At 39.8% G+C, this 288,358-nt stretch overlaps 5 protein-coding genes across 10 annotated transcripts; 3 read left to right on the forward strand and 2 right to left on the reverse strand.

The window, feature by feature from the left end:
* Nucleotides 1-29,686: 29,686 nt before the first annotated feature.
* LOC124866077 (G patch domain-containing protein 8) lies at nucleotides 29,687-102,690 on the forward strand. The gene is given in 5 exon segments (XM_047361728.1): nucleotides 29,687-29,707; nucleotides 29,709-29,852; nucleotides 77,429-77,566; nucleotides 93,343-93,473; nucleotides 96,033-102,690. Coding segments are annotated over 5 exon segments (4,248 nt in total). The 3' UTR covers nucleotides 99,847-102,690.
* Nucleotides 102,691-118,360: 15,670 nt separating this feature from the next.
* On the reverse strand, nucleotides 118,361-188,145 carry si:dkey-12j5.1 (probable assembly chaperone of rpl4). Of its 2 annotated transcripts, none has more exons than XM_047360354.1 (11): nucleotides 188,066-188,145; nucleotides 156,014-156,123; nucleotides 155,793-155,939; nucleotides 155,519-155,668; nucleotides 152,832-152,941; nucleotides 152,605-152,728; nucleotides 150,480-150,572; nucleotides 148,649-148,717; nucleotides 139,250-139,303; nucleotides 128,579-128,731; nucleotides 118,361-119,115 (listed from the first exon to the last, which is right to left on the reverse strand). In XM_047360354.1, the coding sequence occupies exons 2-11, from the start codon at nucleotides 156,086-156,088 to the stop codon at nucleotides 118,939-118,941; spliced, it is 1,152 nt and encodes a 383-aa protein (XP_047216310.1). In that variant the 5' UTR covers nucleotides 156,089-156,123; nucleotides 188,066-188,145; the 3' UTR covers nucleotides 118,361-118,938. The 2 variants fall into 2 exon arrangements, with proteins under 2 accessions (XP_047216310.1, XP_047216309.1); XM_047360353.1 differs by lacking the exon at nucleotides 188,066-188,145 and adding an exon at nucleotides 156,288-156,475.
* On the forward strand, nucleotides 157,242-190,586 carry mindy3 (MINDY lysine 48 deubiquitinase 3). Of its 4 annotated transcripts, XR_007037550.1 has the most exons (17): nucleotides 157,242-157,399; nucleotides 160,593-160,886; nucleotides 161,217-161,296; nucleotides 161,439-161,499; nucleotides 161,587-161,793; nucleotides 161,932-161,983; nucleotides 162,644-162,758; nucleotides 163,015-163,088; nucleotides 164,175-164,254; nucleotides 164,509-164,579; nucleotides 165,963-166,043; nucleotides 177,496-177,568; nucleotides 182,742-182,814; nucleotides 185,050-185,137; nucleotides 186,396-186,459; nucleotides 187,445-187,516; nucleotides 189,668-189,724. XR_007037550.1 is itself a non-coding variant. In XM_047360349.1 (16 exons), the coding sequence occupies exons 2-16, from the start codon at nucleotides 160,793-160,795 to the stop codon at nucleotides 189,815-189,817; spliced, it is 1,371 nt and encodes a 456-aa protein (XP_047216305.1). In that variant the 5' UTR covers nucleotides 157,242-157,399; nucleotides 160,593-160,792; the 3' UTR covers nucleotides 189,818-190,586. The 4 variants fall into 4 exon arrangements, 3 of the variants coding, with proteins under 3 accessions (XP_047216305.1, XP_047216308.1, XP_047216306.1); XM_047360349.1 differs by lacking the exon at nucleotides 186,396-186,459 and having other exon boundaries at nucleotides 189,668-190,586; XM_047360352.1 differs by lacking the exons at nucleotides 186,396-186,459; nucleotides 189,668-189,724 and adding an exon at nucleotides 188,553-188,770.
* A 6,194-nt stretch (nucleotides 190,587-196,780) lies between these two features.
* itga8 (integrin, alpha 8) lies at nucleotides 196,781-261,913 on the forward strand. Its single transcript, XM_047360346.1, has 30 exons — nucleotides 196,781-197,203; nucleotides 197,389-197,519; nucleotides 201,638-201,738; nucleotides 201,817-201,940; nucleotides 204,953-205,014; nucleotides 205,421-205,466; nucleotides 209,616-209,741; nucleotides 209,880-209,924; nucleotides 213,159-213,202; nucleotides 217,144-217,200; nucleotides 217,315-217,367; nucleotides 217,462-217,667; nucleotides 225,202-225,399; nucleotides 231,231-231,276; nucleotides 231,368-231,475; nucleotides 241,851-241,906; nucleotides 242,656-242,813; nucleotides 242,985-243,116; nucleotides 244,303-244,370; nucleotides 244,815-244,962; nucleotides 246,715-246,807; nucleotides 250,907-250,986; nucleotides 253,236-253,316; nucleotides 253,964-254,069; nucleotides 255,152-255,310; nucleotides 257,915-258,031; nucleotides 258,181-258,294; nucleotides 258,397-258,498; nucleotides 258,587-258,709; nucleotides 261,009-261,913. Exons 1-30 carry the CDS (start codon nucleotides 196,983-196,985, stop codon nucleotides 261,096-261,098), a joined length of 3,195 nt encoding a protein of 1,064 aa, XP_047216302.1. The 5' UTR covers nucleotides 196,781-196,982; the 3' UTR covers nucleotides 261,099-261,913.
* Nucleotides 261,914-264,470: 2,557 nt separating this feature from the next.
* Nucleotides 264,471-279,833, reverse strand: LOC124865342 (ataxin-1-like). Of its 2 annotated transcripts, none has more exons than XM_047360347.1 (3): nucleotides 279,085-279,833; nucleotides 272,961-275,003; nucleotides 264,471-272,757 (listed from the first exon to the last, which is right to left on the reverse strand). In XM_047360347.1, exons 2-3 carry the CDS (start codon nucleotides 274,755-274,757, stop codon nucleotides 272,068-272,070), a joined length of 2,487 nt encoding a protein of 828 aa, XP_047216303.1. In that variant the 5' UTR covers nucleotides 274,758-275,003; nucleotides 279,085-279,833; the 3' UTR covers nucleotides 264,471-272,067. The 2 variants fall into 2 exon arrangements, with proteins under 2 accessions (XP_047216303.1, XP_047216304.1); XM_047360348.1 differs by lacking the exon at nucleotides 279,085-279,833 and adding an exon at nucleotides 277,261-277,313.
* Between the last annotated feature and the right edge of the window lie 8,525 nt (nucleotides 279,834-288,358).

A 288,358-nucleotide genomic window follows, 5' to 3' on the forward strand; every position in this document is an offset into this window, starting at 1 on the left:
GTGCTTTGAGCGGTCTCTATGACTGGAAAAGCACTATATAAGTTCAGTCCATTTACCATTTATATATATATACAGTGCCTTGCGAAAGTATTCGGCCCCCTTGAACTTTTCAACCTCTTGCCACATTTCAGGCTTCAAACATAAAGATATAAAATTCTATTTTTTTGTGAAGAATCAAACACAAGTTGTACGCAATCGTGAAGTGAAATTTATTGGGTGTGTCAAACTTTTTTAACAAATAAAAAACTGAAAATTGGGGCGTGCAATATTATTCGGCCCCTTTACTTTCAGTGCAGCAAACTCACTCCAGAGGTTCAGTGAGGATCTCTGAATGATCCAATGTTGTCCCAAATGACTGATGATGATAAATAGAATCCACCTGTGTGTAATCCAGTCTCCGTATAAATGCACCTGCTCTGTGATAGTCTCAGGGTTCTGTTCAAAGCGCAGAGAGCATCATGAAGACCAAGGAACACACCAGGCAGGTCCGAGATACTGTTGTGGAGAAGTCTAAAGCCGGATTTGGATACAAAAAGATTTCCCAAGCTTTAAACATCCCAAGGAGCACCGTGCAAGCCATCATATTAAAATGGAAGGAGTATGAGACAACTGCAAAGGTACCAAGACCCGGCCGTCCCTCTAAACTTTCATCTCGAACAAGGAGAAGACTGATCAGAGATGCAGCCAAGAGGCCCATGATCACTCTGGGTGAACTGCAGAGATCTACAGCTGAGGTGGGAGAGTCTGTCCATAGGACAACAATCAGTCGTACACTGCACAAATCTGGCCTTTATGGAAGAGTGGCAAGGAGAAAGCCATTTCTCAAAGATATCCATAAAATGTATTGTGTAAAGTTTGCCACAAGCCACCTGGGAGACACACCAAACATGTGGAAGAAGGTGCTCTGGTCAGATGAAACCAAAATCAAACTGTTTGGCCACAATGCAAAACGATATGTTTGGCGTAAAAGCAACACAGCTCATCACCTGAACAGACCATGCCCACTGTCAAACATGGTGGTGGCAGCATCATGGTTTGGGCCCGCTTTTCGTCAGCAGGGACACTGAAGATGGTCAAAATTGATGGGAAGATAAATGGGGCCAAATACAGGACCATTCTGGAAGAAAACTTGTTGGAGACTGCAAGAGACCTGAGACTGGGACGGAGATTTATCTTCCAACAAGACAATGATCCAAAACACAATCTACAATGGAATGGTTCACAAATAAATGTATCCAGGTGTTTGAATGGCCAAGTCAAAGTCCAGACCTTAATCCAATCGAGAATATGTGAAAAGAGCTGAAGACTGCTGTTCATGAACGCTCTCCATCCAACCTTACTGAGCTCAAGCTGTTTTGCAAGGAAGAATGGGCAAGAATTTCAGTCTCTCGATGTGTAAAACTGATATTAACGCAAGGGGGCCGAATAATATTGCACACCCCACTTTTCAGTTTTTTATTTGTTAAAAATGTTTGACACATCCAATAAATTTCATTCCACTTCACGATTGCGTCCCACTTGTTGTTGATTCTTCACAAAAAATTTGAATTTTATATCTTTATGCTTGAAGCCTGAAATGTGGCAAGAGGTTGAAAAGTTCAAGGGGGCCGAATACTTTCGCAAGGCACTGTATATATATATATATATATATATATATATATATATATATATATATATATAAATTGGTGTGTGTGTGTGTAGGTGTGATGGCATCAAAACAGTGAATGAACACATGTGGAAACATAACTACAAATAAAATATAATATAGCCAATACCAACATATCGTTTATATATCTCTGTACATTTATAAGTCTATCAACATTCACACATATAGCACCTTAGTTGGTGAATATGCACAGTCTGCAGAGTAGGCGATTATTAGTTCAATGTCATGTCTTGAATGTCAGAATGTAATATGTGTGTCTATTTTTGAACATCTGTCTATGGATAAATATGTCCAAAGTGAGTTTCTGTGAATATTGTAGCAGCACTACACTTTCCCTCATCATTGTGCCCTGTTGCAGTTGTGGTTGGTTTGTACCCAACCACGACTATTAGGTATGAAACGCTGAAATCTACTTTAAGACATTCCCAGCAAGCATACATTAATTTGTACCTGCCAGGGAGACATTTTGTAGCTACTTTTACATCTAAAGAATTAGAGACATTTTCTGTATTCTACTCATAGTAGGCTTTAAGGTTCAGTGGTTATATGACTCCAATAAAAACATATCTACCACCAGAAAGTCTCTTAGTTATTTTGGTCACATCAGGAGTCATCTGGCCCCAAAAGGTATTAGAACCAAGATAAATTGGAATAAATTGTAATACAAAGTTTTTAGATTTAGTTTATACAATTTATTTAAATCAACACATAGGATTTTAGAGTGTTTTGTTTTATTAATCTTCAGAACTCATAAAAATACTAAAGAACAATGAAAGTAAACTAATACAACAATACATACAAGTTTTTTACAGGTACAAAATGGAAGCAATAAGGGACAAAATGGCAATACGCAGGTATGAAACTAGGTATGAACTGGTGAAGAGGTGCACAGACCTCGTTAAAACACCCATGAATTTTCTAGAGCACCCCTGAGAAATGACTTGCCCTGAAAAACTAATGATACCTTATTGCATTTTTTTTACCTCGCTGCTACCTGTGTGGTTAATATGAAAATTTTTCAGGTGTCTAATTCTTTTGAATTCTTTAACTTTTTATCTCAGATTTTTTCTTGTGTAAATAATGACACAGCAGGCCATCTCATGTGTCATTTGTTTGCTTACGTGAGTTGGCAAGACAGTGTGTTAATGAGGACTCTAATCCTCTCGGCTTTGTTGTGGCCATTTTTGTCAGGTAGCTGCAGGGATTCAAAGAGGGTCAGAATAATTTATTTGTGTCAGCAGAGGTGCATGATTGTCTCCAAGTTTCTGAGCCATAGGCTGACAGTAGAGTGTGTGAGCGTGTATTTGTGTGTGTGTGTGTGTGTGTGTGTGTACTTGCCCGTCTTTTCAAAGACTAGGCTGCATTATATTTTTGCTAAGATGTATGGGTTGCACAGCATTTTCCAATACTGCACACAAACATGTTCTTGCACACACTGTAGAAAAGCCTCAGGATCTAATCCACCCTCTCTGTGTCAGTTTGAAGCTGGAAATGATCTCACTTGACAAGTTATGACAGAAACCATAACATGATATCACCATGGCAGACAGACTGAGGGCTCTCAGTACTACTTGGATGACAAAATAAACATTTTGCTGAAAATCTCATAATAATGCTAGGTTCTTCGTGGAATACAGTTGCAATGTACCACACATAACTGTGGCATTTTAATAACCTTGACCAGTCAAATGCCTAACTCGAATTAAAACAAACTAGGCCTAAAATTGATCCTTGTTCACAGACAGAATAGTCTCAGTTTTACAGGTACATAACAAACTATGCCTAGGAAGTTAATCGGTTATAAGAAACTAAGCATTTTCTCCAACAAAAGAGAATAAGATAAACCATGGAGACGGGAGAAAATATGAGATATAGCAGCATTATGATATAATAAGTGGTTAGTGTTCATCTGAGATGATTGCACTGCAAAAGTGCACGCACTGTTTGGACAAAGAAAACAAAGAGAAAAGAGCCCAACTTGATTGCAGATGGCCAAGTTTTAAAGGAGGTAGAACAGTCCAGGTGTCTCAATTACTCCCATTGTCTGCCTCCACCGACTGCTGCAGCATATAAATAGCACATATAGATTGGAGTCAAGAGCAGGCCAGCGCATGCTCCCAGTTGCAGCTATAACATAGAATACAGATGCACCCTGCAAACTGACACTGCCCTGGCTTAGCTTCTGCATCCAGCTGATGCCAACCAAGAGAAAAACTATATTTTTTAAACATTTACAGGTAAATGAACAGGTCACTTCATAGATGCAATGTTCTTCTATGTAAAGTAAGGCACAAACATGTAAAAGTAAAAAACATATATATGTCAGCCTCTGATGCACAAGTTGACTTAGATAATTATTTCTGCTAAAATGTTGCTTATTCTTTATTGAGACATGTTAGCAAACAAAGTCTCGTTTATAAAATTAATAAAATGTTGGTGCCTCAGAGTAAGTTTATGGGTCCTGGATTGTCTATGTCCATTAAATGGATTACTTAGATTTTTGAGGTTCTGCAAAGTTATTATTAGTAACTGTTCTCTCACCTGTAGTAAAAATGTACATATTTCTAAGAGTTTGTAGAAAACAAAACTAGACCAATGGAAGGCTAAACATACACAGTAGTAAGAAAATGACAATGGTTTAGCTTATTTTAGCAGTTCAAAATAATTTAAACTCAAACAGAAATAATGCTTTTAGGTATGTCAATATTTTCTCAACTGAACAACATCACTCAGAAATGTGTATGCTGAGGCTACCGGCTAATTTGATCCTCCTAATCAGTTGCAATTTATCCGTCAATTAAATATGAAGAAATCTAAATGGTGACCAATGTTTCGTTTCATCAGTACAGCCTGGGAAAACACAGTAGTCAGATAACATTGCACAGGATACAGGTAGAGGTGCCACATTTTGTGCAAAAATATATAAGCCCTCTGGCAGGACAGTGCGTATTGTTACTTCTACTGGGGCAATGACCCCAAATGTCAACAGAGGCTACATTCCCACAGGAGGCAGCCGGCATTGCGCACCACTCAAAATCCATTATTGTGTGTGTGTTGCTACACGTCAGTGGGGGGCTGCTTTGTGCGAAGCTGACTGATGCAAAGAGTGCAGTACGCCTTCGAGCATGCCACTCTGCGAGTTGCAAACAAGTTAAAATAATTTTAACTTGAACACACCGCTCTATGATGTTATCTCAGTGTGCCCTTTTAGAAGAAATCATGTGCACAAAATCCATGTCTGTGTTTGTGAACTGATCACTGCGAGCTGATCACGTTGACTTTCAGAAACCTAAAGTTGTCCTTTTATTTGTTTTTAATTCAAAAGTTGTGACTTGCTATCAAAGAGCTTGAAGTGGTTGGTGTTTCAGCCCAGCAGCTGAATGAGCCAAAATTCTTACAGCTCGACTATAGTAGCACTGCCTCATTTTTTTGCCACTCATAATCACTGAATATACATGCACAGCTTTTTTTTTAGCAGATAGCCACAATCTGTGCTGAGACACAGAGTTAAAAATAAATTTCAGTTATTTTCTACCACTTCTTCCATAGTGGGTCATGGGAAAGCTGGTGCCTATCTCCAGCAGTCTATGGGAGGGTATACCCTGGACAGGTTGCAAGTCCATCACAGGGCAACACAACCATGAACATACTCAGTAACCCCTAAGGTCAATGTAGAAGGACCAGTTAATCTAACAGTCATGTTTTTGGACTGTGGGAGGAAGAGTACCCAGAGAAAACCCACACATGAATGGGGAAAACATGCAAACTCTATCCAGAAAGACCCTCAACCAGGAGTTGTACCCAGGACCTTCTAGCTGCAAAGCAACAGCGCTGCCAACTGCACAACCGTGCAACCCTTAAAAAATGTAAAACAATAAAAAAAAAGATTCCTCCCCCACTATTAGGGAAAAGAAAGATTAAAAAAGTGTGCCTTGTCTGAGGGGAAAATGAAAAAAGGAGGAGATTTAGTCATTAAATCAGCATACACTTCTTCCAGGCAGCTAAAGAGGGAATGTAAGCGCACTCTTACTGTATCTCCGCCTCTCCACACCAACCTCTGCTTTCCATACAGGAGTGCCAGATAATTAAAAGATAGAGCGATAGCACAGAAGGCCACTGGGGCTCATCTTCTGTTCTTCCTGCTCTGACATAATTAATATAGGGGCTTTATGAAATCATTCACATGATTCATCATACTGCAGGTCTTTTTTTGTAGACGTTACTTATACCATCCAACAAAATCACGCAGAGATGTGATGACTGTGGTAGAAATTCCAGAAAAGATAGCATGTTTAGAAATTGTAATATCTTGATCACAATCAGGGCAGCTATTTAAATGCTTAGGGCAGCTAATTGAGAGATTCATTGTTTTATTATTGTCTCAACTCCTCGGCCTGGTAGTTACTCTGGTTATTAATTTTTCTGATGTAATTATGACCAACATAATTACCATTCTTGTCATTTTTTTTAGAAAACTCATATTAGTGTATTATCACAGAAACACTGTCCTTTTGGATTGTAATTTGGAAACAAAGATCAAACAATTCTCCAGTTTGTTTTGTGTTAAAATAAACCACTTTTTTAGCTTCCAGGACATTTTCGGGACTTTTCTTTGATTTTTTCTCTCTCTTGCTGGGGGAGAAACCCATTTACATTGTGTTGTTTGGGTGAAGTCAGAGCCTCTGTTGTCTTTGTGCCTTCCGATTTAAAGAACTCCTTTGTGAAAATAACACTTCTTTGCATGCCAGACATTGGCGAATGCAACTACCTCAAAGAAGTTATGAGGATAGTATGATAATGTTGATTCTTTATGAGCCACTTCTTCATGGAACCCTGAAGACACCATTGCTTGATTGAATGTTTTTATTCCACCTCTCTAAAAAAAGAACTAATTCGTTTGTTCAATTACTTTGTGACTTCACAACGTGAGGGATGTGGTAGACACATGGGTTGTCAAGTTCATAGCTGAGGTCTCGTGTTTTGTTTTTTGTTTTTTTAACGTGCCCTGTTCAACAGAGTAGCACTTGAGATTGTTGTCTGGGTGCCAGCCCAACAGATTTACTTTCACAAGTGGAATAGTACGACTAACGCTATCAAGCTCCGCTATATATATACTGTGTATATATATACTGTCTATAAATATATATAAAAACTTTATTAGAAAATGCTTTAGGATTATTTCAATTGCAATAGACACGGAGACAGAAACCAAAAGACAAAGCCAAAGAAGTAAGAAAGAGAGAGAGGTCCGGCAAAAAGGGAAATGGGAGAGAAGGAGAAAAGAATAGAGGAGAGAAAGAACAGTGAACAGAATACAAGGTTACACCCTAGAGGGCTGCTTCAACATCTGCATAAACATATATAACAGCAATGTTACCAAAAAGTGCACAGTACTAATGAATGCAAGATGTATTTGGTGGTAACTGCGGTGCAATATAGAACATCTATGTATCTGTTAACACCTGAATCAAAACACCTGTGGTTGTAAGTGTGAGCACGCTTGTGTATATAAGGTTTCTCCACAATAATATGCTATAGACAGTGTGAGGATCCAAAGACCTGCCCCCCCGGTCCTGAGACAGACATGGAGGAGAACTGAGCCAAAGGCCCCCCAGAGCATGGGAACCCTGGGAGGACCACTGCCGGGACTACTGCAACGCCGCCATCGAAGAGCAGAGAGCCCCAGGGGAACCACTCCCCATACATACACAATACTCTCAGGTCCAGATACAGATACCCCAGAGGGGCTAGCAGCCCCTAGACGTAGGCAGTCTGGTTTCTGGTAGGATCTTCCCTCTGCCTCGCTTGGATCTCCTGTTTTTTCACTGCCTGCCATGACATCTCCTTAGGGCTCATCAGGTCTAAAGACCCTTCATCAGGGGTTGAGATTGGGGCTTCTCTGGGGCTGATGAGCTCTGGCCTGTGGGGATTACAGGTTCTGATGTGGGTCACCTTAAGGCATTTCTCAGCCCACTGGACCTCACTTGCTGGGGGCACATCTGTAGGACCTCTGAGACCATCTGGTTGGACAAACGGGAGAGTGCATTGGCATTAGAGTTTTATTGGTCCCTCCTATACTGGACGTCAAAATCAAAAGCATCTAATCAGGACACCCACCCTTGACCTGAGCAACATCCAGCAGGGGTTATTGTCCGTCAGGACTGAGAACCTACGCCCATAGAGGTGATGGTCAAATTTGTCCATCAATGCTCATTTCAAAGCAAGGAACTCGAGTTTGTGAGCTGGGTACCTTGTCTCAGCTGGACTGAAATCTCTGCTGGCAAAGGCTATGAATCTCTCTGTGCCATGCTGGACTTGAACTAAGACGGCGCCAAGCCCTCTCCTGAGGCGTCTGTCTGGAGGATGAAAGGTAGACTGTAATCATGAAAGCCCAGCACCGGAGTGGATGTCAGCGCGTCTTTCAAGGTCTGGAAAGCTTTCTCACATTCATCAGTCCACAAAAAGAAAAGAAAAGAGAACTGGTGTTCATCTTTGACTGCTGCTTCACTCAGATCTATTTTCTCTTCCTAGAAGCTACACCTGGCCTGGCTCTGTGTCTGCTTGTGACACCTTTCTGGAGAGGGGAATCGCCCGAGCTTCTGCTGGCAACAACTTAATGCTCACCCTCTACCGATGATCCACATAGTCCTGTCTTTTAGTGTTTAACCCTTTCTCTCTCCTAGACATGGAAATTGACTGAGCTTTTACTGTAACTAATTATATGTGCTCTCTTTCAGACTCTAACCTTGAAAACAGGCTCAGAGTTTATCTGTTCTTTCTTTCTAGGTGAAACGACTAAAGGAGCTACATCCATTAACATTTACTTTTCCTTCCCATAGAAAGTACTTCTGGATCAGTGCTTCTGTGTTCTTTTTGTGTCTCTGCTCTGTTCTCTCAAACCCCCAGTCGGTCGTGGCAGATGGCCGCTCACACTGAGCCTGGTTCTGCTGGAGGTTTCTTCCTGTTAAAAGGGAGTTTTTCCTCTCCACTGTCTCTACATGCATGCATGCTCAGTATGAGGGATTGCTGCAAAGTCAACGCCAGTGACTGTCCACTGTCTCTACATGCTCATCCAGAAGGAGGGAATGCTGCAAGTCACTGACTGGAAGCAATCTGCTGGGTTTCCTTAGATAGAAAAACTTTTTATCCAATTTGAATAAAAAGCTAACTCTGACTGCACTGTTCAATTGTTAGGATTAATTGGAATGTATGAACCTGACTGTTGTGAAGTGCCTTGAGACAACATGTGTTGTGAATTGGCGCTATATAAATAAAACTGAATTGAATTGAATTGAATTGAATCCACTCCACAACTGCCAGCAACTTGGTCGAGACTCAGACATGCCTCTTCGCCTCCATCATTGTAACATGTGCCCCACTTTTTGTCTGAAATGTCCACAACAGCGTTCACCAGTGAAGTGTTGGCCAAATGTGTATGAGGCTTGATGGTAATAGCATGCTGCGACAGATTCATCACTCTGATGGGGGCGCATCGGCAAGGACTTTAGCAACTATTAGGTCTTGCAGGGAGGAATGGCCTTCAATCATTGCAGTTTAAGTCTTTCCTTGTGGGCTAGCCTTTATTCTGCACCTCAAATCCATCTCTTTTGCCCAAGGAATACGTACTGTACGGCCGGTATACACAGCAGGTCCCACCATGTCACCCACATCACAAGGTTCAGCACCCCCAATCCCCAGCAGAGAAGTGCACCACTCTGGATGGCTCACTTTGACCTGGTGAAGAAACTGCTGACTATTGGTTGCTTGGAGGTAGCTTCTGGAGACACAGAGAACAATAGTCTCAATAAGCAGAGGGACAGAGGAGCGGTGCTCTGAATCATTGACAACATAAGCTGGCACATTTTTGAACTCAGTCCCCAATATGTTCAGGTTAATGTGCAGGACAACATGATAGGTCACACTCTGACCAGCTGCACCTTCAATAAGAACTTTAGAGCACCAGGATTTGTATTTAAAACTTGATATTTGAGACCTGGAGTCAATAAGCTCTCTGCATTTCTCTCCATTAACTTTGACCTCACCCTCAGTCCTAGGTTCCACTAACGGGGTGCCCTGGCTCCATCCTCCCCTGTTATATTCACATGCAGTGGGGGGTCTTGCTGCTTCCCCATAGTTGCCCCGGATACCATGGGCTCTGGCCATTTAAAGGCTGAGCTGAGAGAAGTGTGTCTCAATCTACAGAAGACCTAGACTGAAGCTGGTGGACCCATGTCAGACTGGGATCTGGGAATGTCGCTCTGCAAACCCGCGCTATATGCCCTTGCTTCCCACATCGGTAGTGTAAGGATTATGATTATTGATTACTTAATATTTATCAAAAATTAGAATTAAAAATCATAATTCAGGAGAATAATCTCTTAACCAAAAATCATTATTAACGAACAGAAATCAGAGATGTCCTCTGGTGTTGTGATTATGGGCTCAAAGCTCTTAATAATTACAATTAGCTATTCATCATTAAAAATTGATAAATCATTAACCAGAACCACAAAATTTCACTGTTTATTCACCCACTTCACTGAAGGTGGGGGAACTTCAACCTTTTTTTGACAGATAAATCACTCTTGCACGAAATAAACACAAACGCTTCTCTTAATTATATATGTGAAGATTTATTGAAGCCAAATAATTCTGATATACCATTATCCAGGTCCAAAAACCTTCACCTAACTAACAAGCACTATTCTAAACAAAGGGGATTAAAAACAAATTGACTACCTTACCATAATAATAAAAGAAAATATATGTGCATTGAGTGTCTATGAAGATCAAACCAGCAGTTTTATGGACAAAATGTGCAATTTGGGTTAACTTGGAAAGAGAAGCCCTCTTGGTGTGCTGATGTCTCGATTGCGGCGTAAAACGGTGGGCTGTGACCTTAGTCACTAGCAGCTGATTGCCCCAAATCTCGAACAAAGAGTCATAAAACTCTGAGGGAAGTCAGTGGAAAACTCCAGTAATTAAACTGGAACAAATGAGTGGTCAGGTGAGGCCCAGACTGCAGTTGCTTTGAATGGAAAATTTTAAAAGTTCAACTTCTAACTACTGGCTGATTTGGGATCAGGCGGACAAAAACATGCAAATCAAACACTCAGCATAAAACACTCGACTGAATCAACAAGGAGGAAACTCACCTCCTTGGTACCTGTGCATGGGTGTCGGCGTGGTCTTCGATCGGTATATGAATCTTCTGACCTTCTTGTATTAGACAGAATTCCAGCTTTCAAGCTCTTCCGGGAATGGCCATGTGCAAAAGGTTCGCCTGCGAGCTTTTGTCTCTCCAGATATGTGCCTCCGTTGCGTCGTCCCGTGAGACACACTGGAAATGGCAACAAAAGTTTATTTTCCGCGGGTTTTATAATCCCGGGTGACGTTAGAGCTGCGACGTCTGTTGAGCTGCGCATGTCAAACTGCCCGACCAAAATGGATGACTCCAACAGTAGCATGTAAAAGCTGGGGTTTGAGTAGCCGGTCCAGGAGGTGGCCTAGCTCTCCGTGGGGGAACCAAGGGTGGAGAAACAAATGTTGCTTTAAGGTGAGTCAACTTGGCCATCTGCTCCTCTTGGCAAAGAGCTAATTTCTTGACCGGCTCTGTTAGCTCTGACCAATGAGGTGCATGTTTAGTCTTTTCTGTCTTTGTGTTTGAGCTACACTCTGATGCAACATGGGCCTGAGCACAGGTCTTCTTGAACCTGGTTAGTGACTGGAATTTCTTAGTTTCTTTAATACAATTCCTGAGCTCTGCTTGCAGCTCCTGGACACTCCGAAGCCGGGGTTTCAAGGGTACAATCCTCATGTACACCTCTTCATCACTAAGTCCTCTTAAGAAATGCTGGGTGACTTTGCTATTACAATTGAGGAAGGGCTTGCTACCTCTCTGGCTTTCTTCAACAGCCCACAATGTTGCCTCCAGAGCTATAGCGTAGGAGCAGGCAGACTCCCCCGGCCTTTGGCTACTCTCATAGAAGTTAATTAATTAATCCAGTCGCAATCACAATGCGGATCACCATGTGACCCTATTCTGTCAGAATTCCGGCTGGTCAGCACAGGCCCGTAGGATTTCACCCAGAACTCCGTCTGGACCAGTAGTTTTGTGAGGGTTGAAAATCTTCAGGGCACGCCTCACCTAATGATTCTGAAGGGTGATTGGATGAGGTATCTGAAGGAGGTTTGAATGTGTCAAAGCGGAATAAGAAGTGGTTTCATTCCTCTGCTAGCGAGATATCACAATATCAGCATTAACTATACTCAGCAGGTTTACCTTGGAGTGTGTCAGGTGCTGAATCCCTTGCCACACCCACTGTATGCCAATGACCTATAGATATACCTTTGTTTTCCTTCTAAATTCTTCTTTGCGGTTTAGATGCCTCTTTTTAGGTCCAATCTGGCTGTACGGTACAGGTCTCTGTCACCTGAATCTTGGGCTCTCAGGAGTTCCTTTACCTTTGAAGTCATACAAGGTTTTTGTATAGCAGAAACTTCTAAAACGGTATATGCGGCTATCACTTCATGACCTAAAGCCTCAACCTCAAGTGCACTTGGGTCATGCAGCATTACAATAATCCAAAAGGCATTATTAGGTCTATTTGAAATAAATTATGCTTTTAAAGTGGTTTTTGGATAGCTCTTTAAAACTAATATATGAAATCGTAATTTGAAAACCTGCTATTTGTATTTACCCTGTTTATCTTTGTCTAATATTAGTGCGATAGAAAGCAAAAACAAAAAATTTGCAAGGGCACAAATACATTTTCATGAAAGTGTAAAAAGTGTCATCGACTGCTTCCTACATTTTAATAGAATTAAAAGTTAAATGGTGCTGACAGATGGTGGGTGAGGCAGATGAATATAATTGCATTATTAAAAAATGTATTAGTATGAGAATGAAAATACCGTTTTAAAGACAATCATTAGTCTGTTGAACAGACATAAAAGAATCCCCAAAATCCAGCTCCATGTATCAACAATTAGCAAATTAGCACAGTAATTTCTATAGTACACTTAGCATTGAATTGTTCCTTGTGAGGACTATCAGGAGATTTAAACTGTGGAACTTCTGATTAGTTTTAAGAGGTATGAGTCAGCAAGGAAAGACATGGTAAAAGGAATTAAAGCTCGTGAGAAACAGTGCAAAAAGCTTACTTTACTGTTTGGCTACTTACAATAAAATCTGACAGGCTTATTATTAAAAAGTGTATTAGTCAACAATTAGCAAACTATGGCATCAGATCTGTTGTGCTACCTGTTGCTTCAGAACAGCTTGTGGTATTTTTGTCCCACCTGCCAAATTGATGTTATCAAGTCTGAAATAAACTTGAGCTTTAGGCGGAGTTTGCTGCTGTTTTACCAAGATTGTGAAATTTAAAATTGTGAAAGCAATTAAAATATCCAGATAAGCTATCAATTATTTTGAAGTTCATGTAATATGTCCAAAGTCTCCAGAAATGCAGCTTGTCATGCTGTGATGACTTCACCAATCAAGTAATAAAATAATATCATTCAATATCACTCTGTTGATTTAATGTTTGACTATCAAACATACCCGAGTGAGAACATATGAATCAAAATACTTTGCAGTTATTTGTAGGAGGAGCATAGAGGAAGACACTATTTCAGTTACTCATTTACTTATAGAGAAAAAGGAACACTTACATTAGTGCTATGGTGGGAACAGATACATTTTCTATTTCTATTTCTGTTTTTTATTTTTTATTTTAGTTTTTTTGTCTTTCTCAGAACCCATTGACCATCTCTGGCCCCCCTAGTCTCCTTCTCCACAGCTTTGGAGATAGACAGATCAACATTCACTGAAACTCAGCTCTAACCATGTCTTTTTAAGTGCTTTCATAGCTCCTCTTCCCCTTGCTGTCGTCCCACTACCATCTCAGATGTACCCTACTGTAATCCCTCTCCATCTTCCTGGCTATCATTTGCTCCCTCTACTTATTTTTCACTCTCTCTTTGGGCGTCCAGCCTCTTTTAGGCGCGATGCGTGTGTGCACATAAGTCTGTGTGTACATGAAAGTGTGAGGGAGGGGAAAAAAATGAGAGAAAGCCCTACTAGAGCTTTTCTAAATCTCAGGTAAGAGCAGAGATTTTCTGAGGGAGAATTTCATTTCAGCACCTCTCATCTTGCACAGTGAGCTGGAGGATAGGATTCTCCAGGTTATGAATCCAATAACCATTGTCTGTGTGCGGTGGATGTGTGTGTTTGCCTAGGTGTGTGTGTGTGTGTGTGTGTGTGTGTGTGTGTGTGTGTGTGTGTGTGTGTGTGTTGGTGGGAGGGGTGGCTAGACAGAGTCTTGTTTATAGGATTGGAGGTTACTCCCATAAACTCAAAATGAAAGTCAAAAAGAAAAGGGAAGAAAAAGACAGATAGGAGATAAGAGTTGGTCAACCTGACATGCTTTTGCATGAACATATTTATATGAATTAGTAGGGGTTCATGGAGTCAGTGTGGATGTATGTTAAATCACTTCGACAATCTCCACCTCTTCATGTTAACTTTGGTGGTTTTGGCATTAAATTTCTCTTACGGTGCCTTGCAAACATATCCACATCTCTAATCTTTACACATTTTGTCACATTACAACCACAAACCTCTGCTACTTTATTTTTTTGGAGTTTTATTTATTTATTATTTATTTATTTAACAGACTCCAGGTCCACATGGATAGAACAATGCAAAGTGAAGGGAAATATTAAACATATCTGGTCTTCAGGGTATTGCATGGCGTAGCGTTAGAGCAGACACCCCATATATGAAAGCTATAAGGCCTCACTAACCCCTTCTCTCTCTGCCTCTTTTCTGTCCAGAAATCTGTGAATAAAGGCCACTGTGCCACAAAATAACGTTTTTTCAGTAAATAAATCTGCAATGTGTGGTGTCCATTTGCACCCATTAATCAACACTTGTGCTCCAACCACCTTCTGCAGCAATTACATCTGAAAATCTTTTGAATATATGTTTTTTTTTTTGCCTATTCTTCTTTGAATATAGTTTAAACTCAGTGAGATTGTATTGAGACATCTAGGCTCTTAACATCAGTTTTTTTAAGTCTTCACATATATTTTTAGTTAGAGTTAGATTTACATCTGGACTTTGAGTAGACCATTATAACACATGAATCTGCTTTAATCTAAACCATTTCATTGTAGCTCTGATTGTATGTTATCCTGGTGGAAGGTGTACCTCCACCCCAGTCTGAGGTTGTTTGCAGCCCTCTAACAGGCTTTCCTTCAGGATGTAGCTCCATCACCTCTGACTAGGTTCCCTCTCCCTGCTAAAGAAAAGCCTAACCACTGCATAAACCTGGCACCACCATGCTTCACTGTATTACTTTTTACCACATACAAGGTTTTGCCAAAATGTCAACTTTGGTATCATCTAACCCAAGCACCTTCATTCACAAGTATGCTGTTTACCCTACATGGTTTGTGACAAGCTGCACTCTTTCATGAAGACCAGACTTGGGAGGTGTACAACTTGAGCTGTGGATCTCTGCAGCTCCCCCAGAGTTACCCTGGCACTCTTGGCTGCTTCTCTGATTTATGCTCTTTGGCAGTTGGTTGCACTTGATTTTATTAAAGGGTATCAAATTAAAATGTCCAGGGTTAATCATATTTGCATCTCACATATTTCATACTAATATATGTTGTCCTTCCACTCTACATTTGTGCATTACTTTGTGTTGGTCAGTCACATAAAATCCCCCCAAAATGAATAAAGGTTTAGGATTGTGACGTGACAAAATTTGGAAACGTTGATGTGGTATAAATACTTTCAGAGAGCACTCTATATACCCATTTATAAACACACATATACAGGTCCTTCTCAAAATATTAGCATATTGTGATAAAGTTCATTATTTTCCATAATGTCATGATGAAAATTTAACATTCATATATTTTAGATTCATTGCACACTAACTGAAATATTTCAGGTCTTTTATTGTCTTAATACGGATGATTTTGGCATACAGCTCATGAAAACCCAAAATTCCTATCTCACAAAATTAGCATATTTCATCCGACCAATAAAAGAAAATGTTTTTAATACAAAAAACGTCAACCTTCAAATAATCATGTACAGTTATGCACTCAATACTTGGTCGGGAATCCTTTTGCAGAAATGACTGCTTCAATGCGGCGTGGCATGGAGGCAATCAGCCTGTGGCACTGCTGAGGTCTTATGGAGGCCCAGGATGCTTCGATAGCGGCCTTTAGCTCATCCAGAGTGTTGGGTCTTGAGTCTCTCAACGTTCTCTTCACAATATCCCACAGATTCTCTATGGGGTTCAGGTCAGGAGAGTTGGCAGGCCAATTGAGCACAGTGATACCATGCTCAGTAAACCATTTACCAGTGGTTTTGGCACTGTGAGCAGGTGCCAGGTCGTGCTGAAAAATGAAATCTTCATCTCCATAAAGCTTTTCAGCAGATGGAAGCATGAAGTGCTCCAAAATCTCCTGATAGCTAGCTGCATTGACCCTGCCCTTGATAAAACACAGTGGACCAACACCAGCAGCTGACACGGCACCCCAGACCATCACTGACTGTGGGTACTTGACACTGGACTTCTGGCATTTTAGCATTTCCTTCTCCCCAGTCTTCCTCCAGACTCTGGCACCTTGATTTCTGAATGACGTGCAGAATTTGCTTTCATCCGAAAAAAGTACTTTGGACCACTGAGCAACAGTCCAGTGCTGCTTCTCTGTAGCCCAGGTCAGGCGCTTCTGCCGCTGTTTCTGGTTCAAAAGTGGCTTGACCTGGGGAATGCGGCACCTGTAGCCCATTTCCTGCACACGCCTGTGCACGGTGGCTCTGGATGTTTCTACTCCAGACTCAGTCCACTGCTTCCGCAGGTCCCCCAAGGTCTGGAATCGGCCCTTCTCCACAATCTTCCTCAGGGTCCGGTCACCTCTTCTCGTTGTGCAGCGTTTTCTGCCACACTTTTTCCTTCCCACAGACTTCCCACTGAGGTGCCTTGATACAGCACTCTGGGAACAGCCTATTCGTTCAGAAATTTCTTTCTGTGTCTTACCCTCTTGCTTGAGTGGCCTTCTGGACAGCAGTCAGGTCGGCAGTCTTACCCATGATTGGGGTTTTGAGTGATGAACCAGGCTGGGAGTTTTAAAGGCCCCAGGAATCATTTGCAGGTGTTTAGAGTTAACTCGTTGATTCAGATGATTAGGTTTCTTTTATTGTTCGGATGAAATATGCTAATTTTGTGAGATAGAAATTTTGGGTTTTCATGAGCTGTATGCCAAAATCATCCGTATTAAGACAATAAAAGACCTGAAATATTTCAGTTAGTGTGCAATGAATCTAAAAGATATGAATGTTAAATTTTCATCATGACATTATGGAAAATAATGAACTTTATCACAATATGCTAATATTTTGAGAAGGACCTGTATGCACCCTGCAGCTGAGTAGAAAAGAGTTTATTGAGTTAGAGAGCTGAGGTCAGTTCTAAATCATTACAGGTCACTATGGCTGGCCTGGCTACCAGATTAGTTTAAAGTCTAGTTGACAGAGAAAGCCGAGCATATTATAACACACATACACACATACACACACACACACACACACACACACACACACACACTTGGGCACCGAAATAAACACAAAATTGTATAGCTAAGCTGCACATTAATCACAGTGACTCTAGATGTAATGTGCTGTGATGTAACTTTGGTTTTCTTTAACAGATGTTGAGGCCATTTGCTGACCTCTGATCAGTAAACAGCCGTGCAACAGATAAAAGCAGAAGCTGTCCCAGTGGAGCATACTATTGGGAAAATCAGCCTATTAGGAAATAGAGGAGACTGATTAAATTAAAGCAAGCTGAGACGGGTCACAGTGCCGGTCCTCTGGCTCCAAAGCTCTGACCACCAGAGCGACACACACCAGAGCTGAGCTGCAGATATCGTACATGTGCTTAATTCTCTTGGAACTATGGCTGTTTTTGGAGATTAAGAGATATTTGGGAGCAGCTGGATGGAAGAGAGGATAGAATGAATAGAGAAGCAGCTGCTGTTTGTCTGCCTGGCATTTCTGCTTTCTAGCACAAGCACAAGAACAACACCATAAAGCTCCTGTGTGGGCTATATGTTACTGCAAGCAAAGACACCCCTATATCCCACTTGCTGCATCACTTGCACTTCTCCCAGTGTAGTTAAAAAGGGCAATACACTAAAAGATGGAAGATGTTTATCTCCTTCCTACCCCACCCCCATCCTCCTGTCTGGCTCCTTTCTCTTTCTTTCCACACGCTGCTCGTCGTGCTCCACAAGGCGATGCACGTGTGACCTTCACTGCCGAGTTTGCCATTTGCTGCCAAGTGGATCTTTAACTGCCTTTGTGATACACATGACCTAACCTCCTCTGACCCTGCTAGGCGCTGCTCGCCATGGCTGGCAGCCAACAGAATAAGGGCATGAAGCCAGGCCAGAGAAACACTCCTTGAAATCAGCTCAGAGCAAAATGATAGCTCTCCTCCGTTCTATCATTTCAGCTCTCTTCTTTCCTCCTCCACAACCACTGATGTAAGGCAGTGGAAAGCCTTTGGTCTCTTTCTGAAACCAAATTTAATCCATTCTGCCATTTTTGAAGTACAATAACTGTAGATGTAAGGACTCTTGTGCCTGCCCGACTGTTTGACTAAAAATTATCTGTTTGTCAGAACCTGTCTGAATAAATCAGAAAGACCCCAAATGGGGCGTATCTGCCGCATACCTAGCAGCACTGAGACTCATATACAGAGGCTGAAACATTTAATACTGTCACAAACAGTAGGAAAAAGCATTTCTAAAAATACTTTACAGTGCTGAACAAGTAGGAGATCTACTGAGCAAACATGCAGTGACAAATATCAACATGGTATAAAAAGGGATGGAAAAAAACTGGAATACTGATAAGAATATTGTGAGCATAAGGAAATGAGGAGTGTGCTATTCTAGCCCTTAGACTGTTAAATTTCATGGAGTGGTCCACATTTAAACTGAGCTGTTTAATGGAATTATTTCATCTCCCACATGAACAACATTATAAATCATGCAGAAATGTCAAAAGTATAAACCAAACGTATCAGTGTGAAATACTTGGCTGCCTTTTGATTGAAAGATGAAATTTATTTCAGTAATTTGATTTAAAAAGTGAAACATTTATATATATTTAAATAGAGATAGGAGAGATTTTGTAACTCCTATGTTATGGTCTGCACAGTCATGAGGAAGACTGATGATTGTCCGGGAGACATAAACTGACACCATTCACAACGAGGGTATGCTACAAAATGTCAATGCTTAAGAAGCAGGCTGCTAATAGAGGGCTTAATCTAAGCATTTTACTGGTAAATTGAGTGGAAGGACAAAATATACACAAGGGATGATTGCAACCTTGAGAGGATTTTGAAGCTAAGCCCATTAAAGTTTGTAGGAAACATAAACAGTGTGGAATGCATACAGGCTGGGCCCTGACACTTTCTGGATATCACCAGAAACTAAATCGAGCATGTTTTCATGGAAAATAAATTGGTTGTTCATTATGATTCTCATACAGTGGCAGAAGCTCTGATCACAGAGATGATCCAGCACAGTTTGAATTATATGTCTAAAAAATGTCTGTATGTATAAATTTGATTAGTTTGATCTTACTGTATATGTTTTGACATAGACTGTTTGATTTGTAGTGCCTTAACGTAACACTTATTGTAAAATTGGTGCTATAAAATAAATTTCATTGAACTCCAGATCCAAGCAGAAACATGCACATATTGATCAGAATAACAGAAAACCATGCATTAAAAGGATACAAACCATTAATTAATAAATTGTGGGAACATAACACTCTTCCGTAGTTCTGGGCTTTCTAAACTGTAGGTAGGTCAAATATGCTAATTAGCTAGCAGGGAGCAAGCCTGAGGAAGGTGGTGGGGCAGTAGAGAGGTGTGGGAGTGAAAGGAGGTGAAGGTGAACAGGGGATTTTGAGATATATGAAATGAACTTCTGTCAAATTACATTAAAACTTCACTATGAATCATACCCCACTGGAATGGAGCAAAACCATGGAAGTCCAGTCAGACTAAAAGTGAAATGGACACACATTAAAGATACACACGTTCTCTGCATTTGGATGATTTTGAGCAGGAGTCCTATCGATGTAACTTAATAATTCCTTTCTCGATACAACTTTATTGTACCTCCAGGGCATGTAGGGTTCAAATCAGGACAGACTTTAGAAGAGACTGACACTACTTACAAGGTTGGGTCCAATTCTGAAGCTAGGTTTTTAGCTCAGACAGCCTTGTCCTTAACCCTACTCTTTTACCCCGTTTTCTCACTGCTTCATCTCGAATGAATCATATTCAGCTCTCCTTTCCGCTTCGTGTCAATTTTTTTTTTTTGTCATTTTCTACTTTCCAAGCGCTTTGCAGTCTGCACCCACACACCTTCACCGTGTAACCATAACTAAATATAAATCATCCATTCAAATTACTCTATCATCCCGATATGTCTGCCACCCTCTCTCATTTGTTCTCTTCATATTTTCCTCCCCCCCTCCACGTACCCCCAAACTCTCCATGCCTTTTTTTTGTCTGTTGTATTCTCGCTTTTTTGCTCTCCAGCTTACACAAACACAGCTCTAATAAATCGTGCGCTGGTAATTACATAGAACCTACCGGTAAATTTCACTTCCATTTACATTTAGATTAAAGAATATTTCACTCCCATCAATCTGCACTGCCAGTCTGTGCTGTTCACAGCTATGCCCATGTGCAGACACAACCGTTTGTGGCATTTTTATACTCTTGCCTGTCCATGTACACACACCCACACATATGGAAACCAGCTCTGGGATGCCCACTCAAATATAAATGAACATAAAGTGCATGAGAGAGCAGTCTCATGTGGATAAGTTAGACATAAATGGCACACTCTTATGCCAACAGAGACAAATGCACCAGCTGAGCTGTAAATCTAAACCTTCATGAGCTCATACAGACAAATGCACATGTAGTAATCAAAAACTAAATGCTTCTCTGTGGGCAGAAAATGTCAGACTCACTCGTAAATGATGGGGTCATGGAGTCACATGGCTATCTATAAACTTAATGTTATGTTGATGTACAGCAGGGAAAATATGTATTGAATACATCAGAATTTTCTTCAGAACATGTACTGTATATTTCTAATCTACAATACCACTAAAAAGTTACAAACTGTTATACCAGCCTCTATCTCTGAACATCACAAGTGCTGATTTTAAACACGTTAAAAAGGCAAGGCATTTAAAGAATTGACTCTAAACAAGGCAAACAAATTAATTTAAATCCATTTCAGGTGACTCATCTTATGAACCTTACTGAGAGATAGCCAAGAGTGTTCAAAGAAGTCATCAAAGCAAAAGGTGTGCCACTAATATGAATTATATGACATGTTTTATTATATTATTAATGTACTATATAATTTATGTGTCTTCTAAATTGACTTGCAATGTAGAAAATAAGAACCCAACTAATTCATACAGATGAAATACTGGGTGAGTATAGTCTGATCGGATGAAACCACAATGTCATTTCACACATTATGTTTGGGGTACACCACCCCAAAAACACTTTAAGTAGGCTTTGAGTTAGGAACATCATGGTGTGGAGTAGTGACAGATGTATAAGGAAATGTAACGGGACATTATTGACATAATCAGGAGATGAAACGAGAGTGCATAAAGAAAATATAGCTGCTTTAATGGCCCAGACTTGAATCCAATTGAAAATCTATGAAAAGAACTGAAGATCAGAGGGCAAAAAAAGAACCCTAAGAACATCCAAGATTTTAAGACAAATTTACAGCAGCAATGCATGCATCTAGTATCTACATACTCTAAGTTGTTATTACCAAAACGTTCTTCCAGTGAACTATTTAGTAAGTTTCAGAAAGCCTCTTTAATATTTGTACCGTGTCTGACATGATCCGCCTGTGTTGAGTTTGAGGGTTTTTTTTACTCTCAGTTTCTTCCGTTTATGTTCTCTTATTTCTGTCTCTCTCTGTTCTACTCCTGCTCATATTCTCTCTCTTCCTTAGCTTTTGCGTTAATTCTCCTCAGCTGTTTCTCATACTCACCTGATTACTCTCACCTGCTCTCCATGCCTTTCTCTTCACTCTCAGCTGCTTGGTTTTCTCCTATCATTTGCTGGAATCTTCCATCTCACTACTCCTGTCTCGATGCACCATTGCTCTTTTCATGGTCCTTCATTCTACCCAGTTCTCCTTTTCAGCTCCTTGTGTCAGTGTAGGTCATTTGTTTGTTTATTAAACACTGTTTCACTTCACAGCGCTGCCTCTGCGTCTATCTGCACTGGGGTCCTACTGCAAAATCATCATGATGGTGTCGTTCTACTTTATTACACAGAATTTAAAGGCCGTTTTGTTTTGCCTTTTCTTTGGATTCTTAAACAGACATCCGGTGTTATTTTCCAAGCCTTTTTTGAAATGTTCAGGAATTTTGTTCCTTGCTGTATTTTTAACTGTACAATGGTTATCCACTTAAGAAGTCAGCCTTAACCGTGCTCTCTGTGGAACTCTAGTGATGCTGATGTGAATTTTACAGACATATTCTTTCTAAGACTTCTAGTCATCTTCACCCACACTCACACAAGGAGTGTAATACTTCTCAGGTAGTGTTTTTACCAAAATGCCATGGTGGATTTGGAACTTCTAGAGTTGCTTACCAACTTACCTTTCCATAATACATTCAGAACCAATTTCATTCACTGCGCATAAAGACAGCAATATGAGCCAAACACCAAAAGTGTAATATTTCAAAGGATTATGAGAAAAAGGGAGACCCAGGGGCAACCACTGAGGAAAACAGATGCCACCAAGATTCATTATTTCTTTCTTTCTTTCTTTCTTTCTTTCTTTCTTTCTTTCTTTCTTTCTTCCTTTCTTTCTTTCTTTCTCTAACCCCTGCTCTCCTCCCCTTCTCTCTGTATCACTGCATCATTTCCAACAGTAATGAGTGCACCCGGAGGAAGGATGGAGCAAAAGGAGAGAGCCAGTACTTTAGGGAATTACAGTGTTTAAAATATACACAACGGTTTCCCTCAAGTGAATGATCAGTGCAAATAAGCCCCCTCACACCTTACCTTCCTGCAAACACATATACAGCATTCCCAGCAGGTATTAAAACAGCACGTCATACAGTTTCATACTGTGTGTTCTCAGGTCCCTGACGGTCTAACAGCATCATTATCAAAGGAGCAATTTTTTTTCGATCACCATCAAGGAATATTCGGAGCCATCTTTTGCATCACCACATTGCTCAGGCAACAATCTCTGCCCTCACGGACACTCTGGGACAAAGAAAGTACATTATCTAGCAGTGAATTAGATGTTAAATAAAGCATTTGTTGGAAGACAGTTTGTAGGTGATTTCCTGTGTGAAACTGGTTTCTTCTTTCTTCTGAGGGGCAATGTTTTCCTGCTCTCTAAAGTACCCAATGAAAAAAAAAGTTTGTTTTCCTCCAACTGACATCTGACACAGTGAAAACATATCTACAGGCATTTACATTAAGGCGTTGTTTTGATTTCATCTGTGAATGGGTGAGCCGGTGGCTGCAGAAGTAAATGACAGCAACAGCGTGAAGTTAGAAAGTTTAAAAATACAGAACTGCGGGGCATCGGGAAACCGATCACTCTGTACAATGTAAATAATTAAAATGTTCAGATACAGTATTAGCAGGAACAGACACTGTTCACACCTGAAAAGACCTGATAAAATGAATCCTGGACAGCATAGAGCAGTGGAGAACACGTGCTAAATGATCAAAGGGCAACCTGCTGTTCATAACCAACTCAAAGCAAACCTAATAGAAAATCGATTTCTTTGGAGATATGGCAAGATACCCATCCATGTTCTATACCCTAGAGAGTTTAGAGGGCAAGGTGAAGTCTTGAGTCTTTGTGTGTTGCTCAAAATATGCTGAAAACATTTAGTATAGGGCACGTCATAATTAAAGATTTCACCACCTTCAGTACATTTTTCAAAGAGAGTTTGTATCATTTTTCAAAGAGAGTTTGTATCATGTAACAATGTTTAAAGATAGATGATTTGTGTTAAAGACACCAATCAGACCAAAGGTTTTCTAGCAGAGCATTGTCCAAAGCACCATCCTGCTCCCCGCAGACTTATCTTCTACCCAGACTTCATTTTGATGCCATAAGGAACACATGCAGTGTTTTGTAAAATTATCCATACCCCTAGAAATGTTCCATGTGTTGTCACTTGGCAACCACAAAGTTCAAAGTATTTTATTGGGATTTAATGTTACTGACCAAGTAAAGGCAACATTTCATTGGAAGGAAAGTTATACTCCTGCCACGAAAAAATAATGGTTGTAATTTTTGCAATTTTGCTGAGCAAATAAAAATCAGTTTACTCTGATACCCCTAAAACAAAGGAGATTATTGTAGATTTTAAGAGAAACAGGAATAAATCAAAAACTATTTATATCATGGGAGAAGAAGTGGAGGTGGTGGGGGAGTATAAATACCTCGGTGTTCACCTGGACAACAGACTAGAGTGGAGATGCAACTGTGAAGCCATCTACAAGAAGGGACAGAGCAGACTGTACTTCTTGAGGAAGCTTAGGTCCTTTGGTGTTTGCAGCAAGATGCTGCATATCTTCTATAAGTCTGTTGTGGAAAGTGTGATCTCTTCTCCATCATCTGCTGGGGAAGCAGCATCAGAACCAGGGACTTAAAAAAGCTCAACAAGCTGATAAAGAAGGCTGGCTCTGTTCTGGGGACTCCTCTGGAACCTCTGGAGATCATTGTGGAAAGAAAGATTCTTCATAAAATGAAGAACATTATGGAGAACCCTGAGCATCCTCTTCATGAGACTGTCCTACAACAACAGAGTGTCTTCAGTCAGAGGCTTCTTCAGATCTGCTGTAAGACGGAGCGCTACAGGAGATCCTTCCTGCCCACAGCCATCAGCATCTACAACGGCTCTTTGAAGAAACCTTCATAATATGAGCTATAACAACATTTAATTTCTCTTTGGGATTAATAAAGTATTTTTGAATTTAATTGAATTTAATTGAAATAAAATCCAGTGAAACTAATTGTCATTAGAGGTCAATTCATTAGTAAGAAAAACTCACATAAGTTTAATTTAAACCCAGCATTTTAAACACCTCTTCTAAGAGCCTCAGCAAACAAAGAGCATTATAAAAATCGAGGCAGACACTAAACAGGTCAGGGACAGAGTTATGGAGACATTTATAGGGTTAGAATTTAAAGAAGATCTCAAGCATTGAAAATTCAAAACGAATGGCTCAACTACAAACCTGTTTATCATGGCTGGTGACCTAAACTTCATGTGAGCAAATTATAGCATTAATCAGAGAATAAGCCAGTAGGCCTAATTAATTCTTTGGGAACTACAGGATTCACATGTTAAATGAGTGAAACTGTTGGCAGGACAACTGTTAGTTGTGCATTTGATGAAACTGGTCCTTCTGTTGAAAGAAAGTCAAATGAGGGCATTGCGTCTCTTCAGCAGCGAGAGGAAAGCTGATCAGAGATGATGGAGAGAGAGATGGAGGTGAATACAGGGAAATCCTGGAGTGAAACCTGCTAGAGTCTGCAAAAGACTGGGGGAGAGGTTCTACTTTCAGCAGGACTTTCAGATTCAGAACAAAGTATGAGTATTTGTTGATGTTGTTTATTTGTTGATGTTGATAAATCCAGTATAAAACTTGAAATCTGATGTTTAAATGCTACTCATCCAACCTGATGAGCTTGACCTACCTTTCAAAAAAGAATGGGCAAAAATGTCAGTACCTGGATATATAAGGTTGGTAGAGATACACCCTAAAAGACCTACAAATATAAATCCAGCAAAAGATGGTTCTACAATATTGACTCAGGGGGTCTGAATATAAATGCACAGCACACTTTTCAAATTCATATTGAAAATAATTTGAAAACTATCAAGTGCATGTAGTATTAATAGTTTGCAAGGAACCACATAAATGTATTCTTTCTCTGGCTCTTTCTGATGTTCATAACTAATGTAGTTGTTATTGTCTGTGTTTTATCTTGTTTGTTCCTGTGTTTTGTTTTTAGTTGTTCTATACAGTTATCCTCAATCTCTGTACTTACATCCACAAAAATGTTAAAAGCTCTCACTGGGCAATGCCACTAAATTGTTTAGAAAATCAAATTTTGCTTAAAATGTTTTTCTTCTTAATTAATTCTTTTATAAGGCATTTATATCTAATTGCTTTAATTCACCACTGAGATGAATAACGCACCTGAGATTTAAAAACGGTACAGCCAGCTCCCGAGACCTCTTGCAAACTAAGAACCCTAGGAATATTTTCCCCAGCATTTTTCCCAGGGTCTTACACGGGGATCCTCAGCTGTGCACAGGCCATTTGGAAGAAATGATCCCCCAAGCAAGTCCTGAGTTGATCTAGTAAATTTTCACAGCCCCCAATTCTCCAACTGAAGGGGGGTAGGAGGGTGCTTGTATTTACTAAAGGGCGAAAAAAGCAATAAATTTAATGAAACATCTTATATGTTCCATTAAATGTTATATGTCATCAGTATCAGGCAAACTCAGAAAAATTGCATTCAAGGGTTACAAACAACACACTAACATATTGCCTAATGATATCAGACCTGTTTAATGGGGAATACTGAAATTTGTTCAATTCCCTCCTGACAGTTACAGTAGACGTGAGCAAATCACTCAGTAACAGCTGTCCACACTCTCTTTACAGATCAGTGAGGATGTATGTACAGTGTAAGAGGGAGATATGACTCTAACAGAAATCCTGTCCATGAAGAATATTGTGGACAGATGTATGCGTGGCTCTGTTCCTGCACTGCACAAAGAGCTGTAAGTCCCACAAGGAACAAACCACTCCAGATTAAAAACCGCACGACCACACAATTTTCTTACCATAGCTGATCAAAACAAAGATGCAAGACAGCTTTGAATATAGTCGCTCTGAGGCTTATTTATGTGATGATACAGTCCACAATAAGGAGAGGTGGGAAAAGCCGGGCCTTAAGGACCGGATACAAATTTGTCAAAGACTAGAAAAACTGCAGAGTATGTGGCTAGTTGGGGTAAAGAAAAGCAAATGTTTCACCAAGAGATTATCTTTATTGGAGAATAGAATGTTTCCCAAAAAGTTCCAGGATTGGGCGAATGTTTTAAAGTTCATCTGCTACAAAAATAGTAAAAGACATGAAAATAATAATTGTGAATGTTCAGTTTTGGTGTGGAAGAACATCCACAGCTTACTTTTCTGCTTTTATTGTGTCTCTATGTGGCCCATTTTTACATACTCTCAGGCTGAATTGATAGCTGTGCTAAATCTGTTGAAAGTTGGAGGATGAGTGGCCTCTCAGAGTCTGGCGTTTTTGTTAAGATGTATTGCATCTCCCCAGCAAGTGGCAAGTGTCTAAATCTTAAATAAGTTGAGAATCTGATAATAAATTACAAGCAGAGCTTACCAGAAATATACAGTACTTTGCAAAAGTATCCATAACCCTTAAAATTAAAACAAAATTCATGTTTGTCATGTTTGAACCATGCACTTCAATGTATTTTATTGGGATTTTATGCGCCAGATCAATCAATTTCTTTTTTACAATTTAAAATCTGATTAGTGTGGTCTGCAACTGTATTCAGCCCCCTTGTGCCAATACTTTGTATAACCACATTTTAACGTCATTACAGCTGTAAGTCTTTTGGGGTTTGTGTCTACCAGCATATTCAGAGATAGATAGTGTCCATGAACCCCACTTACAGTCATTTACAGTGGTGATAGATGCTAAAAACCTGTATTCAAAGCTATTTAGCGACATCTAATTTCCCATTAACTCTGATATGCTTCCGTCTCTCTGCTGAAAAGGCGTAAACCCCAGCTGTCTCATCAACAGATTTTCCCACCTGAGCTGTGGATCTCTGCAGCTCCTCCAGAATGACCATGGGCTCATGGGCTGCCTCAATGATTATTACGTTCCTGGTCCAGCTTGTCTATTTAATTGGATAGCCATGTCTTAGTAGGATTACAGTTGTGCCATTCTCTTTCATTTTCAGATGATGGATCAATGTTCTGTGAAATGCTCACTGCTTGGGATATTGATTTGTAACATACCCTGCTTGAAACCTCTCCACATCTTTATCCCTAAACTTGGTATCATTAATACCAAGGAACAAACCAGAAAGGTCACTAATGATCTCAGAAAGATGTATTTATACAGAAAATGAATTACATGAAGTTTACTAAATAGGTGACTGACAAAGGCAGCTGGTTGCACTGGGTTTTATTTAAGTGTGTCAAAGTAAAGTGGGTGGAGTGCATGTGCATACCAGGTGTATCTGCTTTTTGTTAAAAAAAATGGGGGAACCATAGCTTTCCCCCAACTTCACAATTATGTGCTACCTTATGATTGGTCTGTCTAAAATACAAATGAAATCCACTGAAGTTTATGTAACGTAACAAAATGTTTAAAATAGTGAAAGGGGTATGAATACTTCTGCAAGGCCCTGTTTTTTAACTGAGCATTGCTACTGCGTCACCCTATTCGTGACAAGAAAAAGCCAAAAGCGATGGATTTTATCCAGCTCTACTTTTGAAACCCGGAGCTGTCCGTTAAAGTAAGCACAGTAGGAACACTAATCCTGGGCTGAATTTGCACGAAGCGCCGCGCAGAACAGTTTCAGCACCACGTTGAGTGAACAGCGCCATGCATATCCGAGACAGCCTGACAGACTCATCTGCAGCTGGTTCTGAGCTGCTCTTTGACACAGAACCCACTCGGAAAGAGACCCTCTTTTGTCATCACTAAGGCTGCAGCAAAAGTGAGCCCGCTCCTCCCTCCTGGGGATCCTGTAGCCTAAAAGTGTGAGACGTTTACTTTGACAGATGGCGTCAAGTTCCGGAAGACCAAAAGAAAAGGAATGCCACAAACTAAGCTGATGTCTGTGTAAAAAGGTTTATCTCTGTGCACGAGAAATGGTAAGTAATGTGCATAAAAATAAAAACAAACAACATAGAAAGAAACTGACTGTGCAAGGTGTGTTTGCGCGTTACTCAAGCACAACGTGGAGTGAAGTGATCCTCTATCACAGACCCAGGCTGTAACTGGGGCTGCATATTATACAGCAGACAGGAATCTGGTCCAAAGCAGCACACAAACACACACATACACACTGAATGGCGAGAGAAAATGGGAGAGAGGTGGTGAAAAGGAGTGTGTATGCGTGTTTTGGGGAAAGAATGAACCACTTCAACCTGCCTGCGCGGGAGCCCGATAAAAACTGCCGGGCTGTTCCTATGGATGGATTTACCGTCCCTCCCACCACGCACCGCAGAATTTCTTTCACAAGAAAGCTGATTGTGAAGTCAATCAATACGGAGCGGAGGGGAATTGGACTAGAAGGCTCTAAGATTTTGCGCGTTCTTCGCTCTCCGACCTGCGTGGAGGGGAATGTGCACATCCGGAGAGTCTCTGCTTCCCTTGTTTCTGCCTTCACTGAGAAGTCAGTTTTGTGAGCTGTCGCAACTATAGGCTACACTTTGCAGGACTGGGTAGTGGACTGGGCATTAGGAGGCGAGAGGAGGAGTGAAAAGGAGCGAGCGAGTGTGTGTGTATGTGTGACTGGATGAATCCATCTTTTTCCTTTGGCACTCCACAGGCGCTCACCCATTTATTCCAGCCTGACTGACGGACACCAGCGGAAGAGTTTGGTAAGTAAAAACATCCTAGTTTCTCAGTCTACTCTATGTATGCCTCTCTTCTTCAAGGAGAAGAAGCAGTTATCCCACAGAGCGGTTTCATTCCCCCCGTTTTTTCCACTTCTCATCAGAAGACTGGAGTAAGACGTTCTTACCTGCAGCACCCACTTCCAGGACCGTGCATCGTTCGCATCACGGATCGGGGCCGAAAAAACGAACGGTCCCTTGTTTAATGGGCCCTAAACCCAGAGACCCCTAACACCCTCCCCCCCGAGATGGCGTGCAGTGCGTGTTACTACCTGGTTATGAGCTCCACTCACCTGAGCAAAGGACACTTTCGGCGCGTCAAGGGTGTCTTCAGAGGACCGCTCTGTCCAACAGGAAGCAGTGACTCACCGGTAGGAGAGCGTCCTGAGCGGGGAAAATGTTTTTATTGTCTCGTTTGTGAGGTAACTTGTTTGAATAATTGAGCATGTAAAGTACTCTAAATTAAGTACATGGGACCATCTTCTTTCTTTTTTTAATTGAAAGGCTGAAAGCTAGAAGTGCAATGGTAAGGACCGGTGAGCAGAAGCACAGACAAAGAGAATGGAAACGTAATTGCATTTCCTGACTTATGCCCATCCATCCATCCATCCATCCATCCATCCATCCATCCTTACAGTCTAATTTTTGCAGGTTCTATATGTCAGGGCTTCTGCAGGGTCATACAAAGTTATTAAACGCACTAATGTAGTAACCCTAATTTGAACTCTTTAAACGTCTTATATATGTCCAGATTTTTCATAGTAGTAGCTAAAATAAATTGAATTACCCATTAAGCTTGTTATTTTATTTACCAATTGCTTCTATCAATTTTTATTTTTAAAATAAGTACTTTTCTACTCCTTAAATAGGGTTGTGGTTAAGTAGTTACTTTTTTAATTAAAATTATTAGTTATAATTATTTGTTATGATGCATATTTTTATTATTATTTTTTAATTCAAATCAAAATGTTCTTGTAACATTATCCCATATTAGCACCTTTATAATACAAAACTGTATTTTTAGCTAGGTTTTGCCTGAAAAGTTAGATTTGGATAGCTGGCTAAAACCTAGTAACCTTTCCCAGGTATACTGTGAGAAATCACTGAAGTTACATCCCAGAGTTGAAAGCATCAACTTTTTAGTTATATTTACCTCGCTTAAGTAAAAATATCATTTAGATATAATTTGTTACGTAAGTTCAAGTTATCTTTTGTAATTCATGCTGTTCTTAAATTTAAATGATAATCATTGTCTGAAAAGGTCTAAAAAGTACTCAATGTAACACACTGAGAATTTCAGAGACCAAAGCATAAAAACCTGCCATAAATTCACACTGAAGTTTTGAATTTATGTTTCAGAATTTGCCAAAAAAGGAATGAGAACTCTGAAAGGTATGACATATTGATGTAAACTCGTAGGAGCCCTGCAAGTGTGTCATCATAAGAAACTTCTCAAGTTAACTGAAGGTAGTATAGATAAGACTAAAAAGCTCATCAGCCTAGTAACACTCTTATACAGCTGCAGGGGGGAAGCGAATATTTTTGCACATACGGATAATTTCTTTTCCAGAGCAATAAAAGAACATTTCCCTTTTGTTTCTTTTGGTGGGAGAGAGAAGATAAGAGTATTTTTATTTCAAAAAGGGAAAAAATTGTGTAGCCAAGCATAAAGCCATTGTCCGCTATAGTCCTTTTCCTTTCTTTTGGGAATTAAATGAATCAAATTACATTATTTCTGTGAGAAGGAGATGAGTTGAGCAGACAAAAATAGGCCTAATTACCTCTAGCCAATTGTTTAGGTCAGTATTGTTCGTCAAGTGTGTGCAAGAAAGAAAGAATGAACTTTCTTTGTGTTGATGGGGAATATTAGCCACTAAACTTACCAGTATGCACATGTTTGGTCTGTGGAACAAATCTTCAGAAGTAAAGCCAAAAGGAGGGAAAAATAACCCAAAAATAGCAACATATCTTGACCAGTGTATACTTAGATGTGTATTTGTGTGCATGTATGTGTGTAAGTTGTAGGTAGATCCGGGAGCCACTTGGAGGGTCTCGGGTAAACACATTATTCATGAGCTCTTAATGTGAGATGAGACAAACTGGCACAGCTGATGACAAGTTTGATGAGAAAGGAGGAAAGAAGCAGCTGGTACTGTATGAGTGTGTGTGTGTGTGTGTGTGTGTGTGTGTGTGTGTGTGTGTGTGTGTGTGTGTGTGTGTGTGTGTGTGTGTGTGTGTGTGTGTGTGTGTGCGCGCGTGTGTGTGTGTGTGTGAGACACACCAATAAGTCACATTCACAACCATCCTTGCAAACTTCACATTCACAACCATCCTTGCAAACTTTAACACACTTACTCAACACACAAATGCGAAGAGAGAAAACGATATCTAGTTAGACCGTCGGTGCATATCAACTCTTTAGATGCACACTGCACAGTGCATATCTCACTTTCTGCAAATTAGGGCCCCGTATTTGAATTTCATCATTCCTATCACCTATCTCAGGGCTCCTTCATCTTCTAAAAAAACATCAAAAGCTCATTTTTGGCTGCTCCTGCAACACTGTAAGTCTCCTTTCCAACTAATTTACCAGAGAAAGTCAAATTTCTAAACACTCATGGCTCACTGCCACATCTAAATTTAAAGATGGATGCAAAACTTTCAAACAGTTGCTAATTCCCAAGTAGATGGTACGTTGTTTCATAACATCTTGGTGTATATTTTAGATGAGGATTTCCTCAAAAGTTGCTACAGTTTTTGTCAAAACTACTCTCAATTGCAGCAAAGGTTTGCATTTGCAAGGCCTTTAAAGTAAATTTTTTAAATTTATCAGTAGGCATCAAATATTTTGCTTATATCAGTCAATTAGCAAAGCCTTCCTCTTTCCAGAGGATTATTATATACAGTGTTCAACTTCACTCATATTTGATGGATGGTTTTGAACATCAGATGTGAAATCTTACTACAGATTCTTTGACTGGACCATTCTAACACACAATGGTTCTTTGATCAAACCATTCTAAAAGTAGAGTCATTTTCCTGCTGTAAGGTAAAGAGTCTGTTTCAGCCTGAAAACGTTTTTTTTTTCAACCTTTGCCCTGTATTTAGCATCATCCATCTTCCCAACAGCTTTGACTCAGCTTTCCTGTCCCTTCTGAAGAAAACCACCCCCACACCACAATACCGCCACCACCATGTTCAACTTTGGGCATGGTGTTTTCAGGTTATGTTTCCTCCCACATTTTGCATTCTACGTGTTGATCAAAAAGTCTCATCTTACCAGAGAACAAAACATCTGCATGCTTGCTGTGTTTCCTATAAGGCTCATGACAAACTACAAACAGGACTTCTTATGACTAATACAACACTGTCTTGTCGATAGATTCATCTACCTCAGGTGTAGATCTCTGTTGCTCCTCCAGAATCACCATGGGCCTCTGGGTTTCTTCTGTGATTAATGCTCTCCTTTGCGTGGCCTTTCAATTTAGGTTGACATTCATGTGTCCAGAGGTTTGCAGTTCATCCATACTCATTCTTTTTCCAGTTACTGTACTGAAAAGTCGTCCATGAGATGTTCAAACTTTGGGATAATGTTTTATAACCTAATCCAGCAATGCATCTTTCCACAATTGTATCCCTGACATGTCTGGTGTGTTCTTCTCAGATCTTCACAGAGCAGCTTTATTTATCCTGATTTTAAATTACACAAAGGTGGACTCTATTTATTGTTTATGTGATTTCTGAAGGCAGTTGGTTGCACTAGATTTTACTTAGACATATCTAAGTAAAATGGGTTGAATACATATGCACATCACTTTTTTCAGATTTGTATTTGCTAAAATATTTGGAAAACTGTGATTAATTTACTTTCCACATCTCAGGTATGCAGTGATTTGCTTTTATCTATCTCAATAAACTCTAGTTAAATAAATTAAATCTGTGGTTATAAAAAAACAAAATGTGTAGAAGAAAAATCTATTCTTTCGAAGGTGCTGTGGCAAATTATTCTTTCTCAGCTGACCCAGATAAATATCTAAAATATTTCTTATCACAATCAGCTTTATTGCCAAGTTTGTACACACAAACAAGGAATTTTATTCCAGTACATTTGCTGTCAGTGAAGGAAAGTGTACTGGAGTCAAATTCTTTTTTATAAACATTTTCAAAACCCATTTTGTACCCAATTTGTGCACATGTAAACATGTCTCGAAAAAAGTTAACAACCTTTAATCCTTTTTACTCAAGTATGCAAAATATTTCCACTGTGAAAAGAGTGTATGATATCTACAGTCTTTTCACAGTGGAAATATTTTGCATATGTTAAACTGATGTAAGAAATTCAAAAAGTAAAAGTGCCAGTCAAACAAAGCCATTCAAGTAATACCTTAAGAAGCTGCAGTTCTAAAGATTCTCTCTCAATGCACCAATCTATTCAAGGACTAACCTTACTTTACTTTGCTGAACAAAAATGTTGACACCCAGCAAGGGTGTTGCAGGTTTAACTGTATTTGACCCTAACATGAAAATAGAAATTTGAATCATGCTTCATACAAATTGCTCTCTCCAAGCTGTGATTTGTGGGAGTCATTTATTTTAGAAACATCAAAAAAACTTTTTAGAGCTAATATAGCAAAATGTACATTTGGGAAGTTTTCCAGTTTGCAAAATGCTGGCTTGGTAAGTAAGAGAGGTCAGAAGGTAGAAAAAATATGCTTTCAGATTTATTCATATTAGGGTAGACAAGGTGCGATATACGAACCTGTCAACATGATGAACAGTCTGTGCTTGTGGTCCAGCAGTTGAAAAGTGACCCCTTGTTTTAGGTGAAGCAAGGAGGAGTGATTTTAATGCATCTCTTCAAGGCAGGTAAACCTGCTGAGCAGCGTCCTTTTACTGCTGTCGCTCCCTTTCTGGAAAATGCCACAACAGCTAGTTGCTCTTTGATTTAGCGAAGTACAAAGCATCTTACAGCTGGGATTTGTCAAGGGTAACTTCATGTGTCTTCTTCTTTGATAAAGTATTGCAGAATGAAAAAAAATACTGGGCACCAATAATTGCTGAACATCAGCAACCTTCCTTTTTCAGTACTTATTCTCTTGGGTATGTTAAAAGTGCTCCATTATGTTATTTAGTTAGCCTCACTGGACTGTGCTGTTTTCTGTCAAGGACAGGTTTTGTTGCTCATGACTGCTTTATCACCACTAATTAGTAATTATTATAGGTTTGTGTGATGTGTCTAAATTTCGGATTCTGCATGTATGTAATATCACGTAATCATCACTAGTGAGTCATTCTTTAAAATCTCATTAACACTTTAAAGGATTTTTTTTCTTTGTTCTTGTCAGCAATAAGGGACGACAGGAGGAGATAGTGAGAAAAAAAAGGTGTCCGGAAAGGGAATTGTTACAGGTCCACTGGATTCCTAATTTCAGACAGTTTCAACCTGATACACAGCCAGCCGTTTTCTGTCGCTATTCTCTCTTTGCTCCCTTTCCCCCTAGACAAAACCTATTTTTCCCCACTGAGAATGGAATCAATGTCCAAAATTAAATGGTTCAGGATATCCAACATTTCCTGTACTTTAATGCTCTCTACAATTGTTATACATAACCATCATATCCACCTGCAGTTGGTGGTCATGTTCACAAAGCCCTCAGCAAGGGATGTCAGATGTTTTTTAATATGCTACTTTTGATATTAAAACTCTAACTTTCAAGTTTTGTTGCGGTAACTAGACAGTCCTACTTATTTTCAGGAACTGTGAAACCAATGCCGCAGTATAAAAAAAGCTTCTGGCCACCAAGATGGACAGAGGTGCATCATGTTCTTTGACAGATAAAAAACTAAAACAGAGCTAATTTTTTGTAATATGCTCCTTCCTGTTATCCGCTAAAAGCTTCACTCAGTCTCACTCTATTGCATCCAGAATAAACCACAGACATGTCTCAACGTGCTATAGAAAACTGTGCAATTTTAATTAGGTTGTTAAGTGTAATGCAGCGTCAGACACGTATAAAAAAATAAGCCCTTATTAATTTGCACACCAGCAGAATCTGGTCAGTGGCAGGCGTTTCAAGGGGCACCACGTAGCTTTCCATTTCACACTTATTCTGTTCAGGAGTGTTGTCTCTGTTCTAAATAGAACATAAAATGAAATAATACTACATTCCTTCTCCCATAGTTGCTCTTCATCTGCTCTGCTTTGGTAGTTTTTCTTCTATGATTGTACTGTGCCACCATGCCTGGTAGAAAAATTGTTCAAAGATAGAAAATAATTTCTAAGGTTAAAAAAGATCCAAAGATTTAAGAACCATAATTTAATTTTTTAAGGAAAAGGACCAAAAAGATATTGCCTGACAATGGATTTCTCGTGAGACGGGCTATTTCACGGTATAATAAATACATTTTAGTACTCATGCTCGTACTCGTACTCATACTTGTACTCATACTCGTACTCGTCGTCTTCCGCTTTATCCGGGACCGGGTCGCGGGGGCAGCAGATTCAGCAGAGACACCCAGACGTCCCTCTCCCCAGACACCTCCTCCAGCTCCTCCGGGGGGAGCCCAAGGCGTTCCCAGGCCAGCCGAGAGACATAGTCCCTCCAGCGTGTCCTGGGCCGTCCCCTGGGCCTCCTCCCGGTGGGACGTGCCTGGAACATCTCCCGAGGAAGGCGTCCAGGAGGCATCTGATACAGATACCCGGGCCACCTCAACTGGCTCTTCTCGATGTGGAGGACCAGCGGCTCTACTCCGAGCCCCTCCCGGATGGTCGAGCTCCTCACCCTATCTCTAAGGGAGTGCTCGGCCACCCTACGGAGGAAGCTCATTTCAGCCGCTTTTATCCGGGATCTCGTTCTTTCGGTCATGACCCAAAGTTCATGGCCATAGGTGAAGGTAGGAACGTAGACCGACTGGTAAATCGAGAGCTTCGCTTTTTGGCTCAGCTCTCTCTTCACCACGTCATGTGCCTCGATTGTGTAGTCCTCATGAGGGTGTCTTGAACCGCTCTTTGTCGGACCCGTCACCTAGAGCCTGTTTGCCAGGAGAGACCTTACCAGGGGCATTTAAGCCCTAGACAACATAGCCTCTAGGATCATTCGGGCAGTCAAACCCCTCCACCATGTTCAAGGAGGGGGCATTTTAGTGTGGTAGGTAATTTATTTATTTTTCTTATAGTGCCACCTGGCATAAATTCAATTCAGTTCAATTCAATTCAGTTTATTTAGATAGTGCCCATTCACAACACATTTCGTCTCAAGGCACTTTACAAATTCAATTCAATCTAATCATACAGATTTCAAGTCAGGTACAAACATTCTAATTAATCCCAACTATCAAACACTGCAGTCATATTCAGTTTATTTTTCAAATTGGTTAAAAGGTTTTTCTATCTAAGGAATCCCAGCAGATTGCATCGAGTCAGTGACTTGCTGCATTCACTCCTCCAGGATGAGCATGTAGCAACAGTGGACAGTTGCTTGCATTGACTTTGCAGCAATCCCTCATACTGAGCATGCATGTAGCACATGCTCAGTAAGAGGAAAACAAACTCCCTTTTAACAGGAAGAAACCTCCAGCAGAACCAGGCTCAGTGTGAGTAAGAAGGCAAATCTTTGTTAATAACATTTAATAACATTTAAATATATTGATTAAAAGAGAATAAAAACCAAAATGTCAATGATGAATGTATCCTTTTGTGAAGCACCATTTATCAGTTGGAAGAACATGTTTTGCCATCTCCAAGTTGGGAGTTTGCTGCCTTGAGGGGAGCCATTATGGAGGTGCTCAGAAAATACGGTAGATGTATTTAACTAACCTTATTGAAGTAGTTTGGACATCTTGTAAGGATACCTTTGCAACATCTCCCAGCATAGGTGTTTCTGACATGTCCCACAGGGATGAGGCTTTAGGGCAGATCAAGGGATCACTAATGAGATTACCCCTGAGGAGTGGCTTGGGAATGCCTAGGAGTCCCTCTGGAAAAGTAGTAGCTGGGGAAAGGGAGAACCCTCTTTCTGCTTAGACTGCTATCTTTATTGCCTGCTGCAACAGACATGTAGCCAAATTACTACATTTCTAAATCCCTTTAAATTCTTTTTCTCATAATTGTGGCATTTAGCAAATAGAAATACATTTGTTAACTGACCTTAACCAGGAAAAATATGACGTCAGAAAGTGAGAAAAAAAAACTTATGTGTTTGTTTTTGAGCTGTATGGAAAAATCTGGTTTAAGTTTAGCCAAAGGTCATAGGTAATTACAGTTTTTTACACAAGTGGAAAATTCACTAAACTAATTTCTGTTTAATGGCCGAAATTTTGTAATCAAATGTAATCTATCAATTTTTAAATGTAATCTAACCAAACATCTTGAAAAACAGAAACAATGCCAGTAGAAAGGTATTTAAAATGTGTTTAATGAGAGACTAACTTGACTTGTGAAGCAACATTAGTCTTTTTCTACTTTCAGATGTTTGTTATCTCCTAAGTCCTTCAATAAAATATGGATATAAATAAAATATATGTTTTGTTTCTTAGAGATGTTTTAAATCTTCTCCAAAAGGTTTCTTTAGCTATAATAATTGAACCGGAATTTTAGGCTGATGTGACACTGCTATTGCTTGCCATTCTGGAAAATAAGCACAGGCATGAGCACCATTTTAGCAGGTTTTTGACATACTAGAGTCATTAAAGAGAAGTTTGTTGCTATTTTAAACACACTATGTGCTCCCACTAGGCATTTTGGAGTCAAAAGTTGGTGTATTTCTGTAAGAACAGGCTGGTCTAATGATAAGCCCACAGTTTGTAAGGATGCACTTCTACATTCAAAACCCCCACAAACATTGTAATTTTGTAGTCAAAGGGATACAAAATCCCCTACCTGCATATACAGCCTTGTGTCCGCTCTTCCACCACAGACCACTTTGATGTATGTTTCACTGCAGTTGCACGAACCAGATGAAGCGAATTCATCATGTCACACAGTGTCAAAGCAAGTGGAAATGCACTTGTGTTGTATGCGCTTGTGTTGCGTTGTGTGTGTGTGTGTGTGTGTGTGTGTGTGTGTGTGTGTGTGTGTGTGTGTGTGTGTGTCTGTGCGTCGCTGCATTTGCTCCCTTGTGTTTTCATTAACTCCAAAGGGAGCTAAGCAATGTTTATGTAAAAAACTATTTAACAGCTAAAGACACTACAATGTTCATTGTGAGTCATGTTGTAAGCTACAAATATCAGGCCACTTATAAGGGGACAGAAACAGGAAGAGCCAACTGGAGTGCCATTTGGCATGGCAGTTTGAGCATCCAATTGGCACTTTTAATTACGATCATAATTATAAGCGATTCAGGATCAGTATCAAAAAACTCTCAGCAAAACATCTGGACATTCATGAAATCTTTCACCTGCTATTAACAAAGTGTAAAAATTTTGAATTAAAGGATAGAAAATGTTTATCATAAAAGCTCAGAGACAGGCACTAAATAATTAAATAAATAAGTAGTTGCTGTTTCACAGTCAACACCTGTAATACCACAGTGCCTCACATTATAAAGGCTAATATCAATGCACTCACACACTCACCGACTTGGCCTAAAGGCCCTGAAGGAACTGGTTGAGAGAGAACAGGTAAGTGCTACTGAATGCTAACGTCCTGTATGACTGGGCCGATCCTGCTGACCGCTGCAAAGTGCTCCTGCTGATCACGGCTAATGTCCTCCATCACCACACACACACAGTTCTCTGGAGATGGCAGAAACGCAAGTATGTGTTGGGGAGAAAGGTAGATAATTTGGACAGATGGGTGAGAGGGGCGATGAGAGGAAGGGTGGGGGGTGGGAGGGAAACAGTTGGCAACGGTATTAAAACCTTCTCAAACTTTTGGCATTTTATTTATCTAATGAATTAATTAGTGCCTCATAGAGTGATAACCTCTGCTTGATAAGTGAACTGGTTCCACATAGGAGCAGTGCTGTCTGTGATCTGTTGCTTCAATACTTTTTCATTTGCAAACTTCTGGTCAGCATTTTTGCTTTGCTCTCTATTTTAGTATCTTTTCATTCTGCTTACAAAGTTTTCTCACTGTTTGCTTATGCTTCGTTATGTAACGTGTGAAAAAAGTTGCTGTTTGAGGTGATGTAACCTGCAAGTCTCTCAGTAAAAACCCAGTATGTCCTGAGGCAGATGCTAGGTGTATAAACATCCTAAACACCACCCATGTATCATTGTACTTTTGAATCTGGGATGTTTTGTAGATGGTAGCTGGCCTGTTTACAGTTCACCGATGACCAAATCCAGATTTCTTTTAGGTTGTGTTTGTCTTGATAAGTGACGCTTACCACTGCATGCAATATTTTAGCCTTCACTGCAGCTAATGAGCCAACATTTAGTCGTACAATCTTAAAATAATTGCTATTTTCAAGGCTTAGTGGCCAACCATTTTTTTTTTTTTATGAACTCAAGACAACACAGCAATACCACATCTCCTCTGGCATCATTCTTATCCCACTTGCACATAACAAACACATAGCAGTTGCCAATCTGTAGCGAAACCCTTAATTGCTTCATCATTTCTTACAGGGTTACTAGCTCTTTTTAGGAGTACATTTTATAAGTCTTATTGTTACCTTTGCAAGATCAAGTGCCCTGGTATATTTCTGACTTGTTAGAACTTCACACTTCTGTGACTCCATAGCCATCTAACCAGAGATTATTAGGAGTTTCTCAGACCCCATTTAAAACCCTGGGGAATTGGTTCTTTCTAAGGAGCTGCTCTACAACAAAGGAATTGGTTACCCACCGTTTTTGACTTTCACTGTCTTGATTTCTTTAAAAAGAAGAAACATACCTTTTAATCAGCGGTGCTTTTGGTAAGGCAGAGTTTTATAAAATGAATTTGTTCAATGTCTTCTCTAAAGTCTCATATGTCTGTTTTTTGATTTTAATTTTATCTTTTGTACTTTATTCTTTTAAATAGGAGAAATCTGCTATAATAAAAATGTATCTATTTAGTCTAATATACACTGCTCAAAAAAATAAAGGGAACACTCAGAAAACACATCCTAGATCTGAATGAATGAAATATTCTCATTGAATACTATGTTCTGTACAAAGTTGAATGTGTTGACAACAAAATCACACAAAAATCATCAATGGAAATCAAATTTATTAACCAATCGAGGCCTGGATTTGGAGTCACACACAAGATTAAAGTGGAAAAACACACTAGAGGCTGATCCAACTTTGATGTAATGTCCTTAAAACAAGTCAAAATGAGACACAGTATTGTGTGTGGCCTCCACGTGCCTGTATGACCTCCCTACAACGCCTGGACATGCTCCTGATGAGACGGCGGATGGTCTCCTGAGGGATCTCCTCCCAGACCTGGACTAAAGCATCCACCAACTCCTGGTCAGTCTGTGGTGTAATGTGACGATGGTGGATGGAGCGAGACATGATGTCCCAGATGTGCTCAATCAGATTCAGGTCTGAGGAACGGGCGGGCCAGTCCATAGCTTCAATGTCTTCATCTTGCAGGAACTGCTGACACACTCCAGCCACATGAGGTCTAGCATTGTCCTGCATTAGGAGGAACCCAGGGCCAACCGCGCCAGCATATGGTCTCACAAGGGGTCTGAGGATCTCATCTCGGTAACATCAGCCAGAAAGCATAGGTACTGAGAAGTGGTCTGTGGTCCCCACCTGCAGAACCACTCCTTTATTGAGTGTGTCTTGCTAATCGCCAAAGATTTCCTCCTGTTGTCTATTTCATTTGCACAACAGCTGTGAAATTGATTTTCAATCAGTGTTGCTTCCTAAGTGGACATTTTGATTTCACAGAAATTTGATTCACTTGGAGTTATATTGTGTTGTTTAAGTGTTCCCTTTATTTTTTTGAGCAGTGTATATCTGTGTATATCTAGCTTTAACCATGCATTTATTGCTGGATATCCTTCTTACCCACTGCAGTCTGGTATAGTAAACAATGCTCAGTTTATTCTGAATTTATTATTTTGCAGATTAAACTAGTTGTAAAATGCAATGCTTTAAAGAGGGGAAGGCTTACTGAAGGCCATGGTCATAAGGTTCATCTAAAAATATTGATGTAAACATAAACCAAACAGTTTTTTTGTCTCTAAATATACAATTAACACAAGAAATGTGGTTTTAGACATAAAGAAAAATGGTCATTTGTTTTATTTTTACATGTGCACAGCATAGTTATACGGAACAACTCTAATGGCCAGCTTTATTGATTACTGTAGAAAAAATCATTGTTGTGGTTGCTAAACTGGTGGTCTGCAAACATTATATGTTCACTGTAGCTAAGGCAATAGCTGGTTCATGAATTTTCTGCATGAATTGATTCATATTTTATTATTATGTACAGAGTCCTTTACACTTGTTGCTATCCCTGGTAAAGATGTTGAAAAGCCCTTAAATAAATCCACTCTTTCTTGCAGGAGCGTAATCTCACTCTTAAAAAAAAGAAAAAAAAAACTTTTCTTTTTATTTTTTTATTTTCCTGTTACATACTATTAATACTTGTACAGGCCTCACCAAAACGTAGTCTTGTCCTTCATGTCTCGTGTACCATTTCTCTATTTAATGGCGATATGTTTTGCATTATTGTTCTGGCAAAAGATCCAATGATGACCCTTTTTTAGTTTACTGGTAAAGTAGTTTAAAGATGTTTCTTCAATATGTCATTGTCTTTAACTGGTTTTATGATGCTATGCAATCTAACAAGTTTCTCAAGATCTTTGGAAGCAAAACAGGCCCACACAATCACAGATTCTCCTCCATAGGTAGCAGCAGGCATGCAGGCATGATGTGCTTTTCCATATATTCATCTATTTATTTTACACTAGACCAACCTGTAGTGTTCACTGTTAAAAAGCTCAATCTTAGTCTCATCTAGCCAAAGCAAACAGTTCCAGTTCAGGTCCCAGTGGAGTTCAGAAAATGCCATGTTTACGCCGGTGATGGTTGAAGAGGACAGATTCTAATCATGGAATTGTTCCTAAGCAACCCGCTGGCATGTAAACAACATCTGGTCATTGTTACAGAGACTTTGAGACCTTACAATGACTCTCTTTGCTGGAGTTCTTAAACAGACAGATTTGGAGATTTATTTTTATTTTCCTCATCATCATTCTCAGTGTGTATGGTGACAAAATAAACCAGAATCCAGTTACATTCATTGTAATGATTTTTAAGTTGTGCTGATAATTAATACAGAACAAATTTAGGTAAAAACAGTTATTTTATTTTTTTTCCCAATAAATAAATATACTTAAATTAAAGCGTATTTTTTAACAATTTTCTATATGATTTATGTTGCTTCAACAAAAATTTCATCTGTTTTTAATCTTTTTTTCAAATCTATTTTAAGGTTTTTACCAAATGTTTCACAGGGGTTCCAAAAAGAGTAGAGGGTGCTGCATATTGGCAACAAAGATTTCTGCAAGAGCTGAATTGACTTGTCTTGGCACTGAGTTGGTTGTGTGAACTTGTAGTTGGCCAGATTTTGTGATATAAAAAAGTGAAGACTAAGCTGATTTAAATATTTCATCACAAAATTCATCTTCAAAGTTTGTTGTGGATTCATGTAAAAGAAGAAATGCATGAAGTACACATCAAAAGTTTGTGCATTGACTATGGGACAGTCAATTACTGACATCACCATGCCAGTTCAGGCATGGAAGCTAGAACCTGCACTGCTTTTGATAGGCAGAAATAAATTTAAACCATCCAAATAGGTGCCAAACTTGCCAAAGTGTTAACTAAATTCAGATTATTATTACTTCATGTTTAAAACCCCTTTCTGTTATGATCCACAGCTGTTTGTGTTTTAGTGTTCACTTGTGTTTATATTTAGATCATTTTTGTGTTATTTGGGTCTCTCCATGTTATTCATTCATTCCTGTATTGAGTTTCTTAGTTCTTTCTGTGCTTTTTGGTTTAGTCTCACCTGTTCTTAGTCCTTAGCTTTTGGTTAGTTTGATCCTCCATTTTTCCATTCAGTTTCTCCTGTGCCCAATATTCATCCTTCCCTCAGTTCCTTGCTTAGATTCTCCCCCAGCTGCTCTGAATTATGTTAATTATACTCTCCTGGTTTCCATGTTACTCATCACATCCCCACCATATTTAAGATCATTTTTCTTCTTCTCTCACTGCTGGATTTTACTGTTGCTCTTGTCCTTGTTCTTATGCTAATTCTCCCAGTGTCTCTGTAAGTTACCAATTATTAAAGCCAGCTTTCCACACTCCATCATGCGTCTGCCGATGTCCTGTGGATCCTCCTCAACAGCCTTCAAACATGACTCTTTCTGATGGGAAACTAATTTACTGAAAAGCCTATAACTCCTTTAAAAAAGCACAATTATGGTTATAACAAATATAGTCACAGTAACTCAAATAACTAATGGAAGACAGAATTGCATTCTTCCAAAAAGAACTTTTGACATTGGCGGTATGGAGCATTAGGGTAAGGAGGTGTCACCCCACACCCACTTGTTGGTTTGCACTGCTTGTCAACTTGCTAAAGAGCTAAAGAAGGCTGCAATGTTTTTTCTTGTGCTTACTGAAACAAGCAATTTAACTGTTTAGAAATAAGTCTGGTCACAAAAAAACAAAAAGTTATGGCATGGAACAAGCTTCTTATACATTGTTTTGTTATCTTTTGTGAGATACCTTCCTCATTTCCTAAGAGAAGCAACTTTCTTGGTTGAATGGAATTCATGAAAAATGTTTAAATAAAAACTGAAGCATGCTCCCAAGCATGCACAGGGAGAAAACACATGGCCTGCATACCCTTTTTATCTATTTATTAATTTATTTTAATTTTTGAATAATGTAATTTGTTGTTCTGCTGACATCCTCCATAGGACATTGCTTAGCTCTCAGCCTGCAGCAAAACCTGCTCCTCCAAACTGGGGGCATGCCATCCACCATCAGTACTGATTATAGATGAGTGCTTCATTCAACCCTTTTAAATAACCCAACCTAACCTTTACAAAGTGTGCATTTTAGCGTTAGATCTTTGGAGTGAGTTAATCACGAGTTAACAAAAGACTCACACATGCACGCTGGCGGCAGGTGCACCAGATGGCCAAGCTCTCATTTTGTATATTACCTCAGGACAGATGTTTGTCTGTGTGGTCATTAGTGATCACAGCATCAGATAATCACCTGGAGACACACAAGCACATATACACACACTCACACATAATTAGTGAGTGTTTGATAATTACAGGATGTTTGATGAACCATCTGGAACACAAACTAAAGCAGAGATGAGAAGACAAAAAAATCATACCCCCAAAAATCTGAGAGTATGTTGAATATTAAAGAATCAAAAGCGTTCATTCAATCATCAAATCTTTAGGACTTCTTCTGAGTTTTCTCTGTTTTTATTTTGTTGAAGCAATTTCTCCCTTTTACTCTGATCTCTGCGAATATTTTTGTTTTCCTTTGCTATCAAACTATCGTTTGCTGTAGTCATCTGTATTTTTCCCTTTCCATTTCTCCATCCAATTCCTTTGCTTTAACTTCTTTCTTCTGACACCTCTCTCACTGCCCTCTGCTTCTGCTTTTCATCTCATCTCTGAAGCCCATTCATTTTTTAGCATGTCAAAGGTGCAACTGTTTAGGCCTTTGAATCCGCCATGCGAATGTGTGAGGGTATGTGCGTACAGTGGCTGTTTGGGTGTGGGTGAGGAAACTAATATTGCAGTAGCAATATTGCTGAAAAGTCCTTGAAGGAATGAAAGGGAAGACAGGGTGTGCTTTATTTGATGGTCAGTTTTTCCTGCCCTTCAATAACCCTAATTTTCACATCTCCATTCTGCTTCTTCTTCTTCTGGGTCTATCTGGATTCACACCTTCACATAGTAATGATTGTGGAGATTACATTTATAGCTCCATTAACCGCAGCCTGCATGTTTTCATGTGCTGTTGTGCACGCCAAGGCATGTGCGTTTCATATATTTGCACCTGTGTGTTTCCAGTGCTTGCATATCTCCACCGCTGACACCCAGGCCAGGGTTAAGAGCAGCTCAGACAAATTAATTATCTCTTCTCTGGAGGAGAGATGACTCACAGTGCCTTCTGGCAGAAAAAAAGCCCAGGAAATACAGCCAGCATATCAGAAACCAAGGGGGCCCCTTCTGAATAAAGCAGCTTGGATTTTTCAATATTCACATCATATTTTTCTTCCACTTTGGATGTGCATGAGGATTATTTATAAAAATAAATGTGTCTGAGAGAAGTTGAGCAGGCACTTTGCATTTATAGATCAAAGTGGCAGAGGAAGTTTAATGCATATGAGTAAGTTCTACTTTTCTGAGACTGAGTTCGTTGACATAAGATCAAGGCTTTTATATTTTGTATTGCTGCACCTTGGATAGAATAGACTGTTATAGTAAGTATTGCTGGGGTGCAGGAATACTCTCACATAGACAGTGGTAAGTCAGTCTACATAAATTGAAACTGCCTACAAAGCAATATACCTTAATTAGTATCTTGGCTTTTGAAAAAGAGGGATATTAAGATCTAAGTCTAAGATAATGTCTTAATTAATCATAGTCTCAAGGTAGACTGCAAAACTGACAAGATATGAAACAGGTTTTTTACCAGTGTACAGAAAAACGTTTTTATGAGACAGCCAGCTGAAGAGTTCTTTAGCTCCTCATAGTGTCTATTTTTTGTGTCTGTGTCTAGAAGCTAGGAAACATGTAGTACACATTGCAAGAGGTGCTGTTTTAAGGAAAGCTCTATATTTGTGTAAATCTAACTGAGTGTTCAATCAGTTTCTAATCCCTAAGGTAGTGTGAGTTATTTCAAGTTGGTGGTGGGGGAGTAGTTCAGCTTTTGAAGTGAGGTTTAGTGAAGTTATTATCAGTGATAATTGCCTTTGCAGCTGATTAACCGGACTGATATCAGCATTATTTTGTATGGTAACAAACACATTATTCTGTGGAGCAAACCTCAACAAACCTAAAAACAATGTGTTGCCAAATCTCATACCTGCTAATAAAGCATTAAATCTGCTGTTTATTTTCAGTTTAAGCTGTTTTGTATTGCTAAAATAATTTACATCTGCGGCCTTTATCTGACCACGTTAGCCTTCCACTGCTCTCAGGATTTATTTACTTTTCCTACAGAATCAAGAATTGTTTTTAGGCAAGATAACACCTGTATCATACTGTTGCATATCTGTCCTTCGATTTTGTGGTTTGGGAAGATGTGCAGCTTTAGTAGAGTATTTGATCCCCAGCCTAAGGTAGGCTGTCACACGTCTTTTGGGCATGTCAAGAAAATTATGTACCATGACCATTGCAATGCTGAGATACCATGTGTGCCATACATATGCCCCCCTGCAACAAAATTTACAACACAAATAAGTGCTACACAAATAGCAATGGCCCAACAATAACTTTATTTAATGTAATGCTACACTGTGTAGCTTAAGCTGTACTGATGAAGATGCAGTCAACGTGGCATGCTGAACGCAGGGAGTGGCTCTAACTACTTTTTTACGTTAACTACTTTCTGATTTAATTAAGCTTATAAAATATAATAATATATAATATAATAATGTATAATATAATAATATATAACAATAATTATATAAAGAATTTAGAAACGTTGTGGCACTCATGGACGTATAGACCATTAAACTTTCATCTCCAGACCATCAATCAAGTGTGGAGAAAAAAATAAAAGGAGACAGTGATAACATGGCAAAAGCAAAGTTCCATGTTCTGATGGAGCAAAACATTGTAAATTTTACATGTTTAATCCCAATACGCATCCACTATACAACACAGGGAGGCATACTTCATTGATGTAATAGGACTTGATGTGAATGCTCTTAATTTTTTCACATTTAGATGCATGTGATACACATTTTAGATAAACTAGTATACATGGCAAGGTAAGAAACAGTCTGACGGCAGCTTAATATTTTGAAAATAATTTCACAAAACCTTACTTGAAAAAATCCAAAATACCCTTTAGGTTTTAGGGCAGTCCTGGAAACCGATCTGAGATAATGTTTCATATTTAACCAATGTGTTAAGAATATTTAAATTGTTAGACCATAAACATAAAATCCTCCTGGATAAGAAGTGGTTTCTAATATTATGGGGTCTTTTGCTGAATAATGAAAAAAGTTTAATATGTTTCTGCTGCCTTAGCCATATGCTTGTATACAGAATGCTCCATATTTTCCTTCTGACCCCTAACCGACATCCCTGGGTAAAAATAGGTGGTGAGACATCAAAGTGAGGGTCAAGGATTCACAGAGATGAATTAGGTATGACTGAGCAGTTATCTTTGAAAATCTCTGTGCATCTAAACCTATTTTATTTACTCAATGTATAACTGGAAGGGAAAAAACAACCTGCACAAGCAAAGCAGAAATACGTATTGATTTATAATGACCTTGCATGTATTACCATGTATATTCATTCTAGCATGTTCTCATGTTTATGTATTAAAGCAGATAGGACCTTCTAGGACATTCTGATAGCAAAGGGTTGGTCATGCATAAATAGAAATAAATCAAATTATGTCAGTTTTACCTCCCTTAGCCTCTATAGTCACGATACCAACACTTAATATTTCATGCTGTTTGCTTCAACCAGTCTTCATATTAGCCACTATGGCAAAAACAACCCGCTGCAATTACCATGAGTTGCAGAGCTCCTATGTCTAGCAGACTGAAGATGCCAAGCGCTCAGCTTAGGTTAGTACTGTGCAGAAATGTCCTGGCTGCATCCTGCCAGGATGGCAGGATCACAGAGGCCTGCAAGTAGCCTCCAGCTACCAGTCACCAAGCCTTGGCAAACTCGTTTTAAACGGGCAGGGTGCCTGACTCTGCTGTCTGTTTGTGTATGTATGTTTGCAGTGATTGCATTTCTGCTTTTTTTTGCACAAGTCTGCTTGTTGGCCTTCTTACCCTTGCTGTGAGGTATATTCTTAACCCTGTGGTACTGGATTAGTCATAACAGAGAATAGGAAGACACAGAAACAGCAGGAGGGAAAGAGAAAAAAATAGAGAAACAGCACAAAGCTGAGAAGCAACTTGTGGGTGGATTGTGAGCATGCAAGTGCATATGCATGGCATGGGTACTCATCAATTTCCCCGAGATTCCCTACGTTTCCACTTCCAAAAAACCCAGAGGCAAAGAGTAGCAATACAAACTGTGTAAGACTCTGCATCTGTCTGCCTCTATTTGTTTCTCTATCTGTCACTCAGCCTGTGTCAGGTCAGCAAAGTATCTGTGTGTAATTGTTACATATGCAACACTTCTCTCATCTAAAGAGAAACAGAAAAAAGTGTACAGTGAGAACGTTTTGTCTTTCGTTTCTTGTGTTGTAGTAGCTAAGTGCTTGTCATGCAAAAGATTAAAACTCCCTTACATTTTTTACGCAATTTGTAGAGATATAACCACAAACAGAAACTTAATATTCAGCCCCCCCTGAGTCAATACTGAAATGTCTCCCCATTCTAATTTGAAAACAGTCCAAACTTAGACAATTTAGTGTCTGTGAACATGATGTCTTTTTAAAACAAAAACACCCTTGGTGTACTGCAACAAAATTTTGAAAGAGAAAAAAATGCTTCAAATTCACTAGCATAGTTTGATTGGTTAAAATATTAAGTTTAATTGTGCATTTTGCTATTTTTAAACATATTTTTATTGGTTTTAACAAGAGGACAAGAACATGTCCTTTCATTTACAAGTACAAAAATATAACCCCCGACAAAACACACAAACACAGGGGAAAAAAAAAGAAACAGGAAAAAACACATACACCAACAGATCCATCTGCATAAAGGCCAATTTGTATTACCACACGACCTTAAGACAAGTCCTCTTTCCACATGTCGAGGCGGATATCGTTACGACCCAGCCAGCTGAAAAAGATAGACCACATTTTCCAAAATTTATCAACCATGTTCTTGGTAAAATAGCTAATTTTCTCTCGGGCAAAGTAAAAAGTCATTTGAGAAATACCACATATTAAATTCCTTCTTCCATGAGGATGCAATACAGCATTTGGCTTCCAAAAAACAAATATTAAGCAGAGATCTTAGATTGTTTGTAATAAAGTCTTCAGGATAGATATTTAAGATGCAAATTTTGGATTTAAAGGAACCTCCTTACCAATCATCTTGCCAACCACCCCCAATATCGCCTTCCGAAAAGCCAATATTCGAGGACACCCCCACATACAATGAAATAAAGACCCTTTATGGGAAGTACATTTGATGCAAGTGTCAGGAGTATTGGGGTTGAAATGGTGTAATCTAACAAGAGTGATATATTGTCTAGTTATCCATTTGTACTGTAACAGTTTGGAATTTTGTTGGCAGATTGAGTATGGATCAAAGAGCAAACATCTCCTCGTTCAACAAAGTTTCTCCCAAATCTGTTTCCAATGCTTGTAAAATGCTGGTCTAAGATTCCTTACATTTGTCAACAAACAGGGAGTTAAGAAGAGACACCTGACCTCTATCATATAGGTGGCTTATAGTAATGTCTTCTAATGAAGACAAAGAGGGCAGATCCAGTTTATTTTGCTGCTTAGGCAAAATGAAACTCCAAACCTGAAGATATCTATAAAAATGTTTTGTAGGAATATCATGTTTGTTTTTAAGTTCTTCAGATGACATAAATACCCTCCCTGAGATCAGACACCTTGGTTTTACTCTTGGCCAACCAGAACTGAAAACCTAGATCCACTCTACCAGGACAAAAAACACTGTTACCAAATATGGGTGAAAACTGGGATAGTTGTTGTTTTTCAAGATTAACATTGTATTTTTTAGAAAAGGGTTCTTTGTTTGCTTAATAAGCTTTTTCCTGTCTGCTGAGTACATGAATAAGTTTATAGGGATAGATATCCCCTGGGACTCGATTGTGACCCACACCAGGGGCAGACTGCTAGAGAAGTAGAACATAGCTGCCCTGATCTGGGCTTCCCAGAAATACCATAATACAGTGCCTGGCAAAAAAAAAAGTCACTATCAAAAAAAAAAGGTCACACACTCTAATATTTCGTTGGACTGCCTTTAGTTTTGATTACGGCACGCACTCGCTGTGGCAGTGTTTCGATAAGCCTCTGCAATGTCACAAGATTTATTTCCACCCATTGTTGCATTAATTTTTCACCAAAATCTTGCATTGATGATGGTAGATTTTGGTAGGTTCTGACCGCTGTAAAAAGCCTTCTCCAGCAAATCCCAAAGATTCTCGATGGGGTTAAGGTCTGGACTCTGTGGTGGCCAATCCATGTGTGAGAATGATGTTTCATGCTCCCTGAAACACTCTTCCACAATTCGAGCTTGATGAATCCTGGCATAGTCATCTTGGAGTATGCCCGTGCCATCAGGGAAGAAAAAATCCATTGATGGAATAACCTGGTCATTCTTTGAACACATACTGTTGCTGAACCCAGACCTGACCAACTGCAGCAACCCCAGATCATAGCATTGCCCCCACAGGCTTGTACAGTAGGCACTATGCATGATGGGTGCATCACTTCACCTGCCACTCTTCTTACCCTGATGCGCCCATCACTCTGGAACAGGGTAAATCTGGACTCATCAGACCATATAACCTTCTTCCATTGTTTCACAGTCCAATCTTTATGCTCCCTAGCAAATTGAAGCCTTTTTTTCAGTTAGCCTCACTGATTAGTGGTTTGCTTAAAGCTACACAGCTGTTCAGTTCTGTTTGTTCTGTTTCTGACATGTACAATATTTTGGATTTAGTATTATTTATCTTATAACCTGAAAAAGCTCCAAAAGACTTAATTACATTTGATAACGCGGGCATGGTCTGTCCCAACCTGGAGCAAAACAGAATTATGTCATCGGCATTTAGAGCTATAGGATGTTCCAAGCTCCCTATTTTATACCAGTTATTTGTAAATCACCATAGCTAAAGGCTCGATGGCCAGTGTAAACAAGAGAGGAGAAAGGGGGCACGCCTGCCTAGTCCCAGTTCAGTTTACTGGGAGACGAAGTTAGGCCATTGGTTAACATTTCAGCTTGTGGGTTTGACTATATTAGCTTGACCCAACTGAGAAATTTCCCTCTTATACCAAAACATTCAAGCACAGCAAACATATGTTGTCACTCGATCCTGTCAAAGGACCTTTCTGCGTTCAAAGACAGAATGGCATTGTCAGGGACATCAGCCTTTTCAAAAATTACATTGAACACCCATCTGATGTTATGAAAGCCCTGTCTGCGTTGTACAAACCCATTTTGATCAGGGTGTACTATTTTGGGTTATAACGGCTCAAACTTCTTGGCCAAGACTTTACATAGAATCGGCCTATTTGAGCCACACTGGGTGGCAGGTTTACTTGGCTTCAGGATTAAAGAAATTATCACTGTGTTGATCAAAGGAGAAAGCAACCCTTTTTTGAAGGCTTCTAGGTACATGTCATGCATTGGTGGTATTAGTTTAGCCTGAAAATTTGAATATATTTCAATTGGAATTTCATCAGGTCTGGGGCTCTTACCACCATTCATACTGGATGTAGCCTCAGATAGTAATTGCACATCGAGCTCACACTCAAGTGAGTTTAGGGAATCATTGTCTAGAAGAGTAAACTCCAATGAGTTCAAGAATTCAGTTTGTGTCTGTGGGGCTAGATCAGAATAATGTGAGCTAGACAAATTGTAGTAAAACCTTGAAAAGGTATTGTTTATTTCTTTTGGATCAGTTTTTAGCACCCCCTCACCAGTTTGAATTGAGTTTGTTGCTTTATCTGCTTGCATCTGTTTGATACGCCACGCCAACAACTTACCCGCCCTCTCACCTTGTTCAAAATACGATTGTTTCCGTTTCATTAAACTTTTCATTGCTTTATTTGTAGCAATAAAGCAACATGTTGTATTTAGCTCTTAATCTAAGAAGTTATGCGTTTAGTTGGGTTGTAGGATTGCGATATAATTGTGTTTCTATGCTTTTAATAGATTTTTCAAGTTGTTCCAATTCCTGTTTGCAAAGTTTGTGTTTGAAGCTAGTAAAACTGATCATTTGAAAACGCCTTAAAGGCCAGTTGCAGAGGTTTGGTAAGTATTTAATTCTGTTTTTGTTACCAATAAACTGTATGAATTCTGGATCCCTTAGCCATATTGCTTCCAAGCGCCACTTTGATGAAAAGGAGAGATTAGGAACTATAATAATTAAAATAAATTTAAAAGTTAAGTTTAACTTTGGTGCCACCCACTACATCAAAGTCTGCTTTTTCATATTAACCTAACAGAATATCAATGCAAAAATTGCCACCAAGCACCACTAAAGGCAGTACAAATAGTACTTTTACAGCAATGCACCTTCGATTTAAAACATGTTTTTATAGTTCATGTTAACTTTCTTCTTCCAGGCAGGAGAGCCAGTGTATCTTTTTGGAAAAATGGAAGTTACTTCTTTCACAGAATAAGGAAAGAAAAATCTATAAGCTTTGCACGTGTAGCTGAATGTGGGTGAGTGTTTGCATTTATGCAGCGGCATGAGAAAAACAGCAGCGTGTGATTTATGTAAATGAGTGTCACCGGCCGAGAAAGGAGGAGGAGGCAGAATTCCCAGGCCTGATGAGTGGCTTAATGATTCATCAGCCCAGGCTGAGGCAGACATCAATAATGGATGACAGAGTGGGTCATGCAGGATTGCTCGCCCCTTGATTAAAGCGCTCCACTGCAAAACGCCTGACTTCCTACCTATTCTTACCTTCATTCCGTAGGGATAAATACAGGAGATGTGCTGCACGCGCACGCCATCGCACACTTGCACATCTGGTCGTACACACACCTCTTCCTCAATCTCTGCTTTTGCAGCCTACTGTCATCTCACCTCTCACATTCTTAATAGCCTCTCATCCCTTGCTCATCTCCTTACCCTGTTTTTTCAGTCTTAATCCAATCATATTAAATGTGAGACAGCAAGCGAGGGGTAAAAGAGAGCGGCAAATAGGGGAAAGGAGAACATGAAATGTATTTGGTCTAAACAGAAAAGGAACCTTTCTCCTTGGAGATAAGACAGGTCTTAAATGATGCTGGCTTCTTCTCACACTGACTGGAAATAGTCATTCTCTCTCTGTGTCAAAGGGTAAGCTATATGTGGTTATTAGTGCGACAGGACAAATCTCCGTCTATTAGGAGACATAAACCTCTAAACCCTGAGCTACACAGCCATACATACTAATGCTGCCATGCAGACGGTTGGAGAGAAGTTAGAATGATGGTAAAGTATCCAGAAAAAGAAAGGGTTGTTTGGAAAGAGAAGCGGAAGGAGACAGAGGAGGATGTTAAGATCTGAGAAAATCCCTGTACAGCACTGGGTCTCACCCACTACAGAGTTGCAGAAATGCAAAAAAATGGTCCTGCAAAGTGGCAAAAAACTAATAGACTCGGCATATGTGTGCCCACAAACAGTAATTTTCATCTTCAGAGGTGTCATTAGTCATCCATGCACTTGTGCTGTAATCTGCCTGGAAGTAGATCACTCACTCTTAATGGACACACTTGTGTTATCCCTTGATGTAGCACAAATGAACCACACAAAGACAACACGTGCACAAATGCTCACCCGCACCGCACCGGAAGGCTTCAGAGGGAATCTGCAATCATAAAAGCTTGAAAGGGAGCAATCATTCCTCAATTCACCGGCATCAGCAACCCGTCGCTTGCTCTCATCTGTCCTCGCCCCTCATCTGTTAGTTTCCTAGTTACTGAGACTTAGACCAGCTGTAACAGAAATGTATGTAATCTTCGTTTATATTAAATCTGCTCTTGAAAGCTGTGGATTTCACAAACTGATTACTTCATTTGCTTTACCTGTCTTTTACTTTAATCAGGTTAAGTTTAAACACAAGTATATGTACTGCTAGTCAGTCAGTCATTTTCTACCGCTTTGTACTGCTAGTTATTTTGATAATTTTCTTTCAGCTTTAAAATATGAACTTTTTTGATGTAGCAACAAAACAGCTTTCTTCAGTGTTTTGTGACTGTCAGAAAACACTGAAGAAAACTAGCAGCTCATCACTGCAGAAAATACAGTGGGGATATTTCAACCACAGAAGACCACAAAGGTTTAAACAGTTTTATTCAGGACCTTACAAGTGCATACGCAAGGCTAGTTGAAAACTTTTATGTTCTCACTAGCAGTGAATAAGATATTAGTTAAATGTTTGCAGCACCCTTGCAGCATGGTTTGGTCTGTCTGTGTACCTTCTTATCAGAGTGGACTGTCAGCATTGTACCCAAAGGTTGCTTATACTGGGCAGGACATCTAAAATAATAATACAAGACATTTTGCCTGAAGCCGTTTGATGAGTCTCTATTTTCTATTGCCTGGACCGATAATGAACTGAGATAAATCTTCCTTCAAACATTCACAATAAGAGCCCATAATGGAATAGAGAAAGGCTGTGTTAGTGAGAAAAGGATGCAATGATAAAAAATATTTCTATTACTACAGCTAATACCAAATATTATAGTAGTAAAAACTGGGAGAGACCACAGTTAAAGTCATATGTATTATTAGACACTAACTGCACAAACTCTTTAAAATCTGCTCAGAATTGTTATTTGGATGAATTTTCTCTCATATATATATATATATTTTTTTTTTCAGTAGCTTTGTTTTTACATAACGAAATCATGGGAAAATCATGATTAGAGATTATGTTTTTTCACATAACCCACCCATTAATTGCACTTCTAATGTTTTTTTTTTTTTTACCTCATAAAATCAGTACCTACAGCAACTATTTGTACACATGTTCCGTTAATGTTTGAACTCATCAAATCCTCATAAATGCATTGTAATGGGCTTGTATTGCTAATTGTGGGTAGACACATCTCTAAGCAAAACAATTAGCAAATCCTATTGAGCTGCATCTGAAACAATGTTAAATTGGTTTGATATCATTCCCAGATCTAGGTTCCAATACGGAAATGGACAGCAGTCAAACAGATAAGTGGTTCGAGCTAATTATAATCTGAACTCCCAATGGAAATATTTTGAAAGAGAATTATGTTCGAGAATATTTGGAAATCCTGATGTAAACAGTGAAATGGAGACAAGTGCTAGTATCTTCTAATACAGAGCTAGTAGAGGCTCCTTTGAACTTGCTAGCAACAAAAGGTAGACAACAGATATCAGACATTTGACTCGTTTTTTCAGATATATCTTCTGTTATTCTGGGTAAGGGAAGAGCCAGGTTCCCATGTCCGGTAAAGCAGCTTGCAAAAATATGCATACCCCTTAACTCGTAACGTGTTGTTTCAATCTTAAACTTCAGTGGATTTTATTTGGATTTTGGCTTAAGTCTGCATGTAATTGCTACATAATTATGCAACACCCATCTTTCTATCAATCTCGACCAGCTTCTCTATCCTAAGAGAAAAAACATAAAGTTATGAAAGTCTTTAAACTGGACTTCTTATGGCTTTCTTCTTGCCTTTCTTCCATACAGATTGCATTTTTAGAGCGTGCAACTACAGTAATAATGATGATTTCAACAGATTATCTAACCTAAACTGAGAAGGTCTGCAGCTCCTCCAGGTTTTCCATGGACCTCTTGTCTGTGTCTCTGATAAATGATTTCCTAATTCAATCTGACAGTTTAGGTGAACAAACATTTCTTGGCACATTTGCAGTTGTGGCATACATTTTCTGCTTTACATTGGTGGATCAAACAGTGTTTGTGAGCTGTTCAGAGCTTGAGATGTTCTTTAATGTTTTAAGCCTACTTTGAACTTGTCAACAACTTTCTCCGTGACCTATCTGCTGTGTTCTTTGGTCTACATGTTGCCGTTTGTCCACTAATATTTTCTAACAAACCTCTGAGGCCTTCACAGCACAGCTGCTTTATACTGAAATTAAATTACACAGACAGGATCTATTTACTAATAAGGTGACTTTAATGCAGTTGGTTGCAGTGGACTTTATCTAAGATATCACAGTACAGAAATACAAATGCACACCACACTTCTCAGATTTTATGTATTTAAAATTTCAAAACAATGCATCATTTTCTTAAATGTAAAACAGATCCCAGGGGATTTTTTACAGTCTTTCATTATTGCGTTACTGGAAGAGCTTAACATTTCCTGAAAGTTTGCAAACCACTGCATCTAATCTATTTCACCACTAGGTGACACTTTTTGAAGCTTTCTTTTAGCAGCTTTTCTGAAAAGACAGGAGAGTGAAATAACTCAACAATGCTGTAAATGCCGTTACTGTATCCACGCAGGGTTTTGACTGAATGCTCCATATACTTCTTTTTTATCTGCCAACTGGGGGAGAAAACATTTAATACTGGAGGTGACATTTACCACGAACAAAGAGAGGCTTGATAGGCACTCAGATGGAAGGACACATAACTGTTAAGTGCTTTTAGCGCGCTAAAGAGAAAAGTGGATTCGAATCAGAAAATGGAAGGAATCTGAAACATTATAAAAGGGTACCAGAAATAAAAAACACTTGAAAGAAATGGGAGGTTTTGTGGGGGGAAAGACAAAGAGTGAAAGGATGATAAATGATCAAATCCCACTAATCTGTTCATCCAAGGTTCCTCTTATTCATTCAGCCCCTTGGGAGAATTTGTATTCAGACAAGGCAAAAAGTGGACTTTACACTTACTGTACAATTCAGAAAGTGCAGTGAAAAGTATAAAGTTCAACCCGATCTGCATTAATTCCACCATTTTTCAGTGAATAAGTGGCAGGACCTTAAAACTTTAAAGAGAAAACAGACGCCGCAGTCAGGGCAAGGCCACAGTAGTGTAATCGTAGGATTTGCAAGAACACATTCCTGCTTTCATAAATCTATCCAGCTCATTTCTTTTAGTAAGATAGAACATCTTTCGATATCTTCGCTTTGTTTCTCTTGGGGCTATGTTTGTTAAAATAACTTGACTTGTCCTGCTTAAGCCAGATAATCAGCTTACATGGTGTTCAGCATGGCAGGATCATGATGACAAGAGAGAGGAGGGCATGGAAGTTGAGTGGTGGGCATATTTAAATGTGTCATAGGGTAGTTCAATTGTCCAGTGCACGATTAACTCAGATAAAACAAGTTAGCCCTATTGAATTGAGAGGAGAAATAGAGAGGGGGATGTAGGCAGCAATGGGTGGTGAGATCTGCACAGTGGCACCTATGGCCCTGAATTATGATAGATGGGAAATTAAAGATTGATTGCTGGTTGAGTGATCGTTCGATCAGGCATTGCGACAAATCATAGATTTATGACTTCAGCGAGAAAGCGGTGAAATGTGTCGATGCTCCTGGCTCTCTGCTGTAGCCCCCAAACAATAGAAGTCCTGTTATTTTTAGCATGATGAACATTGTGTAATTATCCCCATTTTCCTTTGTGTATGAATGCGATATCCTCCAGATTAAACAGTGTTAAACTGCTTTTTTTAACATTAATTGAAACTATGCAGCATAGATGCATTTAGAGTTGATTTATTACACTGTATAACGCTGTTTATTTAGGAATAAATGCAACACTTAATGTGTAAAGCTGATGTCACACGGTTTTGTTATCTTGCCAGTTATGTTAGATATGTCATAACTGTCATGTTTGTAAAGTAAGTGTGTTGCTTGTATTGCACAAAAATATCACACAAAAATCTTGTATAGTGCATGTGTACCAGAATGAAGGATGTCAAAGTCACATCTTTAACCGTAACATATTAATCAGGGCGCTCCAAATACTGTTAATACCCTAATTTATTGTTTATTACATGTGGGCTCAAAACAACAGTGCACATTATTTACCAGTGAAATTATCACTACTGTATCATTGGTGCTTAGAAAAGATAACAGTGACTTTGCAAGAATCATGATAAACATCAATTGTTTTCTTTGTTTTTTTTTTTATCTCAGCAAGCAATATTTAGAAAGAACGTTTGCAATTTTGAAAAGTGCAGCTGTCTATTCAGCAACATCTTTACATTGTTTTTAAATCTGTGCTTAAAAACAAGATATTTCTGCTCCATGGCCATTGAACTGTAAACATAACGCCTTGTTAAATTTAGTTCTACAGTGCTTTGGATTTATTGTAATGATGTAAAGGCAGCTTTGACAAAATCATGTAAGGAAAACGTAACTCACTATGAAATAAAGGAAAACAGCATTATACAGCCAATCAAACCCGTCCAATTAAGATATAGAGTACTCTTCAACTTGCTACTATCCCTTTAATTAGCTCTACCCTAATCTGCACAGTTTTTAAATTTGTGACCTTGTGCTCTTGGGTGAGAACCTCAAGTGCAGGCCGTGTAGGTAACACACAGCTGGAAATATAAAAACAATTTCAAGACATAATGATTTTTATGACTTATAACCTGTTTTATACTTATTTTAGTAATTAGAATTACTAACTTGCTACTACTTACTAATAAACTTACTAAATAATTATCTCAGGTAGATTCCAGTCAGGAAAGTTTCAACAACTGTACACCAAATGCAAATCCAGTGAGAAAAAAAAGACTTAATCTGAAACTGTAAAGACGAAGCACATGGTGGACATGCACAGGAGATGAGCAGACACCAACAAAGAGCAGGCGGAGCAACCAGACTATATTTACACGCATAGGGCCCAGCCAGCTGATGAGACACAGGTGAAGCTGAGCATTGCAGAGAAAGCAATTTAAATGGAAGGGAAAGACACAACGGGAGCGTGAAAAAACTGGAGACATACAAACAATGGTTTTCATCTTGCAAACTAACTTTTTGTTCAGCTTTTCTTCAGGGGCAGCTGCATTCTCACTAGAATCGGAGTCACAACATGCTTACTGGGCAGTTGTTTGATTAACAGTCCGAAATGGCTGGAACGTTCTGGTTTCGGTTGTGTCAACAACTAACAATAATGACTCTCTAAGAACTTTGGTTAAATGCCACAATATGATGATATATTGTACTTCACCAGTCCAGACAGTTCTGAATTTTTTTTTCTTTAGAAATGCAACAGTGGCATCACTAAGTGTATGTAATAACCGATTCATTTAAACTACATTACCCACAGGACATTGGTGCAGGTAATCATCAAATTGTCACAGGAAACACAAATGTTGGTGCTGTGGTCAGTCTCACAGTCCTTCTGGGTCGGATCAGCTCTGTACGACTGATGAGCAACAATGATTGGTGAAAGGGTAGGCACAAGGAGCTGACAGGAAGCTGGGCATGTTAAACTCAATCTTATGGGAGCATCTGTGGGATGTACTGCACAAACAAGTCCGATCAATGGACATTCCACCTCACCACTTATAGGACCTGAAGGATCTGCTGTAGGCACCTTGATGCCAGATATCAAAGTACACCTTTCAGGGGTTTAGTGAGGTCCATGCCTTGACAGATCTGGGTTTTTTGGCAGAGTGAGACCAATACACTATTAAGAAATGGTCATAATTCCAAGCCTGATCCATGTTTAGCTACAGGAGAGTATGTGGCAGGTTTTTCTTTTCCTTTTCAAGCACTGCGTGTCAGAAGCAGAGTAAATTTCTGAGTTGATGTAAGGATTATGATTCTTGATTAATTAATATTTATCAAAAATGATCATTAAAAGTTGTAATTCAGAAAAAACAGTTCTTTACCAACAAGCATTGCTTACGAATAGAAATCAGAGATGCACTCTGGTGTTGTGATTATGGGCTCAGAAGCACTTATATATATGTATAATGTGTGTATGTTAATTGTTACTCTCATCTGTGGCCCCCTCGAGATTTCTCTCTCAGCAAAGTCCAAACTCAAACTAATCAAAACGTATCAATATTTTACTTTACTGTAGGCTGTCAGTATAAGGCAGAAATTAGAATCACTTGACAATGTAGAATATACAGGTCCTTCTCAAAATATTAGCATATTGTGATAAAGTTCATTATTTTCCATAATGTAATGATGAAAATTTAACATTCATATATTTTAGATTCATTGCACACTAACTGAAATATTTCAGGTCTTTAGCATATTTCATCCGACCAATAAAAGAAAAGTGTTTTTAATACAAAAAACGTCAACCTTCAAATAATCATGAACAGTTATGCACTCAATACTTGGTCGGGAATCCTTTTGCAGAAATGACTGCTTCAATGCGGCGTGGCATGGAGGCAATCAGCCTGTGGCACTGCTGAGGTCTTATGGAGGCCCAGGATGCTTCGATAGCGGCCTTTAGCTCATCCAGTGTTGGGTCTTGAGTCTCTCAACGTTCTCTTCACAATATCCCACAGATTCTCTATGGGATTCAGGTCAGGAGAGTTGGCAGGCCAATTGAGCACAGTGATACCATGGTCAGTAAACCATTTACCAGTGGTTTTGGCATTGTGAGCAGGTGCCAGGTTGTGCTGAAAAATTAAATCTTCATCTCAATAAAGCTTTTCAGCAGATGGAAGCATGAAGTGCTCCAAAATCTCCTGATAGCTAGCTGCATTGACCCTGCCCTTGATAAAATACAGTGGACCAACACCAGCAGCTGACACGGCACCCCAGACCATCACTGACTGGGTACGTGACACTGGGCGTCTGGCATTTTGGCATTTCCTTCTCCCCAGTCTTCCTCCAGACTCTGGCACCTTGATTTCCGAATGACATGCAGAATTTGCTTTCATTCGAAAAAAGTACTTTGGACCACTGAGCAACAGTCAAGTGCTGCTTCTCTGTAGCCCAGGTCAGGCGCTTCTGCGGCTGTTTCTGGTTCAAAAGTGGCTTGACCTGGGGAATGCGGCACCTGTAGCCCATTTCCTGCACACGCCTGTGCACGGTGGCTCTGGATGTTTCTACTCCAGACTCAGTCCACTGCTTCCGCAGGTCCCCCAAGGTCTGGAATCGGCCCTTCTCCACAATCTTCCTCAGGGTCCGATCACCTCTTCTCGTTGTGCAGCGTTTTCTGCCACACTTTTTCCTTCCCACAGACTTCCCACTGAGGTGCCTTGATACAGCACTCTGGGAACAGCCTATTCATTCAGAAATTTATTTCTGTGTCTTACCCTCTTGCTTGAGGGTGTCAATAGTGGCCTTCTGGACAGCAGTCAGGTCGGCAGTCTTACCCATGATTGGGGTTTTGAGTGATGAACCAGGCTGGGAGTTTTAAAGGCCTCAGGAATCTTTTGCAGGTGTTTAGAGTTAACTCGTTGATTCAGATGATTAGGTTCATAGCTCGTTTAGAGACCCTTTTAATGATATGCTAATTTTGTGAGATAGGAATTTTGGGTTTTCATGAGCTGTATGCCAAAATCATCCGTATTAAGACAATAAAAGACCTGAAATATTTCAGTTAGTGTGCAATGAATCTAAAATATATGAATGTTAAATTGTCATCATTACATTATGGAAAATAATGAACTTTATCACAATATGCTAATATTTTGAGAAGGACCTGTATATCAATTGTTAAAGAACTGCCATGTATGAAACAATGATAAACCATTTTCTCTTGCTTTGATTTCGGAGAAGCAAAGCAAGAGCAATGAGGCTCCATCATAGCAGAACAGTTCAGAAACTATCTGGAATGAGGGGAAAAAAGCTATATTTATAAACAGATTAAGTCGTGTTTTAGACTGCCTATTGGTAGCGGATCTTCTTTGTGTGCTCTTTGTTTGTGTGCTCTTTGTTTTTGCAGCCGTAACTGGTTCTGGATGACGGCTTCATAGCAGACAGCCGGGTTCTTCCCTCTTCCCGGTACTCCGTAGCGGCGCAGAATCTTTTAGTGGTACGCAGTACCGGACCGTACCGGCTCACTTTCACCCCTGGTTTTATGGAGAAAATGTGCAATTTAGGTTTACTCGGAAAGTGAGGCCTTCCTGATGCGTCTCGATGGCGGCGATCAGCTGGTAGACGGTGGGCTGCGCCCTTAGCCCTTAGCAGCTGATTGCCCCAAATCTCGAACAAAGGGTCATAAAACTCTGAGTCGGGAACTCGGTGGAAAAACTCTAGTAGTAAAACTGGGATAAAGGAGTGATCAGGCCACGTGGCCCAGACCGCGGCTGCTTTGAAGGGAAAAAACTTTAAAAGTCCAACTTTTAACTCCTGATTTGGGATCAGCCGGACAAAAACATGAACATGCACTTTGCTGATTGCATCCGCGATCTGTGATCAAACCATACTTGCACAGCAAATCAAACACAGCTCAGCATAGAACACTTCAATCAGTATTGCATGCAACAAGTTAATACCTTGGACTAACTACTGGTGATTCTAAATCACCTTAACTAACTAAGACCTCTAAATACACCTACCTGATTTAATATAAAAATAACTAAATTACTTTGACGTTGACTTCTTCTCTTCACCAGCTTGAGGATGGGTCGTAGGTCTGAAAAAAAATCGGGGGTTGGGACCAGAGTGTCACGCGTCCGTGATCAACTCAAAAACGGTAAACTTCTCATCTGTCCAAAACGAGAAAATATGAGGAACCATTGCAGTTGACTGAATCAACATGGAGGAAAACTCATCTCCTTGGTAACAAACCTCTGTGGGTTTTCACCTGCACTGGAGTGTCTTCGTTTGGTTATGAATCTTCTGACCTTTTATATCAGACAGATTTCCAGTTGTCAAGCTCTTCTGGGAATGGCCGTGTGGAGGAAAAGTTTGCCTGCGAGCTTTTGTCTTCCAGATGTGTACCTCCGTTGCATCGTCCCATGAGACACGTTGGAAATGGCAACCAAAGTTTGGTTTCCATGGGTTTTATAATCCCAGGTGACGTCAGAGCTGCGACGCCTCTGGAGGTGCGCATGTCTAACTGGTCGGTCTGTTCGACCAAAATGGATGACCTCAACACTGAACAGAGCAAATAATGACAAAAAGTTATTAAATGAATGAATGTTTTGCATTCCCTAACATCGGGTTTTGCAAAGCTGCGGTTTATCAACTTAATCAACTGTTAAATATTGATTGATCTATCTGGTTAAGGTACACAAGTACTTCATCCACAAAGTTTTTTTCAAAGTGACTCCTTTACCAGATATTTCCATGAACAACTTTCCAACACATTAGCTGGCCAGAGGAGGTGGCTTCCTCCTCGAACGACCTACAAATTGTTATTTCCTATTTTATCACAGTTTGTCCTCAAAATCCTTAAGAGCATCTTAAGAAGACAGTGAGACAACGAGAAAGGAGGCCCCTGGAGAGTGGGAAAACAGACATCTGCCTCTCACATCCTTGCTTGGTGATGTAACAAAGAAATGTAAATGAGAAAAGCAAGAAAATATGTTCAAAATATAGAAAACACTTAAGGAAAGTTTATTTCTTCCAACTTTGTGACTTTCCAACTCATTTGACCTGGAAACATTTATCCTTTTGCTTCTGTGAATGATCCACCAGTTCCTCACCCGAAAGAGACGAAGACACAGGAGTCTTCCGGAGGAAACACAGGTGTACACTGCATGGTGGTCTTCTATCAAGTGGCATGACATATAAATGGCACATTTTCAATGGCATGCAGTTTTTTGTTACTTAAGACTGATGTTATGGGACCGAGAATTTGAATCATTTGACAGTTTTGGCTCTTCCATTTGCAGATCTCTCCTCACTTTCACAAACAAGCCCTTTTCGGGCATGAACACCAGGGATTTGCAGAGTATATGCAGAAAAAAATAATAATTTCTGTTTTCTCTGCAGTAGGTAGCTTCGTATGCAGTCAAGAAGACGAGATACTCTGCTGGAGATGCATTTTCACAATTCTTCTGAGTGGCATCTGGGATAACTTCACAAGAAACTGCTGTGTTTTGTTTACTAGTTGAGAATGGCAGCTGAGGCTCCCCGATGACTTTTGTCTTGTGCTGCTATCAATATCACATAAATCTGGACAAATTTACAATATCACTAGGTTATGGGAAGGCAACATTAATACATGGAACACAGTGTGAAGCAGCAACTCCTATCAGCATGCACCTTCACTCCTTCAATCCTCCTGAGGATTTTCAGCTGTATTCACCCATAGTCTTACTTTTCGCTTGGTAGCTCGCCATCCAATCTAACTGCAAGATGTCCACAATGAATTCCTGGGAACTTTGTGTTCACACATGCAGCACTCTTGGAACATGTCACAAACATTTTAGGTCTGCTTTGAATGTTTAATTATGCCTTTACTTAAGCTACTATCACACTGGTTCTTATCTTGGCATATACATATATGAAGGAGTATCTTAAATCCATATTATGTTGGTTTAATTGTGAGGAAAGTTAATGCATTTTGTGGAACTTCACGTCTCGTCATTTCTTTGTAATTTGTGTGTCTCTTTTGATGCATCCCCTTTTTGCATAATGCCTGTGTATTTGGATAATGGTGTAAAATTCACTGTGTTTTGCCGTGTCAGGACAGGTTACGTTACTTTTGCCCTAGTGTCACAGTGTCATTTGATAGTTTTTTGTCCATATTTAAGTATCTGAAGACGTACGGTTAATTCCGATAAACAGTGTATGGATGTGTATGGACTTTGGCCAAACTCCTAATTGGCTTTATTGATGAACAGTAAACAAAGACACTCACACAGACACACAAACTCTACCACAGAGTTGTAAATAGACCTGAACACAGACTGGAGCATACATGAAGATAGATACAGACTCATCAGATGAATAAATGGGTTGGTGCAGACCACAGAGGCATCTTACAGGCAGCCAAGGGAGATGCATTAGGGACGCAAATATCAGCTCATTAACACTCTGCTTTCCTGCTTGGCACTCCATGTCTAAGTGTGTGCGTGTTTGCAAGATTATGCCTGCCACAGACATCTTCAGGTTATTACAGTAACGAGCAATTTGGCCCGTGGGTCAACTGTCACTAGCTTCAAAAGAATGGCACGAAATCTTGCTGCTCTGCCAGACTCTTGTGCTGTCTGAGCTTCTCCACTTGCATGAATAAATGTGCCTGACAAAAAGTATCAGAGGAACGCTTTGAAGGCAGGCGAGGGTAAAACAGTAAATGTGCTTGGAAATGATTTTGTCGTCACTTGAGATGGAGTTGTTTCTATTCATTACAGTGCTTAAGGTGGAAAAATTAAAGTCTTAATTGAGCTTGATAAACAGCTGTGAATAGTTTTATTGAATTGTTCTCAGAAGGCACAGTGATAATTAGAAGTTATGTGAATTGATAAATGTCTCCTGTTCGCAGGTTGTCCTTGTCACGCTCTTCTCATATTTTTCCTCCTACTCATCTGCTTGATATTGAGTTACAAGATATTACTGGAAAGGTTTTTTATACAAAGCAACGTCACGTTTTGCTGTTAGTCCCCTGTTAAAGTGTGTGGTTCTGGGGATGAGTTTTTTTTAACTGTGATGATACATGAACAATTACTATGGGAAGAACCTTGTGCCATCACAAACTGAATTTGAATTGCTCTGACTGAATTTGTATTTGTGTCATTAAAAAGCTGTTTACAGAAAGCTGTGTTAATAGTTGGCAATGGGGTAAGTGGAAAATATTGACCCCATTTCTGTTATTTGCTGCATATGGATTGGTAGTATTTTATGGAAAGAAACTTGTGCCATCAGAAACTGAATTTGAATTGCTCAGACTGAATCTGTATATGTGTGATTTGAAATGAAATGCATTGGTTTGAAAATGAATCTCACTGAACTGAAACTGAATTTTATGGTTTGAAACTCGATTCATTTGCTTTTAAAATGTATTTCGTTGTCTTAATAATTCAGTTTGACTACTTTCACTTTCAGGTCTGTAATTCAATTTCAGTTCCAAAATTCAGTTTTTTGTCACACATCCAGGTCCTTGAGGATAGCCAGAGATTAATCAAACACAGATTTATCGATTTACGTTTCACATCAGGTTAAACTTCCTTTACGGCATGTTGAGCTGCAGCAGTGCAGCATTCATTTGCTTGGCGGATGTCAATCACCAAGTCAAATGAGCATCTACAAGAAGCGTCACCTAAACAAATGATAGTCAACACTAGATAAAATACATTGATGACAAATACCATTTCTTTAATTTATTTGTAAAGCTTTCAACAACTTAAACACTAACATATTAACTTTAGGAACAAAGTTTAAATCAGTTTATTTGCAGAGCATAATGATAATTATTATTATTATAAATAAACCAAACATGAATATCAGATTTCATCTGACTGAATTATATCTGTTTAACGTCCACCCATTGGGGAAACCCAGCGGGATTTTGAAAACAATGTGTCAGGAGTCAGCTGTTCTCTCGGGGTTTAGTGCACCTCAACCACCCAGTCAGCTGACAGCCGAGCCGGCTGCTGGGGCAACGGACGAACACATCGGCGCATGTGTGCAATTAAGCCGATATCTTGATAAACTGATCAGATATTTGAGGTTTACACAACTACATTCTCGTCTAAAAACATTGTAACGGTTCTGTTGTTTCACAGAATGCACTATATATCCAATTTTATTCACAACCTTTCTACATACACCGGATACACTGGACCCATCCTTCAAATCTGGGGATAAGAAGGACGCATTTGTTGGAACCTTGGAGATTGGACAGCATTCGTCGCCTCATCCAGGACGTTATCGGCCTAAAAATGCATCCTTCAAAGGATGCAGTCCTGAATTTGGACACAGCAATAGTGAATGACATACGTGAATCAGTAAATCTGTGTTTGATTCATCTGTGGCTTCAAGGACCTGAAGGTGAAAGTAATCAAACTGAATTTTCAATACAAAGAGAAGCAATTTTCAAAGCAAACCAATTCAGAATCAGAAGCTTTTCTGATTCTGATTCTGATTCAGTTTCAAACCATAAAATTCAGTTTCAGTTTAGTGAAATTCATTTTCAAACCAATGCATTTAATTTCAAATCACACAAATACAGATTCAGTCTGAGCAATTCAAATTCAGTTTCTGATGGCACAAGTTTCTTTCCATAAAATACTACCAGTCCATATCCAGCAAATAACAGAAATGGGGTCAATATTTTCCACTTACCCCATGGCCAACTATTAACACAGCTTTCTGTAAACAGCTTTTATTCCAGCAGGCATTTAAATATAAACCTGCCACATACCACTGCTTCCTTACCAGTTGGAAATATTGGGGAGAAATGGGTCTAACATCTCACCTAAAGATTATGGTTTTTTTAGTTTTGTTCTTTTTAGATCTTTTTAGTTAGAACTTCTAGGTTAGTTGTCATTTAAATTAGTAGCTGTGGATTCAAGCATATTTACACACATAGAGAGGTTCTTTTAATTTGATGCCAGCTTTACTGTATTTTAACATTTCAATAGCTGTGAAAACATACCAATAGGAAACTTGTTTTAGAGAGAGGAAACACTTTAATTTTTACTTAAAAACGCAAGCAGGGTCTTGATTTTAGCTATTTTCTCCTGTTCTTCGCAACAACAGTGTAGCTAACAAATAGAAAGCTCTTACCCCTGTTCCCCAGGTGCTTCTCACTTCCCATTCTAATAGCCACAAATGAGTGAATTAGCCACAAGTTTTTAACAATGAAATCTCCTAAATAATATACACATAAATTACACATTTAATATTTAGATTCATGCCACATCCAGTGCAGAGACATTCTGCCAATCATCACGAGTTAATATGACAGGTTTGTGTTTGGCAACTGCAGTGTAGTGTAAGAGTAGCTTCTTCGAAAGTTGCAGTTTTCATGAAAAACTGTCTGTTTTCTTTTCTACCCCTTGCATTAGAGCTTTTATTCAGTAGATGTTTCTATATTTGAGCAGAGAGAATTTGTAACCATTGGCTGTGTTCTTCCAAACTCTCTATCTGCATTTATTATGCATGCATGGGTGTTGTTCTGTCCTATTTCCTGCTAGTTCTGCTCTGTTTTGAATTCCACACTGAACCAAGATTGCAATTAAAACCTGTGTTTGGTGCTGTTAACAATTATACCATCTGATCAGTTATATCCCTGAAAGTCCAAGCCAGCATATTTAATAAGCGTAGGAAGGCACAAATTCACATTCTTCAAAAAAATACCGGTACCCACCACTTGCCTCTCCATATCTTTTCACTCATAACGACACACTAATGAGATTCTATGTGTTTATCTTGAAATATCTTATCATGTAATTGGTGTAAATGTTGTTTTCTATTTGTCCTCATTGCTCTCTTCATCAAATAAAACTGCTTCTCTCTTCTCGAGTCACATCAAATTTGCGTTAGGGAGCGGTTTTAATGATCTTTCCCCATTCTGTGTCTCATCCAAACATCATCAAATTAAGAAGGCAAAATGCTCTCAAAATACAGTGCCGCAGTAAGTATCAGTCCTGTCAGACTCCAGAGCGAATCCTCACACTTTTTCTAAGGTCAGATCCAGCAATCCATGAAAATACTGTTCAATATTTAATTACAGCCAACAAGAGAGTGACCAGTGAGATGAGAGAAACAATTTAGCTCAAGAGCAGTTGGTTGATGGGAGCAATATTGTTTATTTAAGCTTAATTGATTAAATCATAACAATTTATTCACTCAGTCATGTAGACTGCAAAAAAAGAAAAGGCTGAACCCTTTTTTTCTTGCTGATATTGACTCAAAGCATGAATGTCACTCCTTTACGATTCAATATGAAGGCATGAGTTAAATGTTTTCCTGAAACTAAACAAAAACAGGTTAAAAAAAACAAAACATTGGTGACCTTGCTATACTTTCTGTGCTCCAAAATCTTGATATGTCTACATCTACCTTAAAAACTATAGCATACCAACAATATATATTCAATAACTGTCAAACATGCTCAATTCCACCAGTATTACTATACTTTAATGCTTATAAAATTTGACATACCTATATTTTTGCTTTATAAGCTGTAATATGTCTTTTCGCTTTTTAATGAGCTTGTTAAAACTGAAATTGTTCTTTAGAGTAGTTTATCATTATTATTGTTATTGTTATTGATATTGTTATTGTTATCATATATGGGATTGTGGGGGTAAGGCCCGGAGTAAGATACCTATATTTGAGAGGTGTGTTGTAATGTTGATAAGATTGTGCTTATCCTTTTTTCATGTCTATACATAATTCATATAATGCATCTTAGAATGCCTGAGCAGAAGGGGCTGAATGGGGGCCAGCAAATTCATAGAGCTGACCATTGCATGTCTCCTAACCACCACCACACGCACACCGGGGGCATCACTTATGTGGCGATGCGTGGTTAAAATAATTTTCTATACTTTCCCAAGAGAGCAAAAGTTGAACTAACTTTCAAGGTGGCATATTTAGATAAAAAGGGATTATTGTTATTAAATTCTTGAACAATTTTCAAATGTACCTTGGAAAGTGGTGGAGATTGAGTGATCTGTAGCTGTATCATGATATCACAGTTTAGAAAAGATATTTAACTGTAATAGTGTAATATTAAGTGTAATGATTTTCAAACTAGACCCTCAAAATAACTGTGCAACAAACTTGTGACACTTGCTATCATTTCAGGAAACAAGCATGCTTTGTTAGACAGTTAAATAGGGGTGAAATGACAACACAAACACCATTAGGTGTAGTGTTTTTTTTTTTTTTTTTTTCCTTTACATTGTATCAAGTATCGTTTAAATATGCTTTCATTATTTTGTTATTTGATTTCTGAGGATGACCTTGTGATGCAAAAATTAGTTGCTTGCTAAAATCTTATGACTGGTTTGAGCTTTGCTTTCCATGAGCTAATGACTGTGGACTTGGTTATGGTTATGTTTTGTCTTTATTATATTTTGCTTATGAGACTCTGCTCTGCCTCTGAAGGTCATCTGCCAGAACTAAGCTCTGCAGCTGTAGAGGAGAAAGATAAAGTCTGCTCTCATACTAACTTACTGAGAAGTTACTTCTATAATCTGTCTAGTAAATATTTCTGCACACCTCTGTCTTTTAGAATAAAAGAACTGCAACACTGATTCTGGTGGATGTTTTTTGCTGTCATCTTGCGCAGGATTACTTTAATTGACCTCAGTGATTGATTCTTACCATAACAGTGCTTGAATAATCTTATTTTTTCAAAACCCCACCTTTTTTCCATTCTTGGTCCCAACTTTTGAAACCAAAGATCCAGTGAATAGGTCTTTTCCTTTCAACCAGGCTTAGAAACCTTGCTTTTGTACTCTTTTTTGAGTTGATGAATTTTCCATTTTCTCATCTTTAAAGATCTCACTTTGCTTTGACGTCTTTTTAGGTTTCTAGCAAACATTTTCAGGGACAAACCTCATTATTGCTGATATTCACTGCTGAGTTTCACAAGAAAACATTTAGCAATTAGGTTTGACAACAGGGATGAAATGTAGTAGTTTGACAATTCAATGGACTCTTCAAAGTTGGTAAAGCGTAAATATTCATATCTTGAAATGAAACCTTAAAAGTTTGAAATTTATTGAAGATTATGGTTTAGTTTAATTTAGATAATTAGATCCAAAAATCGAATTGGTTTAAAGTACAAGAGACCAACTGCAGGGAAGCTTTGTAATAAAGGAGAGATAGGAGTGGGATATTTTAAATCTTTCTTAGCAGGTGAGGACACAGTGGCGGATACATTGTGGAGGAGGATGCAACTGAAGCCAAAGCCACAGAAAGTCCAGAAAATGCTGAAGGATCAGACAGAGCAAGCATTATTATCAAGAGAGCAGATGATTGCCACAGCATGGTTCTGCTCAGTGGGGCCCATACAGGATCCCGCTCAATGGGGGACCTGAGCTGTGTCAGAACAGAGATGCTGAATTCAGAGCCAGAAAAAGAATCTACAAACAGCTGCGATGAATTTTCATCAAGTCTCATTTTGGCAAAATGCTTTGATGGATTTGGTCACATCTTCAGTCTGTGTATTCAGAAAGCACAGACTATTTTCAGATAATGAGGATCATGTAATAGATGATGCGGTCCTTCAGCCCACCATAATTTAAACTTGTTTTCTAAATGATTCTCTGAAATGTTGGATCTCATATTGTAGAGATAATATTGTAGTTGTAATAAATGAGCATGTGGGTTTTGATCTTATGGGGTACAGTTGAAATGATAAGAACTCTCATTCTAACAAATCTCAGGATATGATGGTACTTTAGAGTTTTTTTTTTGTTTGTTTTTTGTTTTTTGTTCTGACATCATTTTATTTATCTTTCTTTATCGACAGAATAATTAACCTGTGCTTTCCAAGAATTTTCTGCAGGAGGTTATCAATTCATATCATTGCACTGTGTCTTCAGTTTCAGATTGTTGTCCTTCATAGTCCTTCAAATGTTTCTTTTATATGTCTCACTGACATGCTTTCTGTAGATCCTTCGTTCACGCTTGAGGTCTTGCCTGCTCTCGTTGCAGCAGCTCTTCGCATATTTAATGTAATGGATAGTTGTTTAATTCCCGGTTTGATGTCCTTTTGTTAACTTGCACTTGTTTCTCCTTCTCGGCATTGCGTTCACCATCCATGACATTAAATCTCATTTCGGGTTGTTTTCTGCTGACTCTATAAGCAGAAACACAGAAGGTTTTTTTTTTTTTTTCTAAACAGGCATATTATCCTTTTTTTAATTTGTGTGGAAACAGATATATAAACCAGTTACATTTGGGCAAACTTTGGGTTGATTTCAAAATAAACTACTTCAGGAGACATTTGTGGAAATGAGAACCTTCCCTTTTATGTTCACACTGATATACTACAGATCCTCTCTAAATGTTGATAATCAGAATGTTTGTGTTAACGTGGTGAAACAGCGATGTTCAAGATGCCTCTGGTACAGATGAACCTACTGAGATAAGGAAGCACATTTATCTCCCAAATGAAGCAAAGGTTTCTGGCTCTGATATGAGCTGGGTCTTTGAGATAAAACAAGATGGTACTTCATGAGATGAATGACTTCAGTTTTGCCTGGAGGTTTCCCCAAGGATCCCTTTGATAGGCAGAACACATAATAGCGTGTATTCTTATCACAAACCCTCTTTTTGTCCATGGGGTGGAAATGGAAAGGGATTACACCTCATCTTTGCTTGTAAGGGCTTAGCATACAGTGGTGCTTCAGAGATTGCAAACCTTTAAGGATTTACTAGTATATACTATACTTGACCTAAAATATCACCAGTTTTTTAGAATGAAGACGTTTTAAAGAATGTCTCATCATGGTGACTTTGAGAAAAGAATTTAATTAAATACTCACAATGGTGGAATTCTAAAGCTAGTCAGACAGTAGCCCTGGTTTTAGCTGATTTTATCAAATTCAAAAAACTCAAATTAAAGTTGCTTATTACTGTCAGATACCACATTACGTTAATGGATTTTACTTAGTCTACGTCACTATGAAAAATTACCACCGCGGAAGTTGTATCAGTTCTTCTCAGATCCAGAAAACCACAAGAGTTTACCACCTCTGATGCAGTTGCAGAAATGACAGCTTATTGCAAAATCTCATGTTCTTTCTCCAGTGTAAAAAAGGAAATGATCTATTACGCACTAGTGTTGCGCTGTATGCCACAGGTAAGAAGATTTTTAGCTTGCATTATTTTAATTTGCTGAAATCTTCTAGGTGGCACCTCTCTGAATAGCTATTAGCCATCCACTACTAAAGGAAAAGAAACTAATAGCTAATAACAACTTTACAGAGCATCTCTTTGAAATTCCCAACCACATTATAAAGGTGTTGGGTCACACCTCCAAATCATTGAAAATCAACTCTCATGAACAAACGTGCATAAAATCCAGCCCCTAGACATGCAGACTTTTTCTACAAACATTTGTGAAAGAATGGTCACTCTATGGCACTGAGTGAATTCCAGCATGGTATCGCTATATGATGCCACCTGTAAAATATCTCCAGTCATAAAATTTTATCACAACTAAATATTCCACTGTTCCATTTCACCAGTTATGTGGTATCATAACAAAGTGGGAGCAACTCTGTGTAGCCTTGAAATTAGCTTCATGCAATGCAGCTGCATCCAAGTCATACATCTCCAAGTGCAATGCCAAGCATCAGATGTAAAGGTGTCAAGCACATTGCCATTGGCCTCTAGAGCAGCAATCTTTTTGGCAAACGAATGGATGGGTCTCTGGGCTGACACCATATTAAAGTCTTTGTAATAAAAATAGTAGGTCAAATAGAGTTGATGGTGTGTGGTTTTGGCAACACAGGGTCTCTCTAATGTCCCTTTCTGAAAGGGTCTAAACAATTATCCAGTGCAGAGGAGCACTGTAGTAAGGGTGTCAATCCCCTGTCATTAAAAGCATGTGTCCTACATGTTTCTGATATATCTTATCTCCAACATAGCTGAATTAATGGATAAATGACTGCCTCATTAAAATCTGCAAATAATTAACCGCTCATTTTATCCAGGTGTGTTATACAGGGGGACATTTAAAACATGCAGGCCACTGGCTTTTAAAGCCTGTTGTTGGATACCCCAGCTCTATAGTTTTATGAAATAAGAACGTGAAGATGGTACGTCTTTATGCAGTTAATTTTAATGATGTAACTTGTAAGCACCTTATTCTCAATCATGGTGGATATTAATCACAAATGTTCAAGCAAAATTCCCTTCAACACCAACATTAATTGCTGAGTAACACAATCTCTACTAAAGATATTCGCCTAACTGTTGTAACATGGCTGAAGACAGTATAAGCAATCTCTTAACTTGTGAAACAAAGCCCGTAGAAGGTTCTTTTCAAATTTGTTGTAACAGCTATCTGTACTGCAGTGCTAACGCTAGCTTGAACAAAAACAGAAACAATAAGTGGACATTTGTCCTTAGCTTATTATTAACACATTTATATACTTATCTTTACAGATGTACTTTTAGGTTAGCACTTTGGATAATGACCAACTATGATATTTGTGTACTTTTGACTGTTGCTGAATTATCTTCCTAAGCCAAAAAAAAATGTTTACAATTTTCCAAAATGAAACATTTAGTTAGTTTCTGTAACGTTGCTATATTTTCAACAACCGCCACAGTCCACTCTAATGTTCAAAGCAGATTACTAATCCTGAAAAATTTAATTTAACTCAATTTAGTTACATTTAAACAAAATAAAATGGTGCTAAAACAGTTTCAGTCTTGAAAATGTCCAGAGGTACTTCAGTATGTTTTTGTCTGATCTTTTAAATAATATATTGTGAATCATTAGTTTCCTGTTTCCTTTGATAATGACAGATTGATTCTCTCAGTAAAACAAGTGGGACCTGTTCATTTCCACACCAGCTGAGAATATCAAATGGCATGAGTTTTCCTCAATACTTTGGTAAGGGTCAGTGATGACTCTTATTCATGTCAGTTACAGAAATGAATGTGTCATTTCTTCGACAGTATAGAGATAAAAAAAACAAGAAACATTGATGCAGATTTATATTCACAAGCCTGCAAAAATATCAACCGTGTTTAGATGAGAATAGATTTACACTAGTGAGGTAAATTGAGGTCAAGATTAATTTGGCTCTGGCATTTCAGGTTGACAGAGTGTGTATGATTGGACAAGCTTCAGTGTGTGTTAGGATGCTCCTTCTGCTGATGTACTTCTATAAATGGGTTTATTCACGTCAATGTACGGGGCAAGGTTTAGAAATCACAGGCGTGCACGTCTTCAGAGCCAATTAAAGTTCTCATGTTTGATTCCAGTGTACACCAGAAAAATGGTTTTCCAGGGTTCTTCTGACACAAACAAATTACTCTTCAGTGCACACACACATATACACACATTTCTGCTTTGATGCCTTCGCACCTTTACGTTTTTTCCTCATGTGTATACTCCTCTCTATATTTCGTTGTTAAAAGTAATTATCCTGACAGAATGCAGCGAAGTGAGAGGAAGGGGATAGAGTATATCCTGAGGTAAGGCCAGACCAAAAATACATTCACACACTTATAGTAAGCATACATGCAACAGCATAAATCTACACAAACACGTGAAATTTATTATTTCCACCTCATCACTTTGGGCTAACTCATGTGAAGACTGCTCTCTGTGATTGGATCATTTCCTGGAAGTGACTTAAACTTGCAGGTCAGATCGATGCCATGGCACACACACATACACACTTCGAGAGGCAGGGGATCGATATATATCAGTTCCATCCGGGTTGATTTCAGTCTGGAAGAGTCCTGTCAGTCCTCCCCTTCTTTTCACCCATTTTGTGTATAAGAAATGGACAGTTTGGTCATTGTAAGGATAATGTCTTTCCAATGATGTGTAAGTATTCAGTTAAGAAATGTTTTGTAAAGTTAGCATCATTAAGATTGCTAACTGTTGCAGCAATCTCTCAGTGTAATTTAAAATTTTAAACATTCCCACCTTGGGTCAAGGTCTTCCATAATATTGATATATATATAGATTTACAAATCTGTTATGCTTTATGGCAAATAGTGATCAAATTTAAATAAATAAAACCTTGTTTCAGTTAACTTTTTCTGCATAAGCTTCTTGTTGCTCCCCTGTGGTGACGAAGTTTTCTTCTCAGTTTTTATTAATCTGAAAATCTCAGAGAATTTTCACTACTCTAAATGTTCGCTCAAAATACATAACAAACATCTGTCCTGTGTTTTCTCCTTCCTAACATTAAATTATTTCAGATGCAGACTGCCCACTGACAGCAGGCATCTATAATTGGCTCTGCTATTGTTTGAACTTAAGAAACCCTCCAGATCAAAAAAAAAATATTTTTGTTTATGTATTTAAAACGTCTGATTACATATGTTCAATGCTGATATCCAGTCGGATTTTACCCATCCCTGAATGCAACACAACAAACTCTGTCCTGATTCATCTCCTTAAGGTGTCGTTGTCCAATCAGGTTTAAGCAGAGGTTCACAAACCACACACAACTGGAAGAAAAATGCAAATCTTTTGTACAGACTCATAAATTATTTTCAACAAATGCACAAACCTGACGTTCTCAGACTTTTTATTCCAGCAGGTTAGAAGGCTTGATTTACATGCGCAAAATATTTACACACACACTAACATTTGTGCCCAATTTCTGGAGTCTGAAGTGGTGTTTACTGAAGTCAATTGGAGCCAAAGGCTCACTGAATGACCCAGGACTTTACAAAGAGAAAAAAAGAGCACCAGGAAGTAGGAAAAGTGGAAATAGAGTGAATAAAAGGGAGAGATGAAGTGAAGAACAAATTAATTGACTGAAAGGAGGAGCATAAAAAGAAAAAAAACAACTGGGCAACATGAGGAGGAAGAGAATGGATGGAGGGAAGGAAAGAAGGGTAGAATGAGAGAAAGAAGTGACAACCTCAAATTAAATTCCCATCATGTCAGTGTAGAACAGAATTCAATAGTGTTTATTGGCAGCCCCTAGCCTCAGGGAAATTACATTCTGAAGCAGAGCATGGTATGAATGCACACACACCCTTTAACACATGCACACACTCATACACAGCCATACACAAACAAGTGAACACACCTATTGTACATAGCACTGTGCTAGGTTCTGGTACCAAAAAGGCGTTCTGGCTGATGTGAGCATGCAGACAGGCAATTTATCCCCTCGGGTCTATATGCCATTTACACAGTGCATGTGTGTATGTATGTCTCTGTCCTAGTGCTATGTGTGTATCTATTTGTGTGTATTTGAACTTTTTTCTACACTTCCAGGATTTCCTGCAGAACTCTAAATTATAGTATTCAGAAGGTCATGCGTCCTGTCTATACAATGTCATTTCCTCCACAGTAAGACTCACCATACTTGCGATCACAGTACATACATAGATTTAATATTATTGTGGCTGTGTTAAATGTCTACCCCCAGGCTTAAGCTGCCATAAACACGGGGCTTCAGCAGCTTTGTTCAGCCTCCAGCAGTGCCAGTAAAGGCAACTCTCTTTAATAGGATGTCGTTTAACAGTTTTATGTAGAGCACATGTAGAGGCTATTATTGCTGATGTTTCTGGAATGCAGATTCACTCTAAATGGATAACAGTCTCTCTTTCACCTCTCACTTTCTATGGCATTCTAACCCTTTATTCTCTCAATTTGAATGCCTCTACCTTTCTTCCTCTAGGACTGCACAGAGAGGGCTTTGCGTTGCTCAGTCGAGGATCTGAAGTCACTTTTCTACTGTGAGCTGTGTGACAAACAGTACCTGAGACACCAGGAGTTTGACAACCACATCAACTCCTACGACCATGCACACAAGCAGGTACACAAAGAAGCACCTGACACACTCACACACTACCTGGCAACACGTAGAAACACAAACAGGCAGCTCTTTGATTTTTGATTTCATATAGTAGGATTTGGATGTTTTACTATAGCGATTGCATGCTGATGGAAAGCTGTGCTATTATAACCATGACAGTCTGCCCTATTGGTTGTGTTTCCCAGCAGAAAGAGTGTGACAACTGCATAACGTTTTTATTTTTACAGTAAAGAGTGTTACTGGATTTATTCTTAGGATTTGCATTTTAATACACTGATTGCCTTATTTTGATTCAGTGAAAGATAGACTTGAAAACTTGAAGAGAATGAACTAGTTGAGAGGTACAAAAAATATACAATAAAAAATTATAATGTTTTGAATCAAATGTTTTCTTTTTTGACATTATTGAAAAGAATGTGTTCCAATGTTTAACATCTTTCAACCCTTGACTATTTTAACTGCTTTGGTGAAGTCTAATAATTGTGATCCGTTCATTTCTATTTTTTTTACTTTATTACTGTTATTAACTAAGTTTTTATTTGATGCTTGGTAGAAAGACATCACAATTGGAGACACCGAGCACGCAGTTGTACAGCTGCTTACCAAAAGTTCAACTCTAACTTTAGCACATTGTTCATATAAACACCAGTCATATTTTTCATGAGCTGTTCTTTTGATAGTGACCCAGCTCTTCATCGTCTTTCAGGACAGTCACTCTGCTGGTTTGTCGTAATTCTTGCAGATTACAAACAGAAAAATTAAGTCCTCTCTTGCCAACTGAATATGCAAAAAAGCTCCAAAATAGAAAGTTCAAATTACATGAACAATAGTTCAAACTATGCACACATAAACTGTTACCAAGACAACTAGAACACAGAAATGTAATTATATGTAAAGTTCATAAGCTACAAATCAATTATACAAGAATGTTCCCTTTTCCCCCTCTAGTCTTAATTCTAAAACAGCTGATTTCCATGGTATGCTTTTAATCAGTTTTTTCCTGAGTTTGTGCTTCCTTCTAAAGACAAATAAATATTTAGCATTAAATAAACCGTGTTGCTGTTAGTTGTAGCTAAAGCATAATTTTATTATTCTTGCTTGGACAATTTGAAGCTAGTGGGCCATTAGAAGAAGCCCCGGCAGCAAGTTTTCAGTTCCTTTTACATCCACTTCACCTCCAGTCTGGACTAACAAGCTGAAGGTTCTGCTGATATCCCATTCTCCTAAAGCTATCTGTTGTCATGCTAAGACTTATACTCTCACGTTAAAGCGCACAGACATGCACTTACCCCTGTACACTTGTCCGCAAACACAAGGCAATCTCTCAACCAAGCCAAAGTGCTTCCCACTTCTGAACGCCCACACTGTGCATCATGAAATAAACATTGAATAGGGGCCGTTCCTCCTCTGTCATTGCTCTTTGGAAATGAATTGAGGCAACTGCAGGCCAATGTTAGTGCTTTGTTTTAGCCGATGGCAGGCACATGAAACGAGCTGTATGAGGCACTGAGCTGACAGAAGCCAGCGGTACTGTGGGAACACACACACACACATACACACACGTACAGAAATAAGAGGATGCATGTACACCCTGCCTGCAGAGCAGACAACAGATGAAATTCTAGCTGAAGACAGTTTCCCGGCAGGAGTATTGGCTTTGGAGAATGGGAGCTGATTGCGTTTGCTTTGTCTCCTTTTTCTTGTCATCGATTCCAGGGTAAATATGTCTGAATGCAGGGCTTTACAAGTCTTAACTGGTGATTATATGCATTGCTTTTTACAAAATATCTGAATCTGAATCAGCTTTATTGCCAAGTTTGTACGGACAAACAAGGAATTAGAAAGTAATACAAAGACATTGAGAACTACATTAAATTTTATATGAGAGTTGAAAATGTCCATGAAATGCTTATGTGCAAAGAAAAACAAACACATACAACATGATTTAAGTGTATACTCTGCCTGCAGGTGTGAAATGAAAGTAGGAAGGAATGAAATGGAAAGACATAGAAACACAATGGAGGTATACTGGTGAAGGGGCAAAATTACCTGGAGCCAACATGGGCTTTTGCAAATCCTAAATTATGTTTGGCCTGGCTTTGGACAACTCCTTTAGTTGATTCTGGCTGGACTGACAATGTCAGGAGCTGCCATGTTTTCCATCACTTGAGACATGATGTTACCTTTTACATTTAAGTTGGAAAATTTAAAAAACATCTTCCTCATGTGTTCACTGAAAATGGTCAGATTGAAGAGTTTTTATTAGGTTCCACATATACCTACAGGTTTGCATGTAGAAGGGCCTGTTTTTATGAGAGAACAATAACCTGGCAAATGACAAAGAAGCAGAAGGTATTCATTCTTATATATTTGTCCTGTCATAGACTGATCTGTTTCACTTATTCTTTGCTTTTTTCACAACCACAGTAGTTTATCATATACGCCTCTTTATTGCAGCATGATTAATATTCCCCATAGAATAACCGCTCACAGCTTCCTACATCTACACACATTACAAACATCTGCACTGCTCAGGCATCTTCATGTATCAGGGATCCAAAACCCACAGTTCCAGTGGCACATACCTAGGGCTATCATCAGTGAGTGCAGAGTGGGAGGTTGAGCATCACTCGATAATGTAAAAAGACACCAGCTTGTGTAAAACTCAACTGAGATTAACCTGACAACTGTCAGCTCCTGCATTAGATCCAGGTTGCAAAAATGAGTGAGTATATAAATAAATCTGATGAGTGAGGAGCTAATCTGATGAGTGCATGCTAGCGTTGGGCGATACATATTGAATGGGCGGATAAGTGTAACACAATCTGAAAGTACATGTGGTGTAATCCTGTCGCAAATTACACCGCAAGATTAAATTCGCAAATAGATGAAGTGAATAACAAACCCTGAGAAAACAAATTGAGAAGAAAATAGAGAAAAATAAAATATACTGGAAAGAAAGAGGAAGAATGCAGTGCACAAGGTTGCATCTATTCCCAAACTCCTGAGTCGCATCTCTACCCTTCAGATGTGGAGAAAAAAGTCTGTGCACACTCATACCTGCCAAGCATGTATAAAAGAAGGATTAAAGCATGTCAGAAAAGGAAACCGAAGTGAGGGGCATGAATCATTGTTTCCCTGGAAGAACCAGTACACCCATGGCTATAGACTCACATAAATACACTCGCACACATAATACTATAACATTCACACTCTCACCCATATAGGTATGGCCAAGCTAATTGACCTACCGCATTCTTTAAAATGAAAACACTCTTTATGCTGATTTGATCCCCCCACATGTTTCTTGCATTTGTGTTTATCTGTGTTTGTCATAATCAAACAAGCAAAGATGGTGCCTCGTCTTGCTCCCACATACAGATGTTTGTCAAAACCCCGTTGGCGTCACATTGTAAATCACTTGTTCCCCTTTAGCGCCTTCATTTATTCTCAGGAATGATGGAGTGTATTTTAAGCCCTCCACCTGCCGCTATAACCTTGGAAACATGGCGGCAGAACATTTTACACAAGCTTGTCATTTTTTTTCTTCTCTAAGAGTACTGAACAGATTAATTCTTCTCCTCCAAAAAGAGCTTTGATTCCACAGCATGATGACCTTTTGAGAGTTCACTACCTGATGTAGGCTACACCTGTGTGAAGGCAAACCATTTACAAATCCATAGGTTCACTTTTTTCAAGCATTTATTTTCAAGTAGCTGATTACTGTAGGAAGCCATAATTCACGTGGGAACATTTGTTGACTGGACTACAAATAGTTGTGCATTTCACAAATATGGCATTATGAAATATTAAGAAAAAGCATTTAGTGAAAATAATCCATACGTTTGCAGTTTCTCATTTGCCACAAGCCATATAAGGGGAGACAACAAATGCCCCCACAGTAAAACAAGTGTGTGGCAACATCATGCTGGGGGATTATTCTATTCAGTGGGCACTTAAAGCTGGCCAGAGTTAAACACAGGGTAATCTTAGTGAAAAAAATTATAGAGGCTGCAAAAGTCTTGGGACCGGTGTGAAGATTCACCTTTCAGCCAGACAATAGCCCTAAACATACAGCCCCAGCTGCCCTGGAATGATTTAGATCAGATAATGTTTTTGTGTCAAAATGATTCTTCAGCATCCAGCAAAAATTAACAATTGGTGTTATCTAATCAACTCTTTTGCAAACAAGAATGAGTGAAAAAAAATCAGTTCCTGGTGCAAGCAAACCTCCAAAAACGTGCAGTTCTTACTGCGAAAGGTGGTTCTATATGGTATTAACTCAGAGGTGCTAAATACAAAAGCAGGCAACACTTAACATTTTAATTTGTTAATAAATTAAAGCTCTATCATTTCCACTCTACCTTACAATTATGTTCTTCTTGTTGGTCTATCACATAAAATCTCAAAGAATGCATGTAATTGTCTGATTTTAACATGACAAATTCAGTGGTTATAAATACTTTTGCTTCAATTTGTTTAATTGTAAGTTTGGAGTTTTGTACACTAGAACATAAAAAAAACATTACTGGGCAAAGACACATTTTCTTTTCCCACTCATGCTGGCTTACTTTGATTGATCAGTTTTGATGTGATCCAGGGCTGCTGTGTTTTTCTGTGTTTCCTTATTGTCCAGTCAACCGCCTTGTCATGGCACATGGCGGATACTGAACCAGGTCCTGTGGGAGGTTTTTTTCCTGTTCAAAGGAAGTGGTTTTTCTCCACTGTCACTGCATGATCAAGAGGATGGTTTGCTGCATACTGCACTCTGCTTTCTTTGATAACTTTTTACCAGTTGCCATTTTATAATAAGCCGGATTTGACAAATGGATTGATATTGACTGTATGTAAGTGGCTCTGAATCTAAACGAACATACAGGTCCTTCTCAAAATATTAGCATATTGTGATAAAGTTCATTATTTTCCATAATGTCATGATGAAAATTCAACATTCATATATTTTAGATTCATTGCACACTAACTGAAATATTTCAGGTCTTTTATTGTCTTAATACGGATGATTTTGGCATACAGCTCATGAAAACCCAAAATTCCTATCTCACAAAATTAGCATATCATTAAAAGGGTCTCTAAACGAGCTATGAACCTAATCATCTGAATCAACGAGTTAACTCTAAACACCTGCAAAAGATTCCTGAGGCCTTTAAAACTCACAGCCTGGTTCATCAATCAAAACCCCAATCATGGGTAAGACTGCCGACCTGACTGCTGTTCAGAAGGCCACTATTGACACCCTCAAGCAAGAGGGTAAGACACAGAAAGAAATTTCTGAACTAATAGGCTGTTCCCAGAGTGCTGTATCAAGGCACCTCAGTGGGAAGTCTGTGGGAAGGAAAAATGTGGCAGAAAACGCTGCACAACGAGAAGAGGTGACCGGACCCTGACGAAGATTGTGGAGAAGGGCCAATTCCAGACCTTGGGGGACCTGCAGAAGCAGTGGACTGAGTCTGGAGTAGAAACATCCAGAGCCACCTTGCACAGGCGTGTGCAGGAAATGGGCTACAGGTGCCGCATTCCCCAGACCTGGGCTACAGAGAAGCAGCACTGGACTGTTGCTCAGTGGTCCAAAGTACTTTTTTCGGATGAAAGCAAATTCTGCATGTCATTCGGAAATCAAGTTGCCAGAGTCTGGAGGAAGACTGGGGAGAAGGAAATGCCAAAATGCCAGAAGTCCAGTGTCAAGTACCCACAGTCAGTGATGGTCTGGGTTGCCGTGTCAGCTGCTAGTGTTGGTCCACTGTGTTTTATCAAGGGCAGGGTCAATGCAGCTAGCTATCAGGAGATTTTGGAGCACTTCATGCTTCCATCTGCTGAAAAGCTTTATGGAGATGAAGATTTCATTTTTCAGCACGACCTGGCACCTGCTCAAAGTGCCAAAACCACTGGTAAATGGTTTATTGACCATGGTATCACTGTGCTCAATTGGCCTGCCAACTTTCCTGACCTGAACCCCATAGAGAATCTGTGGGATATTGTGAAGAGAACGTTGAGAGACTCAAGACCCAACACTCTGGATGAGCTAAAGGCCGCTATCGAAGCATCCTGGGCCTCCATAAGACCTCAGCAGTGCCACAGGCTGATTGCCTCCATGCCACGCCGCATTGAAGCAGTCATTTCTGCCAAAGGATTCCCGACCAAGTATTGAGTGCATAACTGTACATGATTATTTGAAGGTTGACGCTTTTTGTATTAAAAACACTTTTCTTTAATTGGTCGGATGAAATATGCTAATTTTGTGAGATAGGAATTTTGGGTTTTCATGAGCTGTATGCCAAAATCATCCATATTAAGACAATAAAAGACCTGAAATATTTCAGTTAGTGTGCAATGAATCTAAAATATATGAATGTTAAATTTTCATCGTGACATTATGGAAAATAATGAACTTTATCACAATATGCTAATATTTTGAGAACGACCTGTAGACTATGTCTGGCAGCTTAACCAATGTTTGTGACAGCCTCTCCCTGTGACCGGATAAATGTTCCCATTGTTAGTTAATCATTAGTAATTTAGTATTTATTGCTTGAATTTCACTTTATCAGTTTTTTTAAGTTTAGACTTTTGAAGATATATTGTGTTTGAAGATAAACAGTATTACATTTATTTTTGGATAGTCGATGTAAAATGTATTTGGCCCATACTAGATTCTTTTTATTTGAAGTGACTCGTCATTGTTTTACGGATTGTTTTGACCCACTTGCAGAAAGCAATAAGGAGACCGATGAAGATTTACAAGAGGTATTATTTTACAGTGAGCCGGTAAAGGGAAGTGAAGCTGGAACCGGAAGACAACTGCAAGGTAAGTAGACATGGTAAGAATATATAAAGTCCAAGATGGTGGATGTAACAAAATAACAAAATATGCCTTACTAGGGAGTGGAGTTTGATCCGCCAGGAGGGGGTGAGACAACAATGGAACGGCACACTGAGATGAACGGAGCTGGTAGGTACTTGGACTCACTTTGAGGTACTCTGAGGTTTGGCTGATGATGTTATTGTGTGGGAGGGTGGACAGTGTTCGCATGTAGTGGTCCGTAGTTGTTCCAGGAAAGGGACCGTCGGAATAGCCGCCAGCTAGTAATTTAGGAAGCAAAGTGTTGGCAATCCAGGTATAATCCACGTGGCTAGGAAATCCTTCTCCAGTGACAAAAACATCCAAGTTGATGAGGATTCTTCAAAGACAAGGTCAGGCATAGGAATCCAGTCTTCAAAGAGCAAATACAAAATTGCCCAAAAGGACAAAGACAAGCTTAGGCCAACTGTGGCTTGAGTCAATACCACTGAGGGCAACACTCTGGCGCTGAACTGCTGGCGGCCTCCATCTTAAGTACCCTCCAGGGATAATTAGGGAATATGATAATAGGAAGCACTGGAAAAGACAGGTTTAACCTAAGAGACTTGAAAAATGGGGTGCACACGCAGGCTAGGAGGTAGACCAAGGCGAAGGGCAGAAGGATTGATGATGGACTCAATGGTATAAGGACCAATAAAGCGGAAAAACAGTTTTTTAGAAACCGCTTTTAAAAGGTATGTCCTTAGAAGACAGCCAGACCTTTTGGCCAGGCTGATACGCTGGGGCCGGCCTCCGTTTACGGTCGGCATACTTCTTGTTCTGATCCACTGTGCAGAGGAGAGCCTGGGAAGCCGTGGACCAGAATCTTTTGCAACGACAGACATGGAGGCAAACAGAGGCAACTGCAATGTCCTTTTCATCTGCCTGAAACAAAGGTGGCTGATACCACACAGATGCCTCGAAAGGTAACAGTCCAGTAGCTGAAGAAACATGAGTTAATGGCGTACTCAGCCCAAGGCAGGTAAGTGCTCCAGTCTAAGGGATCTGAAGCAGATAAACACCTGAGAACGGATTCCATCTGTTGATTCATGCACTCAGTTTGTCCGTTGGATTGTGGATGATAACCCGAGGTTAAAGTAGGCTTGACCCCCAGAGTTGAACAGTACTGTTTCCACACTCGGGAGGTGAACTGAGGCCCTCGGTCAGATAAGATCTCCTGTGGTATGCCATGAAGGCGAAAAACATGCTGCACTAAAAGTTGAGCTGTTTGGAAAGCTGACGGAAGTTTCTTTAAAGGGATAAGATGACAAGCCTTAGAAAAATGATCTACAATTGTGAGAATGGTTGACATACCTCTGGAGATGGGCAAACCGGTAACAAAGTCCAAAGCAATGTGAGACCAGGGGTGTTTAGGGACACTGAATGGTTGAAGTAAACCAGAAGGTGGTTGATTTCCAGTCTTTTGTCTAGCCCAGTGGTGGTCCGTAGTTGTTCCAGGAATTTGCACCGTCGGAATAGCTGTCAGCCAGTAACTTAGGAAGCAAAGTGTTGGCAATCCTGGTATAATCCACGTGGCTAGGAAATCCTTCTCTAGTGACAAAAACATCCAAGTTTGTCTTCAAAGACAAGGTTAGGCATAGGAATCCAGTCTGCAAAGAGCAAATACAAAATTACCCAAAAGGACAAAGACAAGCTTAAGCAAACTGTGGCTTGAGTCAATACCACTGAGGGCAACACTCTGGCGCTGAACTGCTGGGTGCCTCCATCTTAAGTACCCTCCAGGGGTGATAAGGGAATATGGGACACCTGTCACCACTCCTCACGAACCTAGAGCCACTTAGAGGCCAAGCACAGTGCAACAACAACAAGACAACACAGATCCTGACATGACTTGGACCAGTTTATATGTCAACGTCTGATTTGATGTGGGCTTCAGCAGCTAAAGATGGATGCAGGGTAACAGTTGTATGAAAAATCACTGATAACTTTCTCAAACTGCAGTCAGAAACACAAACCTAAATGGAACAAAAAGCAATCATTTCACACAGGGCTTGAATTTTGGTCTGTAGACAAAATCCCATGTCTGTCCTGTGGTAAATGTAAAGTGGCATTAGGAAGCAAAATGCAATAAAAGAAGCACACCACAAAAGTCCTTAAAGGACACTGCCAAAAAGGAAAAGAGACAGTAATTTATTAGAAACCACTGTAAAGGAAGAAAAACTATATTTTGTTGTTGTCTTGTTGGATTACTTTGCACCTAAGTAAGTTTTTATCACAACCAGAGACAGAGAACCCAAATTCAGCCAAACACAAAGTGATAAGTTAAAAGGTTTATTCAGAAACTCAGGATCAGAGAGCAGGAGAACAGCAGTCAGCTTCCAGGAACCACTGAGAACAGAGAGACTAGTCAGTGGCTGAACATCTAACTCCTTGCAAATCCTGAGTTTTAAAGTCACAAACCTTCGCAATCTGGGGATGAGGCACAGAATCCAGAGGAGAAAGTGATCCAGACAGTTAATGAGGAAGCGTCCAACAGACTGAAGTCGGATTGCCGACTGATCCAAATCCTCAGAGGAGTCAGCTGAAGCTGTGACAGGAACATAGAGAGCTGTGATTGTCCTCTTGACAATAATTCCAGGCGGACTAGAGAGCCAGGCGGGCTCAGGCTGAATAAACCAGTGGTTAGGCTGAGGCGTAAATCCAGGGACAGAAACAGGGTCAAATTCCAGGACTAAAGGCGTCAGACAAGGGGCAGGTAGAGGCAGAAAACAGTCGAAATCCAGAAATCCAATCCGTCAGACACGGGGCAGGCAAGAAGGCAAAATCTGTTAGGCAAGGCAAGGTAAGAGAACAAGATCAGTCACGAAGGAACGCTGGATAACTACTCACAAATGTTTTTGAAAATCTGGCACTGTCTGCCTGTCAGATGGCTGTATACAACTGCAGCTCCACAGGTGTGTGGCATGACAGTGATTGCGCAGCAGCAGACAGGTGAAGCAGATGAGTTGATTGCATGAGTGAGAGCAGAGCAGGCAGACAGGCCAGAATCATAACAGTACCCCCTCCTCAAGGTCCGGCTCTGGACGGACCCTGAGGCTGATCAGGATGGAGGCGGTGGAAATCCATGATGAGGGTTTTGTCCATGATGAATTGTGCAGGAATCCAGGACCTCTCCTCAGGACCATAGCCCTCCCAGTCCACCAGATAATGTATGCCACGTCCCTGCCGTCTGGACCGGATGATGCACCGGACAGTGTAGACTGGGCCATCAACAAGAAGCCGGGCGGGTGGAGGGGACCCGGAGGTGGGCCCGAGACGGGACACCACATAGGGCTTGATCTGGGACACCTGGAAGGTAGGGTGAACTTTCATGGCACGAGGCAGACGTAAACAAACAGCCACAGGATTGATGATTTTGGATATGGGAAAGGGTCCCACAAAACGAGGTGCCAGCTTACGGGAGTCAACCAGAAGCGGGAATCCTTGGTGAACAGCCAAACCTTCTGTCCCACCTTGTAGCTTGGAGCAGGGATTCTCCGACTATTTGCTGTGCGTGCCTGCACCTCCGACATTCTGATCATAGACCTTCTTGCCTTCCTCCAGATGCGCTGACATCTTAGGGCCGCGGCCTGAGCAGAAGGAACCTCAGCTTCTTTCTCCTGGACTGTGAACAAGGGTGTCTGAAAACCAAACGCAACTTGGAAGTGGGATAACCCCGTGGTACAAGCCGAGAGGGTGTTGACAGCATATTCAACAAAGGGTAAATTTTGAGACCATTTAGTTGCGTCTGACTCACATAAGAAGTTTGGTCTCCACCTCCTGGTTGGCCCTCTCAGTCTGTCCATCCGACTGTGGGTGAAATCCTGAAGACAAACTAACAGTAATCCCCAGCAAGGAACAAAACTCTTTCCAGAAACGTGACACAAACTGGGGCCCTCTGTCTGACACAATGTCTGTGGGTATGCCATGAAGGCAAAAAACCTCACGTGCCAGAATGTGCCCCATTTCCTTGGCTGGAGGCAGCTTCTTGAGAGGAGCTAGGTGAACCATCTTTGAAAATTTGTCGATGACAGTTAACAGAACTGTGAAGCCATTAGAAACTGGCAAACCTGTGACGAAGTCCATGGCTATGTGTGACCAGGGACGAGGAGGAATGGGTAGGGGATGCAAGAGTCCAGGAGGAGGGCGACGAGAAGACTTGGCTTGGGAACATTGAGTACAGGCCGTGACGTAATCTGTGACATCTTTGACAAGAGATGGCCACCAAAACTGAGTCCGGACCATCTGCAATGTCCTGCTGATACCAGGATGACAGAACAGACGTGAATTATGGCATGAATTAAGTACCTTGGGTACAAGGTGCTCCGGGACAAAACACCAGTCAGGTGGGCATGAAGTTGGGACAGGGAGGTCTTTGGTGGCATCTCTAACCTCTCCCTCCAACTCCAACATGGTGACAGAGAGTCTCACTGATTCCGGGAGAATAAATTCATCCTCCCCAGAGGCCTGTGACTCGGAGGGTTCCTGTATTCTGGACAGGGCATCCGGTTTGCCATTTTTGACTCCAGGTCTGAAAGACACAGAAGTTGAATCTTCCAAAAAATAAAGCCCACCTTGCCTGCCTGGGATTAAGGCGCTTCACTGATCTCAGGTACTCCAGGTTCTTATGATCTGTCCATACAAGAAACAGTTCCTTAGCCCCCTCTAGCCAATGCCTGCACTCCTCGAGAGCCAACTTGACTGCCAACAGTTCTCGGTCCCCCACATCATAATTGCGCTCTGCTTGGGACAAAGTCCTAGAAAAGAAGGCACATGGGTGAATACGATCAGCAGAATTTCTTTGGCTTAGGACTGCTCCAACCCCTGTGTTTGAAGCGTCAACCTCCACAATGAACTGTTTATCGGGGTTAGGGGACCGTAGAACAGGAGCAGATGTAAATAATCCTTTCTGCCAAACCTTGTCTTAGACAATGTGAGAGCATTAAGAGGGGCTGCTATGAGGCTATAATTCCTGATGAATCGTCTGTAAAAATTATCAAACCCCAGAAACCTTTGAAGCTGTTCGCGGTTGGTAGGAGAAGGCAATTCCAAGACCGCCTTGACTTTGGAGGGGTCCACTATGACTTTGTCTGGAGAAATGATGAATCCAAGGAATTAAGTGGTAGTGGTGGGAAACTCACACTTTTCAGCTTTGACAAACAGGTGATTTTGAAGAAGACGGAGGAGAACGGTCCGAACATGACTTCTGTGAGTTTCCAGATGCTGGGAATAAATCAGAATGTCGTCAAGGTAAACAAAAACAAACTGTCCAACCATGTCCCTCAGGACATCATTCACCAATGCCTGAAAAACTGTAGGGGCATTGGTTAAACCAAAAGGCATTACACAGTACTCAGTGAGTAGTGGGAGTGTTAAATGCTGTCTTCCATTCATCCCCCTCCTTGATACGGACAATGTGGTAAGCATTTCTGAAATCCAACTTAGAGAAGATCTTGGCACCTTGAATCTGGTCGAAAGCAGTGCTCATAAGTGGTAGGGGGTATCGGTTCTTGATGGTGATGTCATTTAAAACCCTGTAGTCGATACATGGTCTCAAGGAACCATCCTTCTTTCCCACAAAGAAGAAGCCTGCCCCTGCTGGAGAAGAAGGTCTGATAATACCAGCTTTTAGTGACTCGTCAACATACTTCCTCATGGCTTGGTTCTCTGGTTCTGACAATGAATACAATCGACCCCTAGGGGGAGAAGTGCCTGGTAGGAGCTCAATGGTGCAGTCATAAGGTCTATGAGGTGGAAGTCCCACGTTTGACACCCGTAATGTTCTGGCATTGGATGGTCATATTATCAACAGCTCACGCTACAAAACAGAGGTAATAAGACTCACACTGGGGGGCAATCATCAGGACGAAGTCACATTCAGGATCATCAACTTACCTAAACTACCCATTGTTTTAGGGGCCTCCTGGTTACGAAAGCACAACCCCCACATTGACTGGCAAGCCAAAGAGATATTGGGCTGGGCTAAGTCCTGCTTGGCCACTTGTCTGTCTTCTGCCTCTACAGATATTATTCCGGAGAATGACATTGAAGAGACATACCCCGATCTGTCTAAGGTGCCGCCAAATATCATGCGTTTAAGGAGGTTTTCAACAAGTCCAGAGTCTGTGACCAGGGTGGGAGGAATCAGCCAGAATCTTCCCTGCCCGCTTCAGGGTCCTGGAGGTGTAAAGTTCCTGGAGCGACAGTAGACTGCAGCCAATCACCTTCTCAGCAGACCGAATGACACGCTGCAGCCTGCCCTTATCCTTGGCTGTAGCAGCGGTGTACCAGATGGTGATGGAGGAGGTGAGGATGGACTCAATGATGGCTGTGTAGAAGTGCACCATCATAGTCATTGGCAGGTTGAATTTCTTCAGCTGCCACACAAAGAACATCCTCTGCTGGGCTTTATTGATGAGGGAGCTGATGTTTGGCTCCCACTTGAGATCCTGGGAGATGATGGTTCCCAGGAAGCGGAAATATTCCACAGTATCAATTGTAGAGTCACAGAGGGTGATGGGAGCAGGTGGGGCTGGGTTCTGCCTGAAGTCCATAACCATCTCCACTGTCTTTAGAGCATTGAGCTCAAGGTTGTTCTGGCTGCACCAGTCCAACAGAAGGTCCACCTCCCATCTGTACGCAGACTCGTCACCATCAGAGATGAGTCCGATCAGGGTGGTGTCGTCTGCAAACTTCAGAAGCTTGACAGACTGGTGACTGGAGGTGCAGCTGTTGGTGTAAAGGGAGAAGAGCAGAGGAGAGAGAGAACACATCCTTGGGGGGAACCGGTGCTGATGGTCAGGGAGTCAGAGAGGTGCTTCCCCAGCCTCAAGTGCTGCTTCCTGTCAGACAGGAAGTCAGTGATTCACCTGCAGGTGGAGTCAGGCACACTCAGCTGGAAGAGTTTCTCCTGGAGCAGAGCTGGGACGATGGTGTTGAAGGCAGAGCTGAAATCCACAAACAGGATCCTGGCATAGATTCCTGTGAAGTCCAGGTGCCGGAGGATGAAGTTAAGAGCTAAGTTGACTGCATCATCTACAGACCTGTTGGCTCTGTAGGCAAACTGCAGGGGGTCCAGGAGGGGGTCAGTGATGTCTTTTAGGTGTGAGAGCACAAGGCGCTCAAAGGACTTCTTCACCACAGAGGTCAGGGTGACGTGTCTGAAGTCATTAAGCCCTGTGGTCCTTGGCTTCTTGGGAACAGGGACGATGGTGGAGGACTTGAAGCAGGCTGGCACATGACATGTCTCCAGTGAGGTGTTAAAAATGTCTGTGAAGACTGGAGACAGCTGATCAGCGCAGTGCTTCAGGCTGGCTGGGAACGAAGATGGCTGAAGCTCAAAATGAATCTCACACTGAGTAAGAAAAGCACAGCACTGGTCAGGATCTCCCTTAAACAGCTCAGGAGGTGTGAGTCTAGGTTCTCTTACCACAGCGGAAAGATCAGGAACTTTGTGGGCAACAGGCTGTGAGGGCGCTGACGTGGAGGCAGGAATCATGGAGCGCAGCATAGAAATCATTTCCTCCATGCCGGAATCTAGACAGGCAATAGAGTGATCAACATTAGTGCGCCACTGCTGTGCTGGCGATGGGTCCATCTTTTGGCCAGATTTTACTATCACGACCAGAGACAGAGAACCCAAATTCAGCCAAACACAAAGTGATAAGTTAAAAGGTTTATTCAGAAACTCAGGATCAGAGAGCAGGAGAACAGCAGTCAGCATCCAAGAACCACAGAGAACAGAGAGACTAGTTAGTGGCTGAATAAAACTCAGGATTTGCAAGGAGTTAGATAAAGTCACAAACCTTCTCAATCTGGGGATGAGGCACAAAATCTAGAGGAGAAAGTGATCCAGACAGTTAATGAGGAAGCGTCCAACAGACTGAAGTCGGATTGCCGACTGATCCAAATCCTCAGAGGAATCAGCTGAAGCTGTGACAGGAACATAGAGAGCTGTGATTGTCCTCTTGACAATAACTCCAGGCGGACTAGAGAGCCAGGCAGGCTCAGGCTGAATAAACCAGTGGTTAGGCTGAGGCATAAATCCAGGGACAGAAAACAGAGTCAAAATCCAGAAATCCAATCCGTCAGACAAGGGGCAGGCAAGAAGGCAAAATCCGTGAGGCAAGACAAGGTCAGAGAACAAGATCAGTCAGGAAGGAACACTGGATAACTACTCACAAATGTTTTTGAAAATCTGGCACCGTCTGCCTGTCAGATGGCTGTATACAACTGCAGCTCCACAGGTGTGTGGCATGACGGTGATAGCGCAGCAGCGCAGCTGCAGACAGATGAAGCAGATAAGTTGATTGCATGAGTGAGAGCAAAGCAGGCAGACAGGCCAGAATCATAACAGTTTTATTTTAATGTCATTTTTGTTCTCTCTTTGAGAAAAATGGTTTTATGCTTTGCTGCTATATTTGGGAACATTTTTCAGTTATTTTTATTTTATGTGATTTTATTTATACAATCAATCTACTAACAAATATTTGTGATTCTTTTCAGTGTAAAATCAGAAGTCATTGAATCAGTTTTATTTATCCCAGTAAAAGATTATTTCATTCAAAGTTCTGGGGTTGCCTTCCCTGTGAGTAAAACATAAATTAAGGTCCTTCCAACAGCTCAGAAACAGCATCGGTAACTCCCTCATGTGAACTGCTTCTGTGGGGCGCTCTTTACTGTTTGGTACTGTTTTGGTCTCAAGCTGTGTGTTAAAGGAAGAAACTTTTTTTCTCCCAAGCTCAATGAAGATAAGTGCCCATGAGCTTTGGAGGAGAACGTTTACAGACTGAGCCCGCTGACAGCTTTGAAAGACAGCGACGTGGAGAGCCTCTAAAACAAATATTTCTCTCACTTCTTCCCTTTGTCATCTTCATTCCTTCCCTATCACCCACCCCCTTTTTTTGTCCGCTTCCGGCAGAGGTTGAAGGAACTGCAGCACAGAGAGTTTGTTCGCAACGTGGCCTCAAAATCATGGAAAGACCAGCGCAAACAGGAGAAGGCTCTCAGGCGTCTGCACCAGCTCGCACAGATGCAGCAAGAAAGCCAACGGTGAGCAGGAGGAGTGTGTGTTTATGTGTGTGTCCGCAGGAGTCTGTGCGTAATGAGACCAGTGGCAGGAGTCCACAGGGGTTAGAGTGCGTCACATCCAGTCAACGCTTCTTAGACTTGATGGATGCAAGCAAAGATTTCAGAGCACTCAGCTGGCCTAGATAGGCCACAGGTGAAGTAAATATAACATAAAGACACATTCTTGCTGACATGTGGAGAGTGGATGATTTGTAGGTGGAGATGTAGTTTTTTAGAGAGCAAGAAGTAGAAAACCTAAAGTTAATTATATGAGTGAACAAAGTGAATAGATGAAACATGCCTGCGGGTTTACAAGAAAACAAAAGATGAAAAGTGTGCATTGCTTAATAATTAATCTTGATCGTGCTTGTTTGCTTTGCAATTAAATGCTCTTCTATAATCAGATGACAAAATGTGGAAAACATCGCTATGAGGACAAAACAAATGGGTTTTCTTTCACTCTTCTTTCTGCTATTGATGTGGGATTATTTTCTTCTAAGTGCATCGATATCAGCTTCCTTGCTATAGTAATATTACATACTGTAACAGTGAAAAGCTTCCCTTTATCAATAACACATAAAAGTGGTCTGCAGTTATAATAATCCTCAAAAATCCTGCAACTACATAGTCGCAGAACTAAAGACACTATAAATTTATGTCAATAACTTTAATCAACACAAGATGATCTGATGAGTTCTTGAGTGAAGGATGAAATTTCTTTTAAGTCTTGTGCATGTTTAGATTTTCTTCTTCATCTTTCTGCCATAGTTTTAAAATGGCAAAAAATATTAGTTAAAACATCAACTGTTAATATATGAATTACCTGCAAATAACCACATTTTTTGGTTGGATTACACAGGACAAAACCAGGCCTGATGACTGGCAGACCTGTAGACTTGATAAATCATTTAAATAGAACCTGTCTGACAACACGAAGTAGACCAAAAAGCAGAAGAAAAATTCGAGAGCAAGAAAAAAACAATATCATTGTTATCTATCAGTTTGGAAAAGGTTTTAAAACCAATTTCTAAGGTTGTGGGACTGCAGCAAACCACAGTGAGAGCCATTATCCATAAATGGAAAAAACATGGAACAGCTGTGAACCTTCCCAGGAGAAGAGAGAATCAATGACTCATCCAGGAGGTCACAAAACAACCCAGGACAACAACTAAAGCATGGCAGACATTATGCTATGGGGATGTTTCACATACTGTGGTGTCAAGCCTATTTTATTACATATGAGGGATCATGGATCCTGCTAAATACATCAACATACTTGAATAGGTCATGTTGTGTTATGCTGACTAGTAAAAATCCTTGAAAGGAAGACAACAACACAAAGCAGAATCTTGGTTCCAGAACAACAAGATCAATGTTGTGGACTAGTCACCCCAGTCCCCGGATATTAACCCAGAAGGAAACTCTTGGGTTAATATCAGACCTGCTATTTTCCAGAGCATAATCCAGAAATATAGCGGAATATTGGAATCTTGTCCAACCGTCATGGGCTCGAATATCTGTTTACAAGGACCAGAGGTAGACTCCATGCAACACATATAAAGGAGTTCCTAGAACCAGCTAATTATTAGATTAATAATTCACAGGAAAGCTGAATCTTCAAACGTTTTTTGGTGTGTACATTAATAGTTTGAACATGTATGTAAAACTGCAGACACAGCTATTTTCTCCCTTTGGAATACAGTGCAGTGTTCCCTGTTGATTTGCATGCATGGAATCTTTTTAACACACTGCTTTATTTTTAATACAATTGTATATAATTATTGAAAAGGGGATGTAATTAAATATGTCATGAGCTTTTTGAGCCAATTACCTACTAATTATTCCATATATAATAAATAACTGTATTCCTATGTTTGCTTATGCTTGAGTGAAGCAGGCTGATTATCTCGGATATGTCCCATAAATATAAACAAGTTGGTAAGAGTGGCATTAGTCAACCCTATCCTGAAGTTGCAAGGGTTTGCTTTGGTTTCCCTTTTGAAATTATACTCTGGACATTAATTACCTTGATTTTGATTTAGAACCACAAAAAAATAAACTGGACTATGTCATTCTTCTAGAGGTTTTACAATTGCATATTTCTGGCTTCAAATGTTTATATTTTTATGGTTTTCTGTTGTCATTCAATTTTATCTTATATTATTGGATTTGATTTGATTTTATTTGATTTGGGTTGTGCCTATAAAATTTGAGGTCATCATCTATTTGCTTAAGTCAATGATTACAAACAAAAGGTTACCTTATGTTTTTTTTCAGTCTGCAGCTCCCAGACATTTGCATCCTATTGTGTTTTTTATTTTGCATTTTCTTCACTCAAAGTTTGTATAAAAACACTGACGTCAAAGAAAAAGTTATCAAATGTTTAGGAGCTCTTCGTCTTTAACTTTATGCTTCTGGAATTCAGTGACAGGAACTTTGACTAAGGCTGGGTAAATTAATTTAATTCTATAGATTCATTGATTACAGTTAAAAGTGAAGGTGGAAATAAAATCTTTTTGTGTATTTTCTATCTTGTTTCAGAGTTCCAAGAAGTACTTATGGACTGAGACGTGCAACTAGAGCTGTTAGTCAGACACAAGATAAGGATGTAAATCAAAGAAAGTGCGGCTCAGAGGATAGTCCTATAGCCTGTGACCACCCCCAGCAAAGCACTTCCGCAGAACCAAGGACTTTCAGCCACCAGTCAGATGATTCATGCCAATCTCTTTCACAAATAACTTTAGCCACAGCTCTACAAGAGTCTCCGCTGATCCCTTCAGTGTCTCATACAGACTCTCTGACACTGCATCCGCAGTCTTGCTATAGCTTTTGCCCCCAATTGCCTCCCCCTGCACAGGGTAGGGTGGGAGGCAGGCTCGGAGTGTCCTTCTGCTTCTCTCGGAGAGGGCCCAGGCTAGAGCCTTCTGCCTCGGTCTTCTCCGACCTGGAGGAGGAGGAGAGAGAAAAGAGGGAACAGATGAAGGAAAGAGTAAAGGCAATAATAGAAGATTTGAACAGAGAACTAGGGGAAGCAGATGAAAGTGAAAAGGACAAGTCCAGCTCTGACAGCGTTTTGCTGAGGGACATGCAGCCAATCCCTGGAGAGGTCGCAAGAAAAGAGGAACAGATGGAACATTTCCCTATTTCTACTCCAGCCAGTGATAATCTGAGCCAGGACTTCCTACTCTTACAGTCACAGCTCCCGATGACCGTATGTGGAACTGCACTGGCAGTATCTCAGATGGACACCAAACAGAAAGACAGAATTGCAGAAAGACACCAAGAAAAACTGAGACCGAGAGAAGAAGGTGATTTTCTATATGTGCAGGGCAAAGACAGTTCAACCCAACTGAGATGGCCTGTCAGTTTACTTAAGTTCACCAAGTCTCAACCACGCATCTCCTACAGCTGCAACCCGCTCTGCACAAATCTTCAACCTGCAGAAAAACTCAATGAAGATCTGCGGGTGTCGCAACAAAATCTGCTGAATGCTCTTTCAGGTGAATTAAATCAGTTTGTGCCATCTGTTCATACTGCAGATGCTCATTCCTGTTTGCAAGGACGAGATAGACATGAGATGGGAGCACACAGACAGGGAAAAGATGAGCAACATATCAATGTAGAGACAGAAGCACATCTGCTCCTTGAAAACAAAAACCTTTCATCAACAGAAACAGGATCAGACAAAGGAAGGTGCATGCTAAGTGAGGAAAATTGTGAGGGGACAGCCCCCCATCCATTTGACCCCACTCAGAGTGACAGCTCTGACACAAACTCACAGAATCCTCCGGGAGGCAGATTAGAGAGTGCAAGAGGGATCAGGAAAAGAGCCATCACAACCCTGAGCTGTAAATTAGAGTCTGTCACCCAGCCTGGTATACAAGGGGTGTGCATCAGTCCGTCCAGGTGTGAATGTGGGAGTGAGACAATGTGCAAGTGTGCCAGAGCTCCAGAGCCACATGTGGGTGCCCCAAAAGTGTCACCCAAACAGAGACAGAGGAAGAGCAACACAAAGAAACACAAGCCAGCAAAGAAAAAGAAGAAGGTTAACAAAGAAAGGTCTTCAAACAACCAGCAGTTAGCAAAGTGCAAAGTAAGGAGTGTTGTCTCAGCAGTCTGCAGAGCAGTAGATGCTGAAGAGAGATGGATGAAGAAAAGAAGGCAAAGAAAGGAAAAGGGGAGGGGAGTTGCTGGCCCAGGCAGCGACTGTCTTCTGGGAAGATATGCGACTAAACCAGTATCTGTCTCTGTCAGAAAGAGGAGGACTCAGAGGAGACGCAGTGATGAATTCAAGTCAGAGCCGGCCAGTGAGCAGGCAGAACCATACAGCATCTGCAATGGGCTCGGAGACACAGTAGAGGAGAGAGAGCGAGGAGATGCAGCCACCTTTCCCTGGCGGTCCCACTTCTCCTTTCGTTCCTCCTCGCCGGGATGCAACTCAACACCGTTTTGGGAAAGGGGTCACCATAGCAACCCCAGGAGTTTCATTGACTTCTGTTACCCTGACAACAGCTGTGCTAGCGGCCCGATGAAAAGGAGAAAACTCCTCCACAGGGACAGAGAATTCATTCATGGTGAGAGGAGGAAATCAGGGGGGCGCTCAGGCTGCAGAGACAGAGGCCTAACTTTAGACCGCCAGCAATGGGAGTGGACGAGAAGTGGCTCTGCTGGAGGCAGTCAGGAGGGCAGGTTGAAGACTGGATGGAGCCCGAAAAATAAAGTAGCTGATTGGGATCATGTGGGAAGGTTTAACCCAAGTCCTTCTTGCTGGAGCAGGAGACATGAGAAGACAGAAGATGTAGACTGGGACAGGAGCAGCATTGACAGGTGGACATTTGGCAGCAGTGATAGCTGGGAAGACAGGGAAACAAACAGGTCCATTTCATGCACCAAGATAATTTGTGACAGCAGAGACAGCCCAGGCAGCACATGGAGGTGTGCAGGCACAAGGTGGTCAAGTTTAAGACACCTCTCAAGCCCTGAGTGGTGGACAAGGCGACAGCCATCCAGCTGCGAGAGTGGAATGGGCGAACAGAGCAGTAGATGCCATAGCTCACGCTCCTGCAGCCCCTGTAGCAACACCAGCTTGTCCGAACTTAGCTGTGAGTGGAGCAAAAGTAGCACCTGCTCAGGAGTCACTGTAGATAGGCTGACTCTTGGCTCCTACAGAACATCAGCAACATCTGCAGAGACCCCACTGGAGGCAAGGAAACACTACAGCGCCACATTTACTCCAACCACACTTCCCGTATCTCAGTCGTTCCCCCAAACTTCACAGCTAAAAGGGTCAAACCCCCAATGTGACAGAAATACCTTACTGATAAAGGTGACCAGTTCACACTTAGACCACAAACCCTCTGTTTCCAATCCTACAAGCACCTCTGACACAGCTTCTCCAGAGTTGCACCCAAGTAAGACAACACCCAGGACATTGATTTTACCTCTCATTGGAAAACGTCCTGCAATCCAGAGAAAGGCAAGGGAAAAAAAGGATCTGCTGGAGAGGAGTCTGGAAAAGAAGAGAGAGGAGGAAACTAAGCTCCATGAGGCCCTTGGTACAAGGAGTAGCAGTCCAAAATGTCCTCTGAATACTGCTGAGTCAAATCCCAGCAGTATCCCAAATCTCTGTCTGGCGCAGACCAGGACAGATGATAAACAGGCAGTTGTAGAGACAACTGCACCAATCAGCTTTTCGGCAGAAGAGATGGACAAATATCGTGTCCTGCAGGAGCAGGCGAGAGAGCACATGCAGAAAGTCCTGGAAAAGATGCAAGAAAGTCCAGATATTCACACACAGACAAGCTATACACACAGCACACAGCCAGATAGTAGTTTGATTTTACAGGAACAACACAAACCTGCACCCCTGCACAGCTCGATGGAGCCACAGTTGATTCATCCAGATTTGTTGCAAAGACACGTCCAACACCCGTTCCATGTCAGTATCCCACTCTCAGAGGGTAGCTATACACAGCCTGTGGCTCTGGGAGTTCCTAACCTCAACCCACTTCCACTTTCCCCCCCAGTCTCCAATCTTCACCATATAATTTTACGTACAGCTCTCTCCATGGCACCCCATGTAGCCTCCACTTCTAGCTCATCTACTTCAATTCACCAACATTCCTCTGCACACACTCCTTCCTATCCTCATCCTCTTCACTTTACCCCATTCCCCATCTCTTCCCTGTTTCCTTCAATATTTTTTTCCCATCAGCCCATCCCTCTCCTCTCCCATGTCCCAGCTTTGCACGCATCCTCTGTCACTCCACTGTCCCCAATAGCCCTGCAACGCTTGAACTCACAGCCTTTCATGGACCGGTCATGGGCAATGCAGTTTCAACAGAAGGCTATATGATTTTCACAGAATCGCCCTGATGTTTATCGATCTCGCTTGCCATCACTGGCCAGCAAGAGGACAACAGAGAATGCTTAAAGAAAAGCTTCTTTTTTTTTCAAATTAGGACTGTGTTATTGGTTTGCCGTATCAGCATCAACTCTTACTCACAAATTCCTTCACAAATACGTCTATGCGTGCACATACTCCAATAAGTAAAGACTGATTTTAAATGGAAATTTGTTTCTCCTTTTAGTCTCTGCTGTTCAGCAGCTGACAGCAGGAAAAAAAAAAACTTTGATTCTGTGCTTTTGCCATCATTCATCATTCAGGCCCAGAACAAAGGGAAAAGGTACACCTGCTATTCAAAGACAACCTGGGCGCATGTCATCCTCTCGTTTTCCTCCAGAGCTACAGGCAGACTGGCTGCCTTTTGAAGTACCCTTCAATCCAGGGACAGGGTAACAAGAGAAAGTGATAATACTCCCTGCTTATCTCCTTTTCATACAGGTTATATGGGTTAGACTGTGACTTTCAACAAACAGATAACATACCAAGGACCAGGGGGGAAGGCAGCACAGGCATTTCAACCTTATGTGAGCTCTGTGTGAGATAGGGGTAATCATATTCAAAGACAAATTTACATCATGAAGGACAAAGATTTATATATTTGAAAGCATTGAAATAAAAGATGTTTACACATTAAATATTCCCCACTTAATGAATTGATTGATAGATGTCCTTTTACAACTTTGAATGCAAAACATGGCGTTTTCTTTTCATTACATTACATCTAACAGTTTCATGAAGCCGATATGTTGTATTAAAGTGTGAGTGACAAGAAAGGGGCTATTATGCATTTTCAAATTCGGTCTGGCTTTTGCTGATCATATCCTGTGTTGCAACAACATCCACATAACATGTTTCCTCTGAAACTCAAACAAAATTTAAAGTCCAATCTGGCTTTGGCAGCACATCCAACTTCAGCGTGTTCCAGTTCAAATCCAAAGAACCACAGGATTTGCTAGTTTTTGTGCAAAGTGATCACGCTAACATTATTAGCACAAGATGATAATCTACATGACTGCATGTAATGCATTTAAACACAATGATAACGTGTTTACTTATACATAGGGATGTGATTGGTATCAAACTGGATTTCTAATAAAGTCATTTTTAAATAATCAGTATGAAGTCCTTGAAGCTCATCTCCACCGTGTTGTTGACTAATGTCTGTGATTTCATGTCAGCTGCAACCCCAGGAAGCTATGTAGCCACAATTTGCACATCAATTAAAAATAAATCACAGTCTATTTTTTCACAGCTTGGGAAACTGAATTTAAAGCCATGGCCATTATTTTGATGATTTAACAAATCTGTTTCCCCCTAAAGAACTTAATTATTTGTCAGTCTGCACTGATATTCACAGTAAAGGAAAGGTATATTTTGAATACTCTGCTCAGTATGTTTGCAAAGGAGAACTAGGTAGTGTGCAGCTAAAACACAAGTCACTACACTTCACCTTTTGTGCGTGGGCCAGCCAGGATGAACTTTGGGCTCAGGGTTGATAAATAACCAGTGTCACTCCTGGTAAAAAATAAAGGTTTTATTGCAGTAGCAAATCTCACCCTGAAAAATGCAAAATGACCAATTTTTAAATTGAGTAAATTAATTGAATGAGGAAATATTTTTCTAAAGAAATAACTGTTTTAAAGACAGTCACTGTAGGCACAATTATTGGCATCCCAGCTGTTAATAATTTGTACAGTAGAGCAGTACTTGGTTCTCTTTCTGAAACACTTCACATCACAGGAGCATACAAGAAGCAGGATCTCTGCCAATTCCTCTTTGCAGAACGTCTCTAGATCCTTCAGAGTCCAGGATCCTTTATTATGCTCTCTTCAACTAACACCCACAGGTTTCCTTTAGTATTTAGTTCCTTAAACTGAGATGACCATAAAAAAGATTAATTTTGTCTCTTTTTACGCATTCCTACATTGATTTTGTCACATGCTTTAGATCAATATGCTGCTGAAAGATCCACTGACTACTGACTTTTGGTTTTCTGGTAGGGTCCACCTGAGTGGTAGATTCCATTCCAACAAGGTTCCAGGCTCTTTTAAAATAAAAAAACAGACCCAAAGCACCACAGAACCTCAACTGTACTTTACATGCATATTTATATCTCAAGCATACAAGACGTCATGGATTACAAATGAGAAGTTTAAAGCATATAATTGAGTATATGTATTTTAAAGAAATTCATAAGACTGCAATAACTTTACCACCAGAGATTTTGGTGAAAACAATTATTTCTTAAATCGGGCCTCCCCCCCACTCTAAATAAATGTACTCTAAATAAAGGTTGGATTTTTCTAAAGTTGTCAGTGTGGGATTATATTTCTCCAATAAAATATAAATTTTAAGAGCTTTTTACACATTTCTACAGTACAACTGAATCTTATATGGAATTGTGTTTTTATACCTTCAAATAGTATTGTGGAAATAATCAGGACAAAAGAAAAATAATTTTATGTAGAAGAGGTTTGATTTAGAAAATAGGTCAAGCACGTTTACTTGTAAAAATGTTGATATTTTGGTACCAATGAAATGTGTGGTGATATTTCAATTTTGGAAGTTGCGAAGCCATTTTTTATGTTGACTCAGAGGATGACTGTGCCCTTTAAAATGTACCACATTTTGTGTATGTGATGCGTCTTATTGCCAAACTCTTAAGTCATTTTGTCTAAAGACAGATTTTTCCAGCCTCATTTCAAGCTGTTTTAGAACAGCAGAAAACACATTAAGTGGTAGAAAAAAACCCAACCTTTTTGCATCATTAATAAAAAAGATGAGTTTCATTCACGTATTTCTTGCCAAGGGTTATGGATGATGGTAACCGTTTCTATGCATTCATGCCTCATAATAAAGCTGCTTGCCAAATATTTGATAGCTACAGTGGCCGGCTCCCAGGGAACCGAACACAAACGAGAACAGAGCGGCATCCAGATGGTGTATGGACTCGGACTTCCCAGAGTGCTTTGAGAAATTGAATTGATTTTCCCTCCATGATATCACAGAGTGCAACCTGCACACTGGGTTATGGGTGGGTACGGCAGAAAGGACGATATTATTGCAGACAAAAATGCACAAAATGTATACTCCCTGCCTGGGGGTGGTGGTATAAGCAACACAGAGATTCTGAAATTAGAGTCGAAGTCTGTTTTCTCCTCCTTCTGACCATTTAAGTATGTGAGAAACAACGAGTCACTATCTCTCTCTCAACAGGACAAGACATCAAACAGACTGTCTGAAATATAGAGCAGCAATTATTAGCAGATGTTAGATGTTTCAACATCAACCTCAATATCTTTACCTCTCATCCTATATCTATATATAAATATATACAGGGGTTGGACAATGAAACTGAAACACCTGTCATTTTAGTGTGGGAGGTTTCATGGCTAAACTGGACCAGCCTGGTAGCCAGTCTTCATTGATTGCACATTGCACCAGTAAGAGCAGAGTGTGAAGGTTCAATTACCAGGGTAAGAGCACAGTTTTGCTCAAAATATTGAAATGCACACAACATTATGGGTGACATACCAGAGTTCAAAAGAGGACAAATTGTTGGTGCACGTCTTGCTGGCGCATCTGTGACCAAGACAGCAAGTCTTTGTGATGTATCAAGAGCCACGGTATCCATGGTAATGTCAGCATACCACCAAGAAGGATGAACCACATCCAACAGGATTAACTGTGGACGCAAGAGGAAGCTGTCTGAAAGGGATGTTCGGGTGATAACCCGGATTGTATCCAAAAAACATAAAACCACTGCTGCCCAAATCACGGCAGAATTAAATGTCCACCTCAACTCTCCTGTTTCCACTAGAACTGTCCGTCAGGAGCTCCACAGGGTCAATTTACACGGCCGGGCTGCTATAGCCAAACCTTTGGTCACTCATGCCAATGCTTAACATAGGTTTCAATGGTGCAAGGAGCGCAAATCTTGGGCTGTGGACAATGTGAAACATGTATTGTTCTCTGATGAGTCCACCTTTACTGTTTTCCCGACATCCGGGAGAGTTACGGTGTGGAGAAGCCCCAAAGAAGCGTACCACCCAGACTGTTGCATGCCCAGAGTGAAGCATGGGGGTGGATCAGTGATGGTTTGGGCTGCCATATCATGGCATTCCCTTGGCCCAATACTTGTGCTAGATGGGTGCGTCACTGCCAAGGACTACTGAACCATTCTTGAGGACCATGTGCATCCAATGGTTCAAACATTGTAACCTTAAGGTGGTGCCGTTTATCAGGATGACAATGCACCAATACACACAGCACGATTGGTGAAAGATTGGTTTGATGAGCATGAAAGTGAAGTTGAACATCTCCCATGGCCTGCAAAGTCACCAGATCTAAATATTATTGAGCCACTTTGGGGTGTTTTGGAGGAGCGAGTCAGGAAACGTTTTCCTCCACCAGTATCACGTAGTGACCTGGCCACTATCCTGCAAGAAGAATGGTTTAAAAGCCCTCTGACCACTGTGCAGGACTTGTATATGTCATTCCCAAGACGAATTGATGCTGTATTGGCTGCAAAAGGAGGCCCTACACCATACTAATAAATTATTGTGGTCTAAAACCAGGTGTTTCAGTTTCATTGTCCAACCCCTGTAGATATATATATATATACATATGTATGTATATATATATATATATATAGATATAGATATAGATATAGATATATATATATATATAGATATAGATATAGATATAGATATAGATTTAGATATAGATATAGATATAGATATAGATATAGATATATAGATATAGATATATATTTATATACACGCACAAGCCCCACTGCTCAGTTTCTCCCAAGAGTTTCATTCAGAGATACCTGGTTTGTGCTGCAAGTTCTCTGCACTCCCAAACTGATAATAAGGAAGATGATCTGAAATCAACTGAGTGCTTCTTTCCCCCTCTGTCCTCTCTGCACTTCATAGGAATTCAAATTACTGCTGCAGCCTAAAAGCAAATGCATAAAAACAGTCACATTAGACAAAAATGGTTGCTTTAGAAGAAAATAATATGGTGGAGCTGAGAACTTTTATTATAGAGGAAAATTCCAGCTCTCCCACACTCTTGCAGCGCGGCCATGTGGAAATTAGTAATCACAATATCAGTGTACTTCCTGTCAGTGACTGATTAAACCATTACCTAAGCCCCTAGATTTGCCCCCTGGTAGGTTCATGTTTTGCTGCGGCGTATGCTCGCCGCCAGAGAGCATGTTGATTTATGATGGAGAGGAAGCAGTTTGCTCAATCAATCAGCTTCTGAGAACTAATGAGGAATAAAAACTAAAGCTGGCACTCAGTCAGACACATCAGCAGCCCCAATGAGCTCTCTGCCTGGGCAGGATCTCTTTTTATTGGCACCACATCTGACTGTTAGTCTGCGGTGTGGAACGACATGAATTGTGTTCAGTAAAAAGTGTCCCATACAGTGACTGCAGCGATCAGCCTATCCAAAATTGCAATGTTATATGAGAATAGAATAGAAATGTCCTTTATTGTCCCTCAGTGGGGAATTAAAGGCGTACCAGCAGCAAACGGAAGCATGCTGACTCACAAACAAGGGTAAAAAACGAAGACAAAAATTATACACTGTCCTACTAAAATATTTAAAGTCATTTAACTTTTCAACATGTTGGCACATTACAAAAAAAAAAACTTAACAGTATTTTATTGGGATTTGTGTAATTGACCTGGACAGTCTCTAAAGCTGCATTTGTGATAAATGTCTGTTCTGCATTGCATGCTACCCTAAATTTGTCTATTTTGAGTTAAATACTTAAGTAACTATTTTCAGTGTGCCCAGTGGCAACAAGTTGGTTCCAAATCCTCCATCCTCCTGGCAGGATTATGTGGTGGATTGAAATATTAGAATGGTTCCTCTCTCAAATTTGGCATTTGAACTCCCAATCACATTATCAAAATAACCCTCCTCAAACAATATTTTGATAACTTTCAAGCCTTTAAAAAAAGCAAAATGAAATTGGGAGGAGCTCAGAGTAGAGCCGCTGCTCCTCCACATCGAGAGGAGCCAGTTGAGGTGGCTCGGGCATCTATACCGAATGCCTCCTGGACGCCTTCCCCGGGAGGCGTTCCAGGCATGTCCCACCGGGAGGAGGCCCAGGGGACGGCCCAGGACACGCTGGAGGGACTATGTCTCTCAGCTGGCCTGGGAACGCCTTGGGCTCCACCCGGAGGAGCTGGAGGAGGTGTCTGAGGAGAGGGACGTCTGGGTGTCTCTGCTGAATCTGCTGCCCTGGCGACCCAATCCCGGATAAAGCCGAAGATGACGAGTACAAAATTAGTTTTAATTATTATAAAAGATTAACAAATTTTCTATAAATAGTTGTGGCCAAAAAGAACAAATGTTTTTCTTATAGATAGCAATTTATATCTATCTAGAAATAAGCAGACACCAGTGGATTAATACTAGATGTACATTTTTTCTAACTATAATCTTGAGCAAACTGTTCTATTTTTAATGTCTATTTTTTCAGTAAAAATTATCCATAACATTTATAAGGACTCTCTTCCTTTTAAACTACATGGAAAAGGTCAACAATTAAACTCCAGATGAATCATTTTTATTGATAAGCCACAAAACTGATTTATTTGATTAATTAGGTAGCTGATAGATGTATCCCCCAGCATGATGCTGCTACTATCGTGTTTCACCATGGGGATGGTGTGTTCGGTGAGGGTTCCACCGAGTCCCCAGCCTCTGTTTCCACCAGGGAATGCGTGATTGCAGGATTGAGGAGATCCTTCAAGTACTCCTTCCACCACCTGATAATGTTCCCAGTCGCGGTCAGCAGCTCCCCATCCCCACTGTAAACAGTGTTGGCGAAGCACTGCTTCCCCCTCCTGAGGCGCCGGACGGTTTGCCAGAATCGCTTCGAGGCCAACCGGTAGTCCTTCTCCATGGCCTCACCGAACTCCTCCCAGGCCCGGGTTTTTGCCTCTGCCACAGCCCAGGCCGCAGCACGCTTGGCCTCACGGTACCCGTCAGCCGCCTCAGGAGTCCCACAAGCCAACCACAGCCGATAGGACTCCTTCTTCAGCTTGACAGCATCCCTTACTGCCGGTGTTCACCACTGGGTTCGGGGATTGCCGCTGCGACAGGCACTGCAGACCTTATGGCCGCAGCTACGGGCGGCAGCATCGACAATAGATGCAGAGAACATGGACCACTCTATGTCTCCAACATCCCTCGGAATCTGGTCAAAGCTCTCCCGGAGGTGAGAGTTGAATACATCCCTGGCCAAGGGGTCCGCCAGATGTTCCCAGCAGACCCTCACTATGCACTTGGGCCTGTCAAGTCTGTCCGGCTTTCTCCTCTTCCAGCGGATCCAACTCACCACCAGGTGGTGATCAGTGGACAGCTCAGCCCTCTCTTCACCCGAGTGTCAAAAACATGCGGCCGAAGGTCTGATGATACAACAACAAAGTCGATCATTGACCTCCTGTCTCATCTGAGCAGAGCATCTTCTTCAACATGTTTTCTGTGTCCCCTGTATGACTATTATATAAAATATGAAAGACATATTGATGTTTATGGTTTTAACATTGCAAACTGTAGAAACGTTTAATGAATGCCAATTGTTTTGGTAGGCAATATAATTGAGGCTGACTTACTTTCTTTCTTTTATTTTCCGTGGTTTGAACCCTGCCCCTTTCTTTGATTCAACCATGTCTGCAAGACTCGCACGATGTTCTCTGGCTGTGCAGAAGAAAAAGAAACCATCATACCTTCAATGTCCCATTCAAATATCTGTTTTAATGCTGTTTTACCGCACAAACCTGCCCAGCACATCAACATTATTACTTTACAAAAAAAAGTATTTTTGTCCTGCAGTGACATTAATTAAAAGTTTTATTTAGGTCTGATGCAAAGAAACACACTGTTCAACTTAGATGTACCCCCTTTTTACTTCAGCTCTGCAACATTCTTTGACTTTTCTAGCAAGAGAGAATAAAAGTTCAAAAGAACATGAAATGACAGAATTAAAGCTGAAATTCTGGTCCCCATTACCTGAACAGTCTGGTGACCTGTTAGTCGGATCATTGTATCGTGTTGCATTCTGCATCACCTTGTTAACTCTTCCTGAGCTTTTGAACTTCCCCTAAAAGTACAGTTCAAAGAGTAATCTGCCACCGCTGATGTGTCAAGAGACTCTGCTCTCCCTGCAGGTGTGATATATGGAGAGATAATTGGATTCAGGCTGTTTAGAGCTTTTACTTCAAAACAGTGCATCACCGTGTGTAAATAGGAGCCAGAAAAAGCACCTTTATCCAACAGAACACCACCAGTTTCTTTGTTTTATCCAATCGCTGTTTACTCTGCTCTGCCGCTGAGCCAAAACATGCTTCTGTGAGGTTTTTCTCAGTAGAGGTGAATATTGTTATTGAGAACATTCAAGTTTGTTGTACTGATGTGCAATGATAAAGAATAAAGATATTTATAACTCACAAAGCTGAGGTTGTCTAAAATGTCTTTGTATGTTGCAGCATTAAGAGGTCTTTTCACTGGAACTAGGGGGCAAACCTAAACCCTTTAAGTTAAGGCCATATCATAATTTCCCCTTGATCAAACTTGGTGCAATGCTTTAAAGCAAGTTTTCCCCGTAACTGTGTAACCCAGACTCATCCACCAGATTCCCAGATGAATAAGTGTGACTGGTCACTCCAGAGAACACTTTTGAGATGCTCTAGGGTCCAATGTTGTTGTGGTGAGCACCACTGCACCCTATGATTTGCATTACACTTGTAATGCAGATGTAAAGTCTGCATGCAGCTAGTCAGACATGGAAACCTGTTTCACAAATGTCTACAGACTGTTCTTGAGGTACTCTGAAAGCCATATGAAGTTTGTGGCTCAGCATGTGTGATCCCCATTCTGTAATATTATGTGGCCTTTCTCCAAGTTGTTTATTTTCCCAACTGCCGTCACTTTGTTATGATACCTCTACCAGTAAACATATGTTCACCAGCTATTAAATTCCACAAAATGACTTGTTGCACAGGTGGCATCCTTTAATGGTACTGTGCTGGAATTCAATGAGCTCCTGAGATTGACACATTCTTTAACAAATGTTTGTAGAAGTAGTGCATAGGATCTTAATTTTATACACTATTTATACACATTGATGTGTGTTCACTGTACTCCAGCGGCCTCCACAGTCACCGGATATCCAACCAGTAGAGCATTTTTGGGATGTGGTGGAACAGCAAATTCATATCACAGATGTGAAGCTGAAAACTGTGCAGCAACTGCATGGTGCCATCGTGTCAATATGGACCAAACTCTCTGAGAAATGTTTAGAACACCTTTTTCAATTTATGCTGAGAAAACCTAAGGTAGTTCTGTAGCAAAAAAAAAAACAAGAGTCCAACTTGATGCTAGTGAGGTAAGCCTTATAAGGTAGCCGGTGAGTGGACTGTAAATACACCAATTCTGGTCCACAATGCATTTACAGATTAGATGCAGCATGTTTGTGATATTCTTAGACTTGGCATGGACCCACCCCCAAGGACATGATGCTGTCAGCACATTGCTTCTACTCATCTGCACAAACACAAAGGTGTAATAGAGGAGAATTTAGGAGGCTGTAATAGTGAGATGTGATGCTTGGTTGTAAGACAGCATGGCTAATTCTCTGGTTGTGTTATCTCTGAGAGACAGATGTTCCCAGGCAAGATTGTGATGTGTGCACACACAAAGCAAAAAAAAAAAAGAAAGAAAATGCACAGAAGCTGGGAAAATGCAGAGATGCATGAACACAGACAATTGCAGCAGTGGGACAGTTTAAAATAGTCTTATTGACAAAAAAAAACAGATTGATGATTAAGATGAATTCTCTTTGCTTTATTATAGGACACAATGTGTTTCTGTGGAATAAACACAGGAGATAAAAACGATTATTCTTACAGAAAGTTTTCCTTGCACAAATTGGATTCACAGCAGAGGATGAAGATCATTTGATACATGGCTTTGGCCTGTGGCTGTCAAGCCCTTGGGTTAGATAACAGTCCATCCCATTATGCCATTAATCCATTTTAAATGCATGGCCACAGCTTAAAATACATCAATCTAGATGGATGAGACACAGTCTGCCGTCAATGCACAAGTCAGGGGTGTCAATTTCATCCTCTGCATCCTTTTGTCCCGCTTGTCTAAATTTCAGTCTCCTTTCCAGGGTCTTTGTCACGTCTGAGAATATTCATAAACCGTTTCTGCAACCAAGCGCAGTATCCATGATTTACAGAGCGGCCTTAACCACATCATAGAAAGGTTGAACAAATTGTTTATGGGCCTTGAAGTAAACATGAGTGGTAGAGCGTGACTTCAAGAAGGCTTTTTCCAGAAATGAACATATGGAAGTATGTACAAACATTAGAGCTGCCTCTCAAACTCCTGTTTTGTCTTCTCAGCTCAGATCTCCCTCCTCCTGTTTCCACTTAAACGGCTTCAGCTTTAAGTCTCCATATTCAGATAATTTCCTTCTTAATCCCCTCAGAAGAGCTCCTCACTTAACTTTCTAGTTAAGTCAGTGAAACACACTAACACAGGATAAACAGCGCGCACACACACACACACACACACAGGCATCTTGCAAATTTTACTTATCTGATGCAGGGACAACTGGTGGTTGTCCTGCACAGCTGATGTGTGTGTGTGTGAGTGTGTATGCTTACTGAGTGTAGGAGGGTATATCAATGATTAGGGCCCAATCAGGATGTCGTCATGAAACACGTGCATTTTAAAGCTGTTAATCCAGGATTATTCCCCTCCCCTTATTTGATTACTGTCGATTATTTAAAAAAAAACACATAAAGGCATGAGAACACACACTCACAAACACACTAAGTATGGATTGGTTCCCCTGGAGACTGAGCACATGAATGCTGCTGAGGTCTCTAAATATAGCTCAACATCGCCTTTAGGTTAAAAGACAAATTTGGTTGATGTATGACTACATACAAGAAATTAGCTGGGAAGGCAATATGATGTGTGTTTCAGTCAGTGCAGGTATTTACTCTGTTAACGATTATAGACTGGTAAATTTGTTATTTAACAATACACAAATACTGGTTTTACATTACCGGAACCATTTCAACCTTTAGGCTATCCAGGGTTTCTACACACGTTTAATTTTAAATAATCAATTATTCTTGAGACTGTAACACATGAGTGGATGGACTAATGGACGGAATGGAAGACTGGACAATCAGATGCATCAGTGCACAGATAGATAGGCAAATGACAAATAAAACACAAATGTAGTAAAGATAGATGGGTAAATAAATGGATGGATACATCACTTAGAAGAAATTCTCCCATATTTATAAATTCACCTGTTATCACTTGTTCTTCCTTCCCCTGAATAAGGTCTATCCAGGAAACCTTAGATTTTTGAACCTGCATGCATATAGGTTTTCAGTCATTATTAAAGATATGAAACTTTTTGAAAGACCTGGAAAATGTGTAAATTTCAGACCTTTTAGGATTGAAGGAACCCTGGAAAAATTGTTGCCAAGGCAGGCAAAACATCATAGAAAAGAGTGTGCACCCTTTTACCAGTCACCTCTCAGCAAGGAAAAATACCCCTGCAGTGTGATAGCTGATGTACAGGTGAGACAATGTTGAAGAATTTTTATATCACCTGAGGCTTTGTTTGTCCAAAGCGGCCCCTCACACACTGGGTCAGCTCAGAATAACCATACATGGCTGACTGCCCGCGTTCACTCACCCCCACCGGATTCATTAATCACACAGTGCTGCATATGAGCTGCGCAGAAACATGCCACAACACACAGACGTAACCACAAAATCGCACAGACGCATTCGAGCTTGTTTTAATTAGAAAAAAGAAAATGCTGGATGACAGAATGGCTCCAGGTAGTCATTTCTCAAGGCCTGCAGTGGTGCATTACTGTACACTAACCACAGCAGACATGGACATTTGGGAACAAACAGCCCAGTCCACAAATAACAAAACATCATATTAACCTGCAAAACTTTAACAACACAGACACACACTTAACTTTTTTTCCCTCCTGGGTTGTATTTTATGCTCTTTATATACAATCATGCAGAATCTGACCATGGAATGAAACGTCAACCAGGCCTCTCAGCTTGCAGCAGGGTCACTATCTGCTGAAGGATCTCTGATAATGTTCCTATTTTACAGGGTAAGGATTCTTCGAAGCAGCCATGCAGCAGTGGATGTTTGTGGTGGGTTGTGTGTGCTAACAGGGATGGAGCATGGAGAAATACCTAACAGAGGTTGTGTGTAATGTCACAGACCTGGACAAAAGTTTACATACACTTATCATTATGCTGCCATGTTAATTTAGGGATTTTATTAATTCATTTTAACTTCTGTAGTACTCAAGGGTGGTAAGATCAGATGATTAACAACTTCAATAAACTTTGAAAACATCTACATTGAATTTATGATGGATTTCTCTAATTCAAACAGGGGAAAAACATACATAGAGGTTCCAATTAATACATATACCCCATTACGATTTGGTGAAATGTTCCTTAGCAATAGTCAAACCATATGCTTTTTCCATCTATCAACAACCGTTTGAGTATCAGGACAATAGTTAATCCAAACGTGACTGCTTTGTTGGCTTTTTTGAAAAGCTGCTACATTTCAGGACCATTCCAGAAGCTTTATGTTTACCTGCTTCATCCATTCAAAAAAGTGTTTTAATGTATGTTGGATATCACTTCCCTGTTGGAGCGCCCAGTTGTGTCGAGGTTTTAAACATCTACAGCTAAGCCCTATATTGTTCATACCCTTGGCAGATTAAATTTTAAGTTATTTTCATTCAACCAAGAAGTTTGTTTCTGATTATATCAGATAGATATATCTCAAAGGATAATAAAGCAATGTAAACAATACCAATTTAACAAAAAGCTGACTTTTATTTTGTATTTAAAAAATGGATTGTTGAAAATAATGCATTCCTTTCTCAATTTTCAATACAAAATCTTTACTAGTATTTCAGCAATCAATATTTTTTATAATTGCAAACCAGCTTTTTAGATATTTGCCCTGGTATTTTGACAATTTATCTTTGGTGATGAGCTCCAAATCTTGGGTTGGGAGGCCTCCTAGCTATCACCTTAATCTTTAGCTTGCTTCACAGATTCTCTATCAGGTCAAGTCTGGAATCTGATTGAGCCATTCCAAACATTAATATTAGTTCCAGCCAGAAGAAACTTACTTTAAATGTTAATCTGCCAGGGGCATGAAATGTTTTTGGCTTAGCTAGTCCTTCTTCATTAATTCATCCACTTTATGCAATGTACGAGTGTCACGGTATGCCCCAAAACATGATGCTGCCATCACTATGCTTGACAATTGTTAGTGTTGTTGGTCTTGATAGCCTTGCCTTGATGCCACCAAACATTCATCTTCTCATTTTGGCCAGATACCTAAATGTTGGTCTTTTCTAAGCTTAGAGCTTTTCTTTAAAAAGCACTTAGCTTGTCCATGTGGGCAGCTGTAAATTTCAGTCAAGCTTGAAAGTTAAAATTTTGGAGCTCCGTCTTAGTCCAGGATGATGTGTGAATGAACTGCATTTTAATTTTTAGCAGTTCTTGCAAAAGCCAGTGATTGTATTTAGAAATATGGCAAATTGCTTCTTTGCATTAAGATTATTTAATAGAAAAAGGGTATGAGGATCCCAGCTAGTGCAAACTGCTGCAATCAGAGTTTAGATACATTCAAGAAAATAAACCATATCAGATACAAATACTGAACTGGCTGCTCATACACTTTAGAAGGGATATCAAATCTGATTTGTCTATAAAGATTAAATGACCTTTTTCTTCCCGGAGTTCACTGAGTAGGTTTTTTCAACTGATACAACACTTTATGGTTTGCATCCTAATACTTCTATGAATCTGCTTTAATAGATTTTGTGAGTAATGACTCATGTTACCTTGTATGACTACATATGTGACTGTATTTACAGCATGCTGAAGCTCTGGCTTCAGTGACCATAGACACACAGTGACTAGAAGATTTTTCCAACTGCTTGAACTTGAACTGTCTTACATTTTGTCTCATCACAACCAGAAACCAGAGTATTGAGTATTTTATGTGAAAGACCAACACAGAGAAATGCAGTGTTGTGAAGAGAAAGGAAAATGATACAGTTCATATGCTTTTCAAACACAAAAATCTTGAAAAAGTGTTGTTCAATTTTATTCAGCCCCTTAAAGTCAATACTTGTTAAGACGCCCTTTAATTGTAGTTAAAGCTGCAAGAGTTTGGGGGGTATGTCTTTACCATCTTTGTACATTGAAAGACTGAAACTTTTGCCCATTCTTCTTTGCAAAATAGTTAAACCTCACTCCGATTAGATAAGCATGTGTGTACAGTATTGACCAAATCTAGCTGCAGATTTCCAATTTGATTTAGATCTAGACTTCAAATTCCATTCCATTGTAGCTCTATGTTTAGGGTCACTTTCCTGTTGGAAGGTGAACCTCCTTCCTAGTCTCAAAGTCTTCTGCAGTTTCTGACAGGTTTTCTTCCAGGATTGCCCTGCATTTAGTTCCATATACAGGTCCTTCTCAAAATATTAGCATATTGTGATAAAGTTCATTATTTTCCATAATGTCATGATGAAAATGTAACATTCATATATTTTAGATTCATTGCACACTAACTGAAATATTTCAGGTCTTTTATTGTCTTAATACGGATGATTTTGGCATACAGCTCATGAAAACCCAAAATTCCTATCTCACAAAATTAGCATATCATTAAAAGGGTCTCTAAACGAGCTATGAACCTAATCATCTGAATCAACGAGTTAACTCTAAACACCTGCAAAAGATTCCTGAGGCCTTTAAAACTCCCAGCCTGGTTCATCACTCAAAACCCCAATCATGGATAAGACTGCCGACCTGACTGCTGTCCAGAAGGCCACTATTGACACCCTCAAGCAAGAGGGTAAGACACAGAAAGACATTTCTGAACTAATAGGCTGTTCCCAGAGTGCTGTATCAAGGTACCTCAGTGGGAAGTCTGTGGGAAGGAAAAATGTGGCAGAAAACGCTGCACAACGAGAAGAGGTGACCGGACCCTGAGGAAGATTTTGGAGAAGGGCCAATTCCAGACCTTGGGGGACCTGCGGAAGCAGTGGACTGAGTCTGGAGTAGAAACATCCAGAGCCACCGTGCACAGGTGTGTGCAGGAAATGGGCTACAGGTGCCGCATTCCCCTTACCCCATACCCCATAGAGAATCTGTGGGATATTGTGAAGAGAACGTTGAGAGACTCAAGACCCAACACTGGATGAGCTAAAGGCCGCTATCGAAGCATCCTGGGCCTCCATAAGACCTCAGCAGTGCCACAGGCTGATTCCCTCCATGCCACGCCGCATTGAAGCAGTCATTTCTGCAAAAGGATTCCCGACCAAGTATTGAGTGCATAACTGTACATGATTATTTGAAGGTTGACGGTTTTTGTATTAAAAACACTTTTCTTTTATTGGTCGGATGAAATATGCTAATTGTGTGAGATAGGAATTTTGGGTTTTCATGAGCTGTATGCCAAAATCATCCATATTAAGACAATAAAAGACCTGAAATATTTCAGTTAGTGTGCAATGAATCTAAAATATATGAATGTTAAATTTTCATCATTACATTATAGAAAATAATGAACTTTATCACAATATGCAAATATTTTGAGAAGGACCTGTATCTTCCCATCCAAGCTGACCAGCATCCAAGTCCCTGAAGAAACACATCGCCACACACTGAGATTAAACTGCACACATATGGACTATTTACAAGTTAGGTAACTTCTAAAGGCAATTTTCTGTACTGAATCATATTTAGGAATATCAGAGTAAAGGGCCCAGAATATAACATGCACACCACATGTTGCATATTTTAGTTTTAAGAACTTTTTGCAACCATTGCATTATTTTCATTCTACTTCACAACTATACACTACTTTGTGTTGGTCTACAGGTCCTTCTCAAAATATGAGCATATTGTGATAAAGTTTATTATTTTCCATAATGTCATGATGAAAATTTAACATTCATATATTTTAGATTCATTGCACACTAACTGAAATATTTCAGGTCTTTTATTGTCTTAATACAGATGATTTTGGCATACAGCTCATGAAAACCCAAAATTCCTATCTCACAAAATTAGCATATTTCATCCAACCAATAAAAGAAAAGTGTTTTTAATACAAAAAACGTCAACCTTCAAATAATCATGTACAGTTATGCACTCAATACCTGGTCGGGAATCCTTTGGCAGAAATGACTGCTTCAATGCGGCGTGGCATGGAGGCAATCAGCCTGTGGCACTGCTGAGGTCTTATGGAGGCCCAGGATGCTTCGATAGCGGCCTTTAGCTCATCCAGAGTGTTGGGTCTTGAGTCTCTCAACGTTCTCTTCACAATATCCCACAGATTCTCTATGGGGTTCAGGTCAGGAGAGTTGGCAGGCCGATTAAGCACAGTGATACCATGGTCAGTAAACCATTTACCAGTGGTTTTGGCATTGTGAGCAGGTGCCATGTTGTGCTGAAAAATGAAATCTTCATCTCCATAAAGCTTTTCAGCAAATGGAAGCATGAAGTGCTCCAAAATCTCCTGATAGCTAGCTGCATTGACCCTGCCCTTGATAAAACACAGTGGACCAACACCAGCAGCTGACACGGCACCCCAGACCATCACTGACTGTGGGTACTTGACACTGGACGTCTGGCATTTTGGCATTTCCTTCTCCCCAGTCTTCCTCCAGACTCTGGCACCTTGATTTCCGAATGACATGCAGAATTTGCTTTCATCCGAAAAAAGTACTTTGGACCACTGAGCAACAGTCCAGTGCTGCTTCTCTGTAGCCCAGGTCAGGCGCTTCTGCCGCTGTTTCTGGTTCAAAAGTGGCTTGACCTGGGGAATGCGGAACCTGTAGCCCATTTCCTGCACACGCCTGTGCACGGTGGCTCTGGATGTTTCTACTCCAGACTCAGTCCACTGCTTCCGCAGGTCCCCCAAGGTCTGGAATTGGCCCTTCTCCACAATCTTCCTCAGGGTCCGGTCACCTCTTCTCGTTGTGCAGCGTTTTCTGCCACACTTTTTCCTTCCCACAGACTTCCCACTGAGGTGCCTTGATACAGCACTCTGGGAACAACCTATTTGTTCAGAAATGTCTTTCTGTGTCTTACCCTCTTGCTTGAGGGTGTCAATAGTGGCCTTCTGGACAGCAGTCAGGTCGGCAGTCTTACCCATGATTGGGGTTTTGAGTGATGAACCAGGCTGGGAGTTTTAAAGGCCTCAGGAATCTTTTGCAGGTGTTTAGAGTTAACTCGTTGATTCAGATGATTAGGTTCATAGCTCGTTTAGAGACCCTTTTAATGATATGCTAATTTTGTGAGATAGGAATTTTGGGTTTTCATGAGCTGTATGCCAAAATCATCCATATTAAGACAATAAAAGACCTGAAATATTTCAGTTAGTGTGCAATGAATCTAAAATATATGAATGTTAAATTTTCATCATGACATTATGGAAAATAATAAACTTTATCACAATATGCTAATATTTTGAGAAGGACCTGTATTACATATTTTTCCAAAGAAATACAAACACAAAAACACTCCTTCACTTAGGTTCAAAACAAATCACCTGGATTTCTTTTAAACGTGTAATAGTAACACTGTGGCTTTCTTAATTAGTTATTTTAATGAAAATTAAAAACATAATTTTAACAAGGCCTTTTATTTGGTATAGTATAATAGCTCAACCACAGTTTTGGTTTTAGACTTTTTTGTTCTTTTTCTACAAGCTTATTGCTGATTTTGCACTCATTTTAAAACTGCATTGTTGTTACATTGTTTTTATATTGGTTTGGGAATACATTTGACCTGCCTAATAGTACAAGAAATCCAATATAAATACAAAATAGTTAAGACGACAATTATGTTCAAATCTAATCTAGTCTTGTTAAATTTTAGCTTAAACAGATGCTAATTAAATGAAGGCAGTAAATTGCTTTCATTTATTTATTTTTTTAGATTTGAAGCCAGAAGCGGCTGTAATGTTTATAGCAAAGATGTGAACACACTTCAGGCTCATTTCTCTGTTCTGAAAGAGTAAATTGGTACAATCAATACTTTTATACTTTAGTGCTGCTGGGGTAACAGACATTCTCAAACGCCTATGGCCACAAACAGCAATTTGTAGCACTAAGCCTTTATATAGTGCTACACTATAAATGTCATACATTGTATAAAATAGTTGCATGCCACTATGCCATACCAGACTCTTGTGTCCCTGACACTGTGGGACTTTTAAAAGGATGTTATGTACAAAACCTTTTTTAGAAAGACAATTGCTCGCTTCCCTTTTTGATGCAAGTCACTTTGAACTTTCGAGCAGCAAGAAAGATGAACTCTGCATGAGTTAATATCAAATTCAATCTATTGACTTACTGAATCCAACCAAAAAAGAGAAGGAAAATGAGACTGAAGCATAAACCGAATACCATAACAATTCAAGCATTTACATAAACAATGGGCAATAAAATCACAGTACATGTAAAAATAGCATGACGTGTTAATAACTGGGCAGCTCTAACAATGCTTAAAGGGAAAAATGATTCTGCTTGTTGTGCTGTGGGAGAAAAATAAAGTAATTAACATGCTTCTTTTGTGTTTTTCTTTGTGTGCATGTGTGGTTCGTTCCTGCTCGCACAAACCTCTGTGTGGGTGTGCAGCAGAGGTAAAAGCATTCAGGGGATGCTGGTAAGAATTAAACCTCTAAAAACTAATTTTATCGGCATCTGTTGAGGAGATTAGGAGAAGTATTACTCAAGTATGCATTTATTTTGACAAAAGCATTAAACAACTTAACTGAAAGAGATCGAGTGGATTTTTAATGCCTCTCTGTTTCTGCACATCAATTTAATCTTTGAAAAGCCGATACAAAAAAGGGATTTTGAAGAGGGCACAAAAACTAAAGGAAAACATGACAGGGTGCAGTCAGTGCTCCATGGGGGCCTCGGTTTTGCCACCCTCTTCATCATCGCTACAAGGTTCATAGTCGTCGTCCAAGTCTGGGTCTTCGTCTTCGGCCTCCATCTCTCCTCCCAGTTCGCCCAGCAGCTGTTCAGCATGCTCCAGCATAGGCTGGTCGTCGCATCGCAGCTTCATGTACAGCTGCAAGCAGACAAAAGCAAATGTGAGAGTTTTAAGGCTGGAAATTGCTGTGGGGTAGAAAAAGGTTCTTTAGCAGACATACTGAAATGAAGTAACTAACCATGGACTGGTATAAGGTTCTTATGGTATGAGAAAAATCAGCATGATTTCACAGAAATATACCAAACAATGTATATAATATGTTACACAAAATATGTATCACATCATCAAATTTTTTATTTTATTTTTTACACAGAACCAACTGCTAACCGCCTCATAGCTTTCCAATGGTATTTAATTATTAATTATTTAATGGTATTATTCATTTGCTTCAGGTGTGCTGAACTGGAGGAACATCTATAACATGCAGGGCACTGGCTCCTCAGGAATGGAATTGGACAACCCTGACGTTTTCAATTGATTTAAGTCAACTGGCTGCCTGGCAACTTCAGCGGCTAGATGTTTTTCCTCTGAACTCACTGGAGAGATTTCTTGGGTGAGTGGGATCATTGTCTTGCAGGAAAATCCACCCTTCTTTCATTTCCATATTCTTTTCAAAAATATCAGCAAAAACAGACCCAAACCACGACGTTCCCACCTCCAAACTTCAGACATTGGGCACAATGACATCCAAAGAGTTATTCCTGGTCCCATCTGAACAGACTATATTCTCTCAGTGTTTCACTGGCTTGTCTATATGTTATGGAGCAAACTTTAAAAACAATTCTAAATGTTTTTTTCTTCAGGATTGGAGCAGTGCACAGTGAGATGACATAGAAGCCATTGTGGTTGAGGGCTTTACATATTGTTTTCATGGAGGAACTGCTAATCCTAGGTCTTTCCGAATCTTTTTGTCTTCTCGGACAGAAATCATCCGAGGAGCACCTGGTCATGGCTGGATTATGGTGAAGTTACATTCTTTTCACTTCCAGAGTGTGGCCCGACAGCTCACAGTAAGATTCAGAGATTTCAAAATCCATCTGTAACCATTGCCATCAGTATGTTTTGAGTAAACGTTTGGAAAAGTCCTGAGAGAGCTCTTTGCATTTACTCCTAATACCAAGCGTCTTGTGTGAAACATCTTTCCACACTAATGGTTAAGACTAAATCAGGAACATCTTTACTACTTGTTCTCTGAGTAAAATGTTATATTTATAGCTGAATTTGTTTTTTTTGTTGTAACTTCAAGGAAAAAGCAGTAGTTTTCTTTCAGTATGCTGACCGGCAGTGTGCAGCAGCAGGTGAGAGACTAGTTTAGTTATTTTCTCTGTTTTGAAACCGTAGCTTTTAAAAACCTTGATAAACATTGTACTGGTAACAAGCTCACACCTAGAAGAGGCAAGTAAAACAAGAGCAATGGTTAATGAAATGCTCTCAACAGGAGCTCTTTCTATCATGTCACTGAAGTTCTTCATTGCACAATCCTTAAGTAGCTGCTTGGAGCTGAGAGAAGTGAACAGCCCTTTGGTGATTCCTCTTAGGACACCTGAAATACCCCACCATATCTGCGTTCTGTCAGAGGCACAGCCAAAGTTTGGCAAACCATTTTTGTCCTTCATTTGGCAAATCGGCACATTCGACACACAGTTTAGCTGCACAAGAGACAAAAAAAAGCATCATTTATCTTCCATTTGCTGTTGCATCATGTATGCACTCAATAAAATGGATCCTTAAACATGAAGCAATTTGGTGTTCCTGTGCATGCACACAAAATTCTCAGAGTTTTCACAGTGAAATATGCTGTTAAAGAGCAAGAGAAAAAAAACAACAATAAAACAGGGCTGTTCTCAAAGCTGCCACCAGATTTATCTCTGTAAAATATCCTGCTTGTTTGTAATTACTGAACTTGAAGAGGAGCTGGGTGATAAAACCACCCGTGCTACCAGTAATGATGGTAATGCCATAACATTGTGCTTTAGTATGCATTTAAAACATCCAGAGTATTAAAAAAACAAACTCAGCCATTTAAATCTCTCCACTGCTTTTTTAGAAACATGGAAAAACATGGTGATTGTGTTCATATAATGTAGGGAATCTTATTTAGTCCCAAAAATGTGTAGAGTAGTGCACACAGTCGCTTAAGCTCATGGACATACACAGCCTAGTGCCATCATTCTTACTAAAAGTGTAACGAGGCCAGGGGAGTGAGTGTGACTGCTTTGCCCCAGGATCAGTCTCTAAGCAACAGCCGGTCCTGACAGGAGACACGCAGTCCCTTGGGAACTCATTTGGAGTGTTAAAATGTGTGCTGTGTGTGTGTAAATTTAAGCTGATGCTCTCTCTGCAGATCTGAGCTCCGGGGATGCAGAGCGTGACCCAGGTCCAAGCACAGAAACAGATACCAAGGGGGAGAGGTGACCCTGCCAGACTCTTTCAGAGCACCAAAACTGGACACACACACACACACCCCCACACACACCAACCCAGTGATTTTTATTACAGCGTTGTCATTCTCAAATCCCTAGAGATGTATACCTGCAAAAAATTCTTTGCTTCACAAAAAGCTTGCCTCGGTACGGAGAATACTTGCACCTTGCAGCCTCGGGTGAAATGGAGAGCGTCGTCTCTCACATGAGTTTCATTTGAACAATAATCAAATACAAACAGTGAACATTTGCCAACTTTCTCTGCTCTCTATAAGACTGGATGCTACCTGAAATCCGGGTAATCAGGTAGTATATATTTTCTGCAAATCGATAATACATTGTGTCTACGGGACAGGATTATTCATTGTGAGGCTTTGAGCGAGGAAAACAAACAGGAGCTATTCTTTACGCATTCCACAATGAGCGTTGCTGAGATCAGCACGCCTGGCTGTCGCAAAAAAAAAAAAAAAGAAAGAAAGAACATAAGTGTTTCTCATTTAGAGCAGCCATGTTTTTTTCTCACTTTCCTGGGCCAGAGAGCTGCCAACAATGTGTGTGTGTGTGTGTATGTGTGGGTGATGGTATAACGTTTTAATGCTTTTTCTTGCTCCACTTTAAAGTCCTGGACCAAAGCACTCTTGACCACTGCTACGGTATAACTGCTCGCACACATTTTCGCTCGCTGCATTTTGATGTGGCTTTGGATTTAACAGGTTGTAGCAGCTGAGGAATACATAACGCCTCAGGTTACAGTTCTGGTAAGAAATTTACATACACCCATTGTGGCCATTAATGTCAATTTTAAATAATGCAATTAATAATGCAATAATGCAATAAACAATTCAACCATTCTTTTTTTCCAGGATGGAAAGATAATGTAGCATACAACTTTAATGATTTTTTTTTTTAAGACTTGGATGAACAAGCTTGGATTTATGAGGATTATTGAGGATTTTCTCTAATCCACACAGGGTCAAAGTTGCACCTACAAGTCTACAATAAATACCTACCTATACCTACAATAAATAAATACACCCTCACTAGTATTTGGTCAAATCCCCCATAGCAAGCTGTGGAGAAATAGTAGAGTGAAATTAAATTAAGTTTGTTTTCTTGCATGAACCCCACTTTTAAGCAAAGTCTGTGAAATTTCCTTCCATTAGAGTATCTGTTACTGTTGATTTGAGTTAAAGTTCAACAAGAAATCCTTTGTCTTTTGTATTCCTTCCACTTTACCAGTACCACTAGCAGTGGAACAGACGCCGAGGATGATGCAACCACCACTATGCCTGACAGCTACAGTTTTATTACCTCGAGTCCTTCAAACACACACTATATTGCAAAAAGTATACGCTCACCAATGAGCATATACTGATTAGGAAAAAGATGTGTCACTGTCAGGAGCTCAGTGAATTAAAGTGTGGGACCATGAGGGGATACAATCTGTGCAGTAACTCCAGTTGTGAAATTTCATCAATACTAAATATTGCACAGTTAACTGTTATTTGTATTAAAACAAAGTGGAAATGATTGGAAATGACAATAACTCAGCCATGAAGGGCTAGACCACCTAAAAGCCCATAGTGGAGTCAGCAGATGGTGCAGAGTCAATAGTAACAAACCTCTAGGCTTCATATTAGCTCAAGGACAGTGCATACACAAATTCATGGAATGGTTTCCCATGGCTGCGCAGTTGCATCCAATCCTTACACCACCAAGCACAATGCTAGGCAGAGATAGAGTGTAAAGCACACAACCACTGAACTCTAGAGCAGTCTATGCCTGACATTCTGACAAATGCGTTTGGGTTTGGTGCTTGCTAGGAGAACAATGTTTTCCAGAATGCAATGCATCAAGAGTAAACTTTGGCAGTGGAGGATTATTGGTGTGGACATGTTTCTTTGGGTTTGGGCTTGACCTCTTACTTCCATTGACTGGAACGCTTTATGATCCAGCATACTGTAACAACTCCACACAATATTGTAGTCCAATTAGCAGAAAAACAAAGTGAAAGTCGCTTAACACTCTTACACACTCAGAACTGCTCTTAGAACTCTCAAACTCTGACTCCAGTCCAACAGGCATGCCCTCCTATATATTTAAGCTCCCCCCATTGTCTGCTCCAACCAACCACCGGCCATCATGTTCACTAACACACAGGCGAGCAAATAGTAGACAGTGGGAAAAACTAAGATGCTGCTTTGTACAATACTAAAACATTTCAGACAATTGCAACTATGTGAATAATGAATATCTTTATTGGTACAATGTCTGGATTAAGACAGTTATACACACACTCTAACTAAACACTTTTACATCAATACCCGGCTTTTATTTGTGCAGTCAGTCATCCATCTGTCCATCCAAATTCTATACTTGCTTAAACCTTCTGTGTCATGGAGGCTGGTGGCTGACAGTTCCCCCAGTCCATCACAGGGTAAACCATAAACACACGTACCCAGACCTAAGGGCAATGTAGAGTAGCCAATTAACCAAACATCCTTGTTTTTGGACTGGATGAAACTCAGAAGGAACCCACAGAGCATGCAAACTTCATGACAGAAAGTTCCCTAACTGGAATTTGAATCCAGGACTGTTTTTGGTGCAAGGCAAAAGTGCTAACAACAGTGCCAATGTCAGTCAGTCTGGAAAAAAATGCTAATAAGGACACACCCAGGTGAGTTTACTGTGGAGGAGGTTGACTAGTTTGCACAGAGTGTTGATATTAGCCTGATCAAGCTTATTTTCTATGAATTGGAGTAGGGCAATGTCATCTCATCCGACATCAGTGCTTAGCCTCAAAATTGTTCTCCTGGAGAACTGTTTAAAAAAAAAACCACACAACTAAAGCTTCAGGGCCAAATCCCAAGAAGAGTTGAAGCTGCAAAGGTTGAGCTAACTTTATATTAAAGTCTTGAGGATGGGAAGTCATTAAAGAATAATAAAAACAGTAAAAAAAAAATAGACTGATGGACGTTTGTGCAAAATTAGATACACAATGTAACTTCTGGAGATGGATGGTCATTAGGCTGCTCCTGCAGTCATTTTTTTCTTATTTTCAGAGCCAATACAGATATTGCCATAGAAAAATAGTGAAGAACATTTCTTAAATCCTTCCCCTTTTTTATTAGATACATCTGCAGTATAAAGTATCTGTGTTATAGCCAAGTAAGAAGGAAACGTGTAAAAAATACTACCCACCAAACAAACACGTAAGCAACAATGTGCTCTTTTCCTTCCATTTCCTGGTAGGTAATTTCTTTAAACTCATATGGCAGATAAAAGACAGGCTGATTATGTGGTAAAAGCCTAATCATCCCATCTTTGTTCACACTCTGCTCCACACCTATGCGTTACTTCCACTTTCATTTCACCTTTTCTTTTATTTCATTTGCTAACACAGTCTGCATCTCTCTTGTCCGTTTCTTTTCCTTTTTAGCTTCGACCTTCCTGTCAAGGAGATAGATATTTCTTCTCACTCTCATCTATACGCTTGCACAAAGAGCACACAGTCGTCCACCATTTTGGCAGAATAGTGCCAGGCCCCCTCAATAAACTCCTTAAGGTCTGAATATTTCTTCATTATCTATCCTCCTCCTAACTTATCTGTTATATCTCACGGTTATATACACACTTCTACACTGGTGAGGGTGTGACAGTGGGTGAGATTAGAGCTTCTGGAGTGTGAACAGGGCATGTCGCTGAAGATCTCCAGAGAGCTGACCACAAACTCACACAGCCACACACACCTTAACACCCCCGGTCCTGCAGTCACATCCTTGTAAGGGAAAGGCATTAAAATTACACAACTAGCCCCCTGCCCACAATCTGTGCTCATGGGATACCCTTTCAACCACTTCACATAGCTAAGCTTTTGACCTCTCTTTGCCCTAGCTGCCTTTGCTGCACACACACACACAGCCACACACTCACTAAACCATACATAACAACGTCCTTGTGTGCATACACCGCAGATCCCTCCTCATATCGCACCCTATCTCGAATTCCATTTCACGTCCGGTTTACTATTGATTTTACCCTGGCCCACTATTCACAAGCGACACCCCCCTGCATCAACACACACACAAACACACACACGGCAAGTCTAATACATTTATTCATTCCTGTCTCTGTCCCCCCCTCAAAACCCCCGTTTGTTCTCCAACTCACTCTCCAGGTCATCTCCTACACTTTTCTTTCTATCATTTCTTTCCCCATTGTTCTCCTCTGGAGGGCACAGTTTGCAGTATTCAGCCAAAAATGCCCATAAATTACATAATAAAACATTTCTACCAAATTTCTGCATACATGAATAAATACAGTGCTTTGCAAATAAAACATTTTCACATTTTCAAACTACAAACAATGTATTATGTTGGGATTTTATGAGATAGAGAGTAATGCATAATTGTGAAGTGGAAGGAAATGTGAAAAGTGTGACATGCATTTGTATTTGAGCCAGTACTTTGTAGAAACACCTTACCTGCAATTCCAGCAGCAAGCCTTTTGGGCCATATCTCTCCCAGCGTTGCCTGGTCTGACATTGTTGCCCATTGTTTGTTAAATAGCTAAAGCAACATCACGTTGGATGGAGAGCAGCTGTTAACAACGGATTAGGTTCTGTCACAGATGCTTGATTGGATTTAGCCATGGACTTTGACTGGGCCATTCTAAAACAGGAATATGCGTTCATCTAAACCAGCTTTGGAAGTAAAAGTTGAGTTGCTGTCCTGCTTAATGTGAACCTAAAGTCTCAAGCTTCCAACAGGTTTCTTTCCAGGACAGCCCTACATTTAGTTCCAGTCATCTGTCTGTCTCTCAACATTGACCATCTTCTCTGTCCTTACTGAGAAAAAGCTTTCCCACACCATCAACATTTTTTATAAATGGGGATGGTGTTTGTAAGGCAATGTGCAGTGTTGTTTTTCCTCCACACATAGCATTATGAAAGTAGACCAGAATGTTACATTTTGATCTCATCTGAGCAGTGCACTCTTATTCCTGTTTGCTTTGACAAACTGCAAATGGGACTTTGTATGGATTTATATATAACTTTCTTTTTACCTCTATTGAAAGTCAAGTATGTGGAGTGTAAAAACATTATGGATCACTGCAGCTCCTCTAGAGTTACTGTGGGCCTCCTGGCTGCTTCTCTGATTAATGCTCTACTTGCCCAGCTTGTCCGTTCAGTTGTATAGTCATGTCTTTAAACCAAATTTTATTTGACACTTTCAGGCTAAAAAGGGGGTGAATCCAAGTACACACAACAATTCATATTTAATGTGTTGGTCAGTCTAATAAAAACCTAATAAAACACATTTTATGGTTATAACATCAGAAAATGTGGAAAGGTTCAGTAGGTAGCACCTATGTGTGCATGTACCGGTGTGCCTTCTCAAACACAAAAAAACACACACTTTACATACCATGTTTATAAAGTATGCAGAGCAGAAATGGACTGGCGCCAAAACAAGCCGTTGGGCTTTGAGGTCCTCATTTTCATGTTGGAGCCCCTTTTAACTAGCAGAGAGACTCATCGTTAATAATTAAAACTCACGCCGAGGCTTTGAAACAAAGCTCAGATTTAATCTAGATCGCATCTAAACAATGGACAGATGTGCACACATGCAGGCGGGGAAACCACACTGCAGGATTGAATGTGCCGTGAGGGAGACGGAACACATTCCACCTCACCTTTCCAAGGTCTTTGTGCTTTACCTTTCACATTATTCTTTAGCTCTCCTCGCCCTGCAGAGAAACTGCTATGCTGTTTATTTAGCACGCCCCAGCACCTCACACAATTCTTTCACCTTATAATTTTTTTTTTGCCTCCTTTCTCTTTAAGCAACCCAGCTAAGTATTTAATTTACCCAGTTTCTTGTTGCATTTGTTTTGATTTTCTCATACTCCACATCGGTGGCAACTACAATCGATATGCACAAGATTCCCTTACTCGCTCCCTCTTGCCAGCTACAAACTCACTGCTGCTCCGTCTTAGTTGAAGACGCAGTCAAAGGAAGATGGTGAGACAGTCAAGTCAATATATCGCCAGTCCAGAGAGAACAAACAACGATGTATTGTTACTAACCTGCTGCTACTCATCTCTAAGAGAACATTTCGACGTGGCAGATGGAAGATGTGTAACAGGAGGGGATGTAGGGGGGGATAGGAGGTGGGGCCTGCCATCCTTTAGGCCGCGATGCCTGATTTACAAGCCTATTGGATTTTAGACCAACATGAATCACTGCTCCACAGAGGTATTACTCCCTGACAGAATGGCAGAATAAATGAGACACATAACTTGGTGTGTGTGCCCGTTTGTGGGAAAGAGAGGGAAGGGTGGCAGAGGGAACAGGATGAAAACTTAAACATCTTTGAGATTCTGCACAGCTATTTCTGTTGCAACAATGAAGCTTAGTGAGAATGGGCTCATGTTCACGGAGCTGCATATCCTTTTTCTCTGACAAGAACCGATTCTTTGGAGAATAACCTATTGTGACAGCTTACTGGACGTTAAACATCTGCACTCACTGTTGATGCACATAATACAGGGAACTTCACTCAGTTCATACCAATGTTAAGGTACCAAACAGGCTTATAGGCAAGTGTGTCACAGCACATTTTTATACACAAAAGGGTAGAAAAAATTAATTTATTTGGTGAGATTTTGTATTTACCTAAAGTATTCAATTCTTGTGAATAATTAAATGTTTGACTTTTGATTGGTTAGTTGATTCCCTTCTACTGCCTTTACATCTAATGCTTTACACCCCTATATACGGTAACTTGTATTTTTACATCTACATCTTGTATTTTTCTTTTCAAGGGTGAGGGGTACTTTGTGTGGGTCTATAACACAAAACCCCACTAAAATACTTTGATGTTTGTGGATTTAACATCAGGAAATGTGGAAAAGTTCAAGGGTATCAATCCTTCCTCTCCAGTAGTTAACAGGCATGTCCCGCTAAACTTATCAGAATACTTAAGGCAAAAGTAACAAATATCTGAATAAATGAACGTAGTCCTTAGAATTGACCTTCGCTGACACATTATTTTATGCAGGTTTGATTAGTATTGAAGACAGAGAATGCTGTTACTGATATTTTAAACAAAATTACCTTTTTGGCATTAGTCAGGTATGACCTAGCAGCATCCTGCAGAGCCTTCCACTCCTCCTTTCCCTCCACTGTTGCTTCTTTTCCTTCTCTTTCCTGCTGTTGTTTTGCTTTTTCCCACTGGAGGTAGCACACCCAGCCAGACAGATACCAAACCTAAAAGATAAAGAGTGAAACAAGTGAGCTGAGGAGACATCAGGTGGAAAGAGCTAACGCAATTTGTTCCAGTTAATTTCTGCATTAAGGGAGAGAGATGTGAGAACTACATGACAGGATGGATCCATGCTTTCATTGTCAGTCAGTCAGTCATTTTTTACCGCTTATTCCACAGTGGGTCGCGGGGGAGCTGGTGCCTATCTCCAGCAGTCTATGGGCGAGAGGCGGGGTACACCCTGGACAGGTCGCCAGTCCATCGCAGTGCTTTCATTGTATTTACACCAAATTCTGACCCTTCCATTTGAATGTCGCAGCTGAAACTGACACTCTTCGGGCCAGGTACCATTCCTACACTCTGTTACTGTCCAATTTTTGTTAGTCTCTTGGAATAGCAGCCTCAGTTACTTCTTCTTAGCTTACAGGAATGGCACCTGGTGTCGTCTTTTGCTGTTGTTGTTCCATCAGTCGTGCGTGAGATGGTATAAATCATGCTTAGGGTTCAACAAATGGCTGATTGTCTGAGCTTGGGATAGACAAGTACCGTATCATTTAGCAATGTTGGGGAAAAGCATCATCGATGACAAACCCAGAAAAACAATAATATGCTGGTGTTTTAACATGCAATCGAGCATTTTAATAAGGTGGGTGATAAATGTACATGTTACTCATACTTTTGCAAAAAGCTGTTGATTTTAGCATTTCTGTAGTAAAATAATGACTGGCATAGACTCAGAAACAAGCAGGAGATGCCAAACCAGCAGGAAAACATGTTGTTTTGTATTTTCCTCAAAAATCCGAATATGAAGCTGAGATTATTTATCCTGCCTGAGCAGCAACTTTAAAGAAACAAGTAAAAAAGTGTTCACTGTTGCCGTCACTGACCACACCAACTATCAGCAGGTAGAGATAAACAAGAAAAAAATAAAGAAACATTGCTATTAATCAGAAAAGTTCAAAAGAAGTGGAATATTTTAACACAGAGTATCTGCTCCGAAACACTCTGAAATCATCTGGTTTTCTTTCTGTCCAATAATCATGCTTCTTGCCTCTGGATAATCACATCGACTGAGCTGAGCCGAGCCTTCCACCTTTAAAAACAATCACGTCCAACTCTCGGCAAACTCGGAGGTGTGTGTGCGCCTCTCATCTGAGGCCAAAGATCACCCACCCACTGTTCTTCAAACAAATATTAGCCTTATTCATTATTCATTGAGAGAAGAGGCAGTGGGGGACCCAGCACCTTTGACAAATCAACCATTTAGCTAACAAACACACCGTGGCAAGGCATGCTGAATTCAGAATTGTCGCTCAGTAGGCCGAGTAGGAGGCTGCCCCCAACCCCTGCAGCTGCGTTTATCAGAACAGCAGCAATGATACAGAAATAGGACTGTGGTGTTTTTGTCATTGTGGCATTTCCTTAGAAATCTGTAAAAAACACGTGAATATAAAAAAAGGAATAAATTATTACTTTCTGATTCTAACGTTATTAATCAGTGAAAGTGTAAAAAAGGTAGAATTCCCTTGTCAGATGGTCCACTATGAAACAAGTCGGGGAAAACAAAATGCATGAAAAATAAAAAATTAAAAAAAGCTGAATTAAGAACTTAGAGGAATCAATTCCACAACTTCACACAAAGCACACATAATACAAGAAATTCTGAGTGTGTCAATCAAATAGCAGGCTCTGTTTTAATTTTAAAGCCAAGGCGCATCTTAGCTCCCATATGGCGCCACCGAGGGAAGAACAAAAGCATCATAAATCAAGCGAATACCTTTGAAACGAGATTTGCAAAGCACCAGCTCGGTTGTTTGTGCAGACTTAATGTTATGTAAGTAGGGTTCCAAGCTTTGAGATGCACGAAGTGCAAGCAGGCAGATGCGGGAGCTCAACACTTATCAGCTGCACAGAGGAAGAAGGGATACAAGAAGCGTGAGGAAGAGGGGAGTGAGTTACTGCCGTGCTTAAAAACGTTTCCGTTGTGCACTTCGTGTCACTTTTGCTGCATCGCTCTGAAATGAACAGAAAAAGAAAGCTGACCATATGGACTAGTGATTGTATGTGTGGCTTGCTGTAGGCCCGCTCAAATTGAGTGTCTCAGGAGCGAGTTTAAAAGTTCAGCCCCCTGATGACTGTTCTCAATCTGTCTGTGGAGGGGTTTGTGTAGGAGGCTGAGCCAGAGGGGGGGGAGTGCAGAGAGAAAAAAAAAAAGAAAAAAAAGAAAAGAGAGTGCTCTTCTGTGTAAGACTACACGACAAACCCCCAATCTTCTGTTACTGACAAGAGATTTTTAGAGCAGATTGGCACATACCATTTACTGAACTGCTGAGAATGCTGCTATTTATGCCACCATGGAATAGGTTCAGTGCCAAGTCCAATGTATGAACACTTACAGTCTTGGTTAGAAACTGGCACACCTAAATTCTGGATTATTCAGTGTATTAATAAAAAAAGGAACACAAGTTAACTCTTACTGTCTAAATGCCATATTTGAATAAACAAACCTTGCCTAGCCTGAACACAATCACGGCACAATTCATTCAAATCTCCCTCTAGAAAATTTATAACAGTTAAACAAGGGCTAGATTCTAGTCTCAAAGTTATCACTGTTACAAAAAGTCACAGTTTCAGAGTCACAAAACGTTTAAATCATACCAAAGAAGTCATTTAAACTGATTTCATGGCAACCCAGGTGGAGTCAGGGGCTCTCTTCAGTTATAGATTAGTGCACATTCTTGCCAACTCCCTGCCCAAAGCTGTCAGTCAGCTGTGTATGATACCCAAAACAGGTGGAATTCCCAAATTTTACCCCATAAAATAAATAAATAAATAAAAAGATTGAGAGGGGTGTTTTTCCAGTAACAAAATAGATGGATAGTAATGATTTTGCTCCCAGGATACGGCCTCTGAATTACTGTTTTACAAATAATGCTGTTTTGAAGTAATTATTTCGCAATAAGCTCTAAATCGCTCTATCCTTAAATTTAACGCTGTATTATAGACTCACTACCGGGATGAATAACCTTTTATTTTATGGATAACACTGATGTTTGAATCTTTCCTCCAGGTTATCCTAGGGTATAAATCTCATGACTAAAAATGGTCTTAATTATTTTTAAAGTTTGCCAAAGAGATCAGTAATTGCAATAATACTGTACATGTAAGAAAATCCACTAACAATCAAAATGATTCTGGTATCTATCCAGAGTCTTCCTGTAACAGGATGCTGTTGGTTTGCATCACTTCTCTTCCATCGATCCTCTGAGGTTTAAGGTTGGCAGGATTTCTCTTATAACGGCAAATGAGACCTCATAGCTGGATGTTATGCAAGAGGCTGTTCCTTCTCCGCCATCCTTTTGTGCCGTAACATGTATGATTAGGTCCTGCTTTTGCGACTGTGGCTCAGTAGGAAGAGTAGTCGTCTTGCAATCAGTTGTGGGTTCGATTCCAGCTTCTTCCTGCCATATGTTGATGTGCCCCTGGGAAAGGCACTTAACCTCAAGTTGCCTACCTATCTGCGTATCGGTGTATGAATATGTGAGCGTTAGTGAGTGCGATTGGGTGAATGTGGCTCTAGTGTAAAGCACTTTGAGCGGTCTGTATGACTGGAAAAGCGCTATATAAGTTCAGTCCATTTACCATTTACCATTTGTGTCCCTCTAAAAGACCAGTGACCTTCGTCTGAGATCTAGCTTTCAGACACTGGGGCGCAAATTGCTCCAAATTACAGTGTAATTGTCTGACTTTATCAAACCTTTGATACATTCAGCGCCTCAACTTGAGCAAGCACGGACTTGTGCAGTACGGAAAGAATTTCCACAACTTTTATATTTGGGTTGGTCAGTCTTTTTCTTCTGGACTTTATTTTTTTTCTATAAACAAATTGATGTACTGCCTTCTCATAAATATCATCTGTCCTTTAACAATTATCCTAGAATCTTCTGGATCTTCACAGATTTTGGCCATGATTAATTTCTAGATAACTTTACTGGATGTCTCCTTTCAGTTCCCAAGTGTTGAGCAACCAGAAACACAACCACTACCTTTTTTACGGTACAAGCCACCATTGGTATTAAAATTTATGCTGCATGAAGACTGAGAATGAAGCACAAGTGAGTCTTCTGTTTTATGTTTGTTTGAGGAACCAAATGTAATTCTTCAACCCCCTGTGAATAGGGACAATAATTATGTGAGTAAAGTCTTTAGAGCCCACAGTACAAATATTCATTTTGATACTTTAAGACACAAACAACACCTCAGCTGAAGGAACCGGGCCTTTTTCTTTCCTCTATTAAAGCTATAAAACTCTACAAGGTGGTGTGAACCAGCACTGGTTACTGTATCATAATAATGAGACTGCAGTCTGCAGTCAGACTGATAAAAATAGGTCTTTTAATCCTTTGGATTGAGAAGTAGTAGAACCCACACCAACATATTTAATTCAGCGACAAGCCTTCTTAACAATCAAAAGACACTGATGTGTTTTATCATAGCAACTTTAACCACCTGCACCTTAAATTCATGCCCAGAGTTCTTGAAGTGAGAGTAAGATTTTCTTTTTTCTACCAAAAAAAACTGGCCAAAGATTTGACTGGTTGATCTCTTGTATCTAACCAAAGAAGATCATTGTATTCATGTAATACTGGGCTGTAAAACAGTCAGGACAGAACATTCCTTAAGGACAATCAGGAAACTTTAGCTAATGACATGGTTCATACCGTATCTCTTCTCATTAAAAGGAAGTTAGTCCTTTTCACAGCAGCCACATGCTTGCTGAGTATGAGGGATTGTTGTAAAGCCAACAACTCTATGCAATCAACAGTCCACTCTTGCCAAATACTTGTTCTGGAGGAGGGATTGCTCAAAGTCAATGAATAAATGCAAACGTCTGGGTCTCCCAAGGTAAAAAACATCCTACCAACTGGGATTATTAACCAAACTTGTTTTATAGGGAGCATCAAAATGGAATGTGCATAGCTGACTTTGAATCCGTCTTTACAGCTGAATTGATCTGATTACATATGAAAATGGATTTCAATTAATTTGGCTGACAAAATATGTTTCAATGAAGGACTTCCCCAAAATATATACATTTTTGAAGTTAGCTAGAAAACACAAACTATTCTTTCTGCAGATTGAATATCCAGGTGACCTGACTCCAGAGGGGGGTCACAGGGCAGACAGTAGATGGCAAGGCTAATTACAAACATTGGGACAGACACAAAGAAGCATGTTCAGGGTGATTTGTTAGCCTTTATAAACACTACACTGATAAGCCAGTGTAAACAGATTTAGAACTGGATTTTGTAGCATTTTCATCCTGTTGGACAGACCGTTTACCAGAAGTACAGGTCCTTCTCAAAATATTAGCATATTGTGATAAAGTTCATTATTTTCCATAATGTCATGATGAAAATTTAAAATTCATATATTTTAGATTCATGGCACACTAACTGAAATATTTCAGATCTTTTATTGTCTTAATACGGATGATTTTGGCATACAGCTCATGAAAACCCAAAATTCCTATCTCACAAAATTAGCATATCATTAAAAGGGTCTCTAAACGAGCTATGAACCTAATCATTTGAATCAATGAGTTAACTCTAAACACCTGCAAAAGATTCCTGAGACCTTTAAAACTTTGGGGGACCTGCGGAAGCAGTGGACTGAGTCTGGATTAGAAACATCCAGAGCCACCGTGCACAGGCATGTGCAGGAAATGGGCTACAGGTGCCGCATTCCCCAGGTCAAGCCACTTTTGAACCAGAAACAGCGGCAGAAGTGCCTGACCTGGGCTACAGAGAAGCAGCACTGGACTGTTGCTCAGTGGTCCAAAGTACTTTTTTCAGATGAAAGCAAATTCTGCATGTCATTCGGAAATCAAGGTGCCAGAGTCTGGAGGAAGACTGGGGAGAAGGAAATGCCAAAATGCCAGAAGTCCAGTGTCAAGTACCCACAGTCAGTGATGGTCTGGGGTGCCGTGTCAGCTGCTGGTGTTGGTCCACTGTGTTTTATCAAGGGCAGGGTCAATGCAGCTAGCTATCAGGAGATTTTGGAGCATTTCATGCTTCCATCTGCTGAAAAGCTTTATGGAGATGAAGATTTCATTTTTCAGCACGACCTGGCACCTGCTCACAATGCCAAAACCACTGGTAAATGGTTTACTGACTATGGTATCACTGTGCTCAATTGGCCTGCCAACTCTCCTGACCTGAACCCCATAGAGAATCTGTGGGATATTGTGAAGAGAACGTTGAGAGACTCAAGACCCAACACTCTGGATGAGCTAAAGGCCGCTATCGAAGCATCCTGGGCCTCCATAAGACCTCAGCAGTGCCACAGGCTGATTGCCTCCATGCCACGCCGCATTGAAGCAGTCATTTCTGCAAAAGGATTCCCGACCAAGTATTGAGTGCATAACTGTACATGATTATTTGAAGGTTGACGTTTTTTGTATTAAAAACACTTTTCTTTTATTGGTCGGATGAAATATGCTAATTTTGTGAGATAGGAATTTTGGGTTTTCATGAGCTGTATGCCAAAATCATCCGTATTAAGACAATAAAAGTCCTAAAATATTTCATTTAGTGTGCAATGAATCTAAAATATATGAATGTTAAATTTTCATCATGACATTATGGAAAATAATGAACTTTATCACAATATGGTAATATTTTGAGAAGGACCTGTATACAGCTCTGACAGAAGAAGTGCTCCATCTGCAAGTCGTTCAGCCATATGTGTCTAAGCCAGAATAGGACTCTGATGATCTATGATGAATACTCGAAAATGCTCCAACAGGAGGTGACGAGGATTATTATCGTCTATAGAACTTAAATCGGTATGAATCTACCTATATTCCATTTTGATGGTTTTCATTTGATTTCCATGCATCTTTGGCGCTATTAAACGCTGAATTCTGCTACTTTTGCCTGAATCATGTGACATTCCCGAATAGCAGTCATAGATATCCACGGTACATTAAACACTGCAGAGTGCAGAAACAAAGCAGATTACTAACTTTTTTGTGACTTGTGCATTACTAAATCGGGTGCAGTGCTCACTAAAACACACTCTGCTCCTAACGTACCTTGGATCATGTTCTATGTTATGTGGAGTCATGGGAGAGCTGGCTGGTTCGAATGGACCCGATTTCAGAATGTTTGTGTGCTTGTTGATTGTTTTTAGCAGTCATGGTTCTCGTTTTGCAGGTTGTATATACAGGTCCTTCTCAAAATATTAGCATATTGTGATAAAGTTCATTATTTTCCATAATGTCATGATGAAAATTTAACATTCATATATTTTAGATTCATTGCACACTAACTGAAATATTTCAGGTCTTTTATTGTCTTAATACGGATGATTTTGGCATACAGCTCATGAAAACACAAAATTCCTATCTCACAAAATTAGCATATTTCATCCGACCAATAAAAGAAAAGTGTTTTTAATACAAAAAACGTCAACCATCAAATAATCATGTACAGTTATGCACTCAATACTTGGTCGGGAATCCTTTGGCAGAAATTACTGCTTCAATGCGGCGTGGCATGGAGGCAATCAGCCTGTGGCACTGCTGAGGTCTTATGGAGGCCCAGGATGCTTCGATAGCGGCCTTTAGCTCATCCAGAGTGTTGGGTCTTGAGTCTCTCAACGTTCTCTTCACAATATCCCACAGATTCTCTATGGGGTTCAGGTCAGGAGCGTTGGCAGGCCAATTGAGCACAGTGATACCATAGTCAGTAAACCATTTACCAGTGGTTTTGGCACTGTGAGCAGGTGCCAGGTCGTGCTGAAAAATGAAATCTTCATCTCCATAAAGCTTTTCAGCAAATGGAAGCATGAAGTGCTCCAAAATCTCCTGATAGCTAGCTGCATTGACCCTGCCCTTGATAAAACACAGTGGACCAACACCAGCAGCTGACACGGCACCCCAGACCATCACTGACTGTGGGTACTTGACACTGGACCTCTGGCATTTTGGCATTTCCTTCTCCCCAGTCTTCCTCCAGACTCTGGCACCTTGATTTCTGAATGACACGCAGAATTCGCTTTCATCCGAAAAAAGTACTTTGGACCACTGAGCAACAGTCCAGTGCTGCTTCTCTGTAGCCCAGGTCAGGCGCTTCTGCTGCTGTTTCTGGTTCAAAAGTGGCTTGACCTGGGGAATGTGGCACCTGTAGCCCATTTCCTGCACACGCTTGTGCACGGTGGCTCTGGATGTTTCTACTCCAGACTCAGTCCACTGCTTCCGCAGGTCCCCCAAGGTCTGGAATTGGCCCTTCTCCAAAATCTTCCTCAGGGTCCGGTCACCTCTTCTCGTTGTGCAGCGTTTTCTGCCACACTTTTTTCTTCCCACAGACTTCCCACTGAGGTGCCTTGATACAGCACTCTGGGAACAGCCTATTCGTACAGAAATTTCTTTCTGTGTCTTACCCTCTTGCTTGAGGGTGTCAATAGTGGCCTTCTGGACAGCAGTCAGGTCGGCAGTCTTACCCATGATTGGGGTTTTGAGTGATGAACCAGGATGGGAGTTTTAAAGGCCCCAGGAATCTTTTGCAGGTGTTTAGAGTTAACTCGTTGATTCAGATGATTAGGTTCACAGCTCGTTTAGAGACCCTTTTAATGATATGCTAATTTTGTGAGATAGGAATTTTGGGTTTTCATGAGCTGTATGCCAAAATCATCCGTATTAAGACAATAAAAGACCTGAAATATTTCAGTTAGTGTGCAATAAATCTAAAATACATGAATGTTAAATTTTCATCATGACATTATGGAAAATAATGAACTTTATCACAATATGCTAATATTTTGAGAAGGACCTGTATAGTTGGTACTTGAGAACAAAATCTGTCTGTTTCAGTCCACCTTGGTTCTCTTCATGAGGCATTTCTAAGTGTTTTTCATTGCTGAATTATTTACGAATTATGCAAGGTTACCAACATATGGTATACCTTTTTTTGCAGCTGTACAGAATACAAATGAACCTCCAAGGAAGAAATCTGTAATAAAAGTAAAGTCGTACTTTGAGCGCATCATCAGTTCTGGAGATAAACACCTGCTATGACGACTCAGAGACATGCACAGAATGCACAAGTTGGTTGGTTGTAGGGGTAACTATCCAGTTCAAACACCATTTACAAATCAAGCTGAAAAAATTACTTTTATGCTTACATTTATTACCTACGTGTTAACATATTACATGACTTTTCAGTTTTAGTCTGTCCAGCTAAAAAATAATGGGAAAATAATTTAAGTTAATTATTACCCATTTAGGCATGGTTAATGAAGCTTTGTTGACTTAAATTTGTGTTTTAAAGCTCTGGCATGCGATACCAGTGCTTTACAGCAAGGTTATCTTAACTTCACTGTCCTCAAACAAAGTAAGTTTCACAAAGATTAACGTTAACAGTTTTGAGCTATTAAATGACCTGTTTCCAACCCAAAACTCGATTTTTATAGACTTTGCCAAAGCAAAGGTCCAGGTTGTGGGTAATGTTAGAACAATGCGGGGCACGGCGGTGGCGCAGGGGTAAACCGCACGGCCTACATACGGAGGCTACATTCCTCAACACAGCCTTTACAGGTTTGAGTCCCGGCTTGTAGACCTTTGCTGCATGTATTCCCCTCTTTCTCTCCACCCCATTTCCTGTCGGCCAACTTGCAAAATAAAAACCACTAGTGCCACAAAATAAAAAAATAAAAAACGTTTTAATGATTTAAATTCCCCACACAACTACACTTACTGTAGTTGTTTAAGGAATAGAGTTCTTTCCCAGTTCTGCAGGAAACAAAGTCAGGAGATAAATTCCACATGACAAGGTTATTAGCTGAAATGCATTTTCTAGTTTAGTGACAGTACAATAACACCTAAAAATCCCCAGATAGAACTAAAACACACAAAACAAATAAATCCTGAAAAGTTGAGTCTCTATGACAGCCTGCTTGTAACAAAGTGCCTAAATATCCCATTTAAAAGAGTTTCTTTGCCAAGTTGACTGCTCATCTCTTGGGTTTAAGGGTCTTTTTATGCCTGACTGATTCCTAGGTTGGCATTGGGTAGCCTAACAAATACAAAAATAACAGTCAGAAAAAAAGAGTTTATGATCGCGAGGTCTTTTAAAAGATTACAAGCAAGTGTGGCACCTTGAAAGCAAATCACAAAGAGAAGTGTTTCAGATCTGTAGTCCATAGTCCACAAATGTGATAAAACAGGGCTTCTTCACATCTTTCATGTGAAAATTCCATAATGAGTTCTTATTTCATTTTTGGCTTGTTTCAAAGGTTTAATTACAACAGAATGGAATTACCTCAGACATTTCTACAAAGGTTGGAATTTAAAACATAGAATCTGCAAAAGACACCAGTGGAAAGAAGGTGGATGCATATAGAGTCTTTAAAAAATTTTAAGAAAGTGCAACTATAAAGAAAAGAAGGGATGACTCAAGACTTTCGCACAGTAATGCACACACCATGTACAATTTGTTTAATAAAAGTAATGTATTGTTTACCTGAACAACTTCATCATCTTCCTCCAGGAGACCCTCCAATACATCTACAGCCATCTAATAAAGACAGACAACAAAAAAGATAAAGAGACAGAACACTAAAAACAAAAACAAAAATCTAAGAAAAATAACCAAACATTTTTACATAAAAATATAAGTTCAGCATTACGAAAATGCACTCTCCTGGGCCATGGCTGTAAATAAATCTTCAGAGATGAGCAACATTGTTGTTGTCGTCATTGTTGTGCATCCTCAAGGCAGCTCGATCAATGACAGTGATCAGAGGGTGTGATAAGCGTCTAAAGGGTCAGCATCCCCATTCACAAAGTCATCAATACCAACAAGACAACAGACACGGCAGTCAATATTCACACTCATGAGTGCTTATTGCACAGTCAATAATCACTACAGCCACTGTCTCCGATGGCCCTTTTAATCTTTTTACTGACAACCTGCTCTTACCCTCCTACCATCCCATGCAGCAAAAGTCCCAAATAAATCTAAAGATCAACTTGACACTCTGTCCATATTCCCCCCCACTTTCAGATTGTTTGTCTGATTCGCTCTCTGTAGTGTCCTGGAGAGGCGGTTTGAGGTCTCAACGGGGCCAAATGTTAGCTGACCTTTGTCGGAGCGCTGTCTGTGGGAGGTTTCCATTACAGAAATCAGATCTTGGCTAAAGTTGGCTGTATGTTTGTTTAGCTCTGTCTCTCCATGTGGAACCTGTGGTTGCCTCTGCCTTTGTGCATGTGTTTGTGTGTGTGTGTGTGTATGTGTATGTGTGTGTGTGTGTGAAGCCCCAGGTGATGATATATTGATTTTTGTCAACTTCAGGTTGGAAGCTACGGTTAGCCAATCACCCGTGGTGAAAGGCAAGAAGAAAAGACATGCACGCAACCCTGCGTGCACACACACACACACACACACACACGCAGAAAGCAAAAGCTCAACAGAAATGTGACAACAAAAAGCTGCACTTGTTTCTCGTTAAAACGAACTTATTAGCTGGAGAACTTCCCAGTTTTTTTCTACTCCTCCTGCTCGGCAGAGTTTCTTTCCATTAACGTGGTACCAGTGATGATAAAGACGCCCGCCGCCTGCACAGACTGAGCAAGAGTCGGGTTAATTGAGAGTATCTCGTTAGGAACCTGAAAATGTGCATGTCAAAGAGTCATATGATTCATTCCTAGACCAATTATGAGCAGAGAACCTATTGTCCTAAATTAATTAATGACTGATTAAAAGCACACAAAACAAAAACACCCAATCTCAATCGATGTGGGATGGATTTATGCCCAGCGCTACAATTATCTCCTCCACTTTCATTGTCTCGCTCCAACACATGCGTACAAAGATACCGTGCCAAACAATAGATGTTGGGTATTTTTATCCCATGAATATTTCACATTCTATTATATGTCACACACCAACGGAAAGAAGTGCAAAATTGTGAACTCTTAGTTAAATATCTAGTTTTTCCAAACTTTGTGCAAAAAAGAATCTGAAATGTAAGGCATGTATTTGTATTCAGTTCTCTTTACTCTCAAATACCATCCAGTGCAACCAAACACCTATAGAATTCATCTAATTAGAAAACAGAGTCCAAAAGTGTGTCATTTCATCTCAGTTCTGCTGTCAACCTTTGTGTGGAAAGTGACGTATGCCAGTTTCAGGTCCCGTTTTGTGCATACTCTGCGTTTATAAATGAAACCCCTGGTGCGTAAATGTGAACCATGATCAGTTCTGAATTTCATAAAATCAACCTTTTTGGAAAAGTGACAAGAAGAAAGCCATTACCGAAACAAGGTCAATAGCAGGTCAGTTTAAGTTTGCCACGAGCCACATATGGCGCATGACAAACATTACGGAGGAAGTGCTCTGATTAAAGACCAAAAATTTACCTTTTCGGCCGACATACAAAATGCCTTGCTGAGCACAGCGCTCTGAACACAGCATCCAAACAGTGACATAATGGTGGCAGCATCATGATGTGGGGATGCCGTTCTTCAGCACGGAGAGACATGCTGGTCAACGTTGATGGGGGGATGGATGAAGCTAAACACAGGACAATCTTGAAACAAAACCTTTCAGATGTTGTCAAATGGAACTGAGGTCCACCTTCCAGCAAGACATTAAATGGTTAACAGCAAAGCATGTTCAGTTTTGAGCCCAGACCTAAATCCGTTTCAGAATATGTGACAATTAATGTTCACAGACACTCACTATCTGAGCCTAATACTGTTTCGCAAAGAAAAATAAGTAAAGATACTGGCCACTAAATCACAGCTAAAAGTTGGTTCTACAACAGACTACATCAGGGGACGCTGAATACATATGCACAACACTCTTTTTAGATCTTTAGTCCCAAAAAGACATGCAACTCTTTGCTGCTTTGTTACTTTATCACATAAAACCCCAATAAAAAAAACACTAATGTTTGTGGGTAACATGGTAAAATGTGGAAAGGTTCACACTAATAGATAGGACAAATGACCTGCTGGGGTATTAAACAACAGATAGAGCAGGGAGTTTTGGAGCAGTAAAAATAGAACAAGAGATATATCTGGAAGCGAGGACAAGTGAGCAATGATAACCATTATATCGTCTCCAACTTATTAACTATGCTGGTCAGCCCAGGGGCGAGTGATTAAAGATTCAGAGTTTTTTAAGCTGCTTCACGCTCTAAACAACAACAAGATTAAGATTCCTGTGAAGATAAGAGAAAAATAGGGAGTGATACAAATTAAAAGAGGGAGAAAGTTGGAAAGAGGCAAAAAAACAAAACAATGCAAGATGCACATAAATACTAAAAACAGTACAAGTGTGCTGTCCCCTTTATTTCAAGACCTCTATAGCAAAAAAAAACAAAACAAAAGCAGCACTCTGGGGAGGAACTCATTTATAATGTCCATTGTGCTCGAGAGCAGTTTGTGTGTTTGTGTGTCGTCTTCGGGCAATGCTGTTTAACAGAATCATTTTACTGGAGCGTGCAGCAGAGACTGGAGAAAGACAAATCACTTTACAAGTGAGGGCGTGCCATAGCTCACACACAAGCAAACACACACACACAAACAGGGACACAGGGCAGCTACAGCGAAGTAAATTAATCTGGGAGAAGTCTATGCAAACTCTGCTTGTGAGCAATATTGGAGATACAAGCGGCACAAGGGTCTAAATGTAATGACAGAAGCTTTTAATAAATAAATAGAAGCAAACACAAGTGACAAGGTGCGTAGGTACGATAGTATCCACCAGCCTGTGTGACAACTGCACTGAAAGATGCCTTAATGGCTGTCAGGAAAGGTAGCTGCCCGTTTTCCTGTCTGCTGTGTGACAAGTAAATCAGCAGCAATGATGGATGATGATGATGACGTTCGTGTGTCTGTGTGTACGCGTGTGTGTGTCTATCAATGTAAGTGAGAAACCAGGGACCTCTGCAGGACACTTAAAAATACAGAGAAAGACAAAAAATTTTAATTAAGAAAAACAAATAACATTTCCTCATGCAGGTCACCTGGGCTTCAGTAATGTATTATACCATACTGTATTGTAATATAATTTTATTTGCATTGGACCATATGTAATTATATCAAAGTCTGACTTTATAATTGAATTTGAATGAGTTAAAATGATATGATTTAATTCTTTAATGAAATTGCTGCTATATAAATACAGCTGAAACCAGATATGAACATATGTGCACTCATATCCTTTTCACATTTTGCCCACAAGTTTACTATGGGACTGAGAATAGGAATTTTTTGATCACCACTTCAAATCATTGACTTTATTGCCCTCAAGCCCGTCTGTAACTAGCTTGTTGGTACGATTATGATTATTGTCCATTTGGAAGACATGTTTGCTAGAGTTTTAAGTTCTGGCTAATGTCTTGAGATGTTGCATCAATATTTCCACAGAATTTTCTATCCTCATTATGCTATCTATTTTGCACACCAGTCCCTCCAGCAGAAAAACACGTAATGATGGTCATTATGGCCAAACGCAGATCCTGACCACAGGACCAACCTCCCAGAATCCATTTGCAAATTGTAATCTGGCTTATAATGTTGCTGTGGACATGTGGAGAGTGTCTTAGAATACGCTGATCTTTTTTGCAATAGTATCATTATCCTACATTGTAACAACTTCCTTACCATCCTTTTCACCTACATTTCCAGGCTTGGTTTGTCATAGTTCCAGTAAATTTAAACATCATAATTATTGCTCCAAGTCTAGATTTGGGCTAGTTTAGAGAGGAAGTTATTTTCTTGTTACGACATCCTGATTTATGAACATCATCACACAATTGCCTTATTTTAATGCTGTGTTTTCCCGTTTTGCCCATTTAGAAGAGTGGCTATAAGAAGTGAAGTCTGTGTCATTTCGTTTTTATACTCCAGGGAAACAGACTACGGATAAGTAATAAAGATGCTTCAGTTAAATTTATTTTATAGGAATCGTAAAGGGTGTCAATTAGTGTGGCACAAGATATTTTGTGTAAAAAGCACTGTTGCCTTGCAGCAAGAAGGTCCTGGGTTCGACTGCCGGCCAGGGGTCTTTCTGCATGGAGTTTGCCTGTGGTATGGGTGGGTTTTCACTTGGTACTCCAGCTTCCTCCCACAGTCCAAAAACATGACTGTTAGGTAAATTGGTCTCTCTAAATTGCCCTTAGGTTTGACTGAGTGTGTGCATGGTTGTTTGTCCTGTATGTCTCTGTGTTGCCCTGTGATGGACTGGCAACCTATCCAGGGTGGACCCTGCCTCTCGCCCGTAGACTGCTGGAGATAGACACCAGCTCCCCCGTGACCCACTATGGAACATTTGTTTTTTTCCACTGAACAAATATGCTTAAATTAAATGTTTGATTTGTCTAAAATCAGTGTGAAATTACATATTACCGCAATAAAACTTGTTTCAAGGCTTTTAAACACATCTCTAACAGGGCTGCCAATAAATGTGGAGGGCTCTGTAATTATCTTCGCGCTCATATTCCATTAGCAATGTGAAAAATAAAATTTTCGGCAAGTATTCATGTTTTGTAATGAATCAAAAGAGGAAAAGGATTTGAAGAAGTATTTTCGGCTAATATTTATTTCCCAAATTACGGTGAGTAGAAAAGATCATAGAAATTGAAAACCCGCTCATGAAGGAGTACTTTCTACTTGTTTTTTTCTTCTCAATGAAGCATTTCTGGAACAGCTAACTTTCCAGTCCTGATGTCAATTAAATCACAAGTTTATAAAAGTTTTAAAAGATTTTTTTAAACAACCTTCGAAATTCAAACTTTTAACACATTTCTTTTTTTTGACTCAATCACATTAACGTTACTTTTATTTAACACACCTGTTTTTATGTCTGTAGCTGAATTAACTCAGCTCCAGCCCTGTTATTTATGAGGATATAGCCAGTGTGCTGTGTAAAGTCTTATGAACATCTTAAATTTTCTTAATGAGGTTGAAGAAAGAGATCTTGGGTGGCCAATCAATGAGTTAAAATTATGTTTTACCCTGTCTAAATGACTCTATAGATATTCGAGCTCGATGAATCCTGGCATTCAATCAGGCTCCTCTCAATGAAATTGGCTTAATTTATTTGTATGCTTCATGAAGGAGGACATTTTGAGTGAAACAGAGTAGCACTTTTTCCCAGAAACCACAGGAAGTGTCTCTTAACATTATTTTTCAGGAATATGGTACTATTCGTATAATTTTATCACTTTTGATAGCTTATAGCAGGGGTGGGAAACTCAAGTCCTCAAGGACTGGTGTCCTGCAACGTTTAGATGTGCCTCTGCTTCAGCACACCCGCATCAAATATATGGCTCATTACCAGGCTTGTGCAGAACTTGACTGCATACTGAGAAGGTTATTCAGCCATTTGATTCAGGTGTGTTGGACCAGGGACACATCTAAAAGTTACAGGACACCGGCAATCAAGGACTGGAGATGCCCACCCCTGGCTTCTAGTAACAGTAAAAGGTGAAGCTCAATAAATAAGAATGTTGTTGAAAAGTTGGTTGCCCTGCGACCTGCACAGGGTGTACTCTGCCACATGCCAAATGGCTGCTGGAGATTGGCACTGGAAGTCTGAATGTCCCAAAGGATGTGGCTGATTACAGAGTGCTGCACCCAAGCATATTCATAGAAAGTTGAGTGGAAGGAAACGGTGCACAAGGCGCAGACTGCAGTTGGAGTCTGTGCTTTAAGAGCCGTACTGAGTACTAACTACACTACACAATACATTGACATTGACTTTGTATTAGACTGACATTTCAGCCTTAAGAATCCCTTTTATAGATCTAATATGATGTTCTAATTTTCTGAAAAATGGAAATTAAGGTTTGCATTACCTATAAACCATAATCATGAACAAATAAATGCTTGAAATCTATCACTTCGTAATAAGTCTATATATCATAAGTTTCACATTTTGAATTGAATTACAAAAATGAATCAACTTTTTAAGGATATTCTAATTTAATGAGAAGCATCTGCCTGTTAAACAAATTGTTTTGCCTATTTTGTGGATTTGTTTTTGGTTTGTTGGCTTTGTGTTCTTGGAGAAGCAGTATATGATCTTAAATACTACTAATAATAATCTTTATTGTTCATAAATGTGAAAAGCGGCAAGGACACTACAAGGTCACAAACAATCAAGGGGCACAACTTCAAGTCTGAATATTGTTCAACAGTTGAGCAACATTTTTGGATTTGATATAAAAGATTTCTTATAAATGTTCTTGGTTGCTCTTGCTGCCCTATATCGCCTTCCAGAGGGGAGTTTAACAAATTCCACAAATAGTGGGTGACCTGATGAAAGGAAAATGTGAACACAAGTGTTATTTTACCGAGCCAAAGGTTGTGGTGTGTTAGCTTCTTGTTTAAACTGTTACCCACTGACAAGTTCACAGCTGACGAAGTGCTGTCTGACACAAAGAGACGACCGTGGGAAAAAGCCTTTTTGAAGATTGAATCTGTCACCACAGCTCCATAGAGAAACCCACCGCACCCCTTCCATCTTACTAACAAGAAAATATACACAGAGATGATTTGGCACAACCATTACACAGAGGCCTTTATCTTTGAACATAAATAGAATTGTACAATGTTAAAATCTATTAATTAGCCAAAACATGACTTCTATAATTTTGAAAAATGTAGACATAAAATATATATAATATTGATTGAAACGGGACAGTTCTAAGCCTACAATTGGTTGCAGCTTATTTGCATTTAAAGAAGAAACAGAACATGAATCTTCATCTCTGAATCTGCAGACTGGAAACACAATCTGATTTTAGACCACAAGGAAAGAGGTATAACAGAAGCAAGTGAACAGAGTACCTACACATTTTTCACGTCGCAATTTCATACTTCACTATGCCCACATTTCCAGAGCTTTCAATTATTTTGCCTATGTTTAAAAACAGAAGTTCTGTACCAATTTACAGCTGATTTTGTATCATTTAAATATGTAATTAGAAAAAAAAACATCTGCTATAATAAGGACAGATGGCTGGGTGAGCAGATGGATGACTGGGATATTGTACAGATGGATTAAATAATGAACTAAAGAGTGGAACAATGGCTGGATGGATGGATGGATGGAATAGAACATCTATCTGGAGTCAAAGATAGATACAGGGGTTGGTAATTGAAACTGAAACACCTGTCATTTTAGTGTGGGAAGTTTCATGGCTAAATTGGACCAGCCTGGTAGCCAGTCTTCATTGATTGCACATTGCACCAGTAAGAGCAGAGTGTGAAGGTTCAATTAGCAGGGTGAGAGCACAGTTTTGCTCAAAATATTGAAATGCACACAACATTATGGGTGGCGCGTCACTGCCAAGGACTACCGAACCATTCTTGAGGACCATGTGCATCCAATGGTTCAAACATTGTATCCTGAAGGCGGTGCCGTGTATCAGGATGACAATGCACCAATACAGACAGCAAGACTGGTGAAAGATTGGTTTGATGAACATGAAAGTGAAGTTGAACATCTCCCATGGCCTGCACAGTCACCAGATCTAAATATTATTGAGCCACTTTGAGGTGTTTTGGAGGAGCGAGTCAGGAAACGTTTTCCTCCACCAGTATCACGTAGTGACCTGGCCACTATCCTGCAAGAAGAATGGTTTAAAATCCCTCTGATCACTGTGCAGGACTTGTATATGTCATTCCCAAGACGAATTGACGCTGTATTGGCCGCAAAAGGAGGCCCTACACCATACTAATAAATGATTGTGGTCTAAAACCAGGTGTTTCAGTTTCATTGTCCAACCCCTGTATAGATGGACTGAATGACGGATGTAAGGAATGACAGATAGAGTAACAAACAGACTGAGGCAACTGAAAATATCAAAATTTTTCCTGACTTTTCCAGACTGAATAGGACCCCTTCATAAGTGTGTCTACATGACACAAAGCAAAACATGAACCAATAACAACAAAGGATGTTCCGTTATAAACTGTCCCAATCCAATTTGGGACTACACTCCAGAAAGAACATTTAGCTCAACTGACATAAAAAACATTTAGGCTGCTGATGGCAAAAAGCTAATATGACTGAACCATCTATGAGTAAACAAATACCATGTTGGTAGATATGGTAAATTATGTGACACTGTGAAGCTCTGAGGACGGCCGAGGTTCAGGCTTCAGGCTCGATGACACCAACATGAGGATGAAGACAAATGACATGTCAGAAACTATGGACTGAAATGCTGTCATTTCACTGATGCAACTGACAGCACATCTCCCACTCCCACTCACACACACAAAGATATTACTGCAGCTGAACCGGTTCGGTGGAACAGTAAAGAAAAAAGAAAACATAAAAAAAGGACACTGTGCTCATTTCCTGTCAGTAATAACCATAAACCACCCAACAAGACTGACTAGAAATTAATCATTGGATCACAACAGAAAATTGCTAGACTGCTGTTGGTGTGGCAGTAATCATAGAAAATGACTTCAGGCGTTAATGATTGTTAGGAGGTTCAGAACCAAACTGAAGGCAGCGCGCCACTGAAATTGAGGCCATTTAAACTGGAAATTGATGAGTGATTTAGCAGATCAGCAGAGTGTGCTGTTTCAAAGATATGGCAGCAATTCATCAAAACAGCAGTTCATTGTGATTTGTTTCCTCTCCATTTCTTCTCCTCCATCTCCTCCCATCTGCAGCCGTCCTCCTCACCTCAGTCCCTCTCTGTAAATACCACTGTTCAATTATTGACACTAAACTCTGAAGGGCATAAAGACCAGGCATGGCCTTCCCACCTCCAGTGCTATTCAGCAGAAAGAAAAGCACACATACACACATAAAGAAATGCCAGGCGCCCCTCCTGCTGCGAGCCATGCACAGACCAGCCAAAACAGAGCGTGTAAGCAAACACATTACCTCATACTCCTCTGACTCAATAAGCAGTTTGGCTGTGGTGATGCGAGACTCGTACGGAGGGATCTCATTCTGCCGGAAGGAAAGAAAAAGAAAATAATAAGAAGGGATGGTGTGACCACCTTTGGAGGAGTGTTTACACGAGCGAAATCAAACAGAGTTCTTCCATCCTTTGTCTGATAATAACGCGATCCAATTTCAGGCTGCAAAATGCTCTGCAGCAACAAGGCTGTTAATCTCAGTCAAAGTGTCAGCGGGCTGAGTTCGGATCAACCTGCAGGTGAAGATAAGAGTCATAACTGTGGAATCACAGAGGGTTTGTTCTACCAAATCATCACAAAAACCCTTCTTGTATCACATTTATTCTTTTTTTTTTTATAAACCCCAGTATAATTTATTTGGAGATATGAAAAACTGGCACTGCAGCCATTATTTCTCCCTATTAGAATCACTCCTGGCGCTGCCTTTAATATCTGCTTCTTTTTTTTTTTTTAAAGCACACTCTGACTTACCAGCACACATTTGCGTAGGGCTCGTGTCATTTTTTCTATTTTTAACTTCCATTAATTTATTATCTCCTAGTTTGTTTTTGTTTTTTTTATTCCTGCTGATGTCCTTAACGTCCGCCACAAGGCACACTGTGACAACCTCGCTAGCTGAAAAAGGCTTTTTGAAATAAACCTGCATAGAGATGCACCAAACAATCAGATGGTGGCAAAATACCACCAGCTTGACCAGCCAGTTGGAAGCTCAGTAAAACACCACCATAAGTGCTACCAGGCTGCAAGGACAAACCGAGATAAAAGAGTTACAGCTTTTAATACTTCACATGATAAAAATTGTACACTTAGATTTTCCTTTTAAAATAAAATGATCAATAAAACCGTTTGTGATGACCCTGCAGATTAAAATTCCAGGATTTTGATTGTCCAACACCTCAACAAGCAGACGGGAGAATGTTTGAAAAGGGGGCTGAAAAACGTATGACAAATTTCAGAAACCCTTATAGAAACTCTTCAGAAGACCCTAAGATGGAGAATGCCAGAAAATATTTGAAAGTTGGAAACTTTAAATGGGAATTATAAGAATTAATGGGAATTACCAGAAAATTGGGGATATTTTAATAGAGTAAGCCCTTTTCCAAACATAACTATATACATTTTGTTTTGTCACAAGGACATATTTATGTAAAATTTAAGTTAACAATAAATATCATATCAGAAGATTTCTGTTTTCTTACAGTGATAATAGTTGTAGCATCTTTTAACAGGTTTTTTATCAAAACCATCATAGTATTTATAACAGTGATAAAATAACAAACACTAATCATGATACAAAATTGTTATCTCCTTACATCACTGCTGACAGCCATGTGGATGTTGTTACCTTGGCGAAAACTAAAATTTTAGAGGAACAAGGAGATTTAAGAACTTGTTTCAAAGAAAACTGTATTTTCCATCACATGTTGAGACATGTCTGCAGTGCATTCAGGCTGCCAGAAAGGGAGAGCAAGACTGTCAACAATTAACAGGAAGGCTGAATGGAATACAGAAAATATGCTCTGTTTTATTATTTTGAGCTTTCAACTTCTGTCTGTCATGAAACAAGTGGGATTTGGAAATGTTGGCAGCTTTTGGAAAACTCAGACATTAGATAAGAGTCTACATTTTCCAGGGAAGAAACAAGGAAGATAAAATCTGTATTGGCAAATAAAAGCTGTACAGAACCAGAGATCAGAACCTGGACAAAAAGTTCTGATCCGTGCATCTCTTAACCCAAATTGAATTGGTACCTGGTTGCATTGAGAGAAATACCGACCAGAAAATAAGCTCACCTGCGTTTCTTCATCTGTAGCGGAGGAAGCTGCACTTTGTTTCTGAGCAGGTAGCCACATTCCAACACTTTTCAACAGGTATCCATTGCCTTCCTAAAAACAAATTTAAAGATGTATGTAAAAATGTTAAGTGTCCAAAATCTCTTATATTTGCCTTGTAAGGTAATGAAAAGGTGTGCAATTGCTGGGGACCAATATCCTTGCATTACACACTGGTTAATTCATTTTCCATAGACATTAATGACTGATTATTACAAATTAATTCAATTATTGTTCATTATAATTAAAGCAGTTCAGTTGAAAAAAATAAATAAATAAATGTTGGTCAGAGGATGTGTGGATAGTTTGAAAAAAAAAAAACTGTGACAAGCCTGCCCCCTACAGTTCGTATCTAGTATCGCAGATCCACCTCAACTTGAAGATGTGAGCGAGTGAACGAGTGGCTACTTGTTAATTATTTAAAGGTGAACAAATTTCCATTTGTGACCTTATTGAAATCGTATTCAACGCTGTTGTATCTAAATCATATTTGAAATGTAAGGCTAAAAATGGTCCAAATGTGCCTGGGTGCTGGATGTTTCCTGCTCTCAGCGCTGATTAGTGACAACATTGTGAAAAAAAAAACACATGAACTATAATTAAATGTTACTTTCATGCTTCATTAAAACTCCACTAACTCATAAGAGCCCACTGTGACACAGATGTAAGATATAAGGTAAATGCTCCTCTTTGGGCTTCATTGTCACTTTTATCCCATGATAACCCACAGTGAGGACTAATCAACCTCCTGCTGCACTCATGAGTTTGTGATGTCATGACATTAACAAAATGGAAATGTGCCTCACCAGCAGCTGGGGCAGAACCATGTGTGTTTTCTGTTACAAAATTTGAGTTTTAGAATTTTAGAGCATTTTTCAAAATCAAATTCAGTAGGTAAGAAAAAAAATTACAATCTACATCGTACTGGGCTTTTAACTGTGAAAGAGCCAAACAGTCACATAAAATAGTTTAAATGATTTAGAATATTTTTCTGTTTAATTGCATAATGATAAGTTCAATACATATGTTAACAAATTTGAATATTAAAAAGATATCAAACTAAGCTAATTTGACACAATCATTGCACAAGGACATTAAAAATTAGAGATGTACCGATCTGTCGGAAAGAGATCGAAATCAGAGGATTTTCTCTCAATCAGTGATGAAACAATGCAAAATCAGATTTTTGACTGAATGTATGAAAACCAAGACCTTTCACCATTTGTAGGATAATCACATCAACCAGGAGCATGCACTTTGATGCCCATTTTTAGTTAAAGTGCACATGCTTCGATAGATAAATGGGGATAATCTTGTAATTCCTTTATTTTCTTTTAAAATTAAAATCAATAGAAAATGCGACCTACAGCACATTTTTGTCCTCTTTCATGCATAATTGTCATAAGAAAACTGGAACCGGATTCGGCAAATTGGACCTCAAAGAAAATAATTTTGGTGCACTTGAAAGTTTTTGGTAAAAAAAAAACAAAAGAAAAACAGAAATTATATATTTTTAACTAAATTAGTTGTAAGAGGATTTTCCAGAGACATATTTTTTTCTGCCATCTCACAAAATATTTTGTTTTATAAATATAAAAAAATATTTATTTACAACTAACAATATAATTTTATTTATATATATACCCAATCAAATAATTTACAAAGCCGATTTATATATAAAGGATGAGCATATTTAATGAACACCTCATATTACAGAAGCTCAGGTGATGGAATTATTTTTGTATTTTTAATTAAGTGTAACCACAAGTCCATCTTTAAACTGCAATACACACTAAAATGTTTTTGGGGGATAAAACTGTAAAGTTGATGTGGCAATTTCCCCCGGAACCGAGTCCAACATGCTCCTCGTCGCTTTCAACTTATCAGATGACTGCATGACCTCAAAGATCTGCCCAGTAATTAACATTCATATTGGCATTACCCGTCTGTGTGTGCATGTTAATAAGTGTCCATCTGCTGATTAATGGCATACAATTCAATCTGTTCAGAATAATTAACTCGGCAGATTCCTGCTTTAATGTGGCGATAACTCATCTGGAGTCGATGTGTGTGTGCATGGACTGACCTGGTTTCTCCCTGTACTAAACAGGTAACTGGCCATAAGCTGGAGAGCCTCTGGGTTGTCATGGTGATACTGTAAAGCTTTTTCAATGAACTCTCTGCATTTGTCTGCAGCTCCCTCCTCCATGCTACAATCACAGAGGCAGAAAGAGACAAATATGGACTCATTAGAAATGACTAAAACGTGAGACGGGTTTTCTGTGTAGCAGCAGTGCACTTCTGCTTCAGTACCAGAGATCTGTTAAGTAGATCTCAGCCAGGGAGCAGTAGGCCACGCTGACATCCTTTGCTGAAGGGACTTCATCGTTCTCATCCGTTGTTCCGGTGGCTCCGGCCTGAGCCTGCAAAAAAACAGCCCAAGGCAGATTTCCTGAGTTCTTGCTTATTATATAAAGAATTGAACAAACAAGTATTTTTTCTTTAATAACTACATAACATCAGAAAAAACATGTCTATACTCCCGGAGGAACTTCAGTTGAAAACATTTTTATGTCAAGCAGAAAAATCACAGTGATAAATGAATAATTGACCAAAAAAAAAAGTCCCAAACTCTCTCTTGTGCTTCAGTGCAACATATGCACATAATTCAGGCTGACTTAACGTCACACAATTATAGGACTGGAAGACAGTTTTTCTGTTAGTTCATCAGTCTCACTGGAGAAAGCTGTAATTTTATGAAAAAGTAAGAAAAGATTTTAGAACTGACCTACTTATGAGAATATTTACTATTTAGAACTATTTAGTCTTGTTAAATAACTTTTTCTATCAAAGCACCTTTTGAAAATACCAGTCTTTTCATTTTTTTCACAATTTTTTATATGCTTTTTGAAATTTGAAAAATTTACTTTCCTGTTGTTTTGCTTCAGTTCATTTTCTTATTCAGCTAAAAGATTCACACTTGAACAAAGTTAAAAATGGAAGCCTTCCCACATGAAACACATCAACACACATTGTTTAGGATTTTTCAAGTGACATCAGCTTGAACTAAAAAGATAAAAATGATGAGTTAGACTAACAACACTTATGTTTTCTGAAGCTGATGACCACAGGAAGGCCCTTCGTTATCTTGTAACTTGTTAAGCTGAAGAACCTGTCCCTCAAATGTGGGTATTCTGGGACACAGCACTCTCTTGTGAACAAAACCCTAAGGAACTTCAATCTTGACTAGAACGCCATTTTCAGCATTTTGTTCATCTTAAAAATACACACACAAACACACACATGCATAGACAAGACATGCGTTATTACAGGGCGCTTTTCACATTTTTTCACAATTTTATCATAATACAATCACTGAATTTTACGTATTTTGGGGGGGATTATAAATCAAGTCAAAGTAGCGCAGAACTGCCAAAAGTATGACATGTTGTGTATTCAGCCCTCTTTACTCTGACTGCCTTCAGAAATAATTAGTCAATCCAAAAGAAGTCTGCTGGAGATCATTAGTGGACAAACACCATCAAAGGGTCTGCAGAAAGCAGCAGGCAGATCAGGGATGAGGTCGTGCAGACGTTTAAAGCGGGTTATAGAACTAAATTCCAAGCACTGGACACCTCACACAGCACTGTTTAATTCAACATGTGAAGATGGAAAGAGTATGGCACAACTGCAATCCTACTAGGACATGACTGTCTACCTAAACTGATAGGCTGGGCAAGGAAAGCATTAATCAGAGAAGCATCCAAGAGTTGTATTATAACTCTGCAGAATCTGGAAAGATCCACAGCTCAGGAGAGACGACTTCTTAATGCGACATCTATTACATGCATCCTTCAAATCTTGACTTTACAGAACAGTGGCAAGGAGAAAGTCAGCAATGAAAGAAAGTTCTTGTTTAAAGTTTCTGACAAGCCATGCAGGGGGCACAGGAAACATGCAGGAATGTTCAACACCTAGCCACGCATTGGCACTCCCTAAGACCCTCCACCAGGAGCTTCCTCCATTCTAGGTTTAGCAACATGGAACAGCATTCCACCTAGTGCTTCAGGAGCTGTTCAAGTCTTCAAACTAAGCAAGCACCTCCTCAGCAAGGGACTTTAATCGCATAAAACTACAGACTTCATGTAGATAGAATCCAGGCCGGGACTTGAAAACAGGACCTTCCTGCTGGAAGCCAACAGTGCTTACCACAGCTCCACCGTGCAGCCTGATATTCAAAATGAGCTCTTTAATAATATTTCCAGCTATAGATCAGTGTTGGGCTTTTCCTAGCATAGGTTTGTAGCCTGAATCTGCAATAACTGAAAAGAAATGGTGTTCTGGACAGATGAGACCAAATTTTAACATTTTTGCCAAAATGCACAACACTATGTGTGGCAGAAACACCTCACACCTCCCTAAAACACAACATCCCTATGGTCGAACATGGTGGTAGAAGCATTCTGAAGGAAATCTTTACATCAGTATGAAATTTTGGGTGGGTTTAAGTAAAGGACAATCTTGCAAAAAAAAAAAAAAAAAATGAAAAAACTTCGTAGGTTGCCAAATAATTGAAACTGGAGTGAAGGTTCTCTGTCCAGCAGGACAACGCATCATGAAGATGAATATTTACAGATGCTCTGTCTGAGTTTGAGCTATTTTGGAAGGATGAATTGGCAAATCGTTTAGTCTCTAGATGTGTAACACTGGTAGAGAGAGATACCTCCTAAAGAGCTGCAGCTGTTATGGCAGCGAAAGGTGGTTCTGGTTCACTCAGAATGGCTGAATACAGATGCATGCCACAAGCTTCTGTTTTATTATTTGTAAAAACAATTTGAAAAGCATGCATCATCCATAATTCATAATTATATACTAGTTTGTGTCGGTCTATCATACAAAATATGTATAAAAAACATTAAAGTTTGTGGTTTTGCTGTGAGATAATGTGGATAGGTTCAAAGGTTATGAATATTTTAGGGAGCACGTGTGTTCTCACTTACCATTGTTTCTTGCTTCTCTAGCGCAGACAGAAGGACCTGTATTCCTCTTGTGTAGAAGTTCACAGCCTCCTGGCCAGTGTGAATTTGTCCCAGATACATGTATTTACTATGACCAACATCTGGGCTCAGATCGATTGCACGTAGAAACACTTAGGAATTGGTAAAGGAACCCCAAACCGTTCTTACTTCAGGACAGAAAATGAATATACTACACAGTGCTTTGGTGACTCAGCTGTATATATATGCATAAAGAAAACAAAGTCACAAAGGATATTGATTTAGCTTTCTGCATGTCTCCTAATTCAGAGCAAATATGTCCCAGCATGTCAAGAGCTTGGAGATTGTTGGAGTCCACATCTAAAGCTCTCTGACAGAAAAGGCCAGCCATCTCAAAGTCAAAAGTGTCCATGTATTCCTGAGTCTGAACACAGAAGAGAAATACATGTACAGAATAAAATCTAGGGGCTTTCTACGGTGATATGTTTTTAAAGTCACCTTCTCTAAGAGTTGCTGCACTGAGTACTTCTCAGCGGTCTTCTTCTTGGCTTTCTCATGCATTCGTACTTTCATCCTTTCCTGAGGTGACAAATCAACAAATCCTCCATCTGTCGGGATGAAACATAGACGCAAATGAAAGGTTGCTTGAGTCTCATTTGGTCTCAAATCACACAACATATTTAACTTGTATTCAACAACTTGGTGTTCAAGATCTAAGCTAAAAATATGTAAAAATCCTAAGAAAAAAACTACAAAACATTGAACATCTGACCCCTGTTTTGACGGTTGCCTTTCCTCTTGGTTTTACTATTCTTCTTGCCCTTAGCCTGACCACCCATACTGATAAATAAGCTCTTATTTATGCTCTTCACAACAAATGTTTGCCCTTTGAAAAGAAGGCTTTCCCCACATTTACTTCACGCGTGGTGGAGAACTCTGAACCACAGGCGGTATGCAATACGCATGCGGCAAGCGCTGAAAGTGGATGCGCCCCATTTGTCACGCGACGAGGCAAGCGGTGCGCCGGGTGGGCGTGGTTTGTACACAATTTAAAACGGTGCATCTGGCGGGGCATGCTCCGGATGACCATTTCATCTCAACCGGCATGAGCGACGGATGCCACTTCGACCATGTCACTTATCTTTAAGTATACATCTAAATTAAGTCAGTGTATTTGCAGAATTACACGGAGATCCGGCTGTGTATTGACCGGGAGGTGACCTCTGGTAGCTTGTATTTTATTATTGCTTGTTTACGTTGTTAACGGTTGCTGATAAAATAATCCAGGATCGCAGGTTGGTCCTATCCTCCTTCAGTTAAAACAACATATTGTGCCCTCTTTTTTAAAAGGAAAGCTCATCCTACTATTCTCCGACATTACTTTCACCCAGGCCATTCCCCGGCTGACTGTTAAGCACTACGTCCATTGTCAGCTACGGAGACAGATAATGAACAAAATACCAATCATACTGAATACATTTTTAGAATCTAAACACTAGAAAATAACTTATTTCAGGTCTAGTGTTATGGGTTTTGTTTTATAAATAATCCTAAAGTTCTAATGTTTGAACATTTATTTTTCCGAATTTAAGGATTTCTTTAACGGTGCTTTAAATTAAATAAACGGTATTCCATTTCTGAGGGTGCCGTCGATAAGATTGGCAGGTTGATGAACCAATCAAGCAGCGCATAGAGGCTAAGTCTTGTGACGCATCTGGAACTTTCTCGATTTCAACCAATGGTATAATACGTCAAATGCACGGAGTATTTTTTTCATATTACAATTTGTTGTAAATAAACGAATGACAGAAATGCGACTGACTGTGAAATTGCACAAGAAAACACAGCCAAAACAGACCCTCTAATACTCGAGTCTATTTTGAGGTAAGTGTAGAATATTTACGTCGAAATTATAACAAACTACAGCGTTTCACGACCATTATATCTGCCGACCGCCCCTGAGTGACAAGAAATTGAATGATAGAGCAATGTATGGCTAGCTTCAAGCTTTAATGCTAATGCTTGGTGGTTCCAAGCTAATTTAACTGTCACATTTTTACTTTTTGCTTCATCACGTTGTGATAAACGGTAAGCCGTTCGCATTTTAAATCAAAAAGGATTCGTATTTATTTCGTTGTTTCGCTGTAACCACCTGACGTAACGCAGCCGCTAGCCTTTTAGCTGCAGAGCGAGCAAGTGTTCAAATAACACTGTTCGCGCCAGGTTCGTTAAATTCTTCTATAATAGTTCCGCGGACACTAGAGCTTGTAATTTTTAAGTTCCATTTAATATTAATACATATTTTTATTTATAAAAATAATGTATTAAGAAATCATAATAATTAAATGGTGTAGCACAATCAATAAAACCCCCAAATTCTTTAAGAATTTTTATTCACAGGTCCTCAAATTGCTCGATGTGCAATAAATCAGCCAGCAAACACGCACAGGTGTCTGAATTGAATTTGGGGACACTGCAGCCTGTAATATGTTGTGTAACTTTAATTTTAATTTTTTGGTTTTTTTTGTTCGTTTTATTTTTATAAATGACACAATGTATATGAATGGACATTAGCATGTAAAAATGATAGATTATTGTCAAGTGGGTAATTGCCATCTCTAGACCCCCTGGCAGGTTGGTTTCAAGACATTAAAAAAAACAAGAAAAAGACCAAGCAAATGTACTATTACTTAGAAAGTGTATAAAAACATAATTAGTTGGTTTATTTGCGTAATAATAATTATTTTCAGCCCAGATGTCATTTTCCTCACTGGAGAATATCATATTTTCACAATTAAAAACAACAATGGAGAAAATTCTGTCTTAAAACAAAGATACATTCAGTTTATATACAGTACAGACCAAAAGTTTGGACACACCTTCTCATTCAAAGAGGTTTCTTTATTTTCATGACTATGAATATTGTAGCTTCACACTGAAGGCATCAAAACTATGAATTAACACATGTGGAATTATATACTGAACAAAAAAGTGTGAAACAACTGAAAATATGTCTTATATTCTAGGTTCTTCAAAATAGGCACCTTTTGCTTTGATTACTGCTCCGCACACTCTTGGCATTCTGTTGATGAGCTTCAAGAGGTAGTCACCTGAAATGGTTTTCACCTCACAGGTGTGCCCTGTCAGGTTTAAAAAGTGGGATTTCAAGCCTTATAAATGGGGTTGGGACCATTAGTTGTGTTGTGCAATAGGTGGGCACAGTACACAGCTGATAGTCCTACTGAATAGACTGTTAAAATTTGTATTATGGCAAGAAAAAAGCAGCTAAGTAAAGAAAAACGAGTGGCCATCATTACTTTAAGAAATGAAGGTCAGTCAGTCCGAACAATTGGGAAAACTTTGAAAGTGTCCCCAAGTCCAGTCGCAAAAACCATCAAGCGCTACAAAGAAACTGGCTCACATGAGGACCGCCCCAGGAAAGGAAGACCAAGAGTCACCTCTGCTGCAGATGATAAGTTCATCAGAGTCACCAGCTTCAGAAATCGCAGGTTAACAGCAGCTCAGATTAGAGAACAGGTCAATGCCACACAGAGTTCTAGCAGCAGACACATCTCTAGAACAACTGTTAAGAGGAGACTGTGTGAATCAGGCCTTCATGGTAAAATAGCTGCTAGGAAATCACTGCTGAGGACAGGCAACAAGCAGAAGAAACTTGTTTGGGCTAAAGAACACAAAGAATGGACATTAGACCAGTGGAAATCTGTGCTTTGGTCTGATGAGTCCAAGTTTGAGATCTTTGGTTCCAACCACCGTGTCTTTGTGCGGTGCAGAAGAGGTGAACGGATGGACTCTACATGCCTGGTTCCCACCGTGAAGCATGGAGGAGGAGGTGTGATGGTGTGGGGGTGCTTTGCTGGTGACACTGTTGGGGATTTATTCAAAATTGAAGGCATACTGAACCAGCATGGCTACCACAGCATCTTGCAGCGGCATGCTATTCCATCAGGTTTGCGTTTAGTTGGACCATCACTTATTTTTCAACAAGACAATGACCCCAAACACACCTCCAGGCTGTGTAAGGGCTATTTGACCAAGAAGGAGAGTGATGGGGTGCTGCGCCAGATGACCTGGCCTCCACAGTCACCGGACCTGAACCCAATAGAGATGGTTTGGGGTGAGCTGGACCACAGAGTGAAGGTAAAAGGGCCAACAATTGCTAAGCATCTCTGGGAACTCCTTCAAGACTGTTGGAAAACCATTTCAGGTGACTACCTCTTGAAGCTCATCAACAGAATGCCAAGAGTGTGTGGAGCAGTAATCAAAGCAAACGGTGGCTACTTTGAAGAACCTAGAATATAAGACATATTTTCAGTTGTTTTACACTTTTTTGTTCAGTATATAATTCCACATGTGTTAATTCATAGTTTGATGCCTTCAGTGTGAAGCTACAATATTCATAGTCATGAAAATAAAGACAACTCTTTGAATGAGAAGGTGTGTCCAAACATTTGGTCTGTACTGTACTTATTTAAAATAAAATATTAAGATATAAATTGGGTATATATAGAGAGAGAGAGAAAGTAGAGGTCCACCGATTGCAGTTTTCTGGCCGATCACCGATCTCTAAAAAGCCTGACTTGCCGATGCCGGTAATGTTTCTTTATTTTTTTTTATAACTAACACTGCCAGGTGTTATAATGTCACAATTCATGAAGCAATACAAACTTATTTAACTGTACATGAGGTAGTTCTTTTGAATATAAATGAGAAGTTTAGAGCATTGGAGTTCCTCTAGTCTTTCATTTTTAACATTTTAAAAACAAACAACTTGGATCGATGGATAAGATCGATTTCACATGTATCGGCTGCCCGACCAATCACCTAAAATTAAGGAAATCCGGGCCGATCAATTGGTGCACCCCTATTAGAGAGAAGCAGTATTTGATTTAACAACCCTTTGTTTGAGAATATTAATGAAGTATGAATCTGTAAATATCAAATTGTAGTAAAGCTAAGCTCTTCTGTTACCAAATATAGAGAGTTGTTTTGTCTGTTCTTAAAATTACTTAAATAAAAGATAAATCTTGATTTGTGTTTCTGTCCTATTGCTTGGTAGATTGATGTCATACCTACCCTTGACTTGCCAGTCCCTAAACTCAGAGTTGGACCACAGAGGGAGCTTGTGGCCAATGCCACAGGTACAGGCTACCCTAAGAAGTGCCATCAGGAAGAGACGTCTTTAAGAACACACAACCTCTCTTGTCTCTGCATGAAGGTTGGACCGAAGAGGCCGTGACTAAGGATTTGAAACCAATCATGTCAGAGTTAAATAAGGAGGTGGTAGATTTGGTTTGGGGGAAACCGTTAGGGGGAGGAGTTTCGACTTCTATCTTCCGGAGATGGTCTCAAGGTAAGACTTTTGTTCTGAAAACCACAGTTCGTTTTTCTAAGTGTTATCAAGTGTTTCCAAATTAGCAAACACTATATATTTTACTGAAAACGTCTGTTTTTCTTCTAGATAATCTAGTGTTTATCAAACCATTTTGTACTTGTTAAATTTTCCTGCCTTTCATTTGTTTTGCATATGTTTTTTTTTTAAAGTAAATAATTACTATAATCCTTGTTCTACTAAATGTTCATCCCAAATTTGCTTACTAACCCCACCTTGTCTGTACTGTAATATGTATACAAGATCAATAATTATAGGCTCAATGTTGAATGAAGACTTCCCTTTTCACAGGGTATGTTTTTAGTGAGCATGAGCAGACAGCTCTGAAGCAGTTTGAAGGAGGACCTTGTGCTGTGATTGCACCTGTCCAAGTAAGGCTCTCTATGCTCCACGGCCTAAACATTAGTTCATCCTGTCATACATAAATGAAATTGTCAAATATTTTATCAGTGCTTAACATGATATTTAGCTAGAATAGCAGTTGCTGTAAACTGAGTTTGTGTTTTTTTGCAGGCTTTCCTGTTAAAGAACATTCTTTTTAACAGAGAAAGTTCCAACTGGAGACAAATGTCAGGTAGCTTCCCAAAAAAAAGCTTGGTTTTGCTTCTGTATTTGTATTTCTGACCAAACAATGGATGTTTTTGATGTTTGTGTTTATTAGAAGAGGAGCAGAAGATGGCCCTGTGTTCGACACTAACGGAAATCCTTGAGTCTGCCTGTGCCAGCCCCTCCACAGGGTTCTGTCTGGTGACCTGGGCCAAGGGACAGAGCCCACACACTAGCATGCTTTCTAAGACCCAGACACAGTCTCAGACACAGGGCATGCCAAAACCCGAGAGCAGCCAGTCACCACAGGAACAGCAACCAAGTTAGTCTTGTATCATTGCCCACTCATTCACTGCATCTTTGTCTGCACAGCTAACTACATATTAATAAAGTTAAACTAACTCTCATTCTGATGTGTTGCTCTGATAGTTCTGTGATTGTGTGTTTTTGTTGTATCTAGCTGCTTTGGCTGCTGAGGACCTTGGCTTTGAACAATTTCACAGTGTTCTTCAGTAAGTGTAAATTATGACATTCTTTTATCAAATAACATCCTGTATCATGATATTTCCCCTCACCATAAATCATTTTCCTTATTTAATCTAGTTATGTGGTGGACATTCTGGAGGCTTTGAAAACAAACAACTTTAGGTTTGACAGTTGCTAAAGTGCATTGTTTTCAGGACAGCATAAGTAGAATTTCACTGTCTTGGGTTTTAAATTGAACTTGCCATTTAACTCTCCTTACAGATTGCCAGCTCACCACTTTCATTGATTACCTTAAAAAAAAATGCTTATCCGACACACACATTTTCTGTCAAAGACACACAAGCAAATTAAATGTATGCAAGTTTGGGTTTGCAGTAAGAAATATATTTCATCACATCGCTTACTGACAGCTAAGACCACAGTCGGCAAAACGCAAGGCTTCGCTTGCTCAAAGCAGAGCAGTGCATGCCCAATAAGACAGACAGCTGCACTAGTATTTTTTTAAATGAGGTATAGGATAAGAAGGATAGAGCTCCAATACCTAGCAATCAGTTTTTTCTTTGTCCGGTCTTGTATTGTGTATTTTTGGGATGAGATTTCGCCTCATGAAACCCAACGAATATTTCTTATTATTGCTTAATTTATTTTTCATATATATCCTATCTTTTTTTTTCTTTGTCCTGCAGCAAGCGAACTGTCCTGTCAGTGTCTGATCTCAGAGAGGAGGTGCTGTCCCTCTACCATTCCTGGAGGGGGTGCTGTGGGGTTTTGCTTTTCCTTTACTCTGTCATCCTCACTAAGGTAAAGAGAAGAAGGTACCCTAGAGGGATAAAAAATGAAATGAAAATCCCTCAGATACTGATTGGCGGCAATATGATTTGTGCTTGTTTTATTTTTGAAGAGATTTAAATAAAATGTGTATTAGACATAAAACAAATCAAAGTTTTATATTTATGAACCGAGTCAAAAATGTTTAAGTAATGCTCAAGCTTTATCTGGAGGTTGCACAGATTTTTAAATATTTAACAGATTTCCTCTGTTGGTCTTCTCTTTGCAGGGCATAGAGAATATTAGAAATGAAATCCAGGACCCAACAGAGCCCCTTATAGACCCCATTCATGGTCATGGAAGGTATACAAATCCATCTTTATGTCTTTTCAGCATTAAGCTGACTTAAAATTGATATGTAGTGTTGTGCAAGTTCGGCCATAACGAAACCTCCTTCAAAGACTAGCTCACAAAATAAAATAAAAAAGGTCTAAATTCATGTTCATAGTTCTCCACCTAAACATTCTGAACTAAATTGACACTTAACATGAACTAGAAGTCTTATTTTCTTTTTCTAAATAAGTTCTTCAAATATATATCTTGCCATGATTCGTTAATTACCATTTATTATGTCATCTTACAGCATTTGCGAACTGGCCTTCACCAGGTGGCAAATGCTATGCTCTTTGGTCCTCTCCTGTTCTCTTTAATCACACAGCTGTACTTCAGCGTGGCCGTACCTCCATAAAAATGACTTTTATTCACAGCTTTTTCTGCATTAGTTGTCAAAATGCCAACATAGTCTGACATTTTAGTTTGGATTACAGTTTTAATTGCAGCCACTTTTAAAGACAATTATACAAAGTGAATTGTTGTCTTTTTTTAAAAATTACGCTGCAGATTGAACACCTTTGCAGTTCTTTCAGCTACACTTTCCTGTATGATGGTGAGAGAGACCATAGTTATGAGTGACAGAATGCATTAAGCTGCAGTTTCCACATTTTGAGCTATTTTTTTTAGCAAAGCTTAAGGGTTTTGGTTAGTTTAAGTTCTTTCCCTTGATTTCCTGTAAAGCACTTCTTATGTAAGCCTTGTGTATGAATAGTGCTATACAATTATACTGGTCTTACATGCCATACCTCCAGATCTACAGCTGCTCTCTGTCCCTGTCTGCAGCAGGCTCTCGGACATTGACAACAGAAAAGGTTTCATGATGATTACAGCATGACCCTTAGGTCTAAACCATTGTCTCTCCAGGAACTGCGCAGCGTTTAACTTTATCGTTTACTTAATCAGCACTTTAAAGTTCAAAGTTTTCCCCCAAAAAGTTGGGAGCACTTAGGAAACGGGGTTTATTTGACTCTTTCATGCACAGCACTGCCTATTAACTGCAAAGTAGATTTTCTTTCTTATGCAAACATTTTTTCTCTTGTCCCTTTTGTCTTCCAGTCAGAGCCTGGTGAACCTTCTTGTAACTGGCCATGCTGTCTCTAATGTGTGGGATGGAGACAGGGAATGCTCTGGCATGAGTAAGAGTTGGCACTGAAGTTATTGGGAAAAAACATTCTCATTAAATTCTCATTAATACACTTGGATCTAAACAGTGGGCATATACATATCAGAGCAGCAAACATTTTAAGAGAACCCTAATTTAACCATATTTATCAAAGTGTAGTTATTGTTTTTTAATCTTGTAGCTTTACCCATTAACAGAAAATGACTGTCTTACTTCAGTAATCTTATTTTTCATCACTCCGTTTTGTTTCTGTTTAATTTCTTGTAGAGCTGCATGGGATTCATAAACAAGCATCTGTTGGCTTCCTGACGCTTATGGAATCGCTGCGCTACTGCAAGGTACAAATACACGCATCCCAGAAGATAAATGGGAAGTGTAAGCAAACTGTCTTAACTGTTAAGTGCGCTGAAAGCTTGCGTTTTAATCTTAAAAGTACGGTTTACTTTGATCTACATGGACGTGATTGTAAAAATTGAGCTGAGGGCAAATGCTGACAAGTAAATATACAAATGCTTCCTGTTACTATTAACTCTTGAGAGAAACTACAGATCTTAAAATAAACTGCCCAAACAGATGAAAAGGATACTCCCTGCTTTCTGTGACACATATTCTAGGGTGCCTGCATTCAAAATGCTATTTGTGGAAAAACACTAACTGCACATCACCCAGAATGCACCATCTTCTTGTTGAATCTTGGTTGTAGCATCACCCTTTGGGGAAGCTTCCCTCAGAAGGGACATGGTTAGTCACAGTTGATGGGAAGACGGGTGGAGTTAAATACAGGGCAAAACTAGAAGAAAAGCTGTTGCGGCGACTGTGGCAGAGGTTCACCTTCCATTTGGAAATTAAAGGAAACCTACAGCCAGAGCTACAAAGAAATTGTGATTTAAACCTACATACAATTGAGAACCTGTGGTAAGACTTGAACATTGTTGTTCAAACCATCTCCATCCAAACTGAATAGGTACGAACTACTTGGCAAAGAAGAATGGGTAAAAATGTCGAGACTTACTTCCAAACAATAGCAGCTGTAACTACCTCAAAAGGTGGTTCTACACAGTATCGACTCAGAGGGGCTAAATAAATATGCACGCCACACTATTAAGATTTTTGTTTGTAAAAAAGAAAAAATGTTGAAAACCCTTTTCCTTCTTGTTTGTGTTGGTCTGTCATATAAAATTATTATAAAATACATTGAAGTTTGCTATTGGACTGTTTCAAAAATCTTAAAGTTCAGGGGTTTAAATACGTTTGCAAACAACCATATACTTAAACGTATATCTTGAGGCAAATATAAGTTACAAACACAAAATAAGTAAGATATTATCTGAAATGATATTGAGATGGTGAATCTTGGGTTTAATTTATCATTGCAACATAAGTCTCAAAACAGCTGACCTTTCAGTATGAGTTATGCAACACGCAACTCTAAGATTATTATTTAGAGATGGGAGCCAGTCTTAAGGTTGACGTAATCCACCTATTTGAAAGTATTTAAGTTCTCTTAAAACGGAAAAAGATCAGCTTGGTAAATTTGTGTTTTAAACCTGATGGTGTTTGAGGAGTTCAGTTCAGTGTATGTCATTTCTGTTCAGAGCATCAGATCATTTCTCTAATGATAAAGACAAGTGGGATTAGAAGCAAATGCTAAATCATGATAGTAATTTCCAAAAATAGACAATTCTTTCTAATACATTCCTTTTACTGTGTGTTTATTTCAGGTTGGGACATTCCTCAAATCTCCAAAGTTCCCTATTTGGATTCTTGGCAGCGAAACGCATCTCTCTGTGTTTTTCACCAAGGCAAGTTGAGCGCTCTCGTCTAGCACATACTCCACACACCGACACACAGCGTGCAACATGAGCAGGTCTTCCCATCGGGTTAGAAAAACTAAAGTAAGGAATGTGCTCAACAGATTTAATATTGTGCAGATCTGATATCAGTGTGGTGAAAAACAGCTGAGACGGAGGAATATGAGCGTATGAGATAGTTTTTTGTGGCATGTGCTGTTTGTTGAAGTGTCCCCAATCAAGCAGTGGGTGGAGGGGGGGTGGATTTCACTTTCCAAAGCTAAGTTTAATAGATACAGACATGTACACATCTTCACAGATATTCTCTTTCCCATAAACTAAGTCATCTTTGATCGCTTCAACAGTACGTTTGTCTGATGTAAACTCTGTTTGACTTTAGTAAAAAAACACCTGGTTTACCTTTGCTGTCAGGGTAATTATAACAATGTAGATTTATGCTCTAGCACTTTTTTTTGATAACACTTCCAAACACTCTTAGTGTTAATATCTGGCAAATTATGTCATCAAAGATGCAATGATGATTTAAGTGGAATGCATTCTTGAAAACAATATAGCAGAAGATGGGAAAAAATGTAAGAATGTAGGTCTTTTCTATCTTAGCATTTAACCTTAACTTAGATCTTAATGTAAGGTAAACATTAAGATTATTTAACTAAACAACAGATGAATTAGTGTTTTTACTTGAATCCCACAAATGGTATAGTTGTATATTTCTGTTCTTTTTTTACACCTTCTATTGCAGGATTTTTGTCACTTTAATCTGTTGAATTCCAGTTTTACAGAGGGAATGGAGAGAGAGAGATTGGGCTTAAATACTGTGGTTTTCAGGGGAAAAAAAGCAATGATTCGGTTGCAGGGATTATACTGCATGACTTATGTAAAGTCCTTATCAACTTACCTAGTTAAAAGTGTACAGCTTTAACAAACTTTGCCAACGCAGGTGAGTTGTTCTGATTTCATAGCTTTAAATGTCTTTCTGGACTTTGCTATTGCTGTGGCAGAGATCTATGTTCCCGGTTCTTAAAACTCCAATTGAAGGAGCACCTTCTCAGCATCAGCAGACGTAATCTGTGTAAACAACCTGGTTTGGACCCCATTGTGTAAAAGCACCAGATGTAGGCTTTTATACTGACCTTTCCAGTTCAGTGTCCCAGAAATGCTGTAACATGGCAAAAACATCAATATGTGCACTGGCTCATGCAAGTGTTCTGGATTTCATATGACAGCTGAGGCAATGTTGGATCCTTTGAGGGGAACTTAAGGAGGGTGCCGTCATGTATGTTTGCTTATGCAGGTGTGTGCAAACTCATTAATTTTGCACTCAAGCAAACCAGGTTATCGCTCCCATCAGTGAGACTGTAACTATATACATCGAAAGCTAGTGAATTGAAACGGGGGTCTAGGAAGTCATCTCTCATTACGACACACCCTTAATATAAAATTGATTAAAAGCTTGGTTACACGAATCAAGCTCCACCCTGCAGTGCCAGTGTATCAGATGTTGGCTCTGTGATGAACCAATCATGTATGCGTTAATGAGTTACCGATCCCCACAACTCCCTGGGGCTGGTGACATGTATGTACATATACATCCACATCGCAGAATGGAGGAAATTTAATCCTGATTACCATTAGGGTTGTGTGTGGATTTAGCTGTTTGGTGCACTCTAAGGAATGTGATTTCAAAGTTTCATCACGATGCATTTGTTCCACTGAGGTCCAGGAACATGTACACAGAAACATAAGAAAAATGCTGCTGGGGCTACATTCTGATGTTTGGAATTTGCTTAACAAGCTAAAAAGAAAAGCTGAGGAGAAAAGTAAACTTGTTGGAGCCTGACAAGTTTGACGCTGACTGTCTTTGAAAGGAAGTCGGTTTTGCGCTAATTTGCATCTTATTTTCTTATGCTTTGTGATACATAGCTGCATAATACCTGGTTATTATGCTTTTAGAGCCATTTCCTCACGTGTATTCCCCTGAGTGGTTGTCAGTATGTGACCGTGGCTTTTTAACAAACAGCTTAGCAGCATTTATGTTTTTATCCAATCTACATACACAGCGGGCATTTTGCTATTTCTGTTTCTTTCCCCAATACTGTGTTTCCTGTATTTAAGGTTTGTGTATGTGTTAGAAAGACCCATAGTGACTGTATTTTGGATTGTAATCATGTTTTTTTTTTTTATTAGAGTTTTCAAGATGCAGGTAGAAATCAAAGAAATGTTTTCATTTGAATTTAAGAAAAAAGGTACCACCCTACTTTTTTAATTTCCATTCTAGTTTAGGGCTGCCCAATTGAAGGATCATCCTGTAAATCTTATTCTTCACCTTATTGGTCCCTTGTGGAATGAAAAAGAGAGGAAGGAAAGTTAAGAGGAAGGATGCACTTAAAAAGAGCACTGCAGTGGTCACTCAGGAAAGGGGCTTAGGGGAGGGTGATCCTCCTGTGACATTGCTCCTCACTCTTAACTCTGCCCTCACTGAGTGATGAGGTTCACAGGCTGTATCTGCTCTTCTCCTGGGACTTACATGTGTGTGTTTGTGTGCCTGTGTGTACAGTAGTTGTGCTCTGTGTCAGTGATTTACTTGAGAGGAAGCAGCCACTATGGTGCTCTGTGTCTTCTAAGACTTCCACCTCTGTCTGCACACACAGGATGTCTTTTAAAGGCTCCTGGAGAACAAGAAACTGTGGGCTGACACAGTAAATGTAGGTCAGGCTATTTCTTTGAAAGTATGTTGACATAAAAACTGTAAAGTCCTTTAAATACCAGAAGCTAAAATGTGTGAAGAATTATTCAGAAGTCAGATATTTTGCTGCTTTTATTAGAGCTGAAAATGCATCTCAGTTGCTTTCTAGATTCAAAGCAAGTCTAAAGATGACATTTGTAACATGTTGCATAAAAAGTATTTCAAAATATAAATTTCAGCCGAAAATGCTTGAATGCATGTACTTTTATGTACAACAGCTAATTTTATTTGTGAAGCAAGCTCTTTGGATTTAATTATTAGAAATCTGGATATAAGTCATAACTTATGCATTGATACTTTCATAATAGATCTACACCCATAATCTCATTATAAACCCATTGTATTTTCTTTTCATACAGTGGAGGTTTTTGATATGGGCAATATGGCTCAGTAACCAGGATGCCATTCATCAGGGGGAGCCACGAGTACTCAAAAGAAGTTTTATGTTGTGTACTTGTATATCCAGGAGCGTGGGCAACTTCACTTTGTTGTTATAATGTAAGCACTGGAAGAAAAGATGGGCACAGGGACACAGAGTGCATTAATCGTTTGTGGGGATTAGGACCATCTTAGATAAGGACACATCTGGTCAGAATTATTTGACACGGATTCTTTGAAACCCAGTTTTGCTTTGTGAAACCTTTTCTATTTGTAACAACAACAAAGTGTATTGAGCTCAGGAGAGGCTTGCCCACGGCGCCTTTCTTGCAAGAACCGCCACTGACCTATAAAATCAGTTTACTAAAAGATGCAATAAAAGAATAAAGGAGGATAATTTGAAAGAAAACTGGAGGCACATTTAAGGATCTTTTTTCCTCTAAACAGTATTGCTCCCTGGTTTTCATTTGATCGGTGGGTGCGGGCCACATGTAAACACAAAACAACAAAGTGGTGTACATTAACCATCATTAATAACCTTTGACAGGTCAGATCAAAGGTCATTGTAGTGGAATAAAGGGTTGCCATCGGAAGTGTATGTGTGCTGCATTATTCTTCATCCCCCCTTGGGTGTTCATCAGTGTTATAAGACCCATCAGTGTGTTATACAACTACTCTCCAGTGTCTCATCTCTTTTCAGGGAGACGCACTTTTGGTTATTGAAGACAGCTTCATAAATCACTGCTTTGTGCTGTCTGTCACACTCGAGGCTCATACACATACCCACAGACCTCCAGCAGAAACTGGACTCTCATTATTTTGCAGGAGAGAAGCTTTCCATTGTTTCCTGTGATTTCTTGTGATCCCTAGGGACATATGCTGGTTGAGATGAATTAAAACTATGGAGAAAAAAACCACAATAATGAAATATTCACATAACAAGCTCTCACGTGTTGACCTTTCTCCTCAATTTGTCATGTAGTGAGGCTATCTGTCCCTGCTCTGAACAAGATGGGAGATATTATCCAAGATCTGTGCTTTGTTTTGAAATTGAGACCTTTAAACTTACTCCTTGTCCACTCACAGCCTCTCAGCACACACAATAGCTCTTTAGGAGAACAGGAGGGAAAGAAAGTGTAATTCTAGTAAAAGACTATGCCTACCTGTCTTACTTGAAGTAGCTACCTTGATGTGGAGATAAAGTCTGAAAGGCAGAAGGAAGAATGGACAAAAAGTGGAGGGCAGGAGGGGAGGAAATACTACAAAACTGGAGTACCTACTTATCCCGGGAAAAGGTAGATGGCTAGTTTCCCCTTTCACAAAGTAAAAGGGGAAACTAGCCTAGAGTGAGAGATCCTCTCTACTTGAAGAACACAAAAAAATGCTGGTGACGAGCCGTGAAGGTTTTACCCATTCTCAGCAGACATTGTACAAAGTGACACAAGTGACGAAAGGGTCAAATTACTATCAGCCAAGCTTTTGTATTTTATCTCTAAGGCCATGATGCAGACAACCTGACCAGATTATAACAAAAGAAGACAACTCCAAGGGTTCTTTGTAGTTAAGAACAAAAAATATGATTGATTACATTCTGGCAACGTTTTAACTTCCTTAAATAGGATAAAACCAATAAGTAGGGGACAATTCAGCCCTCATTTAAAGCAAAGCAATAAACAAGATAACACCATTAGGATAAGTGTCGATATCCTTTACGGAAGCGTGTACTTTTAATTCAGTCGTGCAGTTATTTTATTTATTATAAAATGCTTATCTTTTCATGTGCCATTTGCTTCTATTTGCCTGTCCATTTGTTGTTGACACAAATAGATTTCAGTACTGAGGGACAGATAAAGGATCAATCTATACTAAAATAGATCTGGTGCATACAATATATATATTTTGTACAGTGTAAACAAGTGTCAGGTCCATGCAAATGTATTTAGTGGCAGCAGGGTAGGTTGCTATGGGTTCCTACTTTTTTCTGCTATAAATGTCAGCTTCAGTTTGGCTCCACCATAACCTGAGTTCTCATTAGCCACATTAGCCTCCAGTGCCTTTACAGCTAAATGGAGGAGTGCTGGAGGGCGGCACATGGCTGAGTTGGCTACTAAATAGTGAAGCTATGAAACAAAGCAGTCAGCTGATTAACATTTTCCTGCATTAATTCGTACCAGAGCAGAACGGAGAATTGAGCGGTTCAGAACTGCACACCTCGACGAGGGGAGCTCGGACTGGCAGAACACGACATTTGGCTGTCCGTTTTCTTGAAGCTAATATTTAAAAAGATAGTGTTAATTTATGTTATCTGGGAGGTTACTACTTCATTGTTGTAGATACAGGAGCTTTACTGACCTTTGTTTTTAAGTATCTCTTAAACATCAGTATCCTAGCACTAGCGCAGAGTTTCAAACGTCTAGCAGCAGCTCATTGTTTGTCAGATGAGGCTGCTGGGAGAAGAGGGGCTGAGAGGCTCTGTTATTGCAGCACTGCTGCAGGAAGAAGGTACACTTTTTGGACAAATCTGAAGGGGTCACTTTGTATCAATTTTGATGCAAATAAGTATCTTTGAAAAATATTGTTTTAGCAAGACTATATCGACTATTTTGACAAACTTTTCTGTCAACTTGTCCTCCTTTTCTCCATCCACTTACACTACTTGCATCTTTCCGTCCACCCATTTGCATTCCTTCTTTATATCTGTCCTTTGGTCTCTCTTCCATTCAGCCATCTGTCGATTTGCCTTCATTCTGTCTGTTTTCCTCCTCAATTCTTCCATTCACACATTATATGTGTATCCATCTCATCCATTTGCCTTGGTTTTTGCACTACGTTCATCCACCCATCTATCCTTCCTTCCACCTTTTCGTTTATTTTTCCATCCATCTGTGTCTATTTTGTTTCCTTCCTTTTAGAAATAGTCTAAAACTGTCTGAGAATTTAGTCTGGAAAAGTACAGAATTTCAATATAAAAAACATGTAGAAACTCTGACAAAACTAATCAAAAGGGCGCTCTCTGTTTTCTATTTTGTTAAACAATGAAGTTTGTTCCTAAATATGCAGCCTTTTTTTAACCAGGCTTACAGGTTTTGATTAGAGCAAACAATACCACATTATAATTACTTTTTAAGTCAGTCGGGAAGTGCGTACATGTGTGTTTGTCTTTATTCCTTTGGGGTATATTGTTGCGTTGTCAAGCAAGTCAAGGGTTTGTGCAAAAAAGGTCAAGCTGCAGAGTTCGGAATGTGCTCCTTGATTTCATTTGCCACACTTAAAGAGAGTTGTCCTCGGTGCTGCGGGTCTGTGTCATTGTTTTGTGTGTTTGTATGAGCTCGCAGCAGAAAAGAATTCAGTGCCCCTGTATAAGCACTTTGTATCAGGGGAAGCAATGTGTTTGTTGCTCTGGTTCTGTCTCTTACAAACATGTTCACAGTGGAGAGAGAAGGAACACTGAAGCAGACAGGCACACACTTCCAAACCTTCCTGCAGAGAGTGTTAGCTTCGTGACTTGTTTTTCAACTCAGCAGCATTTTCCTGAGGCCTCTAATAAAACACAGATCAAAGATGAGCAAGCACACAAGTCATTGCACACAGAGGCACACACAGCCATGTAATTTCTGCTGTCGTTATTAGTGTTTGTTATCTCCACAATCTTTTGCAGCAATGAGTCACCATCGGTTCTGTTCCTTTCAACGTGCTCATTTTAGCTTTTTTATCTTTTTTTTAAGACACCATAATAGCGTGTTGTACTCAGTCCCCTGATGCTGATTACCACTTGGTAAAGTTTATCTCCTAATAAAGTCCCTCGTATGCTGTAATTGTAAGTCAACAAGGTGATTTACAAAAATTGTGTCCTTCCTGCCTTTTAAATATGTGCTTTAGTTCATTAAGTTCATTTATACCCTATAATATTTCACATTTGGTCACATTACAACGACAAATTGCAATGTATTTCATCACACAATTGTGAAGCGTACTAAAATGAGACATAGTTTTCAAAATTCTTAATAATGTGGAAATCATCAATTATAGCAGCAGGGATGTTCATCTTCCAGATTTGCAGATCCAGCAACTAAAACTTCTGCCCATTCCTCCTGATGAACTAGCTCATGCACAGTCAACATTGATAGAGAACAATGGCGAACATCAGTTTTTAAGGCTTGCCACAGAATTCCAAGTGAATTTAGGTCTGGACTTTTTCTAGACCATTCCGTCATATCCAAATGCTTTGATCTAAACCATTGCAGTGTAGCTCCGGTTGTATCTTTAGCATATTTGTCTGTTAGAAGATGAATGCCTGTCCCTGTCTCCAGTCTTTAGCGGCCTCCAACAGATTGTCTTCCAGGACTTCCCTGCGTCTAGCTCAGAGCTGCACAATATAGAACTTTTCTGCTATAACCGTATCACTGCACGCAATAGCAACATTGCAAAGAACTAATGTAAGAACTAAGAACCTGGACTAAAATAAATATTAGCTGATTATGAGCAGATAATGAGCACAGATTCAGGCTGCCTATGCAAGAACTATGTTTGGTGACGTCTTTTGTTTTCGTGCAGCGGAAAATCTTTTATGAAGAAATTAAGATGTTCTTGTAAAATCTCTAAACAGTTGTTAAAACTAAAAGTTGTTTCTTCACCCAAAACGGCAGATACAGCCAGATGCAACCCTTCAGTTAAATCCTGTTGTTTACATGGAAGCTAAATATAAAAACATTCCCCAGAAGATGGATTCACTTACTCACTATTTTGGTTCTGTTTGCAATAAACCTAAAGCACAAACAAATGCTGTTTAGTTAGGTGTTTGTTTATCACAAGTCATATCGTCATCCGACATTCAAGACCATTATCACGTTTAGTATGTTTTCCTGGTATCGTACAGCTGAAGCATCCCCACATTATGATGCTGCCACCACCATGTTTCACTGTGGGGATTGTTCAGGCTGATGTGCAAGAATGTTTTTTTTCCCCACACAAAGCTTGACAGCTGAATGTATGCTCAATTTTGCAATAATGATCAGTTTTAGTCTTATCTGATCAAAACACTTTTTCATCACTTGATTGCTGTGCCACCTACAAAACATGTGGCAAACAACTTACTTTCAACTATGGCTTTCTCCTTGCCACTCTGGCATAAAGGTCAGATATGTGTGGATTGGATATAAACGGATTTCTGACTAATAAGTTGTCAGGTCAAGATGATAGTTTGAAGTAGGTTTTCTTAAAGGACATCCTAGTAAAACGGGTGGAATAAAAATGAAAACCATGTAACGTTTTCGTTCCCCTAAACAACTCTGCTCTACTTTATCTTGGTTTATCTCATTAAATTAAGGTTTTTGGTTGTAAAATAATAATATGTAAGGGTATGATTACTTTTGCAGGACACTGTAATTAAACTTAATTCCATTTGTTTTGTTTTAGATGCTAAAGAGCTTTTTATATATATATATATAATGTTCCTCCCGTGAACCATTGTCCACAAGCATAAGTGAATCACAGACATATTCTGCTTATGACAAATCTGCCCTCTGCTTTATGGAGCCTGTAATGTAAACATGTCAGGTCCGTTGTGATAGTTTGTGTGACAGAACAGTATGCGAGCATACACTCACTGGCGTGTGACTGTTTTTCTTTACATTTGAAGAGTCAGCAGCTGGGAGTCATCTCTTCTTGGTGTGCCCCCCTGAACACCCCTGTCTCTCGCTGAGTGAGCTCTGAATACAGTAATAAGTGGCCTGTGAAACCGAAGCAGGCTGCGTGGCTCTGAGGCTCAAACTTTAATAAAGAGGTCAGCTAAAAGGAGATGTGCAGGGTTCATTTGTTTTCCCAAAACATTGTGTGTTTGTCCAGTGATTTGTTGTCATAAATACTTGCCCTCCCACACTCGGGCAAGAACAGTAATACCCTCTCTGCCTTCAGCTATGATTTTGCACGTGTTGGTGTGTGAGAGAGCTGAAGTGAAAAACTCACATCTGTTACAATATTATTTATTCACTTCATTTGGCACCATTGTCATCATGTTTTTAGGTTTTTTTTAATGGACACTTATTCTTTAAATCTTTTTGACTCTTCTGCTTAAAAAATGATGGGTTTCTTGTAAGAAGTCATTGGTTTGAACAAAATCTGAAACGTATGTTAAAAAAATATTGAAAGCTTATTAAAAATAGGGTGAGACTAAACTTAGGAAGTCTTTCCTATCCTGCAAGTTTAAAGTATGAAGAAAGTTGCCTACCAAGAATTAAATGTTCAGGTGAACTTGAGGCGAAGTCAGTCGCACATATTACAAAAAGCTTACATTTGCACATTATCACAACTGCTCATTTTTGGGAAGTTGTTTTGAGATTTATTATTTTGTTATTATAAAAGTGAGTCACTTTTGAAATGTGATGATCTGACAGGCACAGTTTGGCAGACACATCATCCGAGAAGTATATTGACTTAATAAAGTATTTATGCCTCTTGACATTTTTACCAAGTTTTCCTCCTGTTACAACCACAAACTTTAATATATTAATTGGGATGTTATGTGATAGATCAACACATAGTGTTAAGTGGAAGGAAAAGGATCCATAGCAGCATTTTCCCCACCATTATTTAACCGCCAACATTACCACCTGCCCCATCAACAAAATCACGACATGTAGTAAATTATTAAATGTCAACAGGAGAGGAACTACATTGTTTACAACCTATGGCAGAGGAACGTGCCTATTTAAGTCTTGATGTAAGAGGGCGCTACGCAGATGCAAACATGAGGAACATGGAGCGGGAGAACACGGAGAAACGAACACTGATGTTTTAGCGGGGCGGCGGGACGGAACCACCTTCCTCCGACAGTCATGTTAATTGTTTCAAATGTATTTTCTAAACGATGGCGAGCACGAAGAGGAAAGGAAAAGAAATCAACTGTGGTAGTTTATTCTGATTCCTTGTATGGTAGCTAATATGGGCCCCCGAAGTTCGTGTGGTCACAGACTAGAATTGTAGAATTTGGCCAGTTTTTGTAATTTTTAGGGTGACTTTGTGGCACGAACTCATTAGTAGACAGAATGCATGGCAGAGACAGGAGGGGAACACATGCAGTCAATGGCCTGGGGTTGTGGACTGAACCCAGGACGGGTGCATCCAGCACCATAACCTCCATGTGTATCGTGCACCCTCTCTCCCACTAAGCCACGCGACTTCCCCGATGGTGAGTTTTAACTTTTTTTCACTTTTGTATCCAATTAGTACTTTCAACTCGCTAACTTTTACACACGTATCAAAAACGCAGGACACCACTAAACCAAACCATTCCTGTGTAGCTCTGGCTGAATGTGTAGTTTTATCCTGAAGAACTGTGAACCTCCACCTCAGCCTCAAGTGTTTTTTGCAGCATCTTTTTTGCCCAGCAGAATTAAAAACATCCCCACAGCATAAAGCATGTTTCACCGTGGAGATGATGTGTCCAGTGTAATGTGCAGTGTCAGTTTTTCACCACACTGGGTTTTGCATGTTTCAGAAATGTCAACTGTTGTCTCAACTCATCAATTCTGAAATTAATGTATCCTTTGTCCACCTTAGTTGGGTACAACTTTGTGCTTTTCTATAAATAAATAATAACTTCCTTTTCATTGGAATTTTTCTGTGTGTCCTGGGTATGAATACTTACCTAAGGCACATATGTACTGTGGATTCTAGACCTGTTATTAAAGGCATCACCATTTCGAGATCAATAAACACATCTAATGTGTTCTAGCATGGCTTTCTTTAAAGCCATTTCTTGGCCAACAAACACCAGCTCATCACAGAACAAGGTCTATATGTGTAAGGCTTGATTTCCTGATTGAGTGTTTGGACTGAAAACAAGCTGTCTAAGTTTATCAGCAGATCAGTTCATAACCCAGTGCTCTGTGATGGCTTCAGCCCCTCTCACTACTTGGACTTTCACATCAAATACATGTTCGAGATACATTATTTCAGCATAACACAGTCACTAATGACTGACAAAGTATGCTGAACTCATATTATGTTTATGTGTAGTACTTTGTTTATATTTTTTCTTCTTACACCAGTAATTAATATATTTGTTGTTTTGTTTCTGTTCCTTGTTATAGTAGCCCTACTATTTTACTGCTGATGAAGCTCTTTCCTCAGAGAAACTGATATAAAATCAGCTCCAGTTTTGAAGTTCCATCCCTGTCTCCTTTTAGTTATAAATCTGTATACGGTCACGTTTTTCCAATTTGCTATGCAGGGTTGTGTTTTTTTGTTTTACTTTTTCCTTCTTTTCTCCCTTTGTTCCTTTTTTCTCTCTCTTTCTCCTCTTTGGCTGTTTCTCAATAGGAGATGTCGCTGGTTGGCCCAGAATCTGCATCAGAACAGGCAAGAAGGGTTTTCCAGTCATTTGATCCTGAAGGTAAGTAAGCAACAAATGTTTGCATCATTTGCACTGTACAAGTGACTATAATATTGCTCTCTCCTCTTTTAGTAAAATGGAGCAACGAGATGAAAGCCCTAATACAAAAATGTGTGATTAGTCCAAACATCTCCACAGCTCCACACTTGTCCATCAAACAGCATCCTGCTTGTTTTCGTTTCCCATGTTACAGATTAATTGAAAACTTCCCCTGCCCCTCTGTTCCTTTTCAGTCGCTTGTTTCTTTTCTTCCACACGGGGAACAAGACTGTCTCTAATCTCTGCTGTTATTGTTGAAGTTAGCGAGATCCGCCCCTCTTACAGCTGAGTCAACCGTCCAGCGTCTTTCTTCTTTTCCTTGTTTTCTCTCCCTTCTTGCCACTTCCAGGTGACTGAGGTAAAAGGCAGTGGGAAGGACATTCCATATTTCTTTTCATCTGCATTTTGAAGTCAGTGTTTAGGTTTTCATTATTTTGTTTTCTCTATGGTTAATGTCCATAAGATGTGATTTATTTAGAGGACCTTTTTATTTTATTTGTCTGTGCTTACAGAGGAAAAAAACATCTCTGGAAGTACACACAAAAAGACATGGATCAACAATCAGCCTTAGGTCTTTTAATTTCATTTTTTATTTTAAGACAGTGCATCTTGTTTTGTTTGTGTCTTGTGCCCCGAGGATTTTTTCCACTACTACTCTGTTTATTGCAGCCATGTACTGCACTGATGTAGCATACATGGTAATGAACCAAAACAGCCTGGTTTATTTTCAGAGACCTGTTAATAGATTTCTGCCAAATAGTTTATATTTACCTGTAAAAAAAAAAAAGAATGATGTCTTTTGAAATATTTTTCTGTAATAATCATCGTTAATCAGGAAGAAAAAGCTCTTATTTAATTTGAAGAAAGAATGGTCAGGTGGGATCATTCCAGTAAAATGAATAGCCAGTATTTTTACTGCTGAAGCGTCACGTTCCTGCAGCGTTCAGCTGAGTAAATCACCAGCTGTAGCTAGGGGTCTAACAATAATAAAAGGCCAACATGGCCCTTGTCTGGGTAAAGTCTGCTTCATGAAGCTCCATCCATTTACTGCATTGTTATGTGCCTTTATTTGTTGAAATGAGTATAAGCTCTTATGAACCCAGGATGTGAGGAGTAGTGAGATTCCTCATCACTGGAATATAATAATTGTTCCAAACTATCCTTTGCACGCTCTGATTTTGCATTAACAACACATTTGAAATATATTTCGCAGACCGACTTGACCGGTCTCCTCTCCAATACGCCAGGGTATTGGAGAGGAGAGTCCGACCGATAGTCGAACCCCGGCTTCAGGAGGAGCAGTGTGGTTTTCGGAACACTGGACCAGCTCTATACCCTCTACAGGGTACTCGAGGGTTCATGGGAGTTTGCCCAACCGGTTCACATGTGTTTTGTAGACCTGGAGAAGGCATTCGATTGTGTCCCTCGTGATGCCCTGTGGGGGGTGCTCCAGGAGTATGGAATCGGGGGCCCTTTATTAGCCATCCGGTCTCTGTACAAGCGGAGCAGGAGTTTGGTCCGCATTGCCGGCACTAAGTCGGACCTGTTCCCGGTGCATGTTGGACTCCAGCAGGGCTGCCCTTTGTCACCGGTCCTGTTCATAACTTTTATGGACAGGATTTCTAGACGCAGCCAAGGGCCGGAGGGGGTCTGGTTTGGGGACCAGTGGATTTCGTCTCTTCTTTTTGCAGATGACGTGGTCCTGCTGGCTCCCTCTAGCCAAGACCTACAGCATGCGCTGTGGCGGTTCACAGCCGAGTGTGAAGCGGCTGGGATGAAGATCAGCTCCTCCAAGTCCGAGGCCATGGAACTCGACCGGAAAAGGGTGGCTGTCCTCTTCAGGTTGGAGGGGAGTTCCTGCCTCAAGTGGAGGAGTTTAAGTATCTCGGGGTCTTGTTCACGAGTGAGGGAAGAATGGAGCGGGAGATCGACAGACGGATCGGTGCGGCTGCCACAGTAATGGGGGCGGTGTGCCGGTCCATTGTGGTGAAGAGAGAGCTGAGCCGAAAAGCAAAGCTCTCAATTTACTGGTCGGTCTACGTTCCTACCCTCACCTATGGCCATGAACTTTGGGTCATGACTGAAAGAACGAGATCCTGGATACAAGCGAGATCCAAGATACAAGCGGCTGAAATAAGCTTCCTCCGTAGGGTGGCCGGGCTCTCCCTTAGAGATAGGGTAGGTTAGAGCCGCTGCTCCTCCACATCGAGAGGAGCCAGTTGAGGTGGCTCAGGCATCTATACCGGATGCCTCCTGGACGCCTTCCTCGGAAGGTGTTCCAGGCACATCCCACCGGGAGGAGGCCCAGGGGACGGCCCAGGACATGCTGGAGGGACTATGTCTCTCGGCTGGCCTGGGAACGCCTTGGGCTCCCCCTGGAGGAACTGGAGGAGGTGTCTGGGGAGAGGGACGTCTGGGCGTCTCTGTTGAGTCTGCTGCCCCCGTGACCCGGTCCCGGATAAGCGGAAGACGACGAGTACGAGTACGAGACCAACTTGACATCTTGTATGTTTGTTTAAGACCAAGAAAGGAAATGCTTATTGAGTTGCCCTATTGTGTTGACAGAGGTGACTTGTAAAGACTTCTTGTCGGACTTGCTGACAACACTTGGTTACATACGTAAGCATTAAAACAGCTCCCAGCACGTTTAAGTCGTTTCAGGGGCAGGAAAAAAGAAATGCTGACAGTGGTATACAGGACACACACTGTAAACATTGAGAATACCACAGCTGGCTGAAGTTAGCATCTACTTTGGAGCTTCCTGTTGTCCCGAAAGGGAATGACTGTTTCAAATTTCGAAAGGAATCTGTATCGCAATTGATTATCTGTAGTTCAATATCTAAAAAGCTTGACCTAGTCAAAGCTAGACTCAATCATTCTACATTAAAAAGAACTTTAAATAAACTTTAAAACACAGTTTGAGATTTATAAAATTTAGTTTCTGGGAGCTTTTTATTCTTTTCTTATCTTGAGGTCTACCTTAGACTGAGATCAACAGGGACACTACAAATGGATCAGTCAAGTATAGAGTGAACTATCCTGCACTAAATAAACAGTCTTTAAAACAATTGTTTCGATTTGTACGAAAAAAAGGAATTGATGGTCTTTAGTAGAGCTGCACCATATATTTAATCACAATAATCATTGCAGTATCAGACTGTAATATCACAATCGCAACGGACGGCTTGGATCCAATATCTAGTAATATATTTCAAGTGCCATACATTCACAGTTAGATTGGACTCTAACTGCCTTCAGTACCAATTCCTGATGTACACTGCTCAAAAAAATAAAGGGAACACTTAAACAACACAATAAAACTCCAAGTAAATCAAACTTCTGTGAAATCAAACTGTCCACTCAGGAAGCAACACTGATTGACAATCAATTTCACAGCTGTTGTTCAAATGAAATAGACAACAGGGGGAAATCTTTGGTGATTAGCAAAACACACTCAATAAAGGAGTGGTTCTGCAGGTGGGGACCACAGACCACTTCTCAGTACCGATGCTTTCTGGTTGATGTTTTGGTCACTATTGAATGTTGGTGGTGCTTTCACACTCGTGGTTCATGAGACGGACTCTACAACCCACACAAGTGGCTCAGGTAGTGCAGCTCATCCAGGATGGCACATCAATGTGAGATGTGGCAAGAAGGTTTGACATTACATCAAAGTTGGATCAGCCTCTAGTGTGTTTTTCCACTTTCATTTTGTGTTTGACTCCAAATCCAGGCCTCCATTGGTTAATACATTTGATTTCCATTGATGATTTTTGTGTGATTTTGTTGTCAGCACATTCAACTTTGTACAGAACAAAGTATTCAATGAGAATATTTCATTCATTCAGATCTAGGATGTTATTTGAGTGTTCCCTTTATTTTTTGGAGCAGTGTATATTTAAAATTTTTATTGGAGATGTTGTGTAATGGTAAAAAAGAAGAGTTCAAAAAAGTAGGTTAATTTTAATCTATATGAAAAATGTTTGCCTTTTGTGGTTTATGCATCACCTCATTGAATGGTATAATTACATAGTCAAAACTGTTGCGTTCATATATGTTTGTTTTTATTGTGTAAATGAAGCATGCTGTTTTTAGTTGACGTAAACGGCTCTGTTGACTTCCTGGCCCTTAGGAGCATGTTCTGATTTGTGGACATCATGCTGAATGTAGTTCTAGGATTTGCTTAGATTAATCCTTCCAGCTAGGAGTGAATCTGTCTGTTCAGACAACTTCCAGAATAGATCTGTAAATGTAATTGTCATTTTTTCTTCCTTGTTCTTCATTTGTTTCTTCCTGTTGCACAGTACACCAGTGCCGCTGTCATCTGCCAGCACTTTCTGCATACCATATGGTCTTCTCTCATCCACAAGTGTGCGCACAAGCACATGCTTTGTCTACGTTTGGTGAACCCACACACTTGAAGGCATATGTGCACACATGAAAGGAGAGTGTACTGTACACAGCACCCATATCCATGCAGCGTAAACACTGCGGTAAAGGACGGAAAACTGTCGCATGTAGAGTCAGCGCAACTCTTTTGTTATGGGAAAAAAAACATTGCCACACGCATTCGCGCACAACGCGGTGATTCATAAGCTCGTCTCAGAAACTCCCGGTCTCAGTTGTTTGTGAATATTAGTTTGTCATGTCCCCGCTCTGCGTTGTGTGTTTTTGCATGCCTGCATCCCCTTACTTCATTGTCACACTATCCGTTGTCGCTGTGAGAACGACATCTGGTTTTGGACAGAGAAGAAAAGAGTGGCGTTTTGAGCGAGCAAGCTCAGTAATTGTCAGTTAATCTTCCCAGCACAGTTGGGGAATACTCATGAGTCTAAACAAGATAGCTCACAGACTAATTCTTTAGTGACATAAACTTAGAAGTATCCAGGCAGAGAAAATGGGCAGAGACACATGTTTGCATTTAAAGTTGCTGCTTTCAGGTAACGCAATCATGCAGTGCTAATCAAAGGGATAGGACCGAGAGTTTTATGTGAAAGTTGTCAGATGACTTCATTGTCAGATGACTTGATGTGCCAATGTTTGTGTGTGTTTCTAAATGCTTTGCCTTGTTTCCTCTTACTGTGTACTGTGTATGATGTACCACTCTCTCATTATGTTTCATGTCTGTCTCTAGATAATGGCTTCATACCAGAGTCTCTGTTGGAGGATGTAATGAAAGCTCTTGACCTTGTCTCAGAGCCTGAATAGTAAGTCCTCGCCTGTTCAAGGCTTTATGTAAGCTTTTGTGTGTGGGTTTTAGCTTGTGTGGTTGATGTCGCACCTGTGGAGCTTCTATAGTTCTACCTCCTGAGTCAAGGCCAGGCCAGGTCAGTGACCCTGTGCTCATGTTTCACTACCAGACTGCTGTAAAAGAAAAGCAAGAGAGGGTGATGCTGTAAAAGCTTAGAACGAAGAGGAAAAAGTCACAAACTGGCTTACAGGGAGATCATTAACAGCAGGAACAAAGACTGAGAGATCGAAGAAATGCTTAAAAGTGCCGCTTGGAACAGAAGCATGTTTTCCTCTGAGGAGCAGTGAACCCTAATGCAGTCGGGGGGCTTTGCCAAGCACTGGACCACCGATCAGGTCTGCAGATGGCCAATAGATCACAAGAAAATGTAACAAACACGGAGGGCACTCCCTGTGCAAATCCCATCCAATACCACACAAGAAGAGTTTGTGAAGGCATTCCTCCAGTTTAAAAAAAAAAAGTGAACGGAGAAAATAATTGAACGTCTAGATTATTTTTCTTGATAAAACAAAACGGTGGAGAGGAGTGTTTTTAAAGTATTCTGGAAATGAGTTTTCCTATATGTCTCTTGACCTTGACAGTCTGATAAGTATTAACATAACTTTGTACACAGATTTATTCACTGTACAGCCACATAACTTTTTGCTCGTGTTGTATAAGGTGTATAAGAGTCTTCTCATTATTTTTATCTACAGCACCCTTCCCACTTATTACCAACCCGGGTAAAGATGCTTTAGAACACTTAAAATAAATGCAACATTTAACCTTATCGTATATACTGACAAATGTATAAAAACCCTACCTTTTAATTGAGTACATTTAATTAGTTGGGAAAAATCTGAACTGCTTTCAGCAAAAATGTGTTGATTGACAAGCCTGCTGTCAATACTTTAAACAGTCCAAATTTGTTAGGATGGTACTTAGTCTTTTTTTGTGCAACTTTCCAGGTTGGAGAATACGGACTATTGATTGGGCCAAATATTTTGAAATATCCTCTTGAAACACCCAATGATGGCTCATTTTCAGTTTCCTTTTAGATGTATTAAAGATCTTCCGGTTTCAAGGCGCTTTGAAAGACAAACAGGCCCACAGCATAACACATCCCCCACCCTACCTTATAATTGGCTTCGGGTGCTTTTTCCAGATTTTCATCCCTTGTTCCACTTCAAACTAACCTTAAATGTTTGCTGCTCTGTGTGAGTCTCATGTGACCAGAGCACAAAGCTCCAGGTAAAGACACAGTAGAGGCCTTCCTGCAGTCTAGTGGCCAATGGCTAGGAATCAGACCATGTGTCATGTTATGAATTTAACAATTGGAAGTTCCTTAAATTTTCATTTATTTTAGGCTTTTTTTATACATCTTTACCAGGGCCAGCAGTGTAATATTACTCTGACAGATGCCATTGTTTGGATGTAAATTAAACAGCAGATTGCATTTATGACACACTCAAACCACAAATTAATAAAGAAAATCCTCCTGATAGGATGTTTTTATTAGGTTGTGTCTTATTTCTTATTTCTTATATTTAATTGTTTTATCAAAGCCATGCAGTGCATAAAGAGCAAAGCAACTACAAATACATCCAAAACAGCTCTCAACCATGATCTTGTTTATGGTAATTGGATATTGTTGTGATTCTTGTCATTTTTAATGCTTATCACACTGTTGTTAAAGTGCTGAGTGTTATTCATTTATATATCTTAGTGTAACACTTTAAGAGCATGTGTTGCTCTGTAGCAGCTTCAGTAGTAGTTTGAGGAATGATCCCTCTTCCCTGTGTGTCTGGGTAAAACACTCTCTTTTCTCCCTTAAAAGGACAATCTGTTCAAATTTTTTTTATCGCAGTGGAATAATAATAACACTGGTCCAACACGTAGGAATGTCTGGAAAGAGGTATATTTAGTTGTACCACAGTATTTGTGAAAAACAGGCGCACACTGACCAAAACATGCATCTCAAGTCCACACTGATTGACAAGGTGATTGTAAGTTTGGCTCAGTTGTCACACACAAAGTGGTTATTTTGTGCTGCACTAATGCGTTCTTCCTACAGCCTCTTTTTTTTTTTTAGATATATGTACATATATATATATATATATATATGTTTGTTGTCGTCTTATTTTTCTGGTTGTTTTATCTGCCGACTTTTTTTGATTTTATATCTCTGTTCTCTACGTCTGTACCTTCTCAGCGTCAGCCTGGTGAAGAGTAAGCTTGATCCAGAGAACTTGGGCATAATTCTTCTGGGTCCTTTTCTCTTGGAGTTTTTCCCAGATCAGGTATGTGTGTGAGTGTGCGTCTGGAAATCAGCTTTCACTTCAAACGATACAGTGTATGACGCATGCCTTCCACATAACACTCGATCCATATCATGGCTAAAACATACTGAGCGAGGTCTGCGTTTACAGTGCCCTGCCAAAGTACTGGCTTTAAACATTTTTAAACTGCAAATGTTAATGTGTTTTATTGTGATTTTCTGTGATAGATCAACAAAAAATGGTTATATAGGAGGAAAAGGATGCTTGGGTATGTTTTTCAAATGAAAATCTGAAAGGTGTGATGTATTCAACCCCTGTAGCTAATACTTTTGAAGACTACATCTAGAGATTAAAATCTATGCCCATTCTTCTTTCTCAGTCAGTCAATTTAAAGTCCTGCTACAGATTATCTTTTGGTTTTAGGCTGGTTTTTGCAAATGGCCTTTTGCAGCACCACCCTGAAGGTAAAAGTCTATACACTTTGTGTCCAGGATGTGTACGTTCTGCATAGATGTTAGCTGCCCTTTTCCTGACCTTAGACCTGTACAGGTCCCGGATGGAGGGAATGTCAGCCCTGATAGTCCGCTCGGCATACCTAGTTGTTCATTGCAGTCCGGACCTGTCCTGTTTTGAGGATAAGCCAAACCACACAGTGATGGACGAAGACAGGACAGACTGAATTATGGCAGGATAGAAGATGACCAGCAGCTCCTGTGGAAGGTTGTACTTGGGTTGCTGTAGGAAGTACAGTATCTACTGGCCCTTCTTCCTAATTGTGTCTATGTATAAGGACCAGCTCAGGTCCCAGAATGATAGGAACCGGAAGGTGGTTCTGACTGGACCAGACAATCCACCTCCTGCCTGTATGGAGACTTGCCATTGTTCTGAATCAGACCAGACATGTGCATTTATTATATTAAAATGCATGTATATCTATAAGTACCTAAATATCCCTAAAGGAATGGCAAAAAGTATATCTTTATTTAATCCTGACCCTTTCTTTCCTATTCACCAATAGTGACAGTTATCAGTTGTCCTATTTTAAGTAAACACATATGTACATGTAAACATCAGTTTGCATGTGCATGATATTCGTTTTCTACCATAGAAAGCATTTTCCATGTTTACCAAAAGGTTACATTTTGGTCTCATCTATTTGCTGTTTTCTCTACGTGGCTTCTGATAACTTGTAGATGGGACATAGCCCTCTTTCAACAATTTTTCCAGATTTGTGGAGTGTGCTACTAATAGTCGTCCTTTCATAAACGTCTCCTTCCAGGGCTGTGGATCTCTGCAGCTTTCCCTGTCAGATTACACTCAAGTGGACCCTATTTACTAATTAAGTGAGTTCTGAAGGGAATTTCTTGAACTGGATTTTATCCTATTAATGAGGTTTAATACAAGTACTGTAATGATCTAAGAAGTCTGACCACTTCTTAAATATTTATTTTTATAAAAACTCCACTTTTCCCTTCCATTTAATTATTATGCACTACTTTGATTATGCATTACTTTGTTTTGTTTGACAAATGAAATCCCAATAAAATTCATTTTAATATTTTTAGATCAGAAAAAGTGAAACAGTTCCAGGGCTTTTACCACTGTTTGAGGCACTGTGCACGCATTGATGGCACAAAGGTTTTTGTTGCCAAGCATAAGCATAGTGCTGTTTTTAACAAATCTTTCTGGGCTTAAAACATTCCTGTGGTGTCTCATATGAAATGTATGTGTGTTCACAATCATTTGAGATTACTTTCTGGGGAGCTTCGAAAAAGCAGTAAGATGCTTTTATGAGGCAGAACCGGTAAAGAAGATGGAGAAGAAGAGATTGAGGGAAGCTGTGTTAAAGTGATCAGGGCTTTAGGGAATCACCAGAGGAATGGTTCAGAGCCGCAAAGAAATAATACTACCATTAGCCAACTGGACCTACACACACTCAGACACACGTGGGATTGTTGCAAGGGTTAGAGTTTCATATATATAGGCATACAAATACGAAAAGCTGGACAACACACCCTGTTAGCCCTGTATCTTTAAGCCAATTTCATGGAAAGTGTCTTGGTTCACTGTTATTGTTCGAGCACTTTTGTAGTGCTGGCTTACTGGCGGTTACCGGACTTGAGCTTCACAATGCACAATTAAACACACACATTTAGGTTTAACAAATGGGATTTAATGTAAAGCTTTGTTTACAGGCAGGAAATGTGACTTTGGCTTTTTGGATTGTGAATGTTGTGCTTCTGCCAGTCTTCATCTCCATGTCTGTGAGAACACTCTGCTCTAAGCCTCTTTTTGACAATCAAGCATGTTTTTCACTCTTTGTTTCAGGATTCAGGAATCCCAGACTCATTTCCCATCTACCACTACAATGGGCTTAAACAATCCAACCACAAAGAGAGGGTAAGCTACTCTTTCATATGGGTTTTTCCATCATGTAATGGTGGTGGTTCCTTTTAATATAGCCAGTCTCTCCCAATTACCTCTCTTCTTTTCCTGTCATCATTCATACACACTCGCACTTGGGCATACACACAGCCGGAGGCGGCCAGCCACTCCAGAATAAACAGTAGCTGTTGCAAGCCTAATGGTCTGTCCATCCATTTGAAGGCCCAGCTAAAGACTCTCGTTTCTGCAAGTTGGTTGAATGCGAAGGCTACCATAAGCAGTCGCGCTTTGAAAAATGGTGAAACACAAACTTATTAAGCTGCCTCAGTTTAATGGATGATTGTCAGTGGATATAGATGGTGGCTTTGCATATACCTAGTAATCAGGAATATCCATTTCCCCATTTATCAACTTTGCCATGTCTCTGGAAGCTCTCCTTTTTCATCCAGCTACCTGGAGTTGGAGAAATGGCAAAGCATGTATGCCCCCACAAACTCGCGCTCATACACACACGTGTAGTAGCAAGGCGCCTATAAGGTTGTGATGTTAAATCCATTCCCTTACCTCAAGATGGAAACAGCAGACCCTCTGACAGCCATCTCCTACACGGGTCTTTGAAAGAACCTGCTGTATACGTTTTCTCATCCCTCTGACCTCTTCAGAGGAAATGTCTGCAAGGAGATGGAGTGTACAGCTTTATTTGTTTAGTTAGCTCTATGCAGTATAATGCAGGTTCACCATGAACAAGAAGTAGTTCAAACTTCAGTTCAAACAGGTTAAAACTAAATTCTGTCATATTCATAGATGAGCACCTAAACTTTGTGAACTAAATTCACATCTCTGACATGAACTCATTCTTGTTCATTAATAGTTTTTGAGTAAATAAAATTGTAAAATTCTATGCTGATTTTGTCATTGCTTACTGTTTGCCTTTGCCATCATGTTTAAAACATATTGAGAGGGTTGGCTAACCCTAACCCTGATTAACTCTCTGCTGTTCTGTTTGCTTTATTGGATTCTCAATAAAGTGTACCCTGCCTCTTACCTGCAGACTGCTGGAGATAGGCACCAGCTCCCCCGTGACCCAATATGGATGGAGCGGAAATTGAAAATGGATGGATGGATTCTCAATAAAGCCACTCTCCTCTACAGATTTTCCAGTTTAATTTAAAATAGCAAAATTACGACTACCTTTTTATTTGCTGCCACATTACTGCTCTAAGGGATTGGTGTTTCTCTTTCATTAAAAATCTGGACTGATTAAATGCATCACTTTAACCACGTCAGCATTCTTGCCACAACGGCGAGCTTGTTTCTTGGGTATGTTGGACTCAACCCGTGCTTCTCTTTCTCCCCTATCCTGTTTGTGGTCTTCAGGGACAGAATCTTAAGCTGTAGTGTTGAGAGAAGGGTGTTTGGTTTGGGAATCTCAGGATCTTATCTTTTCTTTTTACAGATAATGTGGTTCTGTTTGTATTTTCAAGCCATTACATCTGAGGCAATGGTTCTAAAGGAATAATGTAGGTTGCTCCTTTCAACTCATTAAATACAGGAGTTTAAGTAGATATATGCATTGTTCACAAAGGATAGTAGGAGGGAGCAGGAGCTGGATAAATGTTTTTGGGTCTTCACTGGAGTGAGGTGGGAGCTGCTCTGGTCTGTCCTGGTAAAGCAAGAGCTGAGTCAAAAACAAAAACACGCTGTTTACTTATCCTAGCCTCGCCTATGATCATGAAATATAGATCAAGACTGAAAGAACAAGATCCTGTATACAAGGAACCACAATGAATGTCCTCTGTAGGTTGGTGGGATTCACTCTTTGAGCCTTCAGTTTATCAGTAACATGTCCACAAAGACAGATGGTTTAGGTGCACGTAACAACCGGAACCGCCCCCATGCGCACACAGCATTCACCACACTCTTACCTAAGAGGGTAAATGTTGCTTTACTTTTCTTTACAAACTATCTAAAGTTTGCCCCACATTTTTTTTTTTATTCCTAATTAGCATTGTTTATCATCACCAGGGAAAGGTGTGCTCAGTTAAAGTTCATCATGTGATAATGGGCATCGATAAATTCAAAGTTATCTAAAAAAAAAAGCGATGGCAAAATTCAGGAGTATGTTTGTGCAAAGCCCTGACACTGACTTTCTTGTGTGTCTTCTAGGTTGAATACGTGGAGGGGACAGTTTTGGTTCTGGGCTTTGAAGACCCAATGGTTCGCACTGATGACACTCCAGTGAAGCGCTGCCTGCAGACTAAATGGCCCTACATTGAGCTGCTGTGGGCCACCAACCGCTCACCTTCACTAAACTAGCACTTAAACATTTGGTGTGGTTTTGCATGTGGTCGGACCACTGCTGCCCCCCCGCCACATGGCCCTTCTCAGCTTCCTCTGTGTACACTGACCACAAGTCAGCAGACTGCAGAGACTGACGCACATGCAACAGAGACTTATAACAACAAAATAAACTTAATGCACACAGGAGACAAACATGTTAATGGCCGAATCACTGAAGCCTGAGATCCATTTTTTTCATCTACATTCACACATTCTACACAAATGCAATCTCGATTGTATGTAAGACACACAATGTTTGTGATCCGATCATTTTAAAAAAAAAAGTGCAGCTTCGTTTTTTTAACAGCCTTGTGCTGTGCTGATAACTTCTGCTACAGTTTAGCGGCACACATGTAAACACTGTTTAGAAAGCCGAATTTGGTTCAACAAGGGTGTTGTGAAATGTTACACTGTACCACATGTGGAACCAGTCGACTGTGAAACCCTAATCTTATCCCAGAGCTACAGGACTGTTCAAGGACAAACTTACCAAAGTTTTCAGTAATGAGAACACAGAGAGAATCACACACCCACCAACAGCCACATCCACTGCTCAGAGTTTACAGCATTAAAGGGACCAGCGCAGAAGGAGGGATCCTTCCTGGAGGATTTCAGCATTTTAACCAAGATGAAGTTGGTATAGGTGCCAAGTGGGAGCTTTATGCATTACACTGGGATGTTGGCTAAGTGCTTGTATTTATTATAACAATCAAAGGTTCTGGAATAAACATGGATTGTTTTTTTTGTTTTTTTCAGATGTGTTAAATCTTCCTAAGTACCTTCCTCCTACAAACAGGTTCCCACTCAGCATGGAAGTATGAAAGTATCAAATTTGATTTTAAGTATTTTCCAAATGTGGTCAGTGTGCACAGATTAATATGGATGGATCCTTTATTAGGGGCCATCCGGTCTGTACGAGCGGAGCAGGAGTTTGGTCCGCATTGCTGGCACAAGTCGGAACTGTTCCCGGTGCATGTTGGACTCCGGCATGGCTGCCCTTTGTCACCGGTCCTGTTCATAACTTTTATGGACAGAATTTCTAGCCACAGCCAAGGGCCGGAAGGGGTCTGGTTTGGGGACCAGTGGATTTTGTCTCTTCTTTCTGCAGATGACGTGGTCCTACTGGCCCCACAGCATGCACTGGGGCGGTTGTGAAGCCGAGTGTGAAATGGCTAGAATGAGGATCAGCTCCTCCGAGGCCATGGTTCTCGACCGGAAAAGGGTGGCTTGTCCCCTTCAGGTTGGAAGGGAGTTCCTGCCTCAAGTAGAGGAGTTCAAGTATCTCGGGGTCTTGTTCACAAGTGAGGGAGAAAGGAGCAGGAAATTGACAGATTGTGAAGTAATGGGGGACGCTGTGCCGGTCTGTTCTGGTGGAGAGAGCTGAGCGGAAAAGCGAAGCTCTCGATTGATTGATCGGTTTACGTTCCTAGCCTCACCTATTGGCATGAACTTTGGGTCATAATCAGATGAGCAAGATATGGCTGAAATTTGCTTCCTCCGCAAGGCGGCCGGGCACTCCCTTAGAGAATGGAGCTTCGTCATCCGGGAGGAGCTCCGAGTAGAGCTGCTGCTCCCCCACATCGTGAGGAGTTAGTAGAGGTGGCTCGGACATTTGTATTGGATGCCTCCACAACCCCTTCCCTGGGAGGAAGCCCAGGGGACAGCCCAGGACACACTGGTGAGACTTTGTCTTTCGGCTGGCCTGGGAATGCCTTGGGCTTTTCCCGGAGGAGATGTCTGGGGAGAGGGAAGTCTGGGCTACTCTACTAAGTCTGTTGCCCCCGCAACCTGGTCCCGGATAAAGCGGAAGGCTATGTCTACGGATATGGAAAAAATATAGGAAAAGTACAGGTGTTTAGACACACCTTTTTCATTCAATGGTGTTTCCTTTAATTTGTTTACTTTCTGCATTGTAGATAGACAGTGGAGAGATCGAAACCATGAAGCAAAAGTATATACACTGCTAAAAAGGGAAAACTCAAATAAAACATCCTAGATCTGAATGAATGAAATATTCTCATTGAATACTATGTTCTGTACAAAGTTGAATGTGCTGACAACAAAATCACACAAAAATCATCAATGGAAATCAAATTTATTAACCAATAGAGGCCTGGATTTGGAGTCAAACACAAAATTAAAGTGGAAAAACACACTAGAGGCTGATCCAACTTTGATGTCCTTAAAACAAGTCAAAATGAGGCTCAGTATTGTGTGTGACCTCCACGTGCCTGTATGACCTCCCTACAACGCCTGGACATGCTCCTGATGAGACGGCAGATGGTCTCCTGAGGGATCTCCTCCCAGACCTGGACTAAAGCATCCACCAACTCCTGGACAGTCTGTGGTGCAATGTGACGATGGATGGATGGAGCGAGACATGATGTCCCAGATGTGCTCAATCAGATTCAGGTCTGAGGAACGGGCGGGACAGTCCATAGCTTCAATGTCTTCATCTTGCAGGAACTGCTGACACACTCCAGCCACATGAGGTCTAGCATTGTCCTGCATTAGGAGAAACACAGGGCCAACCGCACCAGCATATGGTCTCACAAGGGTTCTGAGGATCTCATCTCAGTACCTAATGGCAGTCAGGCTACCTCTAGCGAGCACATGGAGGGCCATGCAGCCCTCCAAAGAAATGTCACCCCACACCATTACTGACCCACTGCCAAACCGGTCATGCTGAAGGATGTTGCAGGCAGTAGATCGCTCTCCACGGTGTCTCCAGACTCTGTCACGTCTGTCACATGTGCTCAGTGTGAACCAACCAGTGCTGCTGGGTTGTTGCCCTCCTACGGCCTCCTCCACGTCTCCTGGTGTACTGGCCTGTCTCCTGGTAGCGCCTCCAGGCTCTGGACACTACGCTGACAGACACAGCAAACCTTCTTGCCACAGCTCACATTGATGTGCCATCCTGGATGAGCTGCACTACCTGAGCCACTTGTGTGGGTTGTAGAGTTCGTCTCATGCTACCATGAGTGTGAAAACACCACCAACATTCAAAAGTGACCAAAACATCAGCCAGAAAGCATAGGTACTGAGAAGTGGTCTGTGGACCCCACCTGCAGAACCACTCCTTTATTGAGTGTGTCTTGATAATCACCAAAGATTTCCTCCTGTTGTCTATTCCATTTACACTACAGCTGTGAAATTGATGGTCAATCAGTGTTGCTTCATAAGTGGACAGTTTGATTTACTTGGAGTTATATTGTGTTGTTTAAGTGTTCCCTTTATTTTTTTGAACAGTGTAGCTTTGCACACTTTTGGCATTGATGGGATGAGCTTCATGTGGTAGTCACCTGAAATGGTTTTCCAACAGTCTTGAAGGATTTCCCATAGGTAGGAATAAAAATAAAGACAAGTACTGAATGACAAGTTGTCAAAACGTTTGACTTGTAGTGTAGCTGGAATAACAGTATTTCTCAACTTCATCCATATCCTGTTTTCTAAAAGCCTAACTCATCTGACCATCCATCTGTATATCTATCAATCAAATCAGTGGATCTATCCTCCATTTGGTGGGCTATCATAAATTCATCTTTTCTTCAATCTGTTGATTCATCCATCCATCTCTCCATCTCCCTGTTTCATCTGTCTGCCCCTCAATCTAGTCCATCCAAGCATCGATCTATGTTTTTTCCATCCATGTGTCCTCCTAGCTGTCAGTCCATCTGCCCTTCCACCTGTTTATCCACCCTTTCATTTGTTGTTCATCCATCCACCGTCCATTTATTTGTCCATCATATATCCAATGGTGCCCCCAGAAAGTTTTCTCGGGGTTGCACTCCAAAATCAACTTTGAAAAATGCTGTGATGTTGTACTATTACTATATAATAGGAACCACTACTTGTCCATAGTTCCTCCATCTGTCCATCATCCATCTATCTTTTCATTTGTCCATTATTCATCTATTGATTCTTCTATCAACTGTCCACCCATTTGTCCTTTATTAATCAGTCCATCCGTCCAAAGATTGTTCATTCTAACTTTCTGTTGTGTTTGCATGTTCCAGATTAAAAGCATGACAACTAAAATGAACATTTCTATTTGTACTATAAAAATGGACTGAGAGCTTTAAGGCTGGGGAAGACATTTTACATGTAACAACCCTGCGTAAATTTGGCTTGACCCAACATGAGATAACCTCTGGTTTCAAATGTCTTAAGGTCTTTTTGCAGTTTGACAGTAAATCACAGCACAAACCGATGTGTGTCCCAGAGAGAATCTAAATCAGTATCCTAATAAATCCCCAAGACACTAATGGTGACTTAAGTGGTTCTCTGTGAACAGAAAGTAATCTCCCTCAGACAGAAGATGGTGTTTGTCCAGCACCAAAACCTCCATAAAAGAAGAAAAATAAAACTCTTCATTTGTGCTTCAAACACCTCAGTGCCAAACTGTTGGCTGCAACATAAAATGCTGGCACAGTTTGCACGTCAACAGTTGTAGGTTGTAAATCCAAAGTAGTTTTTGCTTTTGAAGAATAGCACTTTATTAATTTGAGGAGAACACTTTTCCCACTCTATCCATAAACAGGATCGTTGTAGTATAACACCTGTGTGTTTTAAAAGAGAAAGAATGCAGCGCTAACACCCACCTTTAACTGTCTCATTATGAGTTTATAAAGAGGGAAAGGGAGTGAAGGCATGGTGCGAAAGAAATAAACCACTACTGTTCATGAGCTGTAATCAATCCAGAATGACCTGCAGTAAATCTCTGATCAGAGCACACTGGCAGACTGACAGGATGTAACCTAAACAGCATGTGTGTGTATTCCTGGTAATGCTGTAATGGCGCACTTTGGATTTGAAGACAGATGTTAATGTGTGCTCAAATACACTTCTGCCTTTAGACAACTGATGAATAGTGTCGCATCATGGCTCCTTTACATTACACTGTTTTCACATTTGATCATCCTCCTCATCTTCCTTTTCTTTCTCTGATGTTCACAAGAAAAAAAAACACATCTGCAGCTGATCCTGCTGCTCGCATTGCAGTTCTTTTTCTCCTCTCTGTTCATTTAGATTTACAAAGAAACACCTGAGAAAGACCAGATCCTTTCCTGTTCCTTGTTCTTTCTCTTTAGTCTCACCATTGCTTTAGTGCTGCAGGAAAAGCACCTGTATGAAATCAAAACGAGGCAAACCAAACCTATGTTAAACTGGAGTTGTGTGAAGATCTTCACCTGGCAGGTCAAAGCTGGGTTCCTTCTGTCCTTGCCTACCTTTCCTTTATGATTTCATCTCCTCTCTTGACAGAAAACATTCTTTTTCTGTTAATTTATTAATTAAGAAATGGCCCTGCTCAAGGTATAAACAGACCTTGTAACTACCTATGCCTCCCTAGGGGCCTTAAGAGAACTTGAATTTACACAAACTAAGAGAAATGTCTTTCCATCCATTTTCTGTACCCTCTTAATTTTTACAGGTGCCTGTCTTTAGTAGTAAATGGGCAACAGGTAGGCAGGTCACCAGTTAGGAGAAACTCACATAGTTTAATAGTTATGTTAATAAAGTCAGAATTTTTAGGTAAGTCATTAATTCCTATTACTTTGCCTAAGATGAAAAAATGCTGCAAAACCCAAAAATTGCTTAAATTCTCCATTTACTTAAAAGCAAGGAGAAAATACAGGACCGGTCATTTTCTCCTTTGTTACTTTCAGAGTTCGACTTAAAAGAAGCTTAATGGAAAGTATAAATATTGTGGCCGTGCAACTGTGGACCGAATATTTACCCTAATAGAGTTGCTGAGGGGCCATGGGAGTTTGGTTGTCTGGCCCACTGATGTTTTGTGGATCTAGACAAGGCAGAGAAGACATTTTGCTGGTGGGTGTATAGTAAGTACCCTCGGTTTGCTTTTAAGGGCTATCTGGACCTTTTTATAACTAAATCAAGAGCAATGTCTGTTTTTGGCACATGGCTGGGTCCAATCCCAGGTCTGGGTGGACTCCGCCAAGCCCCCCCACCTTCTTCCAGATCCCATTTGTGGTGTTCCTGAAAGGCATAGTCGTTGAGTGGCAGATGTCTGGTTTACTTTTTGCAGATACCTTGGTTCTGCTGGTCTTTTCAAGCCAGGCCACTCAGCATGAGCTGGGGCGGTTGGTGGTCGGGATGAAAGCCAGTTCCTCTAGTCTAATTCATTATTGGCTCACTAATTAACTGTAAATCAGGTTTTCTACATGCAAAAAAATAATAACGTATAAAGTATTTAAAGGGTGTTTGGTGGCTTTGTATTAGATGCTGGCTTAATTGAAGGTGGGTCTCCGGTTCAAATTCTGCTCAGTGCCTCCTACACTTGGGTCGGCACAAAGAGTCGATTGGGGGTTTGATAATGAGGGTGCAACATTTACTCTCCAACAACCAAACATTTTACAAGAGAAATACTCCCAAGTCTGGAAAGCTAAATATACAGAACTAGTCTGGTGTGGAGACTGGTTTTCACTGCAGGATATTATTTCCAACATGAGGGAAGTTTGTCACCTCAGCGGTTGAAATCGCTTGACCTTGAGTGAAACGGTGATGCAGGGGCTGGTAGGAGGGGACCAAACTACTTTAAAACGTCCCCAGCCTCTAACTTGAGAGATTTCTGCTGCGAGCCGATGTAATAATTAGCGACATAATTACAAGAGATTATTCCCAGCGGAAGGAAACGCGGTCCTGTTTTAAGGACATGGGTGGCTTGTAAAGAAAAAGCACGGCTGAAAGGTGTTTTATTTACCTTTTAAGCGTCCCCGTCCTGTATTTGCGCATACTCTGTGACCGCGTTCATTTGCACCCTTGTTACATAAATGTTACTCTAATACAATTGCTCGGGGATGGGGTTTATAAAGTAGCTGCGCTGTAAAATGAGCGGTGACGCGCCATCCTGCCTTTGCGCGCTTGGATGTGGTTTGTGTCTGCCTGGTGTGTGTGTGTGTGTGTGTATGTGTGTGTTGGGGGTAAAATTTGGTGCAGAGGGCGGGGGCGCGGCGGTGCACTCTTGTGTAGCGGAGACTGGCTAGACCTGGTGGTTCAAGGGTGTCCAGAGGCAGATCTGAGGGAGAACAGCAAAGCGATCTTCAAATTCTGGACAAACGCGTAAACCTCTCCCTCACCTGCACACAGGGAGCCCTCTATATCTCCCGTCTTTTTCTGGGGAATGCTGCGCAGCCTGCTGTCCTTCAGGATGGAGCATGTGTGGGATTGTGTCTCCTCCGCTGGGATGTTTATGCTGGGGGTTCTCTCTGTACTGTGGCCGGCGCCAAACCGTGTTTGGAGTTTTAACCTTTACGCAGAGCATCCCACGGTTTACAGCGGACCCGAAGGGAGTTATTTTGGATATTCTGTGGACTTCTATCAAGCAAGCACCGAGAGGAACACGTGAGTGACCTAAACATGCTCCACCAGGCTCCTGCAAAAATTTTAGTTACGACTTTTTAAATATTCAATATAACTTTTGATGAAATGTGAAGTGGATGATGCTTAATTAATTCTCCGAATGTTAAATAAGCATAGCTCTATTTCTGCCTTGTATGTGCCTTGTTTCTCCCGCTTGTACCCACCAGGATTAGTGTGTTGGTGGGGGCTCCTAAAGCAAACACTTCTCAGCCGGGCATCGTGGAGGCTGGAGCCATCTATTACTGCCCCTGGCCGGGGCATCCCGATAGCTGCAAACAGATTCCCTTTGATAATTCCAGTAAGTCACCTGATGCGTTTTGAAATGTATTCTTTGATCACAACAAAAAAACACTTTTAGACTGACAAACTTTGATTATTTCAGACTTCTCTATGATGTGGTTGTTTAATCTTCTTTAGAAATCCACCGATCAGGCTTTTCCTGATCAGTACTATAATGATAATGATTTTCTTTGTGGTCTGAACCTTGGATAACAATTTTCAATTATTCTGATATTGAATTATTCTAAGGTCTTTTAACACATAACACGAAAAAAAAAAAAAAAAAACAGGTTCCCTTGATAGAGGTATTAGTTTTGAATCCAACAGAAAATGAAGCAATTACAAGACTTTGGTCATTTCTGGATCAACGTAAATGTCCATATCCTTTATCTGAAATTAAAAGTCAATCAAAGTGCAGTTTTGATTGATGTGTTTATTGCTTGAAAATGGTGGGAGTTCTTTGTTTTTAAGGCATTTCATAAACTGGGGGAAATAGTTACTTTTTTCAGTATTTGGCATGTTGATCAAGTTGGTCCATTTCAGTATTCTGGTTGTTTGCTGCATCTCTAATCTTCATGAGTTGTTACACATGTTGTTGCATGAAAAATGACATAAAACATGTGTCTCTCATTAATTTCTGCTGGCAAAAAAGATCACCTCACATGTTTCCTGATGCAAAGTCCACTACATCATGTTTATTCTGCTACCCAATATATAATCATCAGCGTCCAATCACCCATTCCTTGTTCATCTTTGTCTCTGACGCACTGACTAGTAAGTGTGTGTTCATGAGCTAGAGTGAAAGACGAGGGGATGGGATGGGGAGGGGGGTAAACTGTAAGCACATGGGAATTTGGTTCCCAGTCGAAAGAACGGGGGATTGGGTGAGGTCTGCTTTTTATTAGATCTTGAAAAAATGTATGCCTGTGTCCTTTCCCCGGCCCTTGTCCTGCTCTGATTCTCCATCAGTCTGTCTGTCTTCATGTTTTAGAGGACCACAAAAAAGAGCTTGAGATTAGACTGAATGATAAAAACATCTCTGTGAGGAAAGAATCACATGTTTTACAAATTTAAGGAAATATTCAAAATACACAGCATGCAGCAGAGAAGGCAGCATCTAAAGCTTTGGCATTAATGAGAAAAGCTTCAGGAGGATGGAGAATGAAACTGCAGGTTGTTCTGCTGCTGTAAGGTTGTTAAGAGAACGTCAAACTACATGTATATTTTGCAAACGTAGCCTTGCTCTTTAACCCTTCTCGTATTTTTTTTTCATATTTACATCCTCAAAATTCGCTATTCTATTGGGATTTTATGTAATAAAATTGTGAAGTGGAAGGAACATGATACATATTTTACAAAGGCTTTACAAATACAAATCCTATGAGTTTGCAGTGCATTTTTACTCAGTCCCTTTTGTTTAGACCATTTTACTCTGATACTCCTAAATAAAATTCAGTGCAACCAGTTGCCCTCAGAAGTCAAGAAACTAGAAGGTATCCACATGTGTTCAATTTCATCTCAATATAGCTACATCTGTTCCTTGAAAGTCTCAGAGGTCTGCTAGGGAACATTAGTGAACAAACAGCATCATGAAGACCATAGACCACTGAAGATAGGTTAGTGATAAAGCTGTGGAGAAGTTTAGAGCTGGGTTAGATAAAAAAAAAAAAAAACAATACCCCAAGCCCTTGGTAACTCTGGAGGAGCTGCAGAGATCCACAGGTCTACTAATGGTGCACATCACCCTAAACACATCAGTGGTGGTGGCAGTATCATCGGATAGGAATAGGTAACCTGGTCAGAGTTGATGGGGAGATAGATGGAATTAATTGTAGGGTAATGCTGGAGGAAAATCTCTTAGAGGCTGCAGAAGACTTGAGATGGGGATGGAGGTTCACCTTCTGATACAACACCAAACCTGAACATACAGCCAGATGGAATGGCATAGATCAAAGTATATTAGTGTAAACTGATGGTTAGGATTGGTCTGCTTCCAGTCTGACTGATCTTGAGCTTTTTGCAAAGAGGAATGGTCATAAATGTGGGTCTATAGATAAGTAACAAAATATGAACAGTTCAAGGGGCATGAATACTTTTGGAAGGCACAGCGAGCTGACAGTTTAACGAATCAGCTAATGGCATCAGCGCCTGTGCTCTCCCTGATAAGATGGGCTGATAGAAACCAGTAATCCTGCTCAAGCACTGGCTAACTTAAAAGTTAACTTCAGTTATCTGCCCCTAAGGACTTGATAAACTATGTTTAGGTTGGTTTCAGGTTTTATTCATATATCAAGGAAACTAATGTGTGGGTGGAGTAGTGCACATGTTTGCCTTTCCTCACAACAGTGGGTTGCCATGTGAAAGTAGCTGACCAATTTTTTTACAGACATCAAGATATCAGCAAGAGTAGAGAATGTTGATCTGCACTGATAATGTCAGGCTGTTCCAGATTCATCTGTGTGCTTTTGCATGTGCACATCCACACTTTAGTGACATTATGTAGATGCATTGACTGCAGTGGGCGAATTGAAGGGGGTGGGTGTGGAGAGAATAAGGTTATCGGACACTAGTTATCGATTGCATCTCTTTGATTGGAGCACAGAAAGAAGTAAATGACCTTTTTATTTAGAGTCCGTTTTGGGCTTTTTCAGCTTCTATGATTCCAGTTGCTTAACATGCACTCATTTAAACAGAAGGCATATGGTTTAACAACTTAAAATAAAAAATATTGAACAGTACCAGAGTTTTAAAGAAAACATCTGAAAGGGAAAATGCTGAATCCAAAGCATGAGTGCCTATTCAGCACCAGAAACACTAATCATTGTCAAATGTCAGTGCTAGCCAAAATGTTCCAAAGTTCAATCACAAATAAAGATGTTGATTGATTTTGCAATTTATATTCCATAAGTACTGTTATATGCTTCATGGACTTACTTGCACACACTCACTTGCACACACACACATGCTCAAGATAAACATATGCACCCCCTCACACCACCTTCACCGTTCCCAGCATGATGTTGTTTTGTCAACTTGTTGCTTCTTTGTTCTGAGGTTTTTTACAACCTCAAACTGTATCCTGCTAAGGATAAAGTGTGAAATATGATTTTTTCCCTCTACTTACCTAATGTGGTCTCTTTTCTCATCTAGCAAGGGCAGCGCCTGTGAGTGGGCAGCAAAGCCTCGGTGACCCGTCCCCCCTTGTCTTGTGTCATGATGTATATTTGGATGGGTTGTACTGGAATTCTAATTTCCCCTCGGGGATCAATAAAGTATCTTTGAATTGAATTGAACTCAATATTTTGCACTATAATTGCTATATGATATCCTTCCTTCAATAAAAGTATACTTCAGTCACTCTGCTAATGTTATTGATGGTTTTTATTAGAGTTTTCATTAGATTTCAGACTTTGTGGTTTTAAAAATTAAAACGGATTGTTCTTTACAAGGTCAAATTAAGATATGTGTTCAGAAAGAAGTCAATAATGTGAATCAGCACTTTTGTTGAACTCACTAATAGACAATAAAAAAGGCAAAAGCTTTAGTGTTGATAAATAAAGCATGCACTGTACACCTGTTTGTCTGAAGCCACCGTATTCCTGTAAATTCCTATAATATATATATATATGTCTGTGTGTGTGTGTGTGTGTGTGTGTACACATGTGCTAAAGCAAAGTGTTTAATGAGGAGGGGTCTGTGTGGGTCTGATGAGGTCCAGCTGGTCTTAAAAAAGTGCTGGAAAACATCTACTTCAACTAAAACTTGTACACCAAATCTGACATTTTATAGTTATTCCAGTGTGGAATCTAAACAATCTTCTGTGTGATCTTGTCTCACTGTGTCTGACTCAGTTTCTTGAGTGTTTTTTTATGGAAGAGCTTTAAACAGAAAAAGCCACCACATCCTGTCAAATGTTAGTCTCTGGGGGACAAATGGTGCTTTGCTGTGTGTCATAGGCCTGTTTAGGACTTTGCTGTTTACTCTCGCTCATTAAGGACAAATGATCACAGACCACATAACCATGGTCTACGTCAACTTTTATTGCCAGCACTTTGAAATCTCTGTTCAGTTCCCTTTTTTGTTTTTATGTCTTTTCCATATTCCCCCCCTCATCTGTCCCTCTGTCTCTGCCACCAGATAACAGAATGATTAAAGTGAATGGTACCAGAGAGCCGCTAGAGTTTAAGTCCCACCAGTGGTTTGGAGCATCAGTCAGGACGCACAAAGGAAAAGTGGTGGTGAGTGGACATGATGTTAAACGCTTGACGTTTTGAGGTGTTTATATATTGAAACTTAGAGATTGCGCTTTTATGCAGGCCTGTGCACCTCTCTACCACTGGCGGACTGTGAAGAGAGAAGGGGAGAAGGACCCCGTCGGGACCTGCTACGTTGCCGTCCAGAACTTTAGCACTTATGCTGAGTACTCACCCTGCAGAACCAGTAAGTAAATCTGCAGCTTTGCCAATAATAGTCTTCATCTACCTGTTGTGTTTTGATGTGTTTTGATTATATTCAACCTCATTTTAGACAGCAAATCAAAACACAAATTGATAACCTTGTATTGATATTGCTATGTTTAATACACAATGTTGGTGAGAAGCGTACATACAGCCATTATGGACATTAAATCATATTAATTAAGGTTTTAAAAGATACATGTGAACCATAGTTTTTACAGTAGTACACAGTACTGCAGTGCACACACTGAATAGTTATATATACTCAGCTAAATGTCACTTAGCTTGCAGAAAAACAACAAGATTTTGTGGCCATCAGCAAGCTCCGGGCAGAATCCTAGCTGGATATTTGACCACTTTTCTCATCACAAATGGCAGAGTTCATTTGAATTGGTTGGTTTGCTTCGATCATTTAAGTCCACAAATTGCCAGTGGGTGATCAGGGTTTTTCTAGAAGCTTAATGTTAGCCTGTGCTTCTTCTTCACCCAGTTTTGAGATCATTGTTCTGTTTGAATATCAAGAGATATTAAGAAAGCAGAATAAGATAGTCAGCAGGTAATTTCTGCATGCTTTTAAATTGCAGTAAAGAGGATAAGAAAGAAATCCCTGGACAGCAGACATGGTATTTAAGGAAGTTCTGTGAGCAATCACAACTATGGAAGTGAGTTGCTCTGCTTAGTGTGAACCCTACACAATATAATTACATAATAATATAAAGAACAGGGGAAAAAATGAGACCTTCTAAGAAGTAGGCTTGGACCAGCATGAAATTCTCAGTGTGATAACATGGAGAAAAATACAGCAGTTGGCTACAAGCTACAGAAACAAGAGACGAAAACAAAATGCACAACTTAATCAAATTTACTTTATTCAAAACATCAACAACAAAGAACTGTTCCTTCTACTGTTGAATTAGGGTTCTTGATGAAAAACGTAATAATTTTCTCTATTCCACTCATTTATTATTCCGATGCATGGATTTAAGCAACAATTTAATCAGAGACTGTCGGTAAACATATTTTAACAGATTTCGAGACCATAACTTTTGTAACCTTGGTATACCCTGATACTTCTACCTGGCCAATGCTCATTCAAGAGGGAACTTTTCCCCCATGAGATCATCACTAAAACATACTGTATTTATTCCTTTCAAAGTTTAATGAAGTACATGAGAGATATTTGAAAAAGAAACATATCCACACAACTAGAAAGGAGAGAGACAAGGGAACGATTTCTGTCACTTCTACTCCTGTAACAGATCACCCAATCTTTTACAAGCCACCATGGTAACCTAAAAATAATCTCTCCACTAGTTAATCAGCCCATTTCTTCAGCCCTCTTCTTTCTGTCATCACTTCTGTAAATTAGATTTATGGGACAACCTCTCTCCAGCAGCATACCCAAAACCTCTTATTTTCATACGTCTGGCTCTTTATGTCTCTTCCACCTTCTTCTTGTGAGCTCCTATCTCCTTTCAGTAAATACAGCATATTGCCAACACATCATGATCAGAAGAAATGAAGGCTAACAGGTGGCACAGTGTAAACAGCCGATAAAATCCTGCCCTTGCCGTGCCCTCCAGCATGCTCACGCTTTAACACTCAGAGTCTCTCTTTAATAACTGGCTCAGTGTTAAAGATTTCAGTTTATGTTATTTATGTCTGTGCTGACTAATCAAGACAAGAATAATTGCACTGTAAACTAAATTGTTCCCAAAGGGGAATATTTAAAAAGGTTCTCGGTACTGGGCAAAGTGAGTCTGTATTGTGTGTTGGAGACAGAGTTTTCTGCCACGAGCTGCTTTTTTTGCTTCATATTAACATATTTTGGAATCAGCTCAGACCCCTGCTGTAACTGACTTATTGTTTACACTGTAAATGCACTTGTATAGTCACGCATCATTAAGCTTCACCTCAGGCTGCCAGGAAAATGAAGTCAAATTCATGATGCGCACGGTATGTTTGGTGTGTTTATGTATAGTTAGATTATGTCATTTAGAACAGACAAAACATTTATTAGTTTTAGGTTTTTATGTGAAATTCAAGTTCCCCCTTATTTGAATTTTTGTTTAGTCATCCTAAACATTACCAAATGCCACACTAAAACAGTGTAAAAAAGGAGCTAAATATGTCCTTCACTGTTACCAATTCTGTTGATTTTATTTCACACTTTCTTCCTTGTCAAAACTTCCTCACTTTACAGAAGATTTAGCTTCAGTGGTAACAATTCTAGCAGTGTGTAGGTATGTTATGCTAGCCAGTGGACATAAAGTCTTTTGAAAAAATACCCATAACCTTTGAGCATTCAACTTTGCTTTTACCCTATAACCGCAAACCAGTTAATTTTATTGGGATTTTTTTTGCGATAAACTAATACAATGTAACATAGTGGTTAAAGATGCATGGTTTTCAGAATTCTTTAAAAATTTAAATTTAAAAAGTGTGGCATTTCATGTATTCAGCCCCCTGACTCAATGCACTCTACAGAAAGAGGGTTCAGTCTTTTGGGGTATGTCTCTACTAGCTTTTCACCATTAGAGACTAAAATTCATTCAACTTCTAACAAGTTTACTTCCCATTTTCTCTGACCATCTTCTCTGTCCTTGCAGAAGAAATAATACTGCCACCGCCACGTTTCACAGCGAGATGGTTTGACTTGTCTGCTGTATTCCTTGGTCTTGATGACTGAGATTTAATTGTACATGCATGGACTCCCCTTACTGATTAGGTGACTTCAGAGAGCAATTGGTTGTATTGGTATGTAGAGGTATAAAGGTAAAGGGGGCTGACGTAAAAGATGTCTGAAGAAGTGACATTTTGTCAGTTATTTGCTAATTCTCCTTGTTTATCCTATTGCCAAACTCTGAGTATTCATTTTCTTATCCATTTATATACATGCATTAGTTTGGCTGTTCATACAAAACAAACAAATCCCAAAAGTTATCTTTAATGGAAAAACTATTTTGTACATTTTGCTTGGGTGTTTAACTTTCAGATGATCCAGACCCAGAGGGCCAGGGATTCTGCCAGGCAGGTTTCAGTGTGGATTTCACAAAGGTAAAAACTGCAGAATGCATCATGTCTTTACCAGCACAAAGTCCTGAAATATCAAATGTAAGACCTTCAGAGATTTATGGACCATTTGAAGATGAGAGAGAGCTCCTGGAGAAACCCCTGGAGAAGTGACCTAGAGCCTCATAACACAACTGGCGTTTATGCATTCTTTCACTGTAAGGTCAGTCTGAACCTTGACCTCTGCCTCATGGTCCAACTCTACCCTCCTGTACAGGAAGCTGTCATTCTTTGCACAATGTCAACAGGCATGACAGCAGAAGACATGTGTGCACACTTACACAACTACACATGTTAAACTACACAGTGTAACTTTTAGTTGCTGAAGATGCACAAATTACTACAAACAGTTCTGTAAATGGACTAACAATGGCATTTTTGTTCATTGTAGGAGGGAAGGTTGGTTCTAGGAGGACCTGGAAGCTTTTACTGGCAAGGTAACTAAAACAGAAGTGTTCAGTTTATAAGTATGAGATTTAAGGGTGAAGCCCAAATATGCACACTGATGCACTTGCTGACTATTTTCTTTAAAATGTGGAAATAGTTTCTCTCTCTGCCCCCTTTTTCCCGCTTTTTCCTCCCTTGCCCCTTTACTTAATGCCTCTTGCTAGCTGCAGTCGAACAGGAAGTGGGTGTTTAGGTGCTGTAATGAGCTGATCGGGGGGTGAAATGGAGTGTGGAAGAGCTGCCCCTCTACTAACAGATATAACACGGGGTGGCTAGGAAAGGTTTCAAAGAAAGGGAAAAAATGTTGGAGAGTGGACAGCCAGTAGAGAAAGCAGATAGTTACTGTGGCAGTGAGAGAAATAAGTTGCTTCAGAGAAAAAGATGAGACGTTTAGAGAGAAGTTTAGGGAGTGTTCGGAGAGTTAGACAGAGGAAGAAAGATGGATCTCCTGCCTGATAAAGGCAGCGGGCCTGTAGGACATGCAGCGCTGGCCAAAGCAGAGGGTTTAGGTGTCTTAATAGATGTAGCTGGAGTATGAAGCATGTTGGAGTGTAGCTGTACTCCTCCAGCTCTTGGTGTTTCAAGGTGTGTCTAAATGTGTTAGCCACAAATAGGGAAGATGTGCACCTGTTTCTTAGAACAAAAGACAGCTATTGATTACTTGCACAAACTGCTTTCTTCGTTCTTTGTTATTAAATGTCGTTACTGGAAAGTTAACACAAAATTCCTTAAAACCAAGTTACAGTGCTTTCTCTCTGTCTGTGTCACTGTTTTTTGACATGTATTTATACAAAAAGCTTTCAACTGAAATATAATTACTTGATTATGTGCTGTTTATGAGCTCATAATAGTTTTTGTATTGTTTTTGTAAACTTCAGAGCACAAAATTGTGCCGTAACACAGGAAATTAATATATTGTTTTAAGAAATCCATTAAAAAGTGTGACGTAATGGTATGAGTAAACATATCACTGTTTTAGGGTATCGTGATAAGCAGAAAATCATTATTTCTGCTGCTGCTGCAAAAAATATATTTTTTATTATAGCCTCAATAATTATAGACTTAAACAAAAGTATAAGCTATACATCTGCTAAATTTAGTGCTCATCGTGCAAAATATTAAACCCAATTTTTGTTGTTCTACTCAATACACAGTAACACCAATATAACAAGCTGATATGTGCTGGTTAATTAGTCAGGCAATCTGCTCCAATATCCAGCCTGCAGTTGGCTGCTCAACAGATATGCTGCTCATAGCTTGCTGTCTGTAGTTTTAAAACAGTGTTACTCCAATAAAAGTGGGGTTCCTTTAGGTTCTGCACCGTGACAGTCCATATTTGTTTTTACTTTTTCTTTTAACATTAAATATTTACAAACAAGCAAATTAGCTTTTCTTATAAATGGTTGTTGTGATTATGAATAGAAATGTATCATTTAACATTAATACCTTAATATTTTATCAAATTATATTTTGGTCTTTTAAGGGTTATCCTGTGAATAACAGCCCAATAAGGCGGTGGTATTAGGACAAAACTGAAAGGGATGAACCAAGCTCTGACAGTATTGAACAGCAAAACTCTGTACACACACAGAATGAATTCACACAATTTCTTAAAATACAAGAATTTATTAACAAAAATAAGTCAACTTAAAGTCAAACATATTTCAACCAACAAACTCTTTACTATGCTAAAACAACCCAACTAAACTACCAAGCAGAAATGAAAAAATAAGGAAGACTAATGGGCTATGTACAATATAAACAAGTTGATCAACGGGGGTTGAAAACCATGACCAAAAGAGTGATGCAATATTACCATGCAATATTTATGTTTGAGAACCTAGGATTATCTTGAATTGATTCCTCTGAATCTGGAAATGAAGTTAAGTTAGTCTTGGAACCAACTTAGGCAATAATCGGTATACCTTCAAACAACCATTCACAATGCAAGATCAGATAAAACATTTTGATAAAACATTTTAAAGAAGGCTTTACTGAATAAAATCAACCTTCTGGATGTACAATTCTCAACGGCGTTTAATTAGCTGCCTTTATTTATTAAAATAATATTTAAAGAAATATTAAAATATATTTAAGGAAATATTTTGAATAAAAACCAAACCTTTCTGGATAAATGGGTCTTAATGATGTTAAATTTGTTATCAAGTTTAGTAAAATAATATTAAGGGAAATATTATTTCCTAGATTGGAAACTAACAACCTGTCTGGGTAAATGATATTCAGCTGACTCATAGGCAAGCATGTGTTCTTTGCTGTTAGCAGTTGGAGCTAACAAAAGAAGCTTATAGCTGGTTACCAAAATCAAACACATATTTTTAAAATACCACTAATAAAACAGTTGAAACGCATACGTACTGGCCTTTAATGTTGTAACCCATGGCTGGGGTCCCAACATGGTACATTGTACGAATTGATGGGCTTGGTGGTAGTAGAAACATGTTGAGGGTTTGTTTCACTATCAATTATGCTGGTGCATCAGAGAAAGTGGACTGAATAAAAAAGGTGTAGGACTACCTCCAAATTCTTCAACCACAAATCACTTCTAGGTGTAGTTTTACTACACCATACATTTTAGTTGTACTTCAGTAATATTATTTTTGAAGGAATGCTACTTTTATTTGAGTACAATTTCTGGCTACTGAATTGTGTGTTTCTTTTGTCTAATTTTGTTATTTTGTAGTGATGTGATTCATTTTTCTTAGTCATTTATTTTATTATCCTAAGTGCTGGAACCTGCACATATTTTAATAGTTTTGTCTGTATAATTATATAATTTTTCACAAGTTAAATAAGATTAAACAGTACAATTCAAGGTAGCCTCTTACTTAAGTAACTTTTTTGGATGACTACTTTTTACTTAGTACATGTGTAAAAATATATTGAACTCTTACTTGAGTACAATGTTTGGCTACTCTTCCCACCTCTGGTTGTGGAGCTCTACATTTAAGCAGTATTACCGAGGCCGTATATTTAAATTTCATAATTTCTGCATGATTTTAACTGTTTTTATTAGAGATCATCCACAATAAATTCAAACATTTGCACTCAATTATTTTCTTTAAAAATAAGTTTGAAAAATGAGTATATTTTAATAGGTACAAGTGTTTTTATATGTCATCCCTGATTAAACAAAAGACATTCATGTGCATTATTAGAAGTTCAACATCAATAGTATTCATGCAGATGAGTGTATTTAAACATCTGACCTGCACTGTACTATTAATTCTGCTGCTGCCACATGTTGTTAAATAATGAATGCTCCAGCATACAAGACCCATATTACACCTACAACATTAAAAGCCTAATGGATCGTTCCCCCTGTGTGTCTGCAGTGTAGCAAGGCAGGCTGCCTCCAGTTAAAACACTTCCTACAAATGTTTATTAAAGCACTCAGCCTGGATTTTTATGGCCCTAAAATATACGCTGATAATCTTCAGCCTTCAGCCTGAGTCATCATAAAAAAAGACTTTTATATTCAACCTTGTTATCGCCAGGTGTGAAGAACACCTCAAATCAGCGGCAATGAATCACGTATCTGTGAAGCGATTGGTTAGTCTGAGAGATAAACTCAAAGCATGGTGGGAGAGGAGCCGGTGGGAGGGTTAAGAGGGCACGTTTTACTTTCTGTCAGTCCACTCACACATAAAGGACAATTTATGGAAGGTTGAGGGCGACCATAGATAAAATCATTTGTTTGTTTAACCTCTAGTTCAACAGCAGAGGCAGGGTGTTTGAGTGCACACACCTATCATTTATAATCTTCTCTGCAGAAAGAAGTGGAGGATTTGTGAGTGTTTAAGAGAAACATTGTGGTGTTTTTTTTTCTGCTCTTGCTTTGCCAGTGATGTGTTTGAGTTTTTCTCTGGGAATCGTTTACATGGTGCGGGCAGCTGCAGCAAACTTTGGAGCAGCGGTGCTCCCCTGCTTGGGTCCTGTGCAATTAAAACCACCGTCCATGAGCAGATGTGTCAAGCACTCTCTTCTCTCTGTTTGTTTTTTTTTTCAACAAGACAACTTTGTGTGTGTGTGTGTGTGTGTGTGTGTGTGTGTGTGTGTGTGTGTGTGTGTGTGTGTGTGTGTGTGTGTGTGTGTGTGTGTGTGTGTGTGTTTGTGTGCAGGTCAGGTGATGACGGCGGGGATAGCAGAGATTCTGAACGGCTACTCTTTAAAAGCAGTCTTGAGACGAGTTCCAGGAGAGAAACAAACCGGAGCTGCTGAAGACACAAATGATGACAGCTACCTTGGTAACACTCATGACTGTACTCAGCACATCATCCTCAAACTCTAAATGAATGATAATCTGTCTGATTATCAGGATCTGATGATATCACATCTCATCACGATTATGTCTACATTAAGTCCAACCTTGTGTTTCCCTTTAGGTTACTCGGTGGCAGTGGGAGAGTTTACAGGAGACTCAGAACAAGGTGAGCAGACTTATTATAACCAACCACACAAAGCAGAGGAAACTCAATTTAAAAAACATGACATTAGGCATTTTTTAAATTGACACTTAATTTTTTTAATTCATCAGTGTTTCTAGGAATTTTGTATTAGTAATTAATGGCTTGTTTACCCTTTGTAACATAACGCAGTGGACTCCCTAAGGCTCCGAAAACCTTGTTGGAGTACATGGCATCGGAAATCATTAGAAATGCATCAGAAATGATGACGAATTATTTTCTACAAGTGAAAATAAGTCGTCACTGGCTCTTGTAACTAGATAATGACCTAAAACATATGGTCAAATCGACACAGAAATGGTTTAACAGATGCAACCTTCTTCCATGACTTAAATGACCTAAATCCTGTAGAAAACACATGGGATGAGCTGAAGAGAAGAGCACATAAGGTAGAAGCCAGGGATCTGGATGAGAGATATTGTGCAAAGGGGAAAAGATCCCTCTGGCTGTTTGCTCCAATTTAGCGAAACGTTAAAGGATAAGAGCGCTAGCAAAGGAAGGTTTTACAAAGTACTGACAGCAGTTAAATGTCACAAAGATTGTCAACACTTTTTTAAAGTTTCAACATATTTTTCAACCAGGAATGCCATTCATTGTGGAGCGCACTGTAGGTTTTGACCCTTCAAACAGTGAGATATTTGATACAGTGACGAATAAGAGGTAAACAAGGCTGTCTTGACTCAGAAGCAATAACAAGGGCTGTCTCAGTCTAGGTCATGACCTCAGAGGGACAAGACTTTAGGAACCCCTGATAAAGGGATTTCCTGTTCACCGTTCTGACTGATTAGAATGATTGCTGGCAGACTTCACAAACCTCTTCAGGTCAAGAGCTGGTCCTGGTTCTCGTCTGGATGTGATGAAATGTGGGAAGCAAAAAGATGCAGGCACACACAAAAACAACAAAAAACGTCTCATTTCTGTGCCCAAAGGTATAATCAGAAAAGTCCCCCAGTAAAAGAGAGATGGGTTTTCAATTCCTGGGGAATTTTCAGCCTTGAAAAATATCCAATATTACATAAAACTTGAAGTCAGAGGTTACCTGGTTGAAATCGTACTGGGACATCACTGCATGGAGGTTGTATGTTTCCCTGTGTCTGTTTGGTTTTACCTAGAGTAAAAACAAGCATTGTTGCTATGAATGTGAACAATTGTTCCCCCTTAGAATATTTTTGCGTCTATGGGAGGAAGCTGTTCTTTTGAACCAAGACATGGTATGCTGATAAAATGTTACACAGATGTACCAAGGTTAAGGTAGATGTCTGATATACACCCTAAACAACAAAGAATATAATCCTTGACTGAAACCTAATTCAGATTTTGAACTTAGAAACTCAAAATGTAAACAGATTATATAGAGCCTACCAAAAGTTTTCATATCTCTTCAAACTTTTAACATATGACAAACCACAAACCTTAATGTATTGATTCAATTTTATGATAGACCAAAATAATTGTAGTAAACCACTGTGAAGTGGAAGGGGAGGCTTAAATGATTTGTTTTAGATTTTTTTACAAACAAAAATCAGAAGTGTGATGTATGTTTTTACTCAGCCCCCCTGAGTTAATACTTTGTAGAAGCAACCTTTCTCTGCAATTACAGCTGCAAGTCCTTTGGTGTATGCATCTACTAGTTTTGTACATTTAGAAACAAAAGTTTTTGCAGCTTCTAACAGATTTTCCTGAAAGAACACTTGTTTGTTTTTGAGCAATGTATGGCTCCATCCATCTTCCCACCATCTCTGACCAGCTTTCCTCTCCCTGCTGACGCAAAACATTTCCATAGCATGAAGCTGCCAACACCATATATTACTGTGAGGTGGTGTGTTGAGGGTGATGGTCAATGTGTTTCAACAGATTCATTCTGCTGCTCCTCCAGAGTTATCATGTGTCATTTGGCTTCATCTCTAATTAATGCTCCCCTTGCACACTTAATAATGTCCAGTTTAAGTGGACAAGCATGTCATGGTAGGTTTGGATTGAGCATTTTTATGTGAGATGTTTAAAGTTTATTTTGTTTTATAACGTAACTCTGCATTAGGCACAACTTTCTCCCTGACCTGTTCGCTGTGTTCCTTGGTCTTCAAGATGCTGTTTGTTTTCTAATGCTCTCTAACAAACCTCTGAGGCCTTCAAAGAACAGCTATAGTTGCACTCAGATTAATACCACAAAGGTGGCCTCTATTTATTAATTAGGTGGCTTCTGTTGCAGTTGAAAAGGGATGACTTTATTTCTGGGTTTTGGAATAAAGGGGGGCTGAATACATAATTCATGCCATGCCTTTCGGACCTATACAAAACTATAATTGTTTCTTTTTGCACTTCATGGGTATGAGAATTATTTATTTCATTTATACATTGAAGTTTGTGCTTGTAAAGTGACAAAATGTGAAAAAGTTTCTGAGTTCAAATTCTTTTGCTAGGCTCTGCACTTCAAATGGACTGAAAGTGCTGACATTAATTTACTAACTTTTTTCTGCAGTCCAAATAAATGGAACAAGGAATTTCAGCACAAAAGCAGCACTTCTTCTTTATTAAAGACGAAACAGACAGAGCACCACAATCATGTTTTTTACGCAATTTTTCTACACAATTTATAGCATTCTCTTCAAAGAGCGTCACCACAGTTTGTCACATATATAAGAGAGCCTCCCCCCACCCCCTCAGCATCTTTACCAATCAGCATTTAGTAGAAACTCATCTGCGTGCCCTCATACCAACCCTGCAAAGCCACCCCCCCCCCCCCCGAACACCCTCAGGCACAACACATGTCACAGAGTCTTAAAGTGAGCCTAAAGAGGCAACACATGCTTGATGATGTGCTATGTTGTGGTACAAAGTTCCTTGTGGTCATGTTCTTTAAACTCCTGTCACACTGGAGAACTGGTTGTAACTGGGAGTCCTGACCAAAGAGGGAGCAGGGAATTAGTCTGGCGGTCGAGTCTGCTGAGTTGACATTCAAAAGGCAGGAAGTGGGGGCTCTATCTTCTCTCTATGGGTGGGAACCTCTGATCATCCTCATAAGTTCACAGTGTAGCACTCATCCATCACTGTTAGAGGAGATTATGACTGCCTAATCAGCAGGGCTTGTCTGTGGGATGGGTGGAAGGACGGTGGCCTCTCAAATAACATTTTGTTGGGATGTTTTCATGTCTGTGAATCGTTTTCACACATATTTAAATATTTTCTTTAATTTCCCAGAGCTGATAGCTGGAGTCCCAAGAGGAGCACAAAACTTTGGATATGTAAGTATTGACAGCAGAATGTATTGCACAAAATGGTTGAATGAGTAAAGTATTTATGTAAAACGGATCCTTTAAAGTTGGCAAATATCAAACTGACATTTTGCAACCAACCCTCAAAGATATTCATCTTGTTCATTAGTGGTGATTAAGAACCCAAATAAATATTTTTTAAATGCTTTTTTTTTTTTTATTTGCAGGTACTCACAAATAGTTTATATGGTTACCGTATACTCCTAAGTTAACAAATTTTCTGACGCTATCCAGTTTTGATTTATAATTATTTATATCACATTCCCAAATATGTTATTCTGTTTGAAAATATCATGAACAAAGGGCAAAATCCATTCAGCTATTTTCAGTTTTCTTTACCTTCTTTAGGGAACAATGTTAACATCAAATAGTTTCAACAATGTCTCACGCTTGTTGGCATTTTGTCATTGTGGTGTTGGAACAACAAAGGCCTGCCTTGAGTCTTAGTTTTGTGCACTTTCTCTTTATGCTCTTTACTGTGTCTCTCCCCTGAGATAAGAAAAAAAAAAATCCCAAAGAATTAAACTCCTATTAGCATTTGTTAAAGTCAGCATGCAGCAGAATACATCTCCTACTCCAAATGTTATATCCCTGCTTCAGAGGCACAACATATAATATTTAAATATTTTTCAAAGTGTGTATTTTTAGTGTTTATTCATGGTCTGAAGACTGCACAATGCAGATGTATCTAAATAAAATAAAACAAACAGTGAAAAGTGAATTTATTTCTGTAATTCAATTCCAAGATTGGAATTTATATATTCCATAGATTCATAACAGACAAAGTGATATATTTCAATTTACCATATCAAATTCCTCATACATGTGAAACACCACTTGGCAATAAAGTTTTTCTGATTCTAATTCAGATTTTTTTTATTTTGTTAATTTAGCTGGTTGCGGCTTTCAGCTAATGAAAACCTACTGTATCTTAGAAAATTCAAATATTATATAAAACTAATGAAAGAACTATTTTAATACAGAAATGTCAGCCTACTAAAATGCTTGTCCATGCGCTCTTGGCCACGTCTTTTTTTGCATGAATTGCTGGATCAGTGGAGTGTAGCATGAATGGGATCAGCCAGTGGGTCTGCTGAGAGACCCAGGTTGTAATAATGGCAGCTTTCAGTTCATCTCCACTGTTGGCAGTCTGGCCAGTTGGCTGTATAGTCAAGCACAGTGATACAGTCATTGTAGTTCTAGTACTTCTACAGCGTGGATAGGTGCCAAATCCTGGTGGAAACTGAAATCATCATCTCTATAAAGCTTGTCAGCTGTGTTGACTTTGGACATAAAAAACACAGAGGATCAACACCAGGAGATGACATGCCTCCCAAATCATCCCTGACTCACATTTGACCTCAAAGAAATTGGTTTGTGTGCCTCTCCACACTTCAGAGTCTGCTACCTTGATTTCCAAATGAAATGCTAAATTTTACTTTCATCTGAAAAGAGGACTTTGGGCCACAGAACAACAGGCAAGTCATTTTCTCCTTAGCTCAGGTGAGATGCTTCTGACATTTCTGGTCCAGGTGTGGCTTAGCAGAAGGACCAGAACAGTTCTAGCACATGACCTGGAAACATCTGTGTGTGTTGGCTCTTCAAGGTCTGACTCCAGCTGCAGTCCACATTTTGTGAATATCCCCCAAACTCTTGAATGGGCTTTGCTTACCAATGCTCTCAAGGATGCAGTTACTTGGGTTGCTTGTGCATATTTCCCACCTTTTTCTTCCATTCAACTTTCCATTAATATGGTTGGAAACAGGACTCTGCCAAAGGCTAGCTTCTTTAACAGTGAACCTATGTGGCTTACACCTCTTGTGGAGGCCGTTAATAACTGTCTTCCCCATGATTGTGTAGGCAATACCATAACCATATCATAACATTTCTGTCCAAAAGGAATTTTTATTGGTCTTATGTAACATTCTAACTTTGTGAGAAACTGGATTCTGGGTTTTAATTAGCTTTAAGCCATAATCCATAAGAGAGGTTTCCTCTCCACTGTCACTATATGCATGCTCAGTATGAGGGGTTGCTGCAAAGGCAATGCAAGCAATGTCCACTGTTGCTACATGCTTATCCAGGAGGAGTGAATGCTGCTGAATTGAATTCTATCAAATTTAATTATTCATCCAAAATAATAGATAGAATTGGTTGAAATAAATTACTATCTTGGGAATGAATCTATGTGAGTTTCACTTTTTGAGTTGACTTACTGAAAAAGTATCTCTATAATGATATTCTGCTTTACGGAGATGCACCTAAAGATTGTTGTAGAATAGATGTAGTCTAGTCTTATAGAAGTAGAAATATTCAAAGAGCTCCCTTAACATTGTCGGCATATTGAACTATGGCCAAATAAAGAGCTTGGCACAAATTACTGACAGTTTGTTATAATCATTAATAGTCTTTAAAATGTCTCATACATATGTTTATATTAATATAATCCTCCAAAATTATATTAGTCCAAATAAATGTAGCCCTGAGTGTTAAAATGTGTGTTTAAATGTCTTCAACTGCTCTGTTTGTGCATTTATGTGTTTTCTTATGGGAACTTGTCCCCGGGGCTAACTGTGTCAGTCCTCCTTAATGACACGCAGCTTCCATATTATTTGGAGGGCAGTGACCCCACATAACCTTACTAACCCTTTTTCTACACACACACACACACACACAACACCCTTAACCTGCAGTGTAACCACAGGACTTACCACCACAAACAGAATGCCAGAATGATGTGTCCTGCTCAAACGTTTCTATCTAAGTGAGTGAGTGAGCAGGTAAGTCATGTTAGACGCTTGGCTCTTGAACGCCTGTCAAGCCTAATCAGGTTTCCTCTGTGACCAATCCAACAATTGAGACCAAAGGAAAGTAAATTTTTTTCTTTTGATCCAATGTTTGTGTTTACACACGATTGTCGGTCCGTAAAGTCTACGCTTCTTTAGTTAGTCTCTGAGAGATCAATGATTGAGTTAACATGCATCCTCCTGCACATGTGTGTGTGAGTGTGAGTGTAGCCTCTGGCTGTCTCCATGTGGTTGTTATTTCAGTTCTTATGAAGGAATTCTTAGCCTCCCCTTTCTGTTTTTCCCTGCAACTGGGGTTAGGATGGGGGAAGTAGAGAGAGAGATTGGGGGGACTGCACAAAGAGAGGGTGAGCAGGGAGAAGAATGTTTGACTTAATAAGAAGCCTTTTTATTACTTTTTCTTTAATAATTGTCTGTCATGTGGTTTGTATTTTTGATCCTGATGTGCAACAATAGCAAGTCTGGTATTTTAAGTGTCAGTTTATTTATATAGAACCAGATAACTTAAAATATCCACTATATCACAATATCAATATCAGCATATCACAATTGCAAAGGAATGCTTGCAATGTATGGTATTTTATTTTATTTCATGTCTTATGCGTTGCATATCGATAATAATACATTTGACTGGTTAGATGGACTCTATCTGCCCTCATTTCACACACCTTATGTAGGTTTTAGTGACTAAGTGGCTAAAGGTCACAGAGTTTGGTGTAGGCATTATGTAATGGTACAGGAAGAAGAGACTCTGGAAAATGTATATTAATGGTAAGCGATATTGTCATGATAATTTTTAGTAATAGCATCTAAATTATATATTTTCCTGATATTAAGTAGCTCTAGTATAAATCCAAACCAATCCAATCCAATTCAGATTCAATTACTTGCACTTCAGTTCCATAGATTCTACATTTTTCAATGCAGTCAAATTAATTTTATAATGCCAGATTGTAAAAATGTACAATCATTGACAGGAATGTCTTCTTCTTTCAATGGACAGTTAGTTGCTTGAGTCGTTAGCTCTAGGGCCGTCCCTAATCATGCGCAAGCATGATATATTTGCCCTGTGCTGTGTCTGATTGTCTGACCTGTTTGTTTTAGGTGGCAATGATCAACTCCACAAATCTGACCTTCATCCAGAACTTTACAGGGGAACAGGTAGGATCATCATCACTTCCCCAGACACAAGGATTTACTCTCCTTGTCCTAAAATGGATTTAGCATTAGTTTTTGGTTAAAAGCCACATTTTTTCTTCCTTGTCTGCTCCTCAGATGGCGTCCTATTTTGGTTACTCAGTGGCTGTCACTGACTTGAATGGAGACGAGTAAGTAGAGAATCCCTTTGCCATCTGAAACACTGGTTATTTCTGTAACATTCTCACCTGTGCTCATCAAAACATTTACTGTAAAACCACCTAGCACGGATGATATCCTGGTTGGAGCCCCCCTCTACATGGAGAGGGAGATGGAGAGCAAACCCAGAGAGGTGGGAAGGGTGTATCTGTACCTGCAGCTGGCTCCCCTCACGTTTTCTGAACCCATTGTACTCAGAGGTACCTACACTTTTGGACGTTTTGGGACCGCTATAGCACCACTGGAAGATGTCAACCAGGATGGATATAATGGTATGCTGAAAATATGCTTACTGATAATAAAAGCAATAATAGAAATGAAAAAAAATTATCATAGAAACGTTTTCATGTACCGTTACGTGTGTCTATGTGAGGGAAACGTTTTGTAACCATCTTAATAACACGTAACAGGTTTTTTTCTGTGATCTTGTGACTGTCAACCTGTCAGTTTTCTGACTGAGGAAATCCTGTCAGACTCCTTAAAGCCCTTCAGCCAATCAGGAAATGCATCAATGGAAGGTTTTGCGTGTGTGAACCCAGCCTCATCGTGTGACGATCGCATTTAGGGCACATATGTTGTGTGTGTCGAGGCTATTTTTACCTCACCAGATGTGGCTTGAGATAGAATAATCTGGGATTTCTTTGCACTGCAGCCCAGAGCTCATTCCTCTTCGATGTGTTTGTTTTATTCTCACGTTAATTAGACAATGACTGAGATGCGCAAAGCCTGGAGCCCAAATGCTTCACTAAGCTAAGACCTGTGGACTGCACTATTAAAGATGAATAAAGGGATGCACATCTGGTCCTTGTATGACATCAATCCTACTGATTTATTTTCAATTTACTATTGAGCAGCATGTGTTCAAATGCATACCGTCCCTTTAAATCCCATAAAGCAGCAGATCAATAACCAAGGGATCAATACTGATGCTTTTCCTGGCTACAAACATAAATCACATCTGCTGTGTGTCAGTGTGTGACAACTTGTGGATTTTATGGTATAGAACAAGAAAGTAACTGTGAAGTGTAAGGAAGGAGATCTGCAGCTCAGGTCAAAGAATCTATTAACATTTTAACTATTTGACATGCACTCTACAAATCTGGCCTCAATGAAAGAGTGGCAAAAAGACAGCAATTGTTGAAAGAAACACGTAAGAAGTCATGTAGAGGACCCAGCAAATATGTGGAAGAACGTGCTCTGGTCAGACCAAAATTGAACTCTTTACACATGCAAAGTGTGATATGTGGAGGAAAGCTAATATTTCACATTACCCTGAACACACAATCCCTACTTTGAAACATAGCAGTAGCAGCATTATGCTGTGGGGATGTCTTTTCTTAAGCAGGGATGGGGAAGTAGATCACAGTTGATGGATGAATTTAAGTACAATGGCAGGACACCTGAAAGGACACCTGTTAGTTGTGGGTTTGATTCCATAGGTTCGATGGGTATAACCTAAAGCACCTAACGAACTGGATATCCGTGTATGAATGTGTGCGGATTTGAAAATGTGAGTGGGTGAATGATAATCAGAGAAGACTACAAGTAAACTGAGGTTCTAATTGCTGCAAAATGTGATTCTATAAAATATTAATCTGGGGGAGCTGACAACAAATGACATGACAGTAGAGATTTTTATTTCTTAGAAATCTCCATACTGCATGCATAAAAGTAATTGCATAATTTTTTAACTTCACAGTTATACTTTGTGTTGGTCTGTCACATACAATCCCAATAAAATACACTGCTCAAAAAAATAAAGGGAACACTCAAATAACACATCCTAGATCTGAATGAATGAAATATTCCCATTTAATACTTTGTTCTGTACAAAGTTAAATGTGCTGACAACAAAATCACACAGAAATCATCAATGGAAATCAAATGTATTAACCAATGGAGGCATGAATTTGGAGTCACACACAAAATGAAAGTGGAAAAACACACTAGAGGCTGATCCAACTTTGATATAATGTCCTTAAAACAAGTCAAAATGAGGCTCAGTATTGTGTGTGGCCTCCACGTGCCTGTATGACCTCCCTACAACGCCTGGACATGTTCCTGATGAGACGGCGGATGGTCTCCTGAGGGATCTCCTCCCAGACCTGGACTAAAGCATCCACCAACTCCTGGACAGTCTGTGGTGCAACGTGACGTTGGTGGATGGAGCAAGACATGATGTCCCAGATGTGCTCAATCGGATTCAGGTGTGGGGAACGGGCGGGCCAGTCCATAGCTTCAATGTCTTCATCTTGCAAGAACTGCTGACACACTCCAGCCACATGATGTCTAGCATTGTCCTGCATTAGGAGGAACCCAGGGCCAACAGGACCAGCATATGGTCTCACAAGAGGTCTGAGAATCTCATCTCGGTACCTAATGGCAGTCAGGCTACCTCCAAAGAAATGCCACCCCACACCATTACTGACCCACTGCCAAACCAGTCATGCTGAAGGATGTTGCAGGCAGCAGATCGCTCTCCACAGTGTCTCCAGACTCTGTCACGTCTGTCACATGTGCTCAGTGTGAACCTGCTTTCATCTATGAAGAGCACAGGGTGCCAGTGGTGAATTTGCCAATCCCGGTGTTCTCGGGCAAATGCCAAACGTCCTGCACGGTGTTGGGCTGTGAGCACAACCCCCATTTGTAGACGTTGGGCCCTCATACCATCCTCATGGAGTCGGTTTCTAACCGTTTGAGCAGACACATGCACATTTGTGGCCTGCTTTAGGTCATTTTGCAGGGCTCTGGCAGTGCTCCTCCTGTTCCTCCTTGCACAAAGGTGGAGGTAGGGGTCCTGCTGCTGGGTTGTTGCCCTCCTACGGCCTCCTCCATGTCTCCTGGTGTACTGGCCTGTCTCCTGGTAGCACCTCCAGGCTCTGGACACTACGCTGACAGACACAGCAAACCTTCTTGCCACAGCTCGCATTGATGTGCCATCCTGGATGAGCTGCACTACCTGAGCCACTTGTGTGGGTTGTAGAGTCCGTCTCATGCTGCCACGAGTGTGAAAGCACCACCAACATTCAAAAGTGACCAAAACATCAGCCAGAAAGCATAGGTACTGAGAAGTGGTCTGTGGACCCCACCTGTAGAACCACTCCTTTATTGAGAGCGTCTTGCTAATCGCCAAAGATTTCCTCCTGTTGTCTATTCCATTTACAAAACAGCTGTGAAATTGATTGTAAATCAGTGTTGCTTCCTAAGTGGACAATTTGATTTCACAGAAGTTTGATTTACTTGGAGTTTTATTGTGTTGTTTAAGTGTTCCCTTTATTTTTTTGAACCATTGTGTACATTGTGGTTTATGGTCATAATGAGCCGCTGTATACCTGCCCTCTGACAGACATTGGAACATAATCACAGGCAGACCGATTGTCTTTGTGAGGCAACACTAATCTTCTTCGTTCTCCCACAACAACCCCAACATTCTTCATAAAAACAGAACCCTGCCCGTTCTGTCATGTTTACGATTTTGTTTCCCCAAGTGTCAGCCGGTACACCCTTAGAATTTAGGTAATTTAATGTGGCTCCGCTTGTTTATAATTTTCATCCAACAACACCAGCTTTTGCTGTTGCCATAGGGTACAGTGTGTCAGCTTGTTTCAGTCTGTGAGTAAGAGTCTGCTAAAGTTTTGGTTTCAGTGATCGCAGTGGGTGTTCTGCTGTCTGCATTGTGTGGGATGCTGTTGAGCAATACCAATGAGTGACTTTCACATTATATGAAGAGTTGGTTTTTTTTTAAAAGGGGCTTATTATTTTTACAAAGCTATTCAATTATGTACATTGACTCACATAGACATACAGGCTCACAGGAACACATGGACACACATAGGTTCATTTATACACTTGCATTCACACATGGTTGCATTTATCCCCTCTCTACCCCGCAATCTGCTTCATGTGGAACCAGTTGTTTAGGCTAGGAGAGAGGGGGTCCGGAGACAAACAGGATGTCTAGAGGGATTTTGGACAGTTACAGTACTGATAGGTATTTGAAAGTAGGATGGTGCAAGCCAGTGAACACTCAGGTTAAATAATGTTCTATGGTCACAATTTGGACAGTAAGCAATTTTCTTTACTTCAGATGTTTTACCCAAAAGGTAGTTAAGACACTGTTATGTAATGAAGGTAGACCCAAAGAAAAGACTCTCATCTTTATTTTGAGTTTATTTAAGTCCAAGTCAGATAAAGAACGTATGATCTTTCTTCAATATGTATCCGACCGTGGGCTCAAATTTACATTTGAATTAAAATCTGCTTTGCTGGATATACCTGATTGACAAATGTTAGATATTCCTGCATTATTTCCTTCTTGGTTCATAAAGTGTAAGGTTTGGGGATGATAGAATTAGGCCTCAGTGTAAGTTAGGTACACGACTACAGTTCAATTCTCCTCTTAACTAATTTATGCACCAATTTTGTACCCATACTTTCATTTCAAACCTGTAAACAAAACATTTTCTTGCCCACCTACTTAGTTGTGGATGAGTACATGGCAGTGTACTCTGTCATTCCTGTCATTCCTAGCTAGTTTGGTATTTTTAAAGGAATTAGAGAAAGAAAACACATTTAATAAGTAATGAAATCTCATATAAAATTTGGTTTTGATTGCATTTCTTTATCTGAAAGCTTTTCACACTATCTTAGGTTTTAACCCTGTATGAAGAAATTCACTCTTCTGAAATATCAAAGATTATTACTTCTTTTCAATTTAAAATAGCTTCTGGTGGTAGATTATATTCATCAGAGTCACATACAGTGTTTTTCTAACACATTTCTTTAATAAAAAAATGTATATACAAACCAAAGATAAAAGTAAATATAAGAGACAGGTTGCAGCAGCTAAGCTTAATTTCACTAGCCAGACCTTGGTCTAATTACTGCCAGAAACGTTAAATCACGAAATCACTTAAAGAAAACCTGTCTGACAACATGAAGTTGGCCAAACAATCTCAAAATGCAACACATCAAGGCCCAGTCTAAAGAAATCCACAAACAGATACTGTAAATCAGTCATTCAAATATGTCTGGAAACAGTTGCAAAGCCATTCTTGTGAGAGCCATCATCTACTAATGAAGAAATGGAAAGGTTGTGGCTGGCCAACCAAAATTACTACAAGAGAGCATTTACGACTGATCCAGGTGGTCACAAAAGAACCCAGAGCATCACCTAAGTCACTGCAGGCCTCATGTGCCTCAGTTGAGGTCGGTGTTAATGATTCAATGACAAGAGGCAGACTGTGCAAAAATGGCATCTAGGAGAGAGTTCCAGTGCCAAACCATTGTCCAAAAAGAGCATAAAGGACCGTCTCATACTTGACAAAAAGACCTTTGGAAAATATTCCATAGACTGACGAGACAAAATGGGAACACTTGTGTAAGATGTAAGATTACATCTGGCACCAAATTAACACAGCATTTTAGAAAAAAAAATATAAACATGGTGGTTGTGGTGATAGTGTTATGGTCTGGAGCTGCTTTGTTGCTTCGGGACTTCAACAACTTGCGGCAAATAGTTGAGTCCTTTACTTCATTATTTGCAGTAAGTTGCTAAGGGAAAGGGCAAATACTTCTTAACAGCGCTGTAATTATATTTCCTTACAGAAGGCTATGAGTACATAACAGTAAAGTACTTTAAATTATGCGTGGTCAAAGCAGGTACAAAAAATACATCTAGCCAGTACAGAAGAATTAATGGTAGGTATGAAATGACCAGAACTGCAACAGTACAAAATGGTGAAGTTTGATGCAATTAAAACCTGTTCTTGAGCTCAGAAATTATGAATAAGGCTCTGACAAACTACAGCTAGTAGAAGAATACTGTTCTAAAGACATTATGACATTATGAACAGAATACTTTACCAGAGAGAAGAGAGAAAGTTCACTTAAAGGTGCCAACAATTTTCAAGTTTCAAGAATGTAAATTCCAATATTTGTCAGATAAAAAGCCAGGCTATTTGAGCAGCAGCATTCTCTGGACAAGAAAATAAGATCAGTGTGTGCCAGTGTGGAGTTATGCACTGGAGTCAGAACATGAGCCGAAGAAACATCATCTGTAGAACATGTGTCGGCATTGTGCCACATAGCATGCACGGTTTTCAGTACAGGGTCACTAGTGCTTTTTAATGATTTCAGAAGAAACAGTAGGGTGAATTATGCAGTGCACAGCATCTATAGTGAGCCCAGATTGATCCAAATACAGAACTGGAGGTCCCTTCACAGTGAAGGCTTGACCAAAACCTACTGTGAAAGTAAAGCTGTGGTCTTTGAAGGTGAAGATGCATAAATACATCACCAGACTGAAAATTAATGGGAAACCTCTTAAGAATCCATTAGAGGTAATTTTCCTGAATGCATTTAAAGTTAAGAGGCTGCACTTTAAGGCCATATTAATTTATAACTGTATGTTTAAATAGTTGGGATATCAAAAATGTCTCTGTGTCTAAATATGTTCCGTCAGGTTTATGTTCAATACTAAAAGCAATTGCTTTTCACAGAATGGTTGAGACCTGTTTTTACTAACAACAATGCTTTGTTGTTAGTAAACAAGGTTTTCATATTTTCTTATTATATATATAATTATATTTGTTATTTGGCTTTTGTGTGATAATGCATAAGTTGTGAAGTGGAAGGTATACAACCTGAAAAATGTGACGTTTATTCAATATTTTGTAGAGCCATTTGTTGCTGCAGTAAACCTGCAAATATTTGGGGTCTCTACCAGCTTTGTACATCTAGAGACTGACAGTTTTGCCTCTTCTTCTTTGCAAAATGGTTCAAGTTCATTCAGGTTGGATGGAGAGCGTCTCTGAACGTTAATTTCAAGTCTTGCAATAGATTCTTTATTGGATTTGGGTTTCAGCCTTGAATGGGCTATTCTAAGATACAAATATGCTTAATCTAAACCCTTTCCTTGTAGTTCCAGCTGTCTCTTTAGTGTTGTTGTCCTGCATGAAGGTGAACCTTTAACCATGTTCCTGCTTGTCCCTGATGCATAAAAAGGACCCCCATAACATGATTTCCACAATGTTCATGGAGATGGGGTCTTCAGGGTGAATTGCAGCGTTAGTTTTCTGCCATGCATAAAGTTTGACTAGATAACCTTTTCCCACATGTTTGCTGTGTCCCCTACATGATTTGTGGCAAATTGCAACACCAGTTTTCTTTTTGACACATTTCCATAAAGGCCAGATTTGTGAAGTGCATAAATAATAGTTCTTCTGTCAACAGAATCTGCTACCTGAGCTGCAGATGTCTGCAGCTCCTCTAGAGTCACAATGTGCGTTCGGTTTATAAGGATCTCTAACAAACCTCTAAGACCTTCACAGCTGTGTTTAAACTGAGATTAAATTACACACAGGTGCTCTCTATTAACTAATTAGGTGACTTTAGAAGAGTTGTTTGCACTGAATTTTATTTTTAAGAGTTATCAGAATAAAGGGGGCTGAAATTGCCACAATTTTCAGATTTTTTATTTGTAAAGACCATTGAAAACCCTTTATTTCTTCTTTCTATTTTCACCTATCAATTACTCTCATAAACAGCCAATCAGCCTCTGGTCAGATAAGAAAGGTCAGAGCAACGCAAGCTTTTTTTAAATAAAAGGAAAACAAACAAACATTTGGTGAAGCAACTAAGTAGCCATTCCAAAGTTTAAAAGGTCAAGCTCTTTTTCCTTCTTTCCTTTTTCCTTTTCCTCCAACCTGAATTTTTTTTTTTTTTTTTTTCGCTTCTTGTCTCAGAGGAGCTTTTAACCCTGTTGATGTCTAAAACATACGTGTGTGCGTGTGTGTCACCCCTCAGACGTGGCAGTGGGCTGTCCATTCGGGGGTGAGGACCGCGGGGGCAGAGTGTTGATCTTTAACGGTAACAGAGATGTATCTACACAAGGCCTGACGCTGAGCCAGGAGCTGCGAGCTGCCAGGACGCCCAGCGGCAATTTGCCTGGATATGGCTTCACTCTGAGAGGAGGCCAAGACCTGGACAGCAATGAGTATCCTGGTAAAGTTTCAACAATTCAATCCCTCTTCCTCTACTCAGATCCCCGTGTAATAATCAAAATTCCTTCTTAAACTTGCATTCTTTCACTGTTTAATCTCCCTGACCTCCACATTTCATACACCCATTCTCTACCATGTCCATGTTCTCCATGTTTCCCCCTTTATATCTGCTAAAGTCATCAGAAGGGCGTACAGAGATGTTTGCCATGAGCTGCTGCCGCATCTATTCTTTAAGGATTAAGAGTATTCAAGAAGGGAAGAAAAAATAATATTTTAATACATTATCCACATGTTCTGTCTGCCAGACATGCCTCTGTGTATACCCCTTAATCTGTGTGCAGAAAACGCTGCATGCAGCAAATCCCTACTTGATATGCCACCCACATCTTCACCTTCTCAAATATGCCAAAAAATTATACTCGATTTAGAAAACAAACTAAAAAGGTTATTTTTGTAGCTATTTATATATATGGGTGGTAGGCTCACATTAAAAGGTAGTTGAAACAAAGCAGGTCTGTAAAAATCAGTTTTACTGCATTATTTTCCACCTAATTTGGAACCATTCTTCTCTCAGAATTACTTTGGCTGCATGCTTCCCCAATTTAGGCTGAAATGAAGAATTTGTTTAGTTTTTTCCCCTTTTCCTTTTCTTTGCCCCCCACTCTCCTTCCTCCTCTTCGTTTTCATTCGCCTACAAAAACAGATTTCTTCACTCCACAAACAGGATATTGGGGAGAAAATACACACACATACACACACACACAGACAAGCGTTGAGCGTGCGCCAGGCACAGGGTCGCAGTCAAACCTGCACAGGCTCACTGCAAATCAGAAATAAAAACACTGTATGATAAATACACACAAAATGATTACAGGTTCAAACTCATGCTGGTGGCATGAGTGGCCGATTGGGGGAAAGAAGCAGGACTCAAACTCACAGGCGGTGGACCTTTGGGCCAAGACACACGCACACAATTGTGCAGTGCATGCAGCGTCTGTCTTTAGAGCTAGTTAACAAAAGTGCGACACATGCGCTCACTTTGTGTCGTTTGCAGGCAAGTATAGTCACACGTTCAAAGGAGCTGGGGATGTTTGATCAGCATCACAAGGAGCCAGCACAGGCGTCTGGGAGGCCTGCAGGAGCCACCATGTACTCACATGAACATTAAATGTCATTAGTTAACTGCAGAAGAGGAAAGATGATGACTAAGCTCCAATTGTAGCTTTAATGGAGTATGAATCTCCACATTACATCATACATTTGCCTTTGAACTTGCAAAAAATTATCTGGAAGAAAAGGTACCAGAAAAAGTTAACTTACCATTAAAATGTCCACAGATTAATATGAACTATAAACAGAGATTAGTAGTGATACTTTACTTTATGCAATGAGCCTGGTGAGCTGAGTGACAGAGGGGGCATCTCAGGTGTTTGGTTAAAGGTCAAACACAAGCAATGTTTCACGTGAAAATCACAACAGTTTATTGAAAGGGGAACAAACAGGTCCCTCTGACACTTTCTACAAGCAGCTTTTGCCCATTGTTTGTGGCTAAACAGCTCAAGCCCAGTCACATTGGATGGAGAGCGTCTGTAAAGAGTTATGCCTGAAGGGGAACCCCGGTCCCATGTTTTTCCTCCAGGATTACTGAGTATTTAGCTCCATCCATCTTCTCTGCAAAAGAATAACATTCCTTATGGTATTCTTTCAACAGTGGCTTTTTTGTAGCCACTCTTATATAAAGATCAGATTTGTAGAGTGCACATTTATTAGTTTCCTTATCAACAGATCCTCCCACCTGAGCGGTGGATCTCTGCAGCTTCTCCAGAGTTACCATGGGCCTCTTGGTTGCTTCTTTAATTAATGTTCTCCTTGCCCGGCCTGTCTTTGTAGATTTGCAGATGTGCTATGCTTCTAACATTTTTGGATTATTGATTGAATAGTGCTCAACGAGATGTTGAAACAAAATCTAACTCTGCTTTAAACATTTCCACAACTTTCTCCCTGACCTTTCCTCAGTGTTCTTTGGTCTTCATGATCTTGTTCGTTTACTAAAGTTCTCTTACAAACCTCTAAGCATTCTCAGAGCAGCTGGATTTATACTGAGATAAAATTATACCCAGGTAGACTCTATTAATTGGGTGTCTTCTAAAACCAATTGATTGCATTGAATTTCCTTTTGTGGTGTTGGGGGTAATTAACTTTTTTTTATTAAAATTTTGATGTGAAGCTAAGGGAAAACACTACAAATATCCATGCTATTAAGCATTCAGCTTTAAGTTTATTCATTGCAATAACACAGTGTTATATCATATGGTTCCTTCATTAGCCTGTATACTGTAGCTTTCCAGACAAAACATCCTTAAATAAACCATCCATATATTACAATCCTCCCGAATGGATTGTATTCTACTCATGAGATTAAAATCTGTTCACAAAATATTAAAAAAGTTCCCAAATCCTTTACTTCCATCTAAGCATAAAGATTAATTAATTGATCTTTTTTGACCACTTGGTGCCATTGACCCTTGGCCTTTCCTCATCAAGGCCAGCCTCCCTGCAGCCAAAGAGGCAGGTGCAGCAGACATTCACTGACAGTTTGACAGTCTGTCTAAACCCTGGGTGGCAGATGTGTTTTTCCTCAGCCCAGGACAGAAACTATCAGCTAAAGCAGTCTACTTATCCAGGCTGTTCCTGTACCTTTCAGTTCTATAGAGGTGTCTCATATGTATGTGGATTACAAGCTTCAGTCAATGTGTTCTTAAAACCCCCCAAAAAACCACAGTGTTTGGCAAACTGTTCCTGTGTGCAAGGAAGTAGGTTTTATTCTACAAGGAAACGGGAGATTCAAGTTGATTTAGCTTTTCAATCATCCATGTGCCCACTTATGCTCGCTCACACACACTTCACCCCAGAAACAGTCTAATGTCATGCAGCATTACATGACAGACATAGGCTTTAGGTTAGGCAGCAAACACATCGGTCAAACTGACATATTTGTGGCAGGATTTGAGTGATATGGTTTCAGGAATGCAACACTGGGTTGGACTGAGGAATTTGGACTATGAGGGGGGCTTCCTCAAGCTTTTTGCTAAAAACACACCTTACCGCTGATGACTTTCACAGATTGAGCTTCATTTTCCTGTCTTTCCTCCTTCCTTCCTCCTTTGCTTTGTCACTCCCCTTCCTAAAATGCTCCAAAACGAAAAGCTCAGACACATCTTAAGGTCTTTAAATTCCCACTGGGGGATTTTTAATACTAATCTAAATAGGGATGTCCTGATCAGGATTTTATTTTTGCCCTGATAGGAATCTCAGTAATTTAAGAATATGTTTTTGGTCGCAGTCTGATACTTACTCCAATCCATTTTTCCGAGATACATTTTGTCCCAACCAAAGCTTCTGTAGGTCAGGTTGAATTTGTTGATCCAGGAAAAGGCTAACTACTTTAAATACACTGACATTTCTAAACAAGTATCTGATTCAACACATACCGCATTTGTTCTTGTTTTCAACCAGAGGAGTTTGGTGACATGCTAAGCTAATTCTCACAAGTTTACCCTCAGTTTTCATATGACTTGTTAACAATTCAGCTTGTAACACATTTGAGTGTTTTTCCAGATATTATAACGTTTAGGGTGTTTTCACATTAACACAGATATTTTGCGAAATAGCGATTTTTCTTTCTCTGTTCACATGCAAACTGAATTTTTGGTGAAAAAAAAAATAATAATACATTTTTTAAAAACTATTAAAAGTTTCCAGAGTGGAGAGTTAAAGTAACTTTTTTGGGCATAGGCCCATTTTGCAAATCCTGTGCAAAAACAACATTATCAATGGAACACTTTTGCACAGATTCACACTTGTCTCACTGCGTCCTGACTCTGTTTCTGTTTAACTTCAGATGTAAGAATGTTAGTGACTGAGAGAAAAGGGTAAACGGCATCACATATAACCAGAGCCTCACCAGCTGCTAGCACAGCATAGGTGTTAGGACTTTTTTTTTTATTGGAATCCCACAGACAGTGTGATGCAGATTTATTTAAAAAACAAGACAAATATCTGGCCTACTGTAGCTGGGACATAAAATTGTTAGGCAGAATCTGAATTTGTAAGATCAATAATATAGTTGCCTATAATACAGTTTTAGAAGTGGTGCAAACGAGAATAGGCTTGGAGTTAAAAAAAAGAACAAAAAACTGGTTGTGCAAAACGTTGCCGTATGGCTTACTGGGGAAGGAGCCAACATAAAATCGCCAACAGTAGACCAACGAAAGATACCGGAAGCTCAGGGACCTTCGGATCAGTTAAAAAAGTCTTGATAAACCCTAGGCAGATAACTGCGATCAGACCAAGACATTCCTAGCTCTAATACACACCGAGTCATAGAGCAACATCCTACTTACAGAGGAACATAGTGCACTCCAGGGGAAAAGGGACAGGGCCTGAATGTTTAATGTTGTGGTTTCAGGGGGACACAGTGACTGCAGCCAAAGGCAGAAACAGATGTCTCTCTTAGATTCAATTAGTCATGTTCCTCTTAAATGCACAAAGGGAAAAGTCACAGCAATTGGCAGGCACAGTCTGCAAGAGTACATTTTAACATTTGCTTTCATCTTCATTAAGAAGGTTGCTATTGGGTTTTATGCTGAGATTGCACAGATTTAAGCATTTATGGAATCATAAATATGAAGTTTGGATTTTTTTATAGAGATATATCTACATAGGCAATGATTTAGTAATGAAAATCCTAACTGACATGGTGACAACATAGTCACCATGTCTTTCTCAGGATCAGACAGCTTAACTTCCTGCTGGATCTGGCAGGGATGGCTTGTATCCATTAAGTGACTCTTTTCTAGTTTCACATTGTTTTAATCAGCACTTGTGTGAGTAAGTGTGTGTGTGTGAGTAAGTGTGTGTGTGTGTTCTTGTACTTGTTGCTGAGTGAGAACCATTTTTCGTATTTTTATCGCAAAGTGAGGACATTTTCACAAAGTGAGGACATTTTCCTGGTCCTCACTTTTTCAAATTCCGTTCTTGGGACAGGGGTTAGGTTTAGGACTAGGGTATGAATTGAGTTATTGTTAGGATTAGGTATTAACTGGTTAGGGTTAGTGTTAGGGTCAGGGTTAGGCACTAAAAATCAAGGAAAATGAATGGAAGTCAATGGAACCGAAAAGACCTCATAAAGATAGTAAAACACGGATGTGTGTGTGTGTGTGTGTGTGTGTGTGTGTGTGTGTGTGTGTGTGTGTGTGTGTGTGGCTTACATCGGTATGTGTCCCCTGACCACTGCCATTAAATACCGTCTCTATTTTAAACTTTGGGAGCCAATTAAAATCATGTGTTCATCACAAAGCCCATGCAAACAAATAAAAAAATCACACATAGATGAGATCTGGTGCTGCTTAAAATTTAGATTCCACGCTGCGCGGGCTGTTGGGAAATGTTGTTGTTTAACAAACTGTGATTGGAGCGATGTGAACTTGGGCCCTGGAATGCAGCGTGTCGTCCCTGTCTTGCAGTGATTCGTTTGCCCCATACATGCACTGTTAAAATTAAAATAAAAAACAAATACATGTTCATCTCTTGTTTAGTTACTGAGTTCAATTTAAAAAAGGGGCATCAATTTAAAGAAAAAGCCTGATGATATCAGAGGGTCAGCCCTACATTACATTGGAAGTGTGTGTGTTTAAATGTGTTTATTACATACTGTGTCTGTGTTTGATGAAGATTGTTGGAGACCCTGAAATCAGTCCCATCTGTTGCATTCTTTGAAGCTTACTGTTTGCCCCCCTTTTCTCTGCTTGCTTTCCCTGTGACTCTGTGCAGATCTGATTGTCGGAGCATTTGGCGCAGGAGAAGTCTCAGTCTACAGGTACAAGTTTCAAAAATAGAAATGCCAATTTGTCACATTTGTGCTTCTTGTTGCATTCTGCTAAAAAAGCTTTTCTTTGCATGTTTTTTAGGTCTCGAGCTGTTGTGTCCGTGGAAGCTACAATGACCCTAACTCCCAGAATTTTGAATCCTGATGATAGGCGGTGTCTCTTGCCTCAGACCTCTAACATGGTTACCTGGTAAAAACAGCTTCTAGTCAAGTCAAGTTTATTTATATAGCGCTTTTCAGCAACAAGGCACTCAAAGCGCTGTACATGAGGAAAAACATTACAATGATACAGAAAATCAAACACAGAAAAATGAATCAAATGACATTAATAATCCTTGGGAAGTTTACTGGTAAGAGCTGGTTCTAATGCAATCTTTCTAATCCTTCTATTATTCCTTCATCATTTTACTAATAAATTTCCCTTGGGTTACCTGCACATGTGCACATATTTACTCAAAAGGTGTTCAGACCCCTTGCACCTTTTCACACTTTGTCAAATTACAAGCATAAACTTCAATATATTTTGGTGGGATCTTACCCAAAGTAGCTCAAAATTGTGAAGAGGAAGGAAAATGGTTTTCCTTTACTGCTAAGATCCAAACGTTTCTGGCACAACTTAATTGACTCCCAAGGTGCATGGTAGAGGACAAAGATCTGGTGAGGTGAAGACTCCAGCAACGCTTGAAATACTATGAAACAACTTTATTAGCCATCAATTTATATAAAATCATTTAATTTCTGTTAGAAATAAAAATCGGAAAAATTTTGTTTGCGTATATATTTATCCTCCATGAATAAATACTTTATAGATTGCACATCTAGAGACTCAAGTTTTTCTTTGTAAAATAGTCCAAGCTGAAAAAAAGCATCCACACAGCATGATGCTGCAAGCACCATGTTTCACAGTGCGGGGTAATTCATTCAGAGCGATGCCACTAAATGTCATTACACAGAAGAAGACTATATTCATTAATTAGGTGGTCTCTGAAGACAATCTGTCACAATGGATGTTAAAGGGCAGAATAGAGATGCACACCATACTTTTCAGACCTTTATTTGTAAAACATTTTGAGCCATCTTTTTCCTTCCATACCCAGTCATACACAACTCTGTGTTGGTCCATCATGTAAACTCTCTAAAAATACAATAAGGTGTGTGATTGTAACATAGCAAAATATAAAGTTAAAGGGTTGAGAATACTTTTGTAAAGCACTGTACGTTTTAAACTCAAACATTCATTCACATATTTATTTTACTTGTGAAAAATGCCATGTCTGTGTTTATCCACATATGATTCATTTTGATTAAGTTCAAAACACAGTCAGCAAGAATCTGTAACAGCTTTTTTCTATAGTAAAATGGAGCTACATTTTGAGCATCTCTCATCTAGTTGTCAAGTTTAGTTTCTCAACATACACTACCTGGCCAAAAAAAAGTCGCCACCTGGATTTAACTAAGCAAATAGGTATGAGCCTCCCATTGGATAATTACTGCATGGGCGATTATGTTTCAGCTAGCAACAAGTTATTTAACCCAACTGGTGCAACGGGTTGCTTCTCATTTCTTAAACAACCATGTCGAGAGACATATCCTTTGGTCGTGGAAAAAGATGTCAGTCTGTTTCAGAAGGGTCAAATCATTGGCATGCATCAAGCAGAGTAAACATCTGAGGAGATTGCAGAAACTACCAAAATTGGGTCAAGAACTGTCAAACACATTATTAAAAACTGGAAGGATAGTGGGGACCCATCGTCTTCGAGGAAGAAATGTGGCCGGAAAAAAATCCTGAATGATTGTGATCGGCGATCACTTAAACGTTTGGTGAAATCAAATCGAAGAAAAACAACAGTAGAACTCTGGACTATGTTTAATAGTGAAAGTAAGAGCATTTCCACAACCACAATGTGAAGGGAACTCAAGGGATTGGGACTGAAAAACTGTGTAGCCTTAAGAAAACCACTAATCAGTGAGGCTAACCGGAAAAAAAGGCTTCAATTTGCTAGGGAGTATAAAGGTTGGACTATGGAGCAATGGAAGAAGGTCATATGGTCTGATGAGTCCAGATTTACCCTGTTGCAGACTGATGGGGGCATCAGGGTAAGAAGAGAGGCAGGTGAAGTGATGCACCCATCATGCCTAGTGCCTACTGTACAAACTTGTGGGGGCAATGCTATGATCTGGGGTTGCTGCAGTTGGTCAGGTCTGGGTTCAGCAACAGTATATGTTCAAAGAATGAGGTCAGCTGACTACCTGAATATACTGAATGACCAGGTTATTCCATCAATGGATTTTTTCTTCCCTGATGGCACGGGCATACTCCAAGATGACAATGCCAGGATTCATCGGGCTCGAATTGTGAAAGAGTGGTTCAGGGAGCATGAGACATCATTCTCACACATGGATTGGCCACCACAGAGTCCAGACCTTAACCCCATTGAGAATCTTTGGGATGTGCTGGAGAAGGCTTTGCACAGTGGTCAGACTCTACCATCATCAATGCAAGATCTTGGTGAAAAATCGATGCAACACTGGGTGGAAATGAATCTTGGGACATTGCAGAAGCTTATCGAAAACAATGCGAATGCATGCCGTAATCAAAGATAAAGGTGGTCCAACGAAATAATAGAGAGTGTGACATTTCTTTTTTGGGTGGCAACTTTTTTTTTTTGGCCAGGCAGTGTTTATAACAAATATGCACTACCTCAGGTAGCATGTTTTTGAAGTCAAGAAAATCTTTTACGAAAAGATGCAGTTAGTTGCTTTCTAAGTTCTATAAGAAATTCAACGCCTTTGTTTTAATTCAGTAATGCAAAGTATCAAACATTGACCGCAAAAGAAAAAATTTAAAATGTGCTACACATTCCTTAAAACTGCTTTTAAAAGTAGTTTTTAAGGCTAAAGAAAATTTAAAACAGACCATTATCCATATTTATGCATCAAAGTAATGTCCCTAACCATTCTTTTGTTTTTTAATAAACTCAAAGGAAAGTGCAAAGACATGTTCACAGACCAGAAAATGGGGGGTTTGACTTGCCATGTATTTAATGAAAAAACGTCAGATTTCTGTCTCTTTGATCACTGACTGATCAGTTGTTGCATCACTAATTTAAATTTGGGGAATCAGAACTGCTTCTCTTTTGACTCCACAATCAGTCACACTTTAACAGTTTTATCCCTGCCTTGTTTTGTTTTGTGTTATGTTTTTGCCTGTTTTGCCACACTTTCATCCAGCTGTATCTTTGCTGTAGTCTGGCAACAAAAAGCAAAATTAAAATGTTGATATTATCATTTTGAGGGTGCTGGACTCTCAGGAAAGATCAGCAATATAGAAACTCATGTCTTGCCAGACTTGGGTGCAATAATTAAGTGATGCATATAGATACAAAAGATTGTCAGTTCTTTCAACTTCAGCACAGGTTGAATTTTAGAAACACTTTTGGTTCACCGTTTTGATCTGAGCAGTTAAATTTGTTTGTCAAAGCCAAAGGGTTTATCCACTTACTGTACATGCCAAGTATTTTTTGGGTATTTATTTATAAAGCATGTCCTTTTCTAAATAAACCCCACAGATAGCTTCCTTTGATGGTTCTGTATAACAAGCCATCTGATGTGTCAGGTTATTTTTGGGCTGGTCTGTCTTGAAAAAGATTTTAATCTCATTTACCTTTTAACATTGTTTAAAACAAAATGAACAACACAGAAAACTAAACTAGTGTTGGCAACAAGTACATAAACAATTGTGGATTATAACAGGGTGTAATTGTCTTGGAAGAAGTCGAAGCAAAGCAAGTGTATGCTGGTGCAGGCAGGAACCTCTGTCATATTGCTTTGTAGGCTCTACTGCACTCAGGTGGAGACGTAATATATTTACTAATTCCTGATAGGGGCAATGGCAGCAAGCAAAATGGTTGGTCTACTGCAGCAAAGCAAACATTTTCATACTAATGAGGATGCTTAAGAGGGAGTCGGTGGGAGTCTTATGTTTTATCTATGTTTAAATCAAAGTATTTTGTTGTCAGTTGAACTATTAATCATTAAGACTATTATAATTCAGAAATACTAGAATGCAGGACTGAAAGAAGTCCAATTCAGTTTATTTATATAGCGCCAATTCACAACACGTCGTCTCAAGGCACTTCACAAAAGTCAGGTACATACATTCCAATTAATCCTAATCATTGAACAGTGCAGTCAGATTCAGTTATTTATTCAAATTGGCTAAAAAGTTTTTCTGTCTAAGGAAACCCAGCAGATTGCATCGAGTCAGAGATTTGTAGCATTTACTTCTCCTGGATGAGCATGTAGAGACAGTGGACAGTCACTGGCGTTGACTTTGCAGCAATCCCTCATACTGGGCATGCATGTAGCGACAGTGGAGAGGAAAACCTCCCTTTTAACAGGAAGAAACCTCCAGCAGAACCAGAACCAGGCTCAGTGTGAGCAGCCATCTGCCACAACCGACTGGGGGTTTGAGAGAACAGAGCAGAGACACAAAGAGAATAAAGAAGCTCTGATCCAGGAGTCCTTTCTATGGGAAGGAAAAGTAAATGTTAATGGATGTAGCTCCTTTAGTCATTTCATCTAGTAAGAAAGAACTGATAAACTCAGAGCCAGTTTTCAAGGTTAGAGTCTGAAAGAGAGCACATAGAGTTAGTCACAATAAAAGCTCAGTCAATTGCCATGTCTAGGAGAGAGAAAGGGTTAAACACTGAAAGACAAGGCCATGTGGGTCATCGGTAGAGGGTGAGCATTAAGTTGAAGCTTGGATGATGCCCCTCCCCAGAAAGGTGTCACAGGTAGACACAGAGTCAGGCCAGGTGTAGGTTCTAGGAAGAGAAAAGAGGGAGAACATAAAGTTTAAAACTGAAATAACAGCAAATAATGCAGAATTAGAGAGTAGTGTGAGAATGTAGCGAAGAGGGTGAAAGTGGTCATTATGTCCTCCAGCAGCCTAAGCCTATAGCAGCATAACTACAGAGATGGCTCAGGATAACCTAAGCCACTCTAACTATAAGCTTTATCAAAAAGGAAAGTTTTAAGCCTAGCCTTAAAAGTAGACAGGCTGTCTGCCTCACGGACTAAAACCGGGAGCCGATTCCACAGGAGAGGAGCTGATAACTAAAGGATCTACCTCCCATTCTACTTCTAGAGACTCTAGGAACCACCAGTAAACCTGCAATCTGAGAACGAAGTGCTCTGTTAGGAACATATGGAACAATCAGATCTCTGATGTATGATGGAGCTAGATCATTAAGGGCTTTATATGTGAGGAGGAGAATTTTAAATTCTATTCTGGATTTAACAAGGAGCCAATGAAGGGAAGCTAAAGTAGGAGAAATATGATCTCTCTTTTTAATTTTCATCAGAACTCTTGCAGCAGCATTTTGAATCAGCTGAAGGCTTTTAACTGCATTTTGTGGACATCCTGATAGCAACGAATAACAATAGTCCAGCCTTGAAGTAGCAAATGCATGGACTAGTTTTTCAGAGTCACTCCTAGATAGGATATTTCTAATTTTGGCAATGTTCCAAAGATGAAAGAAGGAAATCCTAGAAACCTGTTTAATATGGGATTTAAATTACATGTCCTGGTCAAAAATAACACACCAATAAGGTTTTTTACTTCATTATCGGACGTTAATTTAATGCCATCCAGGTTAAGTGATTGACTAAGCAGTTTCCTTTTCAAAGACTCCGGTCCAAAGATGACAACTTCTGTCTTGTCTGAATTTAGAAGCAGAAAATGTAAAGTCATCCAAGTTTTTATGTCTTCAAGACATGCTTGTAGTCTATCTAACTGGTTGGGTTCATCAGGATTTATGGATAAGTAAAGCTGAATGTCATCAGCGTAACAATGAAAATTTATTATATGCTACCTGATAATTTTACCTTTTGAAAGTATATACATAGTAAAGAGAATTGGCCCAAGTACTGAACCCTGTGGTACTCCACAATTAACCCTGGAATTTAAAGATGATTTATCATTTACATAAACAAACTGGAATCTGTCAGACAGATAAGATTTAAACCAGCCTAGCACTGTTCCCCTGATCCCTACAGCATATTCCAGCCTTTCTAAGAGAATATTGTGATCGACTGTATCAAATGCAGCACTGAGATCTAACAGAACCAATACAGACACAAGTCCATTATATGAGGCCATAAGAAATATCATCAGTGACTTTCAGTAGAGCTGTTTCAGTGTTATGATGAGCTCTGAAGCCTGACTGAAACTCTTCAAACAGGTCATTGCTATGTAAATGCTCACACATTTGATTAGCAACTATTTTCTCAAGAATTTTAGATAAGAATGGAAGATTGGATATAGGCCTGTTATTTTTCAAATCATCTCGATCAAGCGAAGGTTTCTTAAGTAAACAACAATGTGTCTGTTGATGGATGGTAGAAATTCTAGAGCAGACGCAGTCTTCTAAATTAATCAAAGGCTGACTTTGATTATATTGAACTTATATTGAACTTCTTTCTTTATTTGCTTTCTGAAAAGTTTCTGTGAATCTTTACTCCAAGCAGAAATGTTTGTATTTTTTACAAGTTCTATGTTGTTTTGCCACCTTTGGTAAAGATGGTGTAAAAGTGTAATGGGCACTGAGCTCTTTTACAACTGCTTGTTTTGAGAACTGACCACAGCCATCCCTGGTGCCATTAAGCACTCTGTTTAGGTATGAATGTTCTATATACTATGAAACCTTATAGGCATACCTTAGCCTCTTTATTTAGAAAAGAGAAGTATTTCCTTTTAAAGGGGGGAGCTTGGTGACTGATGTGTCTGCATGGGTGTTTGTCAGGGTGGGTGCTCCATAGCTCCCTGTGAGGATCTATTTTTGATAATGCTTGTCTCCTTGCTTTAATATCACAACTAGTTAGGTTGAATTGTTTCTGCACCCCAGTTCTGTTACTGTCCAAAACCTACTGCAGGCAGGGCGTGAGAACAGCTGTGGATTTACAGACATTAGCAGAGAAATGAAGCTGCAGCTTAAAGCATTGTGTCACTTCTACATTCCCTATCTGGCCATTTAGTATTGCCAAAATGACAGCAGATTCAGACAGTGTTATTACTACTGTCTACTACTGTCTATTAACCTTGTTGTGCTTTGAAATTGGCATCTATTACAAATGTGGTCTTAATAGGCTTATTCAAATTTCAGATTCATTTTTCTTTCTAACTACCAAAACAGTACAATATATAATGAGAGCAGCTTTACTGAGAATCATCCCGTTACGGCGATAGGAGCAAAGAGAACACGAGTCTTTACAGATATAAAAAAACTGACAAATCCCAGGTATCAGTTATACTTCATGTCATAATCAAGATGCTAACTTGTACATGACATCTACATTTCTTAAACTTTATTTTACATAAAAACTGAAAAATAGGGTAAATCCTGATCTGGATGTTTAGGTGGTAAACTGTGAATTAACAAATTTTTAAGCTTTGTGACCTGAACCTGGTGAGTAACTTCATCTTAAGGACGAATGTGCACACCAGTCATGGGATGATATCCTCAATGCCTGCCACTTGAATTCAAGCTGGAAACTGAAAAGAGACATGTTGGACTACCTAATTAGGTTACTTCCCCAGTGCAAATACCTTCTTAATAGATCACGTGACTGTGTGCAGGTAAATGAAACCAAGAAGAGTTCAAAATCTTAAATAAACATAAAACTAATGAGGCCCAGTGCTGCGATGAAATTCATATCTATAACCAAAATTGTCCTGCTTGCGGTGCATCCTAAAATGATAGGCAATATGAAATATGCTCTTTCACAAATAACCCTCACACTGACAGACTGAACAAATATTTCACCCCTGAGTTGTAGACGTCTGTCGTCAGCCAAAGACTGTTTATCTAAATCTCCATTGCAATATGGAAGCCCACCGGGAAAAAAAACAGGCTCATATATCCTAAAAACCCTGATTTATAGGACTCTGCAATTAATTTGAGACTGCATAATTCTGTTTTGATTATATCATTGATCGTGTGGGTGGCAGACTGGCTTTGAACAGCCTTGGCTCGAGTTTAGTTGCGGGGAACCTGTCGAAAGGTTCGCTGCTTGGCCACTGCCTGATGTTGGTCCTGAGGTATTGGGGCTGGAACTGCTGGGGGAGTGTTTGGATGGGAGACATTGGGCTTGGCTTGTTGCCTCAGTGGTTTCTCTGTAGCATTGTGTGATTATTGGCAGTGAGTGGAAGAGGAATTGGGTTTGAGTCGGATCAACAAAAAGCGCTAAACTGTGTGAATTTTGTCAAAACAAAACTTAGCCTGTTTAAATAAATTGCTAGACTTTCAAGCCGGTGGTATGGATTCAGAGAAGATTCAGTTCATGAGGAAAGTCAAAAGACTGCAGTAGAATAAAGGGATGTTTCACAGTTTTCCAACTTTAGGACATTTCTGCTGTTTCCCATCAGATGTGAATTGCCACACACTAAGAAATATCTCTGTCACGTTGTAAAGCATCTGATTTCTTTATAACTTTGGTAATCATGCAACAGTTATAAACCCTGGAGGCCATTAAAACAGTGCTGGTTGTTCTGAATGTATTTCTATGAACTCCTAAGATTCTTTAACCATTTTGGCTAAAACAATATTCCCTCTTCTCCAAGATTAAAGAGCAAAATGTGACCTTTCTTTCCTTAAGCGATATCTCTTTCCTCTGTAGTATGTGTTGTTTTTTTTTTTGACAACTACAGACATGTTGTCCCTATTGGAGTATTTGTGAGTAAGCCCTATTTTTCTAAAGTAAAGTCTCATCACCTGTTGATGTTCTCATGTAGAGCAGTTAGAGGAAATGCTACCATAACCAAAATATGGTTACTCTCTGTTTTTGATGTTACCAATTCTTGATTTGTCTTGTAACATATTTCAGTTAACGCAGTATTTTCTTGCTGTTAGTTAACAGTGATAGCAACTGCACCACCAGAAATTCATAGAAAAGTACTTATTTGTAAGGGAAGACAAGGCCACTTTATTGACGTGCACATTTCGGCCAAAGGCAACTCAAAATGCCCAAATATACAAGTTAATGTAATACCATTTAAGCAGGGATGATTTTTCACCTTCTTCCATGTTTCTGCTGCTGCAGGAGAATGTGAGTTACTAACGCTTAAAATAATGCTTTTGAAAATATTTATGCCCCGAGAGGATAATGCTTAGTTCAATGAGTTTTATATAATATTTTAACATTAGATCCACACCTGTAGCTAAATGAAAAGATGAAAGGGGGCCAGTAAAAAGGGGAAGAAAGTAATTACTTAAATTAGAGCCAGTTAAACTGGAAAAGAAATTGTTTTGTGCAGCACATTGTCCGGCCTCCCTAAGTATGAAAAGTGCATTCACCTGCCAAATAAGTGCACCCAGGGCCAAAGGAAATGCTGGCCCTAATAAAGAGTGAAGGAGTAACAAAGCAAGCAGGAGCCCTCCGAGAAAAATAAAATTGGCTTCAATCAAATCCATCTATATCTTTATTGACTAATGCAGCAACAATATATTATTGTCTGAGGTAATAATAGCTCTGTAATCAGATTTCATAATCACATATGTGAGAAGTTGTGTGGGTTGTTTGGAGCAGACTCTTGGCACTGCAGAACAGGAGTTAATGTAAAGACTGAATGCCGTCTCGCCTTGTGTAGGATGGAGGAGCGCAGATGCATTTCAGGGAAAATTACATACAGTAATGACTAACCTGGAGGCCATTCCGTGCAAAACACACTTAAATGTGACACAGCCTTTATTAGAGTCACACACTCCCACATGTGAAACACACAATGCATTTAAATAACATATGTTAGACAAACAGGAACCAACCTTGTAAATGTTTTTTTTAGAACCAATTAGCTCTTTTGTCACTTGAACACATCTCTCACTTACACCAAGCACATTTTAACAGCAGATTGTCATTATTGTGTTATCAAATGGGAATCCTGATTATCAACAAAAACACACATACCCACTACATCTGCAGCCTGGTTTCTCAAACCCTTCCAACACTGAACCGCACTCATACAGGTGCCAGTTCTGAAACAAAACCTGCATGAGGTCATCTGCTTCATTGACACAAGTTACACCCATGAGATCCACCAGATTACTGCATATTAGCAGTGCAGATCTCTCCATGTGGGAGGCACTTTCCTGTTGTTGATTAAAAAGGTGATAAGACACACAAAAACGCTCTTACACATAGCTTAATAAGCATTAGTAGAGGAAATGCAGAAATGCTTCCAAGTCTCCCATGTCGGTGTGTCTAATAGTAGGGCCTCCACTATAATTCCTATTGACCCCTAGAGGAAGGAAGAAATGCCTTGTTTAGAAGCAGTTCATTTACTTAGTGTGTTGCTTTTTTTAATGACCTTGTGTTAGAAACATAAGAAATAAATGAAAACCTTTAGTTTGTTGAGTGCATAGCACAGTGCACCTATTGGTTCAGTGTGCATTCATTACTCAGCTTGTTCTCTTATATTACTACGGAAGTCAGATCCAATTTAAACATCTTGGACGATTTGCTAAATTAATCCTTAACGGGTTTTTTTTCTCTCTGTTTTCCACTAGCCTGAAGGTGGATGTGTGTGCAGCAGTGAGTGGCGTGGGGATTCCCAACACCGTAGGTAAGCAACTGTGCACAAGGTTAAAGTTTTACAGTGAGGGAGAAAAAGTGAACCAAAGCCTGAACCAAACCTGAACCAAAGCAACCATTCCAGTTTGATGTAAAACAGGCTGAAAAAGACTAGAAACAGAGGTGGAGTTTCAACTTCGGGCAGAAAAAACTAAATATACTATACTACAAAGCCACAATGGACTAGTTTAGATCAAAACACATTCGGGTGTTAGAACGGTCCAGTCAAAGTCCAGACAAAATCCGATTGAGAATCTGTGGCAATACTTGAAAACTCATGTTCAGACAGATGCTCCAAAGCCAGTCAGTGTGTAGATGTGCAAATCTGGTTGAGACATAACATAAGCTGTGATTGCAGTAAAATGGTAGATCTACAATTTGTTGACTCAAAAGGCTAGATTAAAAAGCACACTTCTCTTTTCAGAATATATTTATAGACAATGTTGAAAACAATCTCTCATTAATTTTCCACTATGTACCATTAGTTTTGGTCTATCAAATAAAATCCCCATAAAATGCACTGAAGTTGGAGGTTGTAACATGACAAAATGTGAAAATGTTAAAAGGGGAATCAACACCTTTACGAGCTGCTGTACAAAGCATAACACACTGACAGCAAAGAGGTATATTGCTTTTATCTTTACACATTCACCTTACTCCTTCCTGAATTACTACTGCTGTCATCAATTACAGTTATCTGAGATCTGAATCCATACATTTCTGTTCCCATCCTTTGTTCAGGTCTAAAAGCGGAGCTCCACCTGGATTGGCTGAAAGGCACAAAGGGCGGGGTTAAGAGAGTCCTGTTCTTGGACACCAAGCAGCCTCTGCACTCAGGGCTCCTCAGACTGGGTCAAACCCGTCCACATGCATGTCTGAGCTACATGATTTATCTGAAGGTGAGCAATCCCACAGTAACGTACACATACAAGCACCAATTACTGGCTTTGCAAACTAAGGCTTTGACTTAGGAGCTTTAGAAATCAGCTACAAGGACTATTGAATTTACTAGTTTGAGCACCACAAAGATAATTAAGATTACATTTTTCTCTCTTGTTGTTACTTCACAGGAGGAGGACGAGTTCAGGGACAAACTGACCCCCATCGCACTGACCCTGAACTACAGCCTCGCTCTGCCTTCACCTGATCAAACTCTCCCACCTGTTCTCAACGAGTACAGCAGCACCTTCCTTCAGGAACATGTGGGTGAACAATCTGTAGAGATGCACAACAGAAGGCTTTACTTCCTGCTTTATGTCCCCAGTTCAATTTTAGATGATGATTAAAAAACTGTTTGCAGATGAAAACTGTTTCCAAATCACATGAGCTATTAGAATAGTAGGGTGTCCGTGTAATCATCTGCTCGGTGCTGACATGATTTTTTTAAGATGCTTCCTCTGTGAAACAATGAATTTAAAGTGATTTAGATTATAAAAACTCAGATGTGTCTGTATTAAATATTCTATGTTCCTATTGGATAAACAACACATAACAGGATTCACAGCCTTTTTTTGACAAAGAAATAAACTAAATGCTGCGGAAATTACACATCAACCAGCTTTAATTAATATAACAGCCCTCTAAATAATATTCACGCATCTGTTAATTACTTTATCTTAATTATTTTCAAAACATAGTTTATACATTGACAAACATTTGTAGAACTCCACTATCAATTATTTCTTCACTTTTTGTGTTTTATCATGATCACTGATATACGTAACGTAAAGATTCCTGACTTTTTAAGGTAAAAGATAACAGGAGAGCTTAACAGTAAAGGGTCCGTGTGGCTGTTCAGACACACATCCAGTTTCTTTGAGTGGCCCAGAGGTGCTTCTGTCTAGTTTTGGTTTCATGATAGCACTAGTGGCTCTTCGGCTTTTTTTTTGTGGGATTCAGAAGGATGTTGTGGCCGTGAATGTGTGGAAGATTTAAGGTGATGACAAATGATGAAAAGCTCCTACAAACTGTTTTTACAGTAGCTATTGGTAAGTTCTGCATGCAAGGCAACCATGATGGATTATGAAGTCATGGTTGTAAGGAACCTCCAACTTTTTCACTTAGAACTCCAAATTTAGGGGATATTTCTGTTCATTTTCCCATCTTAAAACTTGGACATTTTACCTTCTGAGTAAAAATGGAAGTCATAGTCCCTGTAAATTGCAGTAGACTTCTACCAATGAAGCATTTCCAATGTATTTTATTCTGATATAACACATGAGTCTGACAGTACTGTTTTATTTGTTATCCCATTTTTGTCAATATGGTGATGCTTGAGAAAAATTATCTGAGGTGGTCTTCTAAAAAGTTTGAGAACTACATGTCTAGAGTTACCCGAACAATTTACCCATAACAGTCCTTCTCCATGTGTGTTCCTCTTCATCCCAGGCTTACATCCTCCTGGACTGCGGCGATGACAACATATGCATCCCCGACCTCCAGCTCTCCGCCAGCATGTAAGGGTTTCACAGTCACGCCCTCTGATCCCAACCTGCAAATGCTCAACAGCTAGACATTCTAAAAACAGGCATAAATGAAAACGAAGCTGAAGCAAAGACCAAATATCTGCTATTCCTCAACTGATGAACACAGTTTACATTGAACTTGCTCACATTTTGGTCCTTTTCAACCTGTTAGAGATTTTGGGTGCACACGCGTATGTGAAATAGCTTTCTCTAGTGTTTCCAGCTGTAAGGCATCTCCATGGCAGCCTTATATAAATATCCACTCACCAGCCCATGACTAACACATATACATGCTCACGCAATGTTGGGGGTGTTGCATTCCTTTGCAGCTGATTGCACATTAAGTCCAATCCTAAAAATTATAAATGTAGCAATTTGCTTCTTTTTGTCTATTTTTGTCTCTGTGTGTGCTGTTGTCTCAACGCACAAATCCAGGGATCGCTCAGAGTTGGTGATTGGAGATGACAATCTGGTCATGCTGACCATCACCGCAGTAAACCAGGGGGAGGGGGCCTATGAGACTGAGCTGTACACACTGATACCACCAGAGGCCGACTACATTGGAGTGGAGCGCAGGGTGGAGGCAAGGACTCACAACAAATGGACATAACTTAAACAAATCATTAGCAAGTGAATATTAAGAATAAAAATATACAGTGCAGATCAGAGGTTTACATATAGTACTCATCGCAGTCATAATGTAACTTTGAACTTTTAATTAGTCATTTTAACCAACTATCATGGAGTGATATGATTAAACAACCATTTGGTTTAGCCAGTTGCAGAAAAGCCAGACACTGTTTGAAGCAAACAGCAAGGTTCTGGCATAATTCTGGCTTGATATTTGAAAAGTCTTGGTTAGGCTCATTTAAATTGGTTGATTTCCAGGTTGATATTCTTGGTGCAGAACCAGCTTTTGAAAACAGTCCACAAATAAGTAATTATGAAATTCAGTTTTCCAATGGCTTGTTGTGTTATTCTGCTTTATTTGTATCCACTCCAAAACCAGTTCCAATGTGTCGTTGATATCTTTTTGGAAGATCCAGTTGCTTCTAAGTTGAAGTTGAAGAATTTGGAGGTAGCATGCTCCTACTGCCCCTGTGCTAGACAGTTTTTTTTTTCCTGGCCTTAAAACCTTTCTCCTAAAGCCATTTGCTTCTTCATGTGAACAGCTGCAAGTTCCCATCATACTTGAGAGTGCAGATTTTTTAGCAGGGGCTTCTTTCGTGGTGAGCACCCTCTCAGTCCATGTTGATGTTAAACTGGCTAATCTGTGAACAGTGACACAGGTGCTCCAGCAACGTCTAGTCTATGATAGACTCGGGAATTGGTAGTTTCTGGATTGTTCCTTAACATTCATAGAAATCTTTTTCATTGCGGGTCATTTTGGCTTCTTAGCAGTTGGAAGGTTTAACATTGCCTTGATCTCAAACACCCTTTAAAACACTTTTTGAATGGATAAAGCAGGCTAACAATATGCTTTTGCTTTTGGAACGGCTAACATCAACTCAAATAGAAATGATATTGACTTGGCTTAAACATGGGAATTTAATGCTAAGAAATAAAAAAATCTGAATGAACCCTACAAGTTCTGCCAAAAAGAACCTTGTTTAATGGCTACAAAAAGTGTGTGGTTTCTCTGTAACCTGCTAAGAAACATTTATGCAAATATTAGAAGGGCTTCTATGAATATATTTGAAGCTTTATGTATAATTTTGAACCTATGAAGATTAGACTAAATCTGCACCAACATGAAACTTGTGGACCCACTTTTTGGATTTTAGTATTAATTGAATTTGTGTATTATATCATCATTTCAGGAGTTGTTCAAATGCATCATTAAAAAACCTAAATTAGCATGACATTCCTGCAGATGATTAGTGTATGTAAACCTCTGACTTTTTTAGACTAACACAGTATTCTTAATGCGACTGCAGGAAAATGAGTTAAGGAAGTGTGCTATTTGAGGCTGCAGTTGCAGTGCAGCATCACTTCCTGTTGTGTCATTAAGTCATGCATTTGGCCTGATTACTACAAGGCTATCAGCAGGATATGCTTTACTGGCATTATCCTAAAAGCCCCTATTATGATTAACAGGCTGCATTAGCAGCCATGGTAATGGATATGGTCATTTTGTGCGCATGTGTGTGTTTGTTTGCACACGTGTGTATGTGTGCAAATGAGTGTGCAATGGACCTATTTGACTGATTATATTGTTAGTGTCAGAGTATCCATCACTCTTCCTCGCCCATCTTATCCCTCCTCTGGACTCTGATGGCCTCTTACACCCCTTTTTCCCCAACATTCCCAGTCTCATCTGTTTTTCTTCCTCCAGTCTCTCTCTCAGCTAAACTGCGAGTACAAGACAATCAATGAGTCCAGAATGGTGGTTTGCGACCTCGGGAACCCGATGGCGACAGGAACGGAGGTGAGTTGTGACTGCCTAAAAAAGCATAAACACCGACTCACATGCTTTAAAAAACATTCATGCTAAGAAGGTCTCACCACCCTTCAAGCTTAATTGGACTGATGGTTTCCAAAGTTTACCGATCATCACCTTGACCCTCAATCCTCACCCTCTGACTCCCATGGCAGTGCTTGCATCACGCTCAACTTGTGAATGCGTGCCACAGTAATAATCCATTTAGCTCCTGCACAGCCGACACATGCAGGATGCCGAGGATTTGCAATGAAAAGTGCAGTCCCTTCCAACATGAAATTCTAGTGCTCTGTTTTACATTCGCCGTGCTAAAAAAGCATGTCACATGTGTGAACGCAAGGATTTCTTTTAAAGACGTCAAGGCTGGCCCTGTGTCAGCTCTTGGGAGTTGACACGGGGCATTCCGATAAATCAATTATGTGGTCATGTTTCACAGTTTGGAGGAGGGGGCCATGTGTGTTTGTGTGCTCGACAGCTGGCCAGATGTTTCCCATATTCAACTTTCCCCTTGCCCTGTTGGACACTCAGGAATCCGTCATCTTATGAGGGACATACCTTTACACACTCAAACCCATACAAGCTCTCCGAACACAGGTCTGATCACATGAGTTCATTGTTTGTGCCACATGACACAGCTGTGGAGACTCAATGAGCAGAGTGACTGGTGTAGGAGGTCCAAGCCTGAAGGAATGCAGATTTTGACCCATTGGCCTGCGTCTATAACTGAGTTTTCTCTCTATCTGTAAATATTTCAATTCATCTATTTTACATCTACCAAATTACCAAATTTGAGTGGAACTCCACTGTTACGTTTTTCATTATATGATGTACAATCGATAGTAAAAGTAATCTTTTTAAAGTGGAATGAAACATCACAGGTTTTCTAGAAGTTTTTCCAAGTTTGTTTTTGCCCTTATTGGATTTTTTCTCTCATTTTCTGTGTAGTTGTTCGTAGTGTTCCCAGTGTTGGCTTAATGGGTTGTATGATAAGCTTGAGTAACAATAATACATTATCACAGTATATCCGAACAAATTTGATAGAAAGCAACTTCTAATCCTAACATAATTTATTGCAGTTTTAATAATTATCTATAACATTTAATTATAGTTATTTTGATCCTGATGCACCTAAGCAAAAAAACCGAATAAACACCTGCTAAATTTAGTAGCAGTTTCCATGTGCTTAATGTGCAGAATATTATACCACCACATTATACCACCATACTATCACCATCTGTGTTTTGTGCAACCATAAACAATTTAAAAATTGACAAATTTGACCTTCTTGTAAGCAAGGAAAAGTGTAGGAGCCTTTTTTCAAACAGCTGGCCAGCAGCATGTAGCAACAGAGGGGCAAGGGGCAGCACCGTGTTACTCTATGGTTCAGACAATCAGGGAAAACTCCACTCCATCTAGCTCTGGAGTGGCATCTCAGTAAATGACTTTAAATTCTAGCAATTGCATTAAGGACAAATTCAAAAAGAAATGAAAAATGTGCCGAAAGATCCTATTAAAACTAAGAGTTTTTATGTCTGTATGACTCGTATGTCAGATTTATGTGGGTTAACAAATAAATGATAATCTCTGAATAATCTGCCTTGAAACATTACCTAAATTCCCCAAAAAATATGTTGAAAAGCCATCAGAAAATCTTTGGAAATTTTAATCCAAACCACCTTTACCAAAGTAAAGGTGTTTGAAAGCAAAGTGCTGAATGAAACAAGGATGTCTCAGGACCGTTCTAGATGTCCAAATGTGTGGCTCCATCCTACCTACAGGTTGTACACTAATAAGCGATAAGATAAGGAGCTTCTTTTACTAGCAGAAGACTCCTGACACAATGCGGTATGGACTCAATTAGACCTCTGAAGGTCTTCTTTAGCAACAGCACAAAACCACATGCAGAAATACCTTTTGAGTTGTAAGGTGAAGCCTGCATGAATCGGACCTATTTATTCAGCAGTTCTGTTATCAGTTAAAACACGGCAGCTTTTACTAGCTGTGATGCTGTCTGTGCTTCAGCAGGTTTTCATCCTTAACACTATAGACCACATCCTACAGGAGCCGCTGCTGCCGTGACCCGACTGTCTCCAGTCTGCTCACATCCCTTTCTACGTCAAGTTTTAAAGCTTTGAACACAACTTTAAAGAACAGTAGGTTCACATAATAGTTAAAATAGTACACCTGATTTCATGTTCTAAAGCTTTAGCTACCAAAGTCGTGTCATGTCTACATTTCTCTAAAGGATGGATTAGTTATCAGTGCTAAATGTTAAATATGCTCTTCATGAATGAAAAACCTGGGTTAATAATTTCATTGAGGGCACGATGCTGCAGTTGCTGCCGTTTCGAGACGTTTGATCACATTAAGTCAAACCTTTGATTAATAAAGATGATGCGTCCTTATATCTATCTGTTTAGAAGGAGATAATTTTCCAACATGGTGTCTGCGTTTCAACTAGAGGGCTGATCATTTTAATCCTTCACTATGTCTTACCTTTGCAGTTTTGGTCTTTTCATACCGGACTCTTTCAGGTACATCTTCCGTGGGATGTTTCGTAAGGACCTTACATCAAAATCCATGTCATATAAAATGTTTAGAAAATATTGCACAAGTAAATCAAATGCTAAATGAGATTTGAGCATTTTTATGATCATCCATATTTCATAAAAATATTTAAATTCAACGGATACGTTAAGGTTTAACATGTGGGTACAAAATGGTTTGTTTATGGTATGAAATGGAAGTAGTTTGGGACACATAACCGTGCAGGAGTCCAAAATGAAATGCTTTTCTGCTCAATCTGCCTTGGGGTGTTTTGTCATTACTGATGAAATAGTGAATTAAGATGTTATACCAGAAGATTGAAAGGAAAGCAAAGGAATGTGGATATTAGGTGTTGGAATGTTCATGAAAATCTCATATTTTTGGTCATACTTTTGTAAAGTACAACAGAAATGTAAGCAATTTCATTTTAAAATAAAAATATGGACAGATTTCTGGGAGGAACATCATATCTAGAGTTTCTTAAAAACAGTCATATTTAAGCCTTTAAATATACAAGTTTACCCATAGCCATTCACCTAATGTTCATGTGTGACATTTATAACACACTACACAAGCCTTTTTATTTCCAGTGGTGCAAAAGTTTATAAACCGCTTTATTGAACCATTTTCCACCCTGTTGCTCTGAAGAATCATCTTAGTTCTGCATTATAGCTAAATCCACTGAGTCATAGCTGTGCATCCACACGACTATAGCCAAATGCAGAAGCCATTTATTCTCTATGCCTAAAAGATTTTTAGACACATAAAACAGTCATATGGAAATGACAACTTCAAGCTTCTTGAGAAATTTATGATGGGTGTTTTGATCATTCGCTTTGTGAAGAAGTATGATCCCTTCTAACAAACCAAACTCCCTGAACTGTCCTGTCTTCTACGGACAGGCTGGTATCAGACTTGATTGTGTTGCTCTTCTCTTAGCTGTTGTTTCCTCTAAACAGCATCTTTAGTGCCTGTCTCATTGGATCTTCTCCGCCTAACTTTTCCCTTCCAAGTCTTCCTGTAAAGATAGCCTGACTTTGTAGCCGCTCGCCCCCTGGAGACATGGCTCTTGAAGTTTTTAATACAAGTCTGCATGCTGTCATTTCCCCCCCTCTGAACCGGGGGCTCGACCTGTTTTTCAACAGAGATCACATGCGCATGTAAATACACACTTGGTGCAGCTGTTGACGGCATACCAAAAGCCTCCACGTGTTTTGCGTTAGCCTGGAGGACAGGGAGATTTAAACAGAGGAGAGACGAGGAACTTGATTGTGGTTTTTAAGTATGTGTCTGTAGTCTGGCTTTTGTCAGATTTGGGAAACTTGCTGTTATCAACACACAAATACACAATCCAGATATTGTGACTATGAAGTACCAGGATGGGGTTCCATTTACAAGGATGTGTCTGTTCAGCACTGCCTTTGATGTACACATGCATCTCATTCCTCACCATCTTTCTATAGGTTCTCTCTTCATTCTGTTGTCATGTGATTTTAATACATTGTCTCTGTTTTTTGGGATTCTTGATGTTCCTCAACAGCTGTCTGTTGGTTTGAGGTTTTCAGTCCAAAGGTTAGAAGATTCCGGACCAAAAATCAGCTTTGAGCTACAGATCCACAGGTAACACAATCACAAGCTCATGCACACAACATACACACAATGATCTGTTTGTCTTTCTTCTGATCCGTGTAAATGTGTCCCGAGTCTGTGCTGATACCATCACTGTCTGCGGTCTCATGTGGCTGGCCACAGGGACAGAGAGAGACAGATGGCCTGAAGGAGCTGCAGACAGGGAAAACACAATTCAAACTCTTAGCTTTATTGCACTATTTGTCATTAGTACATGAAGTTATCCACAAAGGGAAGTTTTCAAGGAGTCAGCAGAAAATTGCAATATATCATTTTCATCAAGAGCTTCTTTGTCATTTTAAATTCTAATAAAACAGCAACTCTTTGCAATAAATGAGATGAAAGCAACATACAGGGGTTGGTAATTGAAACTGAACACCTGTCATTTTAGTGTGGGAGGTTTCATGGCTAAACTGGACCAGCCTGGTAGCCAGTCTTCATTGATTGCACATTGCACCAGTAAGAGCAGAGTGTGAAGGTTCAATCAGCAGGGTAAGAGCACAGTTTTGCTCAAAACATTGAAATGCACACAACATTATGGGTGACATACCAGAGTTTAAAAGAGGACAAATTGTTGGTGCACGTCTTGCTGGCACATCTGTGACCAAGACAGCAAGTCTTTGTGATGTATCAAGAGCCACGGTATCCAGGGTAATGTCAGCATACCACCAAGATGGACGAACCACATCCAACAGGATTAACTGTGGACACAAGAGGAAGCTGTCTGAAAGGGATGTTCGGGTGCTAACCCGGATTGTATCCAAAAAACATAAAACCACGGCTGCCCAAATCACGGCAGAATTAAATGTGCACCTCAACTCTCCTGTTTCTACCAGAACTGTCCGTCGGGAGCTCCACAGGGTCAATATACACGGCCGGGCTGCTATAGCCAAACCTTTGGTCACTCATGCCAATGCCAAACGTAGGTTTCAATGCTGCAAGGAGCGCAAATCTTGGGCTGTGGACAATGTGAAACATGTATTGTTCTCTGATGAGTCCACCTTTACTGTTTTTCCCACATCCGGGAGAGTTACGGTGTGGAGAAGCCCCAAAGAAACGTACCACCCAGACTGTTGCATGCCCAGAGTGAAGCATGGGGGTGGATCAGTGATGGTTTGGGCTGCCATATCATGGCATTCCCTTGGCCCAATACTTGTTCTAGATGGGCGCGTCACTGCCAAGGACTACCGAACCATTCTTGAGCACCATGTGCATCCAATGGTTCACACATTGTATCCTGAAGGCGGTGCCGTTTATCAGGATGACAATGCACCAATACACACAGCAAGACTGGTGAAAGATTGGTTTGATGAGCATGAAAATGAAGTTGAACATCTCCCATGGCCTGCACAGTCACCAGATCTAAATATTATTGAGCCACTTTGGGGTGTTTTGGAGGAGCGAGTCAGGAAGCGTTTTCCTCCACCAGTATCACATAGTGACCTGGCCACTATCCTGCAAGAAGAATGGTTTAAAATCCCTCTGACCACTGTGCAGGACTTGTATATGTCATTCCCAAGACGAACTGACGCTGTATTGGCCACAAAAAGAGGCCCTACACCATACTAATAAATTATTGTGGTCTAAAACCAGGTATTTCAGTTTCATTGTCCAACCCCTGTACAACCCTGGTAAAGCTTTACATACACTTATCATAGGTGTGATAGAGATATTCATTTGGGGATTTTATTGGTTTATTTGAGCTTTTCTTTTCTGTCCACCATACGATATTGACACCACAAGAAACTTCAATACCTTCTATAAATGGCATAATTCAGACAGAATATTTGTCCTGTCATCTTGGACAACTTGATAAAGCTCTTTTATACTGATTGGCTTCCTGTCACTGGCCTGTCGTTTAAGGACAGTCCAAGGCCATTGCTGAAGCTTTATGTTAGGTTTTATTCCAAAATCATTTTAAATGTTTGTTTGAGATCATTGTCCTGTTGAAACTCACAGTCTCTTTTGATGAGTAGAACAGCCCCATTCTCAGTTATAAAATGGTTATCGCATCATGTCATGCAGATGTTTATAATTATCATTTCTGACTTTGTTTTTACCCTCTTGTCTGGGTCGTACATTCAAAAATTCATCTTGTTTTCATTTCATCATATGACAAACACAAATGTCTTTAGGAAGGCTTTATCGGCTCTTTTAAATAGTGTAGTTAGTGTGATAAAAGTAGTTTTAAAAGCATTTTTAAGTAGTTATGCTTAAAGTGTTTGTGATTCTTTCCACAGCTCCAACAAGGACAACTCTGACAGCAACCTGATCAGTTTGAATCTGACCATTGCTGCCAGTGCTCAGCTTGATTTACGGGGGTGAGTACAGTATGTCTGCATGTCAGACTGAAACAACTTCTTGTTCTTGTTCTTCCTCACTCTCTACTACCCACTGTCGCAACTGATCTGGTTTCAGTTTTAAGGTTGTTTGCAGGACATGATTTCTGCTTTTAAGGTGTTTGGATTTCTATACAACTGCACATATTTATTGACATAGATTTAACCCAAACATATGCATAAGGGGTTATTTGACAGCTTTTCCATGCTAATGCATACACATAAGCTCCCACACACTCTTCAAAGCCTTGTGCCTGACATAGTGTTGTTTGGGTGTGGTCAGTTGTGCACTCAAACAATGCAACAATGGGGAGAAACGAAAGAGGGACATTCCACACTGTTTGTCCTGTAGAGTGTTCAGCTTCAAATATGACATTTTAGTTGTTTTTAAGTTGTCGTCGTAAAACATCACAGTGATTTTACCCCTGATAAAACTTTCAAGTTAAAATTAGATAATTAGTCTTGATAATGGGGTGTGGCCTAAATAGCTCAATTGCATGTCCATGCAGCCTGCATACACCATGCTTTTAACTGGCAACCTAGATATCTCTTGTCCACTGAAGTCAGTTCATCTTAAACTCTACAAAAGGTATCATAACATTGATAACATTGGTTTCTGCTCCTTGCAGAGTGTCTCATCCCTCTCAGGTGGTGCTGCCATTCCCAAATTGGGAACCCAAAGAGAAACCTGTCAAAGAGGACGATGTTGGTCCACAAGTAACACACATCTATGAGGTACATTTCAGATTAATATATGGGAAAATTGAAAGCAGTTATGTCTATCAGTCAGAAAGATCAGCTCCAAATGACCTTTTATGAAATTAAGTGGAGAGGTGTGATGCGGGCAGAGGGAGAGTGCATTAAACTCCGCTGCTCTTGACTTTACTGTTGGTAATCAACAAAGAAACAGGAGGGAATAGAAAAGGTGTGTAAAGCTGCAGTCAGGATAAAAGGAGGCAAGAGCTCTTCAGGGTAAAGTAAAGAGCAGCATTTCAACACAGTCACAGTGAAACCAGTGGCTCTATAAAGAATTAAGATGTAGCTGATCAAAGGTCTCCAGCTCAGCAGTAATTACTGCTGTGAAGGCATGAAGGAGTGAGAAGGAAGAAAAACAGAAGGGAATAAGGAGCTAAGTAATGAAGGAGGGAGGACAGAGGCACAGAAATGTTTAACACGTGTCGTAAGCAAATTTAAATCTCTAGATAACAACCAAAAAGGTAGAAGTTGTGCAAAATGCCGACCGAAATACAGCATGCCATCAATTTTGTTTTTTGTTTTTTTGTTTTTTGCTTTAAATGTCGGGCAGCTTCATTAGACCCAAGTGGAGCATTGTCTGGCCTGTCCTGCAGCTGATAATGATTTTCATTTGTGGTACTTTTCCCAGTGGGCAGCTGCTTCTTGTTAGAGGTCTGAGTTTTTTTTTTCCTCTTTTTTGAATTCCTGCCCTGCAGCAAAAGGATCATGTCCTGTTTAGATGACTTGCTTTAGTATATTATAGGTAGGGGGTGCGTACCAGGGAGAGACCAAGACGGTAAAAAGAGGATTTATTAAATTGAGGGTCAATTTAGGCTCATAATTCATTCCCTGTAGTTTTGACGATGAACCTGATCAAGGTTTTACTTGACTTGCATTTCAATCCCCAGAGACTGAAGACTGCATTAGTATTATCTTCATAAAAACACAAGTGGCCTGTCTCAACATACCACAGTTATGATAACCTGATTACAGCTCTGGTCACTTGAGACCTGCTAATAAGGCAGAAGAGGGTAAAATCCTGACAGCTCTCTGTTTTCGATTCTCCCTCTCTCCCTCTTCAGCTCCATAACTCCGGTCCCAGCAGTATCGGGCAGGCTGAACTTCAGGTTGGCTGGCCTGCCCGTTTCCGTGATGAGAATCTGCTGTATGCCATGGAGATTCAAACTGACGGCCCAATTAGCTGTCGGACAAACACCAGCCTCAACCCACACAGCCTCCAGGTACCATCATCGTTTACACGCTCATGCATATAAACGCGTATTCCAAAACCAAACTTTGTGGACTTATAGATATACTGCTTGTAATAGGAATTGATAAAGATACATAAACCTGCATTACATCCAACTCCTGGAACTTCACAAGGTATATTCTGCCTTGATTTTAACATGCCTGCTGTTTTATTCATTCAACAGGTTCTACATTATTATTATTGCTATCCACATTTATTTCCCCTTCTGGTAAAGATGTGTTCCTACTGCAGTAAAATAATCTCCCACTAAATATTTTAGAAAATTCAATCCTCTATTTTGATTTATTCAGTTGGGCCAAAATCCCATGTTATGAAATAATAGTGTTTTAACAAAATCACACACTTATGGGCCCCCCATAAAATAATCTTACAAAATAAATGTAAGGGAAATATTTTTGTAAACTTTTCAATTTTAAGTTGAGATTTAGAGTTTTTAGTGTTCAGTCATTAAGTCATGACACAGAGGCTTATTAAATGCTTGCTACTCTTCAAATTGGAGGAGACAAGAGAACTATCCATTCAAGTAAAGCAGACATATATTGATCATCATCAGCCAGAAAATAGCTACAAAAATTAGCTATGCATCTTAAATTGCTCATATCTACAAGAGTTAAAAATTCTTAAAACTACTGGAACTGTGGCAAAACAAAGCTGATGGAGGACCACACACAGTGAGCAGGATGATAAGGGATTTAAAACAAAACGTGCCCGTAAAGATTGGCATCTAGGGGTCACTAAGACTTCATCAGTCATTAGACACTACCTATATGCCAACCAGTGCTTTGGGAGGCTGCCTGGAAAAGGGCTTTTCTGTTCTACCCTCACAAACGTAAACGTGAAGTTTTTTAAGCTCTACTCAGACTTTATTAACTGAAACCATGTGTTTTGGTCAGATCAGGCTAAGTTTGAGCTATTTGGAAAACCAATACTGTCACAGAGTTTGGCATGAAACAAAGGATGAAGATATATATAATATCACTCCAGCCCACTGTTGGGTATGGTGGAGGATCTGTGATGCTGTGTGTTAGTTTTTCTTTCAAAGGCCCTAGAAAGGTTTTCAAAGTGAAAAACATCATGAGCTCTTTGAAATATGAGGATATTTTAAATGAAAACCTGGGGGCCCCTGCCAGAAAATGAGTTGTCATTGAAAGGGAAAAGTTCACTTCAGAATTAGTTCAACAGACACAACATCAACATTTTCCCAGACCTAAATCATATAGAAAATCTGTGGGTTTGGTTGAAGAGAGAAATCTTCAGAAATCTTTCAAAGAAGAATAGTCAAAGATCCGTCGTCTTTTTTGTACCAATCTAGTGAAATGTGTCAATATTGTGGCACCAATGATTTTATTTAAAACTATTATTTAATACACATGTTTTCTCTGTAAAGATATTTAACCATATAAAAAGATTAACTTTTCAGTATTTTTCAGTGGGAAACTGTACTGTTGCAATAAAAGGTGACATTTGTATTGCTGTTTTAATACTATACTCAACAGGGGTGCCAATAAATGTGGAGTGCACTTTATGCCAACTTATATAAAGCAATGTTGTATGTACTATTCCCACTGTGTGTTGTTTTCACATGAGTCCCTAAAATAAGGAGGAAGGAGGATCAGACTTATTTTAGAGGTTGGAACAGCTTCCATTAGCAGTGACCCCATATATAGGCTACTCTAAAAAGAAAATAGTGGTTTCTTTGTATACACTGATTTGATTATGGCAGATTCTTCTTCAAACAGACGTTTGTGAGATAATATTGCAAAATCAGCCATTTAGTCAATCACCCAACTGTTGCCAAAAATTATTTATTAGTGGAAAGTCTGAGGTTTTGTTTCTAACCACAGGGCTGTAAGATAGGGAGAAAACAAATGGTATTCTGCTTCCAAAAATAGTTGGTCTGAGAGGAAAAAATAATCAATGTGTGCTCAGCGTGCTGGCTTTTTCAAATATTTAAATTAAAATATTAAATCAAGCTGTTCCCACTGGCCTGCCTCCAAAGCTGAGATTTACAAGCAGAAACAATAAAATCTGTATCTGTTATCTGAAACCTAAGGACGTGCAAGTTATTTTCTGCAGCCTCTTGCCTTGCTTTTCTCGCTATCAATGTAACAGTGTGACCAGGGAAATTAAATCTCCTCAAATCCAACTTTATACCAAATGTTCTTTGATCAGATTTTACACTTGTTTTTGCAGCTGGATATTTTGCGGGATTTTATTACATCTTTTGAATCTTCAGGCTTTGTATGTCTTTTCAGCAGTTGATACGGTTACATCATGTGCCACCTTGACGCTGATAAAATAAGGGATGTGTGGTGATCACAATTTTATCGGAAAGTTGTCCTCAGAATTGTCTTAACGTGTCTTAACATGTGTTGTTTTATCGCTTCCTCCTCTGCATTTTTGTGATGGTTATATCCATCTTATAGACACATAAAACAAGGCACAGATCTCTCTGTGCTGTAAGAATGAAAATCTTTAATGCTCAGATTCTAACAAAAATAGTTTTGTTTAAAGCCCAGATTCACAATTGTCAGTCCCCATACTTTAAGGTTCTTTTACTGTCTCCTGCTTTCAGATCTCCTCGCTGCAGGACACACCAGAACTGTTGGGATTCCTAAGAAACAGCAGCGATCCTCCTCACCGCCACAAACGATCTGTCAACACAGCTGAAAGTTACAGCAGTAAGATCTTGGTGAGCCCCCCCAAACACACACACACACACACAGACACACACACACACACACACATACATGTGCTTCTCTCTCAAAAAAATAGGCTAAAAAAATATTCATCAGTGATTCACAGGTGCTTCATGTCTTTCTTCTGACTGTCCACATTCAGAACTGCAGCAACATCTCCTGTCTGAGGATTATGTGCGTGGTTGGTCGGTTGGATCGAGGGCAGAGCGCCGTAGTTAAGATCAGATCAAGACTGTGGGCACATACGTTTTTACAGGTAATCATACCTCATTTTGTAAATTATTTGAATGTTGTGTTATGTTTTTCATACATTTTAAATATTTTAACACTCACTAAATTGTGTATTTAATCATCAAAGCGACGTAATGACCCCTACATTCTCAACTCGACGGTGTCCTTCATGGTCATATCTGTGCCTTATCGTATCCAGCCCTCTACCCTGCCTCAACACAGAACCTCTGTAAGAAAAGAACTATGAGCCATCACTGTACGTGTCTGTTTTAAAGGGGAAATAGAAATTACCATCATTTGCATCTCTTTTTCTGCAGATGGGAACCTTTGTGTTATGGGGGACCCCCGATGTGTCATTTGCTGTTCCACTCTGGGTCATCATCCTAGCCATATTGCTAGGCCTGTTGGTACTGGCCATGCTGACATTAGCTATGTGGAAGGTACACAAGTGGAAATAGTTTTTACAGTAATGAGCAACATTTTGCATTCAAATGCTGATTTTATTCTTCTAGTCTTTCAAAGGTATCTTCATCATTACTTTCTCAGGCTTCCTGAAGCTTTCTAAAAGTTTTCTTTGGACTTTGTCTGCTTTTCTAACATTCAAATGTTAGCTTAAATGTGGGCTTCACGGACACAGACAGCCCAATGACAGTGTTCTGTCGGTGTGAGTTCCTCCATCAAGGTGCACTTCCAGATCCACAGTTCTGAACCATGCAACTCTCCATTCTGCTGTGATACTAATTAACGCAGGAAAATGTTAATCAGCTGACTGCGTAGTTGACTACTAAATAGTGAAGCTATGAAACAAAGCAGTGTGCCGCCCTCCATCACTCCTCCATTTAGCTGTAAAGGCACTGGAGGCTAATGAAAACACAGGTTATGGTGGAGCCAGACTGAAGCTGACAATTGGAGCAGAAAAAGTAAGAACCTGTGGCCACCTACCCTGCCTCTCTAGTTGATTGTAAAATTACCAGAAAAACAGAAATTGCACAGGGCTGCTACTGAATACATTTGCAATAAACAAATCTTTGTTTACATTGTAAAAAATATGATTTTTATGCAGCAAATCCATGTTTGTTTTGAAACCCAATTTATTTTAGTATAGAAGGATCCTTTATTTGTACCTCAGTAGTAAAACCTGTTTGTATCAACTGCTAATTTTCAGGCAAATAGAATCACACAGTAGCACACAAAAAATAATTATTTTAAATAATTGCATGAGTGAATTAAAGGTACATACCTCCCTAAATGATATGAACACTTATACTAAATGTTATCTTGTCTACTGCAGGGAAACAGGGGACAGGTAAATTACACTTTTGAATGATATATTTTTCTAGAGGAGGACTGAATTGTCTCCCACCTATTGGTTTTGACTTAATTTAGGGAGTTAAAACATGGTCGTCAGATTGTAATTAATCATATATTTTTTTGTTAACTAGAAAGAAATCCGTGCCTCCAAACAATGTTGCCATTGTATTGAAAATGGTATTGAGTGTTTTTCTTAGTATTGGTACTAAATGTCAGTATCTTGACAACCCTAGTCCTGTATGATGTGCAGTTATCGTTGGTATTTTTCACGGTTTAAACAAAAGATATTGGACAATTCTCTGGTTCTTATTTTTGTACAGACAGCTTGTAAGAATTTGACCAAAGATCCAAGTATAAACCGTTTCTTTGCTGAGGCTATGATGATCACACTGAGACTCACCATGGGCCACTGCTCACCCTGTTGCCTTGTCCTCTTCTCTCCTTATCACCAAATTCGATACCAGGGCTTCTGTTTTTGCAGCTTGATCAAAACATTTTGCATTTCATCAGCAGGCTGAAGAACACAACTTCTTTTGTTCAACCAGCCTACACACACAGTTTGGAGGTGTGTGTCCTTCTACTTAGCCTTGGGACACCAGTGCAAACTAATCTTTGTATGTAAGAGGACTGATGATAGCACCCTATGTATTGGCAAGACAATCATCGATTGTTCATTTCTGCTGCTTGGTGAGATGCTTCTGGATGCTGCCATAGCAGTGGCAGGACAGCAGCTGCACCACAAAGAGCAGCATGATAAATTACATGAATCACTGCCAGCCCACTGTGGCCTGGATTGCCTTATAGCTGTGGCTATGAGAAAGCCATGCAGGTATATGAAGGCTACACTTCATTGATATGCAGCCTCTATTGCCATCAGGTTCCTCACACTTCATTACAATAATGTGAACTGTACAGACATGCCCTGAATAAAATCTTCTAGATTCTGTAAAATGATCCACATTCTGTCTCTCTTTTAAAGTTAAAATGTAGTCTTACTTCGAGGGCCAAAGTTGTACCTTAGAAACGTTAAACCCCTAAATGATTAGAGGGTCAAAGTTACGTTGCTTGTGGTTAGATAATAGACTGGAATAGAGCTAAAGTGAATTATTCTGTTTCAAGGGACATAATTTGCTCTGCATGCAAATGATTTATCTGGCCAGTTGGATGTACTTTCACCGCCCTTGATACAAAGATGGAATAGTTTTCAGTTGGATTTCAGTAGATTGGAAATTAGAGTAAAAGCAGCCAAAGTCCTAAGAACAATTTTTCATATCAGTGAAAGACCTTCACAAAGAGCAACCAGGTCTTCTGTTTGACTCTGGAATCTAGACTTTTGCACAGTTCTCTACAACAATATTTTTAACATGTTCGGTGACAGCAATATTTATTATCTTGTTACACATTAACTTGTGAATGTGATTCCCTCAGTGCGGATTCTTCGACCGAGCACGGCCACCAGCGGATGACGATGTCTCAGAGCAGGAGAAGCTAACATCTGATCAAACTGGGAATGCCTGAAGAAAATGAATGATAGCACTTGGTTATAAGTTTGTGGTTTAGAAGGAAAGCCCACCTTCTGAATGACCTAAATCAGATCTGAGATCTGCAATAGTTGGAAGCTCCATTCCCCAGTTTGGAAGTCTTCTACCTTTTATGTTTCAAAGAAACTGACTGAAAGTGAAAACTGCAGCACCACAAACTCTGGGACCAGAACAACTGAGGTCACAGCACACGAAGTGGGACCGAACAATACATACATGTCCGGCTAAATTACCCACACATGTCCATTGTTTATACATTGCAATGAAGCACCACAACTGAAGACTGAGTGGATATTGTTAAGAGGACAAAACTATAAATGTTTCCTGTTTCTTTGCAGCACAAAGAGAACAGATCTATGCACAAGTGCTTTTAATGAGTTTTAGTGTGAGTTTGTGTATGAATTCCTGCAAATCTGCAAGAAGTGTATGCATTTATAACCCACCACAGGATTAATTTCTCCCTGTTTCCTTCAAACCAGGGTGAATATCATGCAGTTCACATTTACATTCACTAAACACGCTACCACATGCATAAGGTTTAAAAAAGGGGCACAAAGTCAAAGTGTATATTTATAAATCTACGTGCAATATTTGGGCGTTGTGTGATGCTGAAGCTTGTTGTTACACTGGCACTACTTTTTTAGAGCTTCATGTCTTCATTGTATGTGTATATACTGTAAGATTGGTTGGTCGGTGTGTTAGATATCTATTATTTCTGAAAGCAACACATTTTTAGACAAATACCAACATGATGAAAATGTTACCAAATAAATAACTTATTGTCTTGTTGCAGCTCTGGGGTTTTATCTTCAAAGAACCAGAACACATCTTTTCAACTTAAACTTTATGTTGAGTTTTTCTGAAGAAGATTATAAGACTTCATGAACAACCTGTAGCAGTAAAAGAATGACTGTCGGGTGTCGCACACCGTTTTTAATGTCATGCACCTGCAGTCAGAAATTACCTGGGCATAAGCAATGCTGTAAATTACAAAATAAGTTTTAAGGTTTGAGCAAGTTTTCATTTTTGCATCAATTGCAAAGTTTTATCTGAATAAATCCTTGGATATTGAAGGATTTGGAGTTTTTGCTTTGAAAGCAGCCTGAATTTTAAATAGGGAACTTCACCTTGAAACATGTATTTGGTATTTATGTGTTTTAATAAATCTCAGCAGATGTTTACATATTTTCATTTTTCTCTGCTAAGTAACTGATGTTTTCATCTCAGAGGAAGGACTCTTGCTCCCCCAAACGGTGCACGGGAAGCATTTTACCCTGCACCTTTATTTCTGGCTCTGCAAGAAACAGATGAGTAGACAAAAGCAGGACAACGCCACCCTGTGGCTTTGAGTTGAATAAACTTTAGTGATAATTTTAGCTGACAAAAACTGTTGAGCGGGAGCTGTCTGTTTAGCTTCAAAATGGTTTTAGCACCTTTATAATACCCTTTCAAATTAGAGTGTGTGTCTGTTTAATTAGTTGATCTGTTAGCAGCTGTGCAGTTATTGTTAGGCTAAAGAGACACTACTGTGCAAATGTTTCAGGTAGGTGTGAAAAAATGCTATAGACAAAGAATGCTTTCAGAAATATAAATTATGATTGTTTATTTTGATCAATTTACTAAATGGTAAGTGTGCAAACCCAAACATACAGCCAAAGTCATTAAGAACTATCTTCAGCGTAAAGAAGAATAAGACTTACTGGAAGTGATGGTCTGGCCCCACAGAGCCCTGATCTCAACATCATAGTGTGTCTGGGATTACATGAAGAGACAGAAGGGATGTGAGAAAGCCTTCATCCACAGAAGATCTGTGGTTAGTTCTCCAAGATGTTTGGAACAACCTACCAGCCGAGTTCCTTCAAAAACTATGTGCAAGTCTACCTAGAAGAAGTAATGCTGTTTTGAAGGCAAAGGGTGGTCACACCAAATATTGATTTGATTTCTCTCTTTTGTTCCTTCAATGCATTTTGTTAATTGATAAAAAAAAATTTAAAAATTAACACTTCCATTTTTGAAAGCATTCTTTGTTTACTGCATTTTTTCACACCTGCCTAAAATGTTTGTACAGTACTGTATGTTTAATAGAAACAAAGTTTCCTCTGAGCAGGACAAATTATTCAGTTTTCTTTCTTCACTTTCAGAACAAAAAAAGAAAACATTTAATAGCTCATTTGTCTTTTTCATTCAGAGAATTTCCCATACTAACTTTTATATCATTCAATCTTTATTGTAACTGATGTATATCTGTGTGTTATAGAAAAGGATAGAAATAAAAGCTCTATGTGTGTATAAAACACAAAGTGGTCTATGGAACTGTAAAAAGCATACAAATGCTGTCCATTTGCTGCACCGTGATAAAGGACATTTAAGGTCATAAACTTTGCATAAAACCATATTCATTATGCTGTTAACATTTCAAATACATCATTAGAGCATGAGTTTTTTTTTTTAATTTTGTGTAGTTTTATTGGAAATTAGTATAATGTTTTTTTTTTTATCATCTGAAACCGTACATTTATCTTAGCCATTTGTTAGAATGGCAAAGATATATGGCATGGTTCTGCAAATGGGTTTCCTAAAACCCTCTGCTGTGTGTTACGGAACAGGGAAAGTTTGTTCTTGGAAATATCACTGCAACAGAGAAAAAGTGAAGATATTATCAGATTCAACTGAATGGAAACATTTGTCAAACTCATAATGCTGGCAAACCACAAATTGCGTAAAAAAATACTGCCGAAGCTGATGCAGTATTTCTCCTGTAGTTTCCTAAAACTGTAACCTCTCAAAGTAAAACTGGATTTACAAGTCTAGGCTTTGACTGGGTTGTTCTAACATGTGAAAATGCTTTGCTCTGTAACATTCTATTGCAGCTCTGGTTGTATGTTTTGGGTGCTGGAAACATGAACCTCAGATATTCTTTCAGGATTTCCTTGCATTTATCTGCATCACTCTTCCCATACACTTTGACCACAGCCCTTTGACCATGATTGTGGCGGCATACCAACACCATCCTGTTTTACTGTGGGGATGATGTTTTTCCATCTAGTGTAGCACTATGAGGTAGGCAATTGCTTTCTTCTTGCCAGGCATCCATAACAGTCATACTGGAGAGTTCACAACTAATTCTTTCACATGAGCTGTGGGTTTCTGTAGTTCCAAAAACAAAATCTATATGGCACTTTTCAAGTTTGTATTTGTAAAAAATATTTTTCGTTAATTTCAAAATGGTCTATCACATAAATTCCCATTAAAATGGCATTAATGTTGTGGATGCAATGTTCAAGCGGTGTGAATACTTTGTCAGACATCTGATCTTTAGGGTGAATTATGATTGAGTAAAACTACATGCTGCATTTTTCTTCAGATTCTTTATTTCCATGAATATATGTGATAAAAAGTAAAATCAAACATTTAAAGAAGGGATTTTACAGCAAATCTCAACACCATCAAAATAAAGAAACATTATTGGTACTTACTACATACTGTACTGCTAGGACACACTGCATCTTATACAGAGATTCATTCAAACAGACTCCAATTACAAAATATGTTTTAAAGTCTTTGACTCCCATTGTTTCCTGGGTTGTTTGAGCTGGTGCAAAAGGAAACATCTTAGGTGAAGTAACATCTTGTGTTTTATTCAACTGAACAATAACCGTTTAAATCATCTTATAGGTCTGTACAAGAGGGTAAGAGTTACTTCTCTTCAGCGGGAATAAGGACAGACCAACATTATAATGGAAGACTTTGGCTATTTACAGATTGGATTGTTATGATGTCAAACAGACAAAAAGGTATTTCTTAGACAGGTCGTTTGTTTGTTCTATGTATTTGTGACAACGAAACCCTCACTCTAATTCACCGGTAAGTCAAAGTGCAGTTTCAAAGATCACCACAATGTGGCACTTTTATGCCATTCTTAACATTGTACAGAAAAACTGTGAAATTACTAATCTACAGGGGCAGTCTTTAACCTGCTAGTGAACCAAAATGGTTCCTTATATATATAAAACGTTCTGAATAATGCTGGTGTCTATTTTAAAACCTCTTCACATCTGTGGCACATGTAATCCCCACTTCTCAAATGATTTTGTTCGCACTCTATTCTTTCCTTTTTCTTACGGTATAGACTCTACACCTGTTCATTTTTACTGCTCTGTTTAACTCGCAGCATATTTGAAGTTGTCTACATCAGCAGGTTTCTTACATATTAGCCCAGAGATAAAGTTCAATAAATCCCATCAGAAAACTGAAGCCAACAAGCATTTTCTTCATATGCTTAGCATTTTGCCTTATTACTCTGGGCTGCTTATGTTTACTACAGCATCCACTGACTCAGTCCAAAGCTGACATAATATACCCTCCACATATAATGGCCCTCCCTGCTACAGATGTGTAAAAAGCCTGAAAGGAATGTATCTTTTATTCCATGAACAAAGTCTTACACTTGAAAATAAAAAAAAATCCCACTTTTAATTTGATCCCATTTTATTCAGGGGGTTAAAAAAAACACATTCAAAGTAAGAAATAATGTTTTTTAACAAATTAATTGGTGACACAGTTATTGGGACCATTAACAAGGTGGTTGGTAGCCTCTGTACTTTGCTTTCTCTAACAATATATGCAGAATTTATATTTCTCTGTTTTTAGGTAGATGAGTGCATCCTGAAACTTTAAAATATAATTAAATAAATATGTCATGATTAAAATGCCCATTTCTTCTAGTCAATCTTGAAAAGAGGAAAGATAGGAGAACATGCCATTAATGCAAATCAGATATGTGTTCATCTGCATTAGTCAGGAAATGGTTTTAGGAAAATTGTTTCTTACTAAAATTGGCTTATGTCTATGGTAAAAGCAATATTAAAAACTTAAATAATTGAACTGTTACAAAAGGGATGGACGAGAACATTCATCTTTTCACCAAGCAAGTAAAGAGGATGGTAGATATTGGCATCTTGGGATCTCCATAACAACCAAATATTTTCAGGCTTTTTTACACATCTTTATTAGGGAAGCCAATAATTGTGGAGGTTGCTGTAGGTCCCTAATGAGTAAGGAACTTTTAAAATATACAGTGTACATTTAAGGCCAAAATTAATCACACCTCTGGCAGATTTAGGTTTAAGGTAATCTTTTAGTTTTGCCAACATGTTTATTTTAACTGGAAGTATTTTTTTACAGGGTCCTGTCTTAAATCTGGTTGACACTCAGTGGAGGGAGCTAAATATTAGGGTGATGACAAAGAGGCCTCCCAACCTCCACCAAGACTTTGTGCTCATTACCAAAGACAAATCATCTAAATAACAATGAAAACATGTAAAAAGCCAGTCGGCTTGATTGCTATTATTGAGTATGGGATGAAGAATTTTCAACATGTAATTGTTTTATTAAAATTAAATAAAAACATAAAACATTTGTCCAAAATTGTTAAGCCTACTCCTTTACATTGTTTGATTATCTTTTGATAGATTCTGTCTCCTTTCCTATCCAAACTAAACTTTTTGGTGGAATGAAAACTGGATTCAAAATCAGAATCTGCCAGGACTATGAATATTGTTGGGCTTAACTGAATATACGCTGATGCCCGCAAAGTTAGAATAAAATATTTTTCTTTATCTCTTCTCTCAAATGGTTGAAACTATGTGATTTTTTTCTTGACATATTATGTGCATATCTATGTGTAAATCGTCTTTTATTGATCAATCAATTCCAAACATATCACAGTGAAAACAAACCACAATGAAAACAGGAATGTGTCTAAAAATGTAAGTATTTTAACTTCAGGGGCAACAGTGTATAAGTGCAGATTTTTTGTACCTTTTTTAACATGAAAAAAACAACAACAAAAAAACATCTGTGAACAGTTTATAAAGATGTGTATTACAGTTTAATTCAGCCGACAGAATAAAGTATGGATTTGTTGGCTGTAAGAAAACTTTCAGTAACCACAGACGATGTAAAAGGTGGACATAGCATTTTGATCTAAAAACCAAGACCTTCAATAAAAATGCAGATAGGGATGGCAAAAAGGCTCTGACCACAATGGCAGTTTGCACCAAAACTGCCATAACAAAATAACAGCTGGATATCCTGTGTAAAATATAAAGTATTTTTTCATATAATTCTATGAAAAAATACTGAGTTATTGGCTATGTTCAAACATTATTATTAGTGCAAGTAACTTAACTACAAAGTTGCTTCAAAGAGAGTAAGGCAGACACATTTGCTTTTTTTTATAACAAATTTTAAAAAAGACTGAAACTGTTTTTCTTCAGTGTTTTCTGTATTGACTTCCATGTTAAATGGTTAATGGCCTTGCGCTTGTATAGCGCTTTCAGGTCCAAGGACTTCAAAGCGCTTTACACTGCAAACAGTCATCCACCCATTCACATTTGTAGACTACATTGTAGCCTGGGGCAGACTGACAAAAGTGGGACTGCCATACAATCAGCGCCACTGGGCCCTCTGACCACCATCAACCCACCTGTTACAGGATAAACCCCTACCACCTGAGCCACTTGAGCCCTATGTCTTTACAAGCTTTCATGGAGGGACTGAAGGTTTTTTGCTTCTGTAAGTAAAATCTGTGACTCACCATCATTTTTCACACAGCTTTCCTAAACAAGCAACATGCTCGGTTTCCTTTGACTTTTAAGGAATGGGAGTAAAAATTGCAAATAAACGAACCAGTGTATCACTGTAGTGGCCAGTGAGTTTTTTTAATGTGATTCAAATGTCAAATCCAAGAATTATAAGTCCTTCAGATGAAAAAGTCAGTTCTTGGCCTTGGAGGGTTTCACTGCTGACAATAGAGAATGCTTTCAATGTTGCAAAATCTATATTTGACTGACTTGCAATATGTTTTTAACTCATCTGTGAATAAATGTTTTAATATATAAAAAAATATAATTGTTATATATGCACATAGCCTATCGACTAGCCAAGCCTTTTGGGATTTCAATATCAAGCCTTATACTAAATACATTGTTAGTATTTTATTGGTTTGTGCTTTTCATATAATTGTATTTTGTACTCTGTATTTTGTATGTCTCAAATTGCCTATTGCAACAAGAAATTATTCTAAACAAAACTGGTAGAAAAGTTCAAAGGGGACCATTAGCATCTCAATGCCTGGCATTCACATCAGGTCAGATAATAAATATGTGAAAATGGGCCCAAATGCCAAATTTAAGGCTTCAGAAAAAAACAACAGATCATCAATTTTCATCATGCTACATCCACTTCCTTTACATCAGCCCATGAACGTATCACAAGACATTTTATTCAAACATAAACACCACATTTCATCGGTTTGTCTGTGCCATAACATGTCAACTCTGTATTTGAAAAACAATTCACTTTTGAAACCTACAAACATGAGTCGGGTGTGGAGAGAGAAAATAGTCATTAAGACAAACAGTAGTTCTTCTTTGTAACAGTGAAGGATATAAGACCACATCATTGGAGGAGAACAGTCAGAGGGCAGTGTTGTTGTTTTTTTAGATATAGCCTGAGCAGTCACACAAAAACAGAACAGTCTGATTTCTGGGTATACAATAAACACCTCATAGGAGTTTAATGGCTTTTAGGATAAACTGCAGTCCATTTTTAAAACAAACTAAACTCTGAGGAGTCCCACCTACGCTGATGGTTCCAAAAGAGAGATAGCACATTCATGAACATTTGATCAATACCAGAGTTGAAACAAACAATAGCAGAACTTGTAGGTATCAGTGAGTCGATGGAATGATTGAAGGAGGCGTTGTGGCACATACAGTACATTAAAAGGTTAGATTACACTCTGTACACTTTCTAAGATACAATTTCACTGTACATTATCAGCACTAGCTGGCTAGTTAGCTCTTCATCTCTGTCTTTCTCTGGATAGTAGCTCTATAAATCCTCAGAAAAATAAAGTTTGCTTCATGTCCGTTTACATTCTAAATTGGTTTCTCGGTAATAAACCTCCAAAACATGTAAAGTGTTGAGAAACAGTCTCTTACACTGTATCATCATATCTAAAAACTGCATGAGAGGTTTGCCATTGCCACCAAGCTCCCACTGGATGCTCCATCAAAGTGCTGCTTTTCCACACAAACACTTACACGTGACTAATGACATGGGAAAACTATCTCAGGCCTTCACACACACACACACACACACTACAACAACATACCATCTGTTTACTACGCTCTCTTCCTGAGTATGAACTGTAGAGTGTCTCTTTTTTTCTAGAACAGAAGCACAAAGAAAGAGTATGTGGTTTAATCATGACACCAGTACTCTAATATATCAGGTCTGGACCTGAGAGAGGCACACCAATGTTGAGGATTCATGGTAAAACCCGTCATACTGCTGTAAACTTGATACATGCTAAATATCAAGGCCTTGGTGTCTGTAAAATATACAAGGTAACAACAACGAGTCCGGCGCCCATAATCCTGAACCCCTTTGTCATTACTTAGACAGAAAGACAGCTATTGTTTTCTGGGGCCTTTAGATCGATTCTGGTGGGAAATTTATGAAACAAACTATAGCAGCAACAATCTTTACTCAATTAAAATTAGTAAAAGTAATACAAAATTGCTCAAGCGGGCTACTAACAAATAATATTAAAGTAATGTTCGCAAGTCACTTAATATATTATTTATCTGGCTATGTAGTTTCCACTTGGCATGGAAATGAGGAAATAAGCAGTCTCAGGAGTCTTTGCTTTATCTGACATTCAAACGCAAATAGCTAGGCTTTAGTGCTACTAGTAGGTTCCAAGTTGTACTCAAAAGAAGTACATTGTTTTAGACTTGTTCTCATTGTGATAGGCTGGTCACTGAACTGTACAGGTTTTCTGTCTTGCAACTAAATGTTGGAAATAACTTGCAGAATCAGCTAGCAAAGTACTAGCTTGTATATAAACATAAAATTGCTTATGTTTTTGTTGCTGAAGTTCTGACCTGCTGTTTACCAAACTTATAAAGCAATAACTTTTGGAAGTTTCCCACCTACCTTTTCTAATTTACTGCGCCAGCTTGCTGTGCCGCAACATTAATGCTCTATTTTATTTTGTATGCCAACACCAGATTCTTCTAGTTACATTTTGGAAAAATCAACTAAGCTCAGAATATTAGCAAATCACCTGATAATTTTAACATTCAGGTAAAATGTGGTTACTTTGGATGCAATTTTATCATCAGATTTGAGATTTGACTTTTGAGGCAATTGGGCTGCAGAATAACAGTAGCTTGTATTTAAGACTCATATGTTCTTATGCTAACAACCATTTGTCTGTACTGGTACTTGTAAAAATACAATATTGTTGTGGTTGCTTTATTTTTATGGTGTAACCTTTATATTAAGATATAAATAGCTAAATCCCTGAGCAGCTTTGGGAAAGTTTGGGGGTCGGTCTGTAAACAAGCTTGAGTAAGATACTTTATATAGAACAAGATTGATTAGACTATCCACAGTTTTAATCCTAGAGCTGGTTTAATGTTATTCTTTGAAAAGTGTTGAAAATCTTTTCTGTAATAATCTTAGTGGACGCATGGCTGTACTTTTTTACTAAAGGCAAAGTTTTTGTATTAGAGTCCTTATGTATTGTCAATCTTTTTGTTGTGTTAGATAAATGACTTTAAAGTATCACAGTAAAAGTGAATTAAATTATCTGAGTGCTGAGGTAAGGCTCTTCAATGCCAAATTAAGTCTGTCTATAAAGGTTGAGATTCATGGGACATTACTTTTTTAACAGTTTTTCTATTTATGAAGATAAATATCAGGGCAGAGGTGTTGGTGTTAGCAACTAGTCCCCTACAACATATTTTACTTCTGTGCTGCTTCATTCTCCTGTTTTATGGTTTTAATTTGTTAGCTTTTCCTCTCAATACAGCTTTTCCTCTCAATAATGCACTGGTACAAATGCACCGGGCTGAGTTATGGGATCTTTTTGAGGCAGTTCCTATGTGTCCAAAAACATTTAGCTGAGTTAACAAACCCATATTTCATATCTCAGTAGAAGGGCTGAATCCATATAGCTTTAACTGAGTTCATTTATTGATATTTTGTGGAAATACTATGACTTTTCATAACTGGTTTGTTAAAAATCAATAAACAGAAGTCACGAATAATGCAGCCTGAAACATGCAATACTTTAAAGAAAGTTTCAGAGAAGAGCTCAAGGTTTAAAAGTAAAGTATATCACCATAGTTCATCTACACAAAACTGTTGAGAGCAGCCTGTTGCAACAGCATTGCATCAGACTGGGACCCACATTCTCATTTTACACATCAGGGTTGTAACAAACAGCACATGCATGACTTCATGAGTCAGTATCAAGGGAATTACATTCAAACCTTCTTAGTCATGATTTCCAAGACTTTGATCGAGTTCGCAGCAAACAGTATCACCTCATTTCCTGTTCTCCGTTTGACAGCAACAACAAAACTACCAAACACGCCAACAGGCAAACACAAACACACAATCGTACAGAGGACCAAGACCACCCACCGCAGCTCAGGCAATCATGACAGTGTAAAAATTATAGATGATAGTAAAATCAGATCAATGAGACAGAAAAAGTTCTCCGTCAACCTAATTAAACATTGTCATTAAAACACCAAACGTCTCTTACTCCACATTCCAGTTATTTCTCGGCACACCTCTTCAAACACGGTGTTAACGGGGTCTGTGCTTCATTTGGGTCCCACCTGACTCCATCTTATAACAGACGTCTGTCATTCTTGATCAACATTCACTTTGCATTCATTGTTGCTTTCAGCATTGATTGCACTGATCTTGTGTGTTACACTTGTCAAGGTGCTCTACTTTGCTTCTTTTTTGTGTGAAAGAAAACATGTAAATCCTGTGAAAACTCTATATTACAGTAGTCATGATTAAGTGAAAAGAGATAGGCTAAACACAAAGCAAACAACAGGTTTTTAAAAGTTGTCTTAACAGTCAACTCTTTTCTTCAAGCATCTTTCGCCTCCAGCTCTCGAGTGGCCCTCTATGCTGATTTTGACCTCCCGGGGTAGAAATGAGGGCTTAGGCAGAGTAACAGGAGGCTCCTCTTCAGCTCTCTCAGTCTGGTCACGTTCTGGAGCCGACCACCGTCTCTTGCGAACAAAAGGTCTCTCTGGGTCAGCACACTGTAGTTTACAGAGGCCTGATATGTCTGTTTTTACTGATTCCTGTCTTAATTCTCCCCTCCCAAAGCCTGCTAGCATTGGTCCACTTCTGAACATCCCCTCAGCCCGTTCTGGAGATGGTACTAGCCCACCAGTTTTTCCTACTCCAGGTTCAGAAACGTTCAGTTTTTCCAACCTGTTGGCAGTGGAAGCCTTCATGAGGAGACTACCATTACTGCCCGGATGGTTGGGATTCATACTGTTCATCATATGGGGATCAACGCAGTGGGACGGGTCAGAGAGTGAACCCATCTTCAGCTTTGTTCCCAAAGCCTGACTGTCTGCCAGGGAACCATTTCTCAAAGTGCGGAGGGTCAGCGACACACACACGTCACCGACACACAGTTTGGCACAAGACAACTCAAACAGTTGTGTGGTCCGGTCGGGACAGCAGGATGACCAGCCCTGGCCGAAAACAAAGAAAGGATACTCCACCAGCACCTCAACACACACCTACACAGGAGTATAAACACAAGAGACACAGTTAATCTTTTGCTAAGAACACACTGCAACACACATATTATAAAGATTTGTTTTTTATCTTGTCTGCCAGGCTGAAATCTTTCTGTTGTGAACAAAGACTTGAGTTTTTCACATTTCTGCATAATACTTTAAATTAAATTAAACCCCAAAGATATAACTTTGGAGTAATTTACCTGGGCTTTGAGCTCCCCCACTGAGAACTGAATGAGCACTGCGTTGGGACTTTGCCCACTGTCTATGCGCTCCACAGTGCTGGAGTCAATCTTCAGCTCACTGCTGATCTCAGCGCTTTGGATGAAGTCTTCTGTCTTGAGATCCTCCACACGCTTAAGCTCCCCATCAGCCAGCTGGATGATAGAGCCTCGCATGAAGAAGGGAGGAAGTGCCACGGGAGACGAAGTGATGGAGGGGGAGGCTTGGACAGAAGCTGGGGAAGAAGTGGGAACAGGAGTAGGAGCTTGGGCTGGGGCTGCCACTACTGCAGGGACTGGGTTTGAGTTCAGTACAGGCAAGGCTGCAGCCTGTGGTGGTGAGGGTGGTTGATTTCCATCTGGGCCAAGAGCTTCACATTTGGACAAAGCTGTGGCCAGATAGGCATGTGGCATGGCAGTTGATATTTGAGGAGTAGTAGTGGCAGTAAGGGTGCTAACACTGCGACTGACCTCTATTTCTGTGCCATTGTTGGCACTGCTGACTGGTATGAGGAGGGACTGGCCGCTTGGGATGACCAGGTGCTGGGGCAGTGCTGCATGGTAGCTGACAGTGTGCTGATTTGCACTGGTGATATAGCCAATGATGGGAGGTTGTGTGGAAGTGTAGAGACTGGCTGGCAGTTCTTCAGGAGGCAGACTGGTGTGAATGACAGTATGAGGAGCAACAGACTTGATCACCTCAGAAGAAGAAAGCGAAGTGAAAGAAGAGGCTCTGGATACAGGTTTCCCAAAGCAGATGCTTCCTTTCTCAGTCTGGACCAGGGAAATTTTATTTGGGCCAGCTTCATGTTCCACTCCATGGTTTGGCTGTGCGACAAGCACCAAGGAGGTCTGCAAACCTGCAGGGTTTTGGCCATAGTCAGCAGGTAGGAGGATATGCCTGGCCTCATAGCTCTGGACTGGCTGATGGTTGGCTCCAGAGAATTTGGCTTGTTTGCCCACTTCCACTTCCCCATTCAGCACACCCTTAGCATGGCCTTCTGGTTTCTTTCCAGCTGAACCATCTGCATACTGAACCACAAGCTGTGAAGAGGCAAGAGTAAGCGTTTGCGGGAGGACAGCTGCCTGAGGGTGGAGCTGAAGGTGAGCCGTAGGTGATGCTACAGCGTTTCCGCTGACAGTCAAAGGTGTTCTGCTGTCGAGATGGATGTACTGATTGGTTACTTGGGGTGAACTTGGAAGTGTAACAGGAGCCAACTCTGTAGGGGAGAGTCCGATTTGAAACTGCTGTTCCCCTTTGGTGCTGGGGGATATGAGGGCAGTGGTGTAACCATCTATCTGGGTGCGCTGTCCTACTAATGCAGAGCTGTTCGGTGCAGAACTATGATGATTATGATTATGAATGATATGAGAGGAGATGTACCCAGCATAGGGCCCAGAGCTGATGAATTGTACGTTGGGTCCCAGATGAGCAAACTGGATTGTTCCAGCCTGTTGGGGAAGGGTAGCTGGATAAACTGCAGGCAGAGGGGCCAAGGGCACTGCAGAAAGGGGAGTTGCTGGGGAGGGTATAGATGTCGTAGGAGAAGAAGAAGTTGAGGGGACAGGACATCTTGGGCTTTCTGTTTCTTTCTCGGACTTGCAGCGTTCACTGGCCACACTTGCAAGCCAAGCTAGGTTTTCTGTGTGAGTAATATCAGTCGGCACCGCAATGGGAGGTGTAGCTGCAGCTACTACAACTGGCCTCTGCTCCAGTGCCAGGATCTCACGCTTCTTAGGAGGCAGGCATCCATTACTCCTCTCTTGATTTGCTTTCATTGTGCCCAAGTGGTCTTAAATTTATTTTGTTCTACTTCTTTGTCCCTCTGAGAATATTTTCTCAGTGGAATTGTTTAGGGGCCTCTGTGTGCTCTCTGTGGCTCTGACTCTTTGTGTTCACTGATGAACAACCACAGCTGCCACAGCAGAGAAGATGGAGTCACTCCAGCTCAGAAAATGAGCTCCACAAACTTCATGAGGAATCATCTTTGATCAACCCGCCTCTTCTACAATGTTGACAAACGTCTGAAAGCAAAATGGACTTAAATTTAGATGATTACACTAAGTAAATCCTGCAACACTGCTTGCAATATTTACATATAAGAGTATTACTATTAATATTATTGTAAAAGTTAAATGCACAGAAGAACTGGTGTAGAAACTATAAACTGTTTGTACACCATCTTAAATTTTTCTTACAAGTCAGAAAATTCACCACAGTGAAAAACAAAAAAATCTAATTACAAAGGCCTCAACTATGGGTCAGTTATTTTCTCTACCAATAGGTGGCGCCAAGCATAAAGACAATATTTGACAGTTTTTCTAATGTACTAGAATACAAGTTATAGTTGCCTGAGAGTAACCTCGAGATTCCCCTTCCAGGATCTGCATGGACTTGTTCCACAACACAAGCTTCTCTTTAAGGTATTGATGTATAATAAGCAAACAGTTAAGAACAATGTTGTGCATATTTAGCTGCATACTGTAAAAAATTTACATTCAGGGCTTTCTTTAAACAGTTGTAAACTGTGGTTTGTGCATGCAGGCTGCGGTGTCCACGATTGTACATAGACGTTGTCTTTTTCCAGGTTTTCCTGGAAGAAATCAGAGAAATCAAGGTTCTCCTAGGAGAATATTCCAAAGAGAATCATTTGGAGTTCTAAAACTTGTGTTGGGTCCATGGGATTGGCTTTAAATATGTAAATATCACATTTACCCTCAGAAAGGAACTCTGGGTCCGTAGACAATGAAAGTAAAAACAGTTTACGGTTGCTTGAGATGTGCTTTTATAAATTGGTCTTTTTTTCTGTCACTAAATATTTTAATTATATTCTGCTGTAAAATCTTTGAGCAGTCTTTCAAAGTACAGGGGAACACAGAATCAACAGCAAACAATAAAAGGAACCTTAAGAGTTTGGTTAATAACAGGAAAAGAGAAAGGCCTAAATGAAAAGCAAAACAAGCTCTTGGCACCACTGGGAATAAAGTTCACTGACACATGGAGAACATATTTAAGGACTAGTTCACAATTCTTGTGCAGTGAAGTTCTGTTAAGGAGCTATAAGCAGTCATAAACAATTAATATATTATCTGTAACTGATAACTCTCTTTGTGTATTGTTTAGTATAGACCTGGATTAACTGGTCCCAGAGGCTGAAGCTAACAGCCAGTCCAGGACGGGCTAAGACCAAAGCTGTCTTCTATCATCCTAAAACAACTCAGATCTCAGAAGCATCATAGTGGTTTATGCCACTATTACCCATTGTTATCTTTTCATTAGGCAGTTATTTACCAAAAAGTTGAAAATTATTTACCAAAAGAATAACGATAGTAGGTTCTGGGCCAGCAATAATCCTACTGCATAAAACGCATAAGTGTTTATAGTCAGGGCAATTTTGTGAGGTGTAAAAAGTAAAAATGTTCAGTGCATGCTGTTTCATTGAGTTTTACACTGCTTTATTTTTCTATTAGGTAGCTAATCTGGATAAAATCTCTTTATATGTTCTGTTCTCAGTATATGCTTCAAACAGGAAGATCATTGGTGGCACATTGTGTCCTACCTCAATTTCCCTTGTAAATAATGAGCAACTTCTTTGTAAAAAAAAAAAAAATGCTGAATGCAAACATGATAGTTAAAAGCTTCACAAAACAGCCTTTGTATAAACTGCCATGATGGGTTTCTTTTTCAGATTAGAGTCAAGACAACCCGTTCTGGTCTTGTCCCCACTTGGATTAGATGTCAGTTTGAGACCAACTAATCTCAATTTATAATAAAGACACCAAAAGATTTATACTGGAAGTATATATTAACAGCCTGTAAAATTTGAACAGAACCACAATTCAAAAATCCTGAACTGTTCCTTAATTAGACCATCCATACTCATGCTTGCACATGTACACACAATAAATCTTTTTTTATGAAATCCAAACATTCATTTTCAGCTGTGCATGAGCTTTTCCTTCACAGTTTCTTTGCCAGAGTTGCCGTTCCTTCCTGCAGGCTTATCTGTGCGTCAATGCACTGGACTCTGAATTGTTCATTAGCCAGAGGCTCCACTGAAATGGACTATAAATATATGGCAAACAAATAGACATTCAATTATTTCCTGTGCATTCCATTTAGAGTAGCTTCACTTTACCATTCGACCATGCTGGAGTGTTTTTATGTCAGTGTTTCACTACAGAAGGCAACCACGGACATGTTACATAAAGACTGAGGGTGGGGAGGAGAAAAAAGAAATCAGAACGCGACTTTGGTCATGTTTTATTTGGAAGCATCTACCTCTAGCATTGGTTTCGACAAGGTCACTGCATGGACAAGCAGCGAGAACCTCCGCTCAGTTTACAGCGGAGAAGATTCAGCAGCTGTAACAAAGGAGGGAAGCAGCAGAGATGAAGAGAAACAGCAACAGAAAGAGGAGAGCAAGGAAGGAAAATAAGAAAGGTGTAAGATACAGAACTCTGCAGAAAGGGGGGAAAGAACGAGAGAAAGGTGACAAGGAATGGGGATGACATGGAGAAGAAGATATGAGTTCTGCTTTTCCCTGACCCACATTGAGCAGCGCCTGCAGCATCAGAGCGCCATTTGGCCCCCCCCCACAGCCTTTCTCCTCGCCGAGAGATCCCCCGATCAGAAACGCAGCTGCTTCTACAGTCTGAGCTACACTGTTCGGTACTGCTCTGCTCTTTGGCAACAACCCCACCTCAGCAACACCTTGTCAACACTGTAATGACATCATATCTGAAGCACAGGCATCTTCTGTCTTCAAATCAGTACTGGCAGACAAAGCCAGCTGACATACCAACAGTTTGAATGGACTGAACGACAAACACAAAGCTCAGCAGCCAAAAAGCCTCTCCAGATTTTCTTTTGTTAGCCTATAATTAGAGCAGTGACACCAACACACACATAAGGCTTAGATGTTACTATGGAGAACAAAGACGAGTCTTCAAGACTGTGAGCCACGCAGCATGGGAACCTTGACTCAGGACTGACACCACTGAGACAATCGTACAGAGGGATGACAACACAGTGTAGTGGAGTGGAGGGGACAGGACTTGTTCTGTTCAGCTCATCAATCAGATGGAGAGAGATGGACCACCCCCCTCCCCACCCCAATGTGTGGTCCCTTTTCTCCATGCCGGAAAGCAGCATAAATCTCAGAGATGGGTTTGTACAGCTGAACTCTTTCTCCAGGTGAGAGGCTCCCTAGCAGGGTTGTATCTCCTTACTTATGCTGCAGTTGCGACCCACCTCTTTCTTCTCTGCCACAGCCATGAGTCTTCTCTCATGCTCCCACTGAGTGTTTACTCCTTGCATTGATCCGCTGCTTCATAGCAATAACATTTCTCTGCAGGAGGGATTATGCAGTAGTGCATCGAAAAGGAAACTACATTTTTCTTGATAGTGCGCTGAGCTGTTGCAAAAGTGAGAACAAATCTAATGTCTCTGAGGACACAGTGATTACCCTGTCCAGCAAAAGGCTATATATAGAAAACAAAAACATCATTATCAATCTGAGCTCTGGCATGAAACAGAGAGGGGAGGTACTGTGCAGGACAATATGTACAAGCATTTAACAGTGACTTGCTGCATATAGACAAGACGTCACCTCCCCTGGAATACAAACAATTCTGCTGTCAACGCCACAGAGCAGATCTATTATGTGTAATGCTTGTATTCTAATATTCCAAAGAAACATTTTCCTGTCTGGCCGTGCAACAGTACCTCCTGCACCTTTAAGAGGCGGACCGTCCGTGTGGCAGCAGACGGTAAGAACTGGCAGTGGGGTTCAGGCTGTTTTGTCTTCACAATGACTCCGGAGTTCTGCATCACTGCTTGGCACACTCCAATCACACCGTGCAACAAGGGAAAAACGTGCACACACACACGCACTCGTGCAGGCAGCAAACGTAAACAGGGTCAAGTCCGGCAGCAGGGACTTTGGACAGATCAGAGGACAGATGCTTGGACTCTGGTCTCTGGGGGCTTAACAGTGAGAGTGCATGAGTGGAGGAGCAGGCCAGAATTACTACTATGCCACAAATCAGGAAGAAAAGCCCCCCCCCCCCTCCTCCCTGTGTAATAGTACTAAGAATAGCTCACCAGTCTGTCCACGGCCACAGCCTGCAGATCATATCCAAGGGTTCTTCCTGGCAGTGTCAGTGTGTCTCTATCTATCCCAGGATTCTTCTTCCTGACTGTCCTTTGTGCAGCTCTCTCGTGAAGCTCTGTAGATTTGGGTTCACAGGCTGTTCTGCCCCTTGCAATGAGGGCCGGCGGTGAAAGGAAGTTCCCCAGTCCTGCAGACCCCGCCGAGACCTGCGTGAAAGGCTGCTCCAGTGAGTGTTATGCAAGGCCACCAGTCCGCCAGCTCCCTCTCTCTGCCTGGTTGCTTTTCTGTCTCCTGCTCTCTGTGAGTGAGTGTTTCTGCCTCCCTTCCTTTCCCTCTCCACCTCCCTCCCTCCCTTCCTCCTCCTGTTTTTTTCTCTCTCTCAGTACTCTACTGACACAACTCCTCCCCCAGCCAGCCTCATCAGCCGCATCAGGTATTCATTCAAAAAAACACACTCCACTTGGCTTGGCGCCCAGACTACGCTCACACTGAGAGGGAAGGGGCGGAGGGAGCAACAGACGGAGAGAGAGAAGGGAGAGAGTGAGAGCTGAAGACTGAAAAGCTTCGCTCAGACAGACATGAATGTGAGCTACTGTGGGAGATTCGCATTGACATGTGCAGGCCCAGACAGTACATCCACGGATGCAAACCAGCACAGGATTAAAATGCTCTCAGTGTAATGCTGCTTCATGTCCATTTTCAAACATATTTTTTCCCACTGAGGCAAATCTCTCTCTAATCTTCCATGTGCACAACTGGGCTGTACCAAAGCTTCTTCTCAGCTACAGAGGGTTTCAAAAACCCATGGACTTTCTTTAAGCTACAGGAATCTTTCCCCCAATTAAATTTCCTTCAGTGAAGACAGACAGTGATGGTAAACACTCAGCCACTTGGTACTAGGTTCTTTGTAATCCAAAGCACTTCTCTATGATTATCTTGAGCTGCTCACTCGGCGAGATCTTGGATGGGCACATCACCCATGAGTTAGCTGAGACTCTTGAAAAGAAACATGGACAGAAAAGCAACCGCAATAAGTTCTATAAAAACTCATCTAACATAGTTAGTGATGTATGTTGTTCACCTTGTGAACAACATACATCACAATACAATACTGTTGTCTTTACCTCCCAGGCTCTCTCTAGCTCTTCCCTGAGCTCTTAGTGGTTTAATTCATCTAATTATTTTCTTACCGCTAATAAACCACAAATTTTGAAATTCTGAAAGCTAGAATCTTACTTATTTTCAAAAGTATTGCACAGTATATCGACCTAACATTTTCTTGAATTACTGCATCAATGCAGTGTGGCAAATATGAGATCAGCCTGTGGCTCTGCTGAGGCATTAATGATGCCCTTTTATTTATAAGCTCCAGCAGTACAGAGACGGGGGCCCTTTATTAGGGGCCATCCAGCCTCTGTATTGCTGGCACTAAGTCGGACCTGTTCCCGGTGCATGTTGGATACCAGCAGGGCTGCCCTTGGTCACCAATTCTGTTCATAATTTTTATAGATAGGATTTCTAGGCGCAGCCAAGGACCGGAGGGGTCTGGTTTGGGGACCAGTGGATTTCGTCTCTTATTTTTGCAGATCACGTGGTCCTGCTGGCCCCCTTTAGCCAAGACCTACAGCATTCGCTGGGGCGGTTCGCGGCCGAATGTGAAGCGGCTGGGATGAGAATCAGCACCTCCAAGTCCGAGGCCATGGTCCTCAGTCGGAAAAGGGTGGCTTGTCCTCTTCAGGTTGGAGGGGAGTTCCTGTCTCAAGTGGAGGAGTTCAAGTTTCTTGGGGTCTTGTTCGCTAGTGAGGGAAGAATGGAGCGGGAGATCGACAGACGGATCGGTGCGGCTGCCACAGTAATGGGGTCGCTGTGCCGGTCCGTTGTGGTGAAGAGAGAGCTGAGCCGAAAAGCGAAGCTCTCGATTTACCGGTCGGTCTACGTTCCTACCCTCACTTATGGCCATGAACTTTGGGTCATGACCGAAAGAAGGAGATCCCGGATACAAGCGGCTGAAATGAGTGTAAGAATTATGATTATTGACTAATTAATATTTATCAAGAATTATAATTTAAAATCATAATTTGAAAAAAAAATTAATTTCTTAAACAAAAATCATTACTTACGAATAGAAATCAGAGATGTCCTCTGGTGTTATGATTATGGGCTCAAAGCTCTTTAATAATTACAGTTAGCTATTCATCATTAATAATTGATAAATTATTAACCAAAACCACAAAATGTCACTGTTTATTCAACCACTTCACCAAAGGTGGGGGAACTTCGACCTTGTTTTGACAGATAAATCACTCTTGCACGAAATAAACACAACCGCTTCTCTTAATTATATATATGAAAATTTATTGAAGCCAAATAATTCTGATATACCATTATTCTGGTCCAAAAACCTTCACCTAACTAATAAGCACTATTCTACACAAAGGGGATAAAAATGACTAACAATAATAATAAAAGTATATGCACATTGAGTGTCTATGAAGATCAAACCAGCAGTTTTATGGACAAAATGTGTAATTTGGGATAAATGGAAAGAGAAGTCCTCCTGGTGCTGATGTCTTGACTGCAGCGATCAGCTGGTAAAACGATGGGGCCACGCCCCTTTAGCTGCAGCCAGCTGATTGCCCCAAATCTGGAACAAAGAGTCATAAACTCTGAGGCGGGAACTCAGTGGAAAAACTCCAGTAATAAAACTGGAACAAAGGAGTGGTCAGGTGAGGCCCAGACCAAAGTTGCTTTGAATGAAAACTTTTAAAAGTCCAACATCTAACTCCTGGCTGATTTGGGATCAGCCGGACAAAAACATGAACACGCACAATTCAGCAGCTCTTGTGCAGCAAATCAAAACACAGCTCAGCATACAACACTTCAATCAGTATTGCATGCAACAAGTTGATACCTTGTCACGTGTCCGTTATCAACTCAAGGAGAAAAAACGGTAAACTTCTCATCCGTTCAAGAGGAGAAACTATGAAGAACCGTTTAGTCGACTGAATCAACAAGGAGGAAACTCATCTCCTTGGAAATAAAACCTCTGTGGGTTTTCACCTGCACCAGGTGTCGGCATGGTCTTCGATTGGTATATGAATCTTCTGACCTTCTTGTATCAGACAGATGTCCAGCTTTCAAGCTCTTCCGGGAATGGTCTTGTGGAGAAAATGTTTGCCTGCTAGCTTTTGTCGCTCCAGATATGCGCCTCCAAAATGGTAACAAAACTTTTTTTTCGGCGGATTTATAATCCCGGTGATGTCAGAGCTGCAATGTCTGTTGAGCTGCGCATGTCAAAATGTGCGACCAAGATGGATGACTCCAACATTAGCTTCCTCCGTAGGGTGGCCGGGCACTCCCTTAGAGATAAGGTGAGGAGCTCGGCCATCCGGGAGGGGCTCGGAGTAGAGCCGCTGCTCCTCCACATCAAGAGGAGCCAGTTGAAGTGGCTCTGGCATCTATACTGGATGCCTCCTGGACGCCTTCCTTGGGAGGTGTTCCAGGCACGTCCCACCGGGAGGAGGCCCAGGGGACGGCCCAGGACACGCTGGAGGGACTATGTCTCTCGGCTGGGCTGGGAGCACCTTGGGCTCCCTCTGGAGGAGCTGGAGGAGGTGTCTGGGGAGAGGGATGTCTGGGGGTCTCCACTGAATCTGCTGCCCCCGCGACCCGGTCCCAGATAAAGCGGAAGACAACAAGTATGACAACGAGTACGAGGAAGACTTTGGACCACTTAGCAACTGTCCACTCCTTTTATCTCCTTAGCCCAGTAGGATGCCTATGTAGTATTTGTTCAGGAGTGGCCTAACACAAAGAATGCCAATGTTGCAGTCCATGTTCTGGATACGTCTGTGTCCAAGTACAAGTCAAGTCCTAGCCCCAATTCAGAGTCACGTGTCAAGTCTGTAACAACTGGAATAAACTTTTTCTCATCAAATCAACATCAGCTCTAACCCAGCCTTGCTGTGGGTTAGGATTGTAAACTTGTAGTGTTTATCTTTACGCCTAAATTACCACATGAACATTTGATAATTATCTTTCAATCTTTTAATATTTATTAACGGTAATCTTGTATTTATTTAACATTTAATGTACCATCCATACATCTGCTAAAGGTTGATTTATATTATTTTAAATGTTGTTCAAATTTTATATTTATCCATTTAAAAAAATAAATAGGCATTTATGCTCTAAGAAATACGACGTACATTTTGAGAGACATTTATTTGGTTGTTATTATGAAGCCACAGCTAATATGAACATGATGGTTATGAGTCATTAACAGACCATAACCCACCAAAGTCACTGGCTGATAATCATGCGCATAAAACATGCACAGCGGCTGCAGTCTGTAGCTCACCTAATGGCTTCCGTTCACTCTTCATTAGATGGGATAAAAACTGTTACTAAGGCTCGAGTTACAGACCAGGAGTCTAAGTAGAGTCTAAAGTCTTTTATTCTTGTGACTTAAGTGCGATTCGAGTCGGATTCTCCCTCAAACTCTTGAACGGGTTTTGTTTCAAGATCCTCTAAAGGTCATGGTCATCCCTGTTGCTTGTGCCCATTTTTCAATCACACTTTTTTCTTCCACTCAACTTTCCATTAATTTACTTGGATACAGCACTCTGCCATCAGTCCACTCCTTTTAATTACCTTTTATGGTCAGTGAGTCAATTGTCAAGTCAGCAGTCTCACCTATGGTTTTTATAAGTCATTACATGGTCATAACATAGTATTTCTGTATTAAAAGTGCTCATTTTATTGGTTTTATGTAATACTCTAATTTTCCTAAAAACTGAAGTTTGTGTTTTCAGTCACTATAAGCCATAATTATTTAAATCAGCATAAATAAATGTTGGATGTATGTCTAACATTGTAAACTGAGTTACTAACATAAGTTAGCTTTTCCAAGTTACTGTGTTGCACTTGTGTACAACAATTGTTTTGTAGGAGTTGCTTGGAGGTAAAACACAAATGTCCACACAACTGGCACACAGATGTAGACCATCATAATTGCTCATGCTGTGTTTCCTCAGCTGTTCAACTTCACAAAAAATGTGCAGTGTGTTTTCTCTGCCAAGCAGCTGCAACGTCATCTTCTCCTGTGACTCATATTTCTTTAAAAAGAATAGCTGCCAAGTCGCTTTAAAACAAAAAGACTATAGAAATCTGTCCCTGATATTTAGAGAATTGAAAGCACCTTCACATTACCCTGCTGTAAAAATATGAGGTCATCCTCAAGTGTCTCTGGTTTCTTTGCTTTGAAATGACTCATTGCAGGTGGAAGCAAATGTCATTTTGTTTGGGCTGAAAAGAGCCAGAAAACCTAGTTTGAGTTTCAAGCAGCAAAGAGTTGACTCTGTGGAGGAGATCAGCAGTGAGGTTGAAGGGATGACAGAACTGTCTTGCTGTTTGAAGCTCGATCAAAGACTTCAGCACAGAGAAAAACAACCACACTTTAAAAAAAACAACACTTTACATATAGTGTTTACTGTGGTCGAATCAGACTGAGGGTTTTTTCTGGCCCAGGCACACATTTTTATTAAATGCACATACAACTACAGACTCTGCAGCTAGTGCTACATTCCACAATGTGATGCAAGCAAAATAAGAGGGGGTGAAAATTCATTACAGGATTTGTGTCATCTTACAAATACTAGACACTGAAAACAGCCCCGAACAGCAGTGGGGTAGTAAGAGTAAGAGGGAAGCAGAACTGGGCTGTATCAACAAATAAATGTCTAATTATGCTTCCATTTTAAAAACAGAATTGCATGTACACAAGTCCTCCATTATCTTTTTGGGAAGTAGCTTTGTGAAAACAACAACTAGGAAACCTAAAACAACTTCCAGCAGCACCAGATTATGACCGTCACTGAGTGCAAGCATAAACACAACTTTCTTATAGATGTAAAGAATCACAGAGTATCTTTGCCAAAACCTAATATAAATCCAGAGATATGGAGAATATTACCTGGAAATCAGTTTGTATAAAACCAACAATTATCCAAGCATCGTTTCTGGCTATCTGCACTGCTTTCTCACCACCACGTCCAGAAATGAAACTGGGCCACCAACACTGCAGAAAACATGTCCAGACATGTAATACTGATCCACGTGCACATGGGACTGGAGAACATGTGCCATGTCTATTTGGGAGGCATTGTTTCCTGCATGTGCTTCTTTTGCAGGAATAAAAACAATTACGTTTCTCAAAATCCTTTTTGGAAAATCTGCTGATGCAGCTTGGGAAAAAACACCTTGGCATGTGTGCTTGTGTTAAAAGGTATTTGAAATATGGCAAGGTTTAATGTACATTTCAAAGGATTTAAACTAAAATTGTCTAGATATATTACACAATACTTGCCGGATGATTTATTATGTAAAGTATCTTTAAATAAGTAATAATTGTCACAATTATTGCCGATGTTGAATATAATTGCATTTTCTTTAAGTAAATACTGTCAAACTATGATACTTTTACTAAAACGTATTTAACAAGATCCCTGTCCCTAGCCTAATTTAACTATATTTATACTTTAGACATACTATGCCTTGCCAGATAAAGTGCATGTTTCCTCAAATTGTTATTGATCAGTCTCTACCAAACATTTCAGAAAATGTAGATTAAATAAAACATTGCTAAAATGTAAAAACTCCTTTTACATTGTTTTAGGATTATTTTCTATAGGAAATAAACATCTTGGTTGATGTATGAATATAAATATAGATCTGTCAAGGCATATGAATACTTTTGGGCTTAACGGTATCTATGTCTGTGTATGTAATGGTATTAATTGTGATCAAATATAACTGACATTGTAACAGTAATGGATCATAAATACTAATAATATAAATATGAACTATTAATATCTGAATAACAAAATTAAAGTGTATCACATCCACTCCGGGCATAAGTTATACAGACAAAAACTGCTAAACTAAATATTATTTAGTTAGTATAAGTAAAATAAAGTAAAATGAGCATATTTGCAGGGGTTAATTAAAGTAAGTTTAGGGGCATTTTAAGCACACTTTGTTTCTTATTGGTTGTTTTGCCTTATTATGGCTTGCAGAAATTAGAAATGTTTATCTTAGTGATCACAGTCTTGCCACTCCCAATATGGCGGACACAGTGACATATCTATTTCTGTGGCATCTGCTCTTTTACGTCTATGTATTTACCCAATTAAATAGCGAGCTGTTTATCTATTTAGCTTGATAGCTAAAAATAAAATTTTACACGTGTGAAAATGCAATGTTAGAGCAAACTTCAAGACAAACGTGCAACTAGGGAGGAGACACACATCAGTAAAAAAGATGGTGTGTGTGCCGTTGGCTCGGGGGAGGGGGCAGGGGTTGGAGTTTGTGGTCGAGGTTCTGAGGGGTAAGCAACCATGGCTTGCTCCTGTCTGAGTGCAAGCCCCTCTCTGCCGCTGCATACTCCACACTATGTGGGGAGAATGTGAAAGCGCTTACTGCCATGGAAACAAGAGGCAGCTCCACAGCCTCCAGTCCCCATTAGGAAGGATGGGCGGCAACGTGGCTGCAGCTCAATGGTGGTGTAGCATGACACTCTGAAAGAACCTATTGAAACCCAGTGAATTCAGCAGTTAATGAAAAGAGCAAATGGACAGCAAATCCAGCAGGCAGGTGATCCTGAAATCACCTTCCTTTGTAAAAACGGGCTCTGATTATATTTATGAATACTGAATCTACCTTTAACAGTTTCAAACACCTAAGAAGTTTGTTAATAAACTTTAGTTTTGCTCTATGATTGTTAGACCTTTGATGTCAAAAATTATTTGACATGTTATTAATAAGCAGTAGTCTTGGCAGTGTCGAAGTAATTTGTTGATTTCGAGATGTTACAGTGCCTACTAAAGCCTACTTAATGTTATCTCCCTTTTAAACTTCATGATGTTCATCTTTTAAATAAAGCAGTCCACTTTAGGAGATGTATTTGTTAGCACTGGGACAAAACATCTATCAATGCAAAACTGATTCATACTTTGGTTGAGCTAATAAATCTTGATGTGGAGGAGTAGATCAACAATATTCTAATCAACCTGTATCAGGAGAATGATTCCTTTCATTGTTTCCAGCAAATATCCTACTGATGAACACCAGCTAAACACTAACATCGACATTTTGACATCGTAAATATTCTTTAAAAGTGATGATTTCCTGGGGAAATAGCTTTGGTTTTACCCTAGGACACCATTAGAATGTCTTTTTTAACTCAGTTTCATGTACTCTGCAAGTGGTGAGAGCCAAATTCAGCAGAACAAAACAGATTTCATTCTGAGTGCCAAGACTCTTTTCATTCAGCTGAAAATAGCAAGCCACTGCTTACGCACATCTCCAGAACATAGTTTAGGCAACTAAAGGATCGAGTGGGAGTGATTTGTGGAGGAGGAACACAGCCGTTGAAGGAACTCAGTAGGGTTGGTTTGGGCACATGAACCAAATGAATCAGACACGCACCAGATTGTGTAAAAGGGAAAATAAAAAGAGCACTATGAGGAGCCAGGAAGTAAAGTTATTGTTGGCTTTTAATCATAGTTCTCAGAGATGTTCACATGAGATTTGGAGGATGGGATCTAAGAAAACATTTTCAGTAAACATAATCTGTTCATATTTGGCAACATTATGCCATGACAGCACAGTTTCTAATGAGGTTATATGTTGTATCTGCTGTTGCAGATGCCACATTTGGAATTAGAAGCTATGAGTTTGACCGTGACTGAGTGAAATGGCCTCGGCGACCTCGGGCCCAACCCTTTCATTCCTCCTCTTACCCAGCAGCTTCCACATCCACTCAACAGAGGGCACTTTACTCTCTCCTGTTACAATTAAGCTGCAACTCATACATGCTTAAAAAGTATGGAGGGTTTTCCTGCTCTTTTCTTTATTTCTTAGGTATCCTACTAGGACAGCTGAACTTTACTTACAGTAAATCAGATTCACTGTGAACTGAAGAAAGGTAAATGCTGTAACTGGATCAAAAAGTATTGCTTTGTTTCTCAGTTTCTGCATTATATGTCAAAAATGATTTGAAGTTATTTAGAAAAGTTATAAAAATTGCAAACTCTATGTTAAACAAAAATACCACCACATAAATTTCATTAAATTATCTTTTTAATATTTACAGCTGTGGGCAAATGTTTCAGCACTGACACAAATGTTTTTGCAGGCTTTAAAGCTTCAGGTATAATGCAGTGTAATTTCATATTATTTTTGTGTTTAAAGATGATTCGAGCA

This window comes from Girardinichthys multiradiatus, chromosome 3 (assembly GCF_021462225.1).
Source record: "Girardinichthys multiradiatus isolate DD_20200921_A chromosome 3, DD_fGirMul_XY1, whole genome shotgun sequence".
In the NCBI taxonomy this organism is placed as follows: domain Eukaryota; kingdom Metazoa; phylum Chordata; class Actinopteri; order Cyprinodontiformes; family Goodeidae; genus Girardinichthys; species Girardinichthys multiradiatus.

Excerpts from the sequence above, each read along its gene's own strand:
- si:dkey-12j5.1 (XM_047360353.1), bottom strand. The coding sequence starts at position 156,354 with ATGGGTGGTCAGGCTAAGGGCAAGAAGAATAGTAAAACCAAGAGGAAA. Across the intron at positions 155,940-156,013 it reads TGCAGCAACTCTTAGAGAAG|ACTCAGGAATACATGGACAC; the intron begins GTGACTTTAAAA and ends TTCTGTGTTCAG. Across the intron at positions 152,942-155,518 it reads TAGAGAAGCAAGAAACAATG|GCTCAGGCCGGAGCCACCGG; the intron begins GTAAGTGAGAAC and ends GTTTTTTTGCAG.
- mindy3 (XM_047360349.1), top strand. The coding sequence starts at position 160,793 with ATGTCAGAGTTAAATAAGGAGGTGGTAGATTTGGTTTGGGGGAAACCG. Across the intron at positions 177,569-182,741 it reads CCAGTCATTTGATCCTGAAG|ATAATGGCTTCATACCAGAG; the intron begins GTAAGTAAGCAA and ends GTCTGTCTCTAG. Across the intron at positions 182,815-185,049 it reads CTTGTCTCAGAGCCTGAATA|CGTCAGCCTGGTGAAGAGTA; the intron begins GTAAGTCCTCGC and ends GTACCTTCTCAG.
- itga8 (XM_047360346.1), top strand. The coding sequence starts at position 196,983 with ATGCTGCGCAGCCTGCTGTCCTTCAGGATGGAGCATGTGTGGGATTGT. Across the intron at positions 201,941-204,952 it reads GTACTCACCCTGCAGAACCA|ATGATCCAGACCCAGAGGGC; the intron begins GTAAGTAAATCT and ends TTTAACTTTCAG. Across the intron at positions 258,499-258,586 it reads TGCCTCAACACAGAACCTCT|ATGGGAACCTTTGTGTTATG; the intron begins GTAAGAAAAGAA and ends CTTTTTCTGCAG.
- LOC124865342 (XM_047360347.1), bottom strand. The coding sequence starts at position 274,757 with ATGAAAGCAAATCAAGAGAGGAGTAATGGATGCCTGCCTCCTAAGAAG. Across the intron at positions 272,758-272,960 it reads TGGGGGAGCTCAAAGCCCAG|GTGTGTGTTGAGGTGCTGGT; the intron begins GTAAATTACTCC and ends ACTCCTGTGTAG.